The sequence below is a fragment of the Eubalaena glacialis genome, chromosome 3 (genome assembly GCF_028564815.1).
Source record: "Eubalaena glacialis isolate mEubGla1 chromosome 3, mEubGla1.1.hap2.+ XY, whole genome shotgun sequence".
NCBI classification, from domain to species: domain Eukaryota; kingdom Metazoa; phylum Chordata; class Mammalia; order Artiodactyla; family Balaenidae; genus Eubalaena; species Eubalaena glacialis.
The window spans coordinates 181,261,588-181,549,945 of NC_083718.1; the positions used below are offsets into that span (position 1 = coordinate 181,261,588).

Genomic DNA, 288,358 nt, shown 5'->3' on the forward strand with positions numbered 1-288,358 from the left:
AGACAGTCTCAGCCCTTCCCTCCAATAGTTGAATGGCATGGGGAATCTTCTAGTAGTTGAACAGGAAGTTCTGGAACCTCTACCATTGACTTACATGTGACCTTGATTGACGTTGGCCTTGGCCATGTGACTTGCTTTGGCTAAAGGAGTGTTCAAGGACATGATAGGCAGATGCCTTAACTGTGCTTGCATGGTTTGAATTTTTTTTCTTTAGCTATGATGATCTACCATAAGAGGATCAACTGTCAGACAGCCACAGCCCCTTTAGCCTGGGCCCCAGAACAAACAACCATGGATGAGACCTGTGCCCAACCCATACCCTGGAATTCAGCCCAGATAGCCTGTTGCCTGAAGCAGAGCTGCCCAAGTGAGTCCAGACTATATCAGCTGAACCACTTTGTCCTAAACGTAAACACAATCATAAATGCTTGTTGTTGCATGCCACTGCGATTTGGGTCCCTTTGTTATGCAGCATTATTGTGGCAAGAGCTGACTATTACACTTGGCCCTGAGGGAACTTGAATTTCCTGAGTAGAGTCTCTGGCCACTTCCCACAACTGGATTTGTGTGAAAAAAGGAGCTGCCCCTCCACCCCTCCTCCAGGGAAGACCATGCCCTCCATGTCCTTCATCACCCCCCTCAGTGCCTGTCCCAAGGCTGCATGTCCGGAGGTGCCCAGTTGCTGCTATAGAACAGGAAGAATACAGAGCCACAGACCGAGGTGGGGAAAAGTGTTCTGTTTTAATTAAACCGACCAAAGAAGCCAAGACATGGACAGAAAGAGACTAAGAACAAGACTGGAAATAGTTTAGAAAAGAAATGAAAACCAATTGCAGAGATGTCAGTGCCAGATGGAATGGAGGGAGCAGGGCTGAGCCTTCACGTCAGCTCCAGGACCACTGTCAGGGCGAGCACCAAGGTGAGCCGGATGCCAGCAGGGCCAGACGTGGAACCTGTGCAGGGAGCAGTGTCAGGGCCTGTGACCCACCCGCTTTGCTTTCTGGGGGGGGACACGGGTGGGTGTGGAGCCTGGGGACCGCAGAGCTTTGAAGGGCCCTGGCCAAGAGTCTGGACTTCAGTGTTAGGATGGGCTGGGTTCAAATTGTAGCTCTGCTATCTGTCCCACCTGATTGTGCGTGATCTCTTCCCTGTCCCAGGCCTGCTGGGTGGAGGTCAGGCTCCCTGGTGGCCATCAGGACACTGCGGTGGGGACTAGGAGTGGGGGGCCTCCACCGTGAACTGTGAGATTGGCTCACTGTGGGAAAGGGAGGGCTGGCAGGCCTGGGGGGAGTGTCTGTGTCCCATGGGGTGGTGCCCAGCTCGGGGCCAGCTGAGGGAGGGCAGTATAAAGGGCCCCACCATCCTATGAAGTGGTCAAGGGCCCCAGATCACAACCCCATGGTCAACGCTAGACACATCTTCTTGGGACCATGGCAGCTGAGCTCTCTGAGAGAGACTTGGTCCCTAGAAATCCCTGCCAGCTGCTTAGGGATGCTTAATTGCTTTAGGGCCCACTCCTGACCTTTGACCCAGACTCTGCCCAACTAGAGGTCAATTATGTGCCTACGGCAGGAGGGAGGGGCAAGGTCATACAAAGGGGCCGTTTGGGGGACCAGAGCTTTTAAGCTAGAAGCTCTGAAAGTGGAGACTTACCATTGGAGTCCTCCATTCCTTTTGGGATATTTGGGTTTTCTGTTGGGAAGAACAGAAAGAGAACTAGAGCGTGAATGGCATTTGGAACTCGGCAAAGGAGGCCACTCAGCCAGCACCCGCTGTGTGGTGTCATGTGCACCCTCTCAGGGCAGCCACACAGCCTCTGTGGGCTGGGTGGTATCAGCCCCATTCTACAGATGGAGAAACTAAGGGAGGGGAAACAGTTTGCCCAGCGTTGCCCAGCTGCTAAGTGGTGGATCTGAGACTTGAACCCAGGGTTCTCTAGCTCCAAAGCTGTTATGGTTTTAACCACTGAACTGTTGTGCTTCCCTGTGGGGCACCCTCTCAGGGCAAATTTACAGGACTTGGGCCCCTATTGCTCCCTCCTTCTTGGGAAAGCTCCAGCCAGGGGCCTCCCCGGGTAGCCCTCCCGATCCCCTAGTTGGGCGCAGCGTACCAAACACGATGAGCCGGGTGTGTGTGTCGGTGGAGCCCAGAGGGTTCTGGGCCATGCAGCGGTACATGGAGCCGTTGAGCTCAGCGGGAACCCGCTCCAGCACCAGCTCCTTCCCATCAAACTCAGCGCTGCCATCCAGGAGGCGGCTCCCGACCCGCGTCCATGTGAACATGGGCTCTGGGAAGACTTCGTTCTGTTGGCCAGAGCAGGAGAGAGTCGGGTCACAGGAGGAACCATTCTGCCAGAGCAGGAAGGGGCCAGAGGCATGGCCTGGCCAGGGTGGGTGACACATTTTCATCTGATGGGTTGGGACTGGCTGCCCAGACCCCAGGAAGGAAAGGACTCTAGGGCTGGAAAGTATGTCAAGATCCACGTGCCATGTCTGCTCTAAGTTGTAGGTGGGCGAGCAAATCCATGCGTGCACCCCGTGCCATTCCTCGTGGAAGCCAATTCTGCCATTACACAGATTAGGAGACGGAGACCAGCTGGCTGTGCTGGAGGTCAAGGGGAGGGTCTCAGAGCATGCTGCCAGGGATGCTGGTGCCCCGCTGGTGCCTGATGACCTCCCGCCACCCTTGCAGATGCTCAGAGAGAGGCTGACCTGAAATCCATGGACCAGAATCCTCACTGTGTCCCCGACCCGGGCTCTGCTGGGCGTCATCATGATTTTGGGTCCTTTGGGGGCAACTATAGGGAGAGGAAGGCCAGGTCAGAGAGGTGTGTGTTTGTGCGGGGGAGAGGAGACTAAGCAAAGAAAAGAGGTACTGGGGGAACGGGAGAGAAAGCTCCCACCCAGATCATTCATGGATGCCTGCATTCATTCATAGGCGTTTCCCGAGCCCTGGCTGGGACCTGGGGATTTAATGGTGTACAGAGTACAATCCCTGTCCTTGTGGGGTTCACTCTCAGTGGGGTCAAAAGACAAGCACAAACCGGTGTAACCAGGGGTCAGATTGGAGAAGCCCAGGGGACAGTGGAGTCAGGGACACCCAAGGGAGGTGCCACCTGGGAGACGACCCAGCTGCTAACAGGGAGAAACCTGCTCCAGCAGCCAGTACTGCTCGAAACACCCACACTCCTACCTGCACCAAACCCTTGTGAGGTGGGGTCCTGCCATTATCATCCCCATTGTACAGCTGAGTTAACTGAGGCTCAGAGACGGGAAGTAACTTGCCAAAGTTCACACAGTGAAGAAGAACTGGGATGAAATTTCTGGTCTCATTACTCCTACTCCAGAGAGCCTTCTACCAGGTTAATATGCCCAGTGGGGTTTTTCTGGAATCTCTGGGTTGGAGGTGAATGGAAGGTGGCAAAATGTGGGGGGAACCATCTCCCTCCTTGGGCCTGACCTGTGTCCTCCCTGGCTCTCTTCCTCACCTGCCTCTCCTTCCCACTCAGAGGTCTCAGAGCAGAAATCAGAGCAGCTGGCAGATGTGGGGGATTTCCTAGGCACTGCCAACCAATTTCATTCTCTGAGAATGAAACCAAAGAACTATTAATTAAACTACGAGCAAGACACCTGAAGGGCCGTGTGGGGCGGAGGGAAGCATCAGCAGGAAAAGCTGGGCCTGTGCGAGGGGAGGGAATGGCAGGGAAGGCGCGGGCAGCTTCCGCTGCTGCGTCCACCCACGTGAGAAAGGAGTCTAGTCTATGTGCCCCTGGACCAGTCACTTCCCCTGGCTTTCCCCAAACACAGGGTGGGAACAGCCAAGGCAACCCTTGCCCACCCACCACACTGGGTTGTTAGGAATATCGGGAGATGGTGGGTTTAAGGGCTAACATTTGTCCAGAGCATCCTAAGTGCCAGGCACTCTGTGACACACTTTATGCATGACCTCATTTACACTTCCAACCTCTTGAGATTGTCCCCGTAAGGCAATGAAGGCTTGGGGAAGTCAAGTAACTTTCTCGTCTTTTTAATGAACATTCAAGTGCTGTCAAGGTCCCTTTGCAGGTGAGAAGCGCTGCATAGGGCCGTCTGGCCCTGGGTTATTCTGTCTCCTCTTCTTGTCCTGCTGGGATGGTACTGTCCTGCTGCAGCCAGCAGGGGGCGTGGAAGGCCATCCCTGTCCCGGAGAAGCGTGAGCCGGAGGACCAGGGTAGACAACTTTCTCTCCTAGGTCAGATTCCTAACTGCCTCGGTTTCTAAAGGCCCCGCCCACCCCCTTCAGGCCGCGCCTGGGCCTCCTGGCCCCAAGGGGAGGGAACTCACATTTATCAGGTGCCTGACATGTGCTAGACCTCATTCTAGGACTGTCTCACCCATCTTGGTGCTTACGAGGCAGGTTGCCATGAAACCCATTTTGCAGGCCGTAAAACTGGCTCCCAGGAGGGCAGTGACTTGCCCGAGGTCACACAGCAAAGAAGTGGCAGGGGCGGGACCTGAAGTTACATAGGTCTTTAGAGTGAAGCTTGGAACCCAGGGGTGGAGGAGGAGGAAAGCTGGATGACTTCTTCCACGTGGGCAGCCAGACCCCTCCCCTGCTGCCCTGAGCTGCCAGGTCCAGAGGCTCCTGTGTGAAACTGACCCCGAGAGGCAGAGGGTGGGTAGGCAAGGGGTCTGCTCTGCCCTCACTCTTCCAAGCTCGATCCTGGCAGCTGCCGACCGGCAAGAGCCTTGGTGGCAGGTGGCCCCTCTGACTCCTGCCCTCACTGCTGCATCAAGACGCTTCTGGAAGCCAGGCCAGCTGCTATCACCCGCACGCTTCCACCACATGCTGACACCCATTAACAGCTCCTGGCAGTCAAGTCCTGGCCCCTCTCTCCTGCCCCTAGAACACACCACTGAAGGTACCTGAAGGAAGGTTCTCAGCCCCTGGGACTTCCCTCCCCTCAACCCCTGGACATATGGAAAGAGTGGGAGTCAGGAGACCCAGGATTGAGGCCTGTCTTCTACTCTCCAGTTACGTGACTTGGATGAGTCAATTCAACTTGTTGGGCCTCAATTTTCTCACCTGTAAATGGGGAGAATAGACTGCTATCCTACTATTTGAGGAGTTGCTCTGAAAATGACAATGGGGGAGAGATATGAGATGGAAATGTGAAATGTGAAGTGGTGTGCATCTGTTCAGGGGCGTACAAAAAATCCTGATTATATAACTGCTCTCTTTACTCTCCTTAGCATTTTGCTGCAAGGAGAGCCTTGTGAAATCTCACGGAAATCTCCTCTAGGCGCCCCACCACAGGAATTCTAGGTGTTCACTAAGACAACCACTCACTCATCTACCCACTCAGCCACCCACTTATTCATCCATCCATGCATCCATGCATCCATCCATGCATCCATTCGTTCATCCAACCAAGCATTCATTCTATCCATCCATCCAACACTCTATCATATTATTCATCCCTCCATCATATCATTCAACAATCCATCCATCCATCCAAGCATTTGTTCTATCCATTCATCTATCATTCCATATTATTCATCCCTCCACCATATCATCCATCCATCCATTTATCCATCCATATACCTACCCATAAACCTACTAATCTACTCACGCACCCATTCATTCATCTACTCTATCCATCTAGTTCTTTATGCCTAATCTGTGTCGATCACTATGCAGGACAATGTTGGGGATACAATAATGAATAACAACAGTAGCTTATATTTACTGAGTACTTACTCTGTCACTATGCTAAACACTTTGTATGCATGCCTTGTTTGATCTTCACAACCACTCAGAAAAATATTAACTGATTATTAGGGAAGTGTTTCTTAAGTCATATGTTACAGATTGTGCTGAGCCCTGCACCATGTGAACAAGGCAGGTAAAGACCCTGCCCACGCGCAACTTAAATTCTAGTGGAAGATCCAGGCAATAAGAAAATATATCACATACTTGTACGTGGAGATAAACGCAATGCCAGAAAGCAAAGCAAGGTAAGGAATTGATGGGGCCAGGAGGAGGAGGCTGAAATAGGGTGTTCAAGGAAGGAGCCTCTGAGTAGAAGATTTGAGCAGAGATCTGATGAAGGAGGGATTGAGAATACCTGGGGTAAGATTAATCTAGGCGGAAAGGAAGGACAGTGCAAAGTCACAGAGGTGGGTCTGAGCTGGGCATATTCAAGGAAGAGTAAGGAGAAGCCTGTGGGTGGAGCAGATGGGGCAGAGACGAGTGTGAAAGATGAGCACCGTGGGGAGGTAATTTCAGATGTGATGGCAGTCTAGAGGATTATTTTGTTTGGTTTTGACTTTCATATATTTTTAAATTGTGAGGAAACTCACATAAGGGAAATGCACTGTTCTTAAGAACACAATCTGGCAAATCTTCATAAATGTGAACATCTATGTAACCACTATCCCAACCAAACTCGAGAACATTCCCATCCCTCCAAAGGTCCCCTGATGCCTCCTTCCAGTCAATTTCCACCCTCCACAGGTAAACACTGTTCCACTTTCTATCCTCAGAGGTTTGTTTCATGTTCTAGGAGTTCATATAAATGGAAGCGTGCAGTTTGTACTCTTCTGCCTGACTACTCTCACTCAGCACGTTTCTGAGCTTCGTCCACGTTGTTGGTGTATTAGGAGTTCATTCATCTGTATTGATGAGAAGTGGTTCATTATATGAATATATCACAGATTTGTTCATCCATGTTCCTAGTTACGGACATTTGGGTTTTTTACTGTTGTTGTTGTTGTTATGGGTAAAGCTGCTGTGAACATTCACTTCTTTGTGGACGTATGTTTTCATTTCTCTTGGGTAGATACTTGGAGTGGAATTGCTGGGTCATAGAGTAGGGAGGGGTATTTTTATCTTTGTAAGAAACTACTAGTTTTCCAAAGCAGTAGTACTGTTTTATACTCCCAGCCCTGTATGAGGGTTCTTATTGTTCTATGACCTTGCCAACATTTGGTGTTGTCCGTCTTTCCCATGTTAGGCATTTTAGTGGTTGTGAAATGGTATCTCACTGAGGTTTTAGTCTTCATTTCCCTAATGATGTTATATATCTTTTTATATGCTGATTAGCCATTTGTATATCCTCTCTTTAAAATCTGAGTTATCATTATTGATCTGTAGTAGCTCCTTATATATTCTGGATACAAATCCCTCATCATATATCTGTACTGAGAGTATTTTCTCTGTTTGTAGTTTGCTTGTCCATTTCACCACATTTCACTTTCTTAAAAGTATCTTCTTAGGAGCAAAAGATTTGAATTTTGATTAAGTCCAATTCACCAATTTTCAAATTTGCATTTAGTGCTTTTTGTGACTCTTTAAGAAATCCTTGCCTACCTCAATGTCACAAAGATATATTCCTGTGTTTTGCTCTAGAAGTTTTATGATGCTGGGTTTTACATGGAGGTCTGTGATTCATCTTGGGTTAGTTCTTGTGTGTGTGTGTGTGTGTGTGTGTGTGGTAGGGGTCAGGTTCATTTCCTCCTTAAGTGTATCCAGTAGTTCCGGGGCCATGTGTTAAGAAGCGTTCTCTTTTTCCATCGAACAGCCTAGGGACCTTTATCAAAAATCAACGGACTATATGTGGGTCTATTTCTGGGCTCTTTTTTTGTTCTATCAATCTGTCTACCATTGGAGGGTTTTGGGTGGGTGTGTATGTGGATGTATATTTTAGATCAATCAGAGTGGAGAACAGAAATGCACACAAGTGGAAGCAGAAAGGCCAGTTTTGGGGCTACTGTAATAATCCAGTGTGAACTGCTGTTGCTTAGATTGGGTGGTCGGAGAGGAAACCATGAGACAGGGTAGATGTGGGATATATTCTGAGGTTGAGCTGCCAGGGCTTAAGGATGGCTTGGCTGTTGGGTAGGAGAAAAGAGGGGGAAAGTGGGTGACTCCAAGGGTTCTGGCTTGATCAATGGGAAGAATGTAGTTGCTATCTACTGAGATGGGCTCTAGGACCACCAGGCGTCTGTCTTCTTAGGGGCAGTGGCATCTGAGGGAGGGCATCCCTGGCGGCGGAAACAGGAGGAGCAAAGGGCCATCACAGGGAGGCATGCCCCAACCCTTGTTGGCCTAACTTTTAAAGTCCTGACCAGATGACTGGATTCTGTGCCCCGGGGTCATCTCATGCAGCCCTCTGTCTCACCCCCATGGCCAGAGTGCAGGGTGCCTTGATTGTGTGAAGTGCAAGCACTCACTCAGGACCCCTCTGGTTCACACCACTCTCCACCAGCCACACCCACTGGCTCCATGGGTCCTCACCACAGCCCCACCGGATGGGCAGTAGAGCATAGTGGTTAGGAGCATGGGCGCTGGGGTCAGACCTGGCTGGGTGACCTGAGGAGAGTTGCTCTAAGCTTGGGTTCCCTTACTTATAAAATGGGGATAATGATGGCATCTCTCAGCTGCCTGATAAGGTCACTGCAAGGAGATCTTGGGGAAAAGCATCTTGCATAGAGCCTGGCTGCCAGCACATGCTCCAAACATTTATGAGGTTACTATTATTCCCCCACTCAACAGGTCAGAGAACAAGGCTCAGAGACCTAAGAGGCTTGAGATCTCACCAACTGACAGCAGCTGGGGTAAGACGGGAAGCCAGCCTGGAGGTCTCTTCACTCACCCACCCAATTTGGCCCCTTCGCCTGGGTGGCCCTGCTGTGTCCCCCAATTCCCCGTGGGCACACACATATCTGTCATGCCCACTGCCTGTGAGTGGGCCTTTCTCTTGCTCTGATGATGGAGGTTGGGGGTGCACACCAAGGTGGCTCCGGTCGAGGGAACCATCTGGAATCTGGGACGGGGCAGGCAAGTGCTTTACTATGGCTTGGGATAGGAGGTGGGAAGGGGGTGGAACAAGCCAGCGGCAGCACCCCGTCCATCACTGGGAGATGTGAACCGCAAGCTCACCTTTCCAGATGCTCGGAAGTCCTTGTCTGGTCTCGTCTTTCTCATTCTCTGTGGGGGTGGGACAGGGAGCCCTCCCATGGGAAGTCGAGCCTTGGGCAAGAGAGGCTGGGGGCGGCTTTCATGGGCAAGGCATCCCGATGAAGGGTCGAGGCTGCTCTGCCTCCCAGCCTGGAAGCAGACTGTATCTCAGGGACAGGGAGGTTCAAATGAAAGAAGGAGCTCTGGGAAGGATGGAGGGTCCAGAGAAACTGGGGGCGGGAGTTCTGGCAAGGTGGGAAGGCTGAGAGAGGGGTCTGGGCAGGCTCTGCGTGGGGATCATCCCAGGGCCTGGCACAGGGCCTGGCCATAAGGGGTGCTTGTGAAGTTCTATGGCATGACGAGCAAATGGTACTCAGGGGGCAGGTACCATGGCAACAGATGCCCTGAGGCAGCACAGTGAGTGGAGGCGAAGGGCAAGACACTGGGGCCACACTGCCTGCCTTTGAACCCTCCCCCACTTACCTTGGGCAACTTGCTTAACCTCCCTGCGCCTCAGTTGCCTCGTCTGTGATATGGGATACTAATAATGCTGACCTCACTGAGTGACCATGAGGATTACCAATTGGGTAACTGGGTTACTAATTGTGTTCATATGAGAAAAGCAACGGTCCATGGTATATAGTAGGTGTTCGGTAAATGTTAGCCCTTATTATTATTTTCTGTGTGGGCAAGTGGCCTGTGGGAATCAAAGGGCCATTTTCATCAGACTTCAGACAACTAACCCCATAGCCAGCAAGGGTGCCCAGTCCTGGGGCTGGTAAGTTCAGTGGTTGGCATAGGGAAATTGGAGAAGGCACCAACAGACCTGGCTGGAAATCCCAGCTCTGCTACTTATAAGCTGGTGACTCAGAGAAAGGGACCCCACCAAACTGAGCCTCAGTTTTGCTCACCTGTAAAATGGGACTACATGGTAAACTGCTTGTGAGGAGTGAATGAGAGAATCCTTGCATATGTTCCTGGCACAGAGTAGGTGTTATATGTACATGAAATCCTTTGCTTGGTGTTTGGTGCAGAGTTGGTGCTGGATTTTCTGGTGGACTCGCTAAAAACAGAGACGGCCTTTGGACCCCCAGGCACAGGCTGGGGTCTCAACCCTCGTCAGTCATTGCTATCTGTCCTCGGTCATGAGGGGCCTGGGTTAGGGGCTGTGGATGTTTCCATGCAGCTCTTCACCACTGCAGGAGATGCAGGGGACAAGCCCCGGCATCTTGGGCTCTGGGTTGAGCTGCTGGGTACTGAAAACCAAGGTCCAGAGGGTTGTGGGCAAAGAGGGCCAGTACTGGGTCAATATGCCCATCTCCCTGCCCCACCCCACCCCACCCCAGTCAATACAAATCCTGGCTCTGAGAGCCTCATATTTCTAGTAGAGAAGATTCCACATGTCCCGTCTCCCTGCCTTTACTCAGCTGGGAGGAGATGTACAAGGGGAAACAAGGATCTGCTCTGGGCACATGCAGAGTTGGGGCTCTGTGGGAAGAGGAAGCAGGTCCCAGATGGGGATTGGGTTCTCGGGCTGAGCTATCCCTGGGTGTCCAGTTTCCTGGTTGTGCCCACGTCCCACATCCCTGCAGATGACAGGGTTTCCATTGTAGTTAAAAGTGTAAGCGAGAGCAGTATCCTCCTGCGTCCTGTATGTTCCCTACCCCAAGCCGGCAAAACTACCTTCAGTACTCCTGACCCTAATCCGACAAGCCTCCGACCCGCCACGCTCATGATCCTTACCCAGTAAGTGTCCCTGCACTCATGGGTCTCTTATTTCAATCGAGAAAACCCCTTTGTCACCTCCTATGTTCCCATCCTTCCCTGGACGTTTCCTGACCTGACTCAGAAACTCTCCCCTATGAGTCCCAACTCCTGTGTCTTCTTCACTCACCCAGCAAACTTCCCTGGGACTGTCCCGTTCCATCTTCAATCTTGAAAACCTCCCATGTTTCTAAAACTGATCTAGCAAAACTTCCGTGACTTCCATATCCTTGATCCTGCTGGACCAAACTCCCCAGACCTCCCTATAATTTCCCATGTCCTGCAACACAGCTCAGCAAACCTCCCAAATAGCCTGACTCTGACCTCCGTGCCTAACCCCGACCCCGGCTTGCTCCAACTCCTTCCCATCTCCGTGGTGGCCGGCAGCCCGCCCTATTCCAAGGCTCCCCACCGCCCAGCTCTGCAGGGGCCCTGCAGAGTGGCTTCCGTCGAGCCTCACCCAGCGTGACCTCTGCCTGCATGGGCATCGACAGTGCCGGGTGCTTGACCTCACAGCTGAAGAGGGCTTCGTTGTCGATCTGCGGGTTGAGCGTCCAGGTGAGCAGGGCGCGCACCTCCACTGTGCCGTCACTGCCCGGCGTACGGCTGTGGCTCAGGAAGTAGACAGGCTCGGAGCTGTGGACCCAGCGGGGGAACTCGCGGCTCACCACCGTCTCGGGGATGTTCTCGGTGGTTGGCTGGAGGAGGATGCTGGGATCCGGGGTCAGGCTGCGGGAGGGGTGCTCTGTGTAGGAATGCCCGCCCCGGCTCTCAGCGTCCAGCAGGGACAGTGACCTCTGCATCTTGGTGTCGTCCAGGTCACGGTGCAGGAGGCCACGGAAGGGCCTGCTGTCCTGGAGGGGGCCAGAGCTAGCAGCCGGCGGCTCTGACAGGGGCACTGCGTCGATGGGTTCCCCATCTCGTTTGAAATAAACCTGAAATTGCAAGGAGGGTATGGGAAAAGATTTTGCCCCAATGACATGGATCTCCCAATGGGCTCTCAGAGGAACTGGCCACAGGAGTCCAATCCTTCAGGAGCCTCTTCCTCCTAGTAGCCTTCCAGATGGACCACTCTCTGTCCCTCTCCCTCCAGCACCCTTGTTGGCGTTCTGAGTCAGCTCGGTTCAATGCGGACACGCAGGCTCTGGTGGCAGAGACTGAGCTGGTGAGCCTCTTTGAGCCTCAGTTTCCTTACTGAGAACGCCTACTTCACGAAGGGAATAAGAACACTTACTTCATGAGGCTGTTGGATGCTTAGAAACAGTGTGTGGAAAAAGCACCCTGGACCTGGCCCTGGCAGCCCCCCTGGGCTCCAAGGGGGTGGTCCGTGCCCACCTGGGGAGAGCAGGTGGGTGAGAGCGAAGGTGGAGGAGCACCAGAGATTCAGTGAGATGTCAGGAGGAGGAGGAAAGGATCTGTGTGTGTGTGTGCACATCTTGGAGGTTTTGGAGAGGAAGGCAGGAAACAGGTGTGCGTGTGGGAAGGAGCTAGGTGCGGGATGAAGCGAAAGGCCGCATCTTCTCACTTCCTCCGCTAATAGGGAATTTGAGTTTTGAGAGGCGGCATTTAATTTAATTTGCTGTCTTTTTATTTTGGTATATACGCCAGGGGCCTGTGGGGATTCGGTGTATTTTTTTTTTTTTTTTTAAATAAATCGATGGGAGACAGGGAGAGAGGAGGCCAGGAAGCAGCTCTGGGGACGCTGGTGCCAGCAGGGAAAGGGAGACGGAGGAGGCGGGGGAGGACCGGGTGGGGGGAGGTGAAGGAAACGTGGGATGCGCAGAATCTGTCAGAGTTTAGAGCTCCAACAAAGAATCTCTTATGCACATAATAGCCTGCTTTGGGGTTTTTCTTCCTTTCTTTTTTTTTTTTTTTGTTTGAAAAATGCTTCAAAAGCAGGTTTGTAATTTATGTCAAAGAATTCTTTCAAGTTCTGATATCCCAGGCAAACGTAAGGTGCCTGGAATGTGGGGAGATGAGGACCTTTCAGATATATATATATATATTTTTACAGATATATATTTGAATATTGTACTGCTATGTCTTAAATGGCAGGAGCTGGCCAGCTGGGGGAGGAGGGGGTCTTCCTGCAGCCCCAGGGGTGGGTGAGGAGACTTTTTTTGTGCCCTGCAGAATAGGAGTTTTTCTTTGGGGAAAAAGACCAGCTTGTCTCATCTACGAGAGGGCAGACCTCTTTCTGGGCTCCAAAGGGAAATCTTGGGGCCATGCTCTTCTCTCACCAATTGCTGGCTTTGAAGCTGCTTTTTGGTCTGTGTCCTCAGGACTGTAAAGTGCAGGTGGAGGGAGATGGGCCTCGTCAAAGGCTCATCTCTGCACCCCTGCCTACTGCCCCCCTGTGCCTCTGAGCACCTGCTTACTGCCCTGTCTTGGTTCTCTCCACTCCTGCCCTGTCCTGGACAGCTGGTCCTGGGGTGGGGCTGGCCCAGTCCCAAGGTCACCCCACTAGACCCTGCCTGTGAGACAGTCAAGGGTCTGGAAGGAGGAGAGCCCCTGCCTCCCCACCTTGAACTCTAATCCCCCTGCCCAAGGCTCCAGCCCCACCCCTAGTGATGTGTGAAACTCACAAGGTCAAGACTCAAAGTATCATATAAGGTCAAAATTGGCCTTGGGAGCATGTAGCCCATAGGTTCTCAATATGGTTCAGGGAACTCTAAGGGTTCCACAGAGGTGCCTCAGGGACCCATTAGGGGAACTTGCCCTTCCTTCACTTTTAAATGTTTTCAACATGGGGCTTCCGTGTATTTGAATCAGACCAAACAGGTCCTGCTGCTTCTAAAAATGCTGAAAAACTATAATGTTGCCCACGCCCTAAACCTCCTCAAAGAACCTGAGAAGCAGAGGGGAGGTCTTCCTGCTCAGGGTCATTTGGTGCATGTGACATTAGGGGCTAGAACCCGGCTCTCCACATGCTCTCCCATCCTACCCCCGCCCTTTACAGCAGCCATGACAATAACTCGTGAGCTGCACTGACAGACCTCAAAGCGGTTAGGGTGGATCTAATAAAGAGTTGGCCCAAACAGGGATTTCCCCCTCTTCCCTGCTTCCTTCCTCCCCCTTTTCCTCCCTCCTTCCTACTTGGAGCTGGACTTGGAGCTGGAGGACATGACCTTGAGTCCCAGCTCTGTCAAGAACACAGTGGCGGGCTTCGCTGGTGGTGCAGTGGTTGAGAATCTGCCTGCCAATGCAGGGGACACGGGTTCGAGCCCTGATCTGGGAAGATCCCACATGCCGCGGAGCAACTGGGCCCGTGAGCCACAACTACTGAGCCTGCGTGTCTGGAGCCTGTGCTCCGCAACAAGAGAGGCCGCTATAGTGAGAGGCCCGCGCACCGCGATGAAGAGTGGCCCCCGCTTGCCGCAACTAGAGAAAGCCCTCGCACAGAAACGAAGACCCAACACAGCCAAAAATAAATAAATAAATATATAAATTTTAAAAAGAAAAGATGACTACTAAAAAAAAAAAAAGAACACAGTGGCTGACTCCCTCTACATCCCTTGCCTTCTCCGGACCTCATCTGTCTCCATCCTGTTCAATAACTGGGGTAGCGGTGTGCTTGAGGCTGGGCTCCCCTGAAGACCACCCTCACTGTGCAGTTCAAGGATTTCAGGGTCCAGGAGAAGCGGGGGTTCTCAGCACCAGGGGGCTGGGAGCAAGAGGGGCATATGGACGCCTGGGTAGGTCAGATGAGTGGACGGGGTCAAACCAAGGCAGACGGGGCAGAGTTAATTTATGCAAGCTGTGGCCTCTATCCTTCATTCTGCAGAGTTGAGCACTGTGGTGACAGGGGCAGCTGGACGAGCCACGAAGGAGGGGGGCCCGGCGGGGACGAGGAGGGACGACTCCAGGGGTACTCACCATGGGCGCTGGTTTCCCTCCCGACACGATGCAGACCAGCGTGAAGTTCTGGGCTTGGTAGCGGCTGAAGGGGGCTGGCGTGTCAGCGGCCACCACCTCAATGGAGGTGGGAGGAGCTACCCAAAAGAGAAGCACAGGAAAACCAACGCTTAACTGGAAGGTTCGGGAAGAGTTCACTGATTACCTAGGATGGGCCAGGTCCCACACTGGGCATTGGGGTGGGGGACAAATATTGCACAATTCCAGGGGGTGCCACTGGCAGCAACGACAGTGAGAAGGATGTCCCTACTGGGCATACAGACAAGGCCCTGCCTCACGGGGCTTACAGCCTGGTGGGGAAGACAACCATGAATCAAGTGATCTCACGGTCAACTGTGCTAAGTGCATCAGATACCAGGAGGTATAACAGGGTGTAAAGCGACCCACTCAAGCCTGAGGAAGCGACGCTGTGCTGTGCCTGAGGACGCGAGAGTAGGCAGAGGACAAGTGTGGCAGGTGGAGGGAACAGCATGTGCAAAGGCCTCGTGACAGTTGGCTCAGGGCAGGGGGGATGGAAGGCAGGCTGTGCGGTGGGAGGACAAGGAGGGGGGATGTGGTGCCTGCTGGGGCTGGGGAGATGTGCAGGCACCGCTGCTGGGTCACCGCTTGCAGTGGTGTGCTGGGGCTGGTTCCTACCAGCTCCTGAGAGCCGATTGTGACATTACTGGGAATTTTGTGAACCAGTTCTTAAACTGCTATTAGATCGAAACAGGCCACGGTGGGCATCTTTACGCCATGGAAATCAGCCACCACTGCAAATCAGGGCTTTCTTGTTTGTTTCCTTCCCCTGTCCCCACCCCAGGCCCCCAGAGAGCAGGTTTACCAGCCCACCGCTGGTTGTGAGTTTTTCTTCTTTGTCCTGAGAGCAGGAGGAAGAAGGCTTCAAACAAGAGCAGAGACATGATCTGAGTTGCATTTTGAAGAGACTGGAAACACAGAGTGCTGTTTAAGCCAGAGAGATGGGTCGCTTAGACCATGGTGAGGGCAGAGCGGGAGAAGTAGATGACTTTGAGAGATATTTAGAGCCAAGAGTCTTCCCTCTTTCTTTTTTTCCCCCCCCAAAGTTGGCTTATTTTGATTGGTCCCACTTCCCACCAGCTCCCCTTTCTGTTCTCCTCACCGCCCACCGCTGGCTGCTTTGCCAAAGCCGGTGTTCCCAGGCACCGTGGGTTATTGAGAGGTCAAATGTGGAGCCATCAGGCACTCCTGGGTCCAAGTCCCAGCGAGGTCACCACCACCTCCATGTCCTTGGGCAAGTTACCAAAACTGTGAGCCTCAGTTCCCCGATTTGCTAAGTGGGATTAATCCTTGGCAGACATATTTGAAGGATGAACCAGCTAATCGATATGAAAGGGCTTAGCACGTGCTAGGAATTCACTAGTCTTATGATTCTTGAGATTATTTCCCCAACTGCCTTGTCATCAGCAGGACAGGAGCCAGAACCTTACAACTTTGCTTAGGAAAGGCTGTCAGTTCTGGCTTCTTGTAGCCTTAGGTCAAGTGCAGTGGGGGACGCAGAGAAAATGAAGAGGGGTGGGCCTTTTCTTCCTGCAAGGGGTTTTCACTCCAGTTAAGTTTAATTAAATCCGGCAAACATTTCCTGACACCTACTAGGTGCGGGCATGGTGCCAGGTGCTCACCACAGGCGCCCAGTGATGAAATGTATACAGCGCATTGAGAAGCTCACAGTCTGGCGGGGGCGACAGACGCCTGGCAGCTCTATTTTAAGGTCTAGTGAAACGAAGCCAGGTGTGAACCATTCATTCATTCAGGCAGCCACCATGTGCTGTCGCAAGGGAAGCAGAACAAACAAGAAACAATGGGAGAACAGTAGAGGGAGAACTGTAATTAAGTGTGAGATGGTAGGAAACAGATGGGAAGTGGGGTAAGGAATTCCGAGAGGGGAAAAATACACCAGAACAGTTCAATTATCCACAAGTCACAGCCTGTAATCTAGGTTTTCTAAAACTCACTGAAAGCCTGGATCCCACGACAAGAACCAACAACGACCAGCAGTTAGGAGCCAGGAGCTGTTTTAAGCCCTTAACGTGTGTTTATTCATTTAATACTCACCATGCATCTACATGGGTTTATTTATTCCCATTTTACAGATGGGGAAACTTAAGAGGTGAAGTGACTTTCTGGGGTTCACAGAGTTTGGATTTGAACCCCAGCACCCTGGCTCCAGGGCTCAAACACCAACACTAAGCTGGAACACTGACATATCTTTGGAAAGAAGAAAGAAGCTCATACCTATTAGCACCTTTAGCCCTAAGTGCACATTTTAGCTGCTGGGGATGCTCATTTACCTGACACATCTCAACTCTCATGGATACCTTTAATCCAGATCCTTGGAGGAACTCTTCCCGTGGGTGGCTCTACTTAACTCGGATGCCCCAAAGATCAAGGGACCATGCCAATTAGAGCTTAGAATAATTCTCTGTCACTGCTCATGGTGGCTTATGGGTAGGGATAAGTATACCCTCCAAGAATCCTAGGCAGCGGTTCCCAACCATTTTGGCAGCAGGGACTGGTTTTGTGGAAGCCAATTTTTCCTCGGACGGGGTGGGGGGATGGTTCAAGCGGTAATGCGAGTGATGGGGAGTGATGGGGAGCAGATGAAGCTTCGCTCCCTCGCCCACCGCTCACCTCCTGCTGTGTGGCCCAGGTCTTAACAGGCAGAGGACCAGTACCGGTCCACGGCCTGGGGTCTGGGGACCCTTGTACTAGAGGCTCAGGGCTAGTCAGGGGGCACCTTTAAAACCACTCATTCCTTCTTTCTTACTTTCATTGAGCAAACAGGAATTAGACACCTAGAACCTTCCTTATAGGATTGCTTTGAGGAATAAATGAGATGATGCTTACAAGATGCCTAGCACATAGTAAGCCTGCAATACAGTTTAGCAATTTTAAGTAATATTATTTGTCTCACTATTATAAAAGAGATAGTGTAGGACAATGGTTAAGAGTATGGGCTCTAAATCACACTACACAGGGTTTAAAGACCAGCTGTACCATTTACCAGCTATGTGACCTTGGGCAAGTTATTTAGCCTCTCTGTACCTCAGTTTCCTTATCTGCAAAGTGGAATTATAGAGTACCTGTGAGGATTCAATAAAGAAGTACCTGAAAGTGCTTTGAAAGTGCCTATCAGATGCATTTATCAGCAGAATTTATTAACATTCTTTCTTTGAGCCTCCTTGCTACTGTCTGGGAAAATAAATCATCGTCTTTGACTTTGCGGCATTCACGGTTTAGAGAGGAGACCAGAAATGCTCTGGACCTGCACTGTCTAATACAGTAGCCGCCCACCCCTGTGGCTCTTAAGCACTTGAAATGTGGCTTTTCCAAGTTCATATGTGTTGTAAGTGTAAAATACACATTGAATCTGGAAGACAATTTTTTTAAAGCATGTTAAGTATATCATGAATATTTTTATATTGGTTACTTACTGAAATAATACATGGGATACATTGGATTTAACAAATATACTATTCCAATTCATTTTGACTTTTTAAAGCCTTTTCTTAATGTGGTCTTTAGAAAACTTACAATTAAATATATATATATTTCTATTGGAGAGGGCCAGTCTAGATCTTCCATTTTACAGGTAAGCAAACTGAGGTCAGAGAGAGGGAGAGATTTGCCTACAGTCACACCATCACACTGGCACCCAGGCCTTCCAAATCCTGACCAGGGTTCTTTGTACAGCACGAGTGCTCCCCCCAACACACACACACACACACACACATCCCCGTTCTGGAGATCTGCACCCAAGTCACGCACACCACCCACACAGATCCTGATTGGGAGCTGTGTTCTTGTCCCTCGTTATATTTCTGAGCAGGTGTTAGCAATATGTACAGTTAATCAAGCTCATAAGACAATAACGGATTTCAGTTGTATGGACCATGACACAGCAGAGCTGCTAATATCAGCGTGGACAGCCCAGGCTTCCCACACTCTCCATCAACGTATTCCTCAGTTGCTGTGTCCTAGGAAAATGTCACTCTGCATCTCGCCTCCTGTTGCCCGCCGGAGGGCTCTGAGTGCAGGTGGTCAGGGAGCTGTCTACACCCGGGAGTCCCTGGCTGCCTCGGGATGCTTCACTCCACACGTCATCCTCTCCCCCTTCCTCCTCTCTTCCCTTCCGTTGACTACGTACAGCACTCTTTCCCCCACAAACTGCTGCTTCTTAGGCTCGTGGTCTAGACTCTTCCCTTACTCTTAGTCTTCCCCGTGCCCATCTTCTTCTCTACCTCCATCTCTCCCTCCTTTTCCAGTCCCATTCTCACCTGTATCCCCACATCCATCCCCATCTCCATCTTTTTCCTTCTCCAACTCCATCCCTATCTCCATCCCCACCTCCATCCCCATCTCCATCCCCATCTCCGTCCTTTTCCCTCTCCAACTCCATTCCCATCTCCATCTCCACCTCCATCCCCATCTCCATCCATCTTTTTTCTTCTCCACCTCCATCCCCATTCCCTTTTCCATTCCTATTCCCACTTCTATTCCCTTCCCCATCCCTAACTCTGCTCCATCTCTATCCCCATTCCCAACTCAATCCTCATGTCTGTCTCCATCCCATCCCTCCTCCAAGCCCAACCCCATCTCCATTCTCATCATCCCCATCCCTGCTACAATCTCTGACCAAGGTCAAAGTGAGCAGCCCCCTTATGACTCGATGCCTGGAATAGATCCCGTGGCCCCAGAAGCAGTATCCAGTCAAAGACAGATGGCCAGCTGCAGTCACGGGTATAAAGGTCCTGGACGAGAATAATCCCAAATTCAAAGCTGGGCTACAGAATGGGCAGTATAGAGCAAGGTCACCTGGCTATGATCCAGGTGGCATATAATGGCAAAGAATCATTAACAAAGGCCCCTAGATCTCCAATTTCTCCCCACTCTTCTGAAACAGTACCCAATGCACCCAACATAAGTGCCTCATCCCTGTGGACTCTGAGAGTGTGTCTTCAGGGATGTCCGTGCTAGTGCAACACTCTCCTGGGGTGAGGGTGGGTACCATGTACCTGAAATGACCCTCCTCAGAGACACTGAGCAGGCATATTTGGCCTGGGCAAGGGAGAAGTAGTAGTAGTCATAGCAGTAAGACCCTAGACAAAGGCAGAGCTTCAGAATTTACAAACTGCTCGTGGACATACCATGGCACTTGTGTAACCCCAGCCCTGTGCGTTAGGAAGAGCCCCTCAGTTCTACAGGTTCACCATCATGGTCAAACAGAGGCCACTGCCATAGAACTCTCCTGAATCCACTGCCCCCAAGTCAAGCCAGTGGACTTCCCAGTTTATTTTTGACTTTGCCTTAAGCAGAGAGAATTGTTGCTAGAAATTTCTTCGACTGATTTTGTCCAGCATCCGGGAAGGTAAAGCGGCTTCACATCTGACACGGCCACACAGCACAGCACGCCTCTGTTCCAGGTCATTGCGGGGGGGGGGGGGCAGGAATCGAGGTTATTTTAGACGCTACTGTTAACATCGACACAGTGAGGCAATGGTTGGATGATCGGTTTTATGAAATTAACTCTGAAATATTGCCTGTTTTTCTCTTGAAAGCAGAACTTTGTTTCGGTCATCGTAACTCACTTTGCAGATAATGTGATGGCTCTTAGCTCTGTAAATCATCCTGTGGCTTTTGCAGTTCAGGAACACAAACCTGTTGTGATATAAACCCCAGCAGACCTGGGTCTAACTGTATCTACTAGAGTTAAATTCTCTCCCCACCATGAGGCTACCCCCAACTCCTCCCAGGGAACCAGCTCAAATAGAGTCAGGCCAAGGTTCCAGCCCAGGCTCTGTTACCAACAACCCATGGGACCTTGGGCAAATCAACTGACCCACACGGGCATCAGTCTTCCCATCTATAAAATGGGTTCAATAAAACATATCCTGCCAAACTTTTAGCTTCCAAGATTTTGAGAGAAGCAAGTGAGAATATGGACATAAACCTTCTATAAGGATGGTGAAGTAGAAAGGGATTATTTATATTACCTCTTCAATTGCTCTCACTTCTCCCTGGGCTGGGAGGGACATAGAGGGGAAGTTCTTCTTCCTCTCGGGGGTGGCCACTGTCTGGAGGAAGGGATAATCTCTCCTTTTCCTTGGGTACCTTGTGCTAAATTGGTCTTAGCACACTTCTGTTCTGGGTGTCATTTATCAAAGGGTGGTAATCAATTAGATTTTGGGGAGGAGTGGGGGAGGGAAAAGACAAGTTCAAAATTATATTATTTGCAAAAATCCATTCTTTCCTCTCAGCATGCCTGCTCTATTGACTGCCTTCTGTTTCAATCAGCTCCTAGTCATTATACCATATTTAAAAAAAAGAAAGAAAACCACCCTCAATATAAAAGTGTTCATGAATATAAATATTCCTCCATGCTTCCTATTTTAATTTCTTTCTTTCTTTCTTTCTTTTTTTTTGTCCCACATCTCTGTGTCTTTCCCATCCTCTCTACCAGTCTCTCTCTGCTTCTTTAAGATGCTACTCAAAACAGCATCTCTTCCAGGAAGGCTTCTCTGCTCCAGCCACACTGAAATGCCCCAGGTTCCTTCCTCGCCTTGCTCACCTCCTCTGTGCCCCGGACATACTAGACCTTCTGCTGTTAATTCAGCTTCATCCTTCAGGTCCGCCCTTAAGTGTTGCCTCTTCCAGGCAGCCTTCCAGCACTTTGCCAGACTGGGTTAGGGCTCATCCTCTGGATTCCTGGAGCATCCTGTTCTTGTCATACCCATAGGTGCTTGTCATTCTGTCCCGGGCCCACGTCTGTTTCTCCACTAGGCTGTGTGCTTTCTGAAGGCTGGAGCTTTGTCTTTCTTTAACCTCAGAGCTAGTGCAAGCCTGCCACGCACGGATTCAATTTCAATTCCTGTTTGCTTTTTTCCTTCTTTCACTTCTCCTAGTACAGACAAGCACACAGCCTGTGGAAGGAATCCCGAAAGACCTTGCAATGCCGTGGGCCCTGCCACCGCCTCTAGCCTTGTCTCCACCCTCCCCCCAACACCATGCTCCAAACATATGGAGATTTTTTTGGTCTATAAACACCCTAAGCTTGTTTCAACCCTGGGGCCTTTGCATCTGCTCTTTCCTTTGCCTGAAGTCCTTCACTCAGCTTTGAGCAAGGCTGGGTCCTGCTTATCTTTCAAGTCTCAGCTCAAATGCCACCTCCTAATCTAAGCGAGGTGCCTCTTCTATTCTCTGTCACAGCACCTTGTTATTTCTTCATAGAACTCATCATACGGTATAGTTATTTCATATACTGGTTCTCACACTTGTCTTTTTTTCCAACACACCCCACTAGTATGTAAGCACCATGAGGACAGGAACTCTTCTGTCTACTGCCACATCCAAGGGCCTGACACACAAGGATTTGCTCAATAAACATTTGTCAAATGAATGAGCTGGGAGGAGGGACTTAAGTGTCCTGCCCTCCCATCCCTGTCCAATTTGGAAGGGCTGAAATCTTAGCCATGTCCACGCCCCTCTCTCCCAGCAGAAGCCTGTGGAAGCAAGAGCCCACCAGCAGAAGGGGGACTCCAGCAAGAAAAAGAGAGAAGGAAAAGCACAACGCTTTGGTTTATGGGAAAATTAAATATTGAACTGAGTAGTAACGGCAGCCAAGGGGAAAAAATACGGACAAAAAGCCCCCAAATGGAGCCGCCATCAGTGACAGGAGAGATAAACGCAGTGTCTGTACTTATATGAGCTGCAATGGGGCCCTTTTATGTGGCATCTGCTGAGCCAACTCACAACCCCCAACCTTGAAAGCGAGTGGGAGCCCGCGTGCTGATGCACCGGCGAGGGGTGGGAATCTGGGGTCCAGGTCATTGGCAGCGTCGATGGCCACTGCCCAGACCCTCCCTGCCTGGAGACGGGGGCCCTTCTGAGTGGAGTGGGGGTCACAAGGGTACCCAGTGGCTGCGGGCGTAGCCCATCCACCCCGCCTTCCTCTCAGAGGAGAGCTGGCTGGCAGCACCGTTCACCTGCCTCGCCCCTCCCCTGACAGCTGTTGTGCTTTCCAAGTGGTGGGAGATAAAATTAACAACCCCAACTGGCGGCCCTGGCTGGCTGCTCTGGGGGAGCAGGGGAGTGCGAGGCGGGTGGTGCAGCGCGGGAAGTGGTGAATCGGTGAGGCTGGGCTGAGCAGGACGCAGCTCGGGTTACTGCTGATGTAGAAATAAAATCCTACGAGCGCCTGTGCACACACACAGACACACACACACACACACACACATATATATATGCACACACAGACACAGACACAGACACACACAGACACACACATACGTATACGCGCACACACACACACAGACACATAAACACACATATGCGTACACACAGACACACACACACGTATATATACACAGACACACACACAGACACACACATATACATACACACACAGACACACACACATAAACACACACATATGCATACACACAGACACAGACACACAAAAGGGTAGTGAGGAGGCCAGGCCACAGGTCTTGATGTTGGATCTGAATTTGCATGCTAGTGCTATTTTGTACCTATGCCTTTAACCCGGAAGTTCTCAAAGTGTGTTTCCCAGGCCAGCAGCTTCAGAACTTGTTAGAAATGTAAATTCTTGAGCCCAATTCCAGACCTGCTGAATCAGAAACCTGGGGGTGGGGGTCCAGCCACCCAGGTTTTAACAAGCCTTCCAGGAGGTTCTAATGCAAGTTCCATAGGGGAATTACTGCCTTGACCTTTTTAAGCTTCAGTCTTCTCGCAGGGACAACAAGACCCACTCCAGGGTAGTGTTATGTGAACTAACGATTAGGTCCGTAGTGGGTGCTTGGTAACAGTTGTGAAAATTATTACCAGCTGGGAGGACAAGGCTCAGGGGAGTTGGAGAACCTCAATCCGGCTTCTCCCGGCCTGGGCAGACAGGGCACAGGTGGAGATCCCTGGAGGCTTTCCGGCTGTATGCACTGATTTGATCAAAGGACCTCAAATCCCCAAACTACCTGCCCCTACAAGTGGAGTAACTTTCTGCTTGTGCCCTGATTGGCTGCTTGCCCACGTTCCAGGTCTTCTGATTGGCCTCCTAGGCTGCCAGCCCCAGGTGGACCCTCCCCACACCTGGGCTTCACTGTCTGGAGGCAGCCTGTCCCGCAGCCTGTACTGCGGCTACCACGTGTGACTGCCCCAGCCCTGCCACGCCACTGTAGTTTATGTGGCAATAGAGTGAATGTGTTCAGGCCCACGATAAGTGCCATTTCCGCAGAGATGAAATCTATGGGGTGTGACACGAACTCATTTTAAATAGCAGCAAGGCTGGCTATTTGGGGGATGTTTTCAATGTATCCCAGAGGTATATATTATACGCATGGGCGATTTCACCAGGCGCCATCGTTTTAGCTTTATGAAAGAAGTCTCCAGAAGCCTGCGGAAGCTTGGGGAGGCCCTGGCAAGTGGGCAAGCACATTTGAGATCTGGCCAGTGGCAGTGACACTCAGCTCAAGTTCCTCCTGCTCAAGTTCAACTTCAAGTTCAGGCTACTCTATTATCCCCCCCCCCGCCCCCCTCCCAAGCCCCTGAGAACAATGGGCTGGAGCTTGGAGGTTCTGGGTGGGTCTCACGCCCTCTTCCCCAACCCTGGAAAACCTATGTCCCTTCCAGCAGAACTGTGTCCCCCTCAAGCATCGGGTCCTGGTGTTCTGGGGCTTAGAATAGAGCTCACCCCTGGCCTTCCCCACCCAGCCCCTGGGGCACCTGGCTCCCAGGTCACAGGTTTTCTGCTCACAGGCAATGTGTCCCTTAGGCAGGTGCTAGCTTCCTGGGCCTCCCGCATAGGACAAGGGTGACACTGGTGCCTGCGAGTGCCTGTGAGGACTGAAGTACTTGGCTAGGCATACTCCCACCAACCTCCCAGCAGAACTTCCCAAACCCCCAACCCCCCAGCTCAGAGCCCTCCCTTCCCATAGGGCTCTGCAGCCATAGTCTTTCCTGTCCCATCAGCATTTTAGGATTGATTTCCAGAGTCAGAGGGCAAGTAAATCATTCTTGCTGCTCACTTCTCACAAAGCCATTTCCAGGGGAGGCAAGTGGGGGGTAGCGGGGAGGGGAAGAGCCGTGGAGAAGGGGCGTTTTGTGGGAAAAGGATTGTGTATTTTTTCCTCCTTGACATTTTACTATGAAAATATTCAAACCTATCAAAAAGCTCAAATAAATGTACAATGAACACTCATGAATCCATCACCCAGTTTCATCGATGAACATTTAACTCTACTAGCTTTATCACACATCTATTGGATTGTGTGTTTTTCAAGAGCAGGGCGAGGCAGAGCCAAGCTCATTCCTCATGGGATCCAACTCCTGGCCAGGGCGGTAGGGCTTGATTTGGGGGTGGGGGAGTCTCAGAGATCCAGCCCTCATGATCTCTCCCCCTGGTCTTTCCATGGCCCATGTGCTGAGGCCTTGGCCACCTGTCTCATCTCTGACCTCTCTAACCTCATCCCTCACCAGGTCCGCTCCAGCCTCAGTTCTCTCATCTGTAAAATGGGCATCACAACAGACCTATTGCGTAGGGTTCATGTTTGTGGCACGCTTTGCAGGATGCCTGGTACTGGTAAGTCCCTGTACCTGCTGGCCATCATATTTATGAACAGTAACCTCCATCACTGGCCTGAACAGTGGCTGGACTTTGCCGACACCACTCACTCTGGCCGCTGGCCTGGGAGCTTCCTCAGGTAGGGACATTGGGTCATCCTGCTGACCAGGGCCCCAGCTAAGGGCAGCACAGAGCAGATCTCAGCGAGCATGGGCTGAGCTGATGTTTGAGGGGGTGACTGGGGGGGCTGGATTTACTCAGTGAGTATCTTCCTCTGCACCGTGAGTCCAGGGTCCATGGGGTCCCCAGGCACACAGTGGGTGGGGTGAGGCGGGGGAGGGGCCTTGACCGTCACTTCTGCTCACTGGTCACTCTGAGGCAGGTTCCATGCTAAATGCTTTAATGCATTAGAGCCTTACAGAACCTAGAAGTAGGAATTATTATCTCCATTTTACAGAGGCAGAAACTGAGGTTTTCAAACGCACTGATCCATGGCTACTCAGCCAATAAGGACCAAGGCTAGGACTTGAACCCATGTCTCGCTTAAGCCCTCAGCCTGGCCTTGCTTCTCGCCTTCTGTGGGGTCTCTCTCCAGGCATCGGTTTCCTCTGTGGTCTGGTGAGGGGGGCTGGCCTAGGTGGGTCCTAAAATCCTCCTCCAGTTCAAAAAGTCTATGGCTCTATGTGGGCGGTCCAGAGGAGCAGCAGGAGGGTTCAATGTTAGAGAAGAGGAAAACCGTCCTAACCAGCGGTCAGACAGCTGGACTGTTCAGCAGAGAAGGGCCCAGGCTCTTCCTGATGGGGAGCCTCAGGAGTTGGGGTCTCTCCTCTGATGGGCCTGGGATCCACAGGAAAATCAGCTGGGAGGCATGCCTCCCACCAGAGTTCCGCAGTGAATATACTCTCTACCCTCACAACTGCTCCCAAGTCCCCCGGCTGCCATGGGGAGTTTCCCAGGCCCATCCTGGCTCCCATGGCATCCCTGGACAGACGTCACTGGATTCAGGGCCCCGCCCTCACCTCACTTTTCCTCTCTGCCTGTGACCAAGCCCGGTGGACAGAGGGCAGGCAGGACCCCCAGCAGCTTGGCATGCGAGAAGAACTTTCCCAGGAGGCTCTTACCTCCCCTCCCCTGCTCCCACCTGGAGCACAGCAGTTGGCCTTCTATGGGCTCAGGAGCCAGCCTGCCCAAGTTCACATCCTGGCTCTGCCACCTGTTAGCTGGGTGACCTTGGCAAGTCACTTACCCTCTCTGTGCCTGTTTTCCTCAGTATCTACTTGATAGGGTTCTTGTGAGCCTTATATAAAGTATTTAGACCTTTAGACCCTGGCCTGGTACCCAGTAAGCACTGAATAGATGTCAGCCGTTGTCATTATTGTTGCTGTTATTATTATCGTTTCTTACTACCTACTCCTTCCTGTGCCTTGGGGTCCCGCCACACAGGAGTGCTCTCTGCTTGCCATGCTTTCCTGTTCCCACACCGCTGCTTACAGGGCTCCTTCTGCCTGAAATGCCTCCTGTCCTGTCTGCCCCAGCCTACTCAGCCCAGCTCTACGCCACCTCCTCCATGAAGCCTTCCTGATGCCAGCCCCTGGGGGACAGCCTCCGTCCTGGGAGCTCCCACATCCCTCACCTTGCACCTTAGTCCTCCCCCATCGTTCTTATTTTCCATCTGCTGGAATTCTAGAAACCTGTGCCCTTCTTTGTCTCCCCATCATTCAGGGACTCCTTCAGGGCAGACACTGGGTCTTATATCCCTCTCATTATCCCCGGAGCATACAGGTCAGGGTCTGGATTCAGAGAGAGGGGCTGAGAATCTCCATTTGGTCACTTGTTAGCCATGCAATCTTGGGCCAGTTGCTTCATCTCTCTGAGCCTCAGTTTCCTCTTCTGTAAAATGGGAATAACCATGATCACTCTCTCACCAGCTGAGAATTAAACAAGAGAACACTCATAAAGAACTTAGTACCATGCCTGGCACATAACAAGCACTCTGTCAGTGTTAGCTTTTGTTATTAAGATTATCTGTTATGAAGATTATCACTCCTAGGCAGTGAGCAAGGTAATCCTGCCTCCTTGTGTACAGATGGGGAGACTGAGTCCAGGGCTCACTGCAGGCTGGCAGCAGAGACAGCAGTGCTGACCCCAACACCAACTACACTTGGAGCGTGGTCCTGGTCCGTTTCCCCTTCTGTACATGAGGCGGTGGGATTACTTCCCTTTCCACAGGAGTGGCTATAGGCAGCAGACGCTCTTCCAGGGACCGGCTCACCACCTCCCACAGCTGCCCCATCCCTGCTCTCCCAGCTCCTGATACAGCTCTGTTAACACCTGTAACTTTAGCCTTGTGCCCGTTCCTTAAATCACTGGGCCTGAGGCACGACAGTTTCGGCGGCCACATATCCCTTGTAATTAAGGGGCCTGTCCCAGGGAGGGGAAGTTTACCTTCTGCCAGAGACACTAAATCCAGCTCCCAGTGGTGGAAAGGATAAAGCATCGCATGGACCTAACACTTGTCACGGTTTAACAATGCACCTGCAGGCCCGCTCTGGTGGGGTCGGGAGGCTGGAGCTGAGATGGGTGGATAGTAGGTGGAGAGAGGCAACCCTGGAACGAGAGGCGAGCCCTGGTCTGTGAGATACAGAATGTTCAGGGAGTTGGTGAGAGCCTTGAGGGACTGTAGCCACCTGCTTGGACAATTCCAGGGAGCAGATGAATTTCTAGCTCAGCTCAGGAGGGCATGACAGGCCATTCCATGAGAGGCTGTAAAGTGGCTCCTTAGCCAGGCAGTCTGGGTTTGAAAACAAGCTCTGCCACTCACTCGCTGTGTGACCTTGGGTGAATTACTTAACCTCTCTGGGCCTCAGTTTCTTCATTTATTAAAATGAGTGAGTACCTACCTCCTAGGGTTGTGAGGAGTAAATTGATTAATACATTTAAAGTGCTTAGAGCAGCGGTTGGCCCCCTGTAACTAGAAAATTCACCACTAATATTAAGATGGATCTCTCTTGGTCCTTCCCCCATGGCAGGCACATAACAGGGGCTTATAAATATTAGTTGAAACGAGGACTTGTAAGTGTGATGAATGAATAAGCAAATGGTCTGTCTGTTTCCCTCAGAGAAGAGCTGGTGACGTCAGCTCTGTGGCCCCAGGGAAAAGATGCACAAAACAGTGCATATGCTGCTTGACTAAGCACTGCACCTTCCAGCCATGATCACGGGTCAGAGGGGTTACACAGCTTTCCAGATCAAGCCCGTTGTGTGGATGTGCTTCAAAGGCCCTGTTTCCATCCCCAGCTCAGGAACTCAGGTCCCCATGGAGGGAGAGTGGTAATCAGAGAACATTCAGATTCCTATTCTAGGCTTCCCTTTATTAGCAGACTCAGTTTTCTCTGCTGTAAAATGGGGACACTGATCTTGCTGACTTTCCAGACAGCTAGGAGGAGCAGCTGACAGTGCAGCCCAAATATTCCATGCTGTCCCTACTGAGAGGAGCCTTGGTGTCTGGCCGAGGCCCAAATGGCTGCCCACACTCAGAGAGGAGCCATGTCCCTCCGTGTTTCTGGCAGCCTTGTGTAGGGGAAAAATTGGGGGCTCTGGCTTTCAGCAGACCTGAGCTCAAAGCCCAGCCTACTCACTGCTGTGGGACATCAGGCAAGTTCTCTGCCCTCTCTGAGCCGTCTGTAGTTTGTCCCCGTAACTGAGGCAGCATAGGGCCTGCCGAGGAGTGGGTAGACGAGAGGGAGGACTAGTGAGCTAATGGACTGTGCTGGGCCTGTCGCTGAGCACACAGTGGGCTGCAGTCAAGGCCACTCCTCCTTTGCGGGGCTGTATTCAGAGAGGCAGGGACAGAGGATTCTAGAAGCCTGTCCAGGAGGCGGTCAGCAGGCTCTGGCCTTTGAGGCTGAAGCTGGGAAGTGACCGTCCTTGATAGATGACCCAGTTAGCTGCAAAGAGCTCCCCTGAGCCCCAAACCCAACTGTTTGGCCCCTCTCTGAATGAGCTCTCAGCCAGTGACCTCAGCTGGCTGAGGGCCCTTGGGCAGGCAGGTGGGCAGAGCGAGTATCTTTCCTCCAGGTCCCCGGCCAGGTCCAGGCACTCAAGACAGCAGTGTTCAGTCTCCGAACAGGCTTTATGTCCATTCTGGAAGACCCTGGCCACTCTGGCCTCAGTCCTCTGGGCTCCAGCCCCGCCTCTGGCAGCCAAGCCCAGCCAGCTGCCTCCGGCCCCTCATGCCCGTCTAGAAGCTCAGACTCGTGGGGAGGAGGTCTGCAGGGGTCCTGAGGACTGTAGCCCTGGCCTCTTCACTCCAGCGGCCCATTTTCTGCGGTCGCCGCCTGCTGAGTGAAGTCACGTGGTTTCACTGGTACCTTCCCAGGGGAACATCTCCAACCTGTGCCAGGTCCTGCCATGTCCTCCACATCTGCCCCCGTCTTTCCAGTTGGTCCCCATGCCCTGTGGCTTCTGTCTGGAAACGCCTCACACGATCAGCCTCTCCTGACTGAACCCTGGGCTGGCTCTTGCCATCTCTCCCCTCCTAACTGCCCTCCCTGCCTTCAGAACCTGCCAGCAGGCCAGGCTGAGCACGATCTTCTTTAGTTCCCACAACAGCCCTATGAAGTAGGAACCTTCATTACCCCCAGTTTCTAGTTGAGGAAACTGAGGCTGGGAGAGGATAAGTCACAGTAAGACTGTGGAGGGATGGGATTGGACTCAGGGCTGCTGGGTCGGTCCCTCCCTGATCTCCTCCACCAGGGCCCAGGGTAAGAGGCCACAGTTGTCACTGCCTGGCTTATAAGGCTCCCACTGGGCTGATGTCACTTCCTGCAACTCTGACCCTATTCCCTGGCCCTACTGACATTTCCAGGGTGAAGGTTAGGGCAAAATGGGTGAGAAGTAAGAACTACTACTCTTTTCATGAGTGCCCAATATGAGCTTGGGACATAAACCTTTACATTTCATGCCTCAACAGGGGAGATGCTACTGCAGCCCCCATTTAGCAGATGGGAAAACTGAGGTTCAAGGAGATTAAATAGCCTGTCAGTGTAGCGTAGTGGTTAGGCCTCTAACCACTGCTTCTGGAGCCAGCCTGCCTGGGTTTGAATCCCATTTCTAGCCTTGCTGGACCTGGGCCCTCAGGTGACATTTTTAACCTCTCCATTTTCACACCTGTAAAACGGGGAAAGTAACGGAAGACCCTACCTGAGAGGTCTGCTCTGACAATTAAATGTGTTAACAGGTGTAAAGCAGGGCCGTGCCTAGTGTGTAGTGAATGCTCAGTAAGCATTTCCTGCTTTTATTACTCGTAGTTGCAGAGCTGGGTTTCAAATTCACGGCTGAATCCAAGGCCTATACCCTTAAACACCCATCGATTCTCTAAGGAAGTAAATGCTGTTTCTAGTCCACCTACTGAACAGAGGTGTAGTTCTTCAACTGGGGGTTACCCAGCTGTCTGTTCCCAGTTTGGAGGACCACGGGCATTTACTGTCACTCACCCAGGGTGGGTGGGAAGGGTGATGGGAGAGGGGAGAGGGCTTGGAGGTACCCAGATGTTTGCCTGGGGGACAAAAGGCCCAGGTCTGGTCTTCAGGACCCTGGGGGCTTCTGCGGTGAGAGGTGGAGATTTGGGTTTGCACCCTCTTCCCCTCAGCGCCCCAGGACTCCTCTGCAGCTCTGGCCAGGATCCCAACCCGCCCTTGCCTCCTTGCCTGTGGCCACTGCAATCGCCTGGGGCCGGTTCAAGCCCAGCAGGTGGATCATCCTCTCCTGCTCCAAGACAAGGGAATGAGTTGATCATTTCTCACCCAGCAGGCGTCCTGGGCTACAGTGGCGGCTCTGAATCTTGCCTCCCAGCTACCCTGCCTGGGGACCCCCAGGGATTCTCAGACCAGCCATCTCCCTCCAATGACTAACCTGCTCCCTGGACCACCATTTACACCAGCTGTGCACTGGTCCTGCAGACAGCCTCGCGGGCCCCCACCGCTGTCCTGCCCCACAGGCAGGCTTTGAATTCTACCAACTGAAACCCACTTTCCCACTGGCATCCTACAGAGAGGCAGGGCTGGGCTTCTCCTGCTCTGCTCAGGCCTGGGGAGAAGCAGCAGGTCTTTGAGGGATGCAGGGTCTGCCCTCAGCCCTCACATCTCCCCGTCCTACTTGGAGCCGGAGACATTTCTCCTGCCCAAGTCAAGAGACGTCCTCAACACTCCAATTACTGGTCCTGGGAATGTGCTCTGCTTTTAGAGAGGAGCACTGGGCTGGGAGTTCAGAGACTGGAGTTCCAGAACCTGGTCTTACTGTTTTCCACTGTGGCTGTACCCATTTACACAAAACTAAAAAGAGAACTACCATAGAACCCAGCAATTCCACTCCTGGGTATGTATCTGAAAAAACCCAAAACAGAAATTCAAAAAGATACATGCACCCCAATGTTCATAGCAGCTTTATTTATAATTGCCAAGATATGGAAGCAAGCTAAGTGTCCATCAACAGGTGAATGGATGAAGAAGATGTGGTGTATACATACATATATATACATATATATATATATATATATATACATATATATATATATATATATATACATATATATATATACATATATATGTATATATATATATATACAATGGAATACTACTCAGCTGCTAAAAAGAATGAAACTTTGCCGTTTGCAGCAACATGGATGGACTTGGAGGGTATTATGCTAAGTGAAATAAGTCAGAGAAAGACAAATACTGTATGATATCGCTTATATGTGGAATCTGAAAAATACAACTAACTAGTGAATATAACAAAAAAGAAGCAGACTCACAGATATAGAGAACAAACTGGTGGTTACCTATGGGGAGACGGGCAAGATAGGTGTAGGGGAGTAAGAGGTACAAACTATTGGGTATAAAATAAGCTATAAGGGGTAGGGGGAGGGATAAATTGGGAGGTTGGGATTAACATATACACACTACTATATATAAAATAGATAATCAACAAGGACCTACTGTATAGCATAGGAACTCTACTCAATATTCTGTAATAACCTAAATGGGAAGAGAATTTGAAAAAGAATAGATATACATATATGTAAAACTGAATCACTTTGCTGTATACCTGAGACTAACACAACATTGCAAATCAACTATACCCCAATACAAAATAAAAATTTTTTAAGAAAAGAAGAAATAAGCTACAAGGATACATTGTACAACATGGGGAATATAGCCAATATTTTACAATAACTATCAATGGAGTATAACCTTTAAAAAATAAAAGAATCTGGTCTTAGAAAGCAGAGCTTCAGAACTCTCCAGAAATCCTAGATTCTGGCCTGGCCTCAAGGAAGTGGGCTCAGCCTTCATCACCCTGCCAGGAACGCTTTTAGCCCTCACCAGCCCCAGGGTGAGTTTCTTCTAATGGGAAAGGTCCAGGAACTGGCCACGGGAGAACTTCCCATGAATTTGTGGCCCAAAGTCACACAGCAGGGGAACAACCAACTCACACTGGAGATAGAGAGACCAATGGAATCACAATCACAATTTTCTCCTGTGTGTTTCTTCTAAGAGTTTTATAGTTTTAACTCTTATATTTAGGTTGATGATGGATTTCGAGTTAAGTTTTGTACATGGTGTGAGGGAAAGTCTACCTTTATCATTTGCACGTGGCTATCTGGTTGTCCCAGCACCACTTTTTGGAACAGACTTCTTTCCTCATGGAATTGTCTTGGCATCCTTGTCGAGAATCAGTTGACTATCAATGTAAGGGTTTATTTCTACACTCTATTTTATTCCATTAGAAGAAACTCGCTCTGGGGCTGGTGAGAGCTACAGGCAGGCTGGGGGGTGACAGAGGCTGAGCCCATTTCCACGAGGCCAGGCCAGAAAACCACTGAATCGTGTACTTTAAATGAGTGAATTACATGTTATGTGAATTCTATCGCAATAAAAATCAATTTAAACAAAAACAAGGAGGAAAAAAAGCACCAGATGCACTTAATAAAAATTCAGTAAAACACACTGAAAAAAAAAAGACAAGCTATGCAAAGTTTATTAACAACTGTTCTCCGTGTCCCCTGACCTCAGGTTTAGAAAAACATAAAGTGTGGTTTGGTGCCATTGTGGCCTCGGGTTGCAAAGTTCTACCTTTATCTGCCAACCTCACTTGGAGGCCTCCAGAAGAGACACAGGGATCCCAAGATAGAACATTTTATTAATGCTTAATACTCTGTGACCTCTAGTAGAGTGGAGTGGTTAAGCGTATAGGATGCATTTACCCCTGCTCTGGCACTAGGTGGCCGGGTGGCCCGGGTAAGTGATGTAACCTCTCAGATTCTTCATCTGTCAAAAGGGAAGTGGCGGTACCTGCCTTCCAGAGCTGTCGTGACTGTTCTATAAGTTAACTTATGAAAAGCTTAGCACGATGCCTGGCAGGTGAGCAAACACACAATGAAGAGTGACTCTTGTGGTTGGGAGCCAAGAGTATGGGCTTTGGAATCAGACAGTGAATCTGCCCTGCTCCCTCCTGGGTCAGTTACTGTTGTGGGTTTAATTGTGTCCCCCCAAAAGATATGTTGCAGTCCTTACCCTGTGAATGGGACCTTATTTGGAAATAGGGTCTTTGCAGATGTAAAGTTAAAATGAGGTCATAATGGATTAGGGTGGGCCCTCATCCATTGTCTTGTGTCCTTACAAGGAGAGGGAAATTGGGACACAGGGGCACAGACGCACAGAGGGAGAACGCCAGGTGAGGATGGAGGCAGAGATGGGAATGATGCATTTACAAGTCAAGGATGCTGAGAATTGCTGGCAACCACCAGAAGCTGGAAGAGGCAAGGAAGGACCCTTCTCTAGAGCTGTCAGAGGGAGTATAGCCCTGCCGACACCTTGATTTTGGACTTCTAGCCTCCAGAACTGCGAGAGAATACATTCCTTTCGCTTTAAGCCCCCAGATTATGATCACGTGTTATGGGCGGCCCTGGGGATGCAGCACAGTCTACAAACCTTGCTTCTGCATCTGTACCATGAGCTACCTCCCTCAATGGGACGTGTCCTCAGCACCTAGAGCTCTGCTTGGCACGGGGGAGATGATGAATAAGTAAGTAGCCGTTGAATTGGTTGCATGAAGGCATGAAACCCACATGGCTCGGGCCTCACCTTCTTTGAGCATCACCTTCTTAGAGAGGCCTTGCTGTCCACCTTGTTTACAATAGCCCCACTTCCCTCTGCTTTGCTTGACTGCCTTCTGACATGTCACAGGTCCCAGCTGTCTACTTGTTCATGTCTGCCTCCCTTCCTGCACTGACCGTTCCTTGAGGACTTGGAATTTTGTCTGTCCGATTGCCGCAGCTGAGTTCCGATACATACGACAGCACCTGAATGTACCAGGTGCTCCATAAATATTTGGTAAATAAATGAATGAATGAAAAATGAATGAATAAATGAGATTTAGAATGCCCGTGTGTATGGACAGCCAAGTCACCTTCTAATATATTTCAGCCAAAAAGACATTCTGATATTGTTTTCACCAGACAGGAAAGTTCAATACTGGACTGTCCATGTCACACGTGGGCACTGACCTGGATTGGGACCCAGGTCGGCTGGACTCCAAGTTCAGTGCTCCGTTCAGAGCGTCTAAGCAGTGAGGGGGCGCTGGGTAGGCGCGGATGGGGGAACCACTCACGGGGACTGGGGCACAGGAATGGAGAAGTGGGGGGCACTGATGGACGTGCTCTTCCTCCCCCCAGACTCCTGCCAGCCCCCTAGAGGGACAACAGCCCCACTGGCCATCTGAGTTTTGAGTGCCAAGTGCTCCCAGTTGGGGCTCAGTCTCCCCAAGGTCCCCACTCTCTCTACTCTGCACTGCTCCCCCCCTCCCCCTCATGCTTGCTTGACATTTGTGTCACTAACAGCTTTTGTGCCAAAGGTTGGGATGTTTCCCCTTGGGAGCTCAGAGATGCTGTTAGGAACACCAGCTCTGTTCTCAGGCAGACCTGCTGGGAGCCTCAGCTCTGGCACTCATGTGGGTGAGCCCCTTACACTCTCAGAGCCTCCGTTTCCTCATCTGTAAAATGGGGGTGACAATGCCTACTTCGGGAGGTGCTCCTGAGGGTCACGTGATGAACCATGGATTGAATACTCAGCACACAGGGCTGGGCAGATAGCCGTGCTTGATGGCTAGTGACCTTGATTATTAGCTCTGGGATAAAGGCCCCCTCAGTGGCAACTCTGCACGGCGAGGGTGGCCGAGAAACCCTGTGCCTTGGTCTTGCGGTGAAACCAGAAGAGCAGCCTCTTTCGGCTTCAGCAGGTGGGAGTGTCTGGGCCTCTCAACATTTAATTGATTGTAATGTCCCAGCCTGAACACGCTCCCCCGCATAACCTACACCCCCAAGAAGAGCCTCCGAGAGCCTTCTGTCACTGTGCACAGTGCATTCCCGGGGCCCAGCACGCAACTTTCAAAGTCGCTTACAATGTATCTGCTGCTCGGATAAAAACATTTTAATGACTGTGCAGCACGAACCCTGGGTGTCACCATGGGGCTCCCAAATGTCTTTCCCCACCACGTAGCGGGGATGTTATAGGCGTGAAATTACAGCTGCGCTCGCATTTTGATCTCCACCCAGAGGCCTCTGGAAACAGCGCGTTAGAATGTTCTGGATGGATGCAGGCTTGGTGAGAGCGGGCTGCGGTGCCCCGTTCTCCGGCGGACCTGCTCTGTGCTTTTGATGTAGGTGGGGGCCTGGGCGCTGCCCACCCTCTCGGCTGCCCTCTCCCCACTGTCCTGGGAAGTTTCCCTTTGACCCCCAAATTGGACAGGGGCCGTCTTGCCCCACTGTTCCTTGCACAGCCCTTAGGGTGCCTTAGGAGACCTAAGGGCTTAGGCCCAAAGGAGACCCCAGCTTTCAATGACCTCCACTTACCTGGAGGGAAGGTCTCTGTGTGCGTGTGTGTGACAAGAAAGGGTCTTTCTACGCAATGCCACAGACAGGCCAAAACAATGAGTTGACTTTAATTTTTGAAACCTGCCTTGAAATATATTTAAAGGAGACAGTCATGGGGGAGGAAGGGGGAGGGGGGCAATTTTTAAACCTTTCTAATTCTGCCTGATTTTTAACGGACACGATCACTATTTGTTGTGAGAGATATTATTATTCATTTATTTATTTTGAAGTATAGTTGATTTTCAATGGTTTTTTAGAGATTTATTTATTTTTTAAAATTATTATTATTATTATTATTGTTATTATTTTGGCTGTGTTGCACGGCTTGTGGGCTCTCAGTTCCCTGAACAGGGACTGAACCCAGGCCCTGGGCAGTGAAAGCGCGGAGTCCTAATCCATCACTGGACAGCCAGGGAATTCCCTGATTTACAATGTTGTGTTAATTTCTGCTGTACAGCAAAGTGATTTGGTTATACATATATACATATTCTTTTTCATTCTTTTCCATTTGGTTTATTACAGGATATTGAATATAGTTCCCTGTGCTATACAGTAGGACCTTGTTTTTCATCTCTTTTTATATATAGTAGTTTGTAGAGAGATACTATTTATGGGTCACTCAAACTGTGCGTGGGCTCAGAACATTCTGTGCTATGGATCATCTCATTTAATCCTCCCAACCTTGGCTAAGTAAGCCACTTCCTTCTCTGTGCCTGGGTCTATGCAGTGCGCACAGTGCAGTTTCGGCCTCATGGGCTGACGTGGCCGCCCATGGGGTTATGGGCATGGGGTTATGGGAGATACTACACGGGAAACTGCCTTACACTCAGCCCCACCGTCTCTCCCAGCCCTCCCCTCACCAGTCCGGACCTTGGTAGGCCTCAGAAGCCACGCTGCTCTGGGACAGGGACAGCCACAGCCCTGCGGGGCCCAGAGCCAATCCTTTCCTTTCCCTGAGCCTCAGTCTTCTCATCTGGGAACTGGGGATAATGGTTATCCTGCCCCTGAGGGGCCGTGGTGAGGATCAGGCGAAATGCTCTACGGAAAGCACCGTGGAACTGTCACAAACTGGCCAAGACTGAGGTGTGGCTGTCATTTTCAAACTTGGGATGTATCCTGGCCCCTCCCCTGGACATGTGACGCCTGGATAGGCAGACCTACAGGCGGATGGTCACACAGAGGCCGGCCACCCTGACACCCAGACACAGGGCAGGACTGGACCCCATTTCCAAGGAGCCAGTGGGCACAAAGCTGTGAGCATTCATTTCTCAGACTGGCTTAAAGCTCCCTGGAGTCAGGAATGGTGGATGGGACTTCTCTGTGCCAGGGCTAAAACCAGGAGCAAGAAAGAGGCAGCCACAGCCGTGCCCAAGAGCAGGCAGGCCGGAGACAATGTTAATAAAGACAGTAAAATCTGACCTACTGAACCTCTTGGCTGCCTCGTGCTGGGCTAGGTGTTTTGCAAACCTTTTCTAATTTAAACCTCACCATCATCCTAGGAAGGAGGCATCCTTACCCCTATTTTACAGATGGGGAGACAGAGGCCCAGGGAAGCTAATGAATCCAAGGTTGCACGGTGGATCTGGGACTCAGCTCCAAACCTGCGTGTCCTTAACTTGTATGCAGATGGGGCATTCTCCTGTGTCTGGGGTGAGGTGAGAATCATAAGGAGGAAGGAGAAATACATTCGCATATAGATAAGAGTATAGATACAGCTGTTGATGCATGTATTGATATAGATATCAATAGAGATATATACAGAATTAGTATTTTTTGAAGACTTAGAGGTTTAGACCAGTGGTTTAGACCAGTGGTTCTCAAAGTGTGGTCCTGGCACCTGTAGCATCAGCATCATCTGGGAACTTGTGAGAAATGCAGATTCCTGGGCCCCGCTCCAGATCTGCTGAATTAGGAGCTTTGGGGGTGGGACCCAGCAATCTGTATCTTCACAAGCCCTCCAGGCTATCCTGATGCTCATTCAAGTTTGTGAACCACTGGTTTGGACCATGAGCTTTGGCCTCAGATGGCTGTTATGACCCTAGACAAGTCATTTCCCCTCATATAACGGGCATTAAAACATCTCCCAGCTCACAGGCTGTCGCCAGGATTCTGTCGGAAAATGTGCATGAAGCTGGAAGCTCACACACTGTCAGGCACGTGCCGTGGTGGGGCAAGGCATCAGGTCCTGCCCGCGTGGCAAGCACCGGTGGACTTGACCCATCAGCTAGGCTGTAGGGACCAGTGACAAGCATGGTGACCTCTGAGCACTGGGGACAGTCAGAGGATTGACTGAGATGGGGGGGTTGCTATTCCAGGGAGAGTCCCACCCAGCGATGCACTGAACTTCTAGGGGTCAGAGCCTTCCTGGGGGCACGGGGGCGGGTGAGGGTGAAACCCCTGGCCCTGCCCCTCTCTGGTCCCTCCTGGTAGCCTCAGCCTCCTGCTCAGTAAGTGGGATCCCGGGAGCTGTCTGCCCCATCCCTGGATTGACTGCCACCTCCCTCTGGGAGGAGCCCAGAAGTACAAAAAGTCCCTTGCTCCCCGGAGCCTACCGGGAGCACACGACCTTCTTCAGCTGGGAGTGTCAGGCCAGCTGTGCAAGCCGGGCTGGTCCCACGAGACCTCTTTGTGCCTCAGTTGGAACTAGCAGAGGAGGTTTAGGGTTATCTGGTTCTACCACCTCATTGTACGGATGAGGAAACCGAGGCCACAGAGGGATAGTCACCTGCTCAGGAGCCTTTGGTGAATGGGTGAGGGGCATGAGCCTCGTAGCCGAGGTGGCTCTGAGGACTCCGGCCTTGCTCACAGGCACCAGAGAGCAAAGCCTCAGCTGGACCGTCCACACTGCCTCCGTCAGTGCAACATAGCTGGCCCAGGAGTCAAGACACCTGGGTTCTGTCCTCAACACTAAGCAGCCTGATCTCACAGGAAGGTTTTGTGATCCTTGCTGTGTGACTTCAAGCAAGTTGCTTGCTTTCTCTGTGCCTCTATATCTATGTCTGCAAAATAGGGATAATAGTACTAGTACCTCCTCTTGGGTTGACTGTGAGGACTAAATGACATAAGGTCTGGAAAGCACTTAACCCCGTGGCCTCCAGGGGCCTTCCCTGAGCCCCCTCCCTAAACTGGCTGCCACCTCCCCGTAGTCACTCTTGACCCCATTACCCTGCGTGATTTTCTTCCCAGTATTTATCACTCTCCATAATCACCTCACTTACCCATCTACACATGTGTTTTATGCTTGTCTCACGCACTGGATGCAAACTCCCAAGGACAAAGATGTTTTCTATTGAAAGTATATGGCCATTTCCTGGCACGTGGTAGGTACTCAATAAATATCTGATGAATAAACAATTGAGTACACATCCCTCATCAGACTGGGAGCCCCTTGATGGAGCAAACCGAGTTTCATCTGCACCGGCCTCCCTGGTGTGACCAGCCTCGGGCTGGGTACCAAGAACACTCCTTGTCCAAGTATTACAGAAGCCGTTCTGTGGGCGGGCGACTGCAAGAGGGGAGGTTTTCCTGGCACTGCCACCTCCTGGCCATGACCTGTCCCCCATGAAGCCAGAACACACCGCGTGCTGCTGCTACAGGATTCAATGTCCCTCTGGAGGTTGGGCCTTTGGAGGTTTTCCATTTCCCCAGAAGCAGTGGCTTCCACGAGGCCTTTATGCTTTCATTGACTGCCCGAGTATGGCAAGCTTTGTTTCCCTGATAAATATCATTTGATAAGAAAATCAGGGAACACAGAGTCTGGAGTCAAGGCCAAGTGCCTAGAATCCTGGCAGCAGAGCTGACCCAGAACCCAAGATTGTGCCCGGCAAGAACGTCAGCGCTGGAAGGGGCTTCTGAGACCACGTGGAGAAAGGCTTTGTTTTACAAGCGGGGAAACCGGAGCTGGGTAGGGGACACAGCCAGCCAGAGACAGGCACTAGTATTCTTATCCCCATTTTACAGATGTAGAAGTGGAGGCACAGACACAGGGTGGGAACCCAGGAACCCTGACGTCCAGTCCAGCGCGCTTTCTAACTTGTCCCCTGGTGCTTCAATGTCCTGGAAAAGGCTTGGGAGGCACAGGGAGGGAACGTTCTCTCTGCAGTAGGTATGCATCATCACTGAGATGTTGTCTCAATCCCCCCCCCCCAACCCTGGAGGCTCCTGGATTGTCCTCCCCCGGGGGGAGTGCCCACCTCCATTGCACTTTGCTACAGGTGTTTCCATGAACGTGGCTCCTGGCTTTCACCTGGGAAAGGTGCCCAACACAACTCAGTATTTTCTTACCAGGTCGCAGAGCCTGGGGCTAGGAGATCCATGAGTGATCCACTAGGCCTGCATCCCACCCCCATCTTACAGAAGGGGAAACTGAGGCCCAGAGGCTGCGGCAGGCTGCCGCCCCTCGGGAAGTCTCAGTGCCCCTCATCCATTCCAATCAACATGTTGGAGCCCCTTCAAAGTGCCTGGTCCATGAGGCTGCAGGGATGAGGCACAGCCCTGCCTTCCTCAGGTCCGGGTGTCAGTGCCGGTAGGAGAAGGGGTTCCTGAGAGGCCACACCGGTCACACCTCAGCATGGCTGGCCTGCTGGCCTCGAGGGCAAGGGTGGGAGAGAAGAGGGTCCACTGCCAGCACAGCAGGCATTTTGGCAGGTGGTTCCCGGGACAGCCCCTCTGTGTGCGTGGGTATGTGTGCGCGCGCGCGCGCACACACACACACACACACACACACACACAGGCACACATGCACGCACACAGTGACGCCAGTGCCAAGAGCCCTGCACTCACCCATGACGTTGAGGAAGATGTTGCCTGATGCCAGGACCACCTTCTCCCTCGTAGCACGGTCGTAGATGCCCACGTGGCACTCGTAAGGACCGTTGTCAGAGATGCGGACCTCGGGCAGCCTGCGGGGAGGCAGAGGAGCAGGATGAGGGTCCATTGTCTGGGGCTGGCAGTCACAGCACCGCAGTACACCAACCCCAAAGCCCCACCATCCAGCCTTCTCTCAGCAACGCTCCCAGACCCACCATCCAATGCTCACATGCTGTGCTGGGCGGAGAAGAAACATTTATGGAACACCGACTGTATGCCAGGCCCTGTGCCCGATGCTTCAGAGGATGAAGGTGTGGGCTGTGTGTTCAACTAGAGTAAAATCTGTGCTCCTTTCAGCTGCTGAACCAGGGATGGTGACGTGCCCACTCCCAGGGGCCCCTGAGGATGACATGGACTGAGGCGCCTGTCATGTGGTTCAGGCTCAAAACTGTCACCTAGTCCATCAGCTCACTCATTCCTCACAGCTGCCCCCCCACAGGAATCGCTCTTCCCATTTCATAAACATGGAAACTGAGACTCCAGAGGGGATGTAATTGCCCCCCCCCCAATATGGCTATTAAGAGCCAGGATGGGAATCTGAATTCCTCTCTCCACACTGCCATGCTATCACTTTATGCATGGCCCTGGAGACTTGAAAATAAACACAGTAAAATTCTTGTCTCCAAGGACCGCCCCCCATCCCAACGGACAAGGAGGCAGGGAAGCTGATCAATGCCCCAAATCCCATGGGACTATGGAGAACAGGATGGAGGTTCCTTAAAAAAGTAAAAATAGAGTTGCCATATGATCCAGCAAACACAGCCCTGGGCATATATCCAGAGAAAAATATAATTCAAAAACATACAGGCACCCCAATGTTCATAGCAGCACTATTCTTAATAGCCAAGACATGGAAGCAGCCTAAATGTCCATCAACAGATGAATGGATAAAGAAGATGTGGCACATATATACAATGGAATATTACTCAGCCATAAAAAGAAACGAAATTGAGTTATTTGTAGTGAGATGGATGGACCTAGAGTCTGTCATACAGAGTGAGGTAAGTCAGAAAGAGAAAAACAAATACCGTATGCTAACACATATATATGGAATCTAAAAAAAAAAAAAAAATTGGTCATGAAGAACCTAGGGGCAAGACGGGAATAAAGACACAGACCTACTAGAGAATGGACTTGAGGATACGGGGAGGGGGAAGGGTAAGCTGGGACAAAATGAGAGAGTGGCATGGACATATATACACTACCAAATGTAAAATAGATAGCTAGTGGGAAGCAGCCGCATAGCACAGGGAGATCAGCTCGGTGTTTTGTGACCACCTAGAGGGGTGGGATAGGGAGGGTGGGAGGGAGGGAGACGCAAGAGGGAAGAGATATGGGGATATATGTATAGGTATAGCTGATTCACTTTGTTATAAAGCAGAAACTAACACACCATTGTAAAGCAATTATACTCCAATAAAGATGTTAAAAAAAAAAAAAGAAAATCTGGTATATATATACACACACACACACACACACACACACACACACACACTGGAATATTACTCAGCCATAAAAAAGAAATAATGCCATTTGCAGCAAAATGGATGGACCTAGAGATTATCACACTAAGTGAAGTAAGACGAAGTCAAATATCATATGGTATTGCTTATATGTGGAATCTAAAAAATGATACACAAATGAACTTATTTACAAAACAGAAATAGACTCACACAGAAAACAAATTTATGGTTACCCAAGAGGAAAGGTGGGGGGAGGGATAAATTAGGAGTTTGGGATTAACATATATACACTTCTATATATAAAATAGATTACCAACAAGGACCTACTGTATAGCACAGGAAACTATATTCAATATCTTGTAATAACCTAAAAGGGAAAAGAATCTGAAAAAGAATATCTATATATAAATATATATAGATATATATATATAAAACTGAATCACTTTGCTGTACACCTGAAGCTAACACAACATTGTAAATCAACTATATTTCATTAAAAAAAAACCAAATCCCATGGGAAAGGGTGAGCTTATCCATGCGTAGAGTGAGCGGGTAGCAGCTGGTTCTGCCCGAGGTGGTCAAGAGGTCTTCTCAGAGGAGGCGACCCACGAGGACAGGAGATGCTCCCTCAAACCTTCTTCCAGACATGTCCTCTAAAGAGTAAAATATTGGGACTTCCCTGGCAGTCCAGTGGTTAAGATTTCACCTTCCAATGCAGGGGGTGTGGGTTCGACCCCTGGTCGGGGAGTTAAGATCCCACATGCCTCGCGGCCAAAAAACCAAAACATAAAAAAAAAACAAAAAAACCAGAAGCAATATTGTATCAAATTCAGTAAAGACTTTAAAAATGGTCCACATAAAAAAAATCTTAAAAAAAAAAAAAGTAAAAATAAAGAGTAAATATTTTAGGCTTTGTTGTTTTTACAGTCTCTGTCACAACTACTCAGCTCTGCTCTTGTAGAGCAAAAGCAGCCACCCTTAGTAAGTGAACCAGCGTGGCTGTGTTCCAATAAAACTTTATTTATAATCATCAAATCTTGCATTCATACAATTTCATGTGCCATGAAATCTTATTCTGTTTCTCCATTTTTTTCTAACCATTTAAAAATGTAAAAAAATTCTTGGTTTACAGGCTGCAGGCTGTAGTTTGACGATTTCTGTTCTAGATCCTTCTACAGGGTCTACAGGGTCAGACCGCGATAAAATGAGTTGGTTTGTTGTTCTCTCTCCCCATGGAAGTGTCGCCGGGGAAGCTCTTTCCTCACTCCTCTCTGACATTGGGTTAGAGAGAGCCAAGTTCAAATCCTGCCCCCACTGTTGGTACGCTGTGTGACCTTGTGTAAGCCATGCTGTCTCTGAGCCTCCATTTCTTATCTAAAATACGGGGCTGATGCTTTGCAGGACTGCAGTGAGGATTAAATGTGACGATGTTACTGCAAGACCTCTGTGAGCAGGAATGTCACATTAAAATGGTCGCAGGACCATTACCTGTTGTTCGTGGATCCTGTGATGCCCCGTGAGGGAGAGAGGATTCCTGGTAAGTGAGATCTGGACACTTTGAAGGGGAAGAGGCTTGACCTGGAGTTCAGAAGCTATGTTGCTGCTGCACCAGGGAAATCTGTGTGTCCTCCAGCAAGTTCCAGCCTTCTCTGGGCCTCATCATGCAGCCGAAGGGGAGCCTATTCTGGCCACAACTTAAAGAAAGTGGGGTCTCTGTGTTTGGGTCTTGGAGGTTCTCACGCCACAGCAGAAACCGGGGGGAAGAAGCTCATGTTCATGGAACCCTAGTAAATGCCAAGCATAGTGCTCTACCCATCAAACTGGCCCAGCAGTCCTATCAGAAACCCGGTGAAGGAAGAGGGCGTTGGCTAAGAGCACAGGCTCTGGATGCCTGGATGCCTGTACCAGCCCTGCCGCCAGGAAGGGGGGTTCCTTCAATTCTGCTCTTCGCGCCCACCCCCATAGCTAACACATCTCCCTCTCCATCAGCTAAGCCTCTCTTTCCATCTGTTTCTACTGAGCAATCTAACCTCAAAGTCCCTCCTCTCTCCTCTCCTTTCAGCTGTCCCCACCCCCATCTTTGTCTTCCAGCTACTTTTTCCTATGACTCACTGTCCCCCATGTCCCCCACCCTCCGTGCCCACACGCACACACCTGGGCGCCCAGCCTCTCTCTCCAACCCCTTGTCTCATGGAGGAAGCCAGCCCATCTAACAGAGCCTCCTTCCCTCCCATCGCCCAGCCCACATTAGCATAAACAAACACCTTCATTTCCATAGAATACACAGAGTCTGACATCTGGTCTACCGACTGTCACAAAAGGACTTAAAGAACGGGGAGCTTTTCATCAGGGAAACTTTGTGGGGAAGATGTTGCCTCCCATCTCAGAAGAAAAGAACACCATGACAGCGGAAGCAGCATGGAACTGTCTCCCCTCTGGGAACTATTTTCTTTGTTTGTGACTCAGCTAGACTGAAAAAAAAATAGCCTCTCTACTGGGCAGGGTTGCTGAATGACAGTCACCTAGAGTGACATGTTTAGGTGACACTCATAGGTGCCTGTTATAGAGGCAACTTTCTTAAAGGCCTTGCGTAGGGGACAGGTGTACAGGTGACATGCTCAGGTGACAGCTCTGTAAAGAAACAGGCTCCAGGGACACATGGAGCTGGCAGCTACAGATAATAACGACACGGTTGACACACAGGTGGAAATGCACAGGTAACCGCCACATAGGGTGATGTACGCAGAAGATGTATTTCTGTGCTAGGGACACAGGTGATGTGTTTAGGCAATCACTACACTCGTGTTCAGGTGACAGTAACACAAGCAATACGTTTGGGTGACACAACACGGGTGGTACAGAAGACAGCTCAGGGGACATCTGGATTGGTGCTTTATGAAGGAGGCGGCTTTTTGCTTAGGACTGTTTCTACAGCCTCGGATGTTTCTTCCTCCACGAATGGTCCTGCTCTCCGCCAGAGGTCCAAGTCACACTTTGGGCACCATCCTTGATATCTCCCATTTCTATACTCCCCAAACACAGTCAGTGACCAAGTCCTGGATGTTCTGCATCTTAAATATGTCCTGAACCATCCTCTCCCCTGTAGCTCCACTGTCAACATCTTTTCTCACCTGGAATATGGGATGAATAGTTAACTGGTTTCTCTGCCCCTGCTAATCTCCTTCCTGATCTGTGCACCAAGGTAGAACCCAGATCTTTTCAAATGCAAATGGGATCAATGGTACTCCCCTACCTAAGGCCCTTCAAAAGCTTCTCTCTGCTCTTTGAATAAAGACCAGAATCCTTATCTGGGCCAACAAGGCTCAGCACAGTTGGTTCCTGCCATATCCCAGCTCCCCCATCCTCCAGCGACAATGGCATTCTTTCCATTCCTCCCATGTCCCAAGTTCCTTTTTTTCAAAAAGAAACTTTTAATTATGAAATTATTTTAGATTTACAGAAAAGCTGCACAGAGAATACAGTCCCCAAACACCTCTCACCCAATTTCCCCCGTTGTTAACTCTTACAAGACCACAGTACTGTTGTCAGACTAAGAACCAGAGTTAATACATTGCTATTAACTCAACTCCAGACTTTATCCAAATTGCACCAGTTTTCCCACTAATGTCCTTTTTCTGTTCCAGAATCCCATCCAGGATCCCTCATAGGTGACAGTCCTAGGTAAATTGAGCCAAGTATCTTTTTTGATTCAGCACTTTTGATTGCAGCAGTCTGTTTTCCTGAGAATATTGCATTTTCTTCCCCTGGCTACATCCTTCAAGTTACAAAGGTCACTTAGAAAGTGACCACCTGGACTAGGTGTCTGTGGTAGATTGATTGCATTGATGGCCTGGATTAACAGCCTCCCTGTATCTTGCGAAGTGCCTTTATAGTTCCTCTCACCTAGAAGTGGAGTCTATTCCCCCATTCTTGACCTTGTGACTTGCTTCGAGGTGGTGGTGAAAGTGATGGTGTGCAAATTCCAAGTTTCAAAAGAATTCTCTCTCTCTCTCCCTCTGCCTCTGTCCTGAGAACAAGCCTCTGATGGAGGCTGAGAGCAAGTGGAGGGAGGCCCCACTTGGCCCAGCTGGTTCAGCCAAGGCCACACTCGGGACTGAACCTAGCCAACCCCAACCTCGTGAGCTATAATACATTGCTTTAAACCATCCTCATTTGGGACTGCTTGTTATGTATCCATAGCTAACTGATACAACAGGTCTCTGCATGCCTCTCCTGAGCAGTTCTTGTCTACGTTGTAACTTAATGACATGTTTGTAACTCACGAATATCCTCCTCCCCCACACCATGCACAGTAAAATCCATGAAGGCAAGGTCTGCATCCAGCTGGCTTACCAGTGTATCCCAGGGCCTTGCACAGTGCTTGCCATCATGGTTGGTACTCAATCAATAGTTGCTAAATGGGTGGATGGTGAGACCTTCCAGGAGGCTATGGTGTGAGCCTCCCTCTGCTGCAAGCCATGCAGCCCCCTGTCCCATTCCCCACCCCAAGGCAGATTCTGGTTCTTGTCTGCAGATCCAAGAGCTTCCAGTCACAGCTTTGATTTGGACCAATTTGCCTCTTCTCAGCGCCTCATCTGAGCTTGTGCCTTCAGTGTTATCCTTCTAAAGTGGGTTAAGTGGCCCAGAGACCCCCTTTCTCCAGATTTGAGTGGCATTGATCTGCATGCTGGCTAGAAGGCCTTCCGCAGATAGCAGGGCCCCGAGGGGGCTGGGGGTGAGGAGTCCTGCTCTCATCAGCCATGGGCTGCAATCAATAAACTATTAATAATGGCAAAGGTTTCTGGCGAGTTCAGCGTAATGCAGTTTAGCAGCTGGAGTTTACCAACACTGACAGTGGTTCTGAAGGGCAGGCGAGTAATTGTGTTTTTGAAAAGCTGGGCACAGAGATAGCGGAGACCCCACTGGCTGTCCCCGTGGCTCAGGTGAGGCCAGGCAAGAGCTGGTCACTGGGGCTTCACAAGGCCCAGGGCCAGGACTGTAGGCCGTCCATATTCAGCACAAGTATTTACACCTACTGCGTACCACGCCCTGTGCTGAGCCTTGGGGGTGGGGGAAGGGGTAGACACAGACATGCCAAGGATTTGTCTCCTGCCTCTGTGCCTCCTTGCCCAGGCTGTTCCCTTTGCTTGGACCACTTTTCCTTTCTTATCTACACAGCAAGCCTCTAGCCATCTTTCAAAGCCTAGCATTTGAGTCTCACTTTCCCCATTTATGATCCCGCCCCATCAGATAATTGAGAAGATTACGTGGGATACTTCAAGGGCTTAGCCCAAAATGGTGTGGCTTGAAAGGCCAATGGACTAGAATCACTAGATACATAGCGGTCCTAAGGCTTTACATTCAGATGCTGCCTCTGCCAGGCAGGCTGCCCTGACTGCCTGCCGCTCCCTGTGCAGACAGAGTCCCTCTCCACCTCCCCAGGGCTGTGTCTGTCTGGGAGCACCTTCCTATCCATATCATGCTACATTGGTACCCTTTTTGTCTTCCCTCCCAGAGAAGCATATGAGCTACTTGAAGGCGAGCCTGGCCACGTGGTAGGTGCTCAGGGAATATTCACTGTATGAATGAGGGCGGCAGAAGCTACCAGGGCCAGGAGTTAGGTGCCCTGGGCTCTGGTCTGGGCTCTGCACCTGACTAGCTGCGGAGGTTGGGTAAGGCCCTTTGGCTTCTTTGTGCTTCGGTTTCTCCATCTGATAACTGGGTGTTATAATATCTGCCTTGTGGGATTACAGACTTTGGAAGGAGCTGGTATTTATAGAGATTTACAATGAGAGGCGTTGTGCTAAGCATTTTACCCTGTCTCCCTGGATCCTTGACACTACCCTATTACAATGCAGTATATAAAACCTGCTCTGGTATGTATTATATAGCAATAATAATATTATTATCCCCATTGTATAGATGAGGAAACTGAGGCACCCAGAGAAGAAGGAATGTGAGGAGGTCACAGAGTGAGTAGGTGGGTGCTGTGATTCGAAACCAAGCCTGATGGATGCCAGAGCCCGTGAAAGGTCTCTGGAACCCCACCGCCATCCCCCACACTGTAAGTCAGATCTTCCTTTCCCAGCAAATTAATTTGAGCTCCTTGGGACCGGAATTTGCCTCCACTGCTCTTGAGCATATTTCTGTTTTGAGCCTTGCCACCTCTCCAGGTTTTGAGAGCCATCTGCTTCCTCCCTGCTGGGAGAAACGGGATGGTCTTTTATTTTCCTAAATTCCCTTCTTCCAGCTTCCAGTGGGCCCCTTAATTCTGATGCCTGGAGTTTGCTGAGCCAGTTGCATTCACATTCTCCACACCTGATACAACTCTACAGCCTCTGATCATCTTTCCTTTCCTGACTTTGTCTTTCCACTGGGAAGAGTCCTAGATTCTCCCAGACTGGAGATCGTGGACTTGGGAGCAGAGGGTGGGGCTGGGATGAAACAGGGAACAGATCTCTGAGTTACTTTTCCTGTACTGTTGGCAAATCAGATGATCCAGTAAGTGACTTTTGCTGAGACCTGAAACCTAAATTAATGACATGCAAATGCACTTAGAGCAGAGCCTGGCATGCTGTAGGCGCTTGTCAGATTTTTTCCCCCCTGCACCATTAATGTATTAAATTTTTAAAACAAACTATTAAGCGTCTACCATGTTTAAGGTGTTGAGTACATAACATGGAAGAAGACAGGACAATAGTGATCTTCCTCAATTTACAATGAGGTTACATCCTGATAAACCAGTTGAAAATTAAGAATATCCTAAGTCGAAAATGCATTTAATACACCTAACCTACTGAATATCAGAGCTTAGCCTCACCTACCTTAACTGTGCTCAAGACACTTCCCTTAGCCTATAGTTGGGTAAAATCATCTAACACAAAGTCTATTTTACAATAAAGTGTTGAATATCTCATGCAATTTGTTGAACACTATACTGAAAGTGAAAAACAGAATCGTTACCTGGGTACAGAAGGGTTGTAAATGTATCGGTTGTTTACACTCGTGACCCTGTGACTGGTTGGGAGCGTGCTGTCCTGCCCAGCAACATAAGAGAGTCTGGTACTGCGTATGGCTAGCCCGGGAAAAGACCAAAATTCAAAATCTGAAGCCCGGTTTCTACTGAATGTATGTCACTTCTGCACCATTGTAAAGTTGAAACATTGTAAGTTGAACTATCGTAAGTTGGGGACCGTCAGGCATCACTATAAAGGTGTCTTTTTTTTTTAGTTGAGTCTACATATATGCCTCCTCCTTCCTAGGAGAAATCAGCTGAACATTAGTTAAGTTGACCCTGGATCAAGGTCATCATAACAAGCACCGATCTCATCCTGCCATGGCTTAGGGGTAGTGCAATGTGTTAGGTTAGTTTGCCCCTATACTATGTCTCCTGGGATCCTTGCCTTTAACCAAAAAATTTGTTGACAGCTTTATTGAGGTCTGATTGACAAACAATAAACTGTGCATAAAGTTTACACGTTCGATGGGTTTTGCCATATGTATACACCATTGAAACCATTGCCACAATCAAGATAATGAACATATCGCCCCCAAAAGTTTCCTTGTGTCCTTTTGTAATCCCCTCATTCTGCCCCCAATGCCAGGCAACCACTGATTCACTTTCTGTCACTAGGATCACGTTTTCAGGGTTTCATATAAATTGAACTATGGAGCATGTCTTATTTTTTGTTTGGTTTCTTTCACTCGTCACTGTTATTTGAGATTCATTCATGTTGTTGCCTTTATCAACAGTTCATTCCTTTTTAAGGTTGAGTGGCCTCCCATTGCATGGATATACCCCCTCCTATCTATCCACTGACCTGCTGATGGATGCTTGGGCTATTTGACTATTACAAACAAAGCTGCTATGAACATATGCGGACAAGTCTTCGTATGAACGTATGCTTTCATCTCTCTTGGGTTCATACCAAGGAGTGGCACGGCTGGGCTTATTTTAACATTAAGACGTTGCTCAATTGTTTTCTACAGTCAGGACTTCTCCACTTTTTATGGCTTTTTCCCTTTGCACACTCTGCTTGGGGGTGCTTCCTTGAGAAGCAGCTCATTCTATGTTACGTTATTCCTACTATTAAAATGCTCCTCTCCATCTGCGGTGAGCTCCAAGCCCAGATAACAAGTCCTGTGGGAATCGTGTGGCCACGTGGATAAAAAGGTTGGGGAGGAAGGGTGGGGGCTATGGGATTTCTCTAAGAGAAAAGTGTGCATGGCCTTTGCCTCTGACCCTCTTTTCTTCTAATCTTCTTTCAGGGGATGGGAGCTGGCAAGACAGGTGACACAGTGGTCAGTTCCTTCCCTCCACTCTACTGATTCTGCTCTGTCTGGAACTGCTCCATTTTTGTCTTCACTCTTGCCACGTCTCCCTGCCCGAGGCCCTCCAGTTTGTCCCCTCCCCACCCTGCTGCCAGAGTGACCTTCTCACAGTGAGGATCTGGCCTGTCCTTTCCCAATTTAAAACCTTCCCGTGGCTTCCACACACTGGAGGATCAAGCCCAAACTCAGTCTGACTGTAGGTCCCTCCTTGATCTGGCCCCAAACCCAGAAAGGAGGAAGGGAGGGAAGGATGAAGGGATGGAGGGAAGAAAGGGGTGTGTGGCCTCACATCTTTTGCCAAAATTCAGCAAGTGAATTTGCTGAAGAAGACTTGTCAGAACCAAACTTTTATAATCTACCCGATTGAAAAAGCATTTTGTCATGCAAAGGTCTTCATTTATATAGACAGTACCTCATTCTGGGCTAATGAAAAAGATTCAGGTAGCAATTGGCCCTTTGAGGCTCCGCTTCAATGAAGAGATGAGAGAGCCTTTCATTTGTACAACCATTGTTTGCATAGAAACGGAGCTTCTAAGGGGCCTGGCAATAGTTCATTCTTGCAAGTAGGTTAAACACACCCCCTGCAATCCTATTAGCCTAGTGCTTGCCCAGCTTTCCGTGATGCCTGCTGGAAAACTCTCAAGTGGAAAGTAATGAAGTTTTACTGTTCCTGCGTCTGCCATGGTTCCTTGATTGGCGGCACATTCCCTGAGGCCTGGATCTTGTTTCTCCCTCCCTTCAACACCTGCTTACTCTCCAAGTTCAAATGTCATGGCCCCATGATGCCGGGGCAACTATTACAGAAAGCCCACTCCACTTCTGCAGAGTCTTGAGACAGAATAATAAAAATGGCCGTGAAGTCTGGCAGCCGTGGGTGCTATTGGGATGTTTGCTAACAAGACACTTGAAAAAGGTTCGCTGTTCTCTGACAAAGGATGGGGGTGGGGGCTGAGGCATCTGCCTTTCCCCCTGCCTCGCACCTGTGCAGTTTGCAGAGCCTGGCTGGGAGCCCGTGGGCAGCTCAGGTCTTGTTTGTTTGGCCCAGTTGCCCAGGTGTGCACCTGCTCAGCTAGCCCCAGCTGCTTCCCCTCCCTGGCTGCCCTTTTCCTTCACAGGCCCTGGATGACTGCACGAACGCCCCCAGCACTCAGAAATGGACTGGCTACTGGGGGTAGCATTTGTGGCAACAAGTAAGTCTGGGAAAGAACCTGGGGACAGGCAAGAAAGGGTCTGTCTAGACCTAGACCCTATCTTGGGATGGGATCCTCTATAGGAGACCCTGGGAAGGTGCTGGGGTATAAGGCTCAAACTTAAATGTGTTCAAGAATCCCCCGGGGATCTGGTTCAAATGCAGGTTCTAGTAGGTTTCTGGGGCGGGACTTGAAAGTTTCTAACAGGCTCCCAGGCGATGCTACTGCTGCTGGTCAGCAAGCCCCGAGTCTCAGGTCCTCAGCCCTTCTCCCTTGCCTTGGATCCATCCATCTGTTTAACCTTGCCTTCCCCCACCAGACACACTGGGAGGTCCCCTTCCATTGGCTTCACCAAACCAACCAGAACCTAGAGCTTGGAAGGCCTTGACACATGGCATGTCCCTCATGAATATTGTTGAATGGAATTTGCTTGAGATGTATCGATTTTGCAGCTCTGCATGGGTCCTTGAAACCCCCAGGGCCTGCCCCAAAGCTGGCCACGTGGCCTCCATCACTCTCACTCTACACTGACTTGATGCTGAATCTCACTCTGCCCTCCTGGACCACACCTGCACCTGCTCCCTGTCCCACAACTTCTGAAAGAGATGATGTGTTCTCAATCGTTCCTGGCCTCCTGGAAGTGACCCTACCCTCAGGATCAGCTCAGAAAGTGGGACCCAGAGACCAGACTTAGATCCAGGGCAAATGGTCTCATCCCATTTGGTGTGAACTTGGTTAAAGTCACCTGAAATGGTAAGACCTGAGCCTCCCCTGGTTAATACACTCCTGGGGAAGCAGCTGCCTGTGAAGAGAAGTCTCAACCCCAAGGGGTCAGAAATGATTCCCTCGCTTCCTTTGGGCCAATCCCTGGATTTTCTCCTCCAGCAAGCCCTTTCCAGGAGCAGACTGGGGAGACATTCCCCCGGCAGATGTGCAGCTATGGGGACTGCACCAGGCAGAGATGCTGGCGGAGGAAGGAAACTCTCCCTTGAATGAATGGATTCGTCCTATGGGCACAGGGTGTGCGTGGAGGAGGCTGGGAGTTTTGCTCCTTTAATATCAGATCTTCCCGTCCAGTCTGGTCTTAACTAGGGTGACCAGCTAGCAAGTCCTGGTTTGTCTAAGACTTTCCTGGTTTTAGCACTGGAGATTCCTTGTCCCAGGAACCCTTCAGCTCCAGGCAAATCAGGATGCTGGTCACCTTCCATTTTAACTAACTAACATACTAGAGAGAGGAGTGACTTGCCTTGGTCCAGACAGCAGTCAGCAGCAGGTCAAGGATGGAGAGGCCAGGCCACCTGTGCCAGGTGACCCAGAAAGGGCCCCGGGAAATAGACCCAGATGGCCCCCTGCAGTGTGGTTTGAGGATTGGTGATGGTGTTACACAGCCCCTCACATGGGGTGGGGATGGGGGACACATAATAGGTGTTCACTGAACTGCCGCTGTGATCGCCATGAGCCAGAGTCTCAATGAGTCAGGGTCTCACAGAGCCAGAAAAATCTGGTGCTATTTTTACAACACAAAGCTGGAGAGTGTGGGTCCAACTTCTTCCCCGAGCCAAGCAGGAGAAGGACATGTCAGAATCTCTCGATGGGGCTGGGAGCCCTCAGCTGGGGACCCCACCACCTTCCAGACATCCCCTCTGGCTGGGGAGCCAGTCAAGGGTCTGGCCAGTCTAAATATGGTGGGCTCACCTGAGGACACATGAACAGCACCAATCAGAGGTGAACAGGCTGTCTCGAACCAGGCAGGGGACGGAGGGAGAGGGAACTCTGGGCAGGGGACCTGGGGCAGCCGAAAAGCCCCCTTACCTAAGAGCTAAGCCCCTCCCTCAGCGCTGAGAGCTTTATTACCTTCTTCCTTGGGTGTTTTTCCCCTTCTTGTCAGAAACTGCCTGAACTCTTTTTTTTTTCCCCCCAGAACCTTTAAAAAGCCATTAGCGTGGGGACTTCCCTGGTGGCACAGTGGTTAAGAATCCGCCTGCCAATGCAGGGGACACAGGTTCAAGCCCTGGTCCGGGAAGATTCCTACATGCCACTGAGCAACTAAGCCCGTGTGCCACAACTACTGAGCCCGCGAGCCACAACTACTGAGGCCGCGTGCTGCAACTACTGAAGCCCGTGTGCCTAGAGCCTGTGCTCGACAACAAGAGAAGCCACCGCAATGAGAAGCCCGCGCACCGCAACGAAGAGTAGCCCCCGCTCGCCACAACTAGAGAAAGGCCAAGGGCAGCAACGAAGACCCAACGCAGCCAAAAAAAAAAAAAAAGCCATTACTGTGATTTTCATCCCCCTTTTCAACCAGAAAATGGTTTCCATCATGAAACCACTCAGTGGGTATGAAATATCTGTGGCTTCCAATCAAATGCGGGGCTGGTAGTTGGAGGGGAGATAATAGAGAAGGGCGGCCAAGGGGGAGAAGTTCCAGAACAGGCTAGCACCCTTCCCAACCCCTTCCCTCCATTGGTCTTCCCCTCCCCCATCCAGGGAACCTCAGACTCATCTCAGGACTTGCTCCTGGCCCCAGATTTGTGGATTGGCGATTCTGGCCCATGAGCATTAAGGTGTTGTAATTGGGGTCCAATTATTCACTGCACTGACAGCTAGGGTGAGGACAAGGTGAGGCCCCATTCTGCCCCTCCGTTGACTTTCTGAGGGAAGGGGCTTGCTTCCCACTGGCCCACCACTGAGCTGCATCCTCCTAGGTCCTAGAATTTCATGCTGAGAAGGGACCCTTTGTGCTGGATGGGAACTTACTGGGGAGGGGGGATGCTCATCCAAATCTAGCTCAGCCTCCTAGGACTGTGTGACCTCAGGCAGGTCCCTTGCCTCTCTGGTCCTTAGCTTCTGCATCAGAGCCACAGTGAGTCCTTTGTTCTGAGGCTCAAACAATATCACTGTGGAAGGCCCCCCTCATTCCTGCCCAGAGGGGTGCTCCAGAGATGGCAGCTGGGATTTCCCAGTGGGCAAACAGGGAGTGACCTGTTTCGAATGTGGGAAAACGCCCCTTGGAAATCAAATTTTATCTTCCAAAGATGAATTCCTAAGAAATCATCTAGCTCTAGGGATCCTAGTGTGGGATCCCTAGATTACCCAAGCCCAGGAAGTTAGTAACCAGGATGCTGGATGATGACATTTAGAATCACTGGTCCCTGCTGCTCTGGCCTCGCTGATGCCCGGTTAATGGAAGATGGGGGTCACTGTGCCATCCATCCTGGCCCTCCCCACCCTGTTCAGCTGCTACACTGAGCCTCAGGCCCCGAATCCCAATCCCACCTCCCCGTCTCTCTGTTGACCCCATTCCCCTGCCCCTCTGGCCGGCTGCTTCCCCCTCCCCTGCTCCTCCCATGGTGACCCCTCCCCCTCTCTCCCCCTCCCCTTCCTCTCTTGGCTTCTCTTCTCTAGCCTCTTGCTGCTGCCATGGAAACCGCTTTCTCCTCCACATCCCGATTGATCCATTTAGCCCCTCACCGTCAGCCTGCTCAACTCAGGGTCTGGGCTGGGAGGTGGGCAAGGGCGGGAGGGGCCAAGGGTTCAGGACGTTCCTTCCACCTTGTCTCCACCCCATGCCACCCCAGGCCCAGCAGGCACATGGCATGCGGCATGTGCCCCGTGGAGAAAGACACTGGGCGGTGGGGAACTAGAAACCAGGCAGCGGGCCAAAGGGAACTCGGACAAGGGAAGCTGGGCAGTGAGCCTACTAGAAGCGAGGCAGAAAGGCTGAGGGCGCGAGGCTGTGCCCGCTGCCTCCTTTCTAACCCTGTGGGTGCTTTGCTTTTTAACAAGAATCTCTGCCTCTCCGTCTTTGCTTCTGTACTTGGCAGTGGGTGAGAGTTGGCATCAGGAAGACGCCAAGCCCACTGGAACCAAGCCTGCCTTCAGCAGGAGAGGGAAGGTGTGAACTATGGCTGTCCCAGGGCTCCCCGTACTTCCCGGCACCAGTGATCACTCTGATCTTGTTCAGTGAACACAGCTGTGCCCCTACTGTGTGCAAGGCTAGGGTTAGGCCACTGGACCAAGAGATTCTAGGGGACGATTTGTGCCTTGCTCGTCTCTGCGTGGCAATTGAACAACTACTGTGTGCAAGACCCCGTGGGAGGCACGTGGAACACTGATCTCTTTCAACCCTCACAGAAGCCCTCTGAAGTAAGAAAAATAATAGTAGTAGTAATGATAGAGCTTCCTGGGTCAGATGCTCCCAGCTTTAATGTGCTATAGTCGAGGGATCTGGGACAAGTAATTTCACATCCGTGCCTCGGTTACCCCATCAGCAAAGATCAATCTTCACGACCACCTCATGACGTAGGTATTAGTATTATCAGCCCAGTTCACAGAGGAGGAAACTGAGGAACGGGGATGTTGTCTAGAACTTGTAGATGGTCACTCAGCCAGAGGATGTCAGAGCTCAGGCTTGTACCCTGGCAGTCGGGCTCCGGAGTGGATGCCTTGAGCCCCCTGTGCTCATTGCCTTTCTAGGTTCTGGGCTTCGGCAAGTTCCCTGCCCCGGGCAGCGGTCAGCGGCTGGATGGAAACACACTCCCGCAGGCTGGAGAGTCATAAAGGGGACGCAGAATGCTCGGGAGCTCTAAGGCTCTAGAGCAATGATTTCTGCTCCGGGCCTCCTGCCAGCTGAGGGCGGCAGCACGGGGCCCTGGGTGCGTAGCCTGGCTGTGCCTTCTGGCGACCAAGAGCAGACAGCGTCATCTGCAGGGACCACTTTTTCCTGGAAGCGAACTCCAGCAAGAATCTATCACATGAGTCCCTTTAATATGGGACCACAGTGGCCCAGAGGCCAATCTCTTCAACCACAGTTTGACAAAAGGATCAGAAAAGAGGCTCAAAGAAATGGCTCTTTCCCCTTAGAAAAGCAGACAGCATGCCAAAGCATTGCAATTCGGAGAAGCCTCACCTGCTGGGGCCGGAGCCGGCCTGCCCCTCCAGTGTGGCTGTCAATCAGCCTGGCTTCCCACAGGGAGAGAGTCAGGGGAAATATCCTCAGATTCTGAGATGGACATGGCAGCCAGCCGAAATTCTGTCATTTGTACCTACAATCACCCAGCAAGATGAAAATGACGAACCTCGTTGAACAGATTAGGAAACTGAGGCCCAGAGAGGCCAAGCAATTTGTCTAAGGTCACACAGCTAATGCCTGAAAGAGCTGGGGTAGAGACTCAGGTCTGTCTGGCTCCTGGAGCCCATCAAGAAGGCCACGCATCTGAGTGTGGCCTAGTGTTCCCTCTCTCCTTTGGGATGGCCCCGGGGCTGCTTCGGAGCAGGACCAATTACCCCGGTTAAATAAAGCGTACCTTCCCTCTCCCTGCAAACCTGCAGCTCAGCCTGGAGCCCCTCAGGAGGCCTTTCCCAACCAGGTCAGCTGATGGGTGACCCAGGGCCGAACCTGATTCCTGCTGTTTCATCAAAGCTGAGCTAAAAACAGCCTTGCTTTGGCAGTGGAAAATTGAAACTCCCAGCGTCCTCTTAAGGCTCTTAAACAGGTCAGCCCATCAAAAAACCCAATCCTTCAATCTGGGTTCTCTTAAAAAGTAGGGCAGGCCAATTATGTTTTACTGTCCTGAGCAACGTGGGGTTGGGAGGGGGAAGGTCAGGCCAGGGCACCCAGGGCTGCCGGCAGATGGGAGACAGAAAAGCCAGGTAGCCTCTCCCATCAGCCTCTTTGTCAAAACAAAATTAAGACTCCTGGACTCTCATTGGCACCGAGGTCCCATCCAAGGTAATAGGTATTTATCTTAGTGTGTTCAGCTTTGGGCTCGATGCCATGGGGATATGAAACCTGAAAGGCATCTTGTTCCCTGCTCTGTCTCACACCCAGCACAATGCCTCGCACATAGAAGACATTCAAGAAATACCTGTTCATACCGTCATTCATTCAATATATTTTTACTGAGTACCTATTATGTGTCAGGGCCTGCCCTAGCTGCTAGGGATACAGCTGTGAACAATACAGACAAAAATCGCTGTCCTCATGGAGCTGATGTTCTAGTTGAGGGAGACAGACCATAAACAAAGCAATCTTACATTCATCATCTCCTTGTGAATTCCTCGGAGCAACTCTATGAGATGAACAACAGTATGTAAACTACCAATGCAGTAACAGAAGCTGAGAGACAAAGTCAAAGACAAGGTCTCCTCTTCACGGGCTTACTTATGGTCTGTGTAAGGAAGTTCAACAATTCAACAGTTATTCTCTTTTCATAGTAATAGAAGCCCTAATGGCTGGACACATGACTACATGAAATAAAGACTACATTTCCCAGCCACCCTTGCAGGAGGGGTGGCCATGTGACTACATTCTGGCCAATGGGATGTAAGTAAAGGTGTTATGTACAACTTCCTAAAGGGTCCTTAAGGGAGGGGGTGCGTCCTTCTCCTTCCTCTTCCCCCTTCCTCCTGCCTGGACTGTAGTCCCCAGGGCTGGAGCTGGAGCAGCCTTCTTAGACTTTGAGGCAACCTTGAGAATGGAGGTCACACACAGTAGAGCATCAAAAGTGAAGGAGCTTGGCTCTCTGACACCATGGAACACCCTACATGCTCTGGAGGTGTTACATGGGACTCTTAGGAGAAAGAAGACTAAATTTTTAACTAATTTAAGACACATTTATTTTGAGTTTTTGTGGTTTGTAGCCACAAAACTAATTCTAATGGATACAGCTTCAGACACCAGAGAGTGGTGTGGACTGTGGGGAATAGAGAGGTCATTCCCTGGTTTAAATCCAGCTACTACTTAAGGCAGTCAATTGCTATAATTTGGAAATAACTGGTAAAAAGGCCACATCATCGTTTTTTGAAGAGAAGCCAAAAATAAAGATTTGTATGTGAAATTTCAAAAGTTTGTCATTGATTTAATTTTAAGCTTTTTTTTTTAATTAAAAAAAAAACCTCAGGGTCAGTCATACAGAACTTGTTTATTGCTGGCTTTGGCCTGTGAGTCCTGGTTTGTGAGTGAGGCCCCATGAGAGGAAGGACTTACACGGGGAACTGAAGGAGCAAGGGAGGGACAGAGCTGGGACCATCAGATGCTCAGAGTTGATCCTGCCATGGAAGAGTTGGAGTGGCAGCCACCTGCAGGGTGAGTCCCCACTTCAAGCCCCCCTGGGTTTAAGCTTCTGAAATAAGCATCCTGGATTCTCAACAAGGCTGAAACAGAAACAGCGCTGTTTAACGAAACACACACACACACATTCTCACACCCCTTATCAGCAGAGGCAAGGCCCGCAAAAGTGAGCAGTGGCCGGACAGCCTGGTGAATGTTCACGGACACATCGCTTTCAACCAAAGCCTCCGCCATCTGTTCCTTCTGCTAATCGCCAGCGTAGGAGGAGGTGAGTTCTTGGTGGTGATGCTGGGAAAGTGGGGATGAAGAAAGAAGCAACTGTCCACCCACCTGTGTTTGGGAGGGAGGGGCAAGGGCTCTCCCTCATGTCCACAGCAATGTCATGTAATAATTACACTCACCCAAGGAAATGCCAACAACTGGGTGTGGTGTGACCCACAGTCCTGGTTTGGGAAGAGCCATCTATGGTCAACATGCCCGCCCCCTGGCTCTGAGGAAGTTCTTCCATGTTACAGGTTACCTTTCCCCATGCATTCTCCAGACCCACCACGGGTGCCTGCCTGAATACTTCAGATGGCAAAGATGACGATGCTAAGAGCATGGACTCTAGCCTGGCTTTGAATCCTGACTCCTCCACTGACTAGCTGTGTGACCTTGAGCAAGTTACCCTATCACTCTGTGCTTCTATTTCCCCACATTAAGATTAGGGGTAGTAACAGAGACCCACCATGGAATGGAGGGGCAGGGCTCGCACACAAGATAGTAAGAGAATTGCTCATGCCACTGTTCAAGGTCAGAGAGGACAACTGACAAAAAGGAGAGTCTGTGCAGAGCTCCGAGCAGGAGAAGGACCCTCTCGGTCTCTGAGCAAAGGGGTAGGAAGGCAGCTGTGGTTTCTGGAAGGCACTGGGGTACCATCCCCAGCAGCAGCAGGAGAGACCCCATTCCTCAGTGTTCAGCTTTGGAACTCACACTCTATGGCTCCGGCAGGACCATGTCCCCGCTGGGAGGGAGAGGACAGATGACAGCTCTGCTCTGACAGGGCCCAAGGTCTCCAGGGCATCCTACCCCCTTGCTCTGCATCATTGCCTGGCAGAGCCCAGGCCCAGTGACTGGCACAGGATGAGGACCCCAATTGCCCTCTGTCATACTTCTGTCTCAGACTGGCTGTGGGTCTTGGTTTCCCATCAGGGACTCTGCCTTCCAGAAAGTGAGCCTGAGAGGCAAGCGGGAATCCCTACACTGGAGCGTGGCAGAGATTTGTGTTTCCAACCTAACAAACACTGAATGACTTTTCTGTGCCTGGCACTATGCTGGGGGCTTCTACACAGGATCTCCTTAAACCTCCGGTGCATCCATCCATTTGCACTTGTCTATCCATCCATCATCTATCCATCTACCCTTCTGTTTATCATCCATCCTTCTGTCTATCCATCCATCCAACTATCCATTCACTCATCCATCCAACCATTCCTCCATCCATTTGTCCATGCATCCAACAATTCTACATTGGGTGTCTACCGTGTTCCACTCAATGGCACATAGAGTAACTACTAGAGAGACAACAGTGAACAAGACAGGCATGATCCCTGCCCGCATGGAGATTACTTTCTAGTGCTCCAGACAGGATTGGAACTAACCACCTAAATACATGTTTAATTAACAGTGTGATGAATTTCACGAGACATCCAGGGCACTCCTAGAATTGACAATGGGAGGACCTGACTAAGCTGCACTGGAACATCAGGAAAGGTTTTCTGAAGAAGGGACATGAACACAGAGGCCAGAAGAAGGAACAGAAATTGGCAGGTGAGGTGGTGGGGGAGGGCAGGTGGAGAGGGTTCCAGGTAAAGGGAACCAGATGTGCAAAAGAACTGGGAGGGCAGAGGAGTGATGGTCACTAAAGAAGTGAGGGAAGAGCCAGGGAACGAGGGGCAGTAATACAAGATGTGGAAGGTGATGAAGGTAGGGTCGGGCCATGACCTCCTGGGTCATGTTAAAGAGTTTGGCTTTTTTCTCAGAACAGTGGCAGTCACTGAAGAGAGTAGAGGGGGAGTGAGGATGGAGGCATGACATGATTAGTCTGCACTTTCCACTCTGCCGAGTTAGACAGTGGGAAGAGGAAGGTCAAGAGTGGGGATGGACAGACCCCTTTGGAAGCTACTGCAATGCTGTCAGAAGAGAAATGCCATTGGCTTGGTCTAGCCAGGGAAATAGAGAGAAATGAGCTATCTTGGAATTGATTCAGGAGGTATTAGGGATGGGACACAGTGGCTGATTGCACGTGGAGAGTGAGGGAGACAGAGGCACCTGGATAATTCTCAAGTTTCTAGCAGCTGGCAATGGTGGGGTCCTTCACTAAGCAGGCAGCAAGGAGCAGCTGAGAGGGGACCACATGAGTCCAGTTTGAGTTTAAGTTGCCTGAGAGACATCCAAAGAGCAAAGTCGGATAAGGGGCTGGATGTGCAGGTCTGGAGAGAATTCAGGCTGAGGATAAAAGCCCCTTGATGTAGGCATCACCACTCCCATTTCACACTCGAGGAGCTGGCCTCAGGGAGTTGGCATAATGTGCCCAGGAGCTGGGCCAATCCCAGTTCATCTCTGGGGAGGACAACATCATCAAACCCTGGATTCCAGTGCAGCTACACTTCCTGCCCGGAGCCAGAGTTTCCCTCTTTTCTTGGATCCAGTGGCTCCAAATGGGCCAGCTGTGCCGGCTTACAGACAGCTCTCAGCTGACAGTGGTGTCATTTCCTTGGGGCCGAGTGGAAACAGCCTGGGAGATGGTGGATGGACCAGGGTACATGCTACCTGATGCTAAGATTCCCCCCACACGGCACTCCTACACTCCCCACTCTCACTCCAGCCACAGGCCTCTGGATGCACCCCTGGCCTTTGGTCCTGCTGTGCCCTCCACCCAGGATGCCTTCCCCCTGTGTCTTTGTTTGGCCATCTCCCACTCCCCAACCCATCATTGTCTCTGATAAACCGCTCAAGCCCCTTACCCTCCTGCACCTCCATCAAGAAGGCCAGGTAGATACCTGTGCACTCCTGGGGTCCCCAGTAACCACTGTCTGTTTGTCCAGATCTTCCCCTTCACCAATCCCCAACCCCCAGGCTGAGAGTACCTCCCACAGCTCAAGAAGTGTGTTTTCTGTTGGTGGGAATGTAAATTGGTGCAGCCACTGTGGAAAACAGTATGGAGGTTCCTCCAAAAACTAAAAATAAAACTACCGTATGACCCATCAATTGCACTCCTGGGTACATATCTGAAAAAAACAGAAACACTAATTCAAAAAGATACATGCACCCTAATGTTCATAGCAGCACTGTTTACAGTTGCTGAGATATAGAAGCAACTAAGTGTCCATCAGCTGATGAATGCATAAAGAAGATGTAGTATACACACACACACACACACACACACACACACACACAATGGAATACTACTCAGCCATTAAAAAGAACAAAATTTTGCCATTTGCAGCAACACAGATGGACTTGGAAGGCATTATGCTAAGTGAAATGAGGCAGACAGAGAAAGACAAATACTGTATGATATTGCTTATATGTGAAATCTAAAAAATACAACAAACTTGTGAATATAGCAAAAAAAAAGCAGACTCACAGATGAAGAGAACAAACTAGTGGTTACCAGTGGAGAGGAATGGGGAGGGGCAATATAGGAGTGGGGGAGTGGGAGGTACAATCTATTGGGTGTAAGACACGCTCAAGGATGTATTGTACAACGTGAGGAATAGAGTCAATATTTCGTAATAATATATAGACAACGTTTGTAATAAATGGAAAGTAACCTTCAAAAATTGTCTAAAATTTTTTTAAAGTTAAAAAAAATAAAAAATTAAAAAAAATAAAAAGGCATCACAATTAAAAAAAGAAGAAAGAAATGTGTCTTATGGCAGCCAGAATTCCTAGCTGCGCTCCCAGGCCTGATGTGTCCTCAGCATTGGTGCCAGTTTGCTGAGATGTGGGAGAGGATAGTGGTGAGAACCAAGGCTTGGCCTCAGACCACCCTGCCTGGGTCCCAGCTCTGCTCCAAGTCATCCTCTCTGTGGCCTCAAGCAAGTCACTTCCCTTCTCTGATCCCCTGTTTCCTCAGCAAAGAGAGGCTCATGAAGGATGGCCCTCGCAGGCTTATTTGACGATTAAACGAATTCAAGTGTATGGAGGTCATAACAGAGGGCCCAGTACATGGTACCCACATCATACACACTCCATAAATGTTTGCACTATTATTATTATTAATTAGGCACGAATCATCTTTCTACGTAAAAGATGACCTCCGCTAGCCTCCGGGGAATGAGTCAAATCTCTAAAGCTGGAATCGTGGTAAGGGGGGATCCGCCAGGCTGGGCTGGAGGATGGAGAGGGCTGAAACAGACTAGATATTTTCTTTGTTAAAAAAAAATGTTGGGCCATGTTCATGAGAAGGCAGATGCATGAGAATAGGTTTATCAAGGTGGTTTTCAGTTCCACTGCAATTTAAAATAAATAAGTCAATTTAATGTTTATAGAGTGAGTTATGCCTTATTAGGGACACGGTGAGCTGAGGAAACTTGGCCAAGGAGAAATTTGAGAAATTGGCCCCGGCCGTGACAGTAATTACAGCAATGCTTTAGTGTGCAGTCTTGCCCAATGATATTTTCATTCTGTCTAATTTATTAGCTTATTAGCTTTATGGTGAATATAGAAAGCTATACCACAACATGGGCCTAATTTGATCAGAGCCAAATAGTCATGTCTTCCCGAGGTGGTCTTAATAAAGGAAGAGACCCCTGTTTTGAAATTGTTTCCAAGTTTTCTAGAAAGATTCAGGGCAGAGTTCCAGGCCTCTGGGTCCTGGGGCTGTGAATTAGATAGGCAATAAAGGACAGTGGTCCAGAGTGCAGACCATCTGGTTTTAAACACCAGCTCCTCTGCTTTCTGGTTATGTGGCCTCAAGACCTTAGCTTGTCCAGGGCTCAGTTTTCTCACCTGTAAAATGGGAGCAATAAATATTCCTACCCATATGGTAATCCAGAGCCCTATGGAACAGGGTCTGGCCAAATTGCTCACCACTGTCTCCCCAGAGCCCAGCACTGTGCCTGGCTTGACACAGGCGTTTGGTAAATATTGTTGGATGAACGTGGCAAAGGCCAACATCCACGTGAGGTGCTTAGCACATAATCTCCACTACCCTCGTATCTCATGTGCATCGTGCCAGTTCTAAGGGCTTTACTAACTCATTTAAACCTCACAAACACCCTACGAGGTGGGTACTATTATCATCATCCCCATTTTAGAGATGGGGAAGCTGAGGCACAGAGAGGTAGTGACTTGCCTAGGGTCCCACAGCCAGTAAGTGACAGAGCTGGGATTCAGACACCAGGACCCTAGCTCCAGGGTGACTCTATCATGTCACCTTCTGTCTTAAGCGTTCTTTATGTTGTAGCTTTATTATTCATAACAAAGGTTCAGGTGACACCTTAATTTCAGATGTCTAGCCTCTAGAATTGTGTGAGAATACATTTCTGCTGTTTTAAGCCCCTCAGTTTGTGATATTTTGTTGCAGCAGCCCAAGCAAACCCATATGGGCGGCCTCCACACCAGCTAAGCATTTGCCTTCCTGAGGCTCTGGCACTGCCTCTCCCAGGAATACATCCAAAAGAAATGAATGCTCAAGTTCAAAGCAACTTCACTTGTCATTGTGAAAAACTGGAAGCAACTCTCTGCAATGTCCCTCCATGGGAGAATGGGTAAATAAACTGTAATCGAGCCAGGCAATGGAGTACTACGCAGCAGTGACTCGCTGAGTGAAAGAAGCCTGATGCGGAAAGTGTGATTCTATTTGTGTGCAGAGCAAAGGTAGGAAAAACTAGTTTAAGTAGATTCAAAAGTCAGAATCACGTTTCCCTCTTGGTGGATGGAAAGCTCGTGGGATGCTGGAAATGCTTTATATCCTGATCTGGGCGGTGGGTGGGCAGCAGGGCACATGCCTGTGTAATGATTCCCTAAGCTGGGCCGTTCAGATGAAGCACTTTCCTGTGTGTATGTTATACCCTGATGTAAATAAAAGGGAAATACATAGATGGGGAGCCCCCACTGGAGAGCCTCAAAAGTCTCACACAGGCATCTGGAGTTGCTTCTGTTGGTCTCCAAGAGGCTGAGGATGGATGATTGTTGAGCAGCGGAGGAGGTGCATATAGCCATGAGCAGGACGGGGGGCACTTCGTGGCATCTAAAGAGGATTTATGACAAGTCCAGGGGCCCCCTTGGTCCATCAGCAGCTGGAGCAGCTGGAAGGGCCTCCACGTGCCCCTCCCCACCCTAGATCTCAAGGGTTGGCATCATAGCCTTGGCAAGCAGGGGGGAAACATTGCGGGGAGAGCTAATGGTGCAGAGACGCAGCCCAGGTTCTCTCTCCTCCCGTGCCAGCCTCTCCTTATCAGCGCCCTCTGCTGGGCCCTGCTCTGTTCCCATCAACTCCATCATTCCTAGGGCACCCTGGGATTTTCCCCATCAGACTTAAGCACCTCCAAGCCCTCATGGCCTGTCTCCTGCACTGGTACATTGCAGAGGCAAAAAGGAGGCAGGCCTTCAGCAGCCAGCTAGAGGCAGTGGAGGGAACGGCCACCCGGGGTATACCCCAGCACCACAGGAAGTGTGGTGCAGAGGCTCAGAGATGCTGAGTGACCTGCCCAAGGTCCCACAGCTCTCAAGGGGCACATCTGGGCTCCCCACTCCAGTCCTCTTGACCCCAGAGGCTGGTCCCTTCCTCCATACTCCCCAGACTCCTGCAACAACCAAACAAGTGAATGAACTTCCAGGCCCATGGTGATTGGTGGTGTGGTCTCGTGGAGAACAGGTACCCTCGCTGCAGACTGCCCGGGTTCAAGACTTAGCTCCACCCCTTGCCACACGCTTAACCTGGGTCAAGGCATTTAACCACTTGGCCCCTCAGTTTTCCCATCTGTAAAATGGGACCAGTAGTGGTTATCTGCCCCATAGCTGTGAGTTTTTACCTGGCACATAGGAAGCCCCAGACAAATGTTTGCTATTATAATGAGTTGGTGTTTTTATCATTGGTGGCTACAAAGATGAAAGCAAAAAAGGTCACATTTCTGCTTGGGAGCCCTTTGAGGGCATCAGACCCACAGAGAGACCCTTTGTGGGCACTTCCTGTTCTTTCTCAACGACTCTGGTGGGGAGAAGCCAGGGGTGGCAGAGCCCAGATCCCACTCAGCCACAGATTCTCCAACGTGGCAATGTGACTGTGGGCTCCTGGGGCACCAGGCACCAAGTAGGATCCTGCCAAGACAGCTCCAGGCAGCGTTCGTGAGCACTTGGGCCTGAGCTCTGGCCATTCCCAGCTGCTCTGATCCAGCTTGATGCCTGCTTCAAATCCCAGATCTGCCCTGCAGGCTGCATGGGTCCTGGGCATGGATTCAAGCTCTGCTGGGCCCATAGACAGGGTCATCTGGGCCATCCCCCTGCCTTCCTATCACACTCACATCAAGCCAGAAAAGGGGGGGCTCCTGCCCCTTGTCTGAACATCCAGAGGAGGGCCCCTGGGGGAGGTGGGAAGTGGGGAATCGGGGGTTGTAGGCGGGGCACCAAGTGGTCAGGCTTGTCTGGTTGGTGAAGGAGGCAATAGGACAAGCACAGAGATGGAGACTCTGGGTTCTGGGCCTCTGACCCCTCAGGGAAGAGCCCACAAAGCAAGTTACCACCTCCCCAGCCCCCCAGCCCAGGATGCCCACATAAGCCCATGCTGCAACCTTGGCATATGGGCACCTGGGCATGGAAAGTCCCCACCCGCATGCCCTGGACCCTACAGTCCATCCCACAGCGCCACACACTGTACTGCAACTGTCTCTTTACGCATCTGTCTGGGCCTCAGTTTCTGCATCTGTAAAATGGGACGTGGGGCTTGGCCTACCTCATGGGACGTTGTGGGGCTTGAATGACACAACCCATGTAAAATGTTTAAACCACATCAGTGCTCAGCAAATAGCCCTTCCTTTGGGGAATGGGGAGGGTTTTTTTTCTGCCCTCGTGTCATCCTGCTCTGCTTAACTTGGCATCTGGCTCATCAGAGGCGCTCAGAAATGTTCATTGAATGAACAAGAGAACACAGTGTTCAGCGATTCCTTTCCCCACTCACTCCCCAAAAATCTCCAGGCCAGACTGGGGGTAGGAGCTGTACTCAGGAGGGTCACCTGGGAGGAGGGGCCAGGGAAGAGTCCCTGAAAAGCAGAAGGAAAAGCCAGATCCTTCATTCATTCTTTCCACCCTTCCTCTGTGCTGAGCTCTGCCGGGCCCAGGTGGGTGTGGGTGGTTGCAGACATGGTCCCTCCCTCCAGGAGCGACAGTCAAGGAAGGGTGATGGGAGAGGCTCCTGAGACCCTAGGGAACAGGGGTCCTTGCTGGGGCAAATGGAGAGGGCCTCCTGTGAGCCAATAACATTTCCCCTCCATTATTATTATTATTATTATTATTTTGCATTATGGTATAAAATTTGTCTCATACAGAAGTATAATACGCTATGAAGCATATTATAGACACGCACCTGTGATTCAGCCGTCTTTTACTTAATACCACCACGTGCTAGGTGTTAGGCATTTTGATGGTAAGAATTCCTGCAACACTCACCATAGCTCGGGGTCGGGGGTGGAATCATCATTTTTCTCCTACCAATGAATAAGCTGAGGCTCAAAGTCCTGCCCAGTGTCACCACAGATAGCATCTGATAGAGGCAAACCATAGTTGCATATCTACCTGCATCATAGCCAAGAGTGATGGGGGTCCCATATCCTGGTACCCTGAGCCTGCTGGAGCACTTACATAGCAGTGGCTGAGAGCCTGTATTCTGCCTCTGACCTCTCCCGTAGCTGGTGGGTTTGAATCCTGGCTCGGCCACCTTCCGGCTCTGTGACCTTGGGCAAGTCACTTAACCTCTCTGAGCTTCATCTTTTCACCTACCAATGGGGGTAGTAATAGCCCCAACAGTGCAAGGATTTATGAGTCAATGTGTGTAAAGCACTTCCAGCAGAGCATAAGAGCTTGATAAACACTGGCGTTGGCATTTTTGTTAGTTCTCAGATCTCAGGGCTCTGGCTATAGCATCACTCTCGTGGGGGAAGCAAAGATCCGGTCCATCAGTGAGTCCTGCCCGCTCTGCTTCCAAATTCTTCTCCCATCACTTCCCTCCACCTCCACCCTAGCCACCTCTCCTCCCTGGTCCCTCTGCCTTCACTTTCACAACCTCTCCAATAGCTAAGGTGGGTCTTTTAACAACACACACGTAGAAACAAGATCGACCTCGATGGCTCCACATCACCCCTAGAATACAATTCAAACTCTCTCTAAAGACCCAGAATGATCTACAACAGCAGTTCTCAAACTTGCCTGCATATTGGAATCACCTTGGTGACTTTGAAAAACTGATGTCCGAGTCCCCACCCCCTTGCCCACAAAGTTCTAACTTAACCAGCGGGGCTTGGCCTGGGCATCAGGAGTGTGTAAAGCTCCCGGATGTTTCTGATGTGGACCATGCATTGGCCTCACCTGGGGGATGATTGGAGCCATAGGCCCTGGGCCCCTCCCCCAGACCCACGGAATGAGAATCTGTATTGTAACGAGCGATTCCTGGGTACGGTCAGGTTCAAGAGGCCTGCACCCTGAGATCTGGCCTCTGCTGACTCCTCCCCTCATCTCCCACGTTCCTCGCGGGGCCTGTCAATTCCCCAGCCTCTCTGGGCTTGTTTCTGCTCTTCCTTGTCACATGGAGCTTGCTCCCATCCCAGGCCCTTGCTTCCTCCTCTGCCGGAATGCTCATTCCCTGGCCTTTACGTGGCTGCGTCATCTTGCCATCCAGGCCTCAGAGAGCCCCCTGTCCTCTCCCTGTGTTGCCAGCATAACCCCCAGAATATCAGCTCCATGGGGACAGGTTTCTTGTCTCCCTTGCTCACGCTTGTCCCCCGAGGTCTTCAGTTAAGAAACACTTTTTAAACAACGAGTGAATAATTAGGGCAAGCCCTGACCGTGGTGCATGGGACCTGTCATCAGAACTTCATTCCACCCCCCCTACCCAGGGTGCCGCCTGACACTGGGCTTGCAGTTCCTCGGGGTTGATTCTGGGTGAAGACACTGTCTCCGAAAGGCCCCTGGTAAAAGGCAAACTGCCGGAGCCCCCTCCCCACCCCATCCCATCGGCATAGGGGCTCAGCCCCATTCACGGGGGAGGCCCCCAGAGGAGGAAAGTTCTGTGTGATGGGGAAGCTCTCCCAGCTCTTGCGATAGTCACTTCCTCTCTCTGTGCTGAGCTTGGTCCCCATAAATAGGGTCTAAGATCTACACTCCATAGGGTTTAAGCAAATGATGGATGGGAAAGTTTTGCTGACAGTTTGAAACAATAATTCTACATTTGGATGATCTGTCAGCTCATCAGTTTAACAGATCTCTACTGAGACCTTGTGCTGGACGCTGAGGTCCTAGAGATGAAGAGAGGAAGGTCCCTACTCTTGAGGGACAAGACCCATCCTTGGTGATTGAGGGGGCACAGGCAGAGGGCTCCCTAGTTGCAATACCCCAGGGTATCACCAGAGGGCAGCAGACAGCTTTGCAAGCACTTCCCTCCCCTGGGAAGAAACTGGTGAGAAGGGTGCGTTCTGGGAGTCCCAGTGGCCTCCTAGAGGGCCTGGGGACAAATGCAGAATGGGGGTGGGTGGGTGCAGTGTGCTGCTCTGTGCCAGCTGTGGACTCAGCAGAGTACACACATCTCAGTCACTGCATCTAATGTCTCCACTAACCCAAGACCCAACCACAGAGAAGTACCCAGGATCCCACCCCCAGTGTGGAATGGGGACCCACTTGGAGCCTCGGGATCCAGGGTCTGTGCTGCTGGGGAGATTCTGGGGCCATAGAGGGACTCCAAGCCAAGAGATGCAAGAATGTGCAGGGAGAGGAGAATGAAAAGCATCGTGCTTGTGTGCGTGCGTGCACGTGTATGTCTGTGTGCACAGAACGGGAGGGCAAAGCCGCTGCATGGGGAGGGGGAAATGAAGGAAAGATGAAGATCGCACTAAGAAAGGGAAACCATAGGAAAAACTGAAATTCAAGGAGCAAAAGTAGAAGAAGGTCGACCTTTACCAGTGGGAAATGAAGGGAGGCAAGACCCACCAGGACCGGTCCTTCGGGAGGGTACCGAGTTCCAGCCTGTGCCACCGGTACTGGCCCACCTGGGCTGCTCATGGCCTGGGTGGGGGCAGATTTGTGTGAGTGAAAAATTGCGACCTGGCATGAGAAGAGCTGAGTGCAATGCACAGGGTTCTCCTGGAGCGCTGTCGGTAGCATTGATTCTGCTCGGAGGCAACAGGGTCGGGGAGGACTGGGCCTGGACGCGCTGCTGGGCTTCAAAAAGGTAGAGAAGGAGGAGAGAAGTGGAAACTAAGACGTCAACACCAGGGGGAGGGGCAGGGAGAGGAGAGGGCAGCAGGGGCAGGTGGAAAGTGGGGGGACAGGGGACGCCATCGTGCTCGGTGAGGACTTAGGCAGAGCAGCGGAAGCATGTTCGCCTAAATGGATTTCTCAGCAGGTAAATGGAATTGATGCCACCAGCGGAGGCAGCCAAGGAGACCCGGGAGTCGCATTTCTAGGGCCAGAATTGGACATCACTTGGTCTCCTTGGCCAGGGAGTCCAGGGGCCTGGAACTGCCAGGCAGTGTCTATTTTTAAGGTGGTGACTAACTCTGGCAGCTTCCTACCTGGAGGCATCAAGCAGGGGGGGCCACAGATCCACTGTGTGTGTGCGCGTGTGCACGTGTGCTCATGCGGGGGCGTGTCGGGATGAAGACACAAGGTCACGTACTCTCACTAAGTCACTTGAGTCTCCAGCACCTGGCAGAGGTCCTGGCACGGGGTGGTCACTCATGACTGCTTGTTGGATGAGCCTGCCCCTGATGGCCCAGAGACCCAATATGACTCCAGTGGCCGTTTGAACGCCACGGCTTGGGTATGAACCCAAGCTTCCCCATGTGCAAGCTGTGTGACCTTGGACAAGTGACTGTACCTCTCTGTTCTTTCGTGTCATCATCTATATAACAGGATTCAATGAGTCTGAGATCTGCACTCCACGAGATGGTTGCTTGGGTTAAACCGATGATGGATGGAAAAAAGCTTTGCTGACTGTTTGAAATGATAATTCCATATCTGGATAAGCTGTCAGCCTATTGATTCAAGAAACCTTTAATGAGGGCCTGGGCTTCCATCCCAGGCCCTGTGTCAGGCGCTGAGGACCTAGAGATGAAGAAGGGAGGGTCCAGTTCTAAGAGACAAGACCCAAGAGGGACAGCTGAGAGCAGGCGTCTCTGCAGAGCACTTCCTGCAGGCCCGACACAGAGGGTGGGTCCAGGAACTCTTCCCTAATGGATGCTCTGCGGGTGGGAGGCTGGGGATGGGGTCCAGTGAAACTTCTGGCTCAGAAAGTGTGGGTACACTCCACCTTTGGGGAAAATTCCAGGGGGCTGTGGAAAGAACGTCTTGCTCCTGAGCCCCCTGCCCCCCAATCAAGGCCCTACTTCCTGAGAAGCTTAGCACGGGGCCCAGCATACTGTTGTCGCTCCATCGGCTGATAACTCATGGTATTTGGTGTGGGGACGGCCCAGGCTCCTGAAATGGCTGGTGCCTGTGTGGTCGCCCTGGACTGGGAGGTCACTGGCTGGTCCAGCTGTTTTGTCATCTTTAACCCAAACGAGTCTGGCCCCTGGGGGCCTTAGGATATCGTCTGTTGCCCACTGGCTACCACCGGCAGCAACGAGAATTATCTGTGCCTTGCAGCTTCCCGCTGAATTCTTTGGCCCCATCTGCACATCGGAGCAGATGGGAGGTGCTGTGTGCAGCAGAGCTTTCCAAATCTTGCTGTTAACATCTTTACCTGGAAGACGATTTTAAAAGACTGCTTCCCCAGGCCTTGCTCCGGGATGCTTGAATCAAATTCCGTCTTGGTGGGGCCCAGAAACTGATATTTTTAAGCAACTCCCAAGGTGATCCTAACGCAGGTGGTGCACTGATTGGCTTGTGGTGTAGACACCACGGAGGGTAGCTAGTGCTCAGGTGGTGTAGCTGGCAGCCTCTCCTTTAGGGCGCGGTGGGCTGTGAGGGGAGCACTCAGCTGAAAACTTCCTGGGAGGCAGACTGCAGCCCCGACTCCTAAAATAATCCCTGGTTTTGATTTGGGGACCAGCTGCCACTTGGGGTTGGAGACCTGGGGTGTTCAATTCTGATGCTACTCAGAGGCAGCTGTTACGAACAAAGTGCTGAAAGGGCTCACGGTTATCCTTACAACGTCACTGGCTCATTCGCTTCTTGGGTGGGAGAGAGAGGAGTGGGTGTACAGTGGGTCAAGGACTGGGTGTAACCTTGATAGTTCCCTATGGGCAGGGTCTGAGCTCATCCACTCTCCCAGCACCCGGCACCAGCTGGGCACATAGTAGGTGTCCAATGTGTGTTTGCTGAGTGCTCAAATAAATGAATAAATGAAGGACCATGTCTTGTGCAAGCAGCACGGGTTATGTACGTTCTGGAGACAAAAGATGTATGGTCCACTATAACGTGCAGAGGGAGGTGAGCTGTGGAATTCACACTTGCAAATCAACAAGGGTCAGAGGGCACTTTTTTTTGTACCAACGGTGGAGAAGGAGTTTGCCCTGCCCGCTAACATCTGACACTACAGAAGGGACACGGAACATTTCAAAGGGAAACAAACCCCTCTCTGATCTTTGGACCCAACAGTGAATATGTCTATTTTAAAACCAACCCCATTTTTCCTTTTGAACAGATTCCAGAGAGCTGTGACTTTGAAACTTCCATCTGCCTACCTGGAGCAGCCTTGTTACTACTTCAGCACTTCCCTACCTGCCTCCGTGCCTTTGCACACACAGTGTCTGCTACCTGCAGTATCCGCGCCCAGGCTCCTCTTTGTCTAAAACTTACTTATGCTTCTAGGGCCACTTCAAATGCCACCTTCTCCACGATTTGCCCGGGCTCTCCATCTCGGATTCATCATTGCATTGCCTCTGAATCCTCCCATGATAGCCATCACTTGATTACCTGAATTGTTAGCTATTTATCTCCATGTTTTATCTCCTCTTTCCTTTCATCCCACAAATATTTAGAGTTCCTCTCTAAATGCCAAGTAGGTTCTGAGGTCACTGAGATGAAAACGATAGAGCAGAGCCTCGGAGGAGCTTATGGGCTGGTGGGGTGGGGGAAGAGGGAGAAGGCTTTAAGCTCCATGGCGGCAGGGGCTGCGTCTTGCCCACCTCTGGGCACTGTGCCCCCCGCCCCCCCAACTCTGTGCCTTGAATGCAGCAAACACTCAATATGAGCTATCAAGAGACTACATGAACGGATGCATCTCAAAGTAATAAAGGAAGTGGCATTTCTTTCCGTGTCCTCAATCCTCCAGGCTCTTTTTTCATTTACTTGATTTCTCCCACATCTCCCTCCCCTGATAAATATGAATTAGGAAGGTGTGTAACTGTGCACTCACATTCTCCACGAATCCCCCGGGCTCTGCCCCATCCCCCCACCCTCTCAGCTGTTCTCAACCTCCTGCAGGTTTGGGGGCAGGGGGAAATGGAGCATGGTCACATGTTCACAGCCTATGGAAATCAGACCCGGGTGAGAGAGCCAGCTTTCAGCCTTCACCTTTGCCTCCTGGCCCCTGCCAGCCCGAAGCGGTGGTCCAGCTCCCTCTCCCAGCTTCACTTAGGTTTGGAATCTAAGTCCTGAGACCTATGAAGAGACCTCTCTCCCCCTCCCCAGACCCCTCTGAGGAAAGCTTTGTCTTCCTTTCCTGACCCCTCCAACCCATGCTCCGCTTGGCAACCAGGGTGAGCTTTACAAGACACATCACGTGAGACCCCAACGTTCAGTGGCTTCCAGGACATTGAGAATAAAAGCCAACTTGTTTCCTTGCTCCCTGAACTCTGGCCACGCTGGCCCTCTGGCAGCTCCTAGGTCACGCCAGGCTGTTTCTCACCTCAGGACCTTTGCACTTGCCGTGCCTTCTACCTGGAATGCCCTCCCTGCCTCCAGCCTGGTCTGTCGGGCTTCTTTTATCCTACAGATCCCTGCTCAGGTGAGAAACCTTGTAGCACGCTCCCCCTTCCCCCCACCGCCGCCACACATACTCCACGACTCTCATCATCTCCATCACATTCCCTTATTTCCTTCATCACCTACTGAAGATATTTTTCCGTATTCTTTCAAACACATTTTTATAGTCTGTCTCTCCTCACCCCCTACATCGTAAGACTCACCAGAGCAGGTCTGATTATGTCTCGTTCACCATTTTATCACCAGCACCGTCCCTGACATACAGCAATTGCTCCATTCCTTTGTGATAAATAAATGATGCCCGGGTTGGGGGAAGGTGCGGAGGCCTGAATTCCTTCTTCCAAAGTTTATCCCGCAGCCGTGAGAGCGTCAGTGGAAGACATCCACCAAGCCTTCTACCACTAACTCATCCACTCCACAATTATCTACAAATTGTCCACATTGGGCAGGGGGTGCTGGGCTGGGGGGCTGGGGAGATGGCAGTGAAGACATCACTCCCAATCCCCATCCTCGTGGGGCTTCCGGTCGAGTGCAGGAGGCACTTTGAATACCCGGTGTCAGGGCAGTGAGTGTGGGAGGGGAAGGGCACTGGGGTGCCTGGCCCAGTCTGGGCAGTCAGGATGGGCTTCCTGGAGGAAGCAACATTTAAGCTGAACCTGAAAGGATGAGCAGGGCCTTGGCAAAGAGAGGTCGGCAAGGTGTGGGAGGGGCGCACTCTTGAACCCCTGAGTCTAGATTTCCCTCACTGCCAAATGAGGGCCAGTGAAGCCTGCTTGGTGTTCCTAGGGACACCCTGGGCTGATGGGATGGGACATGGACTGCAGAGGACTTCGGGAAACGGAAGGCACAACGTGTGGTGGGGGAAGCAGGGGCTGGTGAAGGCTCGCTGTGATTCACCCTGACCTCCAAGGAGGTCACAGCTGCCATTTGGGGATGGCCACGTTCTGCAAGGATTAATGAGTTTTGCCCACACAATCTTCCCCTCACTGAGGGGGATCCATCCATCTGGTCCACTTGTGCCCGGCCTGATGGAACAGGTGAACGGGGCCCGAGGCAGGGCCTGAGAGGGCAGGGGTGCAGGATGCCCGCAGGTGGGACTGTTACTAATATCCTATGTCCCCACTTAGGGGCCCCTGAGAAACAGAACCTGAGACAAGGAATCAATTGGGAGCCCGTGGCTTATTTAGGAGGGTATCCCAGGCAGCTGGAAAGGGAGTGGGGATTGAGCGGGAAGGAAGTCAACACAGGTGCATCCTGGAGTTTATTCAGTCCCGCTGGGGAGTTCGGGGACAGTGGAGAAGACACATCTGAGTTGCCCCACTGGAGGGACGAGGGGACTGGGGTTTCATCTAACACCTCCCATCAGTCATTGGCCGAGGCTGCTCCCGGACATCAACTCCCTGGCACTTGGGCTCCGATGTCTGCCACACCTGCCTTTTCCCCGCCATGGATGGCTCCTTCCCAGCCCACAGGTCTCAGCCCAGGGCCACCTTCCTGGGAGGCTCTGCCTGACACCCAGCACCTTAGTCCTCCCGGAACTGCAAGCTGCTCGCCCCTCGTTACGTGATCACCATCGGACTCACATCTTTGTGGAATGTGTCATGATAAATTTATTGATGTCTTGCTTCCCTTGTTTCCTCTCTGTCTCCCCCACGAGAGTGTAAAGCCCTGTCTTTCTTGTTCCCCACTGGATCCCCGGCACCTGCATCATACCAGGCTCCTAGTAGGTGCTCAGTTAAATATCCTTTGAAGGAATAAATTATTGTCAATTCCAAACTGGGAGTTCTGGGCTCTGAGGCTCAGAACTAGAAAGGTATTTGATCGATGGAATCTTTGGGGTGTGCGGAGGGGCAGTGACCTGCCCAAGAGGTCATGAACTGGGGCCCCACCAAGAGGTCATGAACTGGGGGGGGTCATGAACTGTACCCCCCAACCTGGGGACAGAAGCCCTGTCACCCCACCTGACTCCCATCCCTCCGGGAACCCCACCAGTGGGAGGAAAAGCTCTGGGAGTCCCTAGGGCTCCCCTGGCTGCCCAGAAAATTGCTCTCTGCCAACTCTTGGTAATCTTCTCAGCCTCATTCTCTTCCCACTTTCCCCAGCTGAAGAGGAAGCAGCCCAGACAGCTGTGGAGCTGGGACTCTCTCTAGATGAGATGCATTAATTTGTAAACATCTTCATTTATATGTAAATGTGGAGTCCCGCACCCCTCACCAGCCCTAACGAAGCCCTGCAGCCTGAGAAGCAGCCTCCGCCAGCCAGCACAGCTGCTTCTGCGGCTGCAACTCTCCGTGATTGGATCAGACTCTCCAAGAGGGTCTGCTCCTTCCTTCCCTTCTTCTGTGGCTTCCTCGAGGCCCCCTGCCCTGCTGCTCTCTGTCTGGGAGACCACCCCATTGTAACCAAGGTTCCAGGAGAAGGCTGGGGAAGAAAAGAGCACTGGCCGCAATTGAGCTGCTGTGTGACCTTGGGCTAGTCTCTTCCCCTCTCTGAGCCTCGGTTTCCTCAACTGTAAAATGAGAAGGGCAGTGTGGTGGAGGGGTAGGATGAGGTGGGTTGAGGTCCAACAAAGTTGATGTTGTTATAGCAGGGGACCCTTGGGCAAGTCCCTTGACCTTGCTGAACTTTGACCCCATCTGTAAAATCAGGACTACAGAAAATAATAATAATAATAATAATAATAATAATAATAATAATAATAATAATACCTGCCTGCATTCCAGGTGTTGTTAGTGAGGATCAAGAGAAAGAGTGCACAGGGAGGGTTTTATGAGATTTGGGAAAAGGTGAGGGCTTTTTTTTTTTTTTTTTTTATGATGAGGAAAGGAGGGCTTTTCTAGGCAATAACAGCGTGCACGCACCACTCAGCAACTGTGGCTGCACTTTACGCAAATTATTAACTCAACTCACGAGGTTGCAGTGAACTTCTCTCTGTTGTCATTCCCTTTTAGAGATTGGGAAACTCAGGCACTGAGTTACCAACCCAAGATTACACTAAAGCAAGGGGGTGGAGGAGCCAGGATTAGAACTCAAGCCATCAGACATAAGTCTCATCAAACCCCACAACGATTGTTTAAGCCAATCATATTAAGCCTGCTTTACAGGTGAGGACACCGAGGCAGAGAGATGTCAAGGTCCTTATGGTCCAAGGTAACTCAGCAGGAAGTAGCTGAGCTGGGATTTGAACCAGGTCTTTGCATACCAGGGCCGTGCTCTGGATACATGAGATGGTGGGGGTCAGAGCCAAGGAACCACCCTGGAGACCATACCTGCAGCCGCGGGTGGGGGACTGAAAATGATGGTATGTGGGGAGCTGTTGCTTCTCAGAGACCTTGGTAACCAGGCAGAGGTGTGGCAGGTGAAGACGGGTTTCTGGGAAGCCGGAGGTGATCTAAATGTCCACTTGTGCAAAATCATCTGTGGCTCCCAGGATAGCTATTCTTCTCCAAAATGAGCTTTCACCTTTTTTTCGTTTTGATGGTAACTGGTGGGTCTTACGTGTGCTTTAAGGCACCCCAAATCATTTTTGGAAACGGGTGTAGGAGAAATCATAAATAGATGGATGAAGGTATCTGTGTGGCCATTTGTACACCTCTTCGGAACCCCTTCACATCCACATTCTCACCAGATTCCCCCAACAAACGCTGGGTCTGAGCTCCTAACACAAAGCCCAGAGAGAGGAGCACCCAGAAAGGTCCTCCAGGGGAGCACACCCACCTTCCGTTCTTACCAAAGTGGGCATGGAAGGACCACCGGCCAGATCCCCTATGCAGGGCTGGATTTACCCTTTGCAATCTTCTTGTCCCATTTTCTACTTTTATCCACAGGGAAACTGACACCCAAAGGGCCAAGGAGGGTGCCCAGGGTCATCCACTCAATTTGCAAATTTTATTGTGTACCTACTGTGTGTCAGGCCTCGTGTTGAGAGCTGAGGATGCCAGGTGAAGGGGGAGCACCCATTCTGTCCTGATGCTCATGGTCACAGAGAGAAGGACCAACCTGTGTGTGGACAGTGGGGCCTTATCCTCCTGGCGGGTCAGGGGTAAAGGCATAAGCGGGGACGCGGCACGCACCCCACGAAGCACAGCGTGAGCCCGCTTGTCTCCTGCAGCATCTCCCTGCGTGCCTGGTGTAGCCAGGCTGTCCTCTAGCTTTGGAGAAGACTGCCACTTTCTGCCTGGCCACCAGGCAAAGCATTTGGCTGTGTAGTGTGAAAAAGCATGCACACGTGTGTGTGTGTGTGTGTGTGTGTGTGTGTGTGTTCTGGAGGAGCCGCAGCCATTGGCTTTGGTGGAGGTCAGTTCTGCTGGGGTGACGGGCTGTCTAAAGAAGGTGTCCCACAGGAGGACCTGCTCGATTGGGTTCTGAAGGCTGAAGAGGAGTTTACCAGGTGACCAAAGGGAACAGCACCCATCAAGTGTAAAGGGTCAGAGCAGTAAAGTAGGATTGGGGCCTTTTAGGCAGCGGGTGGGAGGGGAGTGGGGCCGTGGGCGCCCACACGCCTAGAACATAGCAGGGCCTAGAATGGGATCCGCTACCTTAAAGTCTTCTAGGAAAGGGGTAGGGGTAGAAATATTAAGTATCTCCATCCCCAAGGGCTCTTCCTTCCCCATCCTGTTGCTGCTTTGAACCTAGGGTCCGGTTGTTTAGGGTCTGTTTTCCTTCCCAGGTTTAGAGCCCGTGGGGAACAATAGGACGTATTCCACAGGCTTCTGAACCGGGTAGAGCTGGTTTACATCCCACCTCTGGCATTTCTGGCTGTGTGACTTTCGGCATATTGCTCACCCTCTCTGGACCTCAGTGTCCTCACCTGGAAAGGGGTTTGGAAAACCCACTTTGCGGGACTGTTGGAGGAGCCGTCTGGAGAGGCCGACATAAAGGGTCTGCTCCATGTGGCAGAGCTGCAACTTGACCCCTTCCTGCTTCTTCCCTCCAGGGGATGATTCCCCTTGGGAATGGGTCTCCCTTCTGCAGCAGAGCCCCAGCTCTGCCTTCCAAGCCCATGGAGGGTGATCCTGAGACCCCCCCTCCCCACTCCAAGAGCATTGCGTGTGGGATAGACATGAAAGGGCTGGAGAAGTGGCCCCCCGGACCCCGCCCGGCCCTCACCTCACGGTGGACTGGTACACCAGGTCCTCTCGCTTGCGGTAGTTCTCCATGTGGGAGAAGTTGGTGGAGAACATGGCGTCGAAAGTAAAGATCTTCTGCTTGATGGTGCCGCCATCCGTCACCTGCAGCAGAGCACAGAGGAGTCACAGGTGAGTGCTCAGCCAGCCCTGCCACCCCTTTCCTCCAGGCGGTGAGTGGGCTCCTGGGATGCTGGGGAGATGCAGGCAGCCCCAGGAGAAGCCTCTGGGGGGAGATGTCACAACCATCACTATTATCCTCCCAGGTCATCCCCACATTACTGATGTGCAGGCTGAGGCTCTGAAGTCAAGTGCCTTCCTGAGGTCCTACAGCTAAGAAGGAGTAGGGCTGCCTCTTCTTCTGGCCCTTTCCGATGCACCAGGCGGTCCCACTTCTGCATCCCACTTGTTGGCCTTGCGAAAATGACGAGCAAAACTTGGGGAGCTGCAGACAGGACCAGAGAGTGTGAATGTGTTTTGCAGAGTCAGCCAGAGTCCCAAAGCCATCCCCGCCCAAGGAGAGAGGGAATGGGTGAGCAGGCCGGATAGAAAGAGAGAAGAACTGGGGCCAAGGGCAGTCACCTGTGCCAAGATCTCATACGGATTCAAACAAGTTAAATTGCAATAGTTTCCGATAAATTCTTCAAGGGAGAGGACCAGAATAGCTAGGGAGCCCAGAGGAGGGGCAGGTCCCATCCTGGGGATAGGGTAATCATGGAGGGCTTCCTGGAGGAAGCAATATGTAAGTTGTCTTCTGAAGGAAGAGTAGGAACCAGCCTGGTAAATGGAGGGAGTGTTTTCTAGGCAGAAGGGACAGCAGGAGCAAAGGGCCTGGGGTGGGAAAGAAGCATCTGCGCTCAGTGAAAGGAGGCTGTGTTCAGAGTGCCTGGGGCAGAGAGGAAGTGAAGAGAGTAGACTCTGAGGAGTGAAATGGGAGCCACATCAGGGAGGGCCTGGTGGGCAAAGGAACTCAACTCCCCCGAAGGCCAAGGAGGTGCAGAGTTTCAGAATCTATTTACAAGCTCCCTCTGGCCTTAGAAGAGATTGAAGGGACTTGTCTGGAGACAGGGGAACCTGGGGAGGCTAGGGAGAACCCAGTCTACTGACACCAGTGATGGAGAGAAGAGGACAGTGTGGGGGACTTGCCTGCCTCTGGCTGCCCTTGAGACAGGCCAGGAGGTGGGTCAGGAAGTCCCCGTTTCACATAGGAATACGAAGGAGGCCCGGAGAAGCCAGGGGCTCTCAGGAGGTGGTAATAAAGCCCATGCTGGAAGACAAAGGCTGCTCAGGTGCCCAGCTGTTCACAGCTGATTAAAAGCCGGACCCAAGTGTGCCCTAATCCCGCCTGCCGCCTGTCCGCATCCCCATCCCCACGGCTGTGCTGCCTCCCGCTATTGAAAGTGTTACTCCACAAAGCAGCAAGGTATGTGTTGTCACTGTTTCAATTATTTATCTGTTTACTCGGCTGCAGTTTTCCGCTTGTCTCAGCAACTCTGTTATAGAGTTGCAGCCTCTTGCCGCTCAGCTGGGCTCCTCGCTAACAGCCTGCAACAGGGAGGCCTCCGCTTCCTGGAGAAATGGAATTAGCTTCCTGTGGCTCTGTGTGCTGGAGGCAGGAGAGGGGGCTGGGGGTGGGGTTTCTCCAAGGGGCTTGGGGGAGGGGGGAGATGCTGGGATGGGGTTTCTCCAAGGAGGTTGGGGGAGGGGGGAGATGCCGAAAGGTGCTTCCCCAACCCAGCAAAGGGGGCCCTGGAGCTCGGGTCTGCCACCTTCTTGGGAGGACTGGCCCCGGGGCAGCTGGCCTCTTTTGGGCACATCGGGACCCCAGCTGACTTGGACCACATCTGTCTGGCCAAGGTGGTAGTGCTGCTGGTTTAGGGAACACAGATTCAGTGCAATCCAGCCAGCATTTATTGAGTGTCAGCTGTGTGCCAGCCACGAGCTACAAGAGTATGGCTCACCCTCCCCAAACCGCAAGCTCATAAGAGTAGGAGACCTCTATTAGTACCGGGGTCCCCAGGAAGCCCCGGCTGGTGAGGGTTAGAGTGATGATAACACATTCACCAGCTCCAGGATCCTGAGAGGGATCAGTGGTGGGACTTCCCACTACACGGTGTCTCCTCGCTGAGCTCACACCTCTGTGTCTCCAGCAGGCTCACCCACCGCTCATACACTTCACTTGTTCCCTCTCTGAGGGCTTTGCGCTTTTCTGACTGTGCGTGGGTGCAGTCAGAAGGCAAGACATCTCATCCTCTGGTCCTCTCACATTGCCTCTCACCCGCTTCCCAAACAGGGGATGATGAGAATGAAGGAAGAGTGAGGAAGAGGAGCAAAGTACCTTTAAACCAGGCCCCTGAACTGGGGGACAGTTTTGCCCCCTCCTCCTCCTGGGGACATTTGACAATGTCGGGAGCCAGTTTTGGTTGTCACAACTCAGGGGCAAGACGTGGTCCTCGTATCTACCAGGTAAAGGCCAGGGATGCTAAAACCATCCTACGATGCACAGGACAAGCCCCCAAAGAATTATCTGGCCCCAAATGTCAACAATACCAAGGTTGAGAAATCTGCTTGAAGCACATCTCTTTGTATAGAGCAGAATAGACAATAATCTCCCATTTTGCAGATGAAGAAACTGAGGCTTGGAGAGGCAAAGTGATTCATCCGAGGTCCCACAATGGGCTCTTGGCAGAGCTCTGGCTCCCAGACCAGGGTTCACATCCCACTCACTAGGCTGAAAAGGGCTGAGGATGAACTAAGTGCCTCTCAGGCCTTCTCTCTCTACACTCAGCGGCTGCCTCATTAGGAGGCAGGATGCCAGAAGCCCAGCGGAGGTTTGAGTAATTTTCCCCTAAAGTCGTAAAAGTGGAAGGCATCCTGCCTGTTTGACTTACAGCCTCGCCTCCCTTCAGGTATTGCTTTTTTATCTCCTCCTAAAATGCGGCAGCCCTTACCGTCCCAATTTCAAATTTCACTCCATTTTTTTTTTTTTTATTATACAAAGGAGGGGAAAAATTCTGTCAGTAAAACTGTCTCCTCAAATTTATTCTCCGGGACTGAGGTTTTTATTAGTGGGAAAATACACCCACACCCCACACGTACTCACACATACCCACACACCCCAGATAAAGCACCGAAGAATTATCTGAATCGTAAATCGCTGTTTCAGGCCCAGGGACAGGGGAGTTTCAAGGACGCACCTAGTTTTATTTTGGTTTTATTTACATCTTTTTCTCTGGGGCCCGCCTCTGTCTGCTGTGGTTAAACTGGCCTCGGGCAGCCCGAGACAAGCACTGATCTCCTTCCAATCAAGGCATCCACTGTCCCAGCTCCCTGCAGCTGGCTCTCAGACCTGCCTCAGCCTCAGGGAAGGTAAAGGAAAGTAACAGACTCCAAATTCACTCTCAGGCCCCAGGCCAGTGGGCAAGTGGCTATTTGCAAGGAGGTTATTCTGTAGTTCTTGGAGGTTTGAACCCCTCAAGACAGAGGCTGGGAGGGGGTGGGGGCAATCACAGGCTGTGGGCAGAGGGCATGGTGTAAGCCTGAGAAGATGCTGCAAGATACCTTCCCTTTAGTTCTAGAAACATGTCGCCAGGCCTAAGACACGCAGGCACAGTTCTAGGCCCCATGGGAGAGAAAGAAATGAATTTCCGACACCGTTGCAGCCCATCACGAGCTTATTCACAGTCTGGTGGGGGAGATAACACCACTCACAGTTAAGTGAGAGGCCAAAGTCTGGGAGATCATGGCTGTAGCAACAGGTATTTGCCAAGTGTCATCTGAGGCTCATGGAGGAGCCAAGAATTCCTTTGGAGGGAGGGGTGATCACAGGAGTCTTCCTGGAGGAGGTGGGCCCTTTTCAGGGGGTATCTAGTCTCAGGCTGCTTCTCCCTGCCTATGGGAGGCTTTTGAGCAAGAAGCAATACTGATTTCCCATACCCCAGTCGAATTCTTGATTTTTGGTTACTACTTTGTGCTTTTGAGCAAGCTATTTCACCTTTCTAAGCCTCAGTTTCCTCATCTGTAAAATGGGGACAACTCAACCTATCTTCTTGGGAGGATTAAATGAGACAAGGCTTGGAAAGATCGCCCAGTGTGTGGTCAATGCTCAGTGGAGACAGCTATTTTTATGAATACTAACACTTCTCTGAACCACCTCTTTTTCTGTGTCCCTTCTCACTCTTCAGGGCTGGAGAGCAGAGTATCTCTTGCTGAAAAGCCAGAGGATGCAAAAAATCAGTAAATGAAAGAAGGGGGTCCATTTCTGGGGAGGGAGGCGGGTGGGAGGAGCCAGAAGCCAGTGTGGGCAACTGAGAACTGGAGGGCTGGGGGTTGTGTGTGGGGAAAGCAGAGGCCCAGGAACTTGCTGAATTATTATATTATTATATCAGCCCAAAGAAGGAGCTCGAGGAAGCTCAGAACAAGGACGTGGTGGCAGGCTAGTCTCGGGGGCTCCAAGACAGTTCCCCAGTGCCCATAATGGGTTGGGACCAGGAGATCAGGGCAGACAGAGAATGACAAAGCTAGCGGGGGCAGTCAAGGTGCTGTTGGAGAGCCAAAGATGTGTGGGTTTACCCTTCCCCAGAGGGAGATGTGCTTGTGTGTTCATTCACTCATTCATTCATTCAACAGATTTTTAGTGAATCAATAAACAGGGCTTGAATGTGAGCTACTTCTAGAACATAAGCTCTATGAGGGCAGGGTCTTTATCTGCCCTGTTCATGCTCTGCCCCCAGAGTTGGGCACGTGGTTCTTACTCTGTAAATATTTGTTAGAGTGAGTTGAATCCTTACCACCTTCCAGGCTCTGGGGGCACCATAAGGAACAAGAGAAGCCATTCCTGCTGCTCTACAACACAGACCTGCCCCCAGAACAGCCTGCTGCGCCCACGCCCCAATTTGATGGGGCTTCCCAGTAGGACCAGGCCCAGGGGGGAAGGTAGAGGGACCATCCATGCAGTGACGCTCCAGAAGGAACCAGCATGGATCTGAGGTATTTTTTCTCAGAGGTCATTCTGAGACAGGCTGGGACCTGGGACCCTTTGCTGCAGTGCTGGCACCTGGACAAATTTCTCCTCAAGCAACCAAATACAAAGAAACTATATGGGACTAAAAATAACTGAATGCATGCACAGTTGGGGCAAATTCTGGACCAAAAGATACAAAAAGACCAAAAAAAACCCACCTATCTACCACTTCTGAAGAGCCAGGAGCAAAAGCAGGGTACTGTGCATGCCCGCTGCACACAGAACACCACAAAGGGACTGGGGCAGAACACCTAAGCCACCTATCTGGACACACCCCTACCCTCACCCCATCTAAGGAACCAGCTCGCCCCCCCGCTCGGCGAGCGAGCAAGGGAACCTGTTACTTGTTCTCGCTCCCCCCTGCTACAGCAGGGGCCCCAGTAAAGCCTTGCCTGAATTTCTTGTCTGGCCTCTAGTCAATTTCTATTTATTGGGAAGGTCAAGAACCCTGGTCGGTATCAATTCCCCCGGCTGATCAGGTACACTGGATGGAGACCTGGGTTCTAAATCTCTCTGCACGTCTCCCTTCTCCAGGCCTCAGTTGCCCTAAATGCTCAATGAAGAGACGTGGGGCAGGGTGACCTCTGAGGGCCATTTCTACCCCGAATGCCCAAATGTTCTGATTCTAGAACAGCTGGCCCTAGAGGCCACACCTATTCACGCTCTGTTTGCCCAACCAAGGCTCAACAGCTGCCCACGGGTCCCAAGCCTGCCCGACCGTGCCCCAGGGCACCGGCTGTCCCCGACCAGCAAATCTGGCTTCAGCCAGGATGGGTTGATTTTCAAGTGGAGCCACCAAAGCGTGGCAAACGGACTGAGTCCAGCCAGCAGCGTGAGAGCCTGCAAGGCCGACCGGGGTTTTCCATTTGAAAAACAGATAAGTCTCCAACTCTAGCCTCCTCCCAATGTCCCTGGGTGCCCTCATCCGGAAGAGAAAAAAAAGAAGGGGGGAAAAATCAGCTCCCCCACCCCCCAACCTCCTTCTCTTTGTGTTCCACAAAACCAATTACAGGTTGGAAATAGCTGTAATAAACGTGATATCCCACTTATGGGCCAATCCCGCCACCGCTGGAAAGTGTAATAGTGGCAGAGAGTGAAAACTGCTGGTGTATTTTGCTGGAGCTGTTTAAATTGCCTGCCTACATCATCCCAACTCCTCTCCAGCCGGGAAGGAATTTGCTCTCCTGGAAATGGAACAGCTGAGGTTTCTGTGGCTGGGCAGTGAGAGGGAGAGTTTGCAAGGAGGGTTTTTAATGAACTGATTAGACATGGAGGAGTGATGGCGCCTGGGCTCCAGATTCAGGCCAGCCCAGGTTCAAATCCCAGCACCGGCAGGTTCCAGGTGGCTCCCAGGCTATTAAATTGGGCAAGAGCAGTCTTCCCTGGTGGCGCAGTGGTTAAGAAGCCGCCTGCCAATGCAGGGGACACGGGTTGGAGCCCTGGTCCAGGAAGATCCCACATGCCGCGGAGCAACTAAGCCCGTGCGCCACAACTACTGAGCCCGCGTGCCACAACTACTGAGCCCGTGCACCTAGAGCCCATGCTCCGCAACAAGAGAAGCCACCACAATGAGAAGCCTGCGCACTGCAACGAAGAGTAGCCCCCGCTCGCCACAACTAGAGAAAGCCCGCACACAGCAACAAAGACCCAACACAGCCATAAATAAATAAATAAATTAATTAATTAATTAGTTTTTAAAAATGGGCAAGAGCCGTGGCTGCCTTATAGAGTTGTAGTTGCAGGGAAAGGGACACTGAAAGTGACAAATGGTGGCTAGAATGCTGGGCCAAGTGTGAGGAGGCTCAGTTCCTCCTTGGGGGCTGTCACTTCCTGGCTCTGTGTTCTCAAGCAAGTCACTGATAGTCTTGGAGTCTCAGTTTCCTCATCTGTAATGTGTTCATCGGACCTATGCCCCAGAGTTGTTAGCAATACTTTTTAAAAACCCAAATATATGTGAAAGCTTCTTGTAAAATGTGATAAGCATATCTAAAAACTTCTGCCATGCAATCGTCACCTAGAAGTCTCTTCCCCACCTCACTCAACCCCGAGTGCCTAGCATGGGATTGGCACATAGTCTGTCCTTATAATGTACGTTTGTGTAGTGAATCAACAAGTCAGAGAAGGAAGGAATGTTCTAAAGTCTACTTAGATGTGTCTCCATCCAACCACTCAGAAATTACGCTGAGAAAGCTCCCTCCGAGGCCCAGTGCAAAGATCAACTAGTGTTAGAGAAAGGCTTAGATCAAGTCAGCATCAGCATAGGCCTCAAGCCATTTGTGCATTCAAGCATTCGCTTATTGACTGAGTTCCTTTCATGAGCTGTGTTCGATTCCGGGAGGACAGCCATGGACACAGCAGATGAGACGGTGAAGAAACATAATCATCTCACTTAAATGTCTGCAATGGGTGTCTTCCAACTCCTCCAGCAGAACCTGAAGCCCAGGAGGGCTGCGACTTTGTTGTGTTCAATGTTGTATCCCCCACTCCTAGGACAGAGCCGGCTACAGAGGGGGCTCTCAGTCAATATTTTTATAGAAATGAACATGTCTTCTATAGATGCAAAAACTGAAGCCACTGAAGGGCTGCCACTCACCCAGGCTGCCCAGTCTGTCAGTGGAGGAGTGAAGATTTGAACCTGGGTCTGATTCCGAGGTCCAGAGTGGAAGTGGCCCAGGCAGTAGGGTTGATGAAGTATTGGGTTGGGGCAAGGAAGGGAGCAGGTATTCTAGGCAGAGGGAAACCAGGGCGGGGTGCAGGGCACCTGCTCAGAGAGGAGCAAGGAGAATAAAAATGGAGAGGAAGAGGGGACAGTGTTGCAGCCTCCCCCTGGCTTACTGTGTAGCAGGAGGGGCACAGGGTTCCTGCCTTCCTTGTTGCCATGGTGACCCTGGACCACTCTTCCTCTAGAATCCCTGCCCACCTGTTCTCCACACTGAGTCTGCTCCTGCATCTCCTGGGCCTGGGAGCTGGGCCAGGGGAGCAGTCACAGAGAGGAGAGGGCAGGCTCCCCTGGAGCCTGGGGGAGGAGGATGCCAGATTCCCAGGGATAGCAGGGAGGGGTGGGAATCCTCAAGTCAGGTGCCACTCACCACTCTGGGTGGCCAGATTCCACCCCCACTCCATCTCCCTTGTGAGTCCTGGCTTCTGGCAGGGCTGGGCTCGGGGTAATTGGCTTCCCCTCGTGTGTGTGTGGGAGATCCGGTTTTTAACAGGGACAGCTGGTGTCATAAATTGCTTGTCTCATCTGGTTACCGTGCAAAGGCAGACAGCAGCTCAGGGATGAGGTGTGGGGCGGCCCGGGGGCCCGGGGGCCCGGGGGCTGGTAAGAATGGCAGGCAGAGGCGCGGCGGCTGGCTTTGTGGGCACACACATGGGCAGAGCCTATGCAAGTGTGAGGAGGTGCGTGTGCAACGGGAGTGAACACAAGGGGGTCCCAGGGGCTGCCGGCGGCCAGCTCATGTGGATGAGCATGAGTGCAGATAAGAAAGCCTGTGTTCAGGGGGTGTGGGGATGGACATCTCTCAGCAGGGGCGAGGGGACAAATCTACATGCCTCTAGGCTGCATATAAGGATGCATATGTGTGTGTGTGTAAAGCAAAGTAATGGTGAGAATATTTAGTGTAGTTCTAGATGTTTGGGGAAGAACGTGAGGGTTTGTGGGTGTATAAGAAAGATTGTGTGTGTGCACAATCAAGGTTGTGTGTCAGCTGTGGATTCATGGTGTGTGTGCACGTGTGTGTGCGTGAATGATGCCTGTACCCACGGAGTAAGCCCAGTTTACACACCCTGTTCCCTGCTCTGGCCCGGGGGATAGGGGGCATCAGCTGGGGTGGGTGTGTGGGGGGCATGTGTCTGAGAAATGCCAGGCTGGGAGACACCATCACGCCAACGCTGTCCTCTTGCCATTGTCCACCCCCGGGGCAGGCTCCCACCAGTCAAATGCAAAACCACAGTCAGGACCCAACCACCTGAGCCCCCAAACTCCGCCAGACACAGGATGCTCTGAGACCTCCCTCGCCATCTCCTGTGTACCCCGCAAAAGCCACACTGCAGGGGCTGGCAGGCAAGAAGCAGGGGAGACTGGAAGGACCTGGGTAGATGCTAGACACTCAGACTTCTGTGCACAGCAGAATCACCTAGCCAGGTGAGAGGAGGGTTTGAACATGTCAATTTCCCTGGAAGCCCATCCCAGAGGTTCAAATGCAGTGAGTCTTGGGTGGAGTCCGGATTTGGGATTTTTAACAAGCCGCATGGAGTCAGTTGAATGCAGGGGTTGGGGACCACAATGGGGAGACACTGCCCTAACTCCCATGGACCCTCCCCCAACCAAGGCCTCTGCGCAGCTTTCCCAGGTGCCATACCTTTGGCGCCTGAGAGGTCCGGCCACTCAGCACAGGAGGGACCTTTGACTGTCTCATCTAGAACCTGCATGTGATAGAAGGCCAAACCAAGGCCTTCTGTGAGGGGAGAGACAGGCCCAGGGCCACACAGGAAGGAGGTGACAGGGCTGGGAGTCAGGTCTTTGGCTCCGAAGTACCTCCTCTTTGCACCACACCCCACTGATGCTTGGGACCCCAGAAACCAAGGTTCACCATCAAGTGCTGTACAGACGCGGCACCGGGGATGTTCTTGTCCATCCTCTGCCTTTGGGTCAGGGTGGTCACACCCCAATCCCTGCTGTCTCTTCCCTGCCTCCTGATAATGATCCCCAGCATTAGAGATGGGCCCCATGGTCACGTAGTCCCCCCCAAAGACAGGGCTCTTCCCAGTATGGCTAAAGCTCTCCCCTGCCATGTTCTGGAAGCAGTGGGGCAGGGATGGAGGAGGAAGGAGGAACTTTTTCAACCATCTTATGTCTCCCTGACATACCTGCCCTCAGCCTTCATTCCTCGAACCCAAGTGACTACACTTCTCATTCATTCATTCATTCATTCACTTTGTTCATTCGTTCAGCACCTCCTGGCGGCCAGACCTGTGGACAGAGGGTGCATCAGACAAGGTCCTGGCCATCAAGGACCTCCTAGAAAGGGCAGGGTAGGGGAATCACAGAAAGAAACATCAGCAGCACGTGCTTGCCTGCCATGGGCTGCTCGGCGTGGAACGGAAGTGGCACAGGGCAGACAAATAGAGAGCTCTGCCAGGGAGAGCTCAGGCAGTACCCACAGAAGAGGGTACACTGAGCTGTGCCTTGGAGGAGGGAGAGGAGTTTGCAGGGCAGACAAGAGGACGCAGGAGGGCACTCCAGACACACAGGATGCCAGACAAAAGTAAGAGAAAAGGCCAGGCATGGGTGAAAGGTGATGGGGAGTTTCAAGGTGGATTTTGTGGGATGCTCTGTGGGATGCTGGGATGCGGAGTGTGGCCGTGGGAGCTGGGCCCCATGTGAAGGGTCTGGGTTTGGTAGTGATAGTCAGAATGCTAGGTTCAAATCTAATTCAAGATCTTGGGCAAGTCACTTCACATCTCCCTGCCTCAGTTTTCTCATCTATAAAATGGGGATAACAGTAGTACCACCTCATAAGTGGCTGCAGGATGATTTTTGTTCTTCCACGTAAATTGCTTAGAAAGGAGCCTGGAATACAGTAAAGGCTCTATAACTGTGTGCTATTTTATTAGTTCTAAAATGCTTAGCACGGTAGATATTACGTAGTAGATATTATTATTGATATTATTTTGTCAGAGGGAGATGGGGAGCCACTGAAGGCTTCAAGCAGGGGAGTGACAGCTCCCACCAGGGTCAAAAAGATCCCTTTATCTGCAGTGTGGACAACACAGCTAGGGGCAAGCAGGTCTGGATTGGGAAGAGGTCTTTGGAACAGAGAGAAGAGACCACTTTTCCAGCCCCCTTTTCAGGGCTGTGACTTGATTTTTGGATCCCCCAAGCTGGCTGGGCAGGTGTGGGTGTGGTTGGGGGCGTGGCTGAGTCTTGTCTGATCCCAGCATCTGTGTGTCTGTGTGCAATCCCCTGCCTGTGACACCCCAAACAGCGTCCCTCAGTGCCGTGCTCAGCGCTCGGTCCCCATGCCACCCCCTGGGCTGCCTGTCAGCGAGCACACCTGTGTGGACAGGTTGCGTCCAGCAAGGGCTCATCGTTGGGACAGATGCCCAGCTTGTGCCAGTCTGGTTGACTGACACAGTCAGGAGGGGCTGCCCGTAGTGTGCAGGGACCACGCTGTGCCAATCTGCAGGCCCTCCACACTCGGCAGGCGCTGCAGATGACCAGGCTTCTGTCAGCGTGATTGGGCGCTGGCAGACCAGTGGACATGACCCAACAGCCGCCTGCGCCAGGCTGCCCACCTGCTACCCAGGGGGCGGGGCGCGCCAGCGAACACTGCTAGGCTGGCACATCCTGCCCACTGTAATTAGCACACGGCATGTGGGCAGCCGGCCCAGTGGAGCCTGTCCGTCTGTCCGTCTGTAGCTGCCCCGGTCAGCCCCAGCAGCCTGCTGGAGAGAAAGAGTAAGAGCCTGGGCCCCCTCTTGGCTCAGCCACTAAGTGGCAGTGGATGCTGGGAAATTTGCATTCTCTCTCTGAGCCTCAGTTTTCGTATCTGTTAAATGGGGCGGAGATGGCTATCTTTAAATTCACTTCCTGCTATTTCGTGCAGGTGGTGTTAGCAACAGGCAAACTCCGAGTAGCATAATTCTGCGATCTGAGGGGTGACACTAAGCTTATCCAGCCCTGCTCATTTATTTCTTCCTTCAACAAAGATTCACTGTGTCTCTACTATGTGCCAGAGACTGTTTTAGGGCAGGGGATAAAGTCATGAACGAGCCAAAGACCCTCTTCTCCTGGAGACCTCATTCTAGTGGGAGGAGACAGATAATAAACCAAATTAAGGAATATGGAAGAAACACATCAGATCAGGACAAGTGTCCTACAGACAATGAAAACAGAGTGATGGATAGAGGAGGTGGGGACCACAGCAGATTAGGCGGCCAGGGGAAGCCCGTTTCTGGAGCTTAAATTTCATATTTAAGCTGAAATCCCAGTGAGGAGGTGGGGTCAGGCTGCTTGGAAAGAATCAAGTTGCTTTCTGCCAGCTCCTTATGAAGTCATGTTTGTTCAATGCTTCTTGCTTCTCATTTAGTCCCAGCAACACCCCTGTGGGCAGCGCTGTCTGCATTTTGCAGATGGGGACACAGAATCACAGAGTGATTGCATTTGCCTACATGCCCACAGTCCAGATTCAGCTCAGGGAATACAATCCTTTTTCTACTGCGTCTTCACAACTGACTTCTACTTTCCTGAAAACCAGCCTTAATGTTTGTCAAAGACTGTGTGACCTTGCACTTGTCGCCCCCCACTACCCCAGCTTGGTCTTAACAGCGTCATATTTTATTCCCCCAACATTTAACTATGAACATTTTCAAACATAGAGAAAAGTGCAAAGAATGTTAAAGCAAACATCCATATTCCTACTACCTACCTTCTGCAATGAACTTGACCATGTTTGCTTTATCATATAGTTCTCTCCCTCTATCCATCCATCCACTTGTATTTATTTGGTGCATTTCAAAGTAAGTTGCAGACACCAGTACACTTTACTCCTACATGCTTCAGCATGCATATCATTCATCAGAGTTACACTTATTTCTAATTCTCTTTTGGTAAAATTTACATAAAATGAAATGCACAAATCATAAGTGCACTACTCAATGAGTTTTGGCAAATGCATCTGCCTGTGTAACCCAAACCTCTCTCACGATATAGGACATCACCATCACTCCAGAAAGATCCTCTGCCCTGCCCAGTCCATCCTCGCCCCCAAAGGCAACAATTATTCTGATTTTTCTCACACCACTTTTTGCCTGTTTTAGAATTTCATATAAGTGGAATCATACAGTTGGTAGTTTTTAGTGAAGGCTCTTCTCTCCCAGCATAATTTTTTTGGGATCCACCCTTGCTGTTGTGTGTGCCCTTAGCTCATTCCTTTTTATCGCTGAGTAGTATTCTATTGGGAGACGAGACCAGTTTGTTCAGCTGTTCTCTTTTTAATAGACACCTGGATAGTTTCTGGTTGGGATCTACTATGTATATAGCTGCTAAGAACATTTTTATACATGGTTTTTTAAATTTCTCTTGCTACTGCTTTGTTTGCCAAACAGCCGGTTCATTTCAACAAGTGTTTTCTGAGCACCTACTATGTGTCAGACCCTGTGCTAGACATGCAGGTGAGTGATCCCAGCTCAGACTGGGGTCTTGGGCTCTGAAGCCTCCGAGGAGGCACAGGAAGTCAGGAGTGCCTGCTAGGAAACAAGCGATCTGCATGTCACCGTGTTTTATGCTCACAATAGATCAGTGGGATGCTCATTGCGACCCCGGTTTTCAGAGGAGGCAACCGAGGCCAGAGTGTTGAAGTGACCTGTCCAAGACAAGTGGCAGAGCTGGGCTTCAAACTAAGGGTGACTCCAAACCATGCTCTTTCCTTGTCCTGCATGATGCAGAAGCAGCAACCCAGAGAGGCTGGTGACCTGCTCAAGGTCACATAGGCGGTGCAGTGACAAGAACACAGGCTCCTGTTCTCCCAGTGCAGGGCTCTTTCCTGACACCATGCTGGCTTCATCTTGGGAATCTTAACAGGTAAGGTCTCGGTGTTTGTTGCACCAGCATTCCCTCCTAGAAATAAGGCTGGGAGAGCTGTGTTATATAAAAGCCTGGGTTATCTGTGTGTATCTGTGTCCCAGTGCATGAGCCCATCAGACTAAACTTGTCCCCTGTGCTTGCTAATCTAGGACCACAGAGTGACAGGCCCCAGAAACCAGGCAGAAGCCTGAGTGTGAACCTCTGGCAGATAGTGAGAAGTGGTGGGACCAGTGCTGAGATGGATAAGCTATGTGGGTCCGAAGTCATTTAATTAAAAAAATAAAACCCCCGGTGTGTATCAAATTAATACAATCTTCAGGGTGAATTTGGCCCCAGACAATGGTCTTGTGGGCCCAACATTAAGCAAATGAAGAAGGTGATGACAATTGTTGGAAGGATAATTGTTGTGTAGAGGATTAAAGACGGCGCCACATTGACACTCCCACATTGAGAGACAGGGGTTTATGCTCTCTCCTTCCGAACGGGACATGTTCTGTGACCGCTTTGACCATCGGGATACGCAAAAGTGCCAAAGCATACCAGTTTCCACGCCCAAGCCTTAGGAGGCTGGAGACGTCCACTCCCTCTGTCCATGGTGCTGGACAGACCACGTGGAGAATGAGAGGGACCCAAAAGCCCAGCCTTGCCTGCACATGAGTGAAGCTGCCTTGACCCCTGCAGACCAGACCAGCCGCCAAACTGAACATGACCCAGTGACCCCTGGCGATGCCATTCAAAGCATCAGAATCACCCAGCCTAGCCCTGTTTGAATTCCAGACCCACGCAATCATGTGATGTAATAAAATAGCTGGTGTTTTAAGATGCTGCATTTTGGTGTGATTTGTATGCAGCAATAACCACAGCTGCATGCTTCTCCTCTTGTCAAGGAGGAATTCCATCTCAGCCCCCACCTGCACACACAGGAAATGCCAGTACCACCTCCATCGCATCGTGAGAGCCTCTATTTGATTGGAGCAACATTTGGGTGTGCAGGGGAAGAGGTTGTATCAGGTGGGGTCCAGCAGGAAACAGAGAGCCCATGCAAAGAGGGTAAATGAGGAGGGTTCAACACCAGGTTTATTTACAAAGGTGTGAACAGAGCTGAGGGATCCCAGCAAGGCATGGGTGGTGGCAGCTCGGGCAGGGACCAGTGGGAGCTGCTAGTTTTTTAAGGAGCAAAGGGAAAGGGGCAAAGGAGTGGGAGTTTTACCTGCACCTGAGAGAGTGGCAGATGAAGGAAAACACCACCCAACAAGAACTTAGGTAGAGGGACACAGGGAACCAGGAGGGAAGAGCTGGAGAATAAATACACTGTCCTCTCAATTTCACCTGTCTACCCCCATCTCCTGCAGGTGCCTTCCATTAGCCAAATACAACTGGGAGTCAGCCGGCAAGAAAACCCATTGATGCTACTAGGACAGGTCAGCTTTCAGGCACAAAGGATGCAGAAGGTAAGAGTGGGTCTAGGGGGTGGGAGAAGATGTCCAGTGGACCAGGAATCCAGGGAGCCAAACTTGAGTGGCTACCTAGCTCGGCAAATTTCCATTAAACCCTGTTCCTTGTCTGGTTGACCCATAGCTGTATAAAGCAAGGTCCCGCCCTCCACCCCACCACTGCTCTCCCATCAGACAGTTCAGATGAGTGTGTGGGAAACAGCGGCATCAGAGAGGCTCCCATTCAACTGTCATGTTTCTTCCCACAGCTGCCTCATGTCTGATCACCAAGATGCAGCTGGTGGGGGAGAGAGAGCTGAGCCCATCTCTGCTTCTTCATCACCACCAGGTTCCGTGAAATAGGGGTGCAGGGGAGCTGACAAAGGAAGGCTGGTCCTCTACCCCCTTGCCCTGTGGAGTAGGTACCGCCTGAGACGGGTCCTCCTGGGAAACTTGGGACTTGGAGACTCTGAGCCCCAACATAGAGCCCTGGGTCGTGATTTCTCCCTATAACTCTGCTCCCAGGGCAGTTCTCCAAGAAAGAGCATGAGAGGGGCCTCTGACCCCAGGGCTGGCTCTGCAGCCTGCCATCCATGCAGTCATATGGGGCCCTGTGCTGAGAAGGTCTCACTCTTGGTTTAATGCTTTGCTGTTGCCATCTTGAAATTTGTAATCATTTTCGAAGGAAGGACCCCATATTTTCATTTTGCTCCAGGCCACACAAGTTAGGTAGCCAATCCTATTTCCAAGCAAGCAAGAGGTCTCTGGGACTGATTCCTTTGTCTTGATCAAGACCCAGAGAACTTTCTCTGATTGTAAATATTTTAGGATTTGCAGGCTATACAGCCTCTGTTGCAACTAACCAGCCCTGCTGTTATAGTGTAAAAGCAGCCATAGACAATCTGTAAACAAATGAAAGGACATAGCTGTGTTCCAATAAAACTCTGTAAAAAAAAAAAAAATGGTGGGCTGGACATGACCTATGAGCTATAGGTAGCCAACCCCTGGTCTAGATTGTAAGCCCCTCCTCTCCGTGTCTGCCTGTCTGATTCTGGCTCATTCTTGATGACTCAGCTCAAAAGCTTTTCCTAGCGTCTCCAGGGAGAGCTCAGCTGTTCCTCTTCTGCCCTCACCCACACCACACCTGTACACGTTTATTTATTGAGCCTGAGCTAAAAGGCAAGTTTTGTGCTGAGCACAGGGGGCTACAGTGGTGAGCAAGAAGGCATGGTTACAGCCTTCATGGAGCTTTGTGGTACACACCCAGGTGGGAGTCCTAGGCTAAAACCTACAGAAGGGCAGGGCTGGGATCGTTTTGTTCAATACCATTTTTCCCCAATCCTAGTGTAATAATGTGGTGACAAAATACACAAAGGCAAGACCTTATGCTTACAACTTTTTTTTTTTTCTAGTTGGGCCACTTGAGCCCCTGAATCGTCTTTGAGGTGGACCTGGTAGGTGTCTTTAACAGAGAGGTTGAGCAACTTGCTCCAAGACACACAGCAACAGACTAATGACAGAGCTAGGTTCAAACTCCCAGGCTGGGCCCATTTCAACCATGCCCAGGAATTAGCACTAAGCCCTGATTATCCTAACAGAGCCAGGAGGGATGCCATGGGCAGCTGGAGTCATGGGTCCCAGTGAGGGGTGTATAGATGTTCTCACTCTACACTGGCTCAGCAGGGGAGGGGTGGCTGGTTTATTTCCTCTGGGGGAGCGAACATTGAAAAGTCTGGTGCTGGTTCCTATTACAAGGAAACTGTTCAATAAAAATCACCCAGTATATTTAAAAAAAATCTTTACCTGGCTTTGAACGAATACTTGGTGTTATTACAACGAAAAAAAAGTCCCATTTACTTTTCATTATAGATCTGGTTGTATTTTGTTTTCTTGTCCCCAGAGAGCGAGGATTTCACTGGCAGGGTGACTAAAAAAAGAAAAAAAGAAAACAGTGGGCTTTGGAGTCCTACAATTTTGGGTCCAAATCCCAGCTGGACCACTGACTAACTGAGAGGCTGAGACCGTTCATTAACTTCTCTGAGCCTCAGTCTTCTCATCTGTAAAGTGGGTATATTGCTGCCTCCTTCCCAGGGTTGTGGCAAGGATGAAATGATGATGTTGCCAATAGTTACTACTCTGTTAAGCACCTTCATAAGACACGTGGCCCCTGCTCTCAGGGAGCATGCGTTGTACTAAGAGAGATCAATCGTACACAAATAAATAGAAAATCAAAAGAGAAAGATGATTTCAAGTGATCATTGCTATGAAGCAAACGAACCAGAAAGTGAGGGGCTGGAGAGGGACCTGGGGATTCAGTAAAAGGCCAGAGGAGGCTTCTCTAAAACCCATATGAGGACGGACCTAGAGATTGTCACACTGAGTGAAGTAAGTCAGACAGAGAAAGACAAATACCACATGATATCGCTTACACGTGGAACCTAAAAAAATGATACAAATGAACTTATTTGCAAAACAGAAATAGAGTCACAGATGTAGAAAACAAACTTATGGCTACCAGGGGGTAAGGTGGGGGAGGGATAAATTGGAAGATCGGGACTGACATACACACACTACTCTATATAAAATAGATAACTAATAAGGACCTACTGCATAGCACAGGGAACTCTATTCATTACTCTGTAATGGCCTATATGGGAAAAGGATATTAAAAAGAGTGAATAGATGTATATGGATAACTGATTCACTTTGCTGTACACCTGAAACGAATGCAACATTGTAAATCAACTATACTCCAACAAAAATTAAAAAAAAAAAAAACCCAAATGATAAAGCACCAGCCTTGGAAAGGCATTTTTCCAGGAGGAAGAGGTCAGAGCAACTGCAAAGGCCCTGAGATGGTATGGAGCTTGTTACGTGAGAGAAGAGAAAGGCAGCTGATGTGGCAGAAGTGGAGTGAGCAAGGTGGAGAGTTGTGGGCCCTCAATCCAGAGAGCTACCTGGAGCCAGATCACACAAGGTCTTAAAAGCTGGTGCAAGGAGGTTGAATTGCTGCAAAGGGAAGGCGTTGTTGGGTCTTAAGCAGGGGAATTCTCTGACTTGATTTACCTGTTTAAAAGATCCCTCTGGCTGCTGATGGAGAAGGATTGTAGGGCCTATGGGGGCAGGAAGACCTGGTCAGAGGCTCCTCAGTCATGGAGGGAGACAGCGGTTCCCACTGGGGCATGAAGTAGATAGAGGCTTGGCCCCTGATCTATTTCCTCCCGCATATCCCTGCCATCGGAGGAGTTTTAATGCACGTCTAAAGGTCAAATGGGGAAGATTCTAAAGGATTTTCAGACCTTGGGCAACTTTGAATTAAAGTGCCTCTTTTGTCCAGTGGGCAAGGCTGTGAAAGGCTTGGGAAGCCCCCTTCCCCCACTGCCCCTGGGCAGCCAGGCCCCCGGCAAGAAACAGGGGACGTGCTTAGTCCACCAGAGATCCAGTTCCTTCCGAATCACTCATTTCAAAGCCAGAAAATGCAAGAAGGGGCTGTCATGGTCATATAGGCAATGAGTCAGCAGCATCAACGTAACAGTGACACGATAGCAGTAATGACCACAGTGATGATAAGAGTATGTCCTGAGAGCTTCCTCGGTGCCAGACATTGTACTAAGTGCCTTATATGTGTCTTCTCACCAGATCCTCCCAACTACCTTATGAAGTAGGGCTCTTACTATTCCCACCTTACAGATGAGGAAACTGAGGCCATGAGAGGTAAATCGACTGGGCCAAGGTCACACAACCAGGAAGCGGCAGAGCCAGGCTTGGAACCCAGTTGTAACACCAGTCATGTTGCCTCACCTCTCACTGGGGGCCTTTGAGTACATTCATCAGCCACCTCCCCTCCGAGCCTTGCCCCTCCAGCCTCTCAAGAAGCCCTCCTCCATTGCAGCGACTCACCGAGTGAGAGCCGGCCAGGAGCCACCATGGTCTTGGAGTTTCCCAGACCCGATCTCCTTGAAACCTCTCCACATCTGTGAGTAAGGATACAGCAATCTTTGTGTAAGTCAGAGAGGTTGTGGCCACCTAGCTGAGAAGTGGCACAGGTGGGTTTGAGCCAAAGGCTGCCCAGTCCCTCCACCATCCTGCTCCTTCTAGAGACCGGACCAGCCATTATTGCCCCTGGTTGGTCATTTCCCACCTCCCACAGTGCCTCGGGGCACCGTGACTGCCTTTGAGCCTCGGGAAGGGGGTCTGGTGGAGGAGGAAAGTGGACAGAAGCTTTTCTATGTAAGGTGGCCAACTGTCTAGGTTTGCTTGGGATTGAGGGGCTTACCAGGATGCAGGACTTTTGGTTTTTGCACCTGGATAGTCGCAGGCAAATCACAAGTTGGTCTTCCTAAGTGGAGGCCTTGGATGTGGGACATACAGTGCTAAAACTGGGAAAGTCCTGGGCAAGTAGGGATGAGTTGGTCACCTTAACTCTATGTCACCCATGAAACAGATTGAGGTTATAAGGGGACAGAGTCCATCAGTGTCAAGATATAGCACTTTTTAACTGTGAGAGATACTCAGAGATGGACTGGGTATCTAGCTATAGAGGGTAGTGAGCTCCCCATCATCAGAAGCATGTAAGCAACAGTTAGACGACGCTTGGTGGAGAGCCACTGAAAGTCCATCCTCTGTCCCTAACTCTATGAGGTGAGGCAGAGGAAAGGTCTCTCTGAGCTCAGCTGGGTTGTTAAGACCCCTTCTCACCATATTTTAGCTCCTTTTGGGCTTGCTGTCTGAGGTGCACTCCATCCCTGCTTTCCTCTACACCCCACTGGTCCACTAAGTGAGGCCTGAAAATTACTTGCACGGTTAGGTAAATATTACAGCAGTCAAAAGTGCAGCTTTGATGGGGGAGAAAAATATGTAATTTGCAGAAATACGAGTGCATCAAATTACACGTGGCCTGTGAGTGAGTAACAGTGACTGACAGCTTCAGTGGCGCTGGTTCGGGTAGTTTTTTTTCTTTTTGAAATCTCTGATAGACACCAATAGGAAGGAGCCTGAGATTCCATCTCTGGTGGTGGGGGCTGCCTGGAGGGCAGGAAGCCTTTGGTCACTGAGCCTGGCCTGTTTCTAGGGCGGCTACGGTCATGGTCAGAAATCTGGTCTCTAGTCAGTGGTGAGCACTGAGCAACCTCAAGGGGGGCCTGGTTCAGGCTCTCTCCCTGGGGAAGAGGGTCTGCCTCTGCAGACCACCAGCGGGAGCCAGCTGTGTGCTAACGTGTCTCTATCTGAGTTATGGTACGAAGGGCGCCCTCCGGCACGCAGCTGCCCCGAGAGGGATGAAGTAGATGCCACGTGTTGGCAGAACCTTGGGGGATATGAGTCATCCAGGGTGGCTCCCCCCAGTCCTCTGCCCATTATTCCTAGAATATCTGGGGCTGGAGAAGAAATAATTATGAGAGACCGAGCCAAGTGAACAGGATGGATATCTCAGCATTGTTTTCTCTCTTGTTTGAATTGAAGTCTTCAAAGAGCCACTTCCCTGAGCTTTGGGGGTGAGGGGAGAGAGGGGGTTTGGAATCTCTTAATTTTGGTTCCCTGCAGGGCTGGTAATTCAGCCACCAGGAATGCTCCGAGCTCAAAGAGGTGGGAAATGAAGCTGCCAGCAGGCAGCACCAGGGCAAAGACGCAGTCTGGCTCAGCCTGGGAGCGGGTCCTTGAGGAGGAGACGCATGAGGGTGGAGGATGGGGGCCGATGCTGCAAGAAGGATCCCTCTGGAAGGTGTGTGGCAGGAGTTCAGAGAGCCGGAAGCATGCTTCTGAAATGCTGGAGAGCCTCTTGGTTTATGCTGAGGGGAACTGAGCTCCAGAGAGGGGAAGGGACTTGCCTAAGGTCACTTGCAAATTACAGTTGCTAAGTCCGTGGCTGTCTTTGCCTTCTTGGAAGCCTCTTTTCTTTCTCAATGCTGCCCTGCAGGGAGGTGAAGGCCTGGGATCATCAGAGGAGAGCAAGGAAGGCCTCTCCTTGATGCTAGAGTGATGGGGGATACATATCCTCAGACTGGGGAGATTCAGCACCTGCCCTCCGGGACCTGCTGGTCTAATGGCACACAAGTACTCCCTAGTCTGAGGGGAATTGGCAGACTGATGGTGGAGACACAGCTCCAACCCTAATGGAGCTCTCAGTCTGATGTGGGAGACAGCTCTGCACGAAGAGGTGCAGTCTCTGGACCTGGGGAAGCTTCCAAGCTGAGAGGGGACTTTCTGTTCAGGCCTGCTCCTTGGCTGAGGGAAGCCCATGATCAACTCTTTCCCGTGAACTTGCTGACACTCCTCTTCCTCCTTCAGGAAGTCCTCTGGCATCCCACCCCAGGACACAGGACCATAGTCATCTGGATCCTCCTTCATCCACTAGGAAGGGACTGACAGTCACCCCAAAGCCTCGGGTAAATGTCCAAGCGGTCCCTCAGGGCATCCCACTTACCCCGGGCCTGTCATCCCATCAGCATCATGCAGCCTCTCTCACCCGTAAATGATATCAGAGCCCATCAGAGGCTGCAGTCACCCCAATTCCATCAAACCCTCCCTTCTCAGCGCTGCTCCAGCTTCACTTGCACCTTAAATAGCCATGCCTTTCACATCCTGACATGTTTGTTTACAGCTCATTTGCTCCTGGACTAAGAGGTTGCGTTCAGGAGCTGGAGACATTAAGAACAATTGACCCACTCAGGAAAAGATTGCCCTGAAATGACAGTGGCGGAGGATTCTCTGTACAGAAGGTCCTGGAGCTATTGCAGAGGAAGGCAAACCTGTGTGTGTTTCAACCTGTAGAATCTGCCATCAACAGGGCTGAGGGGGATTCCTGCCTTGGGTGGCACGTGTGTGACAAATGTCCACCCAGATAAGCCTGTGGGACAGTTGTCCGGCTGCTTCCCTTGCCCCCTGCCCTGGAGCCCCCAAGAACGGAGGCCAGTTGCAGGTCTGATGCCTCCTGTCCTTCCATCTGCTTCTAGCTCCGGGAAGAACTAATTGGCTTTGGTTTCACAAGTTGGTGACAAGTAATTTCCTCTGCTCCCAAGCCATGTGTGTGATCACCCTGAGCCGGGCTGGAAGAGAGACAGGCAAAGCACAGCCACAGCCTCCAGCCTCCCACCTGAGTGCAGGTGTTCTTCTGGAGGTGCCACAGGTAAGCCCTGTCTCTGGGCCCATTTCTCCTTCAGCTGCATCCCCTGGGGACCCAGGAGTCCCTAATACCCCATCCAGAGCCCCAAAGTACTTACATCACCTGGGAACCTCCTACAAAGCACCAAAGAAGGAAATCTCAATGCTGATCACTCAGGGGACCGCAGGGAGAGACGCTTTGGGGTGTATTTTAGCATTTTAGAAAGACGTCTGCACTGCGGGTCAGGAGACCTGCGTCTCAGAGCTGGCTCTACTACTAACAGGCTGGAAGATTAAGGCTGTTCGCTTTGAACTCAAGTTCTGTTTTCTCAACTGTAAAATGACCAGACGAGGCAGAGTAAACAGAGGGACGGAGTGATGGTGGGAAAGGGATTCCTTCCTCCACCACTGGGCTGCACATGTTTGGAATCATCAGCAGGCACCCTCTCCTCCTTTCTTCATGTTTCACAAAGGGGCCCAGGGCCTTCTTCTCCAAACCCCCCTGCACTTTCCCTTTCCCCGCAGCGGCTGCTGTGGAGGAGGAAGGCAGAGGGAATCCAGAAGACTCTCAGAGAGTGGGTTCTGAGCAGGAGGACAGGACAGGGTGGATAGGAGACTCACAAAAGGCCAAGGAGGTGGAAAATCAGCTCCCCGCCTCTTCTTCTGAGCTTCCCAATTCCACCTTCTAATCCTTGTCCAGCTGAGAGCTTCCTCTGCCTTCCTGACTGTGGCCAAGCGTCACCTCCTCCTGGATGCCCACCCAGGTTGACTCTCTTGGATCAGGTTTTTCCAGTATCTCTCCAAATCTTCTGGCCCTCAGTGCTCAGTGGCATTTGTTTTCTCATGACATGGGTGTTCCACCTTACCCATTAAATGACTCATTTCCATTAGGCTGAGAGCAATGTCTATGGCAACCAACAGTCAGCCAACCCCCAGACACATACATGTGTCTAAACAACCAAGAAAACAGAGCTGCCTAGTTCACCACTCCAGATATGTGAGCAAAAAGTGCTTATTGTAACCACTGTGGTCATTTTGTGCTCATCTGTTATACAGAATTACCATGGCAATAGGTAACTGATACATATATGGCTAAGAATTTGGGCTCCAATTGCCTGGGATCAGCTCCTGGCTCCACCATACACTAGCTGTGTGACCTGGAGGAGGTAACCTGGTCTCTCTGACCCTCAGTCTCTTCATCTATAAAGTAAGGGTAAAAATAGAAGTCATCTCATAGGGTGTTGTGAGGATTAAATGAGATGCTTCATATAAAGTGCTTAGAACAGAGCCTGACAGATAGCAAGTAGTCAATAAACATTCACTCAATACTGTGCTCCAGGGCTGAGCCAGAGCCTGCAAGGATAAATTTCTGGGTCATTCCCACCTGCTCATAGTCTGATAGAAAGAAACCCTCACCCCCTGTCACTCTCGGCTCCACCATGGTTACACTAAATTACTGAAAACCCTTTCTTCAGTGGCCACTTCCAAGCTCTTAATCTCTGCGGCTCAAAAGAAAAACCTATTGAAGAAAATGCCTGCGGAAGGTCCGGGACCTTGGACAGAGTCGACAGGCTGGGCCTCCGCCTGCTCTTCTGTCTGGGAGCTTTAGGAAGGAGCAGGCTTGCCTGGGAAACGCATGCTTCTGTTTTGAGATCCCTGGCTGTGTGAACCTGGTGCCAAAAATCTGTGTGAAGAGTGGAGACTTCAGGCAGCAGTGCAGCATGGGGGCAGGCAAACATGTGGACACCAAGCAGGGTGGAGGCCTTCCTTCCAGCTGCCTGGTGGGCACAGACATCAGCCTGGAAATGGGTGATGCTGCTGCACGTTAAAATGGAGACTCAGCACCCCAAAGGAGGGGCTGACAGGGTACAGGGATGCTGAGAGAAGTTGGGGGGCGGGGCATGGTAAGAAGGTGTGCCTGGGTGGGTGGGTTTGAACTGGATCTGTGTGCCTGGGAGTAAAAGGATAGCATATAAACAATGATTTTCCAAGAGTGGGAGGTACACAGAGGACACATGGGCGTGAGAATCTGTACCTGACAGTAACACTGGTCCCACAATCCACATCCAGAACCCTGAAGCCAGATGTGTTCTGGAACTCAGGCCTCCTTCTCCTTCTGGAAGGTTGATATGCTGCTTGTTCAGTATATTATATAACCCACCCAGGGGGCCGAGGAATCACTCCGTAATCACCCACATCAATATTTCTGCAGTGAAACGTCTGGATAGTAACACTAAGTAAGATAAATAGAGACCATAATAAGCTCCCATTGGCTCAGGCTGGGTTTTGCCACCAAGACAGTTCAGATCAGGTCCAGTTTGGCCACGAAATGGATTACCAAAAAAAACCTTTCAATTTTCACATCTTTTTGGATTTCTTGGTTACAGGTAAGGGGTTGTGGGCTTGTAAAAATAGAGTAAGAATTATGACGTTCTGCTCAATAACCACTACAATAGCTGCTATGTATAGGGTGCCCACTGCGTGGTTGGCCCTGCCCCTGGGTCAGCTGGACGATTCACCATAACCCTAAGAAGTGAGCATGGCCTCTTCCATTTGATGGAGAAGGGGAAAGGTAGGTTAAGGGAGTATCTAAGTCAGCACAACTGGTAAGAGGAAACAGAAGCTCATAAGAGGCAAATTGCACTCTGAGAAACATCTGGAATAAAGTGCCTAGGAACAGAGAGGTTTAGTTTAAACCAAATGGTCCATCAGCTGAATTTGCCCCTGCTGGCCTGTATGTTTCTCTTTATAAATAGAATAAGAGCATGACGGGGCCTTAAAGGTCTCTGACTCTTTGCCCAAAGCCTATCAATCATGGTGTCCTCCTGGAAAGGGATGCCAGCATCCTGATCCCTGCTCTGGGCTCACTCCGTCCACTCCCTCTCTCCCCATTTCACAGCTGGAGAAACTGAGGCTGGTGCACAGTGATGTGCCTGAGGGCACATACTGTCTTTGTGACAAGAATCATGGGATTCTGGGAGTTCCCTGGTGGCCTAGTGATTAGGATTCTGGGCTTTCACTACCATGACCCGGGCTCAATCCCTGGTCAAGGAACTGAGATCCTGCAAGCCCCGTGGCATGGCCAAAAAAAAAAAAAAGAAAAAGAAATCATGGGATTCAAATGCACCCTATACAATATTATTATTAATGGCATTATACATTAGTTGGGCACTTACTATATGCCAGTCCTCGTTCTTTGTGCTTTATGTATATTATCTCATTTAATTTAAGTGCTGGGGGTTAGGCTGGAAGCAAGCTTGCTAACGGTGGTTCTTAAATGCTGTGCTTCTTGCTGGTGGGTTTCAACAGGAAGCTTGTAAAGTGGAAGAGGCCTCAGAGATTAGAGACCCACTTGGAGAGCAGGACAATCCCTTTGTTCAGAGGGAGGGAGGGTGATGCAGGTTCCTGGGAATTTAAGTTAATGAGCAAGGAAAACAATCACTTTATTTAAATGAATTGAAAAATATTTGGCTTCACTCTGTAAGAAGAAGCAGTTAAGGGGTTTTATTTTATTTTGGCCCTAGTAATATTACAATCTCCAGGCTGGTTATTATCTGTCACTTCCCGGGGAAGATTGAAAAGAAAATAGTTTCATCCCAGGCAATTGTAAACCGTTTGATTTGATGAGTTGCTGTTCCCACTTAGAAATTACATGTACCAGTGTCAGGTGACCTGGCCCCGCTGGGCGGCTTTGTTTAACTGGTTACAGAAAAGAGGGAAGAAGAGAACATTTTCCTGTCTTTTCACCAGGAGTTCTCAAAATGCAGTGTATGTGAGTCCTGGGGGGATGGGCAGGCAGCAAAAGACAAATTTCCAGGTCGCTCAGCGGCAAAGCCTTCCTAAGACAGCAGCAGGTGGAATGGACTTGGTTCTCTGCAGAAAGGAAGAACCTCCCTTAATACGTGATTGTTCCTCAAGGCGATGAGGAGCCAAGCAAGGAGCCAGGCAGGGCTTGTCCGCAGCTTCCAACTCTCTAGGGTCCACCCCTCTCTCATTCCAATCCTGGAAGAGTGCTGCTACAGAGTCAATACACCCGCTTTGTGCCAGACGCTCTTACTGCATTAATCTCATTAAATCCCCATAATGACACTGACCCCCATTTTACGGATGAGGACAACGGGGTGCAGTGGGGTGACAGACTTGCCTGAGTCCCGCAGGTCTTAGGTGACATGGCCAGGATTCAAACTCAGACTTGACCTTGTAGCAGATGTCACTGGTGCCCATCCCCTCCGCACCTACAGCTACACGCCCGCTTGCTGCCATCCCCTGCCACTCTCTGCCTCAGGCTGTTTCTTTGGTGGCCAGGACTGCAGCGTTTATAACCCAGACGCAGTCCTCACCAAGGGCAGACAGGGCGTCGGTGGACAGATACCCCAGTGTCCTTACCCCTTTGTGGAGGAAAGGATGGCTCCGAGTGTGGTCTACACCGCTATTCCAAGTCTGGTCCCTGCAGCATCAGCACCAGCATCACCTGGGAGTTTGTTAGAAATGTGAATTCTTGGGCCTCGCCCCAGACCTACAGAATCAGAATCTCTAGAGGTGGGGCTCCGGAGTCTTCTTTTAACAACGTCTTCAGGTGACTCCATGCACACTAAAGTTTTAGCAGCTCTCCTCTATACCATCACCCAAAGCTCCCTGGGGGACTGAGCCTCATTTCCCACCTGCTCAACAGCACATTCTTTACTGGCTGTCTTCCCTTCCCTGTGTCACTTCCCCACTCCCCTACAACGCTTCCTGGGATCACCTCTGATAGAAATGACTTGTAGTCAAATCTTTGTCTTGGGTGGGGGGATGGGGAGGTTTCGGGGAAACCTCCTAAGACAGACCCAAATCCCAATTCTTTCTGCAGCATCTTCAACGCTTAGGTGGGGAGACACTCTGGGTGCTGACGCTGAGGCTGACTTCTGAGGGGTACCAGATCATTCCGTTCTGGCCCTGGCCACCAAGGTCTAAGACCCCTGACTGACGCTTCTTCTATTTCTCCTCCTCCGTCTTCATGCCTGACATTTATAGCACACTTTCTCTGGGCCAGCCAATGTGCCAAATGCTTCACATGTGTCATCTCATTTAATTGTTATGACGATCCCCCTGGAGTAGGTACAGTGATTAGCTGCTTGATCTGATGGAGAAGCTGAGGCTAGCTTGCCCAGGGTCAAGCAGCTTGGTGCCCCTGGCTTCCGAGCCCCTATCTGAATCAGTACGTAAGAGCTATGATTTGACATTGGGGTGCCTCTGGCTGTTTCTGGCCTAAAGGCAAAGAAATCACCCCAATCTTTTCACTCTGGCTCCACCTGCTGATCCGTCACCCTCCACATCTTCCCTCATACAGGTGAGCCTAGTCACCTCCACCTGGACAAGGCCCATGCCAACCAAGACGAGGATGGATTCCTGTGGCAACCGTATGGAAGTCCCAAGGATAAGGCAGAGCCCCCAGAGAGCAGCTCTGGGCCTCTTGGTTCTTTACCTACTTAGGTCCTGGGACCAGCCATCTGGCCTTTCCCTAGACTTGGAAGGGACATTGGACTTTCATTCCCCATTAATCACCCTCAGTGTCTCTCCTTTCTACCCTTTCTGCCTCTTCCCTCATCCTCTCTTGATTCCTCCAGCTCAGAGGGTAAAGGGAGCTAAAATTTATTAAGAATGTTCCAAATGCCAAGCACCATACTAGAGCTTTCTCATAAATCCACCCTCCCTAGATTGAAAGGTGGAAGCTTTTACATCCATTTGAGAAGAGAGGAAGCTGAGCCTCAGAGGTGAAGGGGCCTCACCAAGGCCACACATCTAGCAAATGACAGAGCTGGAGTTTGAACCCAGGTTTGCCTGCACCAGTCTATACATTGTCCAGCCCCCCATCCTGTCCTACCACATGAGCACGCCCATTCCTTCTGGTGGTGAGCCCGCTACTTGAGCGCTTGAGCCCACCCTCTCCTCCACACGCTGGGGCCTTGCCTCTTCACCTATGTCCCACCTTCAGCTCCAAGATCTCCCCAACCCCTGGCTCTGGCTCTTCAGCCTAGACATGTGTACAGCTCCCCATCCTAAACACACACACACACACACACACACACACATATACACACACACTCACACACACACACACACACACACACCCATCTTGAAGCTACTGCCTCACACTCTTGTCCTTTCTCTTCTTGAATATGAACTTGTCAGGAGAGACAGTCCCTACCCAGTGGCATGGGTGAAGACTAGAAGGTTCTGGGGGGTGAAGATGGAATGAAGGCCACTCCCAGTGGACTTCCATCAGAAGCTTCATGGGCACCAAGCCCACTGGCCTTTTTCAGACCTCCTCTTTGTCCTCTTATGTGGATGACTACTTGATTTGTGAAAATCTCTTTTGTTCCACGGCCTTGGAGGAGGGTGGAATAGTCTATATTAGGCCCCTACTGGATGCCATGAACTTTACCAGACACTTTCTCTCTAATCCTGACAGTTAGGAGGTGGGTATGGATCTTTCCATTTCACAGATGAAGAAACTGAAGCTCTGAGTGTCCCCATGCAACATCACAGAGATGCCCCAAAGGAGAATCAAGACGAAAACCCAATTTGGCTTGGCACCAAAGTACCTGGTCTTTGCAGTAAACCAAGCTTACCCTCACAAACCAGCCTCAGGGGATCTGGCAGACACCCATCCCAGGGTCAATCTTTTCCCTTTTGCTGTTTTATTTATTCATCCAAAGGCTCAGCCACCAAACCTGTTTCCTTTCTTTTAATATTTATTAGTGTTTTACCTGCTTTCAAAAGGATCCCATCAGAGGCTAAGGGAAGAGGGAGGGACGAAGGAGCTAAGCCTGGCTCCTTGCCTGATTCTGTTCACCATGGAAATCAGATGAGCATTCAGGCCTGGCCCTGCCTTGGGATTCAGTTGCAGAAAGCTTCTCTGGAACCCAGATTCATGGGAAGGGGAGAGATGAGAACTATTGAGCACTTACCAGGTGCCGAGCACTGTACCAGAAACTTGACCTGGGTCTCACAAAATCACATGGAAGGAAGTATCTTCCCATTTTACAGATGGGGAAACTGAGTCTCAATGGGGTGAAGCAAACTCCTGAGGTCACCCAGCTGGCAAATGTGAGGGCCAGGGCTCGAATGCAGGTCTGAGCTCTATAACACCTCCACCCTAAAGAAGGGTCCTCTCCTTAAACTTTTGCACTGGGGTCTTCATTCTACACATGGGGAAACTGAAACTCAAACAAGCCCAAGCTCAAACCTTGTACTCATGACAAAAATCAAGAATAGACCCCATTACAGTGCCCTTTCCACCCTCCTGCCTGGCTTTGCCAAGTGCCAAGGTCAAGGTTACTGGAATCCCAAAGACTACAGAGTCCACCTCACCCTTAGAGGTCATGGAGTCCCTTCTCCTGCCTCTGGGACATTCTGTTCCTTAATCACCCTGGACATAGAAGTGGGGAGGATGGTGGGGAGAAATCCTTTTAATTCTCAAATGTCCCCTAGAAAACATTTTGGGGAGAGCAAATCCCAATCCAGGAAGGAAGTCCCTTCAGCAGACCCGCAGTCCTACCTCAGCTCAATAAAGAGTGCCATTCACTTGTAAGTGAGCAGGAGACTGCAGTGGGAGCCTCCTCTCCCAGGGGCCCCTCAGAAGACACCCATGGCAAGGGCTCATAGGGAGGGGAGGGAAGGCTCCCATGTCCTGGTACCTGTCTTGATACTGAGCAAAGAGAAGAGGCCTGTAAGGAAAGAATGGCTTCTTTTTAACTATTCTTCCATCCCCTTTTCTGTAGCAGTCTGTGGTCTGTGCCAAGTCCCCCCAGGCTGTAATGTGTGGGTTGACACACAGTAGTCACTCAACAAAAGGTTTGCTGGCCTAAAGGCTCAGTGCCTCTGCCACTGGTAGTTGGTGTTTGTTGATTGGAATTGAGCTCAGTGAGTTCGGCATCATAGAAACTGGAATCGGGAGCTTTACTTCCAGTTCCCCCCATGACTCAGCATATGATCTCTCCAAGCTTCAGCAGTCTTGACTGTCACTTGGGGAAAATGCCTGTCCTGGCTATAGTGTTTCATGGGGAAAAAATTAGATGACAGATGGAAATGTGCTCCATATATATAAAGTGTAATGCATTGTCATTACAAGCAGCTTTCATATGCATTCTCTCTACTGACACTATTAGGAAGTCCTTCCTTCGGTCTAACTTCTATGGTTTGGTAAAGATCTATGTATTCCAGACCAGTACGCCCAAAACTGGGATGGCACTACTGGTCAAAAGGAATATAGAGATAAAAATAAAGTGTGTGTCTTCTTTTAAAAAAAACTTCCTCCACTTTCAACGTTGTCCAGAGTAAAGAGTATAATTTGCTTGATTGTCCCAGCCCATCAGCTTATCACTGAGGGCCTAGCAACTCCAAGAGGGGAGGATTATGCAAATAGAAATCAGCTTTCAGGAAAGTGGGCTAATCCAATATTACCAAAAGGGCTGAATTTGAGAGAAAAGGGAAAGCAACTAAGATATGTGTGCCGCAGAGACAGTGAGCTGGTTTCTGGTGTGATATGGAGCAAAGAGCCCTTACTGGCACCTGAGCCAGAGTTGTTGGAAAGGGGACCTGGTCTCCATTTTCCTGATACTCAGAGAGGGAAGGAAAGGGAATTAGGTAGTGGACAGAGAAACTCTTTATTACATTATTTGCTTCTGGAATAGCCCCTTCTCCGTCTCAGAAATCTGGCCAAATGCCAAGAGATAGGTGTGGTATTAGAAGGCTTGAAGCTTTCCCATTGAGCTTTTCACATAAAGGCAAACTGAAATCCACCAGGTAGAGCATATTGTAGATTCATAAGGTCAGACCAAGGCCTTTCCTGCCCCCTTGGGAAATATCCAAGAGCACAGGTCACCTCCAAGATGGTGTCTGAGCGAGGGCACTTGTCAAAGAAAATGGGAGCCGACAGCACCATGGACAGCTCCCAGAGACGGCCCTGGGAACCTGGCTCACTTGGTGTCCTGCCAGGGTGTGTCATTGTCGGTCCACAATCACAACCTTGCAGCAGGACTGCACCAGACTGTGAGCGATATTGAACTTGACAAAAGCGACTCTGCTTGGATGGATGAGGAAATTCTCACAAGCCCAGCAGGAGCACCAAGTGGGTGGGCGCTGAGCGGGCAGCCAGGGAAGTGAGAGTGAGTTTGGCTCCTGATTGCCATGCACCTGGGGCAGGTGACCCTTCCTCCAAGCCTCAGTTTCTCACCCTGTAATTCAGAGGCTGGGTCACTTCTCCATCCACTTCTCTACAGTGGAAGGGGCTGGAGACTGGAAGAACACGTCCGGGCAGGGCCAGGCCTGTCACTTGTCCCAGAGTTAGTATATTTCACTTTGTGTATTCAGAGCATCTATCACTTGACAAAGCCTAAAGGGAGATGGGTTGGATAAACTAACTTCTCCATTTTCCAGATAATCCCAGCCTACAGTACTGAGTGCCCAGTGTAAGGAGGACAAGGCCACTAGCTCAAAATAAGTACTGGATGAATGAGTGGGTGGATGGATAGATGAGTAGGTGGATGGGTGGGTGGATGGATAGATGAAGAGAGGGATGGATGAATAAATGGATGGGTGTATGGATGTATGGATGAACAAACACCTGAATGATCACCATGTTCTTATGGGCTCTAGACATAGGCAAAGCATCTTTGCAGGTTTCAGAAGTGGTATAGAGCCACCAGCCTTAGGCAGCCTATGTCCAGGAGCAGTGTAGGCAACAGCCTATTTTGTGGTTGATGAGAAATTCCAAGGCCATTAGCCACAACCTGAGAAGGTCGCCTGACATAACATTCCTTTGGGAGTAACAGTTTCCAAAGGCACCTGCTAGAATAGAAGGGAAGAAGAAAGCTGATAAGAGGAACCGGGGCCTAGGCCAGGTCAGTTTAGGTGGTAGGTCTAGATCTGGTGAATGGGTAGATGGATGGATGAATGAATGGACAGATGTCCTTGGGAGGCTCAGAAAGAGGGACATGGGGACCTTTGGGCTTCAGGTAAAGACAAACGCTACCAGCTTCACAGCCCCCGTACTCCTAATCCCTCCACATCTCTTCCCCCGCTTTTCAGCCTAGGGGTTAAAAGCAGAAGTACTGAGACCATCTGTCTGGTTCTAATCCAAGGTCCAGTACCTTCTAGAAGCATGAATTGGACTGAAATACCTAAGCCTCAGTTTCTGTATCTACAAAATGGTGACAACAAAAGAACCTGTGTCTTAGAATTGAAAAGATTAGAGATCACTTATAAAGTGCTTAGCACAATCCTGCGACATAGAAAGTGCCCCCCAAATATTATTTATTAGCTCCCATGAACCCTGCTTTGCTCCTGCAGGGCCCCTTGCCCATGATGCCCTCTCCTTTCCCTCCACTCACCCCTCACTTTACTTATCTTTCACAGCCCAGCTTAAAGTCTGCCCCTTTCAGGAAGCCTTCTTTGACCAACCTCACTCCACTGCTTTGCGAGCTCCTTAGGGTAGGGAAAAAGTCAAGGAGTCCTTTGGCTTCTCCCTGGAGCCTTCAAGGTGGGAGGCGCCCAGTTACTGTAGATGATTGTCCCTGTCCAAGGAAGCTGGGAAGGCTGTCCCAGAGCCTTCATTGCCCGCACCTCCCCCCGTGCCTCCTCCTCCAGATAAAATGCTAGTGATAAAGTCATATTGAACTGGCCCGTCCTCTTAACTGGTGATTTGGCAAAGGACAGACTCCCTGCTAAGCATTAAACGGCTTTAAAATCCTATTTATTGAACTACCTCTGAGAGCCCATGCTGGATCCTAGGTACTGACACGATCCAGCCTTGAGTTTCCCTGGGCAGGACCACGGAGAGATAAAGGGCCCCCTGCACCTTCTAAGAGGCTGATGGGAGGTGGCCAGAAGCCTGGGGTCTGGCCCGATTCTCAAGGGTGTGGGTGTTCTCTCTCCCTTCCCCTCTTGATTTGACCCAAGGCAAACAACAGAAGCCTATTTAAGGACATTTGGGTGCCAGGAAATAGTGCAGCCCCTCAGGGGACTCAGGAAAGTCTGGGTTTGCTGTGGCCCCTTTGATCTCTGGGTAAGGTGGCAAGGATACTCGGTGGCATCTTACGTAAAGGCGGATGGTGGATGGGACCATGGTGGATGAGGTTGCCAGGGAAGGCCATCTGCTTCTTGGGGAAGGGAGAAGCATTCATTATCGAGGAGTGGAGTGACTTCCTAAACTTGTCCTGATCCTGGAAGAGTTTTGACAAGATGCTACAGAGTTAGCATCCAGGGTCGTGGGCACGAGGGGGTTGGAATGGAAGGTGGCTTGGTAATTCTTCCCAGCAATTATTCCCATTGGCTGAGCACCTCCTAGATGTCAAGCTCTGGACTTAGGACTTTTTACCTACACTATCTCACTCTGTCCTAATAACCCCGTGTGGCCGGCGTCATGAGCCCCCTTTACTAAGAAAGGAAGTCTAACATTCAGAGAGGTTAAGTAACTAACTCAAGATGTAATGGCAAGAAAGTGGCAGAGGTAGGATTAGAACCCACGATCTTTCTCACACCCCATACATTGTTTCTCGGGAGCTTGGAGACAGGGAAGAGTGCGGCAGCTTTGGGTGAGCAAGCCCCAGTGCACTCTCCTCCCTTCCTCCCCTTCTGCTTAGATCTCACCAGATATGACCAAGAGAGGAGCTTTGCCCCAGGCACTTCCCCAGCTGTTTGTATCTTGGGCTTGCTGGGGAAGGAGAAATCCAGAAGTCACTTGATCTGGATTTGGATAGAGAGGCACGTGTGGTCCTGGGTCTGGCCCCTGGCCTCTGCTTAGCTAGTGATAGGTGGGGCAAGTCCGTGGCCTCCTCTGGGCCACTCCTTCTACCTGATAAGTACAGAGGGTGGTCTTGGACATCTCTAAAAGCCATTCTAAGGTTAAAACTCCAGGGTCTTATGACCGTGTCTTTTAAAAGCATTGGTTAGAGAGTATCTCAGCATATCGACTTTATGGAATCAGAAAAATAGCCATTTGGGGACTTTGACTTCATCCTGTGAAGGAAAATTTAAATGTTTTCATTGCAAGGGATTATAATAAGAGAGATTATTTAGTAGAGGCCTCCTGGTCTGGCATAGTACCACGTGCGTATCAATGTTACAATATCTGTCCGTTTCTCTGCATCCCCGTCACTACCATCCATGCCTAGGCCACCATCATCCCTCATCTGGAAGACTGCAGGAACTTCCTAACTCTTCTCTCCACCCAACTCCTGTCCTTAGCAGAGACAGTGCTGGGTGATCACCAGATCTCAGTGTTATCCTCTTCCTGGGCATCTGGTCAAACTACATTTCCCAGGCTCCCTTGCAGTTGCAGCCATGTGGCAGGGTTCTGGCCAGCAGAATATGAGCAGAAATGGCTTCAAGCCACTCCCAGACCGGCCCATAAGAGCAATCACATGACTCTCTTGCTTTTGTTACCCCCATTTGGTGGTAACCATGCACAACGTGAGGGTAGAGCCACAAGATGAAATGAGCCTGGATTCCTGAGTCACTTCATGGAGGAGAGCTGCCCAGAAGAGGCATGACCCACATTCAACTTTTTGTGAACAAGAAACAAACCTTTGTTGCATCAAGCTACTGAGATGTGGGGGTTATTTTGTTAATGCAGCACAACCTAGGCTATCCTGACTCACACGCTCTCCTGTAGTCTACTTTCTGCACAACAGCTGGAGAATTATTTTCAAAACATACATTTGAATTATCTTCGAAACATGTCGCTCCCTACTTAAAACTCTCTACTACATCTGACACTACACAATGAATAAAGTCTACAAAGCCCTGTGTGAGATATGCCTGTCTCCTCTCTGGCTCATGTTCTCTCTTCCCTCTGTCCCCTGTGTTCCAGGCACACGTCTGATCTCTGGACGGTGTAACCAAGCTCAGCCCTTCCGTAGATACCCTTTTTGCCTGGGACACTCCTCCTCAGACCTTTGCCTGGCTCCTCCTTGTCATACAGAGCTCAGTTTCATTGTTACTTCCTAAAAGGCACCTTTTCTGACCAGACAACCTCAGAAGCCCCAGTTACTCTCTGTCACAACATCCTAAATTATCTACACCACACTTATCACTGTCTGATACTTTGTTGCTAATTAATTAATGAATGGTCTGTTTCCCCACCCCACTAGAGCGGGAGACTGTTTGTCTTACTCACCACTATATTTCGGTGTCTAGAACAGTTCCTGGCATAGGGTAGACACTGTGTGAGTGCTCGTGGACGGGGAACACGAGCTTATAAAAGCTACAACTTTTACAGCTCTGTGAGGTGGGAATTACTATCCCCATTTAGCACAAGAGGAAACTGAGGCCCAGAGAAGTCAAAGCCAGTAAGTGGCAGAGCTCAGATTTCAGCCTGGCTCTGTCAAACTCCACAGACATCCTCTTTCTACTCTATAATTTTTTGCCTCTTTTGAAGGTATTTTAATTACATGGGGTTTATGATACAACACAGAGAAGGGAAGCTACTCTGTCTTCGGTAACTTCTCTTTACTCAGCCCTTGCCCTCAGGGCTTCCCTGTCTGATGGGGGAGACATGGTCCTTTTCTCCTGAAAGAACACACAGGCTGAGGCTGAAGACAGAATCCCAGCACCTGCGAGAATCACAAGGGTATTTACAAAGTAACCTTTAGGTGAATGCCAGTGGTCAGAGCACATGCAAATTCACCAGGAGAGGGAGAGAGGGAGGGAATGAGAGGGAGAGAAAGACAGAGAAACAGAGACAGAGACATAGAGACAGAGTGCTGTGATCAGGGGGCATCCACACCTCCCTCCCCAGTGAGAGGAGGAGAGCAGACTGTCCCATGGACCAGCCGGCAGAGGACTCAGATGCTGCCAAGGCTCCCCCAGCAACAGGAAATGAGTCTGAGGACACACAAAGGGGAGGTGGTGGGGAGCCAGGGCCAGGGGTGCAGGTTCTGACCATTGCCAACTCCTGCACCAGTGGGTTTCCACTGCTGCATCAGGCGCCCCGACCTTTCCCTTGTGCGCCAGTGGGGGGAAGGGGAGGCAAGATCTAGAAAGAGAACAGGTTTTGTTTTTTAAGGCTGGAACTTTTCTCTTGCCACATGGCTCTTGGCCATTCCTCTCGTCTCAACCAGAGAGATATAGGATACAGGGTGAGGAGAGATGCTGCTAGCACAGAACTGGCCTTGGGTTGTGAAGTGGCAATCTGGCCGAGTTCTCCAAGCTCAGAAAGGCTGCCCAGGATTCCCACGCTGCTTTTGCACAGAGAGCTGCCCCTGCCAGGACCACCTTTGCATCTCTCCTCACCTTCTCCATCTGGTGAAATGATGCAGGCACCCATGCCTCCAACCTACCTGGATGTCATCTCCTCTCTGAAGTCTCTTCATATCCCACCACTCAGCAGCTTACTCCCTCTGCTGGGCCTCCAGCAAGCCCCTGGCCACTAATCTATGCCCCGCACTCCACCCCCCACCGCCAACTCCCTAACTCGGCTGCCATCTTTGATCTCTTAGATCGCTGCAGCGGCCTCCAGCCCAGAGCCCCTGACCCACTCTGGGGCTCCCCAACCTCCACCCAGTCCCAGTTCATTGACCTCACAGCTGCAAGCGATCACATAGACCGTGCCTGCCGCTCCTCAGTGTAAAAAAGGGTTCCCTTCTTTGCCCTCAGGGTTAAGTTCAAGCATCTTATCAAGATGAATACCTGATCTAGGGCACACTCATCCCTCCAGCTGCTTTCTGCTTCTTTGCCTCTTCCCATCTAGACCCCAACTAGATGGCCCACTTTAATTTTCGGGCTTGCCACACTCCCATTTTAGGGGGCCTGCACAGGCTTTGGGCTAAGTCTGCCTCATTCTTCAACCCTTAGCTCCTACTTTCCTTCCTTGGGAAGCCAACCCTGACCACTCAAGTCTGGGTTGGGCATCCTCGCTACATAACCCCTTCATCATTTGACAAGGGGTTCTGATCTATGCCTTCTGCATCCCCCAACAGGATGTAAGCTCCTTGAGGGCAGAGAGAACCTGTCTTGTTCAGTGCTGTGCTCTCAGCATCTACCACAGAGCCTGGCAGCCCCAGGTATCCAAGAAATAGTTGTTAACTAAATGAATGATGTGGGGATGTTGGATGAATGAATGAGTTTCACCCAGGGCACCTTGCCCGAGAGAAATCGCCATGTGGCATCATCGGACCTTGTCTAACCTATATCTGTGTCCTAAGGACCATGGTGGGCAAAAAAAAAAAAAAAAAAAGCAAACATACTGAGTCATTTCTCAAGGCTCCAAGAAGGAGGCTGTCTGTCTGCTTTGGTAGCATTTTCCCAGCCTCCTCCCCTCTAATCGCTCAGAAAGCCACAACTGCATGTTGCCCTGGTCTAATGGAAAATCCCAGCATCGCTCTTCTACAAAAGCAATCTAGAAATCACACTTGACAACTTTGCCAGCACCACAGAAGCCAGGATCCGACTGTCTGCCCAGAGCCTCCCACGTTGTGCAAAGTTTTGAGCTATACAGAGGGGTTAATTCCGGCAGCTTGAAATGAATCGCAGTGTCTCCCTTCAAAGTCAAGTCAGCCAGCACTGGCCCCGCTCCCACTGTGTGCACAGCCCCGTGTGGGATGCGTGGAAGGGACAGAGGGAGGGAGAAAGCCTGGACTCAGCTTACAGGAAATCTACAATCCCAACAAGCTGGCTGCCTCTCCTTTGGCGTGTTCTGTGGGCATCTCTCTTCAGGGCTAGGGAACCATCCTCCGTGCCCTGTAGACACCTCTGTGCCTGGGCTTTTTCCTTTTAGCTCATGGTCTATTGGCCTGGGCGGACCATGAGTGCATGAGAAGAGGAAGAGAGGCTTGGGGAAGGAACTAATATTCTGAAATACTTAATAGGAGTGTGGACACTGAAGCCAAACCTCCAGGGTTCGAATCCCACTTCTTTAATGTACCAGCTGTATGATCTTGAGCAAGCGGTTGCCTCTCTGTGCCTCAGTCTCCTCATCTGTAAATGGGGACAAGGACAGTACCTTCCCAGAGGGTTGCTATGAAGATTAAATGAGCCAACATATGTGAAGCGCTTAGACAACGACTGGCCTAGAGTCAGTGCTCAATAAACATTCGCTTCTATTGTTGTTGTTATTGATATTATTTGCCAGGCACTATGGCGTGCACTTGTCAGAATGATCTCATGTTATAGCCACAGTACCTCATAAGGGGGTATCATTCCCTTCCAGGCGAGAGAACAGAGGCTCTAGACACCAGTGACCTGCCACACCCACCGCAGGCTGCTTCCAGCCGAGGCTCACTGGCCAGAGCACTGGGGCAGCTGCAGGGAACTCGCCATCCCCTGAAACACCTCTCTGCCAAGCGCTCTGGAAGCTCACACTCAAAGGACAATGCCCTCCTTCCCCGCTACTACCCAGGATGACAAAGGTAGTGGGTGGGACTGCGGCGGCCCGTCCCAGGTGGGGTCTTGATGGCTCAGAGGAGGAAGGGGGTGCACCTGCTGCTCCCCCAGCATAGGTCAGAGCCCCAGTCTTGTCTCTGGAAGCCTAACAGAGCTGGCCCCATCCTCGGGTCATCAAGGCTGGCAGCCCTGTGAAGTGGAGGATTCACATCAACTGACCATCTCAACAGAAAAAGAAAACGGCTAGCGTGGGACCTGGGTCCCACGGAGTCAGAAGGACCTGGGTTCAAGTTCCAGCCCTGCAACTTGTGGGAAATCCCATCACGCATCCGAGCCTCAGTTTCCCCATCTGTTGGATGGAGCTGCTTATAGCACCTGTTTTGGGTGGTGCATGGACAACCCTTAGCTTAATGCCTGGCATGATATGAATCATCAAGAAGGATTCGTTCTCCCCTCCTTGAGTCCCAAGCAGCTTCCAGAGAGCCTCGGCAGCTGAGGAATTTCCTATAATATTCTGAGAGCCTAGGGTGGGGGCTGAGCCTCAGGGTGGCCTGGGGCTCCCGGAGGCGCTCAAGTCTGTGACTTGTGTGGGCAGAACGGCTCTCTGGTGCCACAGTGGCATGCTAGACGGGCTGCCACAAACCCACACAGTGGTTTGGTGTGAATGAATAAGAGGTGTCCCAAGAATGAGGCTCGGTAACTAGGGCATATGCTGAGTCAGTCCTCTGTGCCTTCTCAGTCAGGCATAACTCCAGGGACGCCACAGCAAGACACCCGCTGCCATCTTTGCAGGAAGCCCAAGGTGATGAGACCGCAGAGGGTGAGCCTGGAGGTTGCAGGCCTAAGCTCCACAAGGATAATTAAGTTGACTGGTGTTAGATGGAGGGAGATTACAAGATACATGTTCCCAGGGGTGCGAGATGCTGGGAAGAGGGAGGGGGCCTGTCTGCAGAACGATGAGATGGTGTAATTAGCTCAAAAAAACCAAGAGCAGTACTACAGGCAGGAAGACGTGGGGCCTGATGCAGCAGGAGCGCCAGGCAGAGTGGAGCCTGCTGGGGACTGGGATGCCAGCGGTCTCTTAGAGACGCTCATTCAGGGAGCACGAGAGCATCGTCCACAGGCTCAGGGGGAACGTCTGGGAGCACGGCACGCTGCAACTCCATCCCAAGCCCCTCAGAGCTGAGATGCTGCTTGGAAAAAATATGAACTGAGATATTTTCTCCTTTTTATTTCAAGCAAGTCCCAGATTCAAGGGCAGAAAGAGGGACAGAGAGCTGGCCAGAGCTGGACAGTTCAAGGCCAGATTTCAGAATTAGGGCATCAATCCTCACTTTCCCTGCAAGAAATAACCCTTGCATTTCAGAGGTCTGGCTCCCCGTTGGGTTCAAGGCTAACTACTCCTGCCCCTGAAAGGGGAGAGGCATCAGTCAGGAGGCGGCTCGGCCTGAGGGTTAATGGTGTTTGAATCCCGATCAGAATCTAAGTGGCTTTGGGAACCTGGTGGGATTCCTTCCCATCTTCAGGCTGCTGTTCTCAATACGTCTGCAGAGGACGGTACCCCAGCCACCTCACCCTGCCAAACACAACACGAGTAATCGAGGAAGCAGAGCCTGGCTCAGTGCCTGGCACATAGTAGGAATGCATCGCATACTTGTTCGCTGATAAATGCAACCTATCCAAAAAATACAGAAAAGAAAGAAATAAAAATGTCAGCTGAGGAAATTGAATGCCTAAAGAATACAAGGAAAGCCACCACATGCTTATTAAAGAGAATAAATGAATTCATCTAATTTGTAGGATGCAAGATAAAGCCACAAAAAAAATCAATTGCATTGCATTCTTACATCCCAGAGACCCACAGAAAATCCAATGAAAAAGATTCCATTTATAGGGCTTCCTTGGTGGCGCAGTGGTTAAGAATCCACCTGCCAATGCAGGGGACACGGGTTTGAGCCCTGGTCCGGGAAGATCCCATATGCCGCAGAGCAACTAAGCCTGTGCGCCACAACTACTGAGCTTGCGCTCTAGAACCCGTGAGCCACAACTACTGAAGCCTGTGCACCTAGAGCCTGTGCTCCGAAACAAGAGAAGCCACCGCAGTGAGAAGCCCGCACACCGCAACGAAGAGTAGCCCCCGCTCGCCGCAACTAGAGAAAGCCTGCGCGCAGCAACGAACATCCAAGGCAGCCAAAAATAAAATAAATAAATTTTAAAAAAGATTCCATTTATAATAATAAAAAATATATACTTGAGAGTTCTTTTCATTTGGGACACAAGATATTTGTTCAAAGAAATTATAAAAACCCAATGGAGGCTCAATATTAGGAAAACCATCAACATAATTCATTATGCTAGTAAATTAAAGGAGAAAAACCATATGATTATTTCAATAGATTCTTAAGAAGCACTTAATTAATTTTTCTTTATAAAAACTCTAGGTGAAACTAGAATAGAACTAAACTTCCTTTACATGACAAAAATAGTATTTATTGGAAACCAGCAGCAAACACCATATGCAATGTTAAATGCAATTCTATGAAAAACAGAAATAAGACAAGGAAACATATTACAAGCATCCTGGAGATTTTAGGCAATGGAATAAGGCAAGAAATTATAAGAAATTCAATGAGTAACAACAACACCAACATTTACATAGTGCCAGACACTGTCCTAAGTTCATTATGTGAGATGAGAAAACGGGCGTGGAGTTTAAGTAACCCGTTCAAAGTTACAAAGCTTCTAAGTGGCAAAGCTAGGATTTGAATCTCAGTGATCTGGTCCCAGGACATGTACTTTTATACATTATGAGATACTGTCTCGCGGGTGTTAGAAGAGAAAGGTTATTATTTGCAAATAATATAGTTGCATAACTTTTAAAAATCCAAAAGATTGAAATTAAACAAAAAGCCTATTAGAAGGGACAAGTGTCAGTAAGATGCTTGCATAAAAGACAAACATGCAAACATCACCAGCTTCCTTTATTCCGCTAGGCAGAACCTCTACAGCAGCACCTTGCACCTTGCCTGGGACATAGTGGACACTTGATAACTATTTGTTGAAAGATGAATCAATAGAGAGTACAGCATCGTTTGGAAAGGCCAAAATGGTTCAGCAATGCGGCTGGATTTCTTCGAGGGATCCACTGAATGACTTCCCTCCAGCCTCCACCTGGTCCCCCTCCAGCACGTGCTCTCAGATGCGGAGGAAGGCCTCCAGCACCACCTGCAACAACCCCTTCAAAGCAGAGACCCCTGCCCGTCCCATCTCAGCCTGACACTGTGGGATCATGACATGCTGTGTTCACAGAAAACTAGAGCACCATCATGCTCTAGTTAACATATGAAAAGCACTTCCTGCAAGCTGGGAATTGGCAACAAACAGTGTGATTGATTGTCCAAATTGGGATGATTTTGAGAGGTTGGTGCTATTATCATCAGCCCATTTTACAGGCACTGACGTGGAGGCTGAGAGAGGTGACAGAGGAAGAGGCAGAGCCTGGAATTGAACTCAGATCTTTCTGCTTCCAGCATCCCTTTTGCTAAGCGGCCTCTTACCACTGGTCCACACACTCCTTGGGGCACAGGCTGTTCTTCTTTGGAACACCACCAAACACAGGGTTCTGCACATCAGGAATCGGGTCGGGTCAACTTGGACTTTTAGGAAGAGTGGACTTGTAGGGTATTTACGGAACACTAACAAGGCTGGGTGGTAGAAGGCAGCAGAGGGGAGACTGCCACCTCTACGTAGTGATAGAGGCTCCTGGTGGCCAGGAGATGGGAAGAAGCGAGTGGAGTCAGGGCATGTTTTGAGGGCTGACTCAATGGAAGAGCTGTAGGCTGAGGGTGGGGCAAGGGAAGGGAAGAGCAGAAAAGATCCCTAGGTTTCTGGCTGAAGTAACTGGCTGGATGGTGATGCCACTTACTGAGACGGGGAAGAATGGGAATGGGTTTGGGGGAGAAATACAGAATTTTGCTTTGGCGGTGTCAAGTCTGAGATGCTTATCAGGTATCTCTGGGAGGGGTCCAGAGGTTTGTAAAATTGGATGCTGCTGCTCTGTTGCTTAAAATTCTTCGAACGCTCCCTGTGGATCCAAGCCAAGCTCCACTGCCTGGAACCCCAACTGTAGCTCGTTCTTCTCGGGTCCCTGATTGCCCTCAGCCTTCTCCTCCTCCTCCTTTTCCATCCTTCACCAGCACCCGACGGCATTTCCATGGGCCACCCTCAAGGCCTTTGCACGTGCCCTTGGCTCTACTGGCCATGCCCTTTGTCCCCTCCTCATTCCGGAACAGCTCCAGACTAGGGTGGGGCTCCTGCCCTGTGGCTCTGTGACATCCCCTCTCTCCCCACAGAGCGTGAGCCGGGGTCGGCATCTCAGTGTTCCACCCAAAACTCCGCGCAGGTTTCCTGTAGGTGTTCGTTCCATACGTGAAGGAAAGAAGGCATGAAGGGATGATCTGGAGATCTCACTAAGTCCGAGTCCACACATTCAGACAGGACTCACTCCTCTCCATCTCCAAATATCAGGCCTGGCGCGATTTGTTATTCACCGAGTACACCTGGTTAGAGGGGTATGTTTAAACCACTTAAGGAAAGCAACGGCTTTCCCACACCCTCAATTATTTTGGCAGCATCTGCTCACGTATAATTAATGTGCCAATTGAAGTGATTATTATAACCATGAAAGCAGGTCCCCCAAGATCCACTACTTGACAACACTTGTTTTGACTCATCTGAGTTACTCCACCATCTTGCAACATAATAATAATAATAGTTAATAATAATAATCAACAAATTCATTTCTTGAAGGATAGTCTCCAGTTCAGACTTTCCACTAATCCAGGCCACGCTTCTCCCTCATTGTTGGGATTCCTGAGGGCTGTGTCCCAAGACCCGGCTCTGGATGGTAGCATCAAACGTTTTCCCAGGTTCATCCAAGGGACGTGGGCAGACGCCCTGTGCGAGGGGGGCGAGCAGGGAGGGGCACGGGAGGGGAGGGTCCTGTCCTTTCCACCTGTCTGCTCTGCTCTGCGTGTTTGTCTCAGGGTAGGTGAACCATGCTGTCTGCGTCATCTCTGCAGGTGGAAGCTGTGTTTTCCCTTGGGTCCTCCTTTGGTGTTGACAGCCCCTGCATGGATCTGTACCGCTGCCTCTGCAGACAGGTGGCTCTGGCTGTGCGATGATGAAGACATCCTGAGGCAGCCCGCCCCGCCCCGTCCCCTGGCCCTCTCTGTCTCACTCTGTGCCAGAGCTAAAGAGCTTCCCAAAGGGGGATCTGGATGGCCTCTGTCAGTTCTGTGGACAAGCCTGGATGCTGAGAAGGTCTGGCTGTAAGGGGAAGTCAGGCCAGTGGATAGATCCTGCGCCATCTTACTGTCTGCAAGGCTTGGGGTCGGTTACTTTACCTCTCTGAGCCTCAATGTTCCCAACCCTAAAATGGACAATAGTGCCGGCATCACATGGTTTCTGTGAGGAGCCAGTGGGATGATTTTGTAATGGCCCTGACACAGCACCAGACCTAAACCACAGCGATGGCATTGATGAGGGGGAGGAGGAAGAAAGAGGCTCCCCAAGCCAGAGGGGCTCAGCCCTTCTGAGGCTTCAGCCCTCGGGTTGCCTGTCACTTGGGTGGAAATCCTTCCCACCCCCCAGGACGGTATTTACGACCTTCAGTGGAGCCTAAAGAAAGAGCATTGCTTTGGAGTCAGAGAATGGGTTCAAAGCTTGACCCACCCTCTCTTTAGTAGCACAACTCAGAGCAAGTTGCTTAACCCCACCTCACCTCAGTCTCCCAGGCTCCGACATGAGAAATAGCGGGTCCAGCTTGCAGGACCCTTTCTGCCCTTCCCCAGTCCTTCCTTTTCCTTTGGTCAAGGCTCCCTGAGGTCTCTGAACGCCCGCAGCTTCTTCCGTCACGGGAGCACACAGGAGGTGAGCCTGGAGAGGCAGGCAAGGGCCAGACCCTGTAAGAGGACACCAGGGTTCGGGTCTTTGTCCCAACAGCAACAGAGAGGCCTCAGTGATGAGTTTCAGGCAGGGTGACATGAACGGAGATGCGTTTTACGACACCTTCAGCTGCGGACTGCTCTTCTGTATCCGGTCTTACTAACTCCCTTCACATTCTCCCCCCACCTCTCTGCCCCCAGGTGTCTGAAGCCTCCTGTCTTTTGAATGGTCACTCAAGGGTGGGGCACCCACATGAAGCAGATTCCCAGAACATCCACAATCACCCCTCTCCTGGGGAATCTAGAACTTTCTGGATACCTGGTGTCCCACACTGGATGTGTGGGCTAGCCAAGCTGGCTGGAGGCTCCATCCCTACCTTGTCATGATGTCATCGCTGGGCGGCTGAACTTGACGTAGCACAGAATTCCACAGCTGAAATGGACAGTGTCATCCTGTTCTGGGCTCCCTTGGGCCAGGAAGCCAGGAATTCTAACGCATTTTTGATAGGAGGCCACTCTAAAATTTGCTTAGACACTCTCAGGGGTAGGGAACTCACCAGTCCTCAAGTCATCCCATCCATTTTTCTAATTGTGAGAAAATTATTCACCTCATCAACTAAGGGTTTACTTCCATGTCACTCAGCCACATAAGGTGTTCGCTCATTCATTTATTCATCCTCTAAGCTATGTGCTCAGATACAAACAGGATACCTGGTCTTTACCAACAAGCTGCTTACATTCTGGAAGGGAGACATTCAACTATTAGAATTAATCCCCTTGTTGTGAGCTCTCAGCTAGCAGGCACCTGTCCTTTTGGGGGCAGTTACCACAATTTCAAAGAAATTTGACAGTCTTCCAGGCCACCTCTGTTTCCCTGCTTAACTACAAGCTCCATAAAGACAAGACCCCGCTGTTCTTACTCAGTGCTCTAGTCCCAATGCTTGGCACATAGTAGATGCTCGAGAAATATCTGCTGCATAAATGAACATGTGTGTCCAGGGTGTTAAGTCCTAGGGTAGAGTTCTGAGTATTTTAAGATGCCTGGGTCATGGTGATTGCATGAAGAAGAAGATGGAAGGGAAAAAAAGGATGGGGAAATGTCTCTGGGGGGTGACACTGCAGCTGACTTTGGAGGGCAAGTCGGAGTTTGCCAGATGGAGCGGGCAAGGGCGTCACGGGCAGAGGAAGTGGCATTTGCATTAGCACAGAGGTGGGAAAGAGCGTTGGCATGTTCCAAGAACTGCAAATAGGCCATATGATTCCAGCGGTGGGCCCATTTGGGAACGTGATAGGAAGCACGGCTGGAGAAAATCAATCAATGGAGCTTGAATCAAGAACTTTTCATGCTGGGCCAATGACCTTGAACTTGGTTCTTAAGGCAATGGGGAGCTCTTGCGAAGTGTGGGGCAGCCGCAGTGTGTTTTAGAAAAGGGCCAGGCTGTGCCTGTCTGCATCGGGGTGACTGTGTGATGACCCTGGGGACACCTCTGAGCCTCTTGGGAAGAGGACACAGTCACTCTTCATATAAGGATGACACACCCAACCCAGAAAAGGTGAGGAGAGGAGGAGGAGGAAGGACTTAGGAGGGAGAGGCGTCCTGAACTGGTTTTCTGGGAAACATCTCTCATTTCAGTCACGTTCTTTTATGTCACTGGTGTGCTGGAGCGGAAGTTCACCTTTAATCCTCCTCCCACAAGTTAAGTCAGCCCCCTTGTCATTTAAACCCAGCAGGGCTCAACTAGGCAAAGTCGGCTGGAAATCACACTCTGGGCTTAATACAGCTCTGGCGTCCACTGGCTCAGAGGGCCCGACAGCATCTCGGGCCGGGATTTCCGCCCTGATGAAGAATTGCCCAAGCCCCACCCTGGGGAGCACCTGGCCGTGAAGCGCCAGCCTCTTCCACCACCCCAGGTCTGCTGGGGGAGAGGAAAGGAAGGGGGGGGTGGCTGTAAAATGGGAAAGAGCATATCCTATAGAGACCATCTCACTTCATCCTGTCATTTTACTGATGAAACTTCTGAGGCTCAGAGAGGGGAAGTGATTTGCTCAAGGTCACACAGCAGGACATCTTGCTCCCAGGCCCCTGCTCTTTTCTTTTCTGTGCATTTGGTAAGTGTGGACAAACTCCCCAACAATGTGTCTACCTTGGATCTGCCAGTCTACCCTGTCTTCTTTTCATGACCATCCAGTGGGGCAGCCTGTGACAGGTGGAGTCCACATGTGCTCCAATAGGACATCTTGTTATTTGGGCATCCACTCCAACTGTTGGTATTCTCCCCGTCACCCCACCAACAGTCTGGGAGCCAAGAGCCCTTATAAGCCTTGTATGAGCGCCTCTAAGCAGAGAAACGGTCTCATTGCCAATATCAGAAACCTGATCTTAATTCCCCAAAGAGGATAGATTTCTCTGGTCAGAACACCTTCCCTCATGCCAGAGTGAGTGGTGAATTGCTGCCAAAGCAAGTCATTCCTTTTCCCCCTCTTATCTCCTTCTCCCGTCCCAGAGTGTCTGTGCACACAGCTGGGTTGGCTTGTCTGTGGCATCTGGACTAAGCCCATCCCCCCCACCGCTCTTTCCATCTAAAGCTGAATGCAGTACCCGTCCCCGCCAGGTCCCTGGAAAGCTCAAGGACCACAGGCTTCCTGTCACAGCCTTGCAGCCCCTTGGTCTCCGAGACCCATCCTGAGTACCACCTTGGTGACCTGCAGGTAGAGGTAATGACGCCCTCCACGTTTCACCCTCACAAGCCCTGGACACCTGCTGTTGCCATGCTTGAGCCTTTTAGGGGGTGTCACAGACCCTTCTGAGACTATTCAGTCCCTTTCCACTAAAAAAATGTACACAACATATTGGGCATACTTTCTGCACCTCCAGAAGCCTATCCACCCACTCTCTAGGGATCCAGAGATGCCACATAAGGACTCTGGTCCAGGGCCTGTGGGTACCAGCACACACTGGAGAAGCAGATAAGTAAAACTCAGCCACAGACACAAAGACAAGACGGATAACTAAAATACCAGGTGATACGTCTCTAATCGAAGAATGTACAAAATGCTGAGCATCTTATGTACATAAGCTGGAGGATCTCTGAATTCTGCTTGATGCGCAAGGTCAGAAGGCTTCACAGAGGAGAGAATGAGTAAGACTTGGCCAGGCGGAAAAGAGGATAAAGGGACATGAGTGAAGCCTATTTCTCCTGCACTAAGGGTGATGGAAATAGCTTTTCTGTAGGCATCTCCTTTGTTTCACACAAACCCCTGGGAGATGCTTAGGGGGAGCCAATCAAGCCCATTAGGCTAGATGAGGAAACAGATCTTTACAATTTAATGACACCTGGACTTGGAAGCTCTCCCCTGGAGGGAAGAGGGTCCTCCTTTGCATCTCCAGCCTCATGTACCATGCACTGAGCAGGGTTATGTGAATGGCTGTCATCCACAGGCCACTGAGTTAATTGGATGGTTAGAGCTGGGATCTTTCCTCCAAATACCAAATGCATTGCTGAATCACCCTAGACTCCCCTAAACTCTCTGGGCAGCCACATCCACATCCTTGAAGAGGAGAGTGATGCTGCCATCAGTTGCGGATTGCAAGGCAGGGCAAGTGTGGAATAGATAATGCACTTGGTAGCTTATGAACGACATGCAAACGGAGATGGGCCAAATAGAAGCAACGGTGTCTTTATGTTATCTGCAAGGTTTGTCCAGAAGTTCAAGGTCAAATCCTTTTAATACTCAAAACCTCAAGGCTATGCCACAGCTGGTCTTAGCGCTTCCCTCAGCCCACTGAAGCCAGGCTTCTGCCCCTGCTAACTCTGAGGAGGCTGCTCTGGTCCAGGACATTCCTCAGTTCTTTTAAGTCCTCTCACTGCAACATTGGAGGCAGCTGACTATTCTCTTTCTTGGATTACTTTCTTTCTTCGGGATCTGGGCACCCCACTCTGCCAGCTTTCTTTATATCTTGCTGGCTGCTACTTCTCCAATCTCTTCACCGGTTTACTTTTCTGTCTCTAAATCTTGAGTGCCAGGGTCCACGCTGGGTGCTCTTCTGTGGCCGCCTCCCTGGGGGGATCATCTCATCCAGGCCCGTGGCTTTGGATCCATCCATACCCTGATGATCCTCAAGGGTAAATCTCCTGTACTGACCTCTCCCCAGGATCCCAGATTTAGCTTCCCCTGCTGCTTTGACCGCTCCATCTCCATGTCTTAGAAGCACTTGGAACCTACCATGGCTGATAAAGAACTCCTTCCATCCTTCTCCTCCGCCTACCCTCCCAGTTTCAGGAACCAGCGCCATCCCTCACATCTAGCTGTGAAAGCTCGAAAGCCAGGAGCCATCCCGAATCTTCCCTTCCCCACCACCCCCCCCACAAACCCCGCCACATGTCAGCAAGCCCTTGGGACTCTACCTGCAAGTCACAGCAGAATTTCTTTGCCCTCCTATCATCTCCACCACTGCCCTCCTGGTCCTCACCAAAGCCACTGCCACCTCCTGCCTGAACTGTTCTAATAACCCTGCTTCCAGTCTTGCCTCCCATGGTCCATTCACCCAGAAGTGACCTTTTAGTAAAGTTAACCAGATCCTGTTACTTCCCTGCTTAAAGCCCCCCAAAGTTTCCTGCTGCCCTTAGAATCACTCCAGACCCAGTTCTCTGGAGCTCAAAGTCTGGCATGAATGGTCCCGCTCATCTGTCTCACCTCATCTCTTAACTCTCCTCCGTTCACTTCATTCCAGCCATGCAGTGGGCTCTCTTTCTGTTCTTTGAACATACAAAGCTTGTCCCCAACATAGGTCCTTTGCATTTGCTCTTTCCTTTGCCCAGAATACTCCAACTCTGCCCTTTTGCATGGCGGGGTCCTTGTTGCCTTTGAGGTCTCAGCTTAAATGAGAGTCTTTTCCTGACCATCTAATCCCTTTCCATCCCATCATTCTATTATAATTAGATGTACTGCCCTTATCATTATCCGGTATTTTCTTGCTTGTTTATCTTTTTAACCTCTCTCCCACCCCCCCGCCAAGGTAAACTACGTGAGTTCAGGATCTTGTTCTCTTGTTCCTTGATGCGTCCCCCCAGTGCCTAGAACCATCTGATTCAGTAACCACGTGCTGAATTAATGTTGAATGGATGAATGGAGCAGCTCCCTCTAACAGTTTCCCAAACACCAGGACGTGGTCCCTGCCTGAGCCAAGCGCATTATAATCACCCGAGGGAGCTTGTTAAACGTACAAAGGCCCTGAGGCTCCAATCCTGGGGGTTCTGATTCAATAACTGTAGGGTGAGGCTCAGCTATCAGTACGTGTTTACAAGTCCCTCTGGAAATTCTAAGGAGCAGTTAGAGTGGGCAACTCCTGCCTCTTTGCAACCAAACTTCCATTAAAAACCATGGATTGGGGATGCAATAGTTGCAATTCACACTCTGACCTCTAGAGGGAGCTTAAAGTTGCTCCCATCACTCCACCCCCAGAAGGAGGAACTGTCTGACATGGGATGGATGCAATCTACGGTTGAGGGTGGAATAAAAAGATTGCAGTGGAACTAGACTCAGAAAGATGTTTGTTTCCTCCTTATGTGTCACTACATTTATTGTACAATCAGCTGTCCTTTGGTGGGCCTTCTCTCTGGTACTTTCTCTTTCCTCTTATGTGACCGGTGTGATAAAATTAGGTATGGGACGTTCCTCATCAGGGAAAGCCAGCTCCTTTGGGAGGCTAGGGGCAAGAATGGAGAACTGGATAAGGCAGCTCAGCCGGCTTAGCCCTGGCTCAGGGAAGAAGGCTTCTTGTCTTTCTTAATCCCTTCCTCCTCCAGATCTTGGAGCTGTAAGACCTGTGAGGGGGGTAGCAAGGAGCAGCCAGGTTGAAAGGCTGCCAGGATGGGCTCCAAGCCAGAGGGGCCAAAGGAGCGATGCAGCCCAGTTCTCTGGGACTTGGGCCCTAGTCTCTACTCATCACCAAGACTGTACCTGCCTTCTTGCCCTTATGATATCATTAGACTGTAATGTCCCTTTATGATCATCATTTTCCATTTTGTTTCAGACAACAAAACACTGTGAAGGACCGAGACTAAGAGAGAGCCAATGCCAGTAAAGCCATTTTGAAATAGCTTCTGACTTCAGGGAGAGCTAAGATCCATTGAAAGGACTTAGCTGTGTGATGACCTTCCAAGAATTAAATCCAGTGAGTTCACCAGCAGAACCACATAGCGACAAAGAGGGTACAAGCTTTAAGTATTATCTCTGCCTGTCTGTGCTGGCAAGGCAGGTGGTAGGATGGATCTCAAGGAATCCAACTTGGTGATCCTCCCACAACACATTCCACTCTTGTTCTATAATTTCCCTCTCTGGATCCCTTGTTACCAAGAGACACGAGAGGACAATGGCTGCCATGTGTTCAACAGGTCCCATCATGAGTTTTTGTTGAGCGGAATAAAAGGATTGCAGTGGGACTGGGCTTGTTTGGTTGCAGACATTATCTCATTTATGCCTACAATGTAGGTGGTTTCATGCCCAATTTCAGATGAGGTTTCTAAAGCAGAAAGATTAGGTCACTGCCTGAAGTCACATGCCCTGAACACGTATGCAGGTATTCTGACGCTGAAGTCCTCTCTCCCTACCATACCCTTCCCAGCCTCCAGGCTTAATCCTTTCTCTAATGGTTCAGAGCAGCCATAAACCCTCACTGCTGAGGCAACCAGCAGAGCCCTAGGGCGGGAGCTCGCCCCGGCCAGGTAGCATCATGGAGGAGGAATCTCCACCATTAAACAAACACTCAGGCACATGTTCCCCACAACGTGAAAGAGACGAGATAAGGGGCTCCTGAAAGTGGTGGTGTTATCACTCTTTGTAGATCTCCTTCTCTCTCTCCTTGCTCTGTGGCTCTCTTTTCTGTGGCCTTGTAACCTGAGCCCAGCGCAGCTCTTGGGAACAAATTGTGAAGGAAAGAGAGGAAACAAAGGAAAGATGATAAAAACTGCTGTGAAAGGTTAAATTCCCAGGATTCTCTGTGGCTGTTTAATGGGTTTCTATGATATAAACAGACCTTTGGCTTTGCCTGTTGGGCAGGTGACCTCCAAGTAAATGAGTTTAGACAGTGTTCCCTAATAAGAAATGTTCCTTTTTTTCCATACTCCACAAAGCCCCCTGAGTATACAAGGACTCACTCACTCCCCAAGCAGACAGATACGATCAGCTAGACGCAGATGTCCACCTGAAATGGCAGTGGGCTAGCTGGCATGGTCTGTCAAAACGTGCGTGTGTACTTCCACCTCTAACATTTGTTCATGTAACAAATATTTACTGAGATGACTCTCCGCTGGGTGTTGTTGTTACAATGGGGAAAAGACGTGGCCTTTGTGCTTGAGATGCTCACGGCCCAGTGGGCAGACAGATATTTTGACATAATGAGGTAAGAGCTGGAGTATAGACCCTCAAAGAGGAATCATGGAGGAGGAAGTGTCTAGAACTTTCTGCAGAAGTCAGGGAAGGCAACATGAGCTGACACAGTCTTTTTGGATGGCCTCAGTGTCTTCATCTGAAAAACAGGCTTAACAATACTACCAACCTCAGTGCCAACATGAAAATGAAATGCAGCCATGTATGTACAGCCCTCAATCCAGTGCCCGGCACAGAGTAAGGGCTCAATAATATTAGTCACTCAGATTAGTATTAGCAGAATTACTGAATGAGTCCCCAAATTTAGGTGTAAATGGATAGAAATGATTAAGTAGAGGATATTATTTATCATTCGTTTTCTATAACCAGGTCCCAACCTTAATGCTAGAATAGTTTGGTTGTTAGGCGACTGCCTCCTACTGGCCAAGTGTGGAGTTGCATCCCTACTCTATTAGCTGCTGTATATTTTCTAGGGAAAAAGGAAAGGTATGTGCCTGAGCTCTGAAGAAGCCCAGGAAACTCAAATCTGGGAGGGGAACCCATGCAACAGTGAAGAAAACGTGGGGAGATGGTGAAAAGGCTGTGAAGCATCCTTAAGTTGAATAGGGCTTTGATAGATGACTATGATACTAGCACCTCAGGGGCCTGAAAACTTTCTTGACATCTTCTCTATGTTTTCAAAGAAATCTTTTGAGAATGATAATCCCTCTTCCAACCCCCCATTCCCCGCAATCCAATGATGGCAGGTTACACAACAAATAAAAGTCACTTTTCTGAAATTCACTTTACGGTGAATTTGCCTAGAAAGCTGGCTCAGTGAGCAGTCACTTTCATTCCCTTGCCAGGAAAGTACAGTACATTCCAGGGAGGGGCCATAAAATTTTTTTTCAAATATTTACAGCAGGCTGTCCAATAGAACTTTATGTGATGATGGAAATATTCTATACCTGCTCTGTCCAATATGGTAGCCACTAATCATATGTGGCAAGTCTGACTGAGGAAACAGATTTCTAATTTAATTTGATTTAATTACATTTAAATAGCTACATGTGACAAGTGGTTACCATATTGGTCAGCACAGACCCAGGGGCTCTGATCATGTCCACTTTCTTGAGTCTCTTCTAGAATTTTGTCATCTTTTTCTATAATTTGGCCTGACCATGGGGCAAGGTGTCCAAGCTGCAGGCCCTGGCCACTTCGTCCTATTTCCCTGCCCACCTACCCCATCCCCAAGGGGTCCATAGGCCAAGACCTTCCCAAATGTTGAGACAGTGTTCTTGTTAACCCCAAGGGGGTGATCCTTTTTGCTTCACACAGTTCCATCAGCTCCCCCAATTTACCCAAAGAATCCAATCCATTTGCTTCTGAAAGCTTCTGAAAGCTTAGGATGACCCCATTGCTAAGATAATGTCTTTAGGACCAGAGGGGAGGCTGCTGGGCTTGACACATGTTTTGGGTCATTTTGTGCCCACTGGGCTGAGTGGGCAGAGGCGGCCTCATCACAATGCCCTGCTTTTCCCTGCTAAAGGGATTGGAGACGCAGCCCTGGCTGGACCTGTGTAATCTATTCATTTCCTTCCAAGCCGGGCTCTGTAAGCTCTTTCATGAAGGATGGGCAAAGGAAGCTGGGGAGGGAAGCAAACACACGTACAGAAAACAAACAACGCTCGGCAGCTCCCTGTTTGGGAGGGTGGGCAGCTGGGGGAAGACAGAGATGGGGGGATGAAGCTGTGGGGGCTTGTCTGGGGGGGATCCAGCTGGGGAAGGAGACTGGGGTTTTCCACTGCTGCTTCTCCCACACCCTCCAGAAGCCCTGTCCTGGCTTTGGCTCCCGGAGCCCCCGTCTCGGTAAGCTCTTATCTCTCCATACAGCTGGCTCCTTGGGAAAAGAGGTGATAGGTGTCAGAAGGCAGCCAGAGTGGCAGCAGGCAAAGAGAGAACTGGCAGCATGGAGCCATTTCCCTGGAATTTGCTTCCATCCTCTGCCCCATCCTCACCATCATAGACAGGGCATGCAGGGCTCCCCTGGTCCCAGGGAGAGTACCAAGTCGGCTGAGCCCACTTCCTCAGTCCAGCTACAGAATCAAAAGGGCCCAAGTATTTGGCTCCAGTGGGCAATTTGCATGTGATTTGCATACATCTGCATCCCCACCACCACCCCCATTCCAGACGCTCTCAGTCAAAGGATGTGAAATGAAATAAAATAAATTAATTAGTGCAGCCTACCATAGCCTGATATGCAGGGCCTGACACCCGTAAGAGACTTAACTGATGCTTAAAGCGATCAATGTGATCGCAGGCCAGGATGGAGACGGGGGGGCAGTGAACGAGGGTGCTCAGCACTGAGGCAGAGAAGGGGAAGGGGAATCTGTGTGCACTGGAAGCTGGGCATCTCGTCCTGCCCCAGCCATGTCCCTGGTCTTCAGAGAACACAGACGTGAGCCATGTGGAAGCCTGCTCTTGGTTTCCTACACCTCGGTCTGGCACTGCTGTGGCCCCAACCCTGGTAGCTACTTCTGCAGGGAGATTTTCACTACTGATGCGGGAACATTTGATTTCAAACAAGAGTGAAGATAGTTGCTTCAGAGGATGGGAAGGCAATGAGATGTCTATTGGTATTTTCCTGTTTCCAAGCTCCCTCCCACCTTCACTCCTATTAACTGTTCCCATTGGGTCTCTGTATTTCTCTCAGCAGGTCTCTCACTACCCCTCACTCAAGGTTGAGGAAGAGACGCAGTACCATCCTCAGCAGTGAGCTGGAGTTAATTTATCCCAGTCCTTCTGCCAGGTGCTAATGAGATGCTCACAGCGTGTGTCAGCCAAGCAGTTCCCGTATCATGTACATACACCTCTTAGTGATTCAGTTCATGGCACTATTTAACATATGCCTTGACTTTCTCTAGGCCCATTGATTTATCCAAGGTGGGAACCTCTTCTAAAGCTGGGGCCCTGTGGGGATCCGAATGTCGGAGGTGATTCTAAGTAGGAGGGGCTACAATGCTAAGATGGAGAGCAATGATGTGGGTTAAAAGGAGCCCAGGTCACCGCACCCAGCAAAATAGCAGCGACCAGCAAATGATGAATCGAAGGGCAAGAAAGCAAGAAGAAACAGTAACTACAGGATGCTTCAAAGCAAGACCGGACCAACAGCAAGGAGGCTGCGGAGCCCAGTTCCGAGCCAAGGCATTGAATGGTGAGCGCTCCCCAGCAGGATCCTCTAACACTGGGTTTCCCTGCACTGCGCCGTGGGCATGGCAATAGCTTGAAGGAGCAAAGGAACCAGTTCTAGATGCCTCATCACCAAGCTGCGCCCACCCAACCCCCCACCTTCCACCTCCTCTCCCCACCCCCCACCCCCTACTTCCACGCTCCTTCCAGAGCAGTTACACTTGACTGTGTCACCCACTGGTTTCACTTGAAGAAAGGGCAACACAACTTACAAAGCTTAGGGAAGTGTTGGTTTTAGATCAGGGGCCGACAAACTAAGGCTGGTGGACCAAATCAGCCTACAGCCTGTTTCTGTATGACCCGTGAGCCAAGAACGTTTTTTTACCTTTTTCAGTGGTTGAAAAAATAAAAAAGAAGAAGTAGATTTTGTGACACGTGAAAATTACATGAAATTCAAGTGTCCATGAATAAAATTTTATGGGAACCCCGCCATGCCCTTCCAGTCTGTGGCTGTTTTCACACTGTAACAGAGCTGGGTAGTTGTGACAGAGACCATATGGTCCCCAGAGAGGAAAATATTTACTATCTGGGCCTCACCGAAAAATTTTGCCACCCCCTGTTGTAGCTCATGGAAGAGGAGCTCTCCGCCTAACCCGTTCCCCAGACGGCGGTACCTTGCTCTGTGCAAACCTGAGTGTGGCACTGCAAGAAAGTCAATGCCAACTGGACCTTCTCCTGAGCCCAGCCAGCCCCGACTCCCTTGTGGCAAAGGGAGACCAGGCTGGGATGCCCAGTCCAGACACATAGAAATGTCTATTGGTGGCTAAAAAGGCCAACACTTGTTTCCATGACCCAAAGCTTGTTCTCCTGTTGCCAACACCTGGGCCTCGGGCAGGTGGGCATCTGCTCATCTTTATCAACATCCCATCTCAGACCTCCTTAGACCTTGGGGTGCCAGACACCTGGACTAGTCCTATGTGTAATCGGATTAGAAGGCAGACTATGTCTGTAATTTGATTTTTAAGAAGGCAGGAAGCTGTCCTGTTCTCTCTCCCCTGCGAAAAACATTACCCAAATCCTCATGCCCCAAATTCCACCCTTCAGTGCTCTTTAGTTACACTGTAATCAGGGCCTGCAGCATTCTTAGTAACTAATACTAGGTACTGTTGGGGCTTCCTGAACATAAGGGCATGTTGGCGACACAAAAGATGCCAGAACGAGATAGATACTGAGGGCAGAAGAGAAGGCTGGGCAAAAGGATCTTCAAGGAGGGTTTCAGCAGAGGATGGGGACCTGGCAGAGAGCACAGGACAGCTCAGGGCTGGTTAGGGCTGAGTACATATCCAAACCCGTGAGGGTCTCCAGAGAGGCTCTGGGGACTCTACCCTCAGCCCTGGCCGTACGTATAGAGGGGACAGTTGGGGTGACTTACCCGGTACCACACGACCTCACGCATGCGGCCATCTGTCTTGAAGTTACACTTCAAGGTCACAGCATCACCAGCCACCACGGGTGGGAGAGGCTCAATGTTGACAGTCAAGTAGCCTATGGAAGAAAGGAGATGGGATGGTGAGGGCACGAGCTGATCTGCAGGGTTGGGCTGACAGGTGGGGTGGGGGAAGGAGCCGACACAACTGTAGGGGCGCTGTTCGCACTGTAGTCTGTGTGAATGGTGATGGTGGGCCTGAGAGGAGCTCATCACCCTCTTCTACCTTCTCACTGATGCCTCCCTTTTCGAGAAACTTCCTGGCTCCCATGGATCCCTCCAATCCTGAAAACACTTCTTCTTGGGATGAACTGTCCCATGAAAGTAGGACCGGTTGGCACCTGGAGGAAGTGCCTCAATGTATTTCTACAAGATATCCCAGAGAAACGGGTCTGTGGTCCAACATTGCACCTCCATCCCCGCTTTTAGAAAGTTGCAATGTGCATAAGCTTTGTAGGAAATGTACATGTTGAAATGCATTTAATCTAGTGCCTCCAAATGTATTTGAATATGGGTGCTTGGCCATCCCTTAAACCCCATCAGCATCTCACACAGCCAGGGTCCCTGGAACATCGGGATATGGTGTTCTAGGCACCCATACCCCTCCATTCCCAGCCTCATAAAATTACTCCTGGTGAGAAGGGAAGAGAGAACTGGGAAACTGGTGTTTGCTTCCTGAACCCCCAAATCTCCCATCAAGCACACCCTGCCGCCCAAAAGGAGATGTAGTTCCAACCCTGGGCCATGGCGGTGGTGATGGTGGTGGTGGGGATGATAACGGGCTGACTGCCTGGGAAGGAGTCTCAATTGTCTGCAAGCACAGATGATGCTTCTCACCCACCAGCTGTCCCCGGAATCCCTGCCCAGCTCCCAGGAGCTGGGGCTCTTCTCCTGGTAGATACACCCTGGGCAACACTGATGCCTTCACACCAAATTCCAGCCTGCTGAGTCCTCTGACCCACCCCCTCTGCCTCCCAGAGCCCCATCCTCAGGGCGTGGTGCCCACTCCAGCTCAATGGGGGACCTCATTCTTGGGCTGATCATCCAGGCTCATTGTATGGGCTTCCTGCTGGCTGATGTCCAGCCATTGATCTAATGGATCAATCCAGTCTGTCTTAATGAGAAAACTAGCCAGAATGGATTTGGGGATTTCAGTTGTGAAGGCAACCTAAGGAAATGGCGCCCAGGGGTCTGACCCCTGCCTGGAACTTAATGGTTACAACACTCTACGGAAAAAGAAGAAAGAAAAAGAAAAAAGAATCAACCTAGAGGGGATCAATTTGGAAGCTGGAGGCAGACTTGACCTGTGTGGTCCAAGGCTTCAGGTCCTAATATCCAGGGTAAGGAGGTAAACTCGGGGCTCACCCCCAGGGGGCCTCTAACTTAGACCGAAGGCCAGGCTTGCAGGGAGCCCCACAGAAAACACGTGGCCCACGAGAGCAGTGATCAAACGAACCAGAAGGAAGGGCCCATCTTCCGCCCCCTCCTCTCCTCATTCCTTCTGCCCCAGAGTTTGCTCCCACCTGCTCCGAGCAGGCCCTGGGCAGGAAGCAGGGTGGCTTGAGCATTGCCCTGCCCTCCAGGAGCGTACAGTGGAGGGACAGATTCACAACACGATCACACTAAGCCGGCGAGGGTAATGGTAGGGTTACGGTGAGGGACTGGAGGAGGGGAGAGGGGAAACCTGGCCCAGCCTGGATGATCAGAGAAGTCCCCAAGCCCAGCCAGTGCCGAACCATGACAAACAAGGAGGCCACCTGCAGGGGGATGAACCCCAATGGGAGGGGGGACGCTGGGGAAAGCCAAGTCAAGTGTGAAATAGTAATAATGGCTCACATTTCCATGGCGCCCACTGTGCCAGACACTGGGCTCCGTGCTTAATACACACTCACTCACTTAATGTTCACAACAAGCCTAGGAGAAAGGAACTAGTATTATTCCAACTTTCCACGGGGAAACAGAGAGGCGAAGTAACCTGCCAAGATCACACAGCTGTAAGTGGCAGAGCTGGGATTCAAACCCAGACCTTCTGGTTCAATTATGACCACCATGCTACACACAGCTAAGGATGGAAGAGGTGAGAATGGGCCAGCAAACATTTCCCATCCAGCCCTGGGAAGGATGGGAATGTGTTGCTGGGGGACCATGGCAGGAGACCAGGACCTGATCCCCTCTGCTATGGTTCCCAGCCTTGGGATGACCCCCCTGCCGCCGCCCACCTTTCCAGCAGGGCTGGGAGGCGTGTCTCACCTTTGGAGCTACAGCTAAGATGAGCATCCTCCGTCCAGATGGCTGAGGAGCTCAAGAACAGAGAACGGCCCCTCCCACCAGAAGGAGATGGGAAGGACACAGTTTCAGATGTATAAATCTTCCAGCCAGCCCGAGGCGGGTGCAGATGGTGCATGTATGTGAGGCGGGCCAGGGCGGGATGCCAGCTTGCAGGATCACCGTTTCTTGGCGAGCCCTGAGGGAATCACAGGTGTGAGTCTGGTGGGCATTGGAGGAAGTGGTGGAAACTCCGGTGACTGGTGGTCGTGCTGGGAGAACCAACAGATGTAGCAGGTGTCTGGGGCACAGACTTCACAGGGGCAGGCCTGGGCGAGAGCAGAGAAAGCCCACTGCATAGCAGAGAGAGGAGGTCCTCGGGATACCGGAAGAGGAATTAAAAGGTGGGGGCATGAGGGTGGTTCTGATGCCTTAAGACAGCATTTTCTGGGTTGTTTAGAGAATGAGCTGCTAATAGATGTATCAGGCAACAAGATTTCCATTATCACCTAAGTGTGAGAAATTTTGGTGTAAACAAAATTAAACATGGTCCTTCCCTTCAAAATGTCTCAGAAACTTTCTCTCCTTCCTTCTATCCGTCTTGCCTTCTTCCGTAAAAATTATTGAGAATCTATTTGGTACCAGGTACTGTTCCAGGCACTAGGGATACAACAGTGAAAACAGGCAGGTCCTGTTCTTTGCAGCCGATGGTCCAGCAGAGGAGATGATAATCAAAGGAACAAACGATGGGAAATATGTCAGGTGGTGATAAGTGTAATGAAGAAAAGCAAATCAGCGTAAAGCGAGGGAGAGTAATGGGGGAGGGGTTGCTCTGGACAGGGCACGACCCAGGAGGCTCCCTTGAAAGGGCCAGAATAAAGGAAAGTGTGAGCCATGTGTGACTCTAGAGGGAGAGAATTCCAGATGGAAGACGCCACATGTGCAAAGGCCCTGAAGCTGGAGTGCGCTTGTGATTCTCCAAACTTGGGCGGTGGTGGGAAACTTTTCTGTAACATTGTACACTCTGGAGCCCATTGTAGGATTAGAACCAGGGCCAGCACGAGGGTGGGGCAAGCGAGATGCCTCAGGTGCCAGGTTTAAGGAGGCCCTCACTCCCACTGCAGGACCCTGAGCCTCGTTTGCCTCTTCCTAGTTCCCACCCTGCTAGAGTCCTTTGGAACAAACACTAGGAAACACCTCTCTTGGGAAGTGACTGTGTCTCTCATGCCCGAGGTCCCCTTACTTGAAGTCACAGAGGGAGGGGGATGGGGGTGAATCTGCCAGGCCGCAGAGCAGGCAGGAGACCTCAGCTTTAAGGACTAAAACCTCCTTCCCTGGGCGCATGGCACTTTCTAGTTTTCCCAGAACTTTCACTCCCATTTTTCCATCGGCTCTTGGAACAGCCTGCGCGTGACTTCCTTGTAAGATGCTGCGATGACTGCGTATGTCGCACTGGAGTATAATTGTCTGTTTGCACATCTGCCTCTCCTTCTGGGATGTGAGTTTCATTAATATCAGTAGAGTATTAAAATAAGAATATGAGTGCTGCTTTTTTGAGCTTTCTTCTGGGCGGGCAGTCTCAGTGCTCATGTCTCCCTGTGAATATTTCTGTCACAAAGGAGGAATGGCAGTTCATCGGGGTGAAGGGCCTGGCTCAATACTGCTGCCATGTAAGCAGCAAAGCTGGGATTTGAACCCAGATCTGTCCGAGTTCGAGCGAGGCCAAGCTGCCCACCACGTTTGCTATCGCCGGAGCAGAGTCATGGGACTTGCTGAGGTCATGTGAGGATTCTGGGGGTTGCCCGCCATTGGCCGCGGCATTGACTGTATCTTCATCAGAGGCCTGGCTCTCAGGTGGGGTACATGATGACGGAGAGATGGAGACTGCAGACACAGAGGTCCGGGGTGAGATCAGGTCCCAGCGAGGGATGCGGGCAGAGGGGAGACCCCACTCCCTCCAGGCTCGAGAGCCTCACAGTGAACTGTAGGATCCCTGGAACTTTCCTACCCAAGGCCAGGACAAGCCTCAGGCAATGCATGGGCTCTAAGTCTTGGGTTTGGAGGTAGGATCACTGGCCGGGGTAGGGAGGGAGAAGCAGGTGGCAGGGTGATTTTCTGACATATGTACCAGGCAAGGATTGCATCAGCCCTAGTCAACACCTGGATCACAGGTGAGAACTCACCTTCCCAGAAACAGACACACAGGAGAGGGGATAACAAGAGTTCATGGCCAAGGAGTTTTTTGCAAAAGAAAAACACAGGGAAAGTTCTCCTCTAGGTCTAACATTCCTCCAGCTCCTTTTTCACAAAATCCCATCATCTTCCGAAGATTCCGTGTTGGTTCTTTATCTGAAAATACCCTCCCCCTCACTTTCCTTGCTTCTCCCACCCCCATGCTTCCAGCAAATCTGAAGTCAGTTATCTGGTTCAAGTTACTCGCCCCACCACTCAGTCTTGACCTGGGCAAGTTATGTGGCCTCTACGGGACTCCGTTTCCCCGTGTGTAATGTAGACGTGGGAACGATCACAGGGTCCAACATGGTGAAGCATGTTCTAGGAGTTTGTTCATTCCGAGCCCTGACCACAAGGGGGCACCCCTGAGCAGGGTGAGGCATCCCCGTGCGTCCTCGTCCCCAAGTCCCCTGATTTCCCCCCAGTTCCTACCGTCCAGCTGAGGAAGGACGGTCCTGGGATGGAAGTGGGAAGAGTCGGGTCTCACATTGGAAACTGGTCAAGGAGTAGGAGATTCCGAAATGTCCAGCTCAGCCAGACATCCCATCTGGACTGGGACCAGAGCCAAAACACCCACCAGAAATCCTCTCTACAAAGCAGAGGACAGAAGACCAAAGGGAGGAGATCCAAAAAGCCCCCTGCTGCCAGGATCCCTGAATCAAGCCCCTGGGCTGGTGAGAAGGGGCCGCTGAGCAGGCAGGGGTGGGGAGAGATGGGCTCATCCACCAGCCAGGAGGCCGTGAATCCAGTCGGAAGAGCACAAGAAACGTGAGTTGCGGGCTCAGCTGTGCTGCCAACCAGCTCTGGCACCTCCGGCAGGTTGCCCCTCTCTCTGAGCCTCAGTTTTCACATCTGCAAAATGAGGGGTGAACTGCATTTTCGGGGTCTTCCAGCTCTGATCAACCCCAGGTCAGATGTTAACTGAGCCTGAATCCTGACGCCATCGTTGCCTATACAACTCAACGCCATTTCTCCGGGAAGTGAACTTGTCAATGAATCAGCCACCAGCTAAAGATGGAGCTCTGTCTTTCTCGGCCTCGAATTTGCCACCAATCAGCCTCGATGCATAAGCCCCGCCCCCCGCCCCCACCAAGCACCCTATCGAGAAGCAGGATCAGGAGTGGAAACGGATTCGCCTTAACTAAGCAGTTCGTTATCCTGAATGGGGCCATCACTCTCCCCCTCTATCTCTGACAGCAGTTACACCGCTCCTGTTAAGACACCTTTAGCAAAATCGCAGGCAATATTTAGGAACCAGGAACCCTCCCAATGTGGTGATGACAAATAGTTCCTCTATCTGGAAACTCTCTTTACAATATCCCAGCATCACTCCTTTCCCTTTTTCCAGCTCAGGGAGGGTGTTTCTAGAGGGCTGGCTCATGTCTGGCCCCAGGCTAGACGGGAGTCAGAGAGGGTTTCCATGGGAGGGGTACAGGTAGTGAAAAGAGGCATGAGTTATATTAGGGTGACCAGGTGTCTCAGTCTCCCCTGGGACCAAGGGGTTTCCTGGGACAAGTGCTTTCAGTGTTAAAACTAGAAAGTCCCTGGCAAACCAAAACAAGTTGGTCACCATAGTTACAATTCCACCATGGTCCACGATGGCTAAACCACTAGACCTCTTCACCTATTTCGATCAGAAGGTAAGGATAACAATCCCTCCCCACTATAAGGATTAGTGAGAGTAAATGCTGCCCTCCCCACTGGTACTTGCCTCCTCGTGGGTGTTCAGTAGATGATGGTGCTACTTGAGGATGTAACTTGTGAGATTAGGATTTGTCTTGGGCTTCCTGCACCCATGGATGCCCTTCAATCATCTTCCACCAGCAGCCAGAGGGCTTTCTCTAAAAGGCATGCCATGGCCTTCATAAGCGCCTTCAGAGCTTCTCACTGTTCCACAGAAAGAGGTGCAGATGCTCTCTGGGGTGATCTGGCCCAGGCTTGGCTCTCACCCCCTATCCAGGTCCTGCTGTGTTCTGCTCTTCCTCATGTGCGGCCTCTGTCTCCCCTCTGGGCCCCAGCACAGGCTGTCCCCTCTTTCTCAAGCCCTTACTCTTTGCTTGGGTAACTCTGTTCATCCTTCAGGGATTCATGGAAATCTCACTTCCTCACGAAAACTATCCTGGACTCCCCAGGTCATCACAGTTCCCCAAATACCCGTCCCTTCCTACCACTTAGGACACTGAAAATTACTTGTAACGATGTGTTTGTTCATTGTACATTCTCAGTACACAAGGCCACTAACTCTTTCTATTTGCCATGTTACTTGTGTGCCTAGAACCGTGCCCAGATCTGAGCATGTGTTGAATAAAGAAACAAATTAATTCTGCCCATCCTCTAGGCTGTTCTATAATTAGAGTGGGTGGTGTACCCAGGAGGGCCTTCTCAGAAGCACCTCTTCCCCGTGGTGCAGCCCAAGCTCAGGGCCGCCGTGACCCCAGGTGCCTTCTGAACCTGCCTCTTGGATCACATCTGCTTGGATCGATGTTGGTATTCCTGCAGAGTGTCGCCTAAGGCTCCTCACAGAGGTCAGGCAGAACTCCGTCCAACAGAGGAAGTCACCACTGGGTGGTGAGCGGCGGCCCCATCAAGGATGGTGGGACATAGGACCGAATGAGTGAGTCAGCAGACAGCACAGGCGTAGAGCAAAGACCACAGGCAGTGGGAGCCATGAGTAGAGGCAGGAGAATCCACGGACAGCAGCCCTGGCTGAACCAGCAGGGCCCGGGAGCAGGAAAGTGGGCGCTCACCTGAGCAGGGTGACTGCCAGAGCTGGAAGGCTCAGTATCCGGCCACCGAGGTGCTGCTGCTGCATCTGAACAATGTCCTGCTTCTCCTGGGAACACTGGGCTGAACTGGGGTCCTGTCCCCCTCGCTTCCCCCGGTAGCCTCCCCACCAGCAGAGGTACCAGGTAGCTTGTAGCAGATGGGTGCTCAGGGAACACCAGCAAGGCCCGCAGGCTCTACAGAATAAATCCAGAATTGAACTCTACACTACGTTCCTGGGCCCAGCCACCGTTGACTGCTGGTCTGTTGCCCTGCCTCCTAGATGGTCCACCCACACTCACCTTTGTCCCTGCCCACCCCTCTGATTTCATCTCCCCTCACCCTCTCCCTCGTTCACTCCACCCACACACAATGAACCCTGCTGATCCCTGAATACTCTGAACACATCCCCACCTCAGGGCCTTTGCACCAGCTGCTCCCACCTCCCAGAACGATCTCTCCCCAGACACCCACTTGAATTGGCTCAAGTCCTCAATTCTTTCTCTGCTCAAATGCCTCTGCTGTGGAGAGACCTTTTCTCATTATCCTATCTATATAAAACAGCATCATAGTGATTCTCTAACCCTTTACCTTGCTTTATTCTTTTTAAAATATTTATTACTGCCTGATACATGTTTATTTGTTTATTGTCTGCTGATATATCTCCCCCCCCCACTCCCATACCCAACTGGGTTGCAAGCTCCATGAGAGCAGAGACTTTGTGTGTGAATATATGTGAGTGTTTCAACCTTTCTCTTTTTCCTGTTGTTCAGATTGGATAATTTCTATTGATCTATTTCAAGTTCACTGACTCTTTCGCGTCATCTCTATTCTGCTACTGAGTCAATCCAGTCAGTTTTTAAGTTTCAGTTATTGTATTTTTCATTTCTAAAATTTCCATTTGGTTCTTCTTTATAGCCTTTACTTCTTTGCTGAGTCTTTCTATTTTATTATTTTTTTCAAGATGATTTGTGATTGTTTGTTCAAGTATTTTTGTTACTTTAAAGTCCTTGTTAGATAATTCCAGCATAGGTGTCAATCTCATCATTGGAGTCTATTGATCGTCTTTCCCCTTGTGAGTTGAGATTTTCGTGGTTCTTTGTATGTCGTGTGATTTTAGTTTGTATCTTGAACATTTTAAGTATTACTTTGTGAGACTCTGGGTCTTGTTTATATTAATTCTTTTAGTAGTTCTTTTAATTCTGATGTTCTTCCCCAAACTGCCTGCTAGTATTTACATATCATATTTTTCAAATAGGTGTCCATACATTCTGTCCAGGTCTCATAGTTGAATTAATGGCAGATAAAGGGAGGCTGTTTATCTCACCATAGCCAGAAGTCCTTGAGTTTGTGGTTTTTAATCACTACTTTATCTCTTAGAAATTAGAACAGGTCCTGGCACTTAATAATAGCTCAATAAATATGTATTAGGGACTTCCCTGGTGATCCAGTGGTTAAGAATCCATCTTGTAATGCAGGGGATGCTGGTTCGATCCCTGGTCAGGGAACTAAGATCCCACATGCTGCAGGGCAACTAAGCCTGCGTGCTGCAACTACTGAGCCCGTGTGCTCTGGAGCCTGCACGCCACAACTACACAGCCTGTGCACCGCAACTAAGACCTGATGCAGCCAATAAATAAATAAATAAATAAATAAATAAATAAATAAATAAATAAATATTTTAAAAAATAAATATGTGTTAAATGAACGAAAAAAACGAGCAAATGAACATGTGGTCAGTGTTTGGCAACTTTCGAAGTCTACCTATAATTATTATCTCATTGATCACCATTGCAACCCTGGGGGATAGTGTCACCATTTCAGAGGTGAGGAGACTGAGGCTCAGAGATACAGAATGACTTCCTCATGATCACACAGAACCAGGCTTGGCAAGCAGGTCCTTTGATTCTGCTTTTTTTTTTTTTTTTTTTTTGAAGTATAGTTGATTTACAATGTTGTGTTAATTTCTGCTGTACAGCAAAGTGATTCAGTTCTTGCTTGGGGTGTAGTGGGATCACACACCAGGTTAGACCAGCAAGACACAGCACTTCCACAAGGGAGCAGCAGAATGACTGTGGTTGGGGCCATTTTCAAGTTCAAAGCCAGCAGAGGATCCCAGGAAGGCCAGGGAGGTGTGTCTGAGACCCTTTCTGGGACTGTGAGAGACCTGAGGCTAGATGGATAAATTTGTCCCATCACATCCCTGACACATCTGAACCCAGCTCTGGACAGTTCCCTTGGCCCAGAAGTGCCTATCTTGTGTCACCCAAGTTATCACTTGTTGATACAAAGTAACTAGAGAAGAATCAAAAGCAGTGGACCACCGTCTTTCTATCAGAGAGCAGGGCTGTTTCTGCCATCAGACTAGGAGCTCCCTGAGGACAGGACAGTGTCTCACCCTCTTCTGTGTCTGAGAGTGTAGAAGTGGTGCAGAGAACTCAAGGACCCCTCTTCCCTGGGAGAACCAGCTTGGACCACACCAAGACTTGACCTGGGGCAGACAGACAGTCAGGTGGTGGCAGCAGCTCCACCAGCTTTGTTCCACTTGCCGGAGTGGACCGTGGGAGTCAGGGTCACATAAATTCCTCATGCCACCCTCCCCTTTCTGTGGGGCTCGGATTTATCTCCACGTGATAACAGGAGCTCCATGCACCACCACTCAGGAAGAAAAGAGGTCACCCCATCTCATGAAGATAAATACCATAGAGTGGTATGACAGCCTCCCTGGGCACCCCGCACCGTGTACTTACTACCATAATAAATATTATTACAACAACCAATTACTGCAACCATATCTTTCAGGCAGGTAGAGAGGGTTCTGTGAGATACACCCTTCCATGCTGGGCTAACAGGTGCTCCCAGCCGTCACCTCCTTGTTAGCAGAAATGGGGGCAAGAGGTGGGGCAGAAGATGGAGGGGGGCCTTTTAAGAAAAGAAAGCTTCTGAGCAAAGAGGGGAGGTTAATAGCTCATCTGTCTCTAGGATGGATCAATTCTTCCTCTCCAATAGCTCTCAGAACTGTGACTGCCCTGCACCAGCCCTGCCTTGGTTCGGGCCCTTAAAATCCCCACCAGGACCCTGCACGGCCACCTTGCTATTCCCAACCCTCAGGCTTTGTCCCTCCAATTCACCCACAACATTGGAGTCACAGTGATATTTCTGAAACGCAAATATGCTGACGCCACCTCTCTGGTTAATGCCACGCAATTTCCCCACCCCATTGCCTTCCAATTCAGGATCAAGTTCAGCCTCCGTCATGGACAACCGGGCCCCTAATGATCTGGTCTCTCTCAGCCTCTCCGACTCAATCAGTCTCTCACTGCGTTTGTGCTACCCATCCACCAGCCCTCCCAGATATCCTCAGATTCTTCTTTTTGCCTGTGCCACTTTCTCTTCCTGGAATGCCCTTTTGCTCTGAGTTCACCTAGGGAAATTTGTACACGTCCTTCCAGGTTCAATGCCACGATCACCCCCTCCTTGATTTCCATGAGTCTGACACTCTCTCTTATAAGCACACAACCCCCTGTGAACATCTCAATCATAGCCGGTCCACATCGCTCTGTAATATAACATATGGGTCTTTGTGTATGTCTCTGCAATCAGGCTGGGAGCTTCTTAAGGTCAGGGGCCTGGCATTCATCCGTGTAGGATATTTGGCACGTGGTGGGTGCTCAGCCTGTGTGCTGCATGCATGAAGTAATGCATGAACCAACACACGAGCACTGCATGGGACAGGGCTTGGTGAACCGTGCAGCCCTGGAGCAGTGTGGATTAGGCTGCAGCCCAGCGTACTGATGTCACATCTCGGATCCAAATCCTCCTTTGTCTCCTCGCTGCCTTTGGGATGAAGTCCAAACCCCTTCCCCCACACTCATGGCCCGCCTCTTGTCCCTCTGCCTTTTGCATGCTGAGCCTCAGTCATCCTGAATTCCTTAGAGCTCTTTAAATATGCTTTGTCTGGCTACTGGGTCCTGGCACCTGCCATCCTTTTGCCTGGAACACCTACCATCACTTTACCCCCATCGCTTTGATATACCCCTCAGGTCTTAGTTTAGACATCACTTACTTTAGAGGCTGCCCAACATACACCCTAACTTCACCTACCCTGCACCCAGAACCCCCAAATCATGGTTAAGTGCCCCTCTCATGGCATCTAAAATAACCCTAACACGTTGCATGGGGTGACCCTTTATTTTGCCGGTCTGTCTCCCAACATTGCGAACTATGAGCTCCTGGAGTGCCAAAAACATGACTCAGTAACTGCATGCTGGCCATGCTGTTGGTACTGAAGACATATTTATTGAATGAATGAACAGATGAATGAATGAATGAATCTACAGATGAACAAATAAATTCTACAGATATCTTCAGCTGGCCTCGCCTTAGCAATAACATCAAATTCTGTTGGGGCTGGAAGGCTTCTTTGTTTTTTTGCCTTATTGGGTTATGGATTTCCACTCTAATTTGAACCATGGAAAGACAATCTAGACAGGAAGGCCCCACCCTCAGACTCCTGGTTCTCACCTCCCCCAGCAGAAGGTCAGGCCAGTTCTGGGCCACCAAAGACCTCAAACATTTTACACCTCTGCAGGGAGACGTGCCTGCCACTTTCAGGTGTCCAACCCCTGCCCCAACCTCCCAGACTCTTCTGAAATATTCCCCCTCTGTGTTCTCCAGCCAGCTAATCAAATTCCCCTCTGTCAGAGGCAATAGATGCTCAAAAGCCTTGTAGTATTAATGTATTATTCATGACATATGTATTATTTATCATTAGTTTGTTTATTTATTATTAATTTGTGTTTCATTATTGATAATGTTGTGGTTCTACTATTAATAAGAAGGATTGGGAAGGCTGTTCTGTGGCCCTCTGAAGACACCTGATGCTTCTCTGATTGATTCTCCGGAGAGCCAGGGTCGGTCAGTTTTCTTCCCAATTCATGGATGGGAGACACTGAGGCCAGAGAAGGGCAGGGCTTGTTCAGTCATTCCTCTTGCCTCTGAGATGTAGGCAAGGGAAGGTGATGGGACTGGGGAAATGCTTCATTAGGCAGCATGTCCTGGGCTGACAACAGGGCCAAGTGCATAGCCTCCTGCAGGATGCTGAGGCTGGGCCTGCTAGTCAAGTCTCCATCTGGACCAGCTTGTCCCAGGCTCCTTTGCCCAAGTTCACATTGGGGTCTGAAGGTGTCTTTGCTATGCTTGTACACAGTGCTGCTCTGTGCTATGTGCTCCCCAAACCCCATTTTTTTCCTTTTCCTCCCAGGGATTCAGCTGGACTACATTTCCCAGCCTCCTTTGCAATTTGGTGGGGTCATGTGACTAAATCCTGGCAGGGGAATATGGCTTCCAGGCCTGACCCCTAGAAACCTCCTGCGCCATCCTCCACACCCTCTCTCTATATCAGCTGCCTGGATAGACCCGGACGAGGACAGAGCCAGAAGATGTAAAAAACCTGGGTATTTGAATGACAGTATGGAGTAATGTCCTCCTACAGCCCCTGACAGACAGTAATATGAGTGAGAAATAAAATGCTATTGTGTTAATTATAAAATAATTTTTATAATAAATATATTTTATATAATAAACACAAATTATTAAAAACAAAACCTGTGAGATTTTAAAGTGATTTGTTACAGCAGTTATTCTACTAATACTTTCCATTAATATATTGCACATAGTAGGTACTCAGTAGGTTCTTCGTGAAAAAAAAGTGAACACGCAGATAAATGAATAAGTAACAAAATTAATCAGTGAGTCCGGCTATACTGTCACTGAGTTGGATTCCCGAACCATAGTTCTCCATCACAGAGGATCACAGGAAAGTGGCTTTTAGGATCTCGAATTGAAATCTTTTTGTAATAAAGATGGTAAACTGAGGCCCAGAGAAAGGAAGGGCCTTGGCCGAGGTCACAAAGACAATTAATAAGCAATTTAAGATGAGGATTCAGGTCTCCCGAAGCATATCACACCATTGTCTTTTCTCCCATGACCTTTCATCTGATAGCTTGCCATCACCCTCTAGAACTTTCTCAGTGTCTTTGGGGGTTGGTGAGGGGAATCATCATTTCTTTATCTCTGGGTCAGTCCAGCATCCAAAGAACAGCTGCAACTGCCAGAAGGGAAGAAGGATGAGAGACTGATGGGATACAGGATGCCCGTGAGATGCCCGACCAGCCACGGCTGTCTCTGTAGTGCCCTCTCTGGTCCAGGGCCACCAGGTCAGGGCTGGCTGTGCAGCCAACCACAGGGAAGCCACAGGTGGTACAGGAGGAAAAGGAAATAGCTCCAGACCTTGAAGCCAAAAACCCAGGTCTAGCTCTCATTCTGCCATGGACACAGAGGGCAAGTCCCTCCCTTTCTCTGGGTCTCAGTCATCTCATCTGAAAAAGGGGCTCATGGTGATTATTACTGAGAGTAATAGGATGCAAGATGAGACAATAGAGGGGAAAGTGATCTGAAGAGCACAATTGGGAAGGCCTCCTTCTTTGCATGAGGATATTGTCAGGGACCATCGGTGCCGAGAGGTTATGACCTTGGGCTTGGGAACCAGACAGACCTGGGACAGCTTCTGACTCTGCCACAGGCCACCTCTGCAGCACTAAGTTGTTTCATTGCTCTGAGCCTCAGTTTCCAACTGCCAAATGGGGATAATTATCCTTACTTCTTAGTGCTGGAAAGGGTGGGGGAAAGGGAGGGAGATGGCCCAGGCCAGGGGCCCAGTGCAGTGCCTGGCATATGGGGACAGTGCTGACACAGATATCCTGGCCATCACTCCCCTGCCTTGACTGCCCCACTTCTCCACACCCTCAATCCTCTTTTACCAGCAAGACTCCTTTAAGGAGTTTGCTAGAAAGCTTTGCGGCCGATGACCCATGTTTCTTTTTTGTCTGTTTCAGATCAGCCTCAGGAGCACGGAGGCTGAGAAGTCACCATCTCCTAGTCGATGTTGTTTGTGTCCTCTACGGAGATTTTTGAAGCAAAGTGCACAGAGGGCCTGGCAGCCCTGCATCCTCTGACATCACTCAGCACCACGAGGACAGATTTGTGAACAACAGGGAGGCTCTTCCGACTTAGAATAAAATTTAAAATGGATGAGAGGTTATTAAGGAATATTTTAAAAGAAAAATAGTTATTACTCAAGGAACACAGTCTAAGCTAGGTTATAAACTGGCCTTAATCAGTAAAATGAGGCAACTTAATGAAAAAAATTACAATTTAAAATAGGCCTACATTCAATAATAATGTCTCATAAACACAGAAGTCCTTTAGCACATAAGAATTAATTGCTGGACTCAGAAGCTAAAGGCACAATAAAGGAACCCTTAATTTTTTGGTCTTTTATTTTTCTCTTCCAAAAGGCAACCAAAAGGAAGACTAGACTTCCTCGCTTCGACACCAAAGCGTCTGGAAATTTGCAAATGGAATTTGCTCAGTAACAATTCTGTTTCCTTCAACCTATTATTATAAGACATGGTCTGAATGAAGTGTCGCTTTGTTCTCTGGATCTGCATCAGTTTTAAATAAATGCATGTGACAGTTTTACCTCTGATGAATTAGGGAATGAACTCATTTTGCAGAACAAAGCCCCTGAGTTTAGACCCTTCAGGCTGGGCAGCTCAGCTATCAGGGTAACAGCCTTACTGGTCCAGCGAGATATTGCATCTCTATTACAGCAGCCGTTAGAAACAGTCCAATAAAGCAGAGTGGTCTCATCCAGGGACGATTTTTGCCCCCCAGGGGGATATTTGGCAGTGTCTAGAGACACTTTTGGTTGTCACAACTGGTGGAGGTGGGGACTGCTACTGGCATCTACTGGGTACAGACCAGGGATGCTGCCAAACATCCAACAATGTACAGGACGTCCTCACAACCAAGAATTGTCCAGTCCCGGATGTCAACAGTTCTGAGGTTGAGAAACCATGCAGCGAAGGGAAAAAAGCAAAATTCTGGAAGGAATGAACGTGGCCTCAGGAGTTCCCAGGCACAGGAGACAAAGAGAGTCTCCAAACATCAGGAACGGCTATCTGAAGCTGGGAATGTAGGCTGCTGGAGAATTTTCCCTCAACATGACCCCAGCACCAGCTGTGTCTAACATCTGACTTTCACCCAAACCTCTTTTCCACCCAAATGGATCAACTCTCTCCATCAGAGCATCTTTCTTGCCCTCTGGAACCTATTTTGATTTTGTGATAGGAGAATCCTAGGAGAAAGTTTTCGTTTTTGTTTTTGTTTTAATTTATTTATTTTTACTGATTTAGTTTTGGCTGCGTTGGGTCTTCGTTGCTGCGCGCGGGCTTTCTCTAGTTGTGGTGAGCGGGGGCTACTCTTCGTTGCGGTGCGCGGGCTTCTCATTGCGGTGGCTTCTCTTTTTGCAGAGCACGGGCTCTAGGCTCGCAGGCTTCAGTAGTTGTGGCACGTGGGCTCAGTAGTTGTGGCTCGTGGGCTCTAGAGCACAGGCTCAGTAGTTGTAGTGCACAGGCTTAGTTGCTCCGCGGCATGTGGGATCTTCCCGGACCAGGGCTCAAACCCGTGTCCCCTGCATTGGCAGGCAGATTCTTAGCCACTGCGCCACCAGGGAAGCCCAGGAGAAAGTTTTTTCACAGTCACCCTTGGCGAAATGGACTTATTCTGCAAAGCAAGAATCCTAGCTCATAAAGGTGAGAGTCTTGAGGGCTCCTTCCTCAAAGGGTAGCACTCAGCGCTTCCCTCCTTGCTAATCTGGCTCTGCCTGCTTGGCAGGAGAAGCAATCTGGTCTTCATGTTAATACTTTATAAACGCAAACGTCCTACAAGATAAACATCAGCCTATTACACCTGTTCGATTGTAGAGTGCCTGCTTGTCACCGAAGGCTATTTGGGCCTGATTCGCTCACGATATAACTTCTTCCTGCTGGAGGCCAAGGTACAGATCGTAGACATCTTATTGAGTGGAGGGGTTAGGTGGGGAGCAAGTGGGTTAGGGTGGGATGAGCAGGAGACATTTTATTCCCATCCTCCAGGGCTCAAGTTTTCTGCTTCCTAGAGGGGACAGAAAGGCATGGGGTCCCTCAACAAGAGTTGCATGGACCATGGGCCAATTTGCCACCAGGACGAGAATTCAGGAACAAGGCAGGGCACACTCCAACAACTGGATAGTTTTAGTTTAAGTTATGAAAGAATGCTGAGTCTACTGTGGGCAAGTATTAGGCAAGTCCTGCCCAACCAGCCAGCCTTTCTGAAAACAGGCTGGAATCTTGCTCTGCCACTTCCTAACTCTACGCTCTTGGAATATGACACATCAGTCTTTTTATCTATTAAGTAGGAATCCTGACGCCGACCTCCCAGGGCTGGAGATAATAGATGTACCGAGCTAACGTATCACTGAATACATGATGGATGTTACTACTGTTAGAACAATTCTATTTCTTTTTATAGGTATAATTTATAGTAAAATACTACAGTAAGATACAGTAAAACCTCAAGCAAACAACTTGATGCATTTTTTACTTATTACACACCCAAATGAACCACCATCCAAATGAAAATATAAACCATTCCCAACACCCCAGAATGTTCCCTCATGCTCCTCTCCAGTCACTCCCCCCAACCCCAAGGATAACCTCTATTCTGACTTTTCCATCCTAGATTAGCTTTGCTTCTTCCTGACCCTCCTATGTAAGTAGAATCATGCAAGAGGTGCCCTTTTGTGTCTGGCTACTTTTTTCTCAGTACAATGTTTTTGACATTCATCTATGTGTTGCCTTTATCTGGAGTTTATGCTTTTAAAAAATGTTTCCTGGGTAGTATTCTGTTGTATGAAATGCCACAATTCATTTATCCATTCGACCATTGAGGGACATTTAGGTGGTTTCTAGTTTGGGGTTATTATAAATAAAACCTATGGTTGTCATTAAAATATTAACCCTAGACCCAAGGGACAACTGGTCAACCCCTTTCTTCCCCGGGGAACTGATCCCCGCCCTTGGCCGGCTCCGGGCAGAGAAGCCCTCTGTTGTGTTATGAAGAAAATGAGTTCGCCCTCAGCATGCCCACACAGCCCTCTGCACCCTTGCCCTTCCTCCCAGGGGCGCTCGGGGCATCCCTTAAGAATCTTGGCCACTTACATGCCTTTGATGTGAACGCTTTTCCCCCACTGTTCTCCTAGGGGCATGTTGAAGACAATCTCTGACACCCCCCGTGATAAATGACATGACATTTGATCCTGCTTTGCTTTTTACAAATGTACACATCCTTCTGATCTGGCGGGAAGGACAATAGCCCTATTTTTCTGGTAGGAAAACTGAAACAAATGGATTCATCCACTTGTTCACTCACTGGACAAATACTTACTATTTTGGATGAAACCCTTGCTAGTTACTGGGCCAGGCATGAGCCATGAATTGATCTGGTGGGAGATGTGTAAACATAGGGTCACACCCCCTGCCAGATTCTTCCCACTTTTGCATCTTCTAGCACTGAGTGCCCTTGTATTTTACCAAATCCACTGCTTGCTTTTTGCATTATTAATCTCAGCTCCCTGGTGAGATGAAGTTTTCTGTTGCTAGTTTTTTTTTTTTTTTAATCCTTCCATAATACACAACACTCTTAGGAATACAGAAGTGCTTAATAAATGCTCTGAAAGAGTGCAATAGAGACTGGTATTGTCGACTTGACTTCATAACTCCAGACTTACAAGTTCCACATTAGAGAGGCTTGCACATACCGAAATAGCTTTCTGGCAAGTACAGCTAAATCATACATCACATGTGTGTAGGTCAAAGAGATTCAAGGTCCAAGAAGGACTCAACATGCCCTTGCTGGGTGCGAAGAAAATATGCCAGCAGCCTTTAGGAGCAGAGAGCAACCCCCATAGACAGCCAGCAATCAAACACGGACATCAGTCCTCAACCCACAAGGAAATGATTTCTGCAACATCCCTAACAAGTTTGGAAGTGGATTCTCCCCCCGAGCCTCCATATGAGAGCCCAGTTAGCTAACCACTTGGTTCTGACCTTGTGAGACCCTGAGCAGAGAACTGAGCCTGGCCCACAGGGACTTCTGACCTACAGAAATGTGAGGTTAGAGATGGGTGTAGTTTTAAGCTGCTGAGTTTGTGTAATTTGTTATGTAGCAATAAAGGCTAATATAACATGTTTATCTGAGATTGCAGTAGCCAGGAATCCATTTGAAGCATCAATCAAATTATGCCACTCCCCTGCTCCAAGCATGTTAATAGCTCCCATCACACTGGACAGCCAGAGCCAAAGCTGTCTCATGGTCCAGAGAAGTCTGGCCTGGCTCTCGCTACCTTGCTTCTTACCACTCCCTCCCTCTCACTCCATTCCAGCCAAACTGACCTCTTTGCTTTTCCATAAACATCACAAGCTCACTCCTACCTCAGGACCTTTGCACTTACTCTTTCTTCTTCCTGGAATACACTCATCCCAGCTATGCACATGGTTTGCCTATTCATTACAGTTTGCTCACTGTCCTATCCCCATGGATACCTTCCTTGACCACCCAGTCTAAAATTCTCTAAAATTCCCACTTAGCATCTCTCTCTATCCCTAAAATTGCTTTATTTTTTATAACACTATTTCTCTGCTTAACAGTATATTTTAATTTATCCCTTTGTTTATTACCAATTATATAGACCCTCCTACCCCACCGAATAGGATGTCACCCCTAGGAGGGGATGGACTTCCTCTGCTTTATTCACTGCAGTGTCTCCAGTACCGAGAACAGTACCTGGGAATCATCAATATTTAATAGTGTTTATGATGAGCTAGGCATTGCATTGGGTACCATCTATTGCTTTAATGAAAACAACAAATCAACACCACCATTCTTTAACATTGACCGGCCATCTTACAGAGCAAGATTTTAAAGAACTCCCATAGGTAGGATTTTGTACCTTTCTCACTAATCCTTAACAGTTAGCATTCATAGTTTCCCTAACTCTGATTCTGGGCTACATTTTGATTAGAATCCTGCGTATAGGTCACCTTGATTCACTTGTCCCCTGGTTCCAATTGGACTGTAGGGTTTCAGGGGAGCTTGGAATCAAAATGCTCGAGCAGCATCTCCTGGCTACAAGACCTGGAGTTGTATTTTATTTCCAAACCGATTCTTGTGATTACTTCCTTTCACAATGGGCTGCTTGAGTCATGCTCCCATAGGCTTCACTTGCTCAGAGCCCCCATCTCCATCCTTCTCCTTGTCAGCAAGATAAGAGGGAGTTGGGGAAAGACCTGGATGACAAATGTCCCCTGTATAAACTGGATGGTTCCTCCAGTTTATACAGGGAACATTTGAATAGACACAGCCCTATTATTATCAATATTTTTATCTTTAATGACTTCTCCCTTTGGTGATTTCAAGAGTAACATTTGCTTATTGTAGGAAATAAATAATACAAGAAATTGTACAGAAAAAAAAAATCCCCTCTTGTAAACAACCACACAGAAAAAGCCATTGTTACTATTCTGAAATTCTCTCTCTCTCTTTAACATGACTCCGAGATCCTAGTATCACTTGACATGAAAATGCAAATCCTCTTATGCCCAATTGTGAAGGTTAATTTTACGTGTCAACTTGAATGGGTCATGGGGTGCCCAGATTACACATTGTCTCTGGTTGTGTCTGTGAAGGTGTTTCCAGATGAGATTAGCATTTGAATCAGTGGACTCAGCAAAGGAGATCACCCTCCCCAGTGTGTGTAGGCATCATCCAATCCATAAAGGGCCTGAACAGAACAAAAGGTAGAGGGAGGAGGAATCTGCCCCTTTTTTTCCTGCCTCACTGCTTGAGCTGGGACATCTCACCTGTATTCTCTTGCCCTGGGACTGGGATTTACATCATCAGCTCCCCTGGTTGTCAGGCCTTTGGACTTGGACTGAATTACACCACTGGCTTTCCTGGGTCTCCAGCTTGCAGACAGCAGATCGTGGGACTTCTCAGCTTCCATTATATATATATATATATATATATATATATATATATATATATATATATATATATATATATATATATATATATATATATGTATGTATGTATGTATGTTCTGTTTCTCTGGGGAACCCTGACTAATACAGATTTTGGTATCAAGAGTGGTTCTAGAGGAAGAGCATTTTAAAGACGAGTTTTCTGAATTCGTTCTGGGGTTTCTGGAATTGGCTCGCCAATCTGATTAGATTTAAAGATGCTAATGACTCTATTTCTGTCCTAGTCAGTTCAGGCTGCTATAACAGAATACCATAGACTGAGTGGCTTACAAACAACAGAAATTTATTTCCCACAGTTCTGGAGGCTGAGACGTCCAAGATCAAGGTACTGACACATTCAGTGTCTAGTGAGGGCCCACTTCCTGCTTCATAGACAAACGTCTTCTCTCTGTGTCCTCGTGAGGGTGAGGGAGCTCTCCTGGGTTTCTTTCATTAGGGTGCTAATCCCATTCATGAGGACTCCACCCTCATGAACTAACTACCTCCTAAAGGCTCTATCCCCCTAACACATTGGGGTTTAAGATTTCATCATACGAATTTTGGGGAGACACATTCAGTCCATAACACCAACATCATCATAATCTAAAACTTTTCCAGACTAGCCGAGAGAACGAGAGATTTCGTAAATCCTCTCAGATCCTGTATCTCCAACCTCAGTCTATATTTTAAAAAATTTAAAAGGGGTTTTTGAAAACCCAAACTGTAAGGAGAACATCTGCACCTATGAAGTAGCTTCCGCTGTGGGCTATACACTCCCCAGCTCAGCAGGGAGGCAGGATGCAGCCCTGAGAGGTCACCTTGCCCATCCCCTGCTTCCAGGCTGAAACCAGGCCATGAATTAGATGTGAATTCCATTTTTTAAAGGACTTCCTTCTAGTTCCTGTTCTGGCCCCACCCTGTGTCTTTCTGTTCAGAACTGAGAGAAACCAACTCATGCTCCAAGGGCAATCAGACACAGATTGCCTTGTCTGCATGTTTGTAAACTGGATGCCTCTCCTACTTGACTCAACCATCCCCAGGCCTCCTCCCCTTCATCTCCCCTCCATCCCCGAGCCTGTGCTCAGAGATGTCAAACCAACAGGCCCAAGCAATTGTAACTCAGGGAGTAAATCAGTGGCCAAATAAAAGAAACACATACACACCATAGCCAAATAGGGACACTTGTGTGTCATTCATTGTTTGGAGAGGATCCATGCGCTGGCTCACTTTAGATGACCTTAGGATGATTGAGAATGAGTTAATAGCAGCAACAAGGACTCCCAGAGCAGTTGACCATGGTTGTTAAGTGCAGGTACTCTGGAGCCCAGCTACCTGGGTTCATATCCCAGCTCTGCCTTGGGCAAGTGACTGTACCACTGAGCCTCAGTTTTCTCTTCTGTAAAACAGAGATCATAATAGAACCCACCGACTTCATAGGGTCAGAGGAGTTCATATTCTCAGAGCAGTGCTGGGGACCTGGCAAGCCTTCCACATCATAGGGCTTTTAGGATTGTGTTGTTATCATGTACTAAAGGCTGCCAGATGTCTTACCTCTGGTGTATGGACTCTCTCCAGTCCCAAGAAGACAAGGGTTGGTCACAACTTGCAGATAAAGGAAACAAGGAGCAGTACTCGCCAAACTGTGGCCCCAGGGTGAAATCCTGCTCATCACCTGTTTCTGTAGGGCCCACCAGCTAAGACGGATTTTTATATTTTTAAGTAGTTATATTTTTATATGTTTAAACGGTTATGTAAGTACTCACATAGTATGTTCGATTTTACCTCTTGGCCTGCAAAACCATCTGGCCCTTTACAGAAAGTTTGCCAACCCAAGGCTTTGAAAGGGTTAAAGGCTGGGAGTGGGATTCTGACCCCCAAACTTGTCCTCTTTCATATAGCCTCTGTTGCTTCACTTCGAATGAATGTATGTCTTTCAGCTCACACTGAAGGATATTCAAATACTATTCATTCATTCATTCATTCATTCATTCATTCAACAACTACTTATTAAGGGTGAGAGGCAGAGGAGGAGACACAGGCCAGCTCATTGCTGGATGCCTGGAGCCTCACCCCGCTTAGCCTTGTAACAACCAGGAGGAACAAAAGGTCTCTAGTAAAACTAGATTGATCAGAAAACACCTCCAGTGACTGACATCTGATGTCCTCCAGAGAAAGCCCACCTACCACCCACCCAGAAGCTCAGTAGCTTCCAAATCCCACTGTCACATGCCTGGCCACAATGCATTCTGTTTCTTCTCAAATTCTCTGGAATCCTGAAGGGCAACAGGAATGGTGTCTCTGGTCCAAAGCCCAACCCAGTAGGTCCACCAGATCAGGCCCAAAGTGCCTCTCCCTGGGGTGATGAGGGCTCGGGTGATCCAGGCTCTACACCCTCCCTGGGTACCATTTTTGGTGTTTGTCCATTTCTTTGGCTTTATAGTAGTCTAGCAGGTGTGACAGCTCCAATCAGAAATAATATAGTCATTTAGGCGTGGAGAAGGGCCACCTAAAAGTAATGAAAGTGGTCATTCAGTGAACAGTAAAGCCAACACCTGTGAGTTTTGGTTCCTAGCGCTGGCCTTGGGCCATCTTCGCCCCAGCCTCAGCCACCCTGGGGTGTGAGATGGCGCAGCTCAGCTATTTTGAATACTTGGAGGACTATAATAGGCTTCGGAAAATATGGGTGTTTACAGCCTTATTCTCATCATGGGAAAACTGACGTTAGGAAAGTACATGACAGAAATCTTATGTACTTTCCAGAATGTAAATAGAGTTAAAAGTGAAATTGTCAGGAGGCAGGAGGGCACTCAGCAGTGGGAAATGAGCTGGGCAGGCCCGGAATGGAATTTTCCAATCGGTCGGTGCTCTCCTGGACTACACTGGCCGCTCTTGGGGTGAAAGGAGGTGGGGAGGGGTCAGAGAGGGAGGGAGGTTTGAGGTCATGGATTTAGTATCTGACTCATTTGCAGGTGAGTTTAATCAAAATTGGAGGACAGAAAGAAATGATTCTACTTACTTACAGGGCGCAGAAATGGATGCCTGGGCCTTCTGGAGCCCTCTCGCTGCTGATTGCTAGGAGGTTCTAACAGAAAAGCTTAGACTTAGATGTAAAAGTTAAAATCTTGGGGGTGGGGTGGGGGAGGGGTGCCAGTGAAAACGGGCAGATTCTCATGCCTTGATCAGGGGAGAAGGGGGCCAGGCCCCAGGTATACGGCCCCCTTGTTATTTCCTTGAGAGTCTCAGCCCCTGGATACCCTGGGCCAATTCTGATGTCCATTGTCAGTCAATATGAAGAAGTAATTAGGACCAGAAGGCTGAGTCGTTGTGGCTGCTGCCTGCCCAGCTGGGCTGAAGATCCCACTGGGAAAATTCTAGTTGACAAATTTCTCTAGCTCTTTAAAATTCCAGCGACAATCGCGTGCCTAGGTGGGAAAGCCTCCCCTTCAGCAAAATCCTTAAAATGTCCTTTTGTTGCTGGATTAGCCCTGTGAGCCACAGTTCTGATTTCACCATTCCCTTTGCTCTACAACCTTCACTGGCTCCCCAGTGTCTGCAAGATCAAGTCCGTACACCTTAGCCTGGCCCTTCCAGGTGTCCGTCCAGCTGCCCTTAGAGCCACATCTCCAAAGAGCTCCATCCCCCCAGCACACACTCAGTCGCCGACCCAGCCACCCAGGGCTGCCCACCCACTCCAGGACGGCTCAAGAGCACTTCTTCCTGCAGCCCTTAGCTGCTCCCTCTGACCACAATGCCCTTCTCATCCTTCTGCATCCTTCCAGGCTCAGCAACTGGTCCCTTGAGAGCTTTCCTGATGACGCTTCTCCCTAGTGTGGAAGAGACACTCTATCTTTGCTTCCATTAATGTTCATCTCTCTGACATGGCCACCTGTCTCAAGTGAACACTATTATCTATTTACACACCCATCTCAGGCTTAGAACAGGCTGAAGCAGCAGGGGAGAGAATGGGGTTAACCATTTACTGCACACCCCTCACGGGGGCCGTGGTAAGACATGAGATGACGCGTGTGCAACTGAGCAGGTGAGCTGAGTGACAAAAGCTGCTTCCAAGGACAGTGGGGGTCCTCATCACATGAGTTAGGAAGGCTTGGCCAAAGGGTGGTACTGTGGGATGAACTGTGTCCCCCCAAAATATATGTTGAAGTGCTCATCTCCAGGACCTGTGACCTTATTTAGAAAGAGGGTCTTCGCAGACACAGTCAAGTTAAGATGAGGATGGGCTCAAATCCAATATGACTGGCTTCCTTAGAAGAAGAGGAAAATTTGCACACAGAGACACAGATGTACAGAGTGAGGATGCCAGGTGAGGATGGAGGCGGGGATGGGAGTAATGCATCAACAAGCCAATGATGCTAAGGATTGCTGGCGACCACCAGAAGCTGGAAGAGGCAGGGGAGGACTCTTCCCTAGAGCTGTCAGAGGGAGCGTGGCCTGGACAACACTTTGATGTTGGACTTCTGGCCTTCAGAACTGTAGAGAATAAATGTCTGCTGTTTTAAGCCACTTTGTTACGCCAGCTCTGGAAAATTAATACAGGTAAGATGGAAAGGAGGAAAACCGTTTACCTACTAGGCTCCAGATAATTCATGTCCATAATCTCATTTAACCTCATTTTGTCTGGGAGGCAGATGGCTCTTTTATTTTATAACAAGCTGACCAAGACCCAGAGAAGGGACGTGACTTGTGCACAAACCCACAGTTAGGAAGAGGCAGAGGTGGGATTTGAACCCAGAACCAATGCGAGCCGTCCCCATGCCCCACACCTGACAGAGTCTCAAGGAGTCCCTGGCCAGGAGGGGAAGCAGCAGAACCCGTGAGTGTGAGTGGCCTTTGCCTGGGTCCCTGGAGCCCCCTAGAACTGTCCTCACCTATCTTCCCTGTTCTCCTGCAGCAGACAACGCAGTTACCTGGGGACCAGTCCCTGTGGGATCTGCTGCCCAAGTATGAGCCCAGGAAGCTCGAGCATCTTATCTGACGAAGCAGGGAGGGGCGGCTGGCTCCCGATAAACTTTGCCCATTTGTTAACATGTGTTCCAAGCTGAGATTACCCGGTGTGGAGCAGACAATGGAGACGATTAAATAAAGTCGGGAGTGTTGTGGCTGCCTGAAGTGAAAGATAGTGAAGGAGGGGGATCTAGGGTGCTGGGGAGGGGAGAAGGGGGGGGCGCTGCCCGCTCCCTCTGGGCTCTGTTACCACAACCACAGGGAAAGGGACACAAGGCACAGTTTCCCATCACGCAAAGGCAACATTGCCAAATAAGAGACCCAGGGAGTCAGTGGGTCCAGGATGCTGAGAACTTCAGAGTCAGAGGATGCTCTACGTGACAAGCCCTCTGGGAGATGTCTCAAGGGGTGGTGCCCAAGCTGTACTCAGCAGACCTAAGGGATCTGAGGGGGCGGTCCCGGGCACAAGGGAGTCCCATAATAATCACTACCGTAACGGGGACCTTTGTGGAGGTTTTACTCTGTGTCAAGCACATCTTTTGTCTTATTTAATCTTCACCGAGTTCCAGCATTATCCCCATTTTACAGATGATGAAACAGAGGCTTGGAGAGGTCAAGTAATTTAAACCCATCACCTGACAGGTAAGTGGCAGGAGCAGATTTAGGGGCATCTCATAGATGGGGTGCGGGTCCCAAACCCACTCTTTAACCAGAGAAGCTCCCTTTTTATCTGTTTGATATATTAGGGTGCTTCTCAAGTTGTATGTAAGAAAAGTTCGCTTTAGAACCAAAGGTCTACTTTTTTCACCTCATTTACAGGCTTTGAGACACAGAGCATCCACGCTGGGTCCGGCATCCTTCCTCCCCACAGCTGAGCTGACAGGCACCCCAAGAAAGCTGCTGCTGGGCCCCCTCGATGCCAGAACCTTCCGTCTTCTGCTCGTATTGTCTGTCTGCTTCTCTGCCCCGCGTGCTGCTGCCTCACACCCTGCTTAGCCCCTCGGGATTCTCCGTCTGCATCAGGCTTCTGCTCACTCCGAGATGCTCCTCTCCCCCTACACAGGCCACCAGCCTTGCATCTGGCCCACACCTGATATGGCATCACAGCCTCAGTCCATGACCCACTGGGGAGGGGATCAGGCAGATGGAAAGGGAAGAATGGACCAGTCAAGAGCCCTGCCCACACTGTGCCACGGAGCCTGTCACCATCACAGGCTCCTTCTTGCGGTGGGCATCTGGGCAGAGAGGGAGGGGGACAATCTTCCCGTTGTCATTTTATGCCACTTCTCGGCAAAGAGCAAATCTTTTTCCCTCCATGATTTCCTTAGATCCTCACAGCACCCCAGGAGTTAAGTGGGGCCGGGAGAGAGGTGACAGACCTCGGGTCACCCAGCTATTAAGTTATGCCTAGGTTGCGTTCTGCCTGGCACCCATTCTTGGACTCTTTCTTTAATACTCTGCTCTCTCTTTTGATCCCATGCATTTTATACTGCCCACCTGCTCCCTAATTTTAGAATATTTCCCAGCCGGGGAGGGCTGTTTGTTTTGCTACAGCATGAGGACAGCTCCTGGCAGGCCTTGTCTAGTGTCACAAACTCATCTGGAGACTGTCTGTATTTTTAAAGGCCTGGCTCTATGGTTTCTCTGTGTTTTATAGCCAGGAAAATAAAAATGGGGGTGATGAGTGATGAATGTCCCCTGGAGCCTGGATGACCGGCTGCTCCTCCATCTCTCAGAGATTGCTCTAGTGGTCACTCCCCTCCGCGCGGGCAGGGGCCACCCTGCCCCAGCCCACCGGCATTCCAGGAAGCAGGGCAGGCAGGACCCCTGCCCCAGGGGCACTGGAGCTGGCATCTGAGACCAGGGCACGTGCTAACTCCTGGGGCCTGCTCTGGGCGTTCTCTCGGAGTCCTGACCTCCAAGGGGCCCTTATTCTGGCGGAGCTCCCCCCAGCAGTGGACCCTCATCATGGCCACTTGGAAACAGGGACCTTTTCGTCAATCCAGTGATGATACTGAGATAGATTCCATTAGACATTTCTTCATTATAAATGTTCAAAGGATCGCAAAGTATCAGCTACACTTAAAAACTGAAATTTTAATCCTGCGATAAACCATAATGGAAAGGAATTTTAAAAAGAACATATATATATGTATAGCTGAATCACTCTGCTGTACAGCAGAAATTAACACAATATTGTAAATCAACTATACTTCAATTAAAAAAATTGTTTAAAAAACCCACAAAAACTATTTTTCTGTAAAGAGTCAGAATAATGTGTGTGAGTGATTAAGACCCTGCTATGTGCCAATCATTTTAAGTACTTTGGATTTTTAAATCCTCATCCTCTTTTTACAGATAAAGAAACCAAGGCCTGAAGATGTTAGTAGACCCGCCCCATCAGCACGGCTAAGAAGCAGCCACCGTGACAATACCGACACTGACTGAGGATGGACTCACGTACCAGGCATTGCTCCAAGCCCTTTGCTTCGCCACAGTCCCCTGGTGAGGTAGTCTTGATTATTTTCCCAGCTGATAGATGAGGAAACAGGCTCAGAGTGGGAAAGCCACAAACCCAAGGTCACACAGCTTGAGTGGCAGGACCAGGATTGGAACCCAGGCAGGCCGCCCAACCCAGAGCCTGGATTCAAGCGCTCTCTGGTGTGTTCCAGAGTCCATCCTCTTCCCTTACACCCAGCGGCCTCTCAGTAAATTCCGCTGCACTGAGCACCGGTAGGCATAAGGCAAACCCAGTTATTAGAACATCTGGCTGGATGAATGGCAAAGTTGAAGACAGAATTTGTGGGGCCATATACACAGGGGGATTCCCAAGGTCCGGAAAGGTTAAGTAACTCATCCAAGGTCACACAGGTCACCGTGGGCAGATGGAGACCTGGAATCCCAGGCCAGCCTTCCTCCCGGACTCTTGCATCTTCTGCATCCGAGGGACCCCTCTTGGGCCCAGAGCCCCGCAGGCTTGCTGTCCAGGGCCACCTCATCTCTCCTCTCCGGGCCTTGCTGCCCTCCAGGTGCTGACAAGGTTGGGTTGCCTGCCCATGACCTTGGGAAGGGACAGGAGTGATTTTAGCAACCTAAACACACTCGTTCCTTGCCTCGAGACACCCGAGCACTGAGTGATTTGTATGCTCTGAGCACATCACCTCCTTTCAGGAGACAGAGAGGCTGCCGGAAAGTCATTTTTCAGCATTTGACACAAAGTCTCTTTTGCTCTCTCATGAAGCCAGATAACCATCAGCAGCCAGGCCGATTAGAAAAAATATATACTTGGTATCGGGAAACCAGGGAAAGAGAGGAAGCCAGCCCGTCAGTCTTCCTTCCTTCACTCATTCGGACGGGGGCGTGGGGCGCTTTCCCACCCGACTCTGCGGCTCAGGGAGAAGGTTATCTTCTGGAGAGATCAGCATCCTGGGTAAACAGCATCTTCCTGGGGTTGGCGGCACAGGTCTGGGCTTGGGAGTCAGGAGAACAAGTATTCAAGTCCAGCTCTGCCACTTCCTAGGGGTGTGACCTTGGGCAAGTCACTTCCATTCTCAGAGCCTCAGTTTTTGCATCTGACAAATGGGTATAAGAGTACCCACCTCATGGGGCTGTGATGCGGCTCAGATGAGATACTGCATAGAGCCACAGGATAGGGTAAACAGTGAGCTGTCCATATATGTCAGCCCTGACATGGATTGTTTCAGGTGGCACCCCCAGGACCTCATGGAGCCCCCTGCTAAACTTTGGCTGTGAAGACAGAGCCTGGGCTCTCTTGCTGGCATCTAAGTATATTGGTTGTTAAGCTCTTGGCCATGCAGTGTGTGTGGATTCTGCAGACACACCAGCCCCTGTCCTCTGGGGGCTTTTGGCCACAGGAGGGAACCTACCACATGGGGAATGGGCAGTCCAGCTCCATCACTAAGCAGTGGCAGACAGAGACTGTTTCTCTTCCTTCTCCAAGCACGCCATACGCCCCACCCCACCCCCAGCAGGAAGGACCCTCCCACACTCAGCAAGGACTCAGACGGTACCCAAGACATGGCCCTTCCTCCCTGCATTGAGATTGAATTGAGTCCTGCAGGTCTCGATTATAGAATTCAGTTCATTGAGCATTTGGTGATATCCAAATCTCCCCCTTCTTTTCCCCCTGCCACCACCAAATCCATTCAGCCCACTGGCATCTTTCTCCTGGATCACAGCATGGCCTCCTTCCTGCCTCCCTGCCTCCAGCTTCACTCCACCCTGCTACTAGGAAAAGACTTCTACCACACCCAGTCCCTTGCTTAAAACTCTTCGATGCCTCCTCCCACCCCAATGTGTCTGTTTCAAGGGAGGGATACCCCAACCCCCTCACCTTGGACACCTCCATCAACACTTCCTCTTCCCACCTGCTCTCTGGACACACCTGCCAGCTTCATCAAGCTGCCTGCAGGTCTGGAAAGCTCTGAGCTCTCGCTCCTGCCCGCAGGGCTTTGCACCTGCTGCTTGATCTGGCCACAGTGACCTTCCCTCTCCTTTCCATCACTGCACTGCTCACCTGTCACGGTCTGGGAAGCATTCTCTGCCTCTGGGCTCCCCGCTGAGCTCCCACGATCCCCTGCACTTCTCCGGTGGCCAGTCTGTTTGCCTGTCTGTCGCCCCACCAGACTGTCTCTCATTCCAGGCTACGTTTCCAGTTTCCAGCACAGAATCGTGCACGATAACTCGTTGTGGAATAAATGAATTCACAGTGCACCGACGATGTGCCACTCCCCATGTTAGGCGCTGAAAACATAGAAGAATAAAGCAGGGTGCCTGGCCTGTAGCAGGTCAAGACTAAGCACTGAGGAGAATGAGACTTACTGTCAGAGAACAGAAGGTGCAAAGAGAATGGAATTGGTTCCAGAGAGAAACAAGCACCAGGGCTGAGGCAGCTCAGAGCAAGGGCTGACATCTTAGCAGGGGGAGGGGATTGGGGAAGATTTAGAGGGAAGGTGGTCTCTGAGGCAGGTTCAGAAGGATGGAGCAGGAGGGGCTCGTCTGCCCCTCCCAGCCTGTTCTGATCCTCTTTCCAGCTCCATCTCAGCTGATCTCCCACCACTGCATGCTCCAGCCACTCCCATCCATTCGTGGAGCCCCAGCACCTCAAGCCGCCTTGCGCCACTCCGCTCGCTCACATGCCAGTTCTTCCACAGGAGGCTGCCTGGTGGTGTGGAACAGAAGTGAACCTTCATGAAGATGCTCTTGGGTTAGAACCCAGCTCCCTTCCTTTGCAGCTGTCTACCCTCAAAAGAGTGGGCAAATTGGGTTTAAGAATGCCCCCCCCCCGACAACATTCATGTCCACCTGGAACATCAGAATATGAGATCTTATTTGGAAATAGGGTCTTGGAAGATGTAATTAAGATGTAATTAAGTTAAGATGATGTGTCCTTATAAGAAGAGGAGAGATAGAGACAGACACCCACATGGGGAATGCCACGTGGCGATGATGGAGGTTGAGACTGGAGTGATGTGTCTATAAGCCCAGGAACACCAAGCATTGCTGACAACTACCAGAAGTTATAAGAGGCAAGAAGGGATTCTTCTGTGGAGGCTTTGGAGGGAGCCTGGCCCTGCTGACACCTTGATTTCAGACTTCTCGCTTTCAAAGCTGTGAGAGAATAAATTTCTGTTGTTTTTAGCCACCCAGGTGGGGGCAATTTGTTAGGGCAGCCCCAGAAAACTAATACAGTGGGTGTAAGAGCCAAAAGATGGAGTTCATGTAAAATGGTTAGCACGGAGCCTGCACGTAGTTAAGTGTTCAAAACACGTTAGCCCTCACTGCTTTTTATTAATTCAGTATACGTATCTGCTTTCTCTTCCCTCCACAAGAAGCAGAGACCTCGTGTTCTGCAGAAACAGGAATTCCTACGGCTTCCCCTACTGCCCTGTTTGCTACATCTTTCACATCCAGCTTCATCCTAAATTCCTCCTATTATTTTAAATTCACTTATGGTCTGGGGACTTGGAAAACAAGCCACTCGACTGTTTCTTCATAAAATCAGAGTCTCTGGGTCAAAAGAAATCTCAGAGGCCACTCCTCCAATCCTTCTCCAATTCCTGATCGTCCTCTAAACCACAGCACTCTCCCCACAAATAACTTACACACACACTTTTCCCTTCAGCTGGCCCAAGGTAGGCTAATTAGTATTTGTATATTGCAAGAGTGTAATAGACAAACATCCTGCCAGATCATGTCTCTCCCATATTCAAACCCCACCGTGATTCCCGCCTCCCTTGGAACAGATTCCAGACTCTGAGCCTGGCCCACAAGGTCCCCAGTGGCTGGCCCCTGGCCACAGCTCCCTCCATGTTACCCTCCCCACAACCCTAAGCAGACCCTCTCCCCCCACCTTAAGGCTGCACTTCCTTCTGCCTGTCATTCCCTTGCCCCATATGTCTGCGGGCTTGTCACCACTTTGTTCGGCTGTCATGTCAAATGTCGCCTCCTCACACTGCCCCCCCGGACGGCCCCCTGACACAGCCCTCTGCCTCTCCCGTGCTGAACACTTATCTTAGCCCCATGAACTTGGGGAGTTTTTTCCTCTAGAGTGAAGGTTCTGCGAGGATTGGGATCCCCAGTACCAGGACAGCACCTCCCCCTCAGGAGATGCTCAATAGATAGATGGGTGCTGAATAAATGAATTGAGTCAGTCCCCTGCACTTCGTTTTTCAAAACATGATCACATTTATTTTCTTGCTTATTTTTCACAAATGCTTTAGGAGGGAGATTATCCCATTTTTCTGGCAAAAGTAGACAAAAACTGAACTTGTAATGGAATTTGGTACAGAGGTAACCAGCCAGAGTCTACCCGGACAATAGCAAGGGGAGAAACTCAAACCCAGGTCTTCCAATCCTTACCCATCCCACCCCCCGGCCCCACCACACACATTGATTCAAACCCTAACTGATCAGTGTGATCTTACCCAGGTGCTGAACCTCAGTGTGCCCCACTGCTGACTGAGTGGTGGCCTCTGTCCTCTCTGTGGCCCCAGGGCAGCCACAGGGCAATGCTCCTGGATACTAAGGATGCTGGTGATGATGAGGAGGAGGAGGAGGAGGAGGTAGCACCAGCAGTGCTGACTGCATCAGGCAGGGGTCTAGGTGCTTTATAGACACACAAATTCACTGACTACTCCCATCAGCTCTGTGAGGCAGATCTTGCTCCCATCTTGTGGATGGGAAAACTGAGGCACAGACAGAGGTTAACTAACGTGTCCTGGGAAAATCAGAATGCAGCCTCCCGAGGCCCAGCCCAGAGCTGTGCTCAGGCCCTGTGTGCTCATTCCAGGCAGGGCAGCACTGCAGGAGCCGGATTCCAGCGCACTCACAGAAGCCCCATGCAGGGGGAACTATCCTCATTTTGCGGAGGTAGAAAACGGGCTCCTGGAGTCTGAGCTAAGAATTCTCAGCTGGTAAATGACAGAGCCAAGGGACAAAGTCAGGACTGTTTGGTTCCAAAGCGAGTGCTCAGAATGGCCGGGCTTTTCTGCCCCTGAAACCTGGGGGAGGAGAGACAGACACACAAGATGGAAAAGGGAAAGCCTCAGGGGCCCCGGGATGCAGGGGAGGAAGGCAAGCTGCTCCCTGGACTCTCAGAGAGGCAGGTGCCACATGCCCGGGTCAGGCAGGGCCACCGTCTGTCACACAGGCCTTCTGCCCTCGCCCCACCATCCCCCACTCCATTTCCAAGACCCGCTGAGGAAGCCGGAACCACCTACTGCCCTAAGCCCAGATGCCCAGGTTGCAAACAGATCTGAGCCTCAGAACACAGGAGGCAGGGACCGGATAGAGCCCCGAACAGATGCCAAGTTCAAAAGAGAATCTCAGGGAAACAGTGACAAATGGGAGATTCAGCACAAAAGCTTCCAAATGACAGGAGAAAAACAGAGCCAGATGGACCTGGCCTCCCCAGCCAGCAAAGCTGCCACAGGCGCGCTCTGCTCAGCCTGTCTGCTCCTGCATGACCGGTGAGGGCCCACCCTGAGTGCCCTCTGCCCAGCCAGCCTCTGTGGGCACCACTCCCCTTTGCCTGGAATGCCCTCTCTATTTGACTCTGAGTCCTCCCCAGGGTCTTCAGCAAATTCTAGCAGAATCTGTTCCCACTTATGAATCCTGCTCTGGTTCCTGGGACTTCCCTCATCCTTCTCTTTGCTATTCCTCTAGGCATGTCATCCCCACACAAGCTTACCCTTCGATCACATCTTTCCTATGGGCACAAGACTTCGCAGTTTGTAAGGCAGCTCTTTCACATCTACTGTCTCCAGGGACCCCGATAATAACCTGGTGAAATGGTTACTGCTATTCCCATTGGACACATAAGGCTCAGAGAGGGCAAGTGACTGGTCCAAGGTCACACAGCTAGAAACCATGAGAGGCAGAACTAGAAGTCTGAGACTTCACTCTAAGTCCAGCTCTCTGGCCAGCGCCTGGCACACAGTGGGTGCTTAACAAGGAATGGGTGAATGAAAGGGGTCCCTGAGGCTGATGCAGCCCTCCTTTTCTTCCCCCCAGAATTTTCTCCTTCTTGGTTCCTGGAGACTCTCGGGGTCACCCCACGGTCTGAAATCCCTCTGCAGGGAAGAGAAGAGGGAAAGGGAGTTGTGTGCTCTGCTTGGCCCACTCCAATGTCACGTCAGCCCCCGGCAGGCCCGCCCCGATGCCCCCACCCCAGCTTTCCCAGCGGACTCGGCAGCCATCCGTCCTGCTCTCCCCTCAATCACAGGCCAAGATCGCCCCATGATAAGGCCCAGCTGGGAGCACCTTCACCCCAGGGAGCTGGCATGATAGCCGGCCATGTTTTACAAGCTCACAAATCCCCGATAAGAGCTGGTCAGTCAGCTGGCTCCAGCGAGATAAGGAAATGCCCCCCTCTCCCTCCCTCGGCCCTCACTGAGCACCAGTGCCAGGGAAGAAAGACGGCGCCAGAACACGTCTGATGAGTATCGCTCCGGCTCGCAGGGACCCGCCCCCCACTGCCCTGTACAGATGGACATTACAACAACCCACAGGACAGGCTTTTGGTCCCACTGTGCAGATAAAACGAGGCCAAGCGAATTTCTCCTTGGTAAGGTCCTCAGCCGGGGATCGCCCACGAGGGACTTCGGCGAATGTTTACCAAACACTTACTGTGCACCAGGACCGGGCTAAGCCCATCACACACACACACCATCGCACGCCTGCCTCCAACTATCCTGGGGTAGGTGAGCTCACATCCCCATGCTGTGGATGAGAAACAAGGTACAGAGATGCGAACAAGTGTCTGCTGTAGGTTGGGCCCTGGGGACCAAACCATGAGACGGAGAGTTGTGTGCAGTTCTTGGGGGTATTGGAACTGGCATCTGTGGCGGGGGGCGGGGTGCGTGTGGGAAGAACAGGCAGAGGGGAGTGGGGCTGTGTGGGTCCGCCGGTCCCACTGGGACTCTGGAGCCGAGATGACCCTGCAGAGTTGCTCTGTATTGAGGCAAGAAGACAGGGCTCTTATATCCATCAAGGAGCCATTGGACCGGGTGGTCTCTGGGGAGGCGTGACCTTGGGTTAGGTGGTGGCCTTCAAGGGCAGTTCCTGCAGAGGCTCGGCTGTGAGTGGCACCTGGGGGCATGGGTGCCGAGTCAAATGGTTACCAGGTGTGAGCTGGGAGTCAAACCCAGGTCTGCCTGACCCCGCCAATCCTCAGAAGGATTACGCTGGAGCATCTTGCTGAATAAACTCAGCATCCAAATTTAGTTTTCTGCTCCTTTCAGGAGATTTCTAGAGTAAGTAGGAGCTAGTTGCCTCAAAGTTAGAAGACGCTGGCTTCTAGGCCTGGCTCTGCCACTGCCCAGCTCTGGGCCTGAGCTTCTAGTTAAATTGGGGGATGAACCCCAATTCACGGATGGACCCCATGTCTCTCTGGGCTCTGACCTTGAAGTTCTCTGTTCCGCTCCTCACCTAGGGTGACCCAGCTTGTCTCTGACTCTTGCAGGGACCCCCACCCCCGATCCCTGCAGCAGCAGCTAGCCCATGGGCGCCACGTGTCCCCAGCCCCACAGGCCAGGCCGGGAGAGGCATCAGTTCGCCCAACCAAAGGACAGTGGTTAAAGGTTAGGGTTAGTCTCAAGGGGCAGATGCCCCAGGTTCAAATCCCACCTCTGACATGTTCTAGCTGTGTGTCCTGGGATAAGTGACTTCACTTCTCTGTGCCTCAGTTCCCACCTGTAACTGGGAACTGTAATAATGTCACCTCCTTCTTGGAAACTGGAGGAGCTAAAACTCATAAAGCATTCAGCATGGTGCCCGGCACACAGGAAGCCCCCGTGCATCAGCTGTCGCCACCACACTGTCACCAGCTGAGGATGGTGCCAGCTCAGCTGGCTGAGTCTCCATGCCTGGCTCTGTCCCCATCTCCTCCCCTCACGCTGACAACCTCCAAGGAAGTCCAAGTTCCAAAATGTCGCCGTTATTAATTTACCTTCACTGCTTTCTCTTCCTCTCCATATATTTATATTTTACTTTGTGAGGATGTGGTAAAAGGCCCCACTCCCAGCTAGCAACTCAGCTTTCCCTGCAGTGATCTAATCAAAGGCCATATTTTACTGGCATGCACTAACCCAAAGGCCATATGTCATGGGGGCGATCTCATCAGCAAACTGTATTTCTAAGGCAGGGGTCTAAATTCATGGGTATATTTCATGGCTTGAGATCTAATCATGGGGCAGTATTTCGCAGCAGGGATCTAATCCCAGGGGTGTGTTTCATGGTTGGGAGATCAGAGCAGTTCAATGTGACTTTTTCCTCCTCCTCTTCTTTTTTTTTTTTAAATTTATTTTTTATGTTTTGGGAAAAGTGAAAGTATCCTAGCCAGCCACAACTTTGCCAACAGTTAGGTCACTGCTAATAAGAAGTAGAGTCTTTGCTAAATGGTGATTCATCCAGCCCTCTCTGGTGTCACAGAAACCTTTTGGGACATGATTGGGTTTGCAAGTTTCCTCTCAAATCTAGGCTGGACCTCCAGATTCAGTGTCCAAGCAGCACTATAATTCCTGATTCCTTTTTTCCTTCCTTCCTTCCTCCCTTCTTTCCTTCCTTCCTTCCTTCCTTCCTTCCTCCCTCCCTCTCTCCCTCCCTTCCTTCCTTCCTTCTTTCCACAAATGTTCTGAGTGCCTGCTTAGTGCCAAGAACTGTACTTGGAATCTCTGATCCAGCAAGATATACACCACCTGTTTTGAACTGAATGTTTGTGAACCCCCAAAATTCATATGCTGAAGCTCTAACCCCCTAATGTGATCATATTTGGAGGTGGACCTTTGGGAGGTCATTAGGTTTAGATGCAGTCATGAGGGTCAGGCCTCCAAGATGGGATTAGTGTCCTCGTAAGAGGAGAAAAACCAGCACTCTCTCTCTCTCTCTCTCTCTCTCTCTCTCTCTCTCTCTCGCTGCCATGTGAGGATACAATGAGAAGGTGGCTGAATGCGAGCCAGGAAGAGGGTTCTCACCAGGAACCGAACCTGTTGGCACCTTGGTCTTGGACTTCAAGACTCCAGAACTGTGAGAAATGAATGTCTGTGGTATTTTGTTAGAGCATCCTGAGTTGAGACACGACCCTTGCCATCATGATATTGCTGTCTTAGGAGAGACATATTCAGCAAAGAGTCATAAGAGAGAAGATAGTTACAATTAGGTTATGTGCACTGAAGAAAGAGAGAGTGGCTGTGAGTGTGTAGACCCCAGACCCAGCTGGGGAGGCCTCCCTTGGCAAGTGTCATGGAGATGGTGACCTGGAGGAGGAGCAGGAGTTGCCCAGATGACATTCGGTGGAGTTTGGGAGGCAGGGAGAGGAGGGAAGAGAATTCTAGGTGCTGGGAAAGGCATATGCAAAGGTTATTTGGAACCTGTTCAGTCAGAGGGACAGAGAGAAGACCAATGGCCTGAGAGGAGGCTGGAGAGGTAGATGAACTCAGGCTGCTGGGATCATGATCCCAATCCTGACACTTCTGAGCTGGGGGACCTGGGGCCAGAGCTGCTTACCTGGATTGGGCTTCAATGTCTTCATCTGTAAAATGGGATAATAATGCATAATCTATAAAAACATTGAATCACTATGTTGTGACACCTGAAACTAATATAATATTATAAATCGGCTATACTTCATTTTTTAAAAGGGGATAATAATAGTACTTACTTCAGAGGATGTTGACTTTTTTCTGTAAGCAAAGGGAAGCTACCAAAGGATTTGGGGAAGGACTGGATTAACATTTTTTAAAGACCATGTAGCAGCTACTTGTAGAACAGATTCCAGGAGGACAAGAAAGGAAGCAAGGGGTCCAGCTAGGATGCTGCTGAACACATTCAGGGGGAGAGGCGCTGGACCCTGTGGCTGAGGAGGCGGACAGCAGGGGGCAACTCTGTGTGATGGTAGGGAGGGATCTTTACAGGCCTTGGAGAGTGAGGGGAGGGAGGTATGGAGAATGGCTTCCAAGTACCCGGCTTTGAGGCAGATGGTATCCATCTTATTCCTCAATGGTTCTATGGGAGGGAGGGAAGGATGGAGAGAGGGAGAGAGAGAGAGATTGAGATTCTACAATCCATTTCCCAATCCTCTAGCAACTCACTGTTGGGGGAAGATTTACAAGTCCCCCTCCCTTCATGTCCTACCCCTAATAGCTTTGCCTTCCCCAATCCAATTTCGAGCAAATCAGTCTCCCAGGTAGAGCACAGAAAGCTGTGAGATGTTCCAACACAATAAGTGTTTGGGGACAGGGAATAAAGGCTTCTGGGAGGCTCAGAAATTCTCATTTAAATATCACAGCCTCACTCACCTTATTGCCAGTACATCTCTCTAACAATCTTTCAAAACGTACAATGCTTTGCCATTTTGCGAAGCACTTTCACCCACTTTATTTCACCTGATTCTCACAACAGCCCCTGGGAGACATGTAGACAAGTAGCAGCATGCCTATTTTGTAGATGGAGAAACTGAGGCTCAGAGACCAGACGTGGCTCATGCAGCTATGGAGACAGGGAAGGAGTGACAACTATAACAGTAGCAAATGCATACAGAGCCCTTGTTCTGTGCCTGGTACTCTCAGAGGCACTTTTAGACATTTTGATGTATTCACCCTTATAGCAACTCTGTGAGATAGGTGTTATTGTTATGCCCATTTTTCAGAGGGGGAAATGGAGGCACAGAGTGACAGCGTGACTTGCCCAAGGTCACGTAGCTAGTAAGTGGGGGAACTGGGATCTTGACCCAGGAAATCTCTCGCCAAAATCTATCTTTAGCCACCAGGTTATACATCCTCCCAGTTAGGAAGGAGGAATGCAGCTCAGGTCTGCTCAGTGTCCGTGTAACAATACTTCAGCTGTCAGTGGGAGACACAACCTGTGAGTTAAATGCCTGAGAAATGCCATTAGGAATTACAAATCCCCTTAGATCCTGCTGCCTGGAGGAACTCAGGTCCTGAACATGCTTTGTTTCTGTGTTTCTCTCGATCATTGACTTTTATATTTAGAAACCATTTCAAAGCTCAGTCTGGGGAATATTTCCTAGAAGGTCATAGAAATAAGCAGCCAACTTCTAAACCTACATCCCAGAGATTGACAGAAGGATGGGCAGGGCATGTACCTGGCATTCTGTGAGTCCCAGATCATGGGTGCAGCCCCCAGGTGGGCCTATTCATCCCACTTATTCTTCAGTCTGTGGGGACGCCTTGCTCCTTCCCGCAAGGGTGAGCCAGGGAGGTGGGACCACCCCAGACTTTGGAACTCTACAAGTGGATGGGTTCTCATCTCTTAGAATTAAGATGGAGGTTTAACCCCATTGCGTACAAGACAGGACATACATCCATATAAAGGATAAAGGGTGGCCAGCTGCCACAGAGGGGCTGGGTGAGGGGGCACACACGCGTCCGACCACCCATCCCCCTTGCAGAAAACACACAGGTACAGACGGTCCTTCCACCTGTGGGCAGGACACCAGCAAAAACTTGGGCTGGCTTCTGGTTTAGGGTCAGGTTTCCAATGCCCGAATCTCCTTATCTCTGGGGCAGCTTGCTGTGCCTTCCCTGCGGAACAAGAACCCTGTGATCACGACAGCCTGTCACCAGGCTGCCCCCTGTGTATGGTGGGAGCCCAGAGATGTGTCTCATTTGAATCTCGTTCGAAGAAAATGATTAAAGGTTCAGACGGATTAATTTACGAGGAAAGATTAACTCAATCCGTGTAGCTTGGCCGAACCATGACCGAACATTGGGGACTTCGGGGATGTTTCCAAATATTTGAAGAGCGTGGCAACCCTGGGGAGGGGGCGAGTGGGGTGATTTGGTCCAGAAGAAGGAAATAAGGGGGAGGGGAATCAGGGATGATGACAAAGATAAAACTGGAATATCTCTCGGCATCTTTGAAACAATGGCTGACATAGGTGCTCACTGTGTGAAGCCCGACCTGATGTAATTTAACGGGCTATGTCTCATGGTATCTGCTTTTCAGATGGGAAAATTGAGGCACAGAGAGGGTCACGAGGTTGATGAGTGTCAGAATGTGAACGCACGTTGGCCTGACTCTTAACTCTCACGCCAAATTACCTTGTGATCGCTTGGACTATTGTTCTGCAAATACCCATCCTTTCTCCCTTTCTCTGTGGGCAGAATGTACTCCCCACCCCATCCGTCTAGGGCATGGTCCTGTGGCTGGTTTTGGCCTATGGGGTGATAGATGCCAGGAAAAGCTTGAAAGGGGCTTGCACAGTGGGATTTGCCCCTTGGATTGGCAGAAATCCAAGGAGAAGGCAGATTCTCCTTGAGAAGAGCTTTCCTCTGGAGCCGCTGTTCTCTCAGCTGGGACCCCAGAGTGAACACACATGAGACAGAATTGAACTCAACTTGCAACCCAGAGCCAAGCCCAGTTGGACTCATAGCTTAAACAAAACTGCCCAACTGAGCCCAGCGCAGATCAGCCAACCCCCAGCCAACCGCAGATCCATGGTCATGAGGGTAAATGATTGTTTTAAGCCACTAAGGTTGGGGTTGGTTGTTACACAGTGACAGCTATTGCATATCTCATGATATCTGAATGCTGCTCAAGGCCCTCCAGCACGGGGCTTATGCCAGCTTTCCAGGCTCAGCTCTGATCTCACGCCCATTGGTACCATATGCACAAGATTCTTATTATTCCTAGAATATGCTTTTGATTGCCATATGTCTTGCTCACGCACATTCATTTTTTGCCAGCTATATTGAGGTATAACTTAACATAAAATAAAATTCACCAGTTCACAGATATGGCCCGTTCCCATCAGGTTTACCTTAATGGGGACGAGAGAATTCCCAAATCTCAGAGATAGATGGTACTGCAAAGTTCGTGGAATGAAGCCCCTTTATTTTATTTTCAGCGGGGAAACTGAGTCTCCGAGAGGAGGCAGTGGTAGAGCTGGGCCACTTGACTCCTAGCTTAGTGCTCCATCCACCACCCCAGCAGCATCCTCAGACCAGGCAGCAGGTTCTGACACCGACTGTAAGGTGAGATCATGCCTCAGCCTGGCCAATTACCCAGCCACCTCTCGCAGGCGCCTCTGAGGCTGCTTTTAGAATAGCACACAGGGTTCAGGTTACTCTCTTAGAAAAAAGATATTACCGAGGCAAGGGCAGCCCGGCTGGGGAGGGCGGGGGTGGCTTCCTGTAATGCTTGGGCCTCCCTTTTGCAGCGGGTGAAGAAGGGTGATGTCGTGTCTGCAGGATAAGACAGTGATGGCGGCTGGATCACAGGGACTCAAGTGATTCATCAGGGGAACAAGAGATGAGGGCATGGGGGCCCAGAGCCCGGGTCAAGTGGATGGACACAGAGGTGGAATCCACGGGCGATTTCCCCAGGTGGAAAGGCCTCCAACCCCATTTGGCACATTGGCCCCGATGCCACCTATTTGTACTGATGTCCCCTCCCTGGCAGTAACCAAGGGGACAGCTTGGGGTGGGGTGAGAGAATGGAATTCAGGAATGAGTCTCATTTTCATTCATTCATTCATCTATGCATTCATTCATTCATTCATTTATTCATGCAACAGTGGTTACCAAGACAGACACAGAGCCTTTTTTCTCATGAGACTCACAAGTTACCTAGTTCCAGCTCTGGACCTGCTCCAAGAGAAAGGACGGGGGTTCTGGGATGGCCTGCAACAGGCGGACGGGGCCCAGGCCATGGGTTCAGGAAAAGTAGTATCAAGTTACCCGTGAGAGACACCTTCTGGAAACTGTGGTGAGCCTTCCACTTTCTGATGGAAAGGAAGCGTGTCCTGCTGGAGGTTCAAGGCTTTGTCCTCATCAAGAAAGGGTTCAGACCCGACTTAAAGGATAACAAATGAGGTGCCTGGCGTAGGCAGATGTCCAGATATCTGCATCTCAATCCAGTTCTGGAACTTTCCAGCTCGGAAACTTTGGGCAAGTTTCTGAACTTCTCTGAATCCACTTTCCTTATTTATAGCTGAGCTCACCAGACACAAAACGAACCTAAAAGTCCCCATCACGCTCCATGTCTGGTCTAATGACAGCAGTGGGTTCAAGATGTGCTTAACAGAGGCCTTCACACTGGCCTAGATGCTGCCCGGGCCCAAGCACCCAGCCCAGGCGGCCCAGAGACGCTGCCAGGCCAGACATGCCCCTGGGTCGGGGTGGGGTGGGGAAGGTCAGTGTCTTCAGAAGGCTTCCCCCACCACCAACCTCTGCAAATACTTGGAGGACGAATTCAAGAGAGAACAAGCTGACATTCTGCCCTAATGGGGTGGAGGGCACCTTTCCAGGGCATGGTGGGGCCTCGGGAGCAGGGAGGGGCTCGCGATGGAGGGCGGGTCGCTGGCTGCCCCCGCCCTCTGAGAGATTCCTGCATCATCCATCTAATCCGCTCCATAACCCAAAGGTCCTTATTATCATCATCACACGCAGAGAGTGAAAGGGTGGGAGGGGTTATTAGGATAGAAAGGTCAGGAAGGACCCCACTAGGGGCGGCGACATTACAGAAGAGATCACCCAAAGGAGGTGAGGGAGCGAGGCACGTGGATGCAGGGGAAGAGGGTTCCAGGTGAAGGGAGAGAAACACCAAGGCCCTGAGTCTGCAGCATTGTTGGCAGTTCTAGGGCGCCAAGGAAGTCAGGGCAGCTAAAGCCGAGTGAATCACTTGTTACTGTCATCATTATTATTGCTATTAATTTATTATTATTCCTTAATATAAATATGATATTTGATCTGGGCCTGAGAGATGGGATCCTAGCTTCCAAATCCTCACAACCCTAAGGACCCTCACCCCCAGGACGGCCCCTCTTCACCAGTCCCGGCTTCCCCAGGTCAAGCAGCAGTCCCCACCCCAGGCAGGGCGAACTGATTCATCCATCCGGGCCAGTAGGCACAGTGCCCAGGGCCCACAAAATATTCTCATTTTGATTCCTTTTACAATCAGGGGGAAAAAGAATATAACAATAATGAATATAAAATCTTGAATCCAGCCTGGATTATATTTGCTTTTATACCAGTGTGGTCATAAAATAGACATTTTAATACTTTCACATTGAGGAAGGGGGTCACAGGGACAACCGTGCTAGACCCATGCATCAGTGTGGTCCCCCCTCTGAGGAGTGGGGGGGATGCTTCGGCTGCCCGTGAGTGGCCCCTTGGTGCCTCCAGGAACTCAGTCAGGGAAGGCTGGAGTTCGAACGAGCTACCTGTTGAGCTGCCATGAGCCCCTGCCACCCGTCCGGCTCCCTGACAGATGGAGCCCCTGCCCGGCTCGGACAAGAATGGGTGACCGATGGCCTGCTTCTCCCGACTCCTGCTCCTGTGTTTCACTTCTCCTAACCATACGCAGTAGCATCTCTGAGAGAGCTGCTGTCTCCATTTCTTGCTGAGTCCCCCTTCCTTCCCTTTAAATCTAGAGGAGCAGTGATTTAATATTCATATTTATTCATGTACTCAATCCTTTCCCTGTTAAATAATTTCTCAGCTGTCGGAGGCTTCTGAAGGCTAATTTAAAACAGATGTCACGGTTATCTAACTTATGCCCTCAGATTCTCAGAGAGAAGGGCGGGGGGCGGGGGCATCTGCATCCCTGCCCCCATCACCCACACCGCTCCGCCTGCTACGAGGGGTCTGGGTAACATGGACGGATCTGTCCCCCAGGAGCCAACCCCTCAGGCTGCGAGGTGGGGAGGCGCCCACATCTCTGGCTCGCTGGGGAAGCTGACACCAGGACTTAACTCTAAAGGGGAGAGGGAGCTGTCAGGAAGGGGGAACTGGGGAGAAGGAGAGAGGAAAAGGACATTCCAAGTGGTGTTAAATAAACTACACACATAGAATAACAATAATAGAATAATTGTTAATACTTGTACAGAATTTAATATGCACCTGGCACAGTTCCATGCATTTTACATATATTAACACATTTAATGCTCACACAACCCCAGTGAGTTCTGTAGTATTGTCCCCACTTCACAGATGAGGAAATGGAGGCAACATGAGGTTAGATAACTTGTCTGATATCACGTGCTAGCAAGAGTAGGATCCGGTATTTGAACCCAGGAAGACAGAGGTGGGGCTGAATCCTGAGTTCCCTTTTGGTCGCCAAGAGACATCTGTAAGGTTCCACTTCCTCATCTGTAAAATGGAGGAAATACAGCTTGCTCACAGAGGTTATTAAGGAGGTAATAAGATGACCTGGGCAACACCTGACTGTAGCATCTTTGAGCTGACCTACAGCTGGTCAGCAACAAATGGATGGATAATTGACACACCAGGTATTCAGGCGACATCCTCCTTACTGTCTCCTTCCAGCCTCCATCTCTCTCTCTCTCTCTCTATGTCTCTCTCTCTCTCTCTCTCAATGCCTTCTTTTCTTCTCTTTCCCCAAAACCTCACACTTCAAGGTTATGTCTGTTACAGCTGATTGAAATCTCTGTGATCGCATCAGCCCCAGCCAACGAGAGCTGATAAAACAAAAGAAACGTGTCCCACTGTGGCTACCTTCACGACCCACCAACCTGCAATCCCGGCATGTTGACTGGGAGGCTTCCCAGCCTCAACCCCTGCCCCTTTAGGTAAACCCACTGACCTCAGAGACTCTCCGTTCAACCCCCAGGAGGTTCAAATTCAGATTTTTAATCCCTTCTCCACCCACCAAGAAGCTTGGTTTGCTATAGGATATACTTTGAAGACAATGGGCATATTGGACATTGCTTTTAAAAGGACATGTGCCACCTCCCCAGCTCGGCCTCTAAGACCCAGGCATCCTCCCATGCACAGGGTCATTGCTCTAAATGGAGGGAATTCCCAGCTTGAGCGATGACGAGACAGGAGTAAGACAGTCAATCATTCCTCCGGCACTGTGCAGACTCATGCAAATTAGCAAAGTGCAGACCACATCAGTAAGTGTTTTTGTGAACAGAGATGAGGGGACGGGGCAAGGCAGTAATCAGCTGGAAAAAAAAACTTAGAGAAATACACACACACACACACACACACACACACACACACACACACGGTTCTTGCCAGCCATCTCTGGGCACGTGCTCAGAGCTCTGTATGGACTTTTCTGGGCAGAGGCAAAATCTTGGGCACTGGACTTCCTGCCCTGTGGCTTGGACCCTTGAGAATGTGCCCACTGATTGGATTACTGCTGGCTCTTGATCCTCCAGGCCTCCAGAGTCCGTGGCATCCTTAGTTTATGGAAGGGTCTGTCCTGAAAGTTCACGTACAAGTCAGCTCCTTGGATCAAGTAATATATCTTCCCAGAGAAGCAGTCAGTGGGCGCGATAAAAAAAAGTCGTGGAGAAAGGCACAGCCTGTGAGGCTGGCACACTTCAGCAAGTCATCGACCCGCTCTGCTTCCTCATCTCTGAAAGGGGGAAGAAAAATACCTGCCCACCTCAAATGAGTCTAGAAAAGTTAAAGGATGTAACTAACGCACTTCAAGCGCTCACACCCAATAAGCGCTCAGTAAGTCGTGGGCGTGGCTTTGGTATCATCACTGCTAATGTTGTAGCTGCATTGCTGTCATTATTGGTGGTCGTTGGAGCCCCAGGATAGCCCCCAAAGCCCCCCTGCCTGCTGGGTGTAGCTGACAAAGTTTTTATCTGTAACGGTGGCTGCCCAGGATCGGAAATTATTTCCTTGGGGAATTGCTCTGTGTTCTAAATCCTCTACTGGGACCAAGGAACTCCTCCTACCTCACCCAGGAAGAGGAGGAAAGCCCTCCTGAGCTGGTGTGGTGAAGTGGGGGGAAGGGGAGAAAGATGGGGGCTGGGAAATACTCCTAAACCCCAGTACAAGGAGACTCTCCACCTCAATGGAATAAAGCATTTCTCCTTGGGAAATTCATTCCTGGGAGCATCCACCGTGTGCCGTGAGGGACCCTACTTACACCGTAACCCTCAATCTCAACAACAGTTCTGGGGGGGGGGTGGGCATCATTGCCCCATTTTCCAGATGGGGCCTCTAAGGCTCAGAGAGGTAGAACCAGTCACTGTCAAGATCACCCACGTAGAGCCTGGTGAAGGCCAGGCTGGAATTCAGGTCTCTGGCTCCAGAGTCCATGCTCTTCCCTTCCCTTTGCCACGAGGCCTCCAGGTGTCTAAAAACTGAAGCCCCAGGGGTCTAGTGTTCACAGCTCAGGTATTTGTAGGCTGAGGATGCGTCCAACCCCCCTCTGGCCGTTATTTGGCCAAATGAAGAGCTCTGTCTTTTTTAAAGTCGCTGCCCCATGTGACACTGCCTTCCAAACCCTCCTTGTCGCCGCCCTCCAGACACAGCCCGTGGCCCAGGGAGCAGGAAGCCTGCTTCCTAACCAGGCTCATTGCTGTGTGTCCATAGTTAAGTCCTTTGACATCTCTGAGCCTCATTCTGCAGGTTCAGAAATCCAGGCCAGTCAGGGGGCCCTTCCCGCTCCACAAGGCGGGGCGCACACACCCAGGGGGATAAGCCTACACCCGGGGGTGCACCGGGACTGGCAGAGAGGCAGCACCCTACAAACACAACAGTCCGCTGGGCATGATGTAGCACCGGGAACGGGGAACGAGCGCTGGCCCCCACCAGGGGCCCACGCGCCTCTCCTCCGAGCGGGCTGGGAGAATTACTATTAGCACGATCATTTTAATCAGGGTTAACAGGCGCGTGCATAATTCACTGGGCTCTTCCCTCTGCCCTGCTCTCTGCCTTCAGACGTGGAGGGGACACAGCACGGGCTCTGCAGCTCTCCCTGCACCGCATCCCCTCCTCCTTTGTCCTGGGTGAGGGGCTGGGCGAGAAGCGGCCCCTGGAGAGTGGGTCCTCTCGGGAAGCAGGATTTGGAGCAGCCTCTGCTCAGGGGACCCCACATAAGGGATCAAACCAAGGGAGCCTCCCCCAGGTTCTCCCCAGGACACCTCCAGCCAAGAGGGAGAGACCCAGGCTGACTCTCCTGCCCTTAACCTTGGACATCTACCTCGCCCTCCCCAGCCTCCCACCCCCATTGTCTCTCTAAGGGGCTGCTTTGTTACTTCATGGCCAACTTCCCCTGAACCCTTCAAAGACTCTTTCTCTTCTACAGGGGCTGACTCTACACATTGACTCCACACTGGGTGAAACAGGGGGGCCCATTATTTGTCCTAAAATCACCTTCTTCAACCTTAGATTTCACCAAGTGTCAGAGCTAGAAGGGCCTGTTTACATCAAGCAATCCAATCCCTCCAGACTCTAATGGAGAAATAGAGGCCAGAAAGGGCAAGTGACTTGCCTGAGGCCACACAGTACATCTGTGGCTGAACTGGGACAGCACCCCAGTCTATGGGCACCCAAGATAGAGAGCTTCTCTCAAACTCACACAGATATTCAGGGGCAAGGTGGGAGGTAAGTGCTGGGAGGTGGAGACCTGGGTCGGCCACTTGACTTGGGACAAGTCACTCACCCTCTCTGGGCCTCAGTTACGTCATCTGCAAAATGACGGTGATGGCATGGGTCCCACCTCAGGGGACTCAGTGACAAGAATAATACAGAAAGCATCTAGCCCAGAGCCTCACAGACCCTAATTGCTCAATACATGGTCCCCAGAAGCAGAACCAGGTCAAGGATTTGCATGCATGCAGCTTATTTCGGGGGGGAGGGGGCACAATTCCAAGGACCACAGTCAGGAGCCTGGAGAAGCCGAAGTGTGTTATCAGGCAGCTTACCTTGGAGGGCGACTGGGGCTCAGTCCCCTGGGAGAACTCTGGGAGCTGGTGTGAACAGAAGCCTCAGAGCTATCCTGCCCGATGGGAGAAGCAGACAGGGATGGGGTGGGCAAAATAGGTCCTGCAGGCAAAGATAGCCCTTCGGCAAAGAAATGCAGGAGCTGGCAGGTGAAAAGTGGCCGGCGCACTCTGATGTGAACAGAGCCTGAGCGAGGGGTATGAGTGGGTACCACTAGCATCTGTACACTATTAAACAGCTTTTTATATAACCAGGGATGTGGGGAGGGACTGCTGGGTCTTCTTATCAGTTCTTCTCCTCCTGCCTTCAGAACTGTACATTTCCCTCACTTCAAAGCTTCCATTTCATCAGCAGCAGGAAGCATGGTAATGAAGCAGGAAGGTTTGGGACCAGATAAAAGAACTGCCCATCTGTGAAGATGCTTAAATCCTGACTACAAGGATTGGGAGGACATGCGGAATCCCTTCCCTGGAGCGTCTCAGAGGCTCACTGGTGATACCAGGGAACTAGAGAGGTTTAGACTTAGGGCCTCAGCAGAGCCGATGGAGAGCAGCTCAGACCCCATTGTCCCAGGCCTTTCTGCCTGTGATGTGTATTCCCTACAGGAACTCGGTGGAGAGGGGTATCCAGGAAGCCACAGGACAAATGGGGCTGAGCTACCTGCAGCATCCGTGGGTGAAAGGCATTATTTTTATATTCAAATAAACCCAGAGCTGGTGGATCCTTATAACAAAATACTACTCAGCAATAAAAAGGAATGAGCTGTTGATACATGGAACCACATGGGTAAATTGCAAAAGCATTATGCTGAGAGAAAGACACCAGACCCAGGAGACACAAACTGTGGTTCCATTTACATGAAATTCTAGAAAAGGCCAAATTACGGTGGCTGAAAGCAGATCAGTGGTTGCTTGGGCCTAAGGCTGGGAATGAAGGGACGGGGTGTGTGTGTGTGTGTGTGTGTGTGTGTGTGTGTGTGTGTGTGTGTGTGTCGGGGGGGGTGATGGATTTGTTCTGTATCTTGATTGTGGTGGCGTTTACACAACTGCAAACGCTTGTCAAAATTCCTCTAACTGGACGGTTCAAGTTGGTGACTTCTTTTTGTAGGTAAATTATACCTCCACTGAAGCTGATTTAAAAAATAAGGAAAATAAGTAAATCCAGTGTATCTCAGAGTGGGATGACTCATGGGTCAAGACACACACAGACCCCCAGCCCCCTCAAAGGCACTTGACTGGTACAGACAACACCTACCTTGGAATTCAGACAGGTTTACGTTCAAACCCCAGCTCTGTCCCCTTGCAAGCTGTGTGACTTTGGGCCAGCCACCTCACCTCTATGAACCTAGATGTTCTTGTGTGCATAATGGTGCTATGGACTGAATTGTGTTCCCCTGAATTCACACATTAAAGCCCTAACCCCCAGTGTGACTATATTCAGAGACAGGGTTTTTAGCAGGTAATTAAGGAAGTAAGGTTAAAGGAGATCATAAGGGTGGGGTCCTAAACCAATAGGATTAGAAGAAGAAGAAAAAGAGATTTCTCTTTCTTTCTCCATCCACAAACGTGTACCGAGGAAAGGGCATGTGAGCACACACCGAGAAGGTGGTTCTTTACAAACCAGGAAGAAAGTCCTCAGCAGAAATGGACCACATTGGCATCCTGATCTTCCAGCCTCCAGACTGTGAGAAAATAACTGTCTGTTGCTAAAGCCACCCAGTCTGTGGCATTTCATTATGGCAGCCCAAGCAGACTAAGGCAAATGGGGATACCTATTTTGTTATATTATTGTGAGGATAACATGAGATGATATGTACATAAGTGCCTTGCTCTGGGCCACTTAGGTGCTTAATAAACTTTAATTATTTAACACAGGTGTTAGGTAGATACCTCCAGCTCAGGTAACAAGAAAGGTCAAGTTGGCTAAAACAATATTGAAAATGTATTATCTCACGTAAGAAGGCCTGAGCTAGGGGAATTCTAGGGCTGATTAATTCAGTAGCCCAGGCCTTCATCAAGTTTCCAAGTCTTATCTATCTTTCTTCGCTGCCCTCCTCAGCCTGTCAGCCTAGCTCCCCTCATGACTGCAAGATGGCTGCAGTGAATCCAGCCATCAACTGAAGACACAACTCTGCCTTGGGAAGAAGAGGGATCATTTCTTTCCATGTGTTCTTTTTAAACTTTCTTTCCATAAACTTTTCCCAGAAGCCCCCTTGCAGACATCCTCTCATTGGCCAGAACCGTGTCAAGTGCCCATGACTCCAGCAGTCACTGGCAGAGGCAATGGGATAGCTGAGATTGGCTTAGCCTTAGACCAATCGTGACTCAGTCCTTGGGGCTGGAGGTGGTGCCGCCTCCCATGTCCACATGGAGGAAGGTGAATTCCTGCGCAATATTAAGCTCTTGTTAGAAAGGAAAAATAAGCAAGGACGATCGTTAGGTACATGGCCAAGAGGGTTTGTGACAAGAAATCACAGTAACGGCTTTTGTTTATTGAGTGCTTATGATGTACATTGTGCATCATTTAACCCTAGCAGGAAATATGAATTCCCATTTTGCAGCAGAGGAAACCAAGGCTCAGAGAGGGAAAGTCACGGGAACATGGCTAGTGAGTGGCAGAGCCAGAATAAGAACTTCCCATTTCTGAGGACGGGGCTCCGAAGCACTCTGCGCAGCATGGCTATTACCTCATCCGTGATTATTTTTACCCTTGCTGGGAATTCACGGACCACCAGGCGCTTCCTGGTCCGGAGCAGAGAGGAAAGTGATTTCCCCTCCACTTACTGTAAAAGCCTCAGTTCCTTCACCCTGTCCCACAGGCCCCTGACTCGAGGGAGTCTGGACAGCCCTACCGATGAGTCTTTGGTGGAGAGAATTGTTTCTAAATAAAGCGATGGGTGTTCCTTTTTCGGACTGGTCTTTGTACCAGGGACAGATTCTCCCTGAGCCTGGGGAGGTTCTGGAACAGAAGGGGTCTTGAGGGCCTAGAACCCAGTGACTCCTCCTCATGCTACATGTGGACAGAAATCTCTCCAGAGCCTTTCAAGTCCACTCTATGCACCCAGCCTCACCTCCCCAGGGTCTTCCTCCCCATTGGCCTGCATCTCTGTCCTCCCCTGGCTTTTGTTCATGTTCTGCCTCTTACCCAGAATGCCCTCCTCCCTGATTCCATGCATCCACCTGAGCCTGGCACCCTTAAGTCCACCTCCTCCAGGAAGCCCTTCCTGATGGTGCTACCTACTCCGTCCTCTCCCCTCTCTGAATGCAAGGACACTCATAGACAATGCCAATGGGGTCCAAGTCTGTAGCCTGTCAGAATCATCGTGGGTGGGTGATGCCAGTAAATAAGATTTCCCTAGGTTACATCAGAGCTAGGATAGCCGTGTGGTTAAAATCATGGGCTCTGGAGTCAGGCAGCCTGGGTTCAAATCCCGGTCCTGGCAATTGCTGCTGTGGAACCATGAGCAAGTTACTAATCTCTCTGTGCCTCGCTTTCCACACCTGTAAAATGGGAATAATAACAGTACCTACCTCAATAGGATTGTTATAATGATCATATGAGGTTAAAAAAAAGTAAAGCGCATAGAATAAAATGAAGCAAGTAAAAGCCATTTGATACACATGAGGTTTCTCTACCTATTGAATCAGACTCTTTAGAAGTGAGACTCTGGATTCTGTATTTTTATGTATCACCCCAAGTGGGTCTTTTGTAGCCAGACAGCAAGGATTCAGGAGCCATGGATCTGTCTTATTCTAGAATCCCTACTCAAAAATGGTCTTTGGCTCCCTTTTGCCAATAACATAAGACCTCATTGCTCATCTAGATGCCTGGTCCCCAATATCCTTTTCTCACCTCACCTCCCTGCCTTGTCCCCTGCCATTGCATCCTTTAAACCTGTGTAGGATTCCCCAAATGCAGCATCTAGGTTCAGGTATGCCTTTGCCCATGCTGTTCCTTCTAACTGGAATGCCTTTCCCTGCCTTTTCCAGCATCAGCACTACCACTCACCAGGTGCCTACTGTATGCTGGGCGTTGTGACAGAACCTGGGTTTCAACACAAGGCCTGTTCCCTTAACCACTCCCTCGATGTCTTATTGGCACGGCTGCTCGATCGAACCCCTCCTGATTCCATCTCCTGCAGAGTAACATACCCCCCAACCCACATTCGTAAAGACCCTGCCCCACTCCTGGCTTAGAGCCCACACATTTTCAGATTCGTCTGCCACCCCCACCAGACTGGCAGCTTATCTCCAGCACCAAGCACCCACATGTGGACCCCAAACTCTCTAGTACCAGGAACCCATTTCCAATCCTTTCCCCTATCCCCAGGACTCTGATTTGAAAGCTCGCTCTCCCTACCCGACAAGCAGTTGGCTATAAGCTCATCTTCCAGTTTTATTAATCAGGCATAACTAACTGCCCGGGAAAACTCCTTACCCTGCGCTGGGGGGAAGCCGGGGCTCCAGCCGCAAGCAAAGGTGCTCGCTAACTTGGCTGCCTGTGCCATGGTCCTCAGGCTGGGGGAAGCAGCAGAGGAAGTGTATGATTTCCCTGAGGTCTCATGACAAAATGGAATTAGCTCTTGAACCCCTGGGCTGCCTTTGTAAATCGGAAAGAGCAGGAGATCCCTGCATAATGGCTGGAGTCTCGATCAGCATTGCAAAGGGAGGAAGGGGAGGAGGGTCAGAGGAAAAGAAGAAGGAAAAAGTATTGCCTGGGCTGTCTTTAGTTGCTACGGAGCAAAAAATAGAATTCCCCAAGCAAGGCGATTTGACTGCACGGTTCTCTGCTCTTCCCCACCCCCAGGACCTAACACTGGACCAGGCGCACTCAACGTGTGTCTGAGAACATGCCTTTATGTGAGTCCTGCCCGTGCGGACCTGAGCCGGGGGGTGGGGTGGCTCTGCTTGGGCCATCAGGGCCCTACCTGGGTCCTGAGACCCCAGCTGCGCGAGGATGGGGAGAATCGCTGCGTAAACAGCAATTCCCCCACAGCATCCTTGCTCATTAAATATTAACACTGTCCATTTGCTCCTACGTGAATGCACCGCCCGGCTGAGCACCCCGGTACCCTCGCCTGCAAACCCAGAGAAAAGCTCGGGAGCCCTCTCTTCCCTGCTCTCTCATCGCCATTTTTATAACATCTACCGGGCTCCTAGGCCCCTCAGAGCTGTCCCCCAGCACCAGTCCCTGCCCCCTGCCCCAGCTCCCGCCCCAGAGCCTCAAGTTTCTTGCAGATGACCTCTACGCAAGGCACAGAGGAAGGGTTCAAATCCCAACTTTGTCACTTGCCAGCTGGGTGACCTTGGGCCTGTGACTGGTTTCTTCAGCTATAAATGGGCGAACTTTTACTACTGTGGATCTGATGTGAGCATACCTGTAGAGTGCCTGACACATGGTAGGTTAATTCCCATATAAGGCAATGCCTCTCCTCTGCCATCCTCTGCCCCTCCGAAACATGAAAGAGTAGTTAGAGAAAAGACTGAGTTAAAGAAAGAAGGAGGGGATGGGGAGATAGAGTGACACGGGCTCCAGCTGTGGCAACATTGTGGGGATCCAGTGGTCCAGCTCTGGGTCAGTCCCTCTGTCCTCAGTGCCCCTCGTCAAGTGGTGATGACTGCGGATGCAGGGAGGGGGTTCTCTGCCACTAGGAAGCCCGGACATGGAGCCGAGTGATGCTTTGATATCACAGCGATTCTTATTTATGCAACAATGTGTGTGTTCAGCGTGCCACTAAGTCCTTAACCTGCCCAGTACCAGCCATAACGGCCTCCATATATCACCCTGAATTCCCTTCCTGGGTAGTTTAAAAGAATGAGAGGTGACTTAATGGCAGTGTTTAAGGGTTATTATATATAAGTTAACGGCCAGATGCTCTTCCGTGGCGGATAGAGCGGCGCAGAGGGGGCTCTGGCAGCAACGGAGACCCTGGATGGAGTTCAGAGGGTTTACTGCATCTTCACCCCACCCCACCCCAAAGGCAGCAGGGTGGACCACTGAACTCTCAAGGTCTCCTCCAGCCCCCAGGAGACATTTTGGACCATGATGCTAAGCTTGTTGGTCTCTTCCAACCAGCAATGAATGCAATCTTTAAGAGGAGAGCAGATATCCCTACAATAGACGAGATTAATGTGTTTGGCTGAACTGGAACAGAGAGAAGAATGAGGGTCCTATGGGAGGAGACCTGGCTCCGGGATCCACAGTCAGACAAAATAATTTAGAATGGCGCCTGGCGCCCTACGGAGAGTCATTGCCCTGGCCACCCAGCCCCTTTTGCTATGGGGAACAGAGAGAGAGCGTTTGCTGGGGGACCCCTCCTCTCCTCTGTATCAGCAGGGATGGGGGCAAAGGTGAGGCCCAGTATATGTTCACCGCCATCAGATCAAGAGGGTGAAGGTATCAAATGAGGTTCCAGCAACAGATGGAAAGGAAGGTGTCCTTTTCTCCTAAGAAAAGAATCAGAGAAGGCACACCATAACCCCACGCTGGCTTTGCCAAGTCCACGCTCTGCGGGAAAGGAGGGGATTCGGCAATGCAGATGGTTGGAGGGCACTGAACCCTGACACGGGGATTGATTTCTCTAGGACGACCCCCATCTGAGAGCCTTCCCAACCAGCACGAGGGTGCACGGAGAGGCACGCAGGCGCCCTGGGTCCTAACCCAGCTCCTCCACCCAGCCCCTAATTCAACTGTGGGAAACTGTTCCACCTTGTTGAGCCTCAGTTTCCTCCCCGGTACAATGGGGTCAATAATAAGCACTTTGCAGGTTTGAAGCAAGAATTAGATGAGATAAAGTGCTGGGCACTGAAGTTCTTTCCTTCTGTTGTCTTGCTGAGCCACCTGGAGCCAATAGGGGCTCTTGGACCAGTCTTCACCATCTTGCGATGTCTGTGGTCATCCTTTACTCTGGCTTAAGACCCATCCCTCCAGGGTCCTCAGCGGTCTGTGCCAGGCTGTGCTCTCCCTTTCTGCAAGCTCAGTCTCAGCCCCAGGCTGCCTATGATTGACCCTGTGGCCACTGATGTGGAACTTGGACTACCTTTGCTTGCTCATGTGGCCGTTCGTTCCCTCTGCAAGCACTTACAATCTCACGGCCACGCTGCAGCAAACACTCATGTGGTCTGCTTGTTTCAGGTGAGGGGGTTCTATTTCCCCAACAGATGCTCCACGCCACCTCCCACTTCCAACCACTCCCATTCCTTCCAGATACCCCCCAGATGGAAGGAGACACCATCAGTGAAGGTGGTCTCTGCTTCCTGCCCCTGCCCTTGAGCATACCGGGCCCTCCCCTGAGCAATGCCTTCCCCCCGGCTCCTGCCACCTGCAGAAATTCTCTTCCACTTTCAAGACTCAGATATGTGCCAGCACATCCATGCGTGCCTCCCTTCACCATTTTGGCTTTGGAGGACAGCAGGGCCTGGCGCAGGTATTCCAGCCACCCCTCTAGACTGTGAGCACCTGAGAGCAAAGACCCAGACACACTCACCTCTGCATCCCCCTCCCCTAATGCCCTGCATGTCCCGGAGGCTTGATAAATGAGCCATTATTCATAAAGAAAATTACAACAGCTACAGCACACTGAGCCCCTGACATGGGCCAGCCGTTTTATAGACATCATCTCATTTTATCCTCAGAGCCACCCTGCCAGCTCGCTATTATTAGCTTTATTTATAGAAGCAAGACTGAAACCCAGGTAGAGTGACTGGCCCAAGGTTACCCTGCTGCTGTGTAAAGTGCCCAGACTTCAGCCCTGGTCAAAGTGACCCCAAAGTCTGCCACGCCCTTCCCCCTGGACCACACTATCTCAGAAGACAAATTAGAGGACCACGGCAAAGACAAACACTCAGTCTTCTAGATCAGACCTGATTGTAGATACTCAAATTCAGGGATTTGAGGAGGCTTTAGGACATAGTGAGAAAAAATATACAAGTAAAGCTTTAAAAAAAAAAGATAAAGTGAAAAAAAATATGTGGGACTCTGTTATGGGCTGAATTGTGTCCCCTTAAAATTTATATGTTGAAGCCCTCACCCCCAGTGTATCAAAATGTGACTGTATTTTGGAGACAGGACCTTTAAAGAGGTGATTAAGTTAAAATAGAGCCTTTAGGGTGAGTTCTAATCCAATCTGACTGGTGTCCTTATGAGAAGAGGAAATTTGGACACACAAGAGACGCCAGGGATGTGCGTGCACAGAGGAAAGACCATTTGAGGACACAGGGAGAAGGCAGCCATCTACAAGTCAAGGAGGGAGACCTCAGAAGAAACCAAACATATCAACACCTTGATCTTGGACTTCTGGCCTCCAGAACTGTGAGCAAATAATTTTCTGTTGTTGAAGCCACCCAGTCTATAGTATTTTGTTATGGCAGCTCTAGCAAACTAATATAGTTTCCTATTATAAATTTTATCCTTAATATATAAAAATTTCCTAGAAATCAATAAGAAAAAGGCCAACAAGCTAATATTAAAAATAGGCAAAGCAAATGATAGATATTCACCAAAAAAGGAAATACAAATGGCTCATAGACACATGAAAAGATGCTCAACCTCATTCATGATAAAACTACACTGAGATATTATCTTTCACTTATCAGATGGACCAAATTTCCAAAGGTTTGCTAATGTTTGGCGAGACTGTGGGGGAATAGGGAGGGACTCTCCAACAAGGCTGGTGGGAGTGTAAACTGGACAACCCTATAGATGGTGATCTGGCATATTCAATTAAAAGAAAGAAGAAAGGAAAATGAAGAAAGGAAAGAAAGAGGGAGGAAGAAAGGGAGCGAGGGAGGACAGAAAAGGAAATATGTGTGCTCTGGAGTCAGTCAAATCTGCATTCAAGTCTCAGCTCTGCCACTTTTTAGCCATTTAACCTTGGGTAGTTACTCACCCTGTCTGTGCCTCCATCTCCTCACCTATCAAGGGAATAGTAATGGTACATCCCACATAGAGTGCTATAGAGATGGAGCTAACATCATTCTACTATTATTATTGTCATCGTCGTCCCTCAATGTGCCAGCCACAGGGTGGTCTCACACTGATGGATTCTGTCCTTTTCATGTTCTCCACTTCTTTTCAGTAAAGTGATTCACCGAATCAGCAACTAAACTAGATTGATGTAAACAGTGGCTATCACTGCATTTCCCTTTTCACAGACTAAATACATTTTCAGGAATCGGAAAACATGTCTTGTTGGATCCTGAGCCTGATATTGGGTGTGGGAGGTCTGATCTCCATACTTAACCCAGGAAGTGCCCCAAGCTGTCATCAGGTTATACAGGCAAAGAAGACCTAGGTGGACACTTCCATCACCTCTGTCCCTTCCCCTCTCCCACCCCAAAGGAGAGGGGGATGCATTTCTCTACCCATCAAAGCTGGCTGCACCAATGGTGTTTCGGAGAGAAGCTGGCAAAGTGCAGGTCTTCAAAATAAAGCTGAGTGGATGGAAAATATAGGCTTGTCTCAGGAGACTTGCCTCCTGCTGGGGAAACCTAGGCCAATGTGCGTGAAAAGAACGAGGCTTGTCCAGAGCCTTAGAAAGCTGCCCCAGCCCTGGGTAAATGTGCCAGGTCCATATCAAAGAATCTCCTCCCCAGGGCCAAGGACACAAAGGTTTTAAAGATACAGATCCACCTAGCCTCCCATCCTGCACCCAGCTCTTCCCTCTGCCCTCTCACCCGCACTCATTCCTTTTGCCACCTCATCCTGGACCTCCTCCTGTGACATCAGCACCAAAAACAGGATAATAATCACTATTTGCTGAGTACTTACCACCCGCCTGGCACTTAACTTTTTTTTTTTTGGCAACAACCCTACAAGGTAAGTGTGATGATCCTCCGTTTTTTTTTTTGTTTGTTTGTTTGTTTTTTTATTTTATTTATTTATTTATTTATTTATTTTTGGCTGTGTTGGGTCTTCGTTTCTGTGCGAGGGCTTTCTCCAGTTGCAGCGAGCGGGGGCCATTCTTCATCGCGGTGCGCGGGCCTCTCACTACCGCGGCCTCTCTTGTTGCGGAGCACAGGCTCCAGACGCGCAGGCTCAGTAGTTGTGGCTCACGGGCCCAGTTGCTCCGCGGCATGTGGGATCTTCCCAGACCAGGGCTCGAACCCGTGTCCCCTGCATTAGCAGGCAGATTCTCAACCACTGCGCCACCAGGGAAGCCCGATCCTCCGTTTATAGTTGAGGGAACAGCTTCGGAGAAGTGAAGCAGTCTTGTCCAAGGTCAGCAGCTAGCAACCAGCAGAGCCAAGCTTGGCCTCAGGACTTCTGACCCCAGAACATGGGGCCAGCCTCTGCCGCAGTGCCCCAAACCCCCATGGAGACCTCTTCAGTTTAGAAGAGTCACCCCAGGGTGATCAGGAATCTAATTTAACCTCCCCAAATCCACATCCTGCCAACCAACTTTAATTCACCCTCCACGTACTGCCCTGACAGGCCCCTTCTACAGTGTGACACCATCATGGGTCTCCCCAGGTCCCCGACATTTCCTGTCTTGGTCTCCCTCCCCCGCCCCAAGTCCAAAGACTCCTCTGGGGTATAGCCCTCCTGCCTTCAGGACCTCAATTTCTGTCATCCGTCCCTGAAAGCAACCCCTCCTATGCACCTGGGCAGTAGGGCAAATACTGGAAAGTTTCATATCCTTAGCTTGCTAAAGCTTCTATAGTAAGGGGAATGGAATGAACATTTATTGAGTACCTACTATATGTCAGGACCTATGCCATGTCCCTAATATATATTAATAAACCCTATAAGGTGGGTCTTTTGCAGCTGAGAAAACTGAGGTTCAGAGAGGTTAAGGGATATGTCCAAGGTCACACAGCACTCAGGAGACGCTGGGATGCAAACCCAGGCCTGCTTCATCTGCTTGATTCCAAAGCCTCTGTGCCTTTGGCCCCATCACTCTGCCCCCGGCAGTAAATGCTTAATAAATATTTGGCTCCTGAACACAAGGACAAAGCCTCTTTCTACCCCATTAGACTGTTGTAGCGTGAGTTGGGAGCACATCTGTCTGGCATCTGCTTTCCATTCAAACAAATGTTTTGTTTTTCTTTTTTTAACTTTGTTTCCTAGCTTTTCTATTCTTTAAAAAGCCTGGCAGGTCTCTCAGCCAGGGAATTTCTGAGGGCACAGATTTGTTTGTTCTCCTGTCACTGGCGGGGCATTTGGAAGAAGCTCTCGAATTCTGAGCAGCTGCCTCTGCCCAATAAGCCCGAGGAACGTGGGCTGGGACGAAGGTAAATAAGGCTTTGGGTGCCCTGGGTACACTTCTGGGAATCGAGCAGGTGTCTGCAGGCCCCAAGGAGAGAACACAGTGCTGGAGTCACAAGGGCCCGGGCTGGCATCCCAGCTCGGACATTTACTCATGGTGCCATCTCCCATAATCCACCTCAGTTTCCTCATCCGTAAACTGGGGATGATAGCAGTGCTTAGAGGAGGACCTGCTGTAAACAGCAGGTGTTCCATAAATGCTGATTGTCCCGCTCCCCTCAGCCCAGTGGGGTTGGGGGGACCTCATAGGGACTCTGGGTGGAGAAAAGGAGGGCAGCAAGCTTGAGAGTGGGGAGGACAGAGTCTTTTCCTTATCTTCATCCCCAAAGTTGAGGAGTTTGCTGAGCTCAGGAGCAGGCCCATGAGACATCCCCACCAGTCTCTGGTAGACCCAGAGGCCCAAGGTTTTGCAGCTGGTCTCCTGTGCTCATGATTGCTTCCTGGTGTCCACATGGGTGCAGGGGATGCATGAGGTCATAGCCGCCGCCCACCTGGCCCAGTGCAGACAGCCCATAGAAATGGCCACCTCCACCCCACAGACCTCACCCACCACGCCCTCTGTGATTCCCAACCCTCCGAGCCTGCATTTGCCTAGCACTTTACAGTTTAGGAAAATTGCCCATAGACCCTTTCTGCTGGTTTTGCAATGATTCTGGGAGAGCGTCTGTGCAGGAAATGCGATCCCGGACAGAGCAGGAAAGCAACTTGCTTTTTCCCCTGTAAGTGGGTGATAATCACCAGGGCAGGAGCAGCTGTCAGCTCGCTGAACAGCCTCACTCTGAGTGCCAGGCGCTTCCCATGTGTTTCCTCATTCAAACCTCCCCAGGCCCTGCGAGTAGGTACTGTATGATTCCCATTTTGCCAATAGAGAAATTATGACTTAGAGAGGGACATTTAAGCAAGGTCACCCAGACAGAAAGTGGCAGAGGCAGATGTGTGCTTTAAGTCAAACACCTGTGCTTCTCCCCAGGAAGCTGCACCCAGGAGAGAAAGCCAGGTCTCCTGGGAATTAAGCCGGCACTCACCTCTTCTCTCTCTCATTGTGGGAGATTTAATAAATATAATACCTACCATTTGTTGAACACCCACTATGTGCTGAGTACTATGCTGACTGTTTGAAATACTTTGTCGTTTATTCTCTCAATCAATCCTGTAAAGTAGGTTGAGCCCATTTTACAGCTCAGTCTACTGAGGCTCAGAAAGACTACAAAGCTGATTAAGTCTCAAAGCTAGGTTCAAACTCCAGTATGCTTTTCTGAGGAGATGGGTCTGCATATTAATAAAAACTCAGGCTGCAGCTTTTCTACCTGTTTATAACGCTCCTCAAGCCAGTTTGGTGAAATTCCTGGTGAGAAGGAATTTCTTCTCTCCCTCTAGCCATGCCCTTCCCAATTCTTGCTCACACCCTGCCCCTCCTAGAAGATCCATAAATGCTTCTACATTTGTCATCTGGTGACCTGGGATCATGTCAAGATTTGGATGTTCAAAGGGGAGGGGAGTGGGAGAGGAGGCACAGGGGACCCACGAAGATGCCATTTATCACAGCATTTCATCAGCTCCCTGTTTGGAGTCCTCCGTGGCACCCTATTACCTACCTTCTCCAAAATCTAAACTGCAACCTGCCTTGGAATGTCTTCAAAAGACAGATCCAGCCTGAACCTGGCCCTACTTACTAATCGTTCTTTCACAGGACAGATTCATCTTGGATGAATAGAGAGTCCCAGAACTGTGCTGGACACCAGGATACAGGACAAAGAAACAGACTAGCCCTATCCCCCATGGAGCTCGCAGTCTGATGGGGTGGTGGGGGTGGGGAGGGATGCATACTAAATGTGCAGTGACAGCACCAAGTGACAGATACTATGATGGGGGGTGGTCACAGAAGCCATCAAACCCAGCAGTCCTCCATCAAACCCAGGGTAGGGACCCTCAATCCAGGGATCCCAGGGGGCAGAGGAACTTCTGAGAGGAGGAGTCACCCAAGTAGAGCACTGGGGAATGAGTGGGAGGGGATTGTCCTCAGCAGCCCCTAACTCTGAGGTTGCGCCCATCTCCCAGCTCTCCAAACTCCCCGCATTCCTCTCTCCTCCAGACTCTTTTCCTGGGCTGCCCTTTCTTCTGCCATCTCTTGATGCTAAGTATCTTTCAGGACTTCCCCGCTCTGAACATTCTCTCCTAACTGCCCAACCCTGACAATTTCCCACTGCCCCTAATTCATACTCTTCAGCACTTAACCTGAAGAACACAAGGCTCAGAGAGGGGAGGTGACTTGCCCAAGGTCACACAGTAAGCAAGCAGCACAGTGGGGATTTGAACACGAGCCTCAGGGCCCTGCAAAAGGCAGAGAGGGAGAGAGAGAGAAATTGCAAGCCTCCATAGGAATTCCAAAGGCAAAGGCGGAGGAATGCCCAGCATGACCCTTGAGCAAGGGCAGGCGGGAAGGCTCCCGGAGGTACTGTTAGCCTACGCTGCCCGGTGGTGGGTCAGCAGGCACCTGGGCCTGGGTCAGTGGGCAGCTCCGGCTCAGACCACCCATCAGGAGGATATTAACAAGCCGTCCAATCAATTAGGAGCCAATAATTAAAATTCATCTTCCTTCCTACCGCACAGTATTAAACCACAAACACTTCATTATATGCCTCTTACCTCGCTGATTTGCATAAATGGGAAGAAACACTCAACAGCGGCAACACTAATTAATGCCCCGGGGTGCACTGTGGCTTTAGCGGCCTGTTGGCAGCTTCGCTTGGGCTGAGGGTGAGTCCTGGGCAGGACGCAGCCAGGGTCAGGGATGCCACAGGCAGGGCGTCCTCCGGTTGGAGCTGGGGTGCGGTGGAGGGCACACGGAGAGACAGAGACACTTCAGACTCACCCCTGCCCTCAGGGAGCTCCCAGTCTGATGGGGGAGGCACTGAGCTTCTCCTTAAGGAGATCCCAGTCTGATGAGGGAGAAAAGGGCCTACAGAGGATATTCCTAGTCTGATGGGGGAGACACAGGTTCTACCTTTGGAGGGTCCCAGGCAGATGGGAGATGCACAGCTCTGCCCTTGGGAAGCTCATGGTCTAGTGAGAGAGACAGAGTTCGCGCTCTGGGCAAATGCCTACTCGGATGGAGGAGACAGAGCTCTTTCCCTACAGGAGCCCTGAGTCTGATGGGGTATCAGCCCCTGCCCTGGAAGTGCCATCCATCAAAGAGGCAATCTGATGAAGGAAAATCTTGGTGTTTGGAATCAGGCAAACCAAATACGTGACCCCGGGAAAGTTACTCTTAATTGCAATTTCCTCATCTGCAAAATAGGCACTTAGCATCCCATTAGCGGCTGCAGCCCAGGAGGAAGAAGGGCCTGGCTTGCAGCGTTTCTAAAGTCCTGGCTGGGAGGCAGGAAGACAAGGGCAGGTGCTGCAAAGATGATGATGGTGCCTAGAGACGAATGAGTCCCCTGCCTGGGGAGTCCCCAGGTTGAGGCTGCACGGTGAGGTCCAGGGACCTGGAAGGATGTGGTGAACCAGACTTGCCTGGGCCCACCTTGCAGGTGAGTCACTGTGATGGTGGCCTGCTTCAGCCCAGCCTGGGGACAGACAGTGAGGCAGCATTAGAGCTCCCAGGAGCTAGAACTACCCCCTCACCCTCAAAATGTTCTCGAGGGGCAGAGAAGGTGGAGGGCTGGGGAGTCTGGGTTCTGGACTGGGAAGGCATAGTGGGTAGCCAGGGCTGTTGAAAGTTATTTGGAATCTTGACTCCAGGTCTCAGTCCCACCTCTGCCCCACTTCTGGCCTCACACCCACTGCCCCTTACACCCATGTTACCTCTTGGCCATGCTCTGCTTCCTGGGCTACATATACTCAGAGACAAAAGCCAAGTAGCTGGCTGTTAGGGAAACCTAGAGTTGCTTGGGGTCTTCCACAAGCTCTCTTAATGAAACCGGGTTACTAAACTTTTAAGTGACATTAGGGAGAGAAACCCAGGATGCTATAGACCTCCCTGAGGACCCTCATTACAGTGGATCACAGGGTGGGACTGGTGGCCTTGGTCTTGCCTTCTAAGCAGCAACACTCAGGCTTGGAGTCAGGTGGGCCTGAGTTGAATCCCAGCTCTGTCACCCATTTGCTGTGCATCCTTAAGCAAGTTACTTACCCTCTCTGAACTTGTTTCCTCATCTGCAAAGAGGAGAGGATGAGATGTAAATAGGAGCATGAAGTGGGAGGGTGTATGCACAGCACTCGGCCCATCCTGGTCTCCTTCCTTCCCTGGCTACCACCTCTTAAAGGTCTAGGGTTCCTGAAGGCCCTGGAAGCGACCCCCTCCCACCAGCCAGAACAGTCCCCTGGTAGTGGGCAAGGCCAGGCAGAGCCCAGCCCCTTCCAAGAGGGCGGAAGCTGTTCTGCTGTGTCCGAGAGGGGCCTGCAAGCAGCCCACTTACCTGGATTAGTTCCCAGCTGGGTAACTATTTACACAGATTGCCAGGCCAGTGGTACATCATAATTATATATTATATGTATTAATACTTCACCTTTTGCCAGCACTGCATCTGGGCCCGTCAAAACACGTATCAACATTAATCAATTAAGCTCCCAGCCTCCTTGACCGCCCACGGTTATTAGCTTCCCTTTCCTCACCCTGGAGGGGGCTGGGAGCCAGGCTCACCCAAGGTCACTGCCCAGGCCTCAGGGAAGGCTCGGCCGGGTCTGGGCCTTTAGTACTGGCAGAGGGACACCAGCTTGCCCTCCTCCGGCCTGTCCCTTGCCTGTCTCTGGCCTGTCCCTGCCCCACTCAAGGTGCTCCACGACCTCCTCACCAGCGCCCAAGCCTGGGTCACTCTTTCTTGATTTCAGGGTTGCCAAGCTGGTCTCTGTGTCCCTGTAACTTGTTTTGGGGAGGGACTGGGTTCCTCTTTCAGGCACCCAGCTCTTTGGAAACCCTGGACCCCACGTGCCCTGTGCCCTTCCCCTTTGGGGGCTCTGCAGAATTGCCCTTGGAGGGGGTGGGTGAGCTGGCCCAGGTCAGGCCCCTCTTTTGTCTGCTCTATAGCTATGTTTGATGAATCCTTAACAAATGCCAAACATACACAGATGCCGGGTTCTTATTCCCATAGCAACCCTACAGAGTAGGTATTATTATCCCCATTTTACAGACGAAGGAGCAGAGGCCCTGAGACTAACGGCTCATCCAAGGTCACAGGGCCACAAAGTGGCAGAGTCCAGACTGAGACTAGGATCACCCCTCAAACAACTTCCACGCACGAGTGAAGGGTGTCTCTATGCCGCCGCCTCTGCAGGGTGCTGGCGCAACGGACAACCCCCTCCAGGGGTCACAGTGTGGGGGGCAGTGCCGATGACAAAGGCAGGGGGTGAAATCCAGGCTCATGCAAAGTGCCATGGGACCCAGGGAGCCGGGGGGAGGGGAGCAGGGAGGCAGAGCAGTGGCTTCTGGGCTAAAACTTGAAGGACATAAAGAGGGGTAGGGATGGGGTGCATTCCAGGTGGGAACAACATAAGCTAAGCTATTTAGGGTCAAAGAAAATGGAGCTGTCTTGTGTAGCCAAAGTTCATCTTCTCCCCTCCCCTGCGCTCACTTTTCCCCCTTTGTTCCTGTCCTCTTGTTTCCTTTCCTCTTTCCTCTCCCTTCCTTAGAGGAGGAATTCCCTGGAGACCCTTGAGACTGGCTAGAATCAGGAAGGTCCCGGAGGGTTGCCTGGAGGAAGAGCGAATCTAGTAGTCCTGACCTCTTGACTCCGTCTGCTTCAGCTGGGACCCCCAGGTAGCATGAGTGACACCTCCCTCTGCCAGCCCCTGCCCATCACCAGCCCCTCACAGCTGACCCTCCCTGGGGACAGAGCCCCTCTCTCACCTCTGACATAGCCCTCCCTGCCATGAAGGGAAGGCTTCTCAGCACCAGATGCATTGTGGTCAGGAACACACATGCATTGTCTCCAGGCAGGACCCAGCACAGAGTCAGGGAGGTGACAGGGCTGACCCCAGCCTGCTCCTCTCCTTTGCTTTCCTTCAGCGCCAAGCAGAGTCAGAGGAAACAGAGGGAGTGGACTTTGAATGGGGAAGTTTTCATGAAGGAGGGAAGTTTGAAAAAAGGTGTAAAATGGGAGTTGGGACTGGCAGGCCTTGAAAGGGGCAAGGGTGTGCTCAAAATAGGGGGCAAAGCAGCAAGGTCGGGTTCTATCAAAGTCCCTGTAAGGGGAGCCCAGGCAGGGAGGCACGTTTCGATGGTATCAGGCAGGATATATGAACGGGAGAATCAGTCCAGGCGAAGGCAATAGGGAGTGATGGGGACTGGGCTGAAATGGGGGAGTGTATGCCCTGCCTAAAGGCATGAAAACTAACTAACACAACACAGACAGGTGACACGAAACTGACCTGGAACCTAGGAATTGATGGGCACCTACAATTAACTCACTATGAGACAGTGGAAGGCTTGTCCCTGCTCTGGGCCTCAGTGTGTCCATCTGTTAAATGAACGCATGGGCTTGTTACTACAGGAGGGCTCCCGATCTCTCAGCAACCAATGAAATGAGATAAAGCACTGGTGGTTCTGGGTAAATGGTGATGGATTACACAGACGCTGTGCAGGACAGCGGCAGCAACACACGTCTGGGCCTCAGACCACCTGGAACTCAAGCCCTGGTCCCTCGCCCTCCCCCAGCCACCACCCCCTCCCCATCCCTAGCTGTCCCACCTGGAAGTTTGCTTCACTTTCCTGACCCTCGGTCACTGCATCTGTACAGAGGAAATCATAACACGTAATCCACAGGGTGATGAGAGTTACAGGAGGAAATGCCCGGTCCACACCGGGCTCAGAGTACACACTGCCCTCCTCCCTCCCCCTGGGCCCCACAGCTGCTGCTGTTGCACTGGCAACTGTACCTTGTTCTTTCCTCCCTGTTAGTGAGCCAAGTCACCAGGGCTTGGCTGAGCAGGGATGGTGTGTCCAGCCCCACGCTGGGGCTTTTTGATTCCCAGGGACTGTGGATTCCTGAGCTGCTCTGAGCCCCGCCCCAGCCTTCTGGCTGTGCCTCCTCTGCTGAGAGGATCTCTCTGAGGACGATGCTGGTGGAAGCCTTCTCAAAGCCCGTTACAGCCGTCTGCGGACCATAATGGGACGAACAGCTCAAGAGGACAGAGCCATCCATAACTGTTCCACGGTTTACGCTGAAGCTGAAGCAAGGCGCGGGCACGTCTCCATCACTCTCCCAGCCTCCTCGCCATCGGCCACCTGTTCTAAACAGCGGAGCACAATAGGAACAAACCTCACGACACGCTTCTCCCTTCGGTGCCATGGAGCCCCGTGACCACTGCTGCTGGGTGGGACCTGGGTGCCCTTGGGAGCTCACACCCGGAGCCCCCGAACCTCAGGAGGTCACCACTGTTGGCTGGCGCACTGAGAGCAAGCAATAAATGTCAGCCCCTGGGCTATTACATCATAGCTATGGGGCAGATACTGTGCTGGGCTCTTTAATTGCATTATCTCTTTTAATCCTCACCTTAGCCCCGTAAGACAGCTTTTCATATCCCTATTTCAAAGAAACAGGTTCAGAGAGGCTGAGTAAGCTGTATAGGATCACACAGCTACTAATTGGCCGCACTGAAACCAGAGCATATGGCCCTACCCCAGGAAGCAGCATCAGGTTCTCAGGGGCACCATCTCTAGGGACTTGGGAGCTTTAAGGGGATGCATAATGAGTAGGGCAGGAACTTCATGTCCCTCACACGGCCAGAGGCCAAAGTCATAGTGATGGAGGTTCCAGTCTAAAATCTACATAAGAGAAATAACAATGATGACAGCCAACACCATTTGCTGGATCCCCACCAATACCAGCAAGATGGCAGTCTAACATCGCCTCCACCGTGCAAAGATACAGACACTTGGTCGCACATTCCAGGTGTGGAAACTAAAGTTCAGAGAGGTCAAGCAACACACTCGGGCTCACACAGCATCTAAAAGGCCAAACTGGACTGTGAACTCAAGGCTGTTTAGAACTGAGTCCGCGGTCTCTGCTTTCGAAACATCCTCAGCCCAAACACCGTCTCCACAGGGGATCTGTTCTGACCCCACCCAGAGCCCCTGAAATTTACTCTGCCTGATTCGGAGTCTGCTTTCCCGACGAGAGTTTAGTTCCGGGAGGGCAGAAACACTGGGGGCTGACGCACAGCTGGTTCCCAAAATGAATCTGTGGGATGATTGTGTAAATTCATTCATTCACTCAACAAGCACATAATGAGCACCTATGATATGCCAGGTCCAGTTCTAGGCACTGAGGAGACAGCAGTCAGTGTACATAGAAAAGTCCCTGCCCTCATGGACCCCACATCCTAGTGGGGAAGACAGACAATGGAACATAAATAGATGGTAAATGTTATGTAGAGACAAGGGTGAAAAAGAACAATAAAGCAGGCCCAGGGATGGAGAGTAGGTGACCACACATCCCGGAATGCCTGGAGCAATCCTGGTTTAAGCCTTTTGTCCAGTGCATAATCATTATGACTCTTTTCCCTTTAAAATTGTCCCATATGGATGACAAATTGTCTGGCACCCTTGTGATGGGAAACACTACGAAGCTCTCTTTGATTAGGTGATGGGGCAGAGACTATTGGTTTTCACCAATATGCAGGCCTGGCCCCAGACATCCTGTGAGCCCCTCTGCCCTAGTGTGAATCACTGGTCAGCCAATATTCACCCTGCTCCCCTTGCCCATCGTGGGGGAGTGCACTTCCCCTCCCACTAAAGTCGGACGTGACCATGACACCTGCTTTAGCCACTGGAATGTGGGCGTAAGTGATGTGTGCCACTCTGGACCTGGTTCCAGACACACTAGTTGAGATCCTCTGTGTATTCTTTCTCTTCCTCTTCAGCAGAATGCATACAGAGGAGCCAGTGAGGAGCCCCAAGGGTCCCCCAGGAAAGACAGAGGCACAAAATGGAAAAGGCTGGGATCTCTGAGCCACTGCTTGGAGGTAAGCCACCCAGGGGAGCCTCTGAATAAAAGCAGGAATAAATGCTCTTGACTTGGCCTGAGCAAGAAATACATTTTTATTGTTAAGTTACTAAGAGTTTGGAGTTGTTCGTTACAGCAGCTAGTGTTAATCACCCTGACTATTACAAGTTGTCCATGAAGGCCTCTCTGAGGAGGTAACATCTGAACAGAGACCTAACTGAAGTGAGAAAATAACACCACACACAGAGGACGTGGCACGTGCAAAGGCCCTGGGGACCCAGAAGTCTCAGTGACTCATGGGGGCTGAGTCACATCCTTCACCACCTGGCCACCTTGCTCAGGTCACATATCCTGCCTGAAACTTTGTTTTCTCTAGTGCAAACTGGGACAGGCACTGCCCCCGCTTTTTTCCCTTAAGGCACCAAGGTGGGGAGGCTGATGTGGTAACAGAGAAAGACAAGGGCTGTCAGCTCAGAGGCCAGCAGGCAGACCAGACACTCTCCACTTGGAACAGTCTAGAATGCACTGACATTTGTGACCCCACTTGGTGAGATCATGGAGAGGTGGCAGCTGCCCCAATGAATGTGCTGGTGGCCTTGATGGGGTAGCTAGATCACTGGGGTGCCTGGAAGATGCTCCTCTGAATTCAGGGATCTCAGCTCCTGGGGAGGCTCTGAGAAAGGGATTTAGACCTTCTGGAATCCAGGGAGGAGGGCAGGGTGGAACATTTGTGGACTGCCTGGTCCCAAACTAGTATTTACTGGTATTTACAGCCCCACAAGCAACTCTTCAAGGCGCCCAGTGTTTCTGGCCCTGGCCACTCTTCTTCAAACACCTGGAGCTAAAACAGAATCCTGGGACCAGTATCTCCAGGGTGGGGTACAGTGATTGGTGCACAGTAGGGACCTAACTTTAAGCCACCTTAAGCATCTCGGGCCAGGTGTTACATATGGACTATCTCTAATCTTCCCAACCCCCCATAAGGTGGCTATTATCCCCACTTTCCAGATGAAGAAACTGAGGCTCAGAGAGGCCCAGGTTCAGAGTGAGTGGCAGCAGACTCCATCCCAGGTCAACCTGGTCCCAAAGCCTACATTCTTGCTATTGAATAAATGAACACGTTGACTCACCATAACAATAATTAGCATATAGGAAACCTGCACCAGGTGTGCCACTCAGCGCTGCATTCACTTTATCTCAGAGAATCCTCAGAACCACCTTTGAGGCTAGGCATTACAGTACCCATTTTACAGATGAGGAACATAGGGGAGAAATGACTCGCCCAAGGTCACACAGCTGAGAAATGATGGAACCAGGATGGTGAGATGGATAAATGAAGCCAGGGCCCTACCCTGGAGGAACCCTCAGAAAAGCACCCAAGGTTTCCATGACCGGCCCATGTAACAAAGACCTATTAGGGCCAGTTGTGGGACCGGCCTGATGCTGACAGCCCATGAGCTGTGCGGTGCTGGGGAAGCAGGTCCGGCTGGCCGGGCACCCAGCCAGAGGGGCGGAGTCAGAATATATCACTTATTATTAGCAACATTAGCTCCATGATTCGAGAACATTCACGGTATGGACACTAATGATTAGCACAGCAATGTGTCTGAGCCTCTGAACCGTGCCGGGATGCTCACCCCCTCCCTCTGTGTGTGTCATTATTGCCTTGAAAGGCCGCTCAAGTCTGCCCCTCGTCCTGAAACTTTGGGGACTGTCCCAGCCCCAGGGTCTCCCCTGAACACCAAACATTCCCCACTATGGCCACGCATCTCCCCCGAAGGCTCTCTGGTTCTGTCTCTTAGTGCTGACCAGCAGGGGCTGGGCACACAGATGTAGGCACTGTGGGTGACACACATCTGGCCGGGCTGTTGGTGCAGGAGAGGCGGGCAGCTGGGGGACGACCCCGGAACCCCCTCCGTGCACCTAGCCTGTCATGAGTTCCCGAGACAGCACCAGACGCACGCTGGGGCGCACATCTTACTGATGTTGTAAGAGCTCATGGATGCGTAGTTCAAGCACTGAGATTATGCTCTGGCTTTCTAAATGGATATAAAACATTAACTTGTTTGCAAGAGGCCTGGCAGGCTACTCTGTACTTGAATAGAAACAACCTCGCTCATTCAAGGATAAAACATTCATTCTTTAAATTATACAGGCTTGTTTTTTTCCACTTTTTATTTTTATTTCCCCTTACTTCTGAGCAATGAAATAAGCTGAATATGAGATCACTTGCTTGCCGTGACCCACGTTCCTTCACTCAGCAAACATCTATGGGGCACCTTCTCTGTGCCAGAACTTGCACAAGGCACTGGGGACACAGCGGGGCTGCGGGGACAATACCGACCTGGCCCCTGCCCTGGTGAAGCTTATAGTCTGCTGTTGTGGCCTGGATTCTAGAGCTGACTGCCTGGGTTCAAATCCCAGTTTTACCACTAACCAGCTGTGTGGCCTTGGGCAAATTACTTAACCTCTCTGGGTATTAGTATCATCCTCTGTAAAATGGAGATAATAATAGTACCTCTCTCACAGAGATGTTGTGAATTTAAATGAGTCATGTGTATAAAAACCTAGAACAGTCCTGGTGTGTAGGAGGTACAAAATTTTCAATAATAGTAATCATATATGCTAGCAGAGAATCAGATGATGAACAAGCAGAGAAACGACCAAACAAAATTATTAATGACATTGACAAGTGCCCAGAAGGATGGCTCAGGTGTCTTAATAAAGTGGGGAGAAGGAGACATTTCAGTGGGGTGGTCAGGGAAAGCATGTCCTAGTCTCTCTGACTTAATTTGAGCCCTGCAGGAGGGGAAGGCGGCAGCCATGGGAAGATCCTGCGAAGGGTGATCCAAGCAGGGGCAACTCCAAGTTCAAAGGCCTACAGGCTGGACAGCTCCTAGCACACCTAGAAGAAAGCCAGGAGGCCAGAGCGGCTGGAGCAGTGTAAGCCTGGAAGAGAGCCTGACAAGGTGAGGTGAGAGGGTGGCCACCGCCAGAGGAGGCAGGGTAAGGACTGGGACTTGACTTCAAGAACAATGGCAAACCTTGGAGGGTTTTAAGCCTGGAAGCGGTCTGGTCTGATTTACATTTTAATAACATCTCTCTGGACTCCTTGAGGAGCTGAGAGAGTGGGGGGTGAGGGTGGCAGCCACGGAGATCAGCTGGGAGGCTGTGACAAACGCAGGACGGCAGTGGTGGCCTGGACTGGGGGTGGCAGTGGCAACAGAGAGGGGCAGCCAGATTTGGATGTGTTGGGGGAAGAGCGGCCAGGACTTGTTCTTAGACTGGATGCACGTGCCGAGTAACAGAAGGAGAGGAATCAAGGGTGATTCTTTTTTTTTTTTGGCATCTGCTAGGAGACATATGTTTTATTTCTGTTCTGATCCTGCCATTAACTAGCTGTGTGACCTTGAGTACGTCATGTAACCTCTCTGAGCCTTGCTTTCCTCACTTATTAATCAAGGGTGATGTTATCTGGCCACTTACAGAGATGTGAACGTGCTGTAGATAGAGAGGCAGTAAAGAGGGCTGGGGAAAGAGGGGAGAGGAGTTTTTTGGGCCAGATTCTGGTCCCACCTGAGACCCTCTGTGCTGACTTTGGCCAGAAACCAGTTCCAGTTTCCTTACCCATCAAATGAGTCTGAGCAGAATAATCCTCTGGTTTAGTTCCTCCCACCTGGACCGAAAGCAGATATTTCTACCCCCAAGAGTGGGGGTGTGGCCGGGGAGTGGCTGGGCTGGTGGGAGGAGCAACCTGATCTCTCAATATCGTCACTCCCCCCTACCTTGGGGTGATGCTCCCTGGAGGGCCCAGGAGAAAGGGCACTGGCTCAGTTCCAGCCTCTCCTGAGAGAAGCGATGACTCAGCCAAGGTCACCTGCTGAGTCAGTTAAGGGCCCAGAGTAGATCAGAGTTGCCCCACCTCCTCTATAATCCCCACCCCACTTCCCCACACCCCATCAGCCTCTTCTTCTAAAAGAGAGGGAAGGGCAGTCCCCAAACTGATTAAGCCTGCTAGGCCCAGGGCTTCCAGCTATGGGTTCTGAGACAAACAGGCAAGGGTTCTATGCTCTCTCACAGTTTGCAAGAAATTGGGAAAATGATGGAGGATGAGGAAAAACTGCCATTTATCATGCGCTCCCCCTCTGCCTGCTTCCTCATAGTATAGCACTCAATCTTTATAATATTCTTGTTTTCTTCAATAGATGGATGTCTAAATGGGATCAGAGAGGGCAAATGATTTGCCCAAGGTCACACAGCAAAGGCAGGTCCATGCTTCGTTCACCGCCCTGGCAGAAGACACACATTTCCCCCCTAAAAGACCAAGCCTGGCAAGGTCTTTCCCTTTCTGCCTGGGAGGGCTTGGGCAAGAGATGGAACAGAGCCTGGAAATATTTATTGAAGGGATGAATAACGGAGTGGCTAAATTCCTTCCCAGTCCTGGGTTCCATCCCCTGACAGAGCCTTGACCTCAGTAGGGAAGCCCAAGGGCAGCGGTTGGATTTATCTAACCTCTATCCTCAGGCTAGCAAATGCCCCCACGTGTTATGAACCTGCTCTGTTCCCTGCCCCGAGAAGCTGACATGAGGGGTGTCATTTCGTTAGCCCCACCCCACCCTTCTGTTTGGACTCCAAAATGTCTACATAAATTACAGTCCCGATATTTATTGCTTCTGTGTTGGGCTGGCAAGAGCATGCGTGCACTCCATGTCCTGGCGGAGGGAAGGTCACCCCTAGGACTCTCTCGCTGCCCCCCATCCCCATCCCCTGTCCTAGGATCCAATGCTACTGGGACAGCAGGGAATGGGCTGCCTCGCGGGACCTGGGAGGGGCAGGGGCATTCAGGCTCTGGGGAGAGGAGGGAGGTGGATTTTACAGGAGAGTTTTCACATGGTTGGTTTTGCCATTAACTTTGAATGCCTTTGTGGGTCTATAAAGCTCCCCGTGGTGGTTTATAGGGAATATGAATCGAGGAAATTAGTGGCAAAAACAGGGTAATGGGTGGCTTTCAGATGCCCACGCAAGGGTCAGGGAACGAAGGCAAGAAGCTGCCATCTCCCCACAAAACCTAAGCCAATGATAACTTAAAAAAAAAAAAAATTTCACATAAATTCCTTTCTGTTTCCCCTGCAAAACCCTCTGTCTCCATGCACAGAAACGGCTGGCAGGATAATCACCGTGGAGTTAACAGTGGTCATCTGAGTGGTGGTATTCTCCTTTTTGTGCCTTTCTAAATGCTCCAAATTATCTCCAGCTTTTGGGTATTACTTTTGTAATAGAAAAAAAAGTGGTTTTTTTAAAGTCAGATAATTCAAAACAGCAAGAAGGAATGTTTTCCAAGGCACCCATGATTGACCCACGATAATAATCCATCACTGGCGCTCCTAGTCTGGCATCTTGTTCTGTTTTCTCCGTGATCCTCCAGCTTGACCGATGGGGAAACTGAGGCACCAAGAACTTAAATGTTTGACTCCAGGTCACACAGAAAAGGGGCCTCAAGAGAAGCCAGCCCTCTGCCCCTCCCAGCCTGGCCCTCATCCCTGTCTGTCCAGGCTCTCTGGGGCCCAGGGCTGGGAGGTTACAACTGATAGTCTTCAGATGGCGTGAGGGGCTTTCACTTTGCAGGGTTCTGGGCATTCTTTTTGGTGGTCTGAGGGCTGTGTTTACTGGAGGCTTCTCTGGTCAGACTTAGAATGTCTTGCAGATGTCCTCAGTGGACTGAGGGACTGGACCTAGATGCTTCCAGAAGGTTCCAGACCCAGGCTCGTCTAGGTCAGGACGGAGCAGAGGCAGGAACCGGCTGTGGAAGGAAAGGTGGGCCAGTTTCCCTCCAGGTTGGGGAGTGGAGCCAAATCAGCTATTTCAGGCAGGAAGGAAATGGGGAGCAGCCCCGTCTCTGGGCAGGACCCGGCTGCACGGGGTGCAGCGGGTGTGAGGGCCCTGGCTCCATGCATGGAGCAGGGGAGGGGGTGTCTGTGAGTCCCCTGTGGACCCTGGTCCTTCCCACTCAATTCAGACTTACCGAGAGGCTGCCCTGTCCCAGGGAGACGGGGACAGACAGCTCCCCGTATACTGCCTTCCTTCTTCTGTAGGGGTCTTTTCCGAGGCAACCATGTGAAAACATCGTGGCACAAAAACAGAATAGACACTCACGTTCCCCTTAGATCGAAATGTGATAAGGTCTAGGGCCATGGACCCTACCCTCAGGGGCTCCCACTCTGATGTAGGGAGACAGAGCCCCTGCCATCATGAAGCATCATGTGTCTGATGGGGGAGACAAGGCTCCTCCCTGCAGAGGTCCCAAGTCTGATGGGGGAGACACAGCCCCTCCCTGGGGAGGTCCCAAGTCTGATGGGGGAGACACAGCTCCTGCCTGGGAGGGTACACTCTGATGGAGGAGACACACCTCTCTATTACTTCAGAACTCCCAATGTAACAGAGAAGACAAGACCCTCACCCAGAAAAGAGACCTAGAATCCTTTTATAGAGACATAGAAATGAGGGCACAGGCCCACCGGGTCATCTGCATTAGACGATTCCCGAGGGACTCAATCCAGAAAGGGGGGAAGTCTCATGGAGAGCATCCAGGAAGGCTACCCTGAGAAGGTGATTTCTCTGCCAGGCTCTGAGGACAGGTCAGCCAGCAACGCTGGGTCCTGCCCTCAAGGAACTCGGGGGGCTGGAGCAAAGTAGAGGGTGCTAGACACTGGCAAGAAAAGCTGGGATTGGAAACCCATGTAATGGGTATAGGCCAGGCTAGGAGCTTGGACTTTATGGCTGGGCACTAGGGAGCCATGGAGAGTTCTAAGCAAGGGAAAGGGTGGTCAGATTTGTGGTTTGAAAAGCTCAGCTGGGCCGCAGGGAGGAGGAGGGAGTGGGGGACGAGTGGAGGCAGGAGGAGGGTCGAGACTGCTGTGATGATCTAGGCAGGCGATGGGGGTCCAGCCTGAGGGCTTGTCTGTAGGATGGAAGCGCTAGACCTGGTGGTGGAGGACACTGCACAAGACGTGAAGCCCCGTACTCTGAGCCCAGCCTGACAGAAGGGCTAATGAGTTTCAATGATGTCTGAGCTCTGAGCAGCTGCCTGGCTGGGCTCAAGGGCACAGGGCCAGGGTCCTCCTCTGCGGATGCCCATCGGTCTGCGGGCACCCTCGCAGCTGGACAGCGGACACCTGCTGTTACTAGGCCCGTGTGGGAACAAGGTCAGAGAGGAGAAGGCCCAGGGCAGGCCCTGGGGGGTATCCTGGGGTGCCCCAGTTTGGAAGAGCCAGAGGAACGTCAGACCACAGCCTCTGGTACCCCCATCAAAACACTCAGGTCCCAGTTGAACCCCTCACCTGTTAAAGCCACGGGCCACCCCTGCCTGCTGAGTCCTCCATCTGGATGGGCATTTGTCCCACTGGCTAGCGAAGCCTTCAAACCAGGCAGTGCAGTGGTCAGCCTGAGGCCTGAACTGACCCATCTGGGAGAAGAGCTAATAAGCCCCTCAATTTGCATATATGCAAACAAGGTCCACTGTTGACAGAGCAATTAGCATAGCCCACTGCCTGGCAAGGCCACCAGGCTTGGCTGCGGTGCCTGGGACCTTATCTGTTGGGCTCAGCGCCCAACTTCTTCTCAGCTGAGGCCTGATTGGGTGGATGATGAAGTCCCAGACTGGGCTCGATGCCCCCTTCCAGAGGGCAGGGGAGCCTGTGCAGGGCTTTCTGGGGAGGAACAGGGAGGCCTATGGAACTGGAAAGATTTCCTGGGTCGTGGCTTCTTATCTTTTATTTTGGGCAGGGGGAGAAGGGCCATCAGGTCATAAGATGCGCATGGGACATCTGACAATTGCAGCTCTGATAATATGGCAAAAGGAATGAGCCAAGGCTTTGACTTGGAGGAGCAATGAGTTCTAATCCTGACTCTGACACTTGCTGCTGTATGACTCCTGATACTTTGAAATGACCTCTCTGGGTCTCATGAGTCTCATTTGTAAAATGGAGGCACTGCCTCCGACATAGGCTATTGTGAGGATTAAAGGAGTCCTCATAGTGGAGTGCTAGGTGTAAAGTAGCTGCTCATTAAATAGCATCCCTGTGTCACCAGCCATGGTTTGCAACAGAATCAAAAGCATATACTTGGCTTTCTTCTGCTTCTTTTCTCCTCACCCTGTTGGTTTTTTTTTTTTTTTAACATCTTTATTGGAGTATAGTTGCTTTACAATGGTGTGTTAGTTTCTGCTTTATAACAAAGTGAATCAGCTATACATATACATATATCCCCATATCTCCTACCCTGTTGGTTTTGTTTTGTTTATTTTTCATCTGAACTGTGTTTTAAATGTTGTAAAGCATATTTCCATCCAATAACTTAGGATACAGTTGGTGAAGGTGGCTGGCGACGTACCCCCATTTTACAGACAAAGAAACTGAGGCCCAGAGAGGTGAAGCGACTTGCCTGAAGTCATCCAGCAAGTTGGCAGTAGAGCAGGGAATTTCGCCTCCAGGCCCCTCCCTCTCATGAGCTCTTTCAGCTGTAGCACTTGCTGGAGACCCACAGCACTCTACCTATCCTCTGTGCTTCTGCCTCTCCCTGCCTCTCTCCTCTCTCTCCTTCGGTCTTCATTCTCTGTCCACATCTCTGTGTTCCAGGCTCTCTTTTCCCTGAGTCTATCATTCTGTCAAGTGCCTGCTGAGAATCTGATGACAGCCAACCCTGCTCAACCAGAGAGTGGGAAGTTCCTTCTTGTGTCTGACTGCAACTTCTCTTGCTTTAAAATCCATCTGTATCCTCTTTTGTCATCATTGGCAGATGGGGAAAACTTTGGCTCACCATCTTCTTCATTGAATAACCATCATCATCATCATCATAAATAGAAACAAAGCAAAGCACGTCCCAGAGCTTTTAACTCCCCCTCTCTCTCCCTCTGGTCTTCTCCTGACCAGATGAGACCTTGACTTTAAGGCCCTTTAACCCTTCCTCCCGAAACCAATTCCCATCACCTTGGATGCTTCCCTTCTTCAAGCTCTAGTTGCCCCAGCATCCTGTCCCACTGGGTGACCCCAGAGATGGTGAGGAGAGAGGAAAGGGTGGGGAAAGAGCTGGGGGTCCGCAGTCCTGTGCTCTAGTCCCGCTCTCCTGCGTGGGCTCTAAGCCATCAGCACCCCATGATTGCAGACATGTGCCAGGGACCGTGGGGGCAGAGGGATGTGCATGACACACACACCTGCTCCCTCCTTTCCCAGAGAACCAGAGAGCAGTTAGCGTGTCCTCTGGCCTCAAGGAACAACTGGGGACAAGGGACGGTCAGTAGAGGATCATAATCCTGGGTGTAAGTACCATGACAGAGGAAGGAAGCCTGTGGGAACACGGAGGAAGGATACCCCAGCCAGCCAAGTGCAGGGCATGGTCAGGGAAGGCTTTCATGAAGAGGTGACTTTCAAGCTGAATCCGGAAGGACATCTTGGCATAAGCCAGGTCAAGAGGAAGGGAAAGGCAGAGCAGGCAGAGGGGACAGCAGGAGCCAAGGCACAGAGACCATGCTGAATCTGGTGTATTTGACCAGCTGGAGTACTAAGCATGGGGGTGTTTGCTTCTATGGCCTGGGCACCGTTCTATGCTTTACAAATACATACTCGCAAAATCCCCACAGCTGCCTCCAAAAGTAGGTAGAATGATGGCTTGGTTTGGGCTCCCCCAGATACAGACTCAGAAAAGAATTCAAGTGCAGGTAGCTTCTTTGGGAGGTAACCCAGGAAACTTCAGTGAGGGAGTGGGGAAGAGAAGGCAGTCAATTCTGTTGTGTTACCACACCAACTACCATCGCGGAGCCCAAGCCCCCTGTGTATCTCTGGGAACCAGTGTAGAAGACACTCCCGGAATGAGTGTCCAGGTGTCCAGGCCAGGAATGCTGCCCCCAGGCAGAGGGTCGCTGCGTTCACAGTGAACAGACTGTGGTCGTTACAGAAATGCCATGGGGGCTATGGCTGGGCACTGTCAGTGTCTGCTACTATATTAACCCCATCTCACAGATGAGGAAACTGAGGCCCAGAGCATCCAGGTCTCACAGCCAGCACACCGTAGGGCTCAAACCCAAGGACCTGCCCCAGAGCCTGTGGTCATAACCATGGAGCCACACTGCATGACAGGGTCCACTCCCAACAGGAGGACAAGGGGAGCGGTGAGAGATGAAGACAGAAGAAGGAGGGCAAGAAGCACGGGAGGCCAAGACTTGCTGGGAGGAGAGTGGGTAAGGTGCATCACCCAGGCAGCCCTGCTGTGTTCTGAGCACTGGAAACGCACCGGGGAACCCCACGGACCTCATCAGCAATGCAGCCCAGGCAGCGCCTCTCCAGCGCCCTGGGTTCTGAGCCTGAATCAGATGCCCCACCCTCTGGTTCAATGACCACATTTCCCCAGCCCAAACTAGAATTTCTTGTTAGACGTGGCTTTCCCACTGGGAAGGGAAGAGTGAATTTATTCATGCACACAGTCCTACAAAGGTTTAAACATTAGCATGCATTTAGTTATGTATGTCACAAATTGTCTTTATTGAAAAAGATTAAAAAAAAAACTTGCAATGGGGACCATCCTGGAGAATCTAGAAAATACAGTTTCTGTACACGGAAGGGATGAGAGCTTGTCCGCAGAGGGATCAATGGTTATGAATATGGGTTTTTGAGTCCCAGCCAGAATCGAGCACATAGTAGGTGCTTATTAAATGCTTGATGACTAAGTGACTGGGGCTGAATCCCAACTCTCCCACAGGCTCTGTGCGTGGCCCTCTCTCTGCCTCAGTTTCCTCATCTGTAGGAAGGGGACAATAATGTCCGTGAAATGGGGATGTAGGTGAGATAACTCAGGGAAGGCCCTGAGCAGCAGCCTGGCTCATAGAAAGTGCTCAGTTAGCAAGGGTGGTGGCAGCAGCACAGTAAGGGGACTGAGGGAGTGGACGCTGGGCTGGCATCCATCCTGCGCTTCTCCATCTAAGAGGAGACTACGTGGGTGCAATTGGCCCGGGTGTGGCAGGGAGAAGTAACGTCCCTAAGAGACCCTCCATCAGTGAGGGATGGGGATTGGTGGATAAACATCCCAGCTTCCTGGCGATCCTGAGGCGTGTCCCCACACTGCCTCTCAGCCCATCCAGTCGCAGCTGTATCAGCTTCCTTCCTTTTTCCGTCTCCCTCGCCCCCTCCTCTGCTGGTGTTTCCTGGGGTCCTTCCCAAATAAACTACCTGCACCCGAATCCTTGTCTCGGGCTCCACTTTGATGGGAAACCCAAAAAGCAAGTGATAATGATGCCCGAGGTAGTCATAGTGTCCCAGCACTAAATCCCTGAGAAGTGAGGACCACACACCACCACCCTCCCTCCCACTTCTCAGGCTGGTGTCGGAAGGAATGACTGAGATAAACAGCAGGACAAAGCTACAGAAAAGAAGCAAGTGAGGCCACATGTCCTGGGAGGGATTATTATATTTCCACAGTGAGATAAGGATCTTAAAGCTCGCTGATTCTGTAGGCTGCATGTGGGGTTCAGGCACTGAGAGTCTCCAGCTCTGTTAATCCCTCTCGCCCCCGCCTGTCACTTAGAGCTCCATTCTCTTCAGCCCCAACCCTGGGGCAGGTAAACTGAAGTGGATCCAGCCTCATCAACCTTGGCTGTGAGACAAAGAGCACCCTCCAAGCAGGGGACCTGGTATGCCCAGGGCAGGGGAAAAAGGGGGTGTCCCTCGGCTCCTGTCCCCAGGTCAGGCCCTGCTCAAGGCTCAGCCCTGCCACTAACCCACTGCCCATCCTGGAGCCGGTCACTCCCTGCTCTGAGCCTAACCTTTCCTCCTCTAACATGTGGCAGACAAGGCGGCAGACGAGCGAGGGGTAAGAGCCAGGAGCTAGACTGCCAGAGATGGAATCCCAGCATTGTCACTCACTCGCTGTTCAGCCTTGAGTCAGTTACTTAACCTCTCTGTGCCTCTGTTTCCTCATTTACAAAATGAGGAAAATAATAGAGTCTAACTCATGGAGTTTTTAATGCAGGTTAAGCACATTAATATTGATGAAGCGCTTAGAAAAGTGCCCTGCACACAGTAAGTACTACACAAATATTTGTTGAATAAACACCTATATTGCTTACTTCAAAGGGTTGTGGTGGTTTCACCAGATGATAACTACATAAAAATCCTTCAGATGTGGTGGAAATCCATGCAAATATATTATAGTCATGAATTCTCTTTATATCTCCATTTCCCCGAAGTGGCTTCCCTCCGTGGACTTTGTAGTGCTAAACACAGAGAAGGGACTTTGAAGTCTCCCAGAGCCAGGTATGAAATACGGCACTGCCCCTCACCAGTCCTAAGTGACTTCATGCCCTCGAGCCTCAGTTTCCCCATCGGGGATAATAATGGTGCACAACTCCTTTTTTTTTTTTCCTTTTTTAAAATTTTTTGGCTGCGCCGCACGCAGTACACAGGATCTTAGTTCTCCGACCCTGCAGTGGAAGCGCAGAGTCTCAACCACTGGACAACCAGGGAAGTCCCAGCATATCTCATAAGGTGAGGTGAGCATTAGAGGAAGACAGGTCAGGAAGGCACCTGGTACAAGGTCTGCCCCCCAAGGAGCCCAGTTAAAGTCAGTTTCTCTCCCCAGTTCCCCAAGGGAAGTCCCTTCACTTCTTTGGGGATGTGGGTACTCACCTGCGATGGGAACCTGATGCACCAGTTCACTGGGCTGGTGGGAGGTGCGTGGGCTGATGCCCATGAGAGCTCGAAGCTCAGGCCTGGGGGAGACCATATGCTCAGTGACAGCCCCCTTTTCGTCTGGAAAAATCTGTTGATTAATCTAAATCGCAGAGAATCCCCTAATCTCCCAGGCATGGCCGTGGAAGTCTATGTAGGATTTCTCTGCCTCACCGTGATTGGCTGAGGCCACAGTTGGGGTGCATGTGTCTGGCCGGAGCTGGCCCGTGGGGGACGCAGCAGCCCAGGGCTCTTACTCCACACAGTCCCAGGGCGGAGGACTGGACGCCGGTGCCTGGAATTTTCAGGACCCGCGGGTGTGGGCTGGACAGGCCTTTGTGGGCGGGGCGTCGAAGAGCACAAGCCAATGTCTGGGAACACCCTCCGCGGCTGGTCCTGAGAGAAGCCCAGAGATGTTTGTCAAAAGGCTCTGGTTCCCACGTGCCTGACCTGCTTGGGCCTAATGTGTTAACCTGAATGCTTATGTCCCAGATAAGAGGCCAGGGAGATGAGCAGATAGCACCTGTGAGTAATTCCCCCTCCCCCGGGGAGTTGAACTGGCATCAGACAGACGTAGAGAAGAATCAGAGCAGGAGGAAAGGGGTGGTGACAGGACTTCTGCCCTGGAAGCTTCTGAAGCCCTGTCAACAAGGGACCAGAAAATCCTCCCAGCTCAAAGAGAGTCTGAGATGACAGCCCCACCCCCTCACCTTACAGATGGGAAAATGAGGCCCAGAGAGGGTAAGGGACACAGCAGAACAACACAGCCAGAGTGGGACCAAGTCTCTAGACTGTCAGCACAAAACTCAACTCCCCCAGAGGATGTGCAGTGAAAATGCTACAGGGGAGAGTTAAGAACAGTCACTGAAGGGAGATGATTTTCCCTCCACGCATTCATTCATTTGCTCATTCATTCACTCATTCATTCATTATTCAACTGAGAGTAATTGATTGGCAAGCACTCTCCTAGGTGCTAAAACATACATTATCTCTCGCTAGTTTGTAGCTCCTTAAAGGTATGAACCACACCTGTGCTGCTCACTGCTCTGTCCCCAAAGCCTGGCAAGTAATATGAGGTTGATAATACGGGATTTATCACACTTAATTCTCACCTGCGAAGAAAATAATTCTTATTCACATTTTACTGTTAGGAAACTGAGGCTCTGAGAGGTAAGGGGACTGGCCTATGTGGTCATTACAAATTCATTCATCAAGACATATATAATAGTTGTGCACCTATGATGTGCCAGAAATGAACAAGAAGACAAGGCCCTCGGGGGCTTCCAGCCCAATGGAGGAGTCAGCTGGGGTCAAATAGTAAATATGCTGGCAATGGGTAATTATAAACCGAGGTGGGGGTCATGGTGGGAGGACCATCATTTCATATTCTAAGCTGTGTGGGCCTGAGCCTGTGTCATGGACAGTCAGGTGGTAGAGGGAAGGACTGATGGTTGAGAAGGGAGCATTTATCTGATGCAGAAATTGCGAACTCAGAGAAGTGAAGTGACTTGCCCAGGACCACACAGCAGGTATGCAGTGAAGCTGGAGTTCAAGCCCAGTCTCTCTGCAAACCCACTCCTTCTACCATATCAGAGAATTGGGAAAGACCTAAGACAGCAGACAGCAGTTGGACGAGAAACGGTGTGCTGGTCAGGAGAAGCCAAATGGAGCTGGGGCCCCTGCTCCCCACGATCTGGGCACCGCAGGGCAGAGGCCTGGCATCATCCCCAGCCTCAGTGAATGGGTGTCTTAAAGCCAAATCCAGCTTTCTCTTCCCCTTCCTCCTCTCCCTTTATGGAGACGCTAATTTTAGCCAGCCACATAGGCAGCCTGAGCTTTTAAAAATGGACTGATTTAAGCTTTTCCTTAATTGCTCCAAAAAAGCGCTTTGCATCTAGTGGGGAAGAGAATGAATATAACTCTATTTAGGTTAAAAATTTAAAGCCAAATTCTCACTGGCCTGGCAAGAAGAGAGGAATGCACTTAACCCCGTCTCGGTGGTCTCCCCACCCCCCAGCACTTCCCCCCGCCACTCAGAGCCTCTGTGTCTGCCTCACAGGCCTAGACCCTACCAGGGGAGAAAGCAGGGACGCACCAGGAGCCTCACCAGTCACTCAAGTGAGGGCAGGGCACTTTTGAAGAATGCACAGGGGAGACTTGCAAAATCTCCTTCCCTGACAGCCCCAAGAGGTGGCCAGGGCCCAGAATCCACTGATGGGGCAAAAGTCTGCGATCATTTCCCAGTTCTTGAAGTTAGCCCATCCCTGGGTCATCTCAGCCATCCTCTGTCTGCAGGCTGGGGCTGCCAAGGCTCAGCCCAGGTTCAAATGCTGACCTTCCCAAAGGTTCTCTAAGAATTCCATTCAATAAACACTGAAAATCTGCCATGTGCCACGTACCGTGCTTAGTGATGAGAATCCAACAGTCAATGGGGCAGGAACGCCCACAGAGCTGACCATGAATGTATGTGTTCCCCTAGTCATAGTTCAGTGTGGTTTGGCTCAGTAACTATCACTTCATCCATCTACCCATCCATCCATCATCCATCTATCCATCCATGCATCATCCATCCAGCCACCCAGCCATCCTCCACCCATCCACCCATCCTCCATCCAGCCTCCATCCTCCACCCATCCATCCTCCATCCATTCATCTTCTATCCATCATCCAACCATCCTTCCATCCTTCCATCTTCCATCCATCCATCCATCTTCCCATCCATCCATCAATACAAATATTTAATACGTACATATACTGTGCCCAGAACAGTGCTAGGTACTAAGGTTACAAAAATTAGTAATACAGAGTAAATAAGACAAACAGAGACACTGTCCTTATTGATTTCATGGAGTGGATGAGGCAGGCAAGTAAACAAGATATTTACTGAGGTAGAGACAGCATCTGGCTACCAAAAATAAACACACACACAAACACACACACACACACGCACACACACACACACCCTGGCCCTGCCGCATAACGTGGAATTGTCTCTGGAGGCAACTGCCACCCCCACCCATGGATGACATTTCCTAGATGCCTCTCTATTTTCTCTTCCCTCTTCCACTGGCTGGAAAGGAGCCCTATGGAGCCCCAGGAGATGGCAGAGTCACAAGATATAAGGAGCCTGGATCCCTGAGTCTCCACAGGGAGAAAAAGCACCCACCTTCAAAGATACCCGCAATGTAAGTTAAAAATACTATTTTTGAGACTGTGCCAGTGAAATCTGGGGGTTCATTTGTTACAGCAGCAAGTGTCACCCTATCTAGTATAATTACATTTTACAAAGCACCTTTCTGTAAGTGAATGAAGGGACAAAAACATGTGATTTGATTCTTATAACAACTGCATGTGGTAGATAATCATCGCCCCCATTTATGGATGAAAATCCTGAGGCAAAGAGAGGCGAAGTAACTTGCTCAGAGTCACACAGCTGGTAGGTGGTGGGCCAGGCTTGGAACCTGACTCCCATATCCATACACTTTATGTGACAACGTGCTCCTAGTTGGGGTACAGATAGGGAACCTCAGCGTGAACAGGAAGGGCGACGTCTTCACCTCCCTCTGGGTGCAGAAGTTGAGGCGGGGCATTTATCCCAGGGCCATCAGTGTGGTTTCTGTTACCAAGACACATGGAGAAGAAAACTAAAAATCTGCCCTGGGTGGTTCCCTCCCCATGCCGGACAAGAGGTCCCGAGCTGGGCCCCTTTCCCCAGCAGTCGCTGTCTTTCTGCAGGGGCTTTTCTCAGTCCATAAGAGGAGCCCCTTTCCCTCCTTTCAGGACAAGAAGAAGCAAGGATAGGAGACCCTGGGTTTCCACCCCTGGGAGGCAGCCGGCTTCCTTCAGAGGCCTGGTCCAAGGCTGGTTTCCACCCCTGGTTTGGCAGCCCAGGCAAACCACCAAGACATCTCCACTGGCCGGCCCAAGGCTGCCAGAGCTGAGGGGGCTCCGGGTCCCCCCTCCAGGCTGTCAGAGCCATAGTCAGAGCTGGTCGAGCCACTGGAGCAGAGTGGCTGACAAGAGGCAGCCAGACAAGAACAAGTCCTGGACTTGGTGGTGGCAGGAAGCCCCACTGCAACCCCACAGAAGGGCTGCTGCTCTCCACTGAAGGCCTGGAGTCAAGTTCCTTCTCAGATGACATTTTTTTCTCCATGATTGTCTGGCTATCAGACAAGGAGATCGTGCTGTGAAATGAAGGATGCTGAGCTTTTGAGAGCAGCATCTGGGTGTGAATCCAGCCTCTGACACTCACCAACTGTGTAACCTCGGGCAAGTCACTAAGCCTCTCTGAGCCCCTCAGTTTACCTATCTGTAAAATGGGACTAATAATGCTTGTGTCACAGGGGATAGGGAGAGGATTAAATGGCATAGCAGGCAACTGATAATTTAAGAAGGGAAAAACAGAATCTGAGAATGTTCTAGCTAGAAGAGCCCTGAGAGATCTGGGAGGGAAAATGAGGCCCACAGGGAGTCAGCCACTAACCTTGGGTGGAAGAGAAAGGCAGGTGCTTATGATTTATCCTTCCTGCTTTGGTTTTGCCACCTTTTCCTCTGCCTCCCAGTCTCCTTCCCACAGGAGCTCTTTGTCCTGGTGTGGAGAGTGGAACCGAGGAAGGGGAGGAGGAAGAAGCGGGTGACCCGTCTCTGAGCCCCTCGTCACACTCAGAGGCTGGATCACATGGGTTTTCCCACGGCTTTTGCCAGGGGTGGTCAATGCTTTTGCTGGTCAGAGATGGCGCCAGATGCTGGCGTTGCTACACCTGAGCTGGTCCCTCACGTCTCATGTCTGTTCCCCTCTGTTCATGGGGGCCAAACGTCCACCGCGATGGCTGTTGGGAGGACTAAAGGCCGTGCACTCAGGGCCTACCGTGCGGGGCACCGGCCCTGATCACGCCGTCCTCTCCCTCACACCTCACACCCACCCAGAAGCACCAGCTCCTGCCCTCCACCCACCACCTATTGCTCAGCCTCTGAGCCTTCACTGTGGGCGGGCGTGTGTCTGGGCCAAGAGCCCAGAGAGGGTCAGTGCCTGAGTGAGAACTTCATCCGGGCCCAGCAGTTGAACCAACGTCCAACCCAGAGCCCTCCATTCACGGGAGGGGTGGAGGGGGTACACGGTAGGACTAAGTCTATGGCGGAGGCCCTTGGGAAGACTGGAGGGGTCCCCCCTGCTGACCCAGTCCTCCTTTCCTGCCTCTCACCCCTCTCCCACCTCCCATCCCTCCTTCCTATTCCCAACAGGGGTCAAAGTTCTCCATCCTGGTGCCCTCCCAGGTGGTCCAAGGTCCTATCACTTTCTCTCCCTCCTTCCTGCCCCAGGCTCCGCAAGTGAGGAATTCTCCCGCCTCGCTCCCTGTTATGCTATACCGCTAATAAGATTTAAACATACCTCCCGCTTACAGCATTGATTCATAGCACTGATTTACTGTTGCTTCTCGGCTGCTACAAAACGGATGCACGGGCCGCAACCTTAATCTCTATCCATCTCCTCACTGCTGGGGAATGACTGCTAATTAATACCTTTCTGCTTCCCGACGCCTGCCAGCTTTGAGGGCCATCGATACTCTGTGGGCTCCCTGCCACCCGGCCACTCACCTCCCCACTCGCTTGGGGCTCTAGCCCCGGGCCAGAGGCACCCTGGGGGTCCAAGGTGGAACAAGAGAAGGTGGGCTTTTCCCCTCTCTTGGTCCTCCCACTGGACACGCAACACAGATAGACACAGCGAGCCAGCAAGAGGCGGAGCCTAATGCAGAAGGAACCGAGTCAGACCTCGGTTCACATCCCAGCTCCTAGTCACACCAGATCTGAGATTTTCACCTCTGAGTCCCAGGCTCCTTGTCTGCAACATGGAGAACGCCACAGGACCCACCTCCTAGGGATGTGCAAGAACTAAAGGAGAACAGGTCAAGAATGTACCGAACACAGCCCCTGGTCTCCTGCTTCCTTGGGGCCTTTGTCCCAGGCCTGGAGCGGGTGCCGTCACCATGGGCCAGCTGAGTTCACAGCACTGGTGTCAGGGAATGGCAGGTGGTCATTCCTAATGCTGGGGAGCAGGGTCCAGGGAAGACCCCATCAGAAGAAGTTAGCTACACACGTGCAGCCCGGTCAGGAGACGCCAACGCCGGAGCTCAGTGAGACCTTCCCTGCTTCTTTTCTTCTCCCTTTTCAGCTCAAAAGGCACCTCCTCCAAGAAGCCTTCCTGGACCACACAACCTAGAGAAGCTGCTCTGTCCCTAAGCCCCTGACTATCCCATAGTCCCGCGTTCTCCTCACAATATGGCATCATCCAGAGTTAGGCTATTTACCTATGTGTTTATTTCTGCCTTGTCCACCAGGATGTCAGTCCCATGAGGCCTAAGCTCTTGACTGTCCCATTCACATCGTCTCCCTGGGCACGTAGTAGGAGATCAAAAAGTATCTGATGGATGAATAACAAGTTCTCCATTAGTATTAGCTAATAATAATGACGATGATGATGATAAGCAAGGTTATCACTTCCCTCTCCCCACAAATGAAGAGCTGATTAAATGCCCTCTCTCCTTTCGTGGGGGATCCTGTTAAAAAAACCATTGCTACTGTGTATTCAGTGTCTACTAGGTGTCAGTTGAGAAACTGAGGCTCAGAGCAGTTACACGCCCCGCCCCAGATGACACATCTAGCGGGTGACTCAGCTGCCATTCAGAACGAGGTGGGCCACGCATTCTAAGCACTCTACCCGGCCCCCTGATGGGGCACAGCACGTCTCACCAGGAGGGAAAGGGACAGCTGCTTCTCTACCAAAAATATAGGGATGCCAGTATTTTCCTCCTGGAAGCCTGACAGCCTGCTGAGAGCAAGGCATTCCCTCTGGTTGCTGGTGGCTATAACATGACCAGCCTGGGGAGGAAAGTCAGCCTGATCTTGGATGTGCACGGTCGCACTGAGAGGGTCAAGAACGCAGGACCAGGCGCATCTAACTTTGGACTCGCTCCTCCACCTCTCTGAACCAATTCCCTCTAGGGGTAGCTGCAGGACCAGATGGGGTTAGGGATGTGTGAACACACAGAATGATCATTCTCAATCCCCAAGTCTGCCTTTACCTGCGGGACAGCCGGGCTGGGGGCCCCGCTCTGTGAGGGAAGGAGGTGGCAGTGGAGTGGCAGCCGTCTGCCTCCCCTGGCAGTGAGAGGTGGTGGTGGGGAGGGAGAGGAAGCCCCAGGACTGGGCCTGGCAGATGTGCCAGCAGAAGCCAGCATGGGTGCTTTTAATAAAACATAACGAAGCGTGGGATCATAAAATATTTCGTCTAATTCCGGGCTCCCATGGGGGTGGGGTAGACCAGTTGGGCTGGCAAAGGAGAAAGGTTTATAGGGGGTACCCTGAGGCTGTCTGGGGGTCGGGGCAGGCACAAGTTGGGGGGGGCAACAGCACCCAAGCCTCTGGGCCAGGGCCGGGGTGAGCGTGGGGCTTTCTCACAGGCCTCCCTTCCAGCTTGGAAAGAGGCAGAAATCAGAGGCTTTTCTCCCAGAAATGGTCCACTCCTGCTGGGGACCTGGTACAAGCCACTGGCCCCTCTGGGCCTCAGTTTCCCCGTACGTAGCATGAAACGAGGGTTGAATTTAACAGAAAAACGCTAGAACCTCTTCTAGCCCTGAGGTCGATACTTCCTCCCCATCATGCAATACACTCATTTTCAAATTCCTTCATTCAGAGTAAAGCTGAAGTAGAAGCCAGTCTGGAAAAGAGGCAAAGCAGAGCTCCTGGCTCGATTTGGGGACAAGGGCCCCCTTAACCATTACCTTGACTCACATTCTGGCTGCCCAAAGTGGTATGGGGGGGTACCTCCATGGGAAACTGGGGTTCCAAGGAGCACAGTTTGAAAACCATGGGTCTGCCAAATCCTGCCTAAACTCCCCCATCTCCAAGGCCCAGCTCATGTCTCAGAACTTCACTGGAGGCCTCCCTGATCATGAAACTCCCCTGGTCACTACCAAACATATCCCAGCTCTCGCCATCCTAACATTCACTGTGGCCAGTGATTATGCTTCTTTACTTGTTTGCAGCCAGGGTTGCACAGGGTCTGAGACATAGTAGATGCTCAGTGATAGGGCCCCTCCCTGAGCCCACACATCTACACTTGGCCAGCACACTTACCAGGCCCTATTCTTCTTCATAGCAGTTATTACTTCCTCTTGTTATATATTCATGTATGTACTCTGGAAGGTAAGCTCCAGGAGGGCAGGCTTTATCTTTATCTGTTTCTATTCACCACCATATCTCTAGTGCCTAGCACACTATCTGGAATGTGGTAAGTGTCCAGTTTGTCAGATGAATGAAAGGATGGGTGAATGGAAGGATGGATGGATGGATGGATGTATAGATAGATGGATATATGGCCAAAAAATATATGGCCAAAGAAAGAAGGAATGAATTCTCCCTTTCTTCCCTGAGTGGGTATGAGTCTGCCAGGCATAACAGGTTCATTCAGAGCTCAAAATGTCTTTGACATAAATCTCCAATGACGCTATAAGCACTGGAAAGGCAACTCTATCCTTCTTCCACATCCCACAGCATCCACACGGGCTCTTATCAGTTCCATAAACACTTACTGATGCCTGCTCTGTGCCAGAACTACACCAGGTACAGGAAGCATGGAGATGAGTTACAAATGGCATCTGTGCCCCATGGTGCTGTGAACATAGTAGGTGCACAGAAAATGTTCGTTGAATAAATGATGTCTAAAGTGAGACCTGAATGATGAATAGGACTTAGTCCGAAGAAGGAGGTAGTTTCCAGCCAAGGGAATGACAAGTGCAAAGGCCCTGGGGCATCTAGGAGCATCAAGTCTTTAGTGCTGAGGTCCTACGTGGCAGGAGGGTTAGGCTTTTTGTCCAGATTCATGTCCTCCCAAGTGGTTCCCCGCAGGTGGCACCCAGTGCTCTTCCCAGAACTCTGTGCACAATAGGTCCCCTCTGAGGTCATGCTTTCTGGGGAATGAGAGGGAGGGGTGATGAGCCATAGCCCCTCCCATTGCCGTGAACATCTCCCTGGCCACCTCCACGCCCACCGAACCCCACACTCATCTGCTCAGACCCACACACTGCACTAATTTAACCACTGCAAATACCTCTTCTGTCTCCTTTCCAAGGGAAATAACGTTATGTAAGTAAAGCCCTTTAAATTTTAAAGAGCTGGGTTGGACTTCCCTGGTGGCGCAGTGGTTAAGAATCCGCCTTCCAGTGCAGGGGACACGGGTTCGAGCCCTGGCCCGGGAAGATCCCACATGCCGCGGAGCAACTAAGCCCATGCGCCACAACTACTGAGCCCATGTGCCACAACTACTGAAGCCCGCTTGCCTAGAGCCTGTGCTCCGCAATAAGACAAGCCACCACAATGAGAAGCCCGCGCACCGCAACGAAGAGTAGCCCCCTCTCGCCGCAACTAGAGAAAGCCCGCGCTCAGCAACAAAGATCCAACGCAGCCAAAAATAAATAAATGAATAAATACATTTTTAAAAAAATAATAAATTAAATAAATAAATAAAGAGCTGGGTTGTGTGCTCTCTGCGGGAAGCTTTTAGCAGCATGCTGGAAAGAAATAATAATAACGAGGCCAGAGACAACAGAGCCGAGCTGAGCTGCCACCCAGTGACTGCCCAGGCAGGGGGCCCAGGGCCAGGTCCCGCTGCTGCTGGAGCCCCTGACCCCCTCCCCCAGAGGCACATAGGAGCAGGATGGGAGGTCCAGAGAGCCCCAGAATCACAAAAGGTCAAGTTGGAAGGGATCTCTGGCAGAGAAGCAAGAAGGCAGAGAGGACAGAAAGCAGTTACAGCGTGAGACATCCTACGTTCAAAGCTCAACCACTTAGTAGCTGTGCAAACCTGAGCAAGTGGCTTAACCTCTCTGATGATATAGGACTTTCCGCAACACCTCAGTGGATGAGTCATCCCCTCTTCTTATGTTCCCATAAGGACTTGGTAGCTACTTCAATTTTAGAATTTTCAATATTATTCCATAATTTATTTGTTCGCCTGCCTATCTGCCCCAGGAGACCGTGGACTCCCTGAGGACAGGCACTGGGTCTCATTTGCACCTTAGTGCCAGCCCTGGCACAGGGCGCGACTCAGAGCAGGTGCTCAGTAAATGGCTGCTGAATGGAACTGAAATGAGGCCGAGTTTGTGCTCCAAGGAAATGAGCGGCTATCGGAGCATCCTCACCACAGACAGCTGCTCTTAGCAACACCACCTGGAGGCCGGATGCTTCATCCCAAAGGTGGGAATTCGGAGGCATCAAATATGTCTTAAAGGAAGTATTTCGGACCTAGACGACAGTACTCGCCTTCCCAATCTTATTATCCATCCAAGAATCTTAGAACTGGGTCATCCAGACTCACTCCTTTGTTTTATGGACCTAAAGCTCCGAGGAGTGGGGGAGGGTAAGCGAGTGATGGTGCAAGTTGATGGAGGAGTTGAAATCAGATCCAAGGCTGGTGTCCTTTCTACCGAAAGGCTGGTGTCCTTTCTACCGAACCGATGTTTTCTATGGTCGCTTGCAGGATGAGGCCAAGTGGCACAGAGAAGCTTTTTTAAAAATTCAAATGGTCACATGTTTAATATGAATTAAGAAAAAATATGTCTACTCAGTACAACAAGCCTATACATTATTCCTTTGTAAAATACAAATGAAAATAGAGGGAATCAGTTTAAATTTGATTTTAAGAAAATCATGATGTAAGAAATAACCTGGGTGGGGTGTAGATAAAGTCATGAAGGAGGTGACTGAAGTTTGGCAATCTCTGCACTGTGCCCCAGGGCATGGTTCAGAGCTGGTGACCAGAAAGCACCACTCCACCACCCAGGGACATGAGCATGGCGGGCAACAAAAGCTCCCCCTGAGACCCAGGCCCGGGCCAAGGAGTGGCCCGACAGCACTATGATGGATGTCCCGCAGCCCACACATAGGGGAGGTCCAGCCTGCAGGACACGGTCCCATATTCAACTGGAAACGAGTCTCATCTAAGTTAACGTGAACAGTCAGGTAGATGGAAAGGCGGCTGAACAAAGGAATGTCCCCTCCACCAACTTGGACACTGAGACCCGAGGGGGCTGTTGGAGTTTTTCCTAAGGAATATTGACCTCCAGTGAGCGATCGATCCCCCCCTCCAAAGGAGCATGCTGTCACTGAGTCAGTAGGCAGGGCTGAGACCAACCTGCAGGGGGACAGGGCTGTAGCAGGGCTGGGGGAAGACAGCAGTGTCGACAGACGGCATGCGGGCAAGGGGCAGGGGCACTCTGTCTTGCCCAGAGCACTTCAGAGAATAAATAAGCCAGGGAAGAAATCGCCGCTGGTATTTGTCACAGCTATTTCAGCAAAGCACCGAATGTATAAGCGTCTAGAATTTCAGCTGGCAAAATTAGTCCTCATCAAAGTCAATTTGAACAGTCAAGGTAGATGGAAAAAAGGGCCGGACAAAGGAAAATAGAGGGACATGAGGACAGTCCCCTGAGCCAACTGAGAAGCTGGGAGCCAAAGGGGCTGTTGGTGGCAGTTTTCCCAGGAAACAGTTATTCCATTTAGAAGCCAGCCACCCCCCCACCGCCAGACTCCAGCGACTCGCTGAGAAGGTCCCTCTAAATGTAGAATTGGCACTCTCAGCTTTCAGATGAAGGATAAAGGTCTGATGATCCAAAGGGCTAACTTACTGTTAACTCCCTTCTACCCCACCTGCAAGAGAGGAAGCAGCGTCTGGCAAGAAGAGCTAAGACTTGGAGAGCACCTGCCTTTCCCCTTGGGAGGAAGGAACTCTGAGCCCGTTCATGATGGATGTGGACCAGACTGCACATGGTAAGAGCCAGCGGGGATGGCAGGAAAGATTACCTAAATGGATCTAAGAAGAAAGAACCTCTCTGTGGGAAATGGGGTGGAAAATAGACTGGGGAACGAGGCATCAGTGTGCCCTGGGGTGGAGTAATCAATCGGTGCAATGGACCAGGGGACAGGGACGTGTAGGGACATTGAAGAGTCTTGAGCAGAGATAACACATCACAACGGTCAATACCAGCAGTGGAGGGTGCAGGCGTTTCCTCTCTGCAAACGGCAACGTTCTCCCAAAGTTACCTGTCCCTTCAAGTTCACGTGCCCCTGAAAGGCCAGTTCCACGTTCGTAAAGCCCCATACTCATATGCTACATTTTGGCTCAGGAAAATCAAGCATCTAGCACAGGATGGGGCATAAGGGCAGGCATTTTATTACCGTGATTGTTATTAATATAAGTAGTGACCAATTATTTATTAGCATCACATTTCGTCTCTTTCCATCATCTTAGTAACTCTGTTGGGTATGTAGTGCAACCTCCATTTTCTAGACAGGGAAACTGAGGCTTAGCTTGGCAGGATGGTGTCATATCTCTGCTGTTTGCTCCCCAGCTCACTCTTTTCCTTTCTCCACCCGTTCTGTGCCTGGGAGCCCAATTGCATGGGCTTCCAACTGAGTTTGGTCAATGGGCAGCATCAGCAAGAGACCCAAAGGCAGGAGGAGGATGAAATTGAGGTATTTCTTCCTCCAGCTCCCTGCCAGGTCCCCAAGAGTTGGCTGCATCCCTCTACCCAGACCCACAGTCCTGCACGCAGCCCTCTTCACACCGCCCTCTCTCCAGTTGCTACAGGTGGTAGTAACTCCCCACTGTTCCTGGCCCCAAGGGCTGCCCTCCCTAAACCCTAAAGCCAGTAGTCCCTTTAATAAGCCCTTCACGGACCCCCCAGGTTGAGCTTGGTGTTTCCTGCTGGAACCTGGTTGGTACGGAGAGAAAGAAAGTATCCCCAAATTACAGAGCTTACAAACAGTGGCACTGAAACCCCAGCCCTACTCTGCCTCCAAAGCCCATGTCATTCCATCCGAACTGCGGTTTCTCAGCCACAGACATTCACACCCGCAGCTGCCCAGATTGGCCCATCTGCATGCCACCTGTTCCACTATGCACTTAACATTTTTCTTTAACTTGACTCATTTTTTTTACTTAAATAAGCCATTTTAAAAAGAGAGAGAGAATTTAAATCACTGCCCCAAATGGCCAACCAGTCTCGCTTGCCTTAAACAGAGGATGACTGAAAAAGAACTATAATGAAAACAAAACACTGTTATTAAAACTTTTACTCCCTCTGGCTCGCTGCAGGCACGTTGCCCCGCACCTGTTTTTGTTGCAAAGAGAGATTAGCAAGCGAGGGGGCGTTAAAGACATGATGGCATCAGCCTGAGGCTTTCTCCTTGGCACAACTAGGAGGACAGCATGAGAAAGGAACAGGGAAGACCCTCCCTCTCTGTGATTCCTTGGTATTTATTGCCCGTGGGGAGGCCCCACCTAAAGAGGAACATCGCCCTAGACCTGCTCTGTCCAATAGAGCTTTCCACAGTGATGGAGACGTCTTACCCACAGCTGTGCTGCCCAATACAGGAGCCACCAGCCACGTGTGGCTATTGAGCCCGTGAAATGTGGCTGGTGTGGCTGAAGAACTGAATTCTGTTTAGTTCGGTTAAATAAAAGCCGAGACACCTTGTTGAGTTTTAATGTAAATGTCAGTTGTCACACACAGCTCCATGTTGAACACAGCTCTGGACTGTAAGCTCCATGAGGGCAAGAACTCGCCTATTCATTCTCCTCTGGATTTCTAGAACAGCACGGTGCTTGATTGCCAGGAGCATTCAATTAATTCTCGATGCACCAGTGGATGAATCAGTAAATGAATGAATGAATGAACTGTACTGCTTCTTGCAACGAGAAACTGCTCTGCATTCAGACTGTCCTGGGAACCACTAGCTCTTCCTGGTTAAGTAACTCTATTCCTCCCCACCCGGTTGCTTGCCTCTCTCCTCCCACCAGGCTCCTCAGTGGGGAGACAGGCTTAGGAATTCGACTTCCAACGATGCCTCTTCCTCTCCAAGCTGAGCTCAGGTCCACTTCTCTGCTGCCCCCCGAGCAAACAAAGAAGCTTTTGTGACGCGGTTGCTTTTGCTGCCCCCATCTCATTCCCTCCGCCCCTGCCTGGGATATTAGGTGACAATAGCAAGGTGACAATTGCTATTGTCAAGGTGACAATTAGCAAGGCATCACCTGCTTCCGTAGAACCAGGCACCTGGCCTTGGGTTACGGTATGGCCTGAATACCCACTTGACAAACTCCTGTGCACTCCGGCACTGAGCACCAGCTCTAGATGCGGACGCCACCCACCCTCTGGCCATGCCAGCCTCTGTCTTCACCTTGCCAGGGCATCCGAGCCCCTGCGTTGCCCCCTCCCCATGCCCAGCCCTGCACAATGGCAGGGCAGCCGGTGATGGACGCCTTCCTTTGGGGCAGCATTAAGGAGCGGGGAGGAAGAGATGGTGCTAGGGAGATAATGGAGGCGCCAATGATTGGTGACAAACAGCCCTGCTGGAGGAGCGCTGAGTGCCTCTGCAGAAAGAGAAACAAAAGGGCAAAGGGAACAGCTTGGCAAAGGAACAAAAAACCCCAACATCTCAGCTGCCTCTCTCCCTGGTGACTCCCAAGCTGCTCCTGTGATGTATGAGGCTGGGGGTTGCTCTCCGCTGGAGTGCCGCCAAGATCCCCACCCAAGTCTGGGGCACCCTGATGCTCCCCACGCAAGGCTCTTGGGTGGTGGGTCTGCCTGACTGAGCCCTGGGATGGCCCCCAGGACCTCAAGGGAGAAGACCTGCACCCCCCCACCCCCCCACCCACCCCCCCCCCCCACACACACATCACGCACGGTGTGGGAGCCAATGGGAAAGTCACTCTCTCTCAGCTTTAAAATGGGGGAAAGGATATAGTGCATTTAACTTCCCAGCTCCCTCCTGGCCCCAATACTCTGTAATTCCAAACCTGAGGACTCGCTCCCTGTGGAAAATCTACAATGTACCCCTCCTCCTGGGCACTGGGGCTTAGTAAACACTTCTTCCTCTTCAGACTTGGGGGCATTCCAAACGTCATTATAACAGCAGCAGCTACTTTTCCCACACCTGCTGTGTGCTAGGTACCCTGCATACAGACCCCTCGTATTACGTGGATTCCCCCTTCCCAGCAGCCCCACCCCACGAAGCCACCGTGACGAGTCGCGTGTTCAGTTGGAGACATCAAAGCTGAAAGCAACAAAGAGGTTATCAGAGTTCACACACTGGATAAGTGGTGGAGATGGGGTCTGAACTCAGGCCAGACCCCAGAGCCCATGCCCCCTGGGGATCTAGATGCTTCTCCCCAGGAGAAGCTACCCCCATCACACTTGGTTCAGGCTGAAGCTGGAACAGCTCCATTCCAGGCGGGGGCCTGGTTTTCCCTCCTTGCCAGGTCTGGACACTGTGGGAGAGGTGGGTAGCGTCCAAATAATGGCATTTCTGCCACGAGGCCATTGTCTCTTTGGGCACCCCAGAGCAATCATTTATAACACAATGGCGTTCCAAAGAGTTTCCGGCTTCAGGTGGCCCAGAAAAGCCAAATTAATCTTCCTAGAGCCCTGCTCTGGGAATGTCACTCCTCTCTCTTCAACTGCCCCCCGTAGCCCCCAGGCTCAAATCCAGACCCCTCGCCCTGGCGAGCAGGCCCTAGCCAACAGCTTCAACCTCATTCCCCGCTTCTCAGTGACCACCGTATGCTCAAGTGAGGCCAGCTGCCTCTCTGTCTCCCGTCCTCACACAGCCTGACGGTGTCCTCATTCCCCCCTCCAGGCCTTTGCACGTGCTGTTCTCTGGCCTGGGATTCCCTCCTTACCTCCCAAGATTGTTTCAATCCCTGAGAGCCTTCCTGGGCCACTCCCTTTAGCTTCCAAGGATTTATTCTTGGTGTCCTTGTATTGGCCATTTATTATACATAATCTTTTATTGTTCTCAAATGAGCCCGTGCTGTGTGGGGTGGCCAACAAGCCAAAACTCCTTAAGGGAGGTCTCTGCCAATCCAGAATGAGGTTGGCACAGCTGCTCAATTAACAGGAGTGACTGGATCCCTTGACTTGACTCCAAAGTCAGCTTCCAGGGGAGGGAGAAGAAAGCGCGAGCTTACTGAGCCTCTCAGAGCGACCCCATGGCCAGCTGACCCCACCCTGAGGGTCAGGAGGAAGGGAGGGGTGAAGACTGAGGGCTAGTTGCATGCCAGGGGCTTTCATGTATTCATCTCATTTATCGCCACAACACCCTCTATTTTCAAAAGATGGGGAAACCATGACTCAGAGAGGTAGTGACTTGCCCAAGTACACACTCTGCTAGGAAGTAGCCGGGCTAGGCTTTGAACCCAGTTCACATGAAAACCAAAGTATATTAATTACCACCAGGTGGCTGTTCCACAGAGACGGTGATTGAGGAAGGATGGGCAGGCCCAGCGGCGTGCTGGTAAATGTTTAACAGCTAGCTCTGGGCTGGGGGGAGCTCTGATCTGCAGTGTTTGCTCATTCCATGGTATAAATACTCCCGCCCTGGTCAATTTCAAGCCACCAATAAGGTACACTCAGAGCTGGGGAGAGATATGTAAATCAATGCCTGGGTGTGAATCCAGCTCTGTCCCTCACTAGCAGTGGGACTTCAGGCAAATCACACGATCTCTCTAAGCCTCATTCCTCATCTGTAAAATGAGGAGACTGTTATCTCCCAAATGGGAGTTTCTGGGAGGATTTAATATGACTTTGTGTGAACATGGCTAGCACGGGACTTAGCACATAATAGTTGCCCCTTCCTTCCTTCCTTCCTTCCTTCCCTCCTTCCCCAAACCCTGCACCCATCACCAAACAAGGAGAACCCAGAAGGAACAGGAAGCCCTTTAGTCTTCCCTCCACCTTCTACTGTTGGCTCATCCCCCAGACGCCAGCCGTGATGCCAGTTTGAGTGATGGTGGGCAGAGCTGGACAATGGACACATTCTCACACCAGAAAGGACTTCCAGAGGTGATTGAGCAGGGCCAGGAAACAGGCCCCGGGCTCAGTGTCTGGACCAAACCCCAGACTCAGGGGAGACATCATTCATTCATCAGTCAGTCAGTCATTCAACAAACACATCTTGAAGATTTGCTCAGAGCCAGGCCTTGTGCCAGAGCCAGTGGTGCAGGGATGCCTGCCCTCAAGGGCTCTCTGTTCAATGGGGAGACCAACTGATGACCATGTCCAGCCCCAGAGGAGGGTTGTTTTAACAGCATGTTACCAAAGTGCTGCTGGCAGCACTCACAGGGGACACCTGAGTCAGCAGGGGTAGGGGGGGTTGTGGAGGGCAAGAAGTGGGTGAGCAGAGACTTGGAGGGAGGTGTACGGGGAGTCAGGGGCTGTGCTGGCTGAGGGCAGATGCCTGCTCTCTGAGCCAAGAAAGGGCAGAAGTGGGGGAGGAGGTGGAGGACATGAAGCTAAGGCCAGAAACCTCTGAGCGGGCCAAGTCCGTGGGGGCAGAGAGGTGGCGGCTCTGGTCCCCAGGCCGTGTGACTGCATCAGCAGCCTCCCCTGTGGACTGGGGATATAATACACATCTGGGCAGCCGTGGAGGAGGGAGGAGGTCACATCAGCAAAATGGCTACACCAGCACTCAGCTCACAGGGCAAGCTTTCTGGTCAGTTTACTGGCCTGTGAGCTCATGGGGAGCTGACCTGTCTCATTCCAAAAACCTAGGGGGGATGAATGAAACAGCGCAATGGGTTGGGGAGGGAAGGAAGGCTGAGCGTGCAGCCACAAAATCCAGATTCCAGTCCAGACACTTCCTACCACCATCTTTTCATCTCCCTGAGGCTCAGTTTCCCTGGCCTATTCAGTGGATACAAGAGTAGCCTCCTTCACGTCTGATGTGAGAACTAAATGGAAGGACGGGGGTGGAAGCATCTCGTCAACGCTCAAGTACCACCAGCAGGTAGAGAGTTAGGATGTCTGGAGTCAGAGTCTCCATCACTTTGAATATCTGAGAGTCTTCAAGAAAGACAGAATGTAGTTCCAGGAGCAGAAATTTACCAACAGGAAGTTCACCTGTGAATCCGGCCTAAATTTCACACGCCATAAGCCTTTGCATACCCTTTTCTGTAGAAAGCCACACACCCAACACCTCTCCACGTACCCCAGCACCAGAACGCACATGTCTAAAGGCCAAAGATGCTTTTTAAAAAAAAAAATTAATTAATTAATTAATTAATTTTTGGCTGTGTTGGGTCTTCGTTTCTGTGCGAGGGCTTTCTCTAGTTGTGGCAAGCGGGGGCCACTCTTCATTGCGGTGCGCGGGCCTCTCACTATCGCGGCCTCTCTTGTTGTGGAGCACAGGCTCCAGACGCGCAGGCTCAGTAGTTGTGGCGCACGGGCCTAGTTGCTCCGCGGCATGTGGGATCTTCCCAGACCAGGGCTCGAACCCGTGTCCCCTGCATTGGCAGGCAGATTCTCAACCACTGCGCCACCAGGGAATCCCCAAAGATGCTTTATTCATCCAAACAACCCACCATGAGCGGGTTATTGGTGAGCATCCACCACGTGTTTTGTGGGGAAGAGTCAACAGTGAGCAGAACCAGACAGGGTCCCTGCCTTCATGGAGCTTCTAGTCTACTAGGGTAGGGGATGGGAGGGTCACAGTGAGACTGGTTCTATCCCTGAATTTCACTGGGAGAAACAACTTGGGTCTTGGGTCTTGACTGCACCCAATGTGGGTGTGGATGGGGGACAATGCGTCGAGCCTCCAGGGAAAGTCAGGGAGTAGGCGGGGGAATCAGTCACCCCCAGGCAGCAGGCCATGAACCATCCTCCAGGAGTTACCAAGAGTGGCTAATCAGCAACTCTAAGGCTCATCATGCCTAGGGAGGGCATCAAGCGGAGTCCTTCTTTTATAAGAGGCAGAAATCAACTCCAGACAACTCAAGCCAAAAACAGTAACTGGTGGAACATTATGAGGAATTCATGGAACACAAGGACAAACTGGAGCCCGGTACTGGGAGGACCCCTGCTGCTTGAGCTGGAGCAGCTCTGACGTAACCATGGTGAATACTGGTAACAGTCATCTGAGCCCACAGGATTAAGCTAAGAGCCTTGTATGTCATGATTCGTTCCATGCTGTCAACACCCTGGGAGGAAGGTCCCATCAGTATTAGCCCTGGGGAAACCAGAAAAGTACAGCATCTTGGGGGCCCCCATTGATAAGGGAGACTTTCCAGTAGTTCTCTGTCTTCCTCTGTTCAATATTCAGCTTCCAGGGACACTCTGTCAGATGGGCTCATCTTGGGGGTGACTTAGCTGATTGTGCCACCTACCGAGATGGCGTGCAATTAGTAGGGTGGTGAATAATTCCCCAAAGCAAATCTGACGTGTTGCCGGGAGAAGTAGGAATGGCTGGTGGACACGTCAAACACCAGATTCCTTTCCTGGGTGTCACAGTGTCCTTTCCTGCTCCTTTGGGCTGCTACTCTCTAAACCTCTAGCTCCGTACATACTGTATTTATTTGCTCCATCAATGGAATCTTGGCCAATAGGTCTCGGTGATCACGAGCCCCCTCTGCCACAGGACCTCACTGCAAGTGTAAAGGTGGGTTCCAGGATCTCACCCACCTGGTTCCTTCCCAGGAACTTCATCCTGAAGACAGACACCTCTTAGGAATTAATGTCCCATGTTTCACCTCCACTGACATTTATCGTTTAAAGCGGGGGCGCTTGGCACCCTCTTGCATATGGTAGAAGCTGCTGCATTCCTCCTTCCAGCGAAGAAAAAATAAATCCTTTCTCCTCTCCTCCAGGAGCAGCAGTGTCTTTGGATTGCTTCAGACCTGAGTTTGAAACTCCTGGTTCTTCCACTTAAAAAAGATTCTGAGCCTCATTCATTATTTAAGAAAGAAAAGAAAGGAAGGAAGGGGGGAGGGAGAGAAAGAGAGAGGTATCTTGGGCCTCTTGTCCTCACCTGCAAAACATGGCTAATGATACTGCCTCATGGATTGTTTAGAGCATTTAATTCATAAAGAACGTCTAACAGGTGCGTGATAAATGGGAGCTATCAGTAATATCACTCTTCTTTCTCCCAGTCTTCAACTAGACTCAAGAAAGACAGCCTTGAGTTGAGCTGGTCCCACCACACACAGTCCTACCTCCAGTTCTTTGCTCATACGGGTTTCCCTCCCTGGCGCATTAGCCCTTGGCTTATTAATGTTCTCCCTTTGCTTCAAGGTCTAGTTCAAGTTCTCCCTCCTCTCTGAAGCATTCCCTTTATACCCCCCAAGTAATCACTCTTCCCCCGGAGAACCTCCTGTAGGGGACATCAATCCACTTGGCATCTAGCAGGTATCAACAAATTTCCACCTGGATTGTCATTCATCTTTATGGGTACATGCCCGACCTCTCGCCCCACTGGAATGACGGTCACCTTCATAGGTCTTTCTCTTTTCAGATGTGCCCTGCCCACAACAGATGCCCATTCATTCTCTTGATGATGACAAGGGCTTTCAGGGACACCCCGTCTCCCATCTGTACAGATGAACATACTGGATAATTTTATCTCACTGGGATTTGGGAAAGAGTAAGGCATCCAGACTGGGCATTGGACACACTACAACTGTCTGTGTGGCTGGAGCCGAGGAAGTGACTGAGATCCCTTCTCACCAGGAGACAGCAGAGCACAGAGGGAAAGAGACAGTCCTGGGTCTGAATCTCAGCTTGCCACTTACTGACTGGGTGGCCGTGGACAAGTCACTTAACCTCTCTGAGCCTCAGCTTCCCCATCTGGAAAATCACTTTAACTCTCAGGGTGGTTATTAAACAAGACAAGAAGAACAAAGCACACAGCACAATGCTGGCACATAGTGAGAGCTCAGTCAGGGCTGAATAAATGAGTTTCAAGTGGCCTGGGGATAGAGCAGAGGCGGACTGCGTGGCAAGCCAGGTTAGACGCCTCCATGGATCCCAGGAAAGCCAGTTAACAGAACTAAGCAGCCTCCTCTTTGTTTGGCTCTTTGGTCTCCGGCTTTGAAGTCACCACTGCTATAACCCAGAAAGCCGAGCAAGTCACTTAATCTCCTCCACCGCCCCTCCCCCACCGCCCCTCCCTCCAACTGTAGCAAGGTTCCGGTCTGGGTGAGACAGATGTTCTGAAAAGCTGGGGTAGCCAGGACAATCTAAGGCATCACTGGTACCTTGCCAGCCCTTGCCCACATGCCCTGTCCAAGGAACACTGGAAGGGAAGAGGGAGCCTGGCGCTGGACCAGGCGGGACCCGGAAGGCGCCAGTACTCATGCCATTAACAAATCTTAAAACTCTGGGCCTCAGTTTCCTAATCTGTGAAAAGAAGAGCTTCAACCCATCTTGCAATGCGCGAGGACTGTGCGGCAGTTAGCGCGCGCTGGCCACACTGCAGCTGACCCATGTAATACCGGCTATTGAAAAAAACCAAAAACCCAGCTATGATGCAAGGAGAGCAGCAATGTTAGATTGTTTAAGGGGACTGCTGCGGAAAGATCGTTCGATGCCGGGTCTCAGTACCCGCTTCTACCAGGGCAGCTGTCCTTTTGTGCCTATCATCTTGTCCAAGGCAACAGGTTTAGGGGGTGGTAATCAGTTCCTACACTAAAAGGGTTCTCCTGATAAAAATTAGAAGTTTCAGAACCAATGAAGTACGTGATCTCAGAGGTCGCTTTCAGCTCTAACATCCCCTGCACTTAAAAAGCAAAAACCATTCAACCTCTCAGGAAAAACTCCAGTTTGCATCTTGGGTGGGAAGGGAGTGGGGTTTATTGCTGGCGGAGGGGCCAGGCTGGGGGCGGGGCGGCAAGCGGAGCAGGGGCGGAGCAGCCTGACCCCGGCAGGGCCCTTCACTCCCCCGCCAGGGGCTGAGAGGGAGCCGGGCGGGGCCTGAGCCCCGCCCCGCGCCCCCGGCGTCGGGTGGAGATGGTGAGGGAGCCTAAGTACGTAAAGTCTTCACTCCAGCTTGCGCACGCACAGCCCCCCCGCAGTCTCGGTGCTGCGGCTTCCTCGGCCTAGCCGAGTCCGCCCCCGCATCCCACCCACCCGTTGACACGCGGCTGCCAAGAGAGAACGGGAAGGGCCTCTGGCTGGGGCCTTTGGCGCGCCCTAACTCGGCCTGCCCACCGCTACCCTTCGCGGAGACTTTCCCACGGCCGAAAGAGGCAGGTCCATGAACCACTCTCTTCCCCGCGCCCCCAGTGCCCGGTGCCCTCTCTCTCCCGGGCCACCGCCCAGGCACGAGTGCATGACTGCCTTCCCAGAAGTGCCCAGGCCAGGTAAAATGGGACCTGAGGAGTTAAAAACCAAGTGGGTTTCTCCTCTTGGAGAGTCAGATACTGGGGAGCGGGAGCAGGGGCAGGAACTCCCAGCCCAGCCGGTCCTGTGTGCAGCCGACTGCTTTCTCCTCCCAATGCACAGACCCACCTCTGCACAAAGTGTAGCTCCTTTGCTCTGCGGCCCGTAGGAACAGAACCGGCGAGGGCGCACTGGCCGTGCCTCTCCCTAGTAGTGACCGCCATCGCCCCCCACTGTGCAGGCGTGTTTCTGAATGCCTGCCCTGGACTCTACCCTCCCCGCCCTTCGAAGCAGCCCCTGGCAGGTGGTCCGGCACAGCCAACTGCCAGGTGCACGGCTCTCGGTCACGTCCGGGAAGGGCGCCCTCCCCCGGCAAGCCGGCCTGTTGCATCTCGTACAGACGCTTCTCGTACTCCCACCCCTTCGTGGGCACGGATTTGGAGCGGGTAAGGAGGGATCCCACTCTCGAGTACTCTCATCTCTGCAGGGAAGGGAGGGCTCCCCGGCTGCCCAGGACCCCTGCGCGCGCCCCGCGCTCGGAAAGTTTCCCATCTGCGAGCCGGATCAGCGCTCTTCCCTCACCCTGAGCAGCGGAGCCCAGAGGCCATGCCGGCTCCCCCCGGCCCAGAGGCGCTCGCCCCCGGCGCCCGATCCCCCAGCCTCCAGCAAGTTGCAGAGGCGGGCGAGGGGAGTGGAGGCGCCAAGACGCCGGCTCAGCTCTACGCAGCCCCGCAGCCCGAAGAACGCTGCTCGCGGGTTCTGGGGAAAATCGCAGGGTGGGGTCCTGACGAAGCGGGGTTTCCCACCAAAGCCTTTCCCATCAGTCGCCATCCTCACCCCTGCCGCGTCTCTCTGGTTCTGCGCATTCCGGGGGAAAGGGGTGCTCCCCTCCTGCCCCCAACCATCCCCGCTCCCTTCAATGTCCAGGTGAGGGCTCCAGGTGCCTTTCAACAAAGCCCACTGCCCTCTCCGTTGAGCTGGAACCAGGACACCACCCCCTCCCCGCCCCCATATAACCTTTCCCTCTAGAGGCATCCGAGGGAGGGAGCCGTCACCCCAAAGTTGGGGGGAGATTTTCATCCACTTTGGAAAGTCTGTTGTTCCAAGGGTGGGGGGACAAAGTACAGGGCTTGCGTTACTTCTGGTTTACACCAACCCCTCCCCGCTCTCTGCCAGCAGGACCACCATTCAGGCTCGAATTCTGCAGCTTCTCCCATCAGCAGACCAAGCACTCTTCAAGGACCTCGGGGTAGAGGGGGTGCGGTTATTTTAGGGGGGACACCCCTTCCTGGAAGGCACTCTCAGAGTTTGGCTAAGCACCTCCCGGTGGGGCAGGGCACACACACGGCAGAGGACAGAGATGGTTCCCCCACCTTCATCACCCAGTTGGGCTAGGGACTGAGACCCTACTGGTCACAATGGCTATGTTTTGGCACCGCGCATCCTCCTCCCCCTCCGCGGCAGAGCCAGGATGTAACTCCAGACGGGCTGGTTCTGGGCATCCAGGTTTGGTACTAGGCTTAGGGGGGAATCGCGGATGCGCACCCTCTAGTCTCCGCGCCCACGGCTCTTTGCCGGTCCAGCCTCCCTCCCGCCCGGCTCGTAGCGAATGTGTTGGCTCGCTGCCCGAAAGGTGCCGGGGTCGCCAGGTTGGACTGCCGCGCCACTTAAGACCCACCAGGCGGCGGCGCCGGGCTGGAAGCATCGAGGCTTCGGCGAACCCTGGACCTTGGAGCTGCGGAGGCACCAATCACTCTCTCTAGGGACCTCCTTCCAATGGGTTCAGCCCAGCCGGGACCAAGTCCATGCGGGACGCACAAACACCGCTGCTCACACCTTCTCAGCCCGCGGACGCGTCCGTGCCTCCCTCCACACTAGAACCACACACTGCACTGCACGCACACACACTCCTGGCCCACCAACCCCCGCATGCCTGCACCTCCACACATCCCAGAGACGTTCACTCCTGCTCAAGTGTCACATTCCCACCTCCTATGCACACACGCCCCGTGCCCCCCTCAACAGAAATACAGCCACTCCCTGTCACACATCCCTAAAGCGACCCATACACTTGGGACACGCGTGCAACACACCTTACACACTCATCCACCCTGTAACACGTTCACACATACGATGACACAAGCTCACACACTTCACACCCTCACATAGAAGCTGGCATCCGCTCACACCCCCAAACACTGGCTCACACGCTTTCTCACACACACACCTTCTCTGTGTAACTGACACACTCAAACACCCCTCCAGACACTCGCTCGCTCACACACCATCACACACACTCACATCTCCAAATGCACTCCGGCACCCTCTCCACACACAGCTCCCTCCCGGACACCCTCACACACAGACGCAACAAAGACACACGCTCATACACACGCGCGCACACACACCCTGGCACAGACCCACGAGCGCTCTCTTCGAAGGAGACATCCTCCCTCCCTCGTCTAGCAGATCACCTCTGCAGACCCCCACGCCGGGAGCGGGGCTCGGACCCGGAGCCTCTCCGGAGCGACCCTGGCCCGCGCCCTCCGCCAGCTGCATCCCCAGCCGGGGCTCCGGCCCGCGCCCGCGCACTCACCGCGCGCCAGGTCCAGGATCGCTGGGAGCAGCAGGCAGACGCAGCCGCGGAGGCTCGGGGCGGCTCGCATGGTGCCCGGCAGCTGGCGGCGGCGGCGAGGCGGCGGTGGAGGCGGCGGAGGCGGCGGCGGGGCCCCTCGCCATGGGCTCAGGCGCGCTCCTGCCTCCGGCCGCCGGCCGAGACAGTGGCGGGCAGCACGGGGCGCCGCGGGGGCGCCCCCATGCCGTCGCGGCCGGGCCGCCCGGGCGCCGGGCTCGACTCGGCTCGGCCTCTGCCGGGCGCCGCGACCCTCGCGCTCGGGGCGACCTCCGGGCGCGCCGCAGCTCCCGGCCCCTCGGCTCCCCGCGGTGTCCACCGAAGCCCGGAGTCGGATCGGCGGCAGCGCCGGAGTTTGGAGCCGAATCGCGCTCTCTCCGCCTCGCGCTCGCCTCTCCCGGCTGCGCGAGCGCCCCCCTCCCCTCGCCCTCCCTCCGTCCCTCCCCCTCTCCCCGCCCTCCGCCCTCCACTCGCAGCTCTCTCCGCTGTATTATACAGACTTTTCTTTAATCCTTTCTGCGCTGTTCGGTTCTCGTCCGCTAAGCCGATTTATTGCAGGGAGAAGGAGAGCCTCCCCCACCCCTCCCCCTCCTCGCGGTCTTCCACCCCTCCCCCCTCCCCCCGCCTCTCTTCCCCCCAGGTTCCCCTCCTCACTCACAGCTCGCTTGCAGCGCGTAGCTCGGTAACCCTCCCCCAGCTGACCGAGGGCCCCTGCCCTCCAGCCCAAGCGCCATCTGATCCCGCCCCACCTAATCCCATCCCTGGGACGCCCTCCCCTGCGCGCCGACCCCCAGCCTGGTGGAGGGAGGCAGCCTCTCCCTTGAAAGCGAGGCCCTCCGTGGAGCCGAACAGGCAGGGTGTGGCCCGGGAGCAGTGGTCTTACCCCCTATTAAGGATTAGGGGCATCAGTGTTCTGAAACTTCCCAAATTATGGTTGCCCTCCCCCAGGCACACATGGAAATGGGATATGTTTTGTTCTTTCTTCCAAGAATAGCCACATTCTTGGACCCAGCCAGAAATGGGTAAGGAACTGGGTGTTTCCTTCTGGCAGAGACCACAGTTTCACCTTTTTGGCAGACCTGATTCCTTTTCTCCCTGGGCCTGAGGATTGGGGTTGGGGACTTGTGTCTTATCGTTATCCTCCCACCGACACACACATACACACACACACACACACACACGCACACACACACCAACCATTGAGCCTCAGGTCTGGATGTGAGCCCTGGGAGGGGAGAGGTACTCCAGCCCTTGGAGTGGTCAGGGGTGAGGTTAGATGGGGAAGTTCAGAGCATGGAATTTCACTCCATGGCATTCTAAGGAGAATTCCCAGCTTCTCTATCTCTGCCAGGTTGCTGCATCAGGCTGTCACTCTGTTTACCTAAATGGACAATGGGTACAAAGCCAGTTCCATCTCCAGCAGCCCTTTGAAGGGGTGTAGGGAGTGGAGTGGGCAGTGGGTGGCTGCTAGGCTGTCTCTCGGTCAGCCTTGTGCAGAGATGTCCCATGGCAGGGAGCTGGTCCCGCCAAATGCCCTCTCCAAGCCTCACCACATCACTTCCCGAGGCTGCCCTGCTGCAGCTCATGCCCGCCCACCCCAGGGAAGGAGCGATTTGCATTTACGAAGTCTGAAAGCATACATTCACCTGACAGGCTTTAGAATGATCCTCTCAGTAAAATAATAATAATGATCATAATAAACCCTTATAAATAGGTGTTTGATTACAGTTTGTCCCTACGTGGTTTTTTTTTTTTTTTTTTTTTTGAATCAGACTAATTGGCTGCCAGGCTGATTGGGCTGGATATGGCTTGAACACTGGAGTCTTAGACCCTTTCTTCTCCCTTTCCTGGCTGTTCTTTGCTCCCTCTTACCCCCACCCACCTAGGTCCACCCTTCTCCAAGTTGCCGAGGGTCAGCTTGAGGTCACCTCTCCCCCGCACCTTCTTTTTGGGCTGCCCCAGCCGTGCCATGGGACACAGTCCCTGACTGCCTCTTCTCTGCCCCTCCCTCTCCCCAGCTCTGGCCCAGAACAAAGCCGACAGAACCCAAATCCATCGCAGGTGCTAAGCCCTCTGTGCAAGGGCCTTCCCTGCTGGGAAGCAGCATCCAGCTGGGAAGACCCTCATGTTGGTCTGAGTTCCTCAGGTAAATGCCAGGCACCCCTGTACGGGCATTCCTGCTCTGTAAGTCCAGCTGCAAATCAGAGTGCAGCGAGGCAGCTGGACAGGCAACAGTTCGCCAGGTGAAATCCTGCATATGTGAGGCTTACTGTCCGTACTCACTGTAGCCCGGCTGTTACCCAGGAGAGCCAGGGATCAGGTGGGATTCCAGGGCCTTTCTTGGTGACACGTCCTCCTAGTCTGGGTTCATACCACCAGCTGGGAGAGAGACCCCTGCAGGGAGCACCGGAAAGGCAACAGTCAATCAGTCACCTCCATTATGCCAGCTGCGAATGACACCTGGCAAGAGGCTAGCAAGGAGGAAAGGAGGCCTGATATCAAGAAGAGGTTTCTTCCTAGGGCCAAGGATTGGGCTGGGGAGTGGGGTGGGGGATTGGAGACCTCAGTTAACCCTCCTTCACCCCAAGACTTACAAATCTCTCTTTTAATATCACCCCGTATTATAATTATTGGTCCTCCTAGCCAGTGCCTGGCACATACTAGGCCCTCAATAAATAATTGTTGGGAGAATGAATGAATGAATGAGAGCAGGGCACTTTGTGGTATCCACTCCATTCCTCAGCTCCTAGCACAAGGCTGGCACCTGGCAGGTGCTAGCATGCATCCTGTGGCCGTGAACCTTTTCAGAGAATAAACAGCCCCCTAGATCACATGTTCAGAGAGAGGACAATCCTGCCCAGGTGCACACTGGTTTCCCCAAAGGGGCTCAGCTGCAAAATGCATATTTGTTACCATATGGTGATTGTTCTTAGTAATACTGCTACCTCTGCACACCCTCTCCTGGGGGCACACCCTCCTCCAGCTCCTGTTTCACAAAACACAGCTTTGGAGGCTTTTCTCTTGCTCCAGAGAAAGGTATATCCGCAGCATTGAGAGGCATGGTTAGCAGAGGGCACAGGGTGACCTAGCCAAGGGAAAAGTCACTCAGGGCAGCCACAGGCTTTTAATTTGCTTAACGTCTCTCTGCGCCTGTCTCCTAATGTATCAGCCGCCAGCAGCGGGGCATCCACTCTGCAGTCCTGGCACTGAGACCCATGAGTCATGGCGGGACATGCCTCTTCCTGGCGCACCGGCTGAGTGGGAGCCCTGGACCTCCCCGTGGCTGATGGCTGGAGGTGTGGCTGTCTGCCTGCAGCCTCCCTCTGTCCATGGTGCTGAGCTAGGATCTCCCAACAGAGGGCACTACAGCACAAAGCAAATTTCTCTTCTCCTTACCCTAGGGAACAACCCCAGAGGTCAAAGGGGCCCTGGGGTCCTCTGTGACCTCTAGTTTGTTTATTCCCAAGAGAGGGAAAGGGTATGGCATAGTATTACCTCCCACAGCCTGGCTTCCAAAGGGATGGGTTCTGTTGGTTGGGGTAGGACCTCCTATGGGGTTGGATAATGATGCTAAGAGTAGTAAACCTTTGTGAAAGTGCTTCTCCTATGCCAGGCACTGATCAAATACAAAATGTGAATAAAATCAGTGAATCTTCACAATAGTGTATGGTGTGAGTATTATCATTATTCCTATTTTACAGATGAGAAAACTGAGGCACAGAGCGGCTAAGCAACTTGCCCAGTACAACACAGTAATAGGGCCAGATTTAAACCCACAAAATGTGCAGAGCCAGAGGTCTTAAATACCCTTCCAGGCCAAGATACACACACACATACAGACACACACATGCCCTGGAAGCCAGTATTTCAATGGGAAATGAGTTAAAAACAAAATTTTCATAAGCCCAGTGTGCTCCACCTCTCTCATCTCATTTAATTCTCATAAGAGCCCCCTGTGGCAGCTTTATCTAAGCCCAATTTACAGATAAGTAAACTGAGTCTAAGAGAAGTGAAAAGAATTACCCAAAGTGACAAAGGTAGAGGAATGTTGTATTCTGAGGACAGGAACCTAGTGTGGGCTTTCCCCAGACTCTGTCCCAGAGAGCCACACATTCTCTCTCTCTCCCTCTCTCTCTCTCTCTCTCTCCCTCTCTCTCTCTCACACACACACACACACACACACACTCACACACTCACTCATGCAGTCCTCTGACTCCTTCTTACCTTGCCCTCTGCCTCTGCGTGCTGGGAATTAAACATCCCCCAGGCTACATCCCAGACAAGACCGAGTTTTTTATTGTTTGTTTAAATTAAATGTGGCTGAAAGTGACGCCTTAACACCAGTGACCCAAATCGATACGGAGTTGGCTGCTTGGAATTAAGTCCAGTGCTGCGTCTTTAATGGACCTCAGCCCCACCTGGACTCAACCAGCATGTCTCCCCCTGGGAGGAGCCTGGCAGGTTGTCCATGGGGAATCTGAGGCTGTGGTTGCTGAATGAGCTTCAGCATCACAGGCCCAGAGAAAGGAGCTGGACGATGTGAAAGAGTCAGGGACAGGAAGTTAAGGTCTGGGGGACAGCATGGGGGTGGGGAGGGTGAGCGAAGCAGGCCAAGCTGACACTGGAGACCAGCATCCCCAAACTGGGCCCCACTGACCACTTGTTTTGCAAGTTTGTAATAAACATTCCTTGAAAGAGGGTTCAGTGGTTCAATATATTTGAGAAGTGCTGTATATTAGTTCATTCTCCACATCTTGGAGATTTACAATCCACATGAGCATTTAAAGGCTATGAGAAATCCTGCAGAGTTTTTTGGTTTTATTTACTTGAAGTTCAAACTTGTTTGGCTTCAGAACCCTCTTTGCATAAATACCTATTCATATCTCACATCAAGAGTTTTGTAGATCATGGGATGGATGGGAGATGCCGCTCTGACCATGGACAAGGCTTCTGATCTCTTCCTCGATGACCATAGTAGTTGTGATAAGGATGATGATGGTGATGATGATGATGATAAGAAAAAAAATAGCCACTGACAACCGATGACATTTATTGAGAGCTTACTATGTACTAGGTACTTTTCTAAGTATTTTGCTTTTACTAACTCATTGAATCCTCTTCAATACCCTACGAGGAAGGCTCTGTTTTTAACCCCGTAGAATAGACAAAGAAACTGAGACACAGAGAGGTGAGGCCCCTTGCCTAAGGTCATATTGCTTTTATGTATTTCTGAAACTGTAAGCAACATGAAGATAAGGACCACATCTGACTCATTTCTTTATTACTTGTGCCAGGCAGGTGGTAGGTGCTCAAGAAACGGATAGAAGGAAGGAAGAATGGATGAATAGAAAGATGGATGGGTAAGAGAATGATTAGATGGATCTTTGATGGATAGATACATGGATGTGAGAATTACTGGGTGGATAGATGGATGAATGGATGGGTGGATTGTGGGTAGATGATGGGGGGATGGAGGAACAGATGGAAAGATGGAAAGAAGGGTGGATGGGTGATGGTGGGTGGGTGTGTAGAGAGATGGATTAGAGAAAGGATTAATGGGCTAATGAGCACATGGATGGAGGAGTGGGTAGAGGAGTCAAGATTAGAAAGCATCAGCAAGATTTGTACTTTTTCCTGTATCATTGAATTTGCTAAGAATGAGAGACCTGGACTCACAGGTGTCAGTCATAGTTGGAAGGTAGCAACAGAGGTAGTCAGGAGCAGTGGCAAAAAGCATGGGCTCTAGAGTTGGTCTGCCTAGACCCAAATCTCATCTTCAACACTCAGGAAATAACTGTTGGAGGGAGGGAAGGAAGGAAGAAAGGAAGGAAGGAAAGGAGGGAGGGAGGATAGAAGGAAGGAAGAGAGGAAGGAAGGAAGGATTTGCTGTAAGAACCCAAACAAATTATTTAACCTCCCTGTGCTTTGATTTCTTCATCTGTATAATGGGGATGGGAAACAGATTACCAACCTCACTGATTAAATAAGACAATGCTTCAAATGATGTAAGCACTCAATAAATATTAGCTGTAACTATTACCCATGACCGAGGCAGCCACAGGATGCTATCATTACCCCACTCTGTGGTTCCTTATTTTCATCCTTAGCTTCCTGCACTTTGCAGTGGATGAGACTCCAGGGTTATGATCTCAAGGGACTCAGCAGGCAGTTGCCGTGACCATGAACCAAAGAAAAAGGTCAACGTAAACGGGGTCTGCAATTCACTTATCTTCTATGGCATTCCCCAACATTAGGCAGTCTATTCCTGGCTTTGGACTCTTGTCTCCATGATTGTCAAGTCTGGCTTGGCATCTTATGAGGTCACCCTTGGAGCAGCCCTTTTCTACTTTCCTTGCCATGCCGCAATACCACCCATAGACAACAGGTGGCGACATCCAATATGTGATTTGTTCTATTTTTACAACCTTTTAAGTGTGAGGGCCTATATTATGTAAAACAAACCAGCTTCCTATTTCATGAGTCCGTTAAGCTTTAGTATATTTACAATGAGGCATGCTGTCACAAACATATATACATAAGGTCCTTAGTTAGTCGCAATTGTGTGATGGGTCCATAATACTATAGATGAGAAAATTGAGACCCAAAGCAAGATTGTCCGCTCCCTGCATTCTCACTATTTGAGGTGCATATAGTCTGCACAGCACAGAAGTAATATTCTCTTCAGTCAGTTCACCTGTGTGTCTTGTCATCCCAGGTCATAATGTAAGCTCTGGAAGTTCTGGGCACTTTTCACTTTGCCCCTTGGCACCTACAGTGCCATTCTGCTCAGGCCTGAGTCACAGTACTGGAGGGGCCAGGAAGCAAAGAAGGAAGATCTAACTAACCAGGTTAGTTGTTCAGTTGTGAGTAAAAGGTATTTGTAATGAAAATGCTCTGGTTAATCACAAAGCTATCTGGTAAGACCTGACAATTTCCTCCTCTCCCCGTCAGCCTGCTTTCTGTCTTGAGTTTCTAGGTCCTGAAACATTTGAGGAAAATCTCAATTCAATTTATAGTACAGGGAGATGATTCCATTTCTCTGGGCTTCAAAGTTCCCATTTCTAAGAGGCAAAAGGCCAAACTAGTTCCCTGAGGCCCCTGACAGATGATGTCTTACCTGGGCATGAATCTACCTCCACTTTCCTTCTCTTTCTCCCTTCCTGTGCTACTGATGCAGCAGATACCCTGTACCTGGCACTGAGGTTGGACTTGGGAGGAGGTGAGACCTGAAGCTCTGAAGGATGCCTAGGTGTTAGAGAAAAGCTTTTGGGGCAGAGCCGTGTGCGCAATTCCTTACAAAGATGGAACAGAGATTGCCATTCAGAGAGCAACAGGTGGTCCAGGAAGTGGGTCTGGGGGTGTGTAGAGAGCTTAAGCTGTGAGGTTAGGAAGGGTTTTTGAAGACCACAGAAAGCAATGAATGGGGTGGCAAAGGAACAATGAAAACTACTCTAAAAACCTGCTTTGACAATAATGACCTGGACACATCTTGCCCATCTTGAGATTCTGTGTCTCTTGACATTAGATCACTCTACACTGACCGGTCATTTCCCAGCCCACAGAGGGAAATTTGTCATCACTGTAGCCTTTACATCTCTGCAGAGATGCTCTTCATTCTCCCCCTTTTCTCCCCAACTATTGATTGACAGAAACAATCCCGCTAACCCCTTAACGCCCGAGCCAGTCCCCTCCCTGCCTTCCTATGTTGCCCCTCTTCTGCCATGCCCAGCTTCCTGTCTTTCTTTCCATTTACCCTGTCAAAAGGCTGACTCTGCAGAGAGACAGCTGGTGAATTGGGCTGGAATATTTCCCTGGAACTGGAGAGTATTGGGAAGCACAGAGGGACCCTCAACCCTCAAAGTTATCCATCCCTTAAAAGGGATGCTGATGGATGATGGGAAACACATAGGCATTGTTGAAGCTTTGTATGATTCCAAGGGAAGGCACCTCAGGCTTTGGGGGCATGACAGCTCCAAGAAGCACAGGAACAGGGGTCCCAAACTCTAATGGCCTTACTCTAGTGCCCTTAAATAAGTGGTTCTAATGGGTGTCCACCTCCACTAAGGGCATTGAGGCCACGCATATGCATTGGTCTTCTCCTCTGGACCAGGTGCTGAGCTGGGTGCCAGGGATACAGAAGCGGAAGGACACAGTTTGTGCCCTCGAGGCGCTCACGGTCAGCAGGGATTGGTACACTACCAAGATGCCTGAATGCCGACATCAGGGCTGCCCACCTGCACCTGTTCACCTAGCCTCTTCGCCATCAGGGTCCTGCACCCACCTGCCTGCTCACTTGGCTCTTCCTTCCCAGATGCCTCCCCAGGCCCCCTAGCTACTGCTATGACCCCAGTCCTCACCCCATGCAGGCTTACACTAAAGGAAGGACAGTTGAGTCTCCTCAGAATTGACTACTGGACAATTCCTTGGACCTTATCTTGCACGTAAAGCACAACGCCCGCCTATCCACACCCCAGGTCACCTGGGCACACCAAGGACTACAGCCTGGTCAGGACATCCCCCTTAAAATCCTTCATTGGCTTCTCATGGCCTGAAGACAAAAGCCAACACCCTTGCAACAGCTTACAAGGGTCTTCGTCTCCACACTGGACTCACCTCTGAGGTTCTTAGTGCCCACTAAGCTCTCTTGATTCTAGGATTTTATACATGCTGTTCCCTCTGCTTGAAACACCCTTCCAGCCTCCCCATCCTCCTTACTCCTATCTCCCTTACCCTGCCCCCATGTACCCCATGTACACCCTTTAGGCTGGCTGGCTCCTACTCATGTCCCAGGGCTTAGCTTTAGCTGTCAGTAGTTCTGGAAGTCTGCGTTAGATGCCTTCTCTGTGTTTGCCCCAGGGAATTAAGAGTATGGTGGTAAAATGGGCAAAGCAAAGGGAGAAGAAGGAAGGGAAGGAGGGAGAGAGGGATGGAGAGAGCCAGAAGTCTAAGTCTAGAGCAAGGCTCAGCATCAGCAATCAGAACAGAGTCACGATACTGTCGAAAGATTGGAATGGCCAGAAAAGATGCTCAACTTCTCCAGAACGATTGCCTTCTTAACTAGGGCTGCCTTGAATGGACCACAGACAGAGGTGCTGGTTCTTGCTCCAAAACGTGTGAGATCACTGAAGCCTCCTGACACCTTCCCTTAGAGGAAAAAGCAGTACGTGGTGGAACATTGGGCCCAGGAGAAGAAGAGCAGGCCTGCAGGCTGCCTCTCAGGGAGTGAGGTCCAGGGGTGCATGTGAAGGGGCCCACACTCCTCTTTAGACAGTACTGTCTCCTCTGGCAGGACCGGCTCTCCATCCCAGAGAGGCTCGAGGGCGTCCTGGGTGCCTGGGGACCACTCATCTTCCTGCTTCCAAGTCTAACACTTACTTATCAAGAGAATTAAATTCCACCTCCTTCCAGCTGCCCCCTTGCAATGTCATGAGGGACAGGACCCTCTCCCCGAGAGCTTTCCTTGTCACTGTTCGATAAGCCCCGTATTTCACACCGCGAGTGGTTGCATTTCAGCGGTGGGTGAAGTGGTTTTATTTTTATCGTGCACGCAGGCATATAAATATGCACGAGATGCTCACAAGCACTTTAGGGTCTCTCTGGAAGGCAGTCTCGATGTGAGTGTGAGGGAGCATGGCAATTAGTTCAACCAGGGCACAGGCTCCACGGGGTCCGAAGGTGTCGCTCTTCCCAGTATCGCCGGCCCCATCCTCCTTAGAACGGTGCCCTCATAGGCTCCTGAGAGCCAGGTGGTACCTTGGCAAACTTTCCAGAACAAAATTTTTTTTAAAAAAAGGACAGATCTATGATCTCACCTTAACTCTGCTACTTACCAGCTGTGTGACCTTGAATATAGACCTCTTCCCTCTTTTGGTTCTCAGCGCTGATGTCTATAAAAATGGGGTTAATCATGCCTGCCCTGTTAATCAGCCTCCCAGGTCTTTTTGAAAGAACAAATACGATGAAGAATTTGCAATGGGCTCTGAGAACTGTAATATACAACTGTAAGAGGCTTATCATTATTCCTCCCCAGCCATTCATTTGGAGCAGGTTAGTGAAAGTACAAGACCGTATCTGGTAATACAGGCAATGGATGCTCTAGAGGTTGCAGGCTGCCTCACCCATCATGGAGAGGAGGAGGGGAAACAGCATTTGTTGACCTGCTACAGGGCTGGGTGCTTTATATATATTATCACATTTGGACATGACAGTGACACCTTGGGGGTGGTGTCATTCCTGTTCATTGACGAGGAAGCTGAAGTTCAAACTGGTTAAGGAATGTGTGCACAGTCACGGGCTAGGGAGCGGTGGAACCCAGCTTTGAACGAGTGGCAGGACCAAACTTTCCTCTCGTGGCCATAAGGGAATCGCAGTCTCTGGGTTGACTGCCTGCCGCTAGGGATGGTCAGGACACTTGGGCTGGGGGATGTGCCATCCCATGGTGTGTCCCTCTAAGCAGCCCCATGGTGACGCTGGCAGGGGTGAGCCTGTCGTCCTGAAGGGAGCTTGTGAGGCCATCAATGCCTCTGAAACCTGGGTCCAGCCTTCATTCATCACACACAGGCTGAAGCAGAGAGATCATGGCTTTCATCTGCCAGGTCTCCAGAGTCAGAGAGAGAAAATCCAAAGGCTTTGGTGGGGATGTGCCCCAGTAGAGGATGGATTGTTGAGCACTGAGAACTCTCTAATGGTCAAGGTCAGGGGCAGGGGGTCAAAGGATGCTGAGCTCTGACCTCTCATCCGTTGAACTCACATCCCAGCATATGGAAGATCAGGAAGGGAAGCAGGCTGCTCTCTTCCCAGGGACTAAGTCATCCCGGAGGCCAACAGGAAGGTCAAGGGCCCAGGGGCTCGGTGCCCGCTGCCCTTCCTCCCCCAAAGTGCTTCCTGGACCTCACAGCCCTGGGTAGGGAGACTCAGCAGCTGATGAGGAAACGCCCTGAGACTGTAACTTGAAGGTCCAGTGGAGGCACAACCCAGGAGGTCAAGTGCCGAGTTTAAGGGCCCAGAGACCAGGCTGGATTGGACAAGGAAATTACCCAGTGCCATCCGACATCAATGTGCTAGGAGGGAGCCCCCCAAGCACGATAGGGAATGTAGGGGCAGACTTCTGATACTGCGGTGGTCCGCGGACAAGGGGAGCCGTGGCCATGAGAATGAAAGGGACTCAGTGATGGCCCAGCATGATTTAAATGATAGGAAAAACCATCTTGATTTGTAAATGGAGAATTAAGGGAGGCTGTCAGAGGGTGGCCCATGTGGAATCGGCAGGGCTCAGAATCTAGAGGAGCAGGCTGGCAGCTGTTGGATCAGAATCCTGTTCTTTCCAGTTTGATTTTTCTCTATTTTGTTTCTAATTTATTTCTGTTTTCAGGAAAGCTGGAAGCACCAGCCTCAGTCAGCTGTGGAAAGAAGGTTCATCCACACTCGGGCTACTGAGACAGAGGAGATGGTTGGCCAGACTGATGGGAGTAGATGTCAAAGCTGGAGGACTCTCAGGAGGAGGTGGTGCTCAGAGGCCGAGGTCAGATCCCACAGGGCTAAGCCTACCTACGCAAGTGCTATTTCCCAGGAGGGCTTCTCTTCTCCCCTCTGTCTCTCTTTTTAAACATTCTTTCAATTATGGTCAAGTACACATCACATAAAATGTACCATCTTAACTATTTTTAACGGTATGATCCAGTAGTAAGTATATTCCCATTGTTGTGCAACCCATCTCCAGAACTTTTTCATCTTGCAAAACTGAAACTGCATCCCCATTAAACAATAACCCCTCATTCTCCCCTCCCCTCAGCCCATGGCAACCACTGCTTTATTTTCTGCATCAGTGAATTTGACTAAGTACCTAATACAAATGAAATCATACAGTATTTGTCTATTAGTGACTGGCTTATTTCACTTTGCATAATGTCCCCAAGGTTCATCCATGCTGTAGAATGTATCGCAATTTCCTTCCTTCTCAAGGCTGAATGATACTCCTTTGTATGGATAGACCACATTTTGTTTAATCAGTCATCCGTCGTTGGGCACTTGAGTTGCTTCCCTCTTTTGGCTATTGCTATGAATATGGGTGTACAAACATCTCTTTGAGACTCTGCTTTCAATTCTTTTGGATACATACCCCGAAGTGGAATTGCTGGATCGCATGGTCACTTCTCTTTAAAGAGAGAGGCTCCGTGGCATCGCCTGCCAGGCACCCCCAGCTACCTCTGAAGGTGGTGAGCATGATCAGAGAGGCTGGAAGGCGCACAGAAGCCTGGGAGGCAGGGAACTCCTGCTGCCCTCACGGGCTGCAGCAGATCGTGGCAGACTTCACAGTCCTCTGCCCGCATGGCTCCTGCATCTCGTGAGCCTCCCTGTAGGCACAGAGAGGAGCTGGAAGGAATGATGCTCAGAAAACTTGCAGATACAGGAAGGGGGGACCCACGTGTCCTTGGCAACCACTAACCACTGCTAAGAGGCTGCAGATTTTAGTGAGGCAGCTAGTACCCACACACTAGTCCTGGTAGATGTTTGTTGACTGAATGAATGATTGCAGTTCCAAAACTGGAGAAAGCAAGTTCCACAGAGCCGTGAAATGTGGCTCTCTTGTTTACATGATGGAAGCTCAGTGAATGAGTGAATGAATGAATGAATGAGCATACAATTGTATCCGGTTGCTTTCTCTATAAAGGAAGAATATCCAGAGAAGAAAAAAGGTCAAGAGCATTCAACAAACTCTCCCTGGACCCTGCTTGGTGCTAAGCAAGCACCTCGGTAGGCAGGGTAAGGGGATGGAGAGGGAACAGGTGTGGTCCTGCCCAGATGTGGCTCATGGTCAGTGCGGACAGAGGAAGACAAGTCCACCACCATGTGCATCGAGGGAAGAATTAAGTGTGAGGGAGAATCACGAGTCGCCAGCAATCGCAGAAAGGGCCTCTGACATCCATTCTGCAACAGCCCTGGGCCAGGCACTTTCTTTTAATGTGTTTCATTCAGCAACCCTGGCAGTCAGGACTGTTCCCACTGCACAGGTCCAGACACATGGGGTGACCTGCCCAAGGCCGCACACTGCAAATGGCAAAACCGGGACATGAATCCAGGCTTGACTCCAAATCCCAAGTTCCTCCCTCTTCACCAGCCGAGGTGGTCAGGGATGGCTTCCTGGGGGAGGTGACTTGAGCTGCAGTGAGAATGTACATCTGCCTCTAAAGCAGAAAAATGTTTTCCAGGTGGAGGGAGAAATACCAGCCTAAGCTCAGAGATAGAAAGGGGCAGGGAATGTTCAGGAATCAGCAGACATGTATTCCAGTTGAACAGAGCATGGTGTACGTGTAAGGGAATGTTAGGAAATGATTGGCCCCAACCTTGAACCTGAAGCCAAGTGTCCCAGATAATGTTGGGCAGTCAGGTCTAGTGCTCAGAGCTATGCTTTACCTGGATTCATCTGTAGGCTGTGTATAGGGGGAACTGGGGGAGGTGAGCCTGCAGACAGAAAGGGAGGCTGGGACCGCTGCTGCAGTCCTCCAGAAAGGGGGAATTCATTTGTCCCACAGCACACTGGTCCCCAGGGGACAACGCTGTGACCGATCAGGCATCCTCCTGGCCCTCATGGAGCTGACTGTCATGGAGAAAACAGACAATAAACAGGTTAGCAGCTAAACCAAAATGATGACAGGTTGTGACCTATACCAGGTCATAATTAAACAAGACAAGGTGAACAGTAATGATGGGAGCATAGTGCAATCAGGGAAGGCTTCCTGGAAGAGGTGACAATTTGGATGGATAAGAAGGATCAGAAGGAGCTGGAGCTGCAAAGAGCAGAGGGAGAAACGCCTTGAGGGAGGAAGAGCTTCCTGTGTTCCAGAAACTGGCTGACAGTGACTGGGGCGAGTTTTAGAAGGTGAGCTTCGAGAGGAGAGGAAACAGGGCCAGGGAGTGGGTAGGAGTTGGGATTTTATTCCAGAGTGACGGGAAGACATCGGAGGGCTCTGAGAGGGAGAATGATGTGATCCGATTTGCACTTTTGAAAGACCTTTCTGGCTGCTGCGTGAAAAATGGGAAGGAGGGGGGGCCTGGTGGAGATGATGACACTGGTTAGGAGGCCACCACAAGGGCCAGAGAGAGAGCTGAGGGTGGCGGGGGGCCAGAGCAGAAGCCATAGAAATGGCCAGGGGTTGGGTGATGGGGGACTGGTTGAGACTCGTGGGCTCTGATTCCAGGGGGGAGGGGCCACGAGTGAGAGGTACCAATTGGAGAAACACTCTCTGTTTCAAAGGCAGGTGACAGCCGGGATAAAGCACTGCAAAGTTTGACCCTGGCAGCAAATCCAATTTTCACACATCTCCTTCTGGGTAGAATTTGCCTTCCCTCCGAGTGGGAGGTCAGAGCGAACCACTGCAATGCAACCACAGACTTCTTTGGGGGGTGGGGGAAGGCTGTCCTGGGGGGATTATTCTGGGCTCTGGGCTGCAAAACCCTGTCGGGGTGCTCAAAGGAGGGCAGAGGGGAGAGAAGGCCCCTCCCTATCCAGCTCCTGCTCCGAGGGAGCCCCACTGATAGTCTGGACAAAAGTGCCAGGCATTTTTTTAGGTGCTGAGGATGCACGGTGAATGAAAAAACAAAGTGCCCCTTTCCCCCAGCCCTTCCCCACAGCCCTCCCAGGTGTGTAGGTCCCCAGCGATGGATGACCGCCTCCTGGTGTTCACACCTGTGTAATCTCCCCTTAATGTGAGCTGGACCGAGTGATTGGCTTCTGACAGACAGAATAGGCAATCGTGATGGGGTGCCACTTCTGAGATGAGGTCACAAAACACTGTGGCTTCTGTCTTGGTGGTGCTTTCTCGGGCCCTCCCTTGCTCACTCTGATGACGCCAGCTGCCATGTTGTGCGCTGCCCAATGGAGAGGCCCACGTGGCAAGGCACTGAGGGAGGCCAACAGCAGGATGACAGCCCATGAGGAGCTGAGGTCTTAATCCAACAACCCATGAGGAGCTGAAGCTGCCAGCCACCGCGGGAGAGGGCTTGGGGGTGGTCCAGGCTCCTCTTCCAGTCGCGTTTGACGTGGTTGCAGCCTTGGCCGATTACAACCTGGGAGACGTCCTGAGCCAGAGGCCCAGCTAAGCCACACCTGGAGTCCTGACCCCCGATTCTTTTGAGACAATAAATGTTGTTCTTTGAAGCTACTAGGTTTTGGGGTGATTAGCTATGCGGCAATGAATGACTAAAGCACTGGTGAACACTTATTAGATACTTAACGCGGGCCTTACATGCATATGTTTTACAGGGTAGGTGCCATTAACCCATTTTATAGATATGAAAACTGAGGCTCAAAGAGTCTAAGTAACTTACCCAAGGCCACACAGCTAAGAAGTGGCTGGAAAAGGAATCAAACAGAAGCAGTTGGCTCCAGAGTCTGTGCTGTTAAGCATCACACTGAGGAGCGAGGCACCATCCCTCCCTGGAGGGTGCCTAGTCTGATGGAGGGAGCACACACCCCACACCAAGGGCATCTAGTCGGGAAGATGGCTTTGCAGTTTGTTTTGCACCCACCTTTAAATCAGCCAACGCACTCTCGTGCCCTCCAACCCGAAGGACCTTCCCAAACTGTCTTACCTCGTCCTGTCTTTGGCTGGGTTTCCTCCTTGAACCCTGATAGAACCCCAAATGTACTCCTTGGACCTACTTCTGGATCTGGCACCCACGGTGTGCCAGGCCTTTGCTATACACGATACACATCATCCTATTTAATCAGGAAACAGCCCCTTGACAGGTGAAGTAGGTGAGGCCCAGAGATGTGAACTTCAATATCATGTGGCCAGTAGCCAAGATCCACCTGACCTGCTGGGCTGTGCTGCCTTCCTGGTCCTGACCCCACTGGGATTTGAAATTGTGCTGGATGTCACAACCCGCAAACTGCAGATCACTTCCCATCCTTGGTGGGACCTTGTGACCCGTGTGCCCTCCAGAGTGTGCTATCCCTGGGAGATGCATGGGGGGGGGTCTCTCTGATCTCCCCAAGATGCAGCATCTAGTAGGCACCTACCACATCTTTCTTTGTTGAATGAAAGAAGGAAACTTGCTCACAAGGTAGGCCGAGGGAGCATTTTACCCTGTTTGCCCAGCATATCTTCCCCCTTCCTAGCAGGGCTCCATCCTTTTGAACAAATTAATCCTTCCATGTGTCAGTCTATGGGACTGTCACAACTGCCCCACTTTTCATTCCCTGAGGGGCAGGCAGGGAACCCATCTCCTTCTTTAGAATTTGAATCTTGAGCAGAAAAACAAATTGCCTAGAGAAGGCAGGCGCTGAAGCGAGAGCTTTGCCTCTGCTCTGGCTTCCTGGTCTCCCAGCCAGGCCTTGACCATCCTCCCTGCTTGCAGCCAAATAACCCTCCTGCTGCCCTAGACCCCCAGGGAACTGCCCAGCTGGCCTCTGCCTTTCTCAGCAGGACTTTGCATCTGTAAGCCGGGGCTCTCAGAGCCTGAACAGGGTGGGAAGGGGGTTGTGTGGTCCCACCCCACACCACGGGGCACTGGGCTCAAGTTTGGAAAGCCCTCTATGCCCCAGTCTGAGCTCCAGGGGCCAGTCCAGGGGAAGAAGAAGGCGGCAGCAGGACATTTCCCTCATTCCCTGTGAGATTCACCACCCACACCCAATCCCCCTGGAAATCTCAACTTTCTTCCTTTCTCCTGATATCTTCCCTGACCTTCCCCGCATCTCCCACCCCAAAGAAGTCTGTGTACTAATTAGCTAAGTAATAACATGGCAGGACTATGATTCCTCATTAGCTTGGGAGAGATTCCTTGCTACATGACTGATAGGCATCTACAAGAAAATTAACGCCAGTGCAAGGACTCCCTAATCAAGATTAATGAGGGGGTGGGGAGGGAGGAACAGGGGGCCCAGAAACTTCCAAGCATCTCCAGGGACCAAGGGATCTGTACCATGCAGGGGTGTTGGGGAATGGAAGTGGGGAGACAAGAGGTCACAGGGCTAGTCTCAGAGTTCAAGGCTCCATTATGTCTGCTTTAGGCAAAGCGGCCCACTAAGTGAATCAGGAATTACAGCCCACTGTGTGCCAGGAGAATGGATACTGAAATGAGTAAGTTGAAGTCCTTGCCCTTGAGGAGTTCACAATACAATTAAGCAGATAACTACAGCGCAGGGTGATAAGTGAGCTGATGCAGGGAGTAGTAAGCTTTTACTGAGCACTTACTATGTGTTTGGCAACATCCTAAGTGGTTAACAAGTATTCATGTCTTTAATCCTTATGACACAACTATTAGTGGCGCCAATTTGCAGATGAGGAAACTGAGGTCTGGAGAAGTTAGGCGAATTGGCCAAGGTCACAGAGCTAATGAGACAGAGGGAGGATGTGAACCCGAGTAGTATAACCTGGAACCCAAGCTCTTAAGTACCATCCTATAGCATGTTGATGGGCACACTGTGGTGGCGGTTGGCGTGGGGAGTAGGGGGTATGATGGGAAGCCAAAAAGTGGCCCTCAATGCTGCCCAGGCAACAGCCAAGGTTTCAGCAAGAAAGAGCCTTTGAGCTGGGTCTTGACAGATAAACGGAATCTCACTCAGTGGAGAGTTATCGATTTAGTCCTTGACTAATTCATTCATTCATCCCACAAATAAGCGCCAGACCCCATAGGGAACACTGCAAACACAGTGGTGAAAGAAAACAGACATGGAATATCCACGTAGATGGAGAGGCTGACACTGAACAAATAATCACACGACCAATTAGTCTACCCCAGTGCCAGGACTAGGGTCGTCCTGCACTTCTGAGAGTGAGGGCCTCTTTAAAACTGTGCCCCAAGATCCCTCACCCTGGTCCCAACCCTGGTCTACCCATGCCCTGCCACTGGGAGCTGTAGGGTGGTGAAACCCTATTCATGAGGCCAAACTACGTGCCAGAGTTCAACCCATAACTAAATATTTACACGTGTCAAGTGGCTCTCAGGCACTTCCCTGCATCTTGCTTTCTGCCCTCTGAGTTCCCAGCTCCTTCACACTGCTGGTCCAAGGCAATACAACAGGCAAGACCACTAAAACTTGTACCGCTTTTCCCTTCCACATGCCAGAAAGCATCGAACATAACCCTACCTAGCCAAAACAAGAAAGTGACACTCCTATGGCATGGAGAGGATTCCCCCATTAACCTTCTTAGAGAGGCTTTAGGGGTTTTTTTGTCTTTTCTCTTCCTGAAGGTGTTACTTGGAGTTGGAGGACTTGGGGCCAAGAGGTCTCATGAAGCATGAGAAAGAGTCAAATCGGATGTGTATCAAACACTGCCTTTTCCCCCAAGTTCTTTGCATTATTAAGATGCAGCACCCATGGGGTAATTGGCTGGCACAACTCCCTTTAATAGTAATGGGGCTACATCTGTTGTCAGTTTCCCCTGCATTGTTCTCCCAGGGCACCTACCCCACGGGGTTTGCTTGACTGACCTACATCACATTCTTCCAAGTCTCCATTTCCCATCTCTCGACCCCTTTCTAATGGAGAATCTTGTAAGAGTCCTAGAAGGAGAACTGTGGTCTCAGGTGACCCAGTGAGGCCAAGAGAACAGTGGGGAGGAGAGGTATGGTGAGCTGCTTCTAGAATGGTTCCCAGTGGTCCCCATCTCCTGCCTCCACACCCTGGTGTAATCCCCTCCCCTTGACTGTGGGCTGGACCTAGTGCTTGCTTCTAATGAGTAGGAAAGGGCAAAAGTGATGAGACGTCACTTCTGGGGTTATAAAAGACTGTGACCTCTGTCTTGCAGGTGCTTTATCTGGCCCCTCCCCGCTTGTTCTGATGAAGCCAGCTGCTACGTTGTGAGCTGCCCTATGGAGAGGCCCACATGGCAAGGAACTGAGGGAGGCTCCCAGACAATAGCTCACCAGAAACTGAGGCCCTCAGTCCAAAAATCCATGAGGAGCTGAACCCTGCCAGTGACCTCTGGCTTGAGCTTAGACACAAATCCATCCCCAGCTGAGCCTTAAGATGATACTGCAGCACCACCTGACATCCTCAGCTAGAGGACCCATCTAAGCTGCACCTGGATTCCTGACCCACAGAAAGTGATATAATAAAAGTGTGCTGTCCTAAGCCTCTACATTTTGAGATAACTTATGTTGCAGTAGATAACTGATACAGGGAGTGAATGGGGAAAATTATCAAAACGTGTAATAGAAGATATTCTACAGGCGTGCAGACCTTAAAGAACCTTAGCCATGAATTGTATACATGAGCACATTTATAGGTAAGAGAAATCTAAAACATAGCTGATTTGTGGTTGAGCTGGGTCTGGACAGATAAATGGACCTTGGGCCTTCTGTCTCTCTGTCTAGAACTCTTTCTGCTGGCATACAAATTGTTGAAGGTTGCCGTTCAATTTCTTTGAGATTTAAAATATGGATTTAGAAAGTACTTACATCTCTTGCTGAGGATGTGTTTAATGTGTTGAAATATGTTCTGTTTTTATCAGTCCCGTACTATATTGGACAGCCTTGGGGTGCAGGCCAGTGGGTGCTGGATCTGAGATATTTCTCTACCATAGGGATTTTCAAAGTAGTATTGTAGCTCACTGGGAGGCCTCAAGGGTCAGTTGATGGAAATTCATAATGCAGATCTTTCCTTTCATTCTTTGAGGCAAATGGCTCAGGTTTCCATGAGCTTTTGTTTTGACATCAGACTAAGACCTATTTATTACTAACCTGCTCAGTGAGTTATTAACAGGGACCATCAACTTGGGCTTGAGATTCATCTTTCTTTTAAGGCATCTGGCTGCCTCACACACTGGACAGCATCACACCGCTCCTACTCTGCACGTGCTCACACAAACAGTGTCAATTCCCCCATTTCAGCGGCAGGGGTGGGAAGGATACCCTGTTATCAGCGAGGCAGCAGGGTGTTCTTGAGTAAGCTGTGATTTTCAATTGCTTCTCTCCTTGCTTTGTAATTAGTGGTGCCTTCTAGTTTAACTGCACCATTTACCAATTTAGTTTGGGAGGGGTGGTTTGGTTAATTTTACAACGTTCAGTTAACCCTACTAGATTTTCAAATATGCACGCTACAGTTAAAAAGGAATCATCCATGCGTCCCTGGCCAAAGCAAATGTGGAGAATTGCATGATGGTGATATTTTGCTGTTGTTACCATCTTCATTTTTTCAACTGCAAAGTGGGCGCCCATAGGAGCCTTTTGTCCCACTGAAGTCATCCTTGTCCAGAAGAGTCTGAGAGCATCTGTTACAGCTTAGTCATCCTGCTTAGGTTCCAACCTGTGCCTCCAGACGTAATTGGATGTATCTTTTCCATGCAAAGACCCAGCAGGATTTGAGTCCCGCCCATCCCTCTAGCTTCATCCCCCACCTATTCCCAGAACCCCCTTATAACGGGCTGAATTATGCCCCCCCCAACCAAATTCATATGTTGAAATCCTAATAACCCAGTGTCTCAGAATGTGACTACATTTGAAGACAGGGTCTTTAAAGAGGCAATAAAGTTAAAATGGGATCATTAGGGTGGACTCTAATAAAAAACAACTGGTGTCCTTATAGGAAGAGGAAATTTGAACACAGACACACACACCAGGGGAAGGCCATGTGAAGACACGGGGAGAAGATGACCATCCACAAACCAAGGAGAGAGGCCTCAGAAGAAACCAACCTTGCCGACATCCTGATCTCAGACGTCTAGCCTCCAAAATTGTGAGAAAATACATTTCTGTCCTTTAAGCCACTCAATCTGCAATACTTCGCTATGGCAGTCCAAGCAAACTAGCACACGCCTATGTGTGGTCCCTGCATACAGCGTGGTGTGCAGCAGCCGGGGAGCATAGTAGGGCCACACGCTATTAGGACCCTTCAGTTTGAATCCCAGCTCTGCTGATTATTAGCTCCTTCAAGTCACTTGACCTGGAGCAAGTTACTTAGTCTCTCTGTATTTCCCACCTGTGAAACGAGGTCAATAATAGAGCCTGCCTCATAGGGCTAATGTCTAAGTTAAATTAATAAGTAATATGTAAGCATTAGCTTTATCCTTCATCTGACGAATGTCTGTTGACCACCTGCAATTGCCAGGCACTGTGCTAAGTGCCGGAGGATCACGGTGAACAACATAGATACGTAGACCAGTTGACCACGCTTTTGATTTTTTTTTTTCTTTTTCTCTTTTCCTTCCCTCTATTAAGAATATCTTACTTATCTCTCTTGGCCATCACTCTTTCTAACTTATTTATTTGGGGGGATTGTCTCAGGGGTCACCTCCTTTGGGCTAGTCCCTCCTCTGGCTCCCATAGTGTCCCATATAGACCTTTGACTTAGCCTTACCACCTTGAATTGCCAGAAATGTCTGTCTCCCACTGGCCCAGGGCAGGGACTCAGTAGTACTCATCTTGGGGCCTCCAGCCCTCAGCCCAGTGCTGGGGGCTTGGCAGGGTGTTCAATACATCACTTTTACACTGACCTGGAAGAACTGTCTCCTGTCACTGTCAGTTCTTCACTGCTCTTTCTTGGGCTGTTCTGTCAATCTGCCCTCATCATCACTATTCAGAGTCTTTGCCGAGCCCCTGCTGTGGACACAACCGTACCGTGGAGCCTAAGCAGAGTGGGCCCAGGCCTCAATTGGATCCAATGCAAGTCATTTGAGCAGACGTTGACATTCATCTACCTGAGAGTCAGGGAAGAGCAGAGGTGACTCAGATAGGACAGAGCAGTCAACATAGAATGGGACTTCAGAAGCCATCCAATTCACCTCCCTGCCCACAAAGAATCCCTCCAAATCATCCGTACCAAGTGGTCAGCTAGCCTCTGCCCACTGCTCATGACCCCCAAGACAGTCCTTCCCATTGTGGGTGGCCCCAAATGTCCATCTCTTGTTCCTCGCCCTGTTCTCCAAAGATATAATGGTGAATTGCAGGAGGCAGTGTCAGGGGACCTCGGTTGAACCTAACTCTCTACCCATATTGGTGGATATCACTTACTTAATGTCTGTGTGTGACTAGGCATGTTTAATCTTCGCAATATCCGTGGAGCAAGTCTTACTATCCCGATTTTACAGATGGGAAAACTCAGGCCCCAAATGGGCTCAGTATGAGGAAACTACCCACCAAAATCACACCACTGATAGGTGATAAGGTGGGGGTTTGTCTCCTGTTTGGCTGATTTCCAAGTACAGGCTCTGGGTGGTCTCCCAGGCTGTCTCCCATTGTTGCCTTCAACCTTGAGGGATGGATGAGGGAGGTTGATTCCATGTTTGGAGATGGCTGGAGGGGTACCCACTTCCCAAGCCGTGGGCTGACAGCAGAGCAAGAAATCAGGCACCTGCTCCTCCAAGGGCCTCACCCACTTTCTGGTGCCTGTGTGATAGGCCCTTCCTCCTGCTGGCCTCAAACACCCAGCACAAGACCCTGTCCTCTCCCCAGCTCCAACCCTTGGAGGTTCCCTGGGCTGGTATCTCGGTGTACAGCCAGCTGAGCTGGTAAAGCCATGCTCAGTATTCCTGGCAGGGCCTATGGGTACAGACCCTGAGGTCCCCGTCTCTGAGGCCAGCTGAGACAAGGTCATTATCATTGTGGTCCGTCTTCCAGTGCCCTACAGGGAGACATTCCAGAGCCTCTGGGGAAAGTGGTGCCACAAAAAGGGACAGTAGTTCTAGGAACACTCAGAGGTCACTGGGCAAGACTGGGGATGGATGACCAGCAGAGAATATTCACAGGGGGACAGGGAAGTGGGGCCGTCAAGAGGGGGTATGATACTTCCCACACCCCTGATGACAAACGAGTGAAGACAAAGAAGGTGCAATTGGGGGTCAAGTAGCTGGGGCTCCAGTCCAGACCCAGCCACTTACTGTGTGTGATTTTGGGCAAGTCATTTAACACTCTCTGAGAGTCAGTTTCCCCATCTGTAAAAGGAAGATCATAATGCTCCCCTTTTAAAGTCCTTGTGTAGATGAAATGTTTTATGCAAACTGCTTAACCCCTACCTGGCAGAGACGATATACTCAATGCAAGTACTTATTATCTCGGTCATGGTGGTAACAAAAATACTTCCCTCCTAGTAGTAATTAAAATAGTCACATTATCCGGAATAAAGATGCAGACATACAGAATGGACTCGAGGACACGGGGAGGGGGAAGGGTAAGCTGGGACGAAGTGAGAGAGTGGCATCGACATATATACACTACCAAATGTAAAAGAGATAGCTAGTGGGAAGCAGCTGCATAGCACAGGGAGATCAGCTCGGTGCTTTGTGACGACCTAGAGGGGTGGGATAGGGAGGGTGGGAGGGAGATGCAAGAGGGAGGAGATATGGGGATATATGTGTATGTATGGCTGATTCACTTTGCTATAAAGCGGAAACTAACACACTATTGTAAAGCATTTATACTCCAATAAGGATGTTAAAAAAAAAAAAAATAGTCACATCGTGTTGCCCCTTTGCAGTCGACAAACCTGTCTCTGACCATTGTTTCCTTTCCTTTGTCTGAGACCTGCCGGGCTGGCCAAGCTGGGGTAAGGGTGCGGAGCAGAGCAGTGGGCAACAGGGGGGTCCAGGGGCTGCACCTAAGAGATTCCCATTGTCATGGCTGGTTTCGGTCCACGGAGGGGGGCTGCCGCTGGATCTGGGAGATGAAGAGCTGGGAAAACAGGTCAGTGTGTAAGCCGCAGGGGCTGACGCTGGAGTTGGTAACCACAGTGCTATGCCGCCATAGCTCATCTTTGTAGGCCAGTTCCCCGGGATCTCCCACTGTCCCCAAGCACCACAATCCCATCCAAATCCCTTCTCTGATCTTCCACAGCTCCACACACAGCCCCCAGTAGCCTCTAGCTGTCCCCTTTAAAGTTCAAGGCCCAAGTTCAGCCCGGTAGGCTCTGACCTTTTGGAGGCCCCAGCAGGTGCGAGGCCAACTCTGAACAGGGTCCAGGAAAGCAGCCCACCTGCCTGCCAGGAGGAGGCCAGGGTGGGGTGGAGGGAGGGATCTGGGGTCTTTGTCTGGGCCTGGGCTGCCCAGTGCCCTGCTGGCTGCAGCTGCTAGAATGTCGATCGCTCCCCAGCCGCCTGCCGCCCCTTCCCAGCCCCGAGAAGGCAGCGGCTTCATCGTTTTGTCTTTCCAGGGTCTGTCAATGTCTCCTTCGGGGAGCTCATTCGATGACAGCTCCAGAAAGCTGCGTGGAGCAGAGAGACCAGAATTCAAACAGCCGCAAGGAGGGACCCCCGCAGACCCCCAATTTCCAGAGGCATACAGATCAGAAGGCAGAAAACACTGCTTCTGTTCTTCTGCAAACGTAGATGGTTTTATTCATCATCCTCCCACCCCCTCTCACCCCTGCCCTTCTCCTCTTCGTTATCCCCACTCAGCGCAATGCTGCAAAGAGCTCCTCTCATTCTATTCTGCACAGAGGCCTGGGGATGAGAGGGCTGACAGGTGTCTTGTTACCAGTCGCCAAGCATTGTAAGGAAGCTGCTGACCCATTGTTCCTGGGCTCTGCCTACAAAGGAGCAAGAGGAGAGCAGCCAGCGGCTGGAAGGTGTGTGGCCACACTGTGGGTTCCCTAGTGTGTGCCCCTCCCGCTGGAGCCCGCAGACCTGGGAGGAGCACCTGCTCTGCGGCTTCACTTAGGGCAAAACTTCCCAGGCTTCAGTCGAGAAAATGAGGCCACTGATCCCTCCCTTCCTCCCAGGTTGACTCGGGTACCCGGCGCAAGAGTGGGTGTAAATCACCCTGCACAGGAACTCACTACCCCCCATGTCATCCCTCTGGCTCAAAGTCACCCCACCCCATTCCAGGCACACAGCACCTCTTTCCCTTCTTCCTTCTCCTTTCCTTTCCGCTCTGAACCCTTAGCCCTTGATTCCCGCTTCTGCCTTCCACCTCTGCTAATCTCCAGCCCTGACTGCAAGTCACTTACTCACCTTCTCCAACGATCATCTTCCTTGATTGTAGAGCTGGTCATGGAATCCCCCCACTCCACCCCACTCAACCACCACATTGTGGAATGAACTAGTCCCTGCACTGGACTGAAAAAAAGGAAGGCCTGGGACATGGTGGGTGCCCCATACATGTCTGCCATTGCTTTCATTTTACGTGGGTGTGTGGGTGTGTATCTCAGAAGAAGATGAATCCAGAAATAGACCCTTCAGAGTGAAAGAGGCGTCTCTGAAAAAGGAAGACAGGACAGCTACCACGTACCCCTCCTGACCCCGTCATGACTCTTCACGGCGGCCACCCCCCTCCCTCTCCATCTCCCTCTCTTCCTTCTCTCTCTCTTTAGTTACTTGCTAATACACAGGATTCCTGTTTCTGAAAACCCCCCTGGCAAGCAGATTTAGGGGCTGGTTACCTCCCCTCTCCTGCCGGCCTTGCCCTCCTTTCTGACCACCCCTCTTTGGTCTAAGCCACTTGTCTGCCACTGCTTGGCACACACGGGGGAGGAGGGGACCCTAGCACCCCATCCCCCATCCCGCTGCCCTGCAGGGCGCCTAGGAGAGTATTCCTGTGCATCGGTGGGAAACGTAGCTCAAATCCGCCTTTTCCCCTCCATGCTGTGGACTGGAAAACCACATGTGTGCACGGATGCACGCTTTTCTTAACACATGTGCATGTTTGTGCAACTCACACAACCAGGTCCGCACGCACCCTCTTCAGGTTCCTGTACTTGCACGTGTGTGACATGCATACGCATGTGAGAACATGCATGTGCCAAAGCGTGTGCTCATGCGTGCCCAGGCAGCCCTTCGTTTGGACCACTTCACCTGCGTGGTGCATGCTGGCGTGTGGGCGTGGACATGCCCACAGCTGCTCCTGCCTCTTCGGCAAGTGAGTAACAAGACAGCCCCCTTGTTACCATGTCGTCTTATTAAACACGCGGCAGTTTAATAGCACCGACGAAGTCGGTTATGAAAAGCTCTTTATTAAAAATAATAAGAAATGGCCCTCTTGTTCCACAACTTCTGAGCCACGTTTGGCCGCCCAGGCTGGCAGGTTATTAAAGTGGGAGCAAGCATCTTTAATATGCCTTCTGCGGGGACTGTTTGGTGGATCTGCCTCATTACCAGCTGGCTGGTCCCTGCTGCCTCGGTCTCACCAGCTCGCCCCCTCAGACGCAGGGGCAGGGGAGTGGGAGGAGGCTTATGGGAGATGTGCCCCGGGGGAGCAAAGGCTCTGCTCCGCTGGCCTGACCTCTGAGGATCGCTTGCTGTGTGGCGACATGGTCCCCTATAGCTGCAGGGCCCCTGGTCCCGGGGGCGGCAAGTGTGAGGGTAGCAGGCAGGCTGCCATCCCAGAAGGAGTACCTCTATCCCAAATGGTGGCCCCCTTCAGGATCATCTCCTTCCACCTCTGTGGGTCTGAAGTAACCATGCCCTTTCCTTCCCTCATTGCCTTCTTGACCCAGGAGAGGGCAGCCCCGTGGCAATGCTGAGCCGGGAGCATGAAGACGAGGATCGGTCCAGCGCTCCTCAAATTCGGCTGTGGACGCGAATCCCCTGGGATCTTGTTAAAGTGCAGATGCTGATCCAGGAGGCCTGGGCTGGGCTCGAGTCCACATTTCTATCAAGGCCCCGGGGGATGCTAGGGATGCTGGTCCACGGACCACACTCTGAGGAGCAGGGCCCCATGTGCCTCTTGGGCAAGGACAAAAGGATGTCACCTCAATGGCCAAAGGTTTCAGCTCACCACTAGCAGGGCTTGGCACGCCCCTCAGAGCGAGAGCTCCTCCAGGGTGAGGGGTTACGTCAGCTGCTCTCCATTGCCTGCCTCCTCGTGGTGCCCAAGCCAGGGCTCTGCTTACAGGGCTGCCTGAACTCCAAGAAGGAGAGGAAGGAACACTAATGGTCATTGAGCACCTACTATGTGCAGGGCACTTTTGTGTAATCGTCACTACTATAGCTGGCAACGCAACTATTGTCCCCATTCTAGAGATGAAGAAACTGAGGCTCAGAGAGCACAACTGTTTCCCAAGGACACCTGGCTATGTGGTGTCAGACCCAGTCTTTGACCCTAGGTCCGCAGGTCCCCCAACTCCTGTTTTTCCCACCAGAGAAGAACAGGGACTCCCCATGGTGTACTCTCCGCCTCTCCCCCAGCAGCCGCCTTCCCGGAGATGGAAGACTTCGATGCAGGGACCATGGACCTGCCTCTTTACATCTTGCAGCATCCACTCCCTAGTGAACCCTCAACCCCTTTACCAGCATTAGTTGCAACTATAAATATGTCTCCCCACCTCTGTGAGATGCTCGGGGCAGGCAACACAGAAGCTTGGTTTGCGGATGGATTTCAAGGCGTGAGGTGCCCAATGGGATGCCTTTTTTAGCCAAGCAGCTGGAGCCCAAGAAGAAGGAGCCCTTTTCAGCATCCTCCTTCCTCCAGGTGCCAATGGAAAGGAGATAATAGTAGTAGTAGTGGTAGCAGCAGCAAAGCCAATATTCATTGAGTGCTTACTATGTGCCACTTAACATGTGTTATCTCTCTTCTCCCCAAATCTCTAACATATAACTACTTTATTCCCTCCTTCAGATGAAGGAACTGAGGGTCAGAGAGATTAGGTTATTTGCTGGAGGACACCCCGCTAATATGACCCTGAGCTGGGCTTTGTACCCAGGCAGCTCAGCTACGGGGCCCATGTATTTCACCATGCTTCACAGAAATACCTGAGACTGAAAGCGGTCTATGGAAAATCCTTGCCCATGTTGAGAATCACAGAATCACATAACGGTGGGGCTGGATAGGGATTACAGAGCACTGAGTACATCCTTATCATTTTACAGATGGGTAGACTGAGGCCCAGGGGAAGGGACCCTTGAACCATGCGCCACGGAAAGTTAACCGGAGAGCTGGGACTCAAACCCAGGTCGCCTCTCATGCAGCCTCGTTGCAACCGTGGGAAGTATCACCAGGATCCTCTCGGGGTGCAGTTATCCTGAGGCAGGCTGCTGTCTTCTGGGAAACCGGAAGACAGTGTGTCCCCTGCTTAGCACAGATCCTGGTACATCAGCATTCAGTGACTGTGAGTCATTACCTCATTGTGCTTCATGCCGTTTCTCCATCATCCTGGTTTGGGATAACACCCCACACCAGTTTCAGGCCCCCAATCTCCCCAAGGTGGCCAGTGTACTGCTGAAGTATGAGAAGCCAGCTTTTAAAAAGAGAGCTGTGAGCCCTCCCAGGTATTCCCAGAATATTCTCAGGTGCAGACTTCAAAAGAGACGCTTGCCAGCCCTCTCACCCATTAGTGGTGAGAGTGTAAATAGATGCTACTTCTTTGGAGGGTGATTTGACAATAATATCAAAATTTGAAATGCACAAACCTTTCAACCCATCCATTCCTGAGCTAGGAATTTACCCCCAGATTCATTCTTGTATGTGTTCAAGATACACACACACACACACACACACTCACACACACACACGTGGGCAGAAATATTTATGCAGCATTATTTATAACAGCAAAAGAGTGAAAACAACTGGAATGGCCATGAAGAGGGAACTGGTTAATAAGGTCTAGTTCACTTGTACAACAAAATGCCACTGGGTCGGGGTGACAAACTAAGAACACAACGCTGGAGCCCAATTCTTTGGGTTTCAATTCCTGCTCTGTCACCGTCTCTGTGAAACTGGACAAGTAACTGAACCTCTTTGGGCACATTTCTGTATAAAATGCGGGTGATTATAAGACCTGCTTCAGAAAGTCTAGGAAGATTAAATGAGTTATCTCATGTTAGTCTTGGAATAATACCTGACCTAGAATAAGGGCTCAAAAAAATGGACACTCTTCCTAGGATTGCGGAACTGTTGAAAAGAATGATGTAGCTTCATGTGCTGACTGAGAAAGATCTCTAAGGTATCGTTCAGTGAAAAAAGCAAGACCCAGAATGGTGTAAAAAAGATCCTTTTTGTATACATTTTTAAAAATAGCTCTAAATTAGGCTTTTCTGTAATGTTTAAGTATTCTAATCATTTGTGCACATTACCTTTATTTTTAGAAATGTTCAAAAAATGGTGTCTGGGCTATGGAATTAAGAGCCTCTTCTGTTGTCTTCCTTGTATTTTTTGCATTAAAAAAATCTAATACGTGTATAATGTACACTTTTTAATTTTTAATTGTGGTAAAAACCACCTAATGTGAAATTGACCATCTTAACCATTTCTAAGTGTACAGTTCAGGAGTATTAAGTATATTCACACTGTTGTGCAACCAATCACTAGAATTTTTTCATTTGCAAATCTAAAACTCTGCGCCCATTAAACAACAATTCCCCATTTCCCCCTCCCCCCAGCCCCTGGTAACCACCCTTCTACTTTCTGTCTTTATGAATTGGACCACTCTAGGTATCTCACATAAGTGGAATCACACAGTATTTGTCTTTTGGAGACTGGTTTATTTCACTTAGCATAATGTCCTCTCAAGGTTCATCCATGTTGGAGCATATGTCAGAATGTCTTTCCTTTTTAAGGCTGAATAATATTCCACTGAATGTATATGGCACATTTTGTTTATCCATTCATCCATCAGTAGACACTTGGGTTGCTTCCACATTTTGGTTAGTGTAAATATGCTGCTGCTATGAACGGAGATGTGCAAATATTTCTTCGAGATCCTGCTTTCAGTTCTTTTGGATACATACCTAGAAGTGGAATTGCTGGGTCCTATGGAGGATACACTTTTTTGAAGGATGGCTTTAGAGCTTTTCTGAGGCTGATGGAGCCCACTCCCTCCCCTAGAGAGAAACAGCCATCGCTCCAGCCTTGGAGAGGGAAGCTATCTTCCCCGGGGCCCTCAGGGAGCAGACAGCTCTTACCACATTCCTTGGGAATCCAAGAGTTGGCCAAACAATTCTAGAATATTCAGGAACATTTGAAAGACACTTCTCTTTGGTTTTGAATGTGCTTCGGGGCTAATGTTGGGCTGGAAGTGTATCTATCCATAATATTTGGGATGGCTGGTGTTTTGGCCGATTCAATGCAAATGAAATGAAGCTATGTTGGTAGCTTCAAGGCAACAGTGGTTTCCTCCTTCCCACCACGATGCTTGGGGATGGCCAGAGTTTTCCAGACCAGATTTAGACAGGTGCAAAAATTCACCCCATGGAAAATTGGCTTGTTCACTGCCTCTCTCTTTCAAAGAAAAAAAGGAAGATGTTAAATTAGGTGTTGAGTTCTGAAAAGCCTCTCTCCCATTTTCTCCTGGACCTGAACCTGATTGCTGGCTGGGCAGAGGTGGTAATCAAGAGATGACACAGGCAGGCCAGAAATAGAGTGTCCTAGTCACTGCTCACTCTCCTTACAAGAGAAGGGTTTATTGCACAATCTTGAGAGGCAAAGCCAGGGATGAGCCGCAAGAATCCACGAGAAGCTTGGGAAGGTCTGTCCAGGGGGTGCTGCGAGCCTCACACCAGGACAGGCGGGCCTCAGGTGTGGGGTACGCTGGGGTTTAGGGAGCAGCGTGATGACTCCTTCTCCGTCACCTGGGGCTGTTCAGGAGCGGCCTTCCACTCCCACTCCTGCAGAGGGTCTTGCCCTGGGGGTCTCAGAGATGCTATTCTAGCTCAGACAGCAGTTTGGGTGGAAGGGAGGAGAGACAGAGTACAGATGGGCTGAAATGCCTCAGCTGGTCCCTGGGTTTAGCAGAGTGGACGGCAGAGAAGATGTAGGCATTGAAACATCTTTCCTTAGGACTCAACTTGCCCTTGCTGCGGGCAGCTTCCATGTCAGTTATCAGTCATAACAGGAGATGATGGTAGGATCTGGCCAGCGAGAGGTGATGATGATGGCAATGGTGTTGACCATGAAGACGACAGTAGCTTCTACTTACTGTTTGCTGTATACCAAGTGACAATGTGTTTGCTTTCGAGCCCGGAAGGCAGACTGGACCAGAGGCAATCATCGTAACACAGCATGCAAAGGTGCTGTAATCGGGGACACGTGGGGTGGGCTGTGGAGGCACAGAGCCAGGGATCTGACCTGGGAATCGGACTCCGCTGAGTCCGTGACATCTTGGCTTGGCTTTGAGGATGAGTAGGAGGGAATCAGGGGAAGACCGGATGGGCGTGGAGGAGAGAGGATCACACAGAAGGGTCTGCACTGTAACAGCGTGGAGGGCATTGTGGAGTTCCTGAAGGTTTTAATCAGCAGAAGGGCAGGATCCCATGATCCAATTTGTGTTTTTAAAAGCTCGCCCACTGCTGCTGCATGGAGAATAGATTGGAGGCAGGTAGAAAGGGAAGCAGGGGCACCAGGCAGGTGTCATTGTACTGGATAGAGTGACCTGCACTCAGTGGGTAGTCATGGAGATGGAGAAAAGAGGATGGATTTGATATCTGGGAGATAGAATCGGCAGGGCTCAGTAATGGATTGGATACAAAGAACGAGGAGAAAAGCGTCAAGGAAGATAACAGTGAACGTTGATAGAGCACACACTGTGTGCCAAGTGCTGTTCTAAGCATTCTACATGTGTCATCTCACTGACTCCTAACCACACCCCTAGGACACATGTGTATTGTGGCTCCATCTTACAGATTAGGAAACTGAGGCTCAGAGAGGTTAAATAACTGGCTAATGGTCACACAGCCAAAGTGATGGAACCATGCTGCAAACCCAGGGGACTGACTGCACAGCTTAGGGTCTTAACCCTTAATCATCAGTGGTACCTACCTTTTCTGGCTTTTGGAGAGATGGAGATGCCATTTATTGAGACAGAGAATGCTAGAAAGAGGAGTAAGTTTAGGGACAAAGATGAGTTCCCTTTGCGGTGTGTTAGTTTGGGGTGCTTTAGAAGAGTCAAATGTTCAGGTATGGAGAAAGGAGTCTAGGAAAGGCATCTGCCTTTGAATGATAAACCCAAGAAGGCACCATCATGAAAGAGGCAGTGATACCAAAGTCCCTGGCCATGAAATGTGATGAGAAAGGAGAATGGTACAGGCAGAAAACATTCCGTTGAACAGCCTCCATGATGGAAATTCTTAAGCAGGGGTGCAAATTGGAACCACCTGGGGATGGAGGAAAGTTTAAAAAATAGAGCCCTGAGCTTTAAATCAGAAGTTTGGGTGGATCCCAGACTTATGTATTCTTTAAAGCTCCCTTAAGCCCCAAAGACCTCCACGGAGACCGTTTTACCCTGGCCAGCCTCATGCAAAACCAACCTCTTGTTTTGCCTTGTCTGTTGCCTCTCTCCTAATGGTGTTGCCTGTTAACCATGGGACCTGCCTCCAGAGTCTTAAAATCCTCCTGGAGATTGTCCCATAATGTGCACCCAGAGACCTGTCCTCAAATAAACAAACAACTCACCCCCACCCTGCCAAGGGAGGGGACGTTGACACCGTGAACCTGGAGAGTGTGGAGCAGGCCTTTGAAAGTCACTGAAGACTTTGGTGGCACCGTGGTGGCACTTGTCTCCTGAAGGTTCCAGAAAATGTTTGGGTGTGCAGAGCTAGTCAAGGGAGAGACAAGCCAGTGGCTTGAGAGCTGGAGCTCTGGGCTCAGGTGGACCTGAGTGTGAATTCTCGCTCTGTCACTACTACTTGTGTGAGCTCAGGCAAGTTAGGATTCGATTTCCCCATCTGTAAAATGGGGATAATAGAACAACCCTCATTATCATAGGAAGATTGAATTCGATTCTGGATGCTAAGTATCGATACTTAGCCTAGTGCCTGGTCCAGAAAAAGAGCTTAGTAGTAATAATAACAATCATCATCATCATCATCATCTACGGTGTGGGCAAAAAGACACACCCAGAATCTAGGATTGTAATGGCCTGGATTTTAATTCTGCCTATACCTGTCTTAACCTGGTTCTCCAAAAGCAGACCTAGTCCCTGCCTAAAAATGGGCATATTTCTGTCCCTTGAAGACCCCAGCTTGATCCTGTCTCAGGGTCTTTTTTTAAAATTGAAGTATAGTTGATTTATAATATTGTGTTAGTTTCAGGTATATAGCAAAACTATAAACTGATTCAGTTTTACATATATATTTTTTCAAGATTCTTTTCCATTATAGGTTATTACAAGATATTGAATATAGTTCCCTGTGCTATTCAGTAAGTCCTTGTTTATCTGTTTTATACATAGTGGTGTGTAATGTTAATCCCATACTCCTAATTTTTCCCTCCCCGCCCCCTTTCCCCTTTGTAACCATAAGGTTTTTTTTCTAACAAACAAGTTGAATCTGTTACTGTTTTGAAAATCAGTTCTTTTCTATTTTTTAGATTCCACATATCAGTGCTGTATATATAATATTTGTCTTTCTCTGTCTGACTTACTTTATTCAGTATGATAATCTCTAGGTCCCCAAATACACAAAGAGCTCATACCACTCAATATCAGAGTCTTTTTTCTTGCCCTTCCCTCTGCTGGTATACTCACTCCATCCCCCACTACCCTCCTGCCAAGAGGGTTAGGCAGTGGCCAGATCATGCAGGGCCTCATGGGTCAGAGTAAGGAGTTCAGGGTTTCTCCTGGTTTCAAAAAGAAGCTGTAATAGTCAGGTATTGCCACATAACACTGCATAACAAACCACCCAATGGCTTAAAGTAACAATCATTTGTCCTCACTCATCCGCGGGTTGGCTGGGGGTAGCTTAGTCTAGCCTTGGCTTGGCTGGGCTTGCCACCAACCATAGATGGGGGCCAGGTTTGCCCCACATGTATACGTCCTCTTCCTGGAGCCAGTGGATGCCTCCAGGCATGATCTTCTTGAGGAAATGGCAGAAGCACGAGGTTTAAGCTGAAATAGGTGATGTCTCTAAAGGTCTAGTCTTGGAACTGGCACACTGTCACTTCCACTCTCATTCAGTTGGCCAAAGCAAGTCTCTGGCTGTACCCAACATCACCGGGATGGAAACGTGTATTCTGCCTCTAACGGAAGGGGCTCTAAAGTCATATGCCTAAGGGCATGGATGAAGAATTAGGAACAATAGTGCAATCCAGCATAGAAGACACGGGTGGGTTTTCAGTAATTTGGCAGTGGTTCTCCAACTGGGGGCAACTTTGCCCCCAAGAAGACATCTGACAATACCTAGAAATATTTTTGGTTGTCATAACTGGGGATGGGTGCTACTGGAATCTAGTGAGTAGAGGCCAGAGATGCTGCCAAACATCCTTCCATGCACAGAACAGCCTCCAAAGCAAAAAATTATCCAGTCCTAAAGGTCAATGAGAAATGCCGCAATAGAGAGAGATCTTTATATTTACACACCAGAGTTACGTTTCTGGCTGCTGTGCTGGGAGTGTTCTCTAAGAGGGTGTGGGAAAGAAAGAAGCAGGCCATTATTTCCTCCTCGTCTTCTTCCCTCCTTCTCCACCACCTCCTCCTCCCCCTCCTCTACCCTTCCTTCTTCTTCCTCTCCTCCTCCTTCACCATCTTCTCCTGACGAAGTTATAATCACACCTCTTCTGGGTTGGCTCTATCCCTGCCTGCCACACTCTGGGGATGCCAAGCTAGAGATGAATTTGATCACAAGATAAGAACTAATAGGACAAAATTTCTCCACCTCCTAAGTTCCCATGTCATGCCCTGGGTACAGGCACTATGGACAAAAAATTCCAGTCCCTGGGGGTCCATCCACAATGATGTTCTAAGCCGGGAGGCAGGAAAGAAGGTGCCTGGGCACACCATTTGCAGTAGAACAAACCAGTTCCCTCAGTCCTTAAGGAAGGGACCTTAGGCATGTGGGGAAGACCACCCCCAATGCCAGGTCTGGAGGGCCACGTTCATAACTGTGAAATGAAGCTGAGCTCTGAAGCCGAGGGAGGCTGGCTCAGAGCAGGAACTGGTCTGGAGCACGTGGGAGGGGGGCTGTGGGCAGGTTCTGGGTGCAGCTGTAGAGAGAGTGACCCTAAAAATGCAAATGTCCTACCCGAGACCACTGAGCGGAAATCTCCTCTGGGGGTGGGTCCCTGAAGTCTGTATTTTGGACACGCTCCCTGGGTGATTCTGCTGTGGCTCATACAGGCAACAGCATTTCAGAACCACCAGTGGAGACCCTGGCCTCCCCCATGCCGCTGACACCTCGTCCCTCTCTTCCCCAGCGACTCCCCCGAGCCAATGCCAGCATCCATCCCACAGGCCCTCTTCCAACATCACCCACTGTCTCCCCCTCCCCCCACAGTGCTTCGTGGGACAGACTAGGAGCCTCCAGGAGAGCTGGCAGCTCCACGAAAGGAAAAGGAAACTGTCACTCACTGCTTCCCACCAGCCTGTGTCATGCCGCTGAGGATGGCTCATCTGTCTGATTTGGGAGTAGAAACCCCGCCCTCATCAGAGGAGACCCTGAGATTGGGCTCGTGCATCAGTCCAAACAAGACGATTCAAAAGAAAACAAAATTCCTTATTCTAACAAAGAGTCCCTCAGTCTTTCTCTCTGCGTAGTTGCAGCTCATGGACAGCATGATAGGTTGCCCCTGACCCTGAGGCTTAGGACTGATCCTAATCTTAACCAGGGGGTTTGTGAGGAGCCCTGGACCAGTGTCAGGTGTCTCTATATCAAAGAAAGTTTGCTCTGACCTCTTACCAGGGAAGGGGTCCCCTGCCTTGGCTCTCTGATCAAGCATCTGTCCAGGTCTCCATATCGACAACTGGTTCCACCAAGTCCTCACATTTAATTGCCTCTACACAGCATGTGGGTTCCTCCAAAACTCGCCCTTGCCATCCTTTCCCTGCCCAAGCTCCAAACCGTAGCCATCATAGCCAGTGTAGAGGTACTGCCTGACAGTTCAAAGTCCTGTGAATTAGCCCTGTTTAATAGTTCAGATGGTCCACATGTCAGCCCACAAGCCTGGGACCACCAAGGGTTTGGCTGCCACCTATGTGGGCATCAGAAATCCACGTGACACTCCAACTTCCCACCTGGTCTGTTCTGGTAATGCCAAGTGGGCACAAGGAGAGTCTGCTCTTGCCAGGTTTCACTTTCCAAGAAGATTGATGACAGTTGCCTGCACCACCCAAGGGACCCTGGGAGGCATCTCAGGTGTTGGCCCTGGCGTCATCAACATCATTGTCTTCACAGATGTATTAGTGTTCTTGTTGCTGCTGTGACAAATGACCACAAACCAGTGGCTTAAAACAACATGAATGTATTCTCTTCCAGTTCTGGATGTCAGAAGTTTGAAAACAGGGCTAAAATCAAGGTGTCAGCAGGGCTTGTTCTTTCTGGAGGCTCTGGGAGAGAACTTGTTTCCTTACTTTTTCAGCTTCTAGAGGCCTCTTGCATTCCTTGGCTTGTGGGCCCTTCCTCCATCTTCAATGCCATCAGTGTAGTGTTTTCTCTCATAGCTTCTATGGTCTCCTGGCCCTCTCACTCTGACTTCCCCTGCCTCCCTCTTATAGGAATCCTTGTGATTACATCAGGTCCACCGGATAATCCAGGATAATCTCCCCATCTCAAGATCCTTTACTCACATCTGCAGAATCCCTTTTCCCATATACATAACATTTGCAGGTTCTGGGGATTAGGATGAGGACGTCTTGGGGGCCATTATTCAACCTCCCCCAATAGGTACCATTTACTGAACACTAAACAAATTGCAGCCCTGTGCTAAGCACTTCTACACACATTAACTTATTGTGTTTCCCAACGTTCCTGTGAGGCAGGTGATATTATTTCCTCTGCTTTAAACATAAGGAATGGATACTCAAAGAGGTTAGGGAGCTCATTCAAGGAAGTGGCAAAGCTGGGGTTTGAACCCCAGCTCTTTGTGATAACAATACTGTGCTCTGAAACTATATGATACCGCCTGTCCATAGCACCCCTCACCCCTCATTCAAAGCAGCAGACTTTCCAGTTATGGCACTTCAAGTCATCTCCTCTTCCACTACCCTGCATGGAATGGAGACAAACGTCCACCCACGATCAGAAAGAAGTCCCCAAAGGGGACCCGACAACCTTCTCCTCCAAGTCCTTCTCTTAGTAAGGTACCTACCTGGCCAGCTAAGCTGCACCTCTGCTCCCAGGCCAGCCTTCTCTCAAGGGGAGGAAAGACAGACCATCTGCACTGTCCCAAGATTCCTCCAAGAAGGAGGTGGAGGAGGAATTGTCAAAAGAGATGAGATCAAGGCTCTGGAGAACGCCAACCCCTCGCAGCCGATATGGAGAGGCCGACCTCATTGAGTTTGTCTTATCTCTGGGGCTTCGGTCACCTCACTCTCTCCTGCCACCTGGGCTCACGAGCTATTTCCGTCTCTGCTTCAGATACGGGACCGTGATTTATTGATTGTAATAAACATTGCTTAACCCGCACTTTAGCCACACAGCTCACTCACATATAAACAAATCCCAGCCCTGAAGGCTGATGGACCCTCAGTGCTATGGACGGATGGACGGAGTGCTGGGTTAGAAGGAAGGTGGGATGCTGGGCAGGGGGAGCCATTTGGGTGAATGGATGGGCTCATCTGCAGCCAGAGAATTAAGGCTCATCTGCCCCCAACACACGTGTCCTTATTGCCCCATCAGTTATTCCTTAAGGGGATCTGGTTCAGGTGCTGCTGTAAGCGGAGGGTGCCAGAGTCCATTGCAATCCCCAGTGCCCTCCTCAGCCCCTCTCTGGCATCTCATGGGCATTAATTTAATTTAGGAGAGCCCAGTCTTTGTCTTATTTCCTTTCCTGTTATGGAGAAATGCAGCTGCCTTTGAGATGAAGCGTCAGCTCCTTTTTTTGCACTAAAAGATTTCCAAGTAGGTCAGACAGCCTTACAACCAGCAGCAGGCTTTGAGGGGTAACATCTGGGGGAAAACTGGAGGGGTATCCCTGTAAGGAGGGGTTTCCCTTCGTGCAGATGACAGAATAGGAAGCAGCACATGTACTGCAAGGGTGGGGTACCTTTTTACATGCTCAGTTCCCAGCCTGGGGTGTTACACATAGCAGGTGCTCACTGAATAATCGTTGATGATATTGTAGCAATGGGGCTGATACTGACACTCAAGGTCATGGAGGGAGGGGGTGAAGATGTTGAATGGAGATCCCTGAGGGCTGACACTTGGTTTTGTTTACTGCTGCATTCCCAGTGGCTATGAGAGCACTTGGCACATAAAGGGTGCTCCACAAATATTTGCTGAATGAATGAATGCATGAATGAATGAAGGTGGTGATGTGGGTGGTGGGGTGGTAAGGGTAGGCCAGGTGTGAGTGGGGTGGAAAAGACATCTATGCAAATGATATAACAAGGATGGTGATGGAGATGACCTTGGCTGGGATGATGTCACTGAAAGGTAGAGTGTGATGGTGGAGTTGGTAGCAACAATGTCATTGGCTGTCTTGGGTTGCAAGGGATGTAGGTGGGCTTGGGGTTCCTCAGGGGATGTGAAACCCTCCAGCTACTGCTGGACCAGGCCTCATGGAGAATGGAGCTTCGTTCAGGAGCTGATGACTGGCACACGGCTCCCGATCTCTGCTCTCAAGGCTTCTATCATCTCCTGCCTCCCAGCCTCCATCCACATTTTTTTTTTTTTTGGCCATGTCTGCTCCTCTGCATTCCTTAAGTGTCTGTCTCTCTGTGTCTCTCTGTGTCTCTCTCTCACGCACACACACACGCACACAATCACACACACTCATTTATGATAGGCAGGGCACTCAGAGCTGGATGGTTCAATAAGGCGGATTTGTGCTCTTCAGTTAATCACCACCCCAAAGGAGAGGATAGGGTGGTATTCCCAGCGCCTTCTCTGGAGTCTGACAGAGCTGGCTCAAATCCTGATGCCAGGCAAGTTCCTGAGTCTATTTTCTGCATCTTTGAAATGCACATGATAATAACAGCACTGGCCTCAAAGGATGGCTGTGAGGATCAAGGAGGTCACGTGCGGGGGAGTTCTTGACACAGTGCCCAGCACGCAGGACATGTTCAACACGAGTCTGCTAGTATTCCCAGGTACCTCATGGGCTTTCCTCCAGCCTATCCACAGGGTGGATGCGGATGCCTTTGGTTCAGGCCTTGATCCTGGATCCAGTCGGCCATGATCAAGTGTGGCACCACATGTGGGAAAGCTCAGTGACCCACGTAAGCGGAACCCCTGAACCAGGTGCAGGGCAAGCACTCTATGGGCAGCTGGTGTCTGTGTGAGGACAGGCTGGCTGCAAGGCAGGGGACCCAGGAAAAATAGAAGGAGAAGCTGTAGCTTTGAGGGCCCACACTAGACTGATGGGGCCTTGCAAATATGGCAGGTGCTGGAGAGGTCCTCAGCTGGCCTCTCTGTCTGCTACTACTGGCCAAGGAAAGGAGCAAGCTGCAGAGGCCCTGGGTGCATCTCACCAGAGGACAAGAGAGGAAAGACACTGAGTAGGTATTATCCTGAGGCCTAAGACCTCAGTCTGGGCCCCTAAGGAAGGACCTCAGTGGGGAATCTCAGAGGAAGCAGGGTTCAGTAAGGGTCAGAGTTGACCTGAGAAGCCTCCTGGGCTGTAAAGGATGAATAGGGTTAGATAGAACAGGAATCCAAGGTGACGAGAACAGCTAGAGCTAAATCAGAGGCAGGAAGGAACAAAGCAATAATGTTCACTGAGCAGAATGCGCTTGGCACTGTCCAGGGTGCTGAAAACCAGCCGAGAACAAAAGCGACAGAGACCCTGCTCACGGAGATGATCTTCTAGATGGGGTAGGACAGTCTATGTGAAGAAAGACCATACACAAATCAATTTGAAAAACCCTCCATGTGTAAACTGGTGCAGCCACTATGGAGAACAGTATGGAGGCTCCTTAAAAAACTAAAAATAGAACTACCATATGACCCAGCAATCCCACTACTGGGCATATACCCAGAGAAAACCATAATTCAAAAAGACACATGCTGTGGGCTTCCCTGGTGGCGCAGTGGTTGAGAATCTGCCTGCTCATGCAGGGGACATGGGTTCGAGCCCTGGTCTGGGAAGATCCCACATGCTGCGAAGCGACTAGGCCCGTGAGCCACAACTACTGAGCCTGCGCGTCTGGAGCCTGTGCTCCGCAACAAGAGAGGCTGTGATAGTGAGAGGCCCGCACACCGTGATGAAGAGTGGCCCCCACTTGCCACAAGTAGAGAAAGCCCTCCCACAGAAATGAAGACCCAACACAGCCAAAATAAAAATAAATAAATAATTTAATTAAAATGCCTTTCCCTTTAAAAAAAAAAAAAAGACACAATGTTGATTGCAGCACTATTTACAATAGCCAAGACACGGAAGCAAACTAAGTGGCCATTCACAGAGGAATGGATAAAGAAGATGTGGTACATATATACAGTGGAATATTACTCAGCCATAAAAAAGAATGAAATAATGCCATTTGCAGCAACATGGATGCAACTAGAGATTATCATACTAAGTGAAGTAAGTCAGAAAGAGAAAGACAAATACCATATGATAATCACTTATATGTGGAATCACTTATATGTGGAATCACTTATATGTGGAATCACTTATATGTGGAATATAGGACACAAATGAACCTGTCTGTGAAACAGAAACAGACTCACAGATATAGAGAACAGTCTTGTGGTTGCCAAGGGGGAGGGGGCTGGGGGAGGGATGGAGTGGAAGTTTGGGGCTAGCAGATGTAAGCTCTTATATATAGAATGGGTAAACAACAAGGTTCTACTGTATAGCACAGAGAACTATATAGTCAATATCTGGTAATAACTCATAATGGAAAAGAATCTGTAAAAGAACATATATATATAACTGAATCACTTTGCTGTATACCAGAAACAAACACAACATTGTAAATCAACTATGCTTCAATAGAAAAACTAAAATTAAATAAATAAAATAACCTCCATGAAGAGGGTAAAGAGGGCTATGGAATAAGCCTAAGCCTAGTAAGCAGCCAGAGAGAGGCAGCAGGTCCTCCCCATCAGTCACCTCATGCCTCTAGGGGGCAGGAACTGTGACTCTACCCCTACTTTACAAAGGAGAAAACAGGCTCAGAAAGTTTAAATAATTAATTTATCACTGCCTCTTAAAGCAGGATTCAAATACAGGTGGAGGTAGGGGACCCCGGAGTCCAGCTCTAACCACTCCCCACTCCATCTGGTCTTATGCTGGGTTTTTCCAAAAGGAGACCCCAAGACAAGGATTGGAGTGCACAGAGTTTATCTTGAGGGGGATCCTGGACACACTTGTAGGAGCATGAGAGAGTGAGACAGGGAAAGAAAAAGAAGAAAGTCAATCAATGGAGCAGGTTTCTGCTGTGGGCAACCAGGGCTCCAGCCCACTGGGGTACAGTGAACGAGAGTATAAAACAGACCTATGAGTTAGTCCAACAAAGGGGCGAGGGAGTTGGGGTGCTTATGCATCACCTCCCTTCCGTCTTTGGTTGAGGGCTGTTACCCACTCCAGCCTGCCCCTCTGGCAGGTGAGTCGGCTCTGGCCCCCAGTACGCTGGCTGGTGGAAGCTGTTGGGTTGGTTTGAACAGGAATGGTGGGCACCAAGGACAGACTGAAAGGGCATCAACAGCATCAACCATCCCAACGCAGTGATACACTTCCAGGCACAGCGAGAGGATAATTTCCGGGGGAAAGAAGACCAACAAAGATCACATAGTTGAGGACCTCAAGTGCTAAGCCAAATTTTAACTTTATCTTATATGACTCCTGGAGTCACATAGCGGGAGAGAAGGGAGAAAGAAGAGAATGAAAGTAACCACCAACAAAGCACCTGCTAGGAACAAACAGCTTTAAATCCATTAAATTCACTAAAGGTTGCAACAGCTCTGTAAGAAAAAAGACCTCTTTTAGCTGAAATATCTGAGGCTCAGCTCTGGATTTTTTCCCCAAAGTCCACAGCTCCCCACTGCAGAACCTGGATTTGAACCCTAGGCTAGCTGAGCTCCTGCACTTTCTGCCACATTGGGCCCCGAGTCAAGGAAACTGAGTCCTGGGGAGGCCTGGGAGAAAGCCAGCATCTTGCTGACTTAGCTCCTGCATTCCCATCACAGTGTGAATGTCAGCTACCTAAATAGCTTCGGTTATTTGGATAAATTAATCCTCCGAGGAACTGCATAAATATAGCTGGGAAGGCACCCTCATACACACAGAGATGCATATATATTTAACACGTACGAGGGGTGCATCTCTGCGTGCTGATAAACAGCCTGATGACAAGCAATGGAAAGAAGATATAAATACAAAAAATTATAAGCAGGGGCTGCATGTAGGGCGCCGACAGCATGGGAGGACATGAGGGCTCCTCCAGGAATGGCCTACAGGGGGGTCAGTGAAGGATTTGTGTGACCCATGCAGGGAGAAAAGGTAAAGCTTCCCCAGGGAGGTACCCCTGTGGCCAGGCACATCCATGCTCTGAACTGGTGAGCCCAGTCTCCTCAGTCCCCTTCACTGTGGGACTTTGGGAAGCCACACCCCCTCTCAGTTTCCACATCTGTTAAATGGAAACAATAATACATTTGTAAAGATGAAATAAAACAGCAATGCATAAAGCACCCAGCCTTTGTAGAATAAGTTGATGGAGTCAGTGAGTGAACCCCAAAACCATGGTCCTACCAGGGTTTCTAGGAGGTTGGATTGTAGTGATGAGGCCCAAAGGCTTTGAACTCACCCATCTTTTCACTACCTCCATCCAGAGTAAAAAGGATCAGTGGACGTGGTCCCCAAGGGAAAGGACTGTCCCCCAAAGAGGAATTCATAGCAGCTGTAGTTATTGACTCTACTATCTGCTAGCCCTGGGCTAACCAACGTATATACGTTGTTCCATTTAATCCTTACAACATCTGCATGTGGTCTTTGCTACTTTCACTCCCGTTTTCAAGATGACTCTTTTTAAGTCTTCGAGAGGTGATATGACTTGCCTGTGGCTACACAACTAGTGCTATGGGTTGGATTGCATCTCTCAAAAATTCAAATGTGGGGGACTTCCCTGGCAGTCCAGTGGTTAAGACTTTGCTTTCTAGTGCAGGGGGTGTGGGTTCGATCCCTGGTCGGGGAACTAAGATCCTACATGCCTTGCGGCCAAAAACCCAAAACATAAAACAGAAGCAATATTGTAACAAACAAACAAGTCAATAAAGACTTTAAAAATGGTCCACAGCAAAAAAAAAAGTTTTTCTAAAAAATTCAAATGTTGAAGTTCTAACCCCAAGTACCTCAGAATGTGACCTTGAATTTGGTCACATTGAAGATGTAATTAGTTAAGATGAGGTCATATTGGAGTACGGTGGGTCTCTAATCTATTATGACTGGTGTTCTTATAACAAGGGGAAATTTGGACAGATGCACCCACAAGGAGAGCGCCATGTGAAGATGAAGGCTGAGATCTGAGTGATGCTTCTACCAGCCAAGGAAAGCCAAAGCTTGCCAGCAAACACGAGAAGCTGGTGGAGAGGCCTGGAATTGATTCTTCCTACAGTCCCTCAGGAGAAAGCAACAGCCTGATCTCAGACTTCCAGCCTCCAGAACTGTGAGAGAATACATTTCTGTTGTTTAGGCCCCCCAGTTTGTGGTGCTTTGTTCCAGCAGCTCTGGCCAGCTAACGCAGCTGGGAAATGCAGAGCTAAGATTTGAACCCAGAGTCCTCTGGTCTCAGTGCCTGCCGCTTCTCCGTGCACCAAGACATCCCTTTCACCCAGACCTAGCCTGCCCAGCCAAGGGGAGTTGGACAGAGGCTTTGCTTAGCCAATGCTTGGAGGAGGCAGGCCATAGAAGGAAGGGGTCTGCTGCAGGAAAGAGCTCTCCAAATACCAGTCCTGGCCCTGCCAGGCTTCCTAATAAGAGAGCAAAGAGGACCCAGGCGGGTTCTGGGGAGCAGGGCCACAGCAGGGCCAAGCCTCCACAGGCAGGCAAGCAGTAGGACCTGTGCTGGCTGAGAAAAGCCCATTAAGCCCACTGAGTCTTAAACCCCTTAAAATCTCTTGGCAGCCGGGGGTCAGCTCAGAGGATGAGCCAGCTGTGCCCAACACAATCCAGCTGCGTTGGTAGCTGTCCAAGCTGGGCTGGGCTGGGTGCAGGAGTGGAGAGGGACGGGTTTGGGCGAACAGGGACCTGGAGCTGCACAGCCCACGAGTTGCCATAGTAACCATGATCTACCAAGTGTGAGCCAAAAGAGGCTGAGGTCTAAGGGGATTTGGTGAAGACAGTGTACATGTGCAAGGGGCTGGGATGGGGAAGGCCAGCGTCTCCAGAGCGTAGAGTGTATGCCAGACACCAGGCCGGGCGCTCTCCTTAACTTATTTTGTTTAGAACCCAGAAGCAGCCCTTTGAATAGGATATTTTTATCTCTCTTTTACAGATGAGGAAACTGAGACCAAGAGAAGAGAGAGTTCTGAGTCAGGTCACACAGCTGCTGAGAGAAAGAGCCAGAAACTGGAACCTGCATTCTGTCTCCAGAGCCCCTGCGTTTTCTTCCTGCTCCACTAGGCTGCCGCTGGGACTCAGGGAGGGTTTACTTTGAGGGCCAGGGAAGGGATGCTGGGGCTTCCAGCCTGGCTCTGGGGTGATAAGGACCCAAAAGGCAGCAAGCCCCTCTACGTTTCGGAGTAAACCCAAGAGTTAACTTGATGGTAAAATTTCCTCGGATCCCAAGGCTGCCGGGCAGCACCCTAGACCGCTTCCGTGAGCCAAATTAGGCAGACAGTTGAGAATAAAGACGTGGTCAAAAAAAGCACTCAACATTTCACACAGGCCATGCCAGGGCTACTCTCTATGTGCCAGGGTAAACCAAGGGGTTGCTGGGGAAATGGGCACAGCTGGAGTCAGACCCATCCTCTCCACTTCTACTTTCTGCCGATGGTGGTGACCAAAGGCAGCACATGAGGAGGCTGGAGGCTGGGATCTAGCCCCAGCTCTGGGGTCAGGTCTCTGACAGATGTTGTACATGACAGATCCTGCCACACTGATGAGGAAAGTGAGACACAATCAAGTTGCCCAGGGCTGCAATGACCACAGCCCCATGTACAAATCAGGGAGGGAGTGAATTCTGAGAGTCCCTTCCAGCTCTGATGCTCTGTCTGCAATAGCCCAGCAGCTGAAGTGGACAGGAAGGATTTTGTTGCTCCCAAAAACTGAACTAGGACGTATGGATAGAGATGACAGAATTGTCAATTTGGTCTGCATCGAAGGAAAACTATGTGAGAGTCAGGCATCTCAGGAATGGGCTTGCTCTTCGGGTGGTGAGTTCCCTGTCTTTGGAAGCATTCAAGTGAGGTGGAAAGAGGTAAGCCCTTCTAGTCATTTCCATCACCATGCCCAACCAGTAGGCTGCCTTATCATTCTCTGATGATGGATTTTCCTCCCAAATATGATCAGATCTGGAGCCAGAGGCAGGGAGGAGTCAACAAGTCACCGATGTTCATTCGTAACCCTCCCCCTAACTCCTGTGCCTCCTATAGCCTATCAGATGGGAGAGGATGGCCTGTGGGTCACCTCAGCCAGGTTCCTGACCATGTCACATTGATACTCTGTTGTAAGCTCCAGGAAGGCAGCCTGCTTATGGTGCAAATACATCTTGCTTTTTGTTATGAAAACAATCTGATAATTAACACACAACTAGTTGCTTTTGTTTTAATGGCACATCTATTCACACCACACTGAGACCACACACACTGGTATGATTCGGGGTTTTGAGTGATCCTGAAGGAGGATAAGAGGAATTTTACCATCCTGAAGGGGCAGGTAAACATGCTCATGATGAAGATTTGAAGATCTGACAAGGATGGTGAATGGCAAGAGAGAGGAAAGCAGGTTCCCGGGGGAGGGCTTGGGGGCTCAGCATGGCCTGAGCCGGTCAGGAAACCTTCCAGGGGAGCTGATTCCAGAACAGAGACCTGACTGATGTGTAGGACGCACCCAGGATCAGGAGCAAGGAGTCACTGATATGACGAAAAAGAAAAAGTGGAGTCAGATCAGATCTTTTTCAGAGCCTTCCTTCCGGTATCTCAGGTGTTATGCTTTTTATTTTCCTGACAGTCCCTCCCCCCCATCACCTGGTTGAGGGGACCACCCCCCTCCTCTGCACCCACTACCATGTGCTCACGTTTCCATGGCTGCACTGAAAGTAGATGAAGTCTTGTTAACAGCCTTCTACTCTACAAGACTGCAAACTCCTTGAGGGCAGACGCTCCATGCTAATTCTTGATTTGTCCAGCCCCAGCCCCAGCAAAATGAATTACTAAACCGATGCATGGTACAGTGGTAATGACGAGGTCTCGGGAGGTGGGTGAGACGACAGATCTTGGAGCTAACTCCAGAAGCCCATCTCTGCCCCTTGCTGGCTCTTCTCTCTTAGACAAGTTCTGAATGTCCTAAGCACATTTTCATCATCTGTAAAATGGGATTATAAATAGTGCTTACCTCATACAGTTATTGATAATATTTATTGAGTGCTTTTTTTTAACATCTTTATTGGAGTATAATTGCTTTACAGTGTTGTTAGTTTCTGCTGTATAACAAAGTGAATCAGCTGTATGTATACATATATCCCCATACCCCTTCCCTCTTGTGTCTCCCTCCCACCCTCCCTATCCCACCCCTCTGGGTGGTTACAAAGCACTGAACTGATCTTCCTGTGTGATGCAGCTGCTTCCCACTAGCTATCTATTTTACATTTCGTAGTAAATGTAAATTGTATATCAATGCTACTCTCTCACTTCGTCCCAGCTCACCCTTCCCCCTCCCCGTGTCCTCAAGTCCATTCTCTACGTCTGTGTCTTTATTGCTGTCCTGCCCCTAGGCTCATCAGAACCTTTTTTTTTTTTTTTTTTTTTTTTTAGATTCCACATATATGTGTTGGCATATGGTATTTGTTTTTCTTTTTCTGACTTACTTCACTCTGTATGACAGACTCTAGGTCCATCCACCTCACTACAAATAACTCAATTTCGTTTCTTTTTATGGCTGAGTAATATTCCATTGCATAGATGTGCCACATCTTCTTTATCCATTCATCTGTCGATGGGCACTTAGGTGGCTTCCATGTCCTGGCTATTGTAAATAGTCCTGCAGTGAACATTGTGGTACATGACTCTTTTTGAATTATGGTTTTCTCAGGGTATATGCCCAGTAGTGGGATTGCTGGGTCGTATGGTAGTTCTATTTTTAGTTTTTTAAGGAACCTCCATACTGTTCTGCATAGTGGCTGTATCAATTTACATTCCCACCAACAGTGCAAGAGGGTTCCCTTTTCTCTACACCCTCTCCAGCATTTATCGTTTGTAGATTTTTTGGTGATGGCCATGGGCACAAGTATGATTTCCTTGTTCTTCATGATAAGCTAAAGGCAAGTATTAGTAGCATCCCCATTTCATCAATGAAATCGTGAGAGTCAGTCACCTGGCCAAGGTCACAGAGCTGGAGGGGACGGCCTGTGATTCAGAGTCAGGCACTTGGGGTGTGTGTCCCTGAGCCCTCTGACCCTGGCATCTATGAGAATGACATGAGATCACACACGGGAATCAATCCCAGAGGGCCTGAGGTTAGCTCTTCTTCCTCTTTCTCTTTACCTTCATCTTTGCCTTCTCTGAAGGCTTATCCTCCTCCTGAGCAT

The 288,358-nt window shown here is 50.6% G+C and overlaps 1 protein-coding gene across 1 annotated transcript; it reads right to left on the minus strand.

Moving 5' to 3' along the window:
- Nucleotides 1–879: 879 nt before the first annotated feature.
- On the minus strand, nt 880–240,973 carry IGSF21 (immunoglobin superfamily member 21). Its single transcript, XM_061187058.1, has 10 exons — nt 240,904–240,973; nt 135,749–135,861; nt 79,295–79,416; nt 40,923–41,041; nt 14,581–14,696; nt 11,165–11,639; nt 2,712–2,797; nt 2,111–2,303; nt 1,654–1,692; nt 880–953 (listed from the first exon to the last, which is right to left on the minus strand). Exons 1-10 carry the CDS (start codon nt 240,971–240,973, stop codon nt 880–882), a joined length of 1,407 nt encoding a protein of 468 aa, XP_061043041.1.
- Nucleotides 240,974–288,358: the final 47,385 nt, after the last annotated feature.

Bases quoted from the DNA above. Each gene is read 5' to 3' on its own strand.
- IGSF21 (XM_061187058.1), bottom strand. From the start codon at position 240,973: ATGCGAGCCGCCCCGAGCCTCCGCGGCTGCGTCTGCCTGCTGCTCCCA. The intron at 79,417-135,748 runs GTAAGTCACCCC...GCTCTGCTGCAG, and splicing joins GTGAGGTCGTGTGGTACCGG to GTGACGGATGGCGGCACCAT. The intron at 954-1,653 runs GTAAGTCTCCAC...CTCCCTGCACAG, and splicing joins AGGAATGGAGGACTCCAATG to GTTCCACGTCTGGCCCTGCT.